The following is a 288,358-nucleotide window of genomic DNA, read 5'->3' as shown; positions in this document are numbered from 1 at the left end:
CACTGTATATACCCCTAATTTATTCGATGTTCTCCTATTGATTCCTGTTCCTTTATCTGGTATCACCACCCCCAATCCTGTTGCTTCTGTCTCTGGATTCTTAGCTCCATCTGTATAAATCTGGATATATGCATTATATTTTTCCAATAACCGATTTTTGAACACTCTTTCTAAATTAATATCCTCCTGATCGTTCCTTTTTTCTTGTAACACAAACCAGTCAACTATCTTCCATGGAGCAATCTCTGGATAGACTATCGTGGGACTTATCCTCAAATTATACACTTCTAATTCTTTGGCAATTCGTCCAAAATTTTCCTTTAAATTTTTTCCCATACTCCCAACTTTTGTGAGATGAGTATTATTATGCCCTTGTAGAGCAGCCCAATAATTTGCCATTAACTGTTTCCTCCTTAACTCTAGTGGTAATTCTCCCATTTCTACTTGTATGGCTGCTACAGGAGTTGTTTTAAATGCACCACAGCATATTCTCAGAGCCTGAGCCTGAACTGCATCTAACTTTTTTAACTGATGGCTCGTTTCCACTGAGCAGTACGGTACGGTACGGGACAGTACGGTACGGTTCGGGTCTGTTAACCATGATCTGGCTAGCGTTTCCACTGCCAACAGTACCCTTACTTGATAGGCGTGGTGTTTCGATCAACGTCATTTTCGTGCGAAGAACAACATAGTAAACTACTATGGATGACATAGGGGAGACCGGGGATGGTTGTAACAATTTTGACCTTTCTGTCTATATCTTGTTTTTACTTTGAAGTCATTGTGTTCAAAATGTGATCCAAACTAGTTACAAGTGTCTGCTATTAAATGACATAGCTATTATCTTTGCAACACAAACAGAAAATGCATAGTTTAGTTTCAAACACGAGGAGTGAAATGTTACAATTCACCCCATAGTATGGGTTAGTTGTAACATACCCTGGGGTGAGATGTAACATTATGAAATAAGGATTTGGACAAAAAAAATATTTTGAAAGGTTTTTATTCAACACTGACTTTTCAATATAACTGATGTGTGTGTCACTCTCAGTCATACTAATTGACCATTATAAATTGAACTTGAACACATTGTTTGTTTGTAAGCATGTTTGTAGTGTTTCTTCATGTGCAGTATATCCAATGAGCTACATACACAGAGAGTCACCGGAGAGAACCGACCATTTATTCATACAAACAAAGCGGCTACTGCCGCTAACACATGCAAGCCAGACTTCTTCACCTTCTTCTTCTTCTTCTTCTTTTTCTTCTTCTTCAGTGAATTTTATTGGCAGATTGCAATCTTTGTGCATTACCGCCATCTACTGGATTGAGGTGTGATCACATTGGGGAGTCATAAATAAATGTATATAAAAAAAGAAGATCAGAGCCCAAGCTTCAGCTAGCGTGTTCAGCTCCTCCAGCTTCAACCTCAGCTCAAACCTCCAGAAAAAAAGAAAAAATAATAATAATAATAAATTGGCCTAAAGTCTTCTTGCTAGTTGTGTTTTTTTTAGAAACTCTTTCACTGCTTTAGTTGTAGACTGTGTACCAGGTAGACTCAACAGGTTTCTCAAAGTAATCTAGCCGCGTTTTCATTACAGATTTGCGCAAATGTTTTGCGCTATTATCTAAATATCGATAAAAAACTATTGCGAAATGACGGTGTTTCCATTAACCGATGTTATGCGACTAACACGTCCTTTTTTCTCTCGCGATAAGTCATTCCAAAAATCACGGCAATATGGACGTTGGTTTATATAATATCACAGCCACCGCATTAGACATTATTATTATTATCAATCGAAGGAGACGTGGCGTGTTATCCAAGCATTAATGGCAGGAAAGACCCTTATACTGCGAACGACACATAAAGCCTAAGCAGTTTCTGGGTGTTTCACCCTCATTTCTGCTCCGATCTTTGATTGTGGCATTTATTTGAGATTTAGAATCCAGTATTCCTATAGGCTAATTATTGTTTCTTTTATTAATTTAATAAAGAACTCTGTCTCGTATTCTGTCCAAACGATCCATGTAGGCTACTTTTGTGTCACCAAAATTTTAATTTGAACTGGCTAGACCAACTGCTGCGCAAAAAAGTAAATATCGACGAATTTTCAGATTTTTTTTCAGTTTATGACTTTTTGCCCCTTTATTAAACATTTAAAATATTCACAAATTAAAAATGGAAAACATGTCGATTTTACTGGTTTTCTAAGGCCAAATTAGAACCTGGAATTGATGTTTTTCCCGCAGTGCTGAATGAGAAGAGCCATTAATATTATTAATAAACTATTGTTTTGGCTAAAATCACATCTCCATCTCCGCTGTTAAGCAGACGGATTACATAATCAGAAGGTATTAGCCTTCGATTCGAATTTGTTCGTTTTAAAGTGGACATTTCAAGCTTTAGCCTACATTTTGTTTCAGTTCTCGCGCTCCAGTTTATGGAGATCATGAAAGTGCGTCTGATTGTTTTCTTTTATTTTACAAAAGCACAACGTTTTCTTGTTATTGTGAGTTTACACAAATTTTGAGAATAATGTATTATTATTTTCTGTATGACCAGAAATGATAGAGTATTTTAAGTTGTTTCCACTGTTGATAGGAAAATGCAAGTGTTCGCGCTCGCGCCTCCGTGTCATGCAGTGCGCGCTCCACACTCAGCTTCCTTTTTTGCATAAAAGCGTCTTCTAAATATAGCCTATTAAATGTTAGAATAAAATAATATAAAATTATTATTATTTGTGTAGCTATACATGAACCTCAAACACACCGCGTCTTCTAAGTCAGGTGACTGTAAATGCGCAAAAACTGTTTCCATTGCGGTTTTGCGAAATATTCCTTTTTCGAATTGCCTGAAAAACCACCTCATGAGAGCGTAAAAACTTTTTTGCGATAAACGGGAGTTTTTGCGAAATTGACATGTTTCCATTGTGCGTATTTTCAATTCGCAATTTCAATTTGCGCAATTTGAAGGGTAATGGAAACGCGGCTAGAGTTCTTTGTTACCCTCTTAAATATTTCTCTCTCTTCAGAGTACTGCCTACATGTCAGAAGTACATGCTTCACGGTTTCTGTTTCCGTACAATATGGGCACATTCCTGTCTCATGTTTCCCTATTGTGTGTAAGCCGCTGTTCAGTCCTGTATGTCCTATAGCCTGATGAACCAGGTTTCCTCCTGTCGTGAAAGTGAGCTGATCATTTTAACTGTTACATTCTTTTGAATATTATATAAATGCCTACCTTTTTCCCCCTTATCCCATTTATCTTGCCAGAGTTTATGAATACCATCTTTAATTATTATTTTCACTTCTGATTTGCTGAGTGGAACCTGTACTTCTACTTGTTCTGCTTTGAGTGCTTCTTTTGCCAACTCGTCTGCCTTCTCATTGCCCTCAATACCTGTGTGCTCTGGAACCCAAGTGAACTGTAATATTAGCTTCTGTTGAGATATCCTGAAAATCATCTGATGAACTTCATCTAAAAGATCCTGTCTGCATGCAGATTTCCCAGTCTGGATGCTAGTTAGGGAGGACATAGAGTCTGAACAAATAACAGATTTATATGGCTTCACTTCTTCTACCCACTGTAGTGCCATTATGATGGCCATCATCTCTGCAGAGAAGATTGAGAGGTGGTTTGAGGTTCTTTTTTGTATATTTAGGAATGTATTTCCTCACCTTCTCACTCCAATAACCCCCTTTAACCCCCAGGTGGCCCTCTAGTGGAGACAATAGGTAATTACATCACAAATGCATTATGCACAGCAAATGCATTAAACACACTACACACCACATCCCCCTTTTTTCACAGCAAACAATGCAAGCTATAAACAAGATATATGAACATTTAATTTCTTTCTTATTTATAGCAAACATTTTATCCATTAAGCAGTTCAAAGCTAGTTCATACAATAGTCCTGAAACCTCACTCGAAGTTTCACAACTTGACCACTCCTGGGGCCTGTACCATGAAGCCGGATTAGGTGGCTAGCCGGCTATGTTTCAGCTTAGTTTCCGCCAACCCTGGGTTTTAGGTACTATGAAAGTAGCTCGGTTTAAATCGGTGTTCGTTGCCATGGTATCTTCCGCTGCACGGCTAACCTGCTCCGGGGCAGGTTATGATCTGGATTCGAGATCTCAGACTGAAGTTTGACCAATCAGCTGAGAGCAAAGAAACATATAGGTGACGTAACTTATTCCAAGTGTTTGTTGCAATGACTTCACCTTTTCTTCCAAATCCAGTGGACATCTCAGCGCAAATTGTTTGACGAGCACTTTGTAAAGAAAGAGTTTTTAGCCAGACAAAATCCCCTTGCCTTTCCTGATAGTTACTTGTATGAAAGATACAGCTTTTCCGCGGAAGGAATGTCTTATTTTGCGAACTTCTTGAGCCGCACATAAATAATTTAACACGTCGAATTCATGCACTTACTGTACCGCAAATGGTATTGCGTTTGTGTTTTTTTGCAAGTGGTACATACTTGCACGGTGGGTGATGCACAGAAGCTGGGGGAAAACACGGTTTGTCGAACCATTCGCAAGGTGGTCCTCGCTTCTGCAGGAGTACATGAATAGTTTCATTAATAATGTTCCCCGGACATTTATCGACCATGTCCATAAAAGAGGGCTTTTATAAAATTGCCGGTAAGATATATTGATAGGGTGACATCACATGAACACTTTTTTTTTTCTCAAAAAGCAAATTTCACAAATGTACTATACAATATAATACATGTTAAGAATTGTTTTGAATCTTTTTTATTCTTCTTCTGATAATCTTATGATAGGATTCCCAAGTCATTGCAACATGTATGCAGTCTATTGCTCCAATCTCCACTGCTCTAGGGAACATGAGGCAGATTATGTTAATAGGAAGTCCTATCACAGCCTTAATGTTCAGGTAGAGATGATGTGAATATGTGAGATGATTATTTTCTGTGAGATGAATCTTTAAATTAATAGTAACTTTAACAGATATAACAATGATCTACTAAACATTTCATCTGCAGATGACTTGTGGTTCCCCCGATGAAACTGACCCGATCACACTTGACCACCCAGCTGGTGCAGATGTAGATGCAATCACCAAACAATATTACACTTAATAAAAGCACATTGAAACTGCAGATAGGTCTCAAACTGTTTTATTGGTTTTGTGGGATGGGAGAGAGAAAGAGAGCAAGAGAAAGTTGCATTAATAAATATTCATACTAAAGTGTTACTTGGTTAAATAAGTTATATATATATATATATATATATATATATATATATATATATATATATATGTTTTATCCAGCTGTTTGATTTTGTTTGGAGCCTCCTCAGCTCACAGTCAGCTCCTTTAGTGTGCAGTCTAGTTCAAGACTCCTTTAGTACAGGGCCCTGACTGAGTCTGTTTCCACTTGAAACATAATTCCACCACAAACATGATCATTACAAGTTTTCTGGAGGCTCATCAAAATCACAAAAAGTTCCTTGACTTCCTACAAACACAGGACTGACTGTAATTTATGTCAAGGGTTTTAAATCCTTACACATTTCTTCTGAAGGCCATTGAGGTAGAGGCCTCAGTTTCTGGGTCAGGTTGTGAAAAATCCTACAATAAAAGAGATGTGCAAGGGCCAGTCCCTTTTTTATGCCACACATTCAAATGTTTGCCATAATAAAAAGCCCAGTGCATTCACGTCAGCAACTGTCTGAGAACACACAGACAGAGTGTCTTCATCATTTGCTTCACCCTAATAAATAAAAGTAGGCCACTGTAAAGCATAACTGTTGTAAAGCAGGTTATGTTTGGTGTTCTGTCTGCTGCATACTGACCTCTGTGTGTGTGTGTGTGTGTGTGTGTGTGTGTGTGTGTGTGTGTGTGTGTGTGTGTGTGTGTGTGTGTGTGTGTGTGTGTGTGTGTGTGTGTGTGTGTGTGTGTGTGTGTGTGTGTGTGTTAGCTTCAACAGGGACACTGTATTTCCCTGCAGGACATACAGTCAGCCATATTTAAAACTTAAAAAAAAGTAGTAATGTATTGCACACATACCCAGTGTCACTTGCTTAGAGGAGCCAGCACCAGGGTCAGATTGTACAGCACCTGTAATCACATCCATAATCGGCCGTCCCTTATTGCCTACTCAGAGCCAACTCCTCCGCCAGTGTATTCATGGTTTTCTGAATTTAATTCTTTATTTCTGTTTGCTGCAAACAAGTGTGATAAAATGTTCACAAAAGTAATAAAAGGTTGTGGTAAATACTCTTTGAATTAACTCCTTGAAATAACCACTTTAAATTATATTTTTATATTTTGTCTTTATCTGCTGCCAAGAACATTTGGAGTTGGGGTTGCATCTAAAAATCTAAAAATCAATGAATATTAATCTTTCTTAGTACATACATGCACATTTTTTATATATTATAAAAATAATCTATAGGCTATATTACACATATAGGCATACATATATACATACATAATTTTAACATAAATATAGAACGTATTTGTTTAACTTACACATTAACCATCAGCAATCTTTCTCCAACAGTCTTCTCTTGCTTTGGCAGCAGAGACTGTATTGTTTCGAGGTTGAAATACATATTTAAATTAATCGTAATTATGAATGATTGTCTCTTGCTCCTCCGCGGAAAAATATATCGCTCTCGCTCTACCCGCGATTGGTTGTTCAGTGTCGACGTCACTCTTTTATGTGCACGCGCGCGTGGAGTAATCATAGCTTAAGGATCAAAGCCTGAGTTGACAAAGAAAGTTGATGAGCTGCATCATGGTACCAATAAAGCCTGATTGCATCGGTTTGGTTTTGTCAACTCAAAACTAATCCTGTAACCCCGAGTTTGTTCAGCTACCTTCATGGTACAGGCCCCTGATCTCTGATCGGGTTTTAACATTTGTGGACGTTTTAATAAGACATTTGTATAGTTAAAATGAATAATAGTAGTTAATAGTCTATTATTGGCCTGTTAAGATGAGCCATCCATGGAACAAACAAAGCCCTGAAAATGTATAAAAGAACATATTATACAGACACTTGATATTTAATCTTATTAGATTATTAGTTAATTGCATTTGACATATTTTACTTTCAATAAAGCATTTGCTATAGGTTTGTAAAATGTTTTTTTATGCATGTTTGGCCTGAGTTTTTGTTGCATTACACTGTTCTGTCCAGCAGGGGTCGCCAGCGTGTGGCGTTTCGAACACTTCGAAACAGTGAATCGTTTTGTGAAGCAATTGATTCAATTGATTCGAATCTTTTTCTCTCATCATTAATTTGAAACCAAAAAGGTGGTTATAAAGAACCCTAAACTGTAACACAAAGAACCATTTCAAAAGGGTAAGGGTTATAAAGGGTTCTTCAGGACACTATGTTTGTAAATATAAATGTTCCCTACTACCTGTAAAGAAACATCTTGCACACTGGACACCTTGAAATGAATTCAAGTGAGGTTTACACTCGAGGTGGAGATTACGCCAGCTGTAGTTTGGATCTGATTACGACCCCTATACGATCAGTCTTCTTGGCCTTGGGAGAGGGAAGTGTTCATAATTAATGAATGTATTTATGAACTGTTTGATTGTATGACGGGCATCGGGTGAGGGAGTGAACAGAGAAACATGCCTTACTTGTGTTCACAGTGTGCTGTGTAGGCAGGTGTGCTGCTTTTAGTGTAAAACACATTTTGATGTATTGAGCAGTGATGGGGACGCATTACAGGTAACTTGAGTTATGTAATCAAATGACTTTTTTCAAGTAACTAGTAAAGTAGCCTAGCACATTACTTTTTAAATTTACAACAAAATATCTGAGTTACTTTTTGAAATTAGTACCTCAAGTTAGGCTACTTTGTTTTCCCATTTATTGACAGACAGCTCTCCTGACCCCATGTCGAGGGAAAAATCGGGAGTAAGTGCAGAGGCGTTGTGTGTGAAAATTATGGTTATTGTAGTTCTAGACTAATGTGCATTTATTCATCTAACTTGCTCAAAAACAGATTCAGCATTCCTCAAAATGAATAAAAATCAGTGAAATGCAAAATCATAATAATATGCAAACCTCCAATAATTAAATAGGCCTATGTTAAATAAAACAAATATATTTTTTATGCATTTAATTTTACTTTATTGACCAATGTACTTCCTGCTGACCTTCAATGATTCTGTTAAACCATAAGCAAAAGACTTTAGATTTTTTTTTTTTATTGGTGAAGTAGGCTAAGTGTTAAAGGTCCCGTTGCATGCGATTCCATGTTTCAAAGTTTAGTTAGTGTGTAATGTTGTTGTTAGAGTATAAATAATATCTGTAAAATTATAACGCTCAAAGTTCAATGCCAAGCGAGATATTTTATTTAACAGAAGTTGACTACAAAAAACGGCTGGATTGGACTACACCCCTCTACATCCTTCATTAGTGACATCACCAGAACCGTGTTTAGACTAACCTCCGCCCACAGGAACACAGGCGTATTGATGGCGAAATGTCAACAGACGGTTGATGTTTATCTATAATCGGATACCGCAAAAGTTTAATTCGAAGTTGTTAGTTTGCTCTGTCCATTTCACCACGGACTGTTTTTCTAACCTGGGATAATATCAAGCAGGCTTCTCTCAGCGTTTCATACTGACGAAGGGGGCAATTTCAACTATATTCCAGCAAGCGGTAAGTAGTGATTTAATATGGAAGTAGCGATCAACTCCACATCGTTTCTCTTAGTAGGATGAAAATAATCTTACTTAAACTGTGATTAATATACAGAAAGCGATCAAAGAACAATCCCTTTCCAATCGTCCAAGCTGTCAATCACACAGCGCGAGTTTATCTGGACACTTGCCAAAACTCGTTATGAAAAAAATGACGCTGTTACACTGCACAACGAAGCTCTTACTGTATTTATATGCCTCATGTTTGCATTGGTGAAATCATTAGTGAGTGCAGAAACTGCGTTGCAATGATAAGATCTTTTTTCACGCGATCAACAGGCTGTCATCTGCTCAATGCTCATCATCACTGCAATTTTTTTATGTGATTGAAATAGATCTAAATACTTAAAAAACTTCTCACGATTCGTTAATCCCGATAGTTGTAATAGTAAAAACGTATAATAGCTGTAATAGTAAAAGTTTTCCAGATAGTTCCACATGTAATGCCAGATATTTCATATGCAAGCATGTCAGCCAATCACAGCAGAGGGCGTTTACTCTGAAGTCTCACAGCAGACACGCCCTTTCAAACAGAGTGTTCAAACCAGGGAATGAAATCAGGCTAGGAAATATGCCTTTTATTTCTAAATTATAACAATTTTTGATCTAAAAAACATACTAACATTATAAGGGCACCCCTGGAAACATGAGAAAATAATAAAAATAATCCATGGAATGGGACCTTTAAACTTTCTTTACCTGCATCCTATTCTTCTGTTATCCAGAACAGCAGCAGCTGAAAGGTTTGCTTGAGCTGCGCCCTCTACTGTACAGGAGTGAATTTGCATGTCCTTCAGGCTCATAATTTTGGTGTGAAAGGGCCTTTATTACATTTGCTTAAAGGGGTCATATAATGTCATTTTTGTACAAGCTAATATGATTCTTTAGGGTCTAAATTAAAAGTTTGTAATATACTTTAATTAAAAATTCTCATTAGTATTGTAAGAAAACACTCATTTTACCTGGTCAAAAACAGCTCTGTTTTCAGCACGCCGTTTCAGTGCATGTGTCTTTAAATGATAATGAGCTTTGCTCACCCCGCCCCTCTGTTCTGTGCGTACACCGTTTGTAACACAATAACACAATAACCAGAGCCCGTCTATGGACATTCTCTGACAATAACCATGCGTCGTTCATTATAAATTATATTGAGAATGTCGTACATAGAAAACATGCCATAATGTACCCTGAGTATAAAAATAGCCACATTCATCGTGAAGCGTGCAAGCTATTTGCAAAGATTAATATAAAGATTAATATAAAGGTTAATAAAACGTTACACTCACTTGTTCTTCTGGAGGTTCAGCAGGAACACGAATAGTTGGTACTGATCCTTTTTTTCAGGAGCAGCTTCTTAGCAAAAACAGCTTTATACTGACCCTCGTTTGTAAAGCAGTCTGGTGAAATGATTCGTGCAAACATGACAGCATTTACGTTGATCGTGGGGAATATTCCCTTCGAAAACAAACTCAGCCACTGCGTCTTCAGCTGTACGGATTTAGAAACATCATCAATATGACTGCTGTGTTCGTTATTACACCCAAGAACAGAACACCACAATCGTTAGACGCCATTCTACTCAGCACTCCAGCTATCAACAATGAACGCGCCGGTCGGCGCGTGCTATGATTGACAGCTCGCTCACGAGGGCGGGTCTGTGTTTGAAACGCTGCTGTCAATCAGCCATCGTGGGAGGGGCGTCGATTTTGTGACGTCACAATATCGAACAGCTTGATTTGAGACAGGAGGAAACATATAAGAAGATTAAAAAAAAAAAAACACTGTATGGATTTTTATCATTTTATGATGGTTGTGTACAGGCACTGCCAACACACATTTCAGTACAATCAACTTGTAAAAGTGCATGTACCATTATATGACCCCTTTAAAACTAGATCTTTTTTGTTATTTAAAAATAGGCCCCGTCCAGGTGAGCAAAAGTAACACAAAAGTAACACATACCGCATTACTTTTCTTAAAAAGTAACTGTAACGCAACTAGTTACTTTTTAAGGGAGCAATGCAATACTTTTAAAACTTTTCCCATGAAACCCTCTGTGTGCAGATGTATTGATGTGGTGAATTGCGGGTTGTCCCGTGTTTCTTTTCTCCTTCTCCATATCTACACCTGTGCCCATGTTATTATAGTTTTATTTGAAATAGGGTAATTCCCTTTGATTAAAAGGCTGTTTTAAGAGATTTAATACAATAGCATAGGCCTAGAACAGTCATGGAAAATAATAAAAACTTTAAGGGGATATTGGATGACCCTTTTAAAAAGATATAAAATAAGTATAATGTCCCCTGAGTGTGTATGTGAAGTTTTAGCTCAAAATACCCCAAATATACATTTTTTATAGCATGTTAAAATGCTCACTTTTGGGGTGTGAGCAAAAACGTGCCGTTTTGTGTGTCCCTTTAAATGCAAATGAGCTGCTGCTCCCCGCCTCATGCAACAACAAAACAGGACAATCTCACGCAATAAAGTGTCAGAAACTAAACTAGCAGTGATCAGTTCAAACCGGAGTCAGACAATAATGCCTACAGAATATAAGCTGCATGGAGAGAGAACAGGTATAAGTTTAGTTTAATTATTATAACTTATGTTGTCATCTTACTTTTGTCCACTATTAGTGGATAGTTGTAGTGGATATTAGTCCACTACTGCCCGTCTCACACGGTGTTCCCCAGGGTTCAGTTCTTAGGCCTCTTCTCTTCATCATTTACATGCTTCATCTGGTAACATTATCCATCATCATGGCTTTAACTTCCATTGCAATGCAGATGACACACTTTACATCAGTTCTCAATGCAATGCAATCTCCATTTCAGCTTATATTGATGATATTAATGCTTGGATGACCAGTAATTTTCTCAAAATCAACACTGATGAAACAGATTGTTGGTTCACCTCAAATTACATCCTGTTTTTGTGTTGACTTTTGAATCTATTTATTTAAATGGGACAATGCATATTCATGAACATACAATCAAAGTTGAACATAAATACGCCGGATTTAGCACAATGCTAATTTCCATCCGTAGTCCCAAACATAGACAAATACAAACCAAAAAACAAACAAACAACATTCATACCAACAAATATACATGTAGAGCTAAAAAACATTAAAAGTTCCTATACCTTATAGAGCACTTATTGTAATATTTATTTAAAGTGCATAAATGCCTGTGCATAGACATCCCAAAGTGATTATTATAAATATATAAATAAAACTACCTATAAAATTTTACCTTCATACTTAATGGTTTCATTTTTTGATTGTTATTCAGCCATCTTTTAAGATGTTTCTTAAATGAAACAAAAGTGGGGCTATCTCTAATTTCCGTTGGCATACTATTCCAATTTGTGCAGCCTTTAATAGAGAGGACATTTTGTGCAAACGAAGAGTTTCTAAATGGTACTTCACAATCTAGTCCTAGTCTCGCTATTTCTCTTTTTGATCAAATCCCCCAGGAGTGGTGGGGCGATTCCATTCATAGATTTATAAATAAGACAGCTATTTTTAAAAATGTTAAGATTTTCAAAATTTAATATTTGATACTTCTCAAGAATTGGACAAAGGTGAAACGACTGTGGTTTCCTGATGTCAAATACCTTTTTTATATAGTTGAACAATGGGTTTTAATGCAGTAACTCCAGCAAAAGACCAAACTGTGAAGCAGTATTCAATGTGGGAAAAAATCATACAATGGAGATATGATTTAGCAGCCTCGGTTGTAATGTAGGACCTGATTTGTTTGTAATTTTGTAGATTAGATTTTATAGCATTGGTTACCTTTTGTATGTGTTTTTTGAAAGTGAGGTTTGAGTCTATAGTATAACCCCAAGGTACTTGAACTGGGCTACCAACTCCAGTTCCTCCCCTCCCAAAAACACAGAAGATCTACTTCTTGTTGGTGGTTGTTCAGTGAGTGTCTTACATTCAGTTTTTAAAATATTTGGCTTCACAGGTTTTTTTTTTTGTAAACATCATCACAACGGTCTTTTTGGTATTAAGAGTGAGACAAATTTGATTTAGCCAGTTTTGAACTTTAGTTAGTGCATTTGTAAGGTTTGTAGCTATTATCTTTTCATCTTTACCATGTATGAAGATCACAGCGTCATTCGCATACATCTGCACATTACAGTCCGGACAAGCATCTGGAAGATCATTAATGTACATTGAGAACAACAGAGGCCCGAGAATTGAGCCCTGTGTAACTCCTACATGATTGCTAAGGGAAGGGGATTTAACACCATCTATATTAACACATTGTGTTCTGTTTGATAAATATGATTGAAACCATGATATAGCATCTGTAGAAAAGTTAAAATGTGTGAGTCAGTATTTGATGGTTGACTGTATCAAAAGCCTTTTTAAGGTCTAAAAATACAGCTCATACACAAGGACTCTTATCCAATACTTGATCTGTTCAGTCAGAAAGCAATTCGCTGTCTCAGTGGAGTGATTGGGCCGGAAACCGAACTGCATACGATGCAGTGGGGTAAAACCTTTATCCAGATGTTCAACAAGTTGTTTTGCTAAACACTTTTCAGCCACTTTAGAAAATATTGGCAGGATGCTGATTGGCCGGTAGTTGGCGACCTGTGTTTTTGATCCTGATTTAAAGATGGGTGTAATAATGGCCTCTTTCCAAGTTGACGGAACTGCCCTTTGACTGATTGATTGATTAACCATAAGAGTAATAGGTTGTACCAAGTCATCGTTATGGGTTTTTAAAAAGTTAGTGTCAATACCATGGACATCCATAGCTTTGGAGTTTTTGAGCGCAGCAATGATCTTTATTACCTCTGCCTCTGTTATGTTTTGTATCTGAAAGATGGGCTGATCTTCATTTAATAGTCGAGGTAAAATATTAGAAGGAACAAAGGACCTTGTTATTTCGGATATACTGTCTATAAAATAATTATTAAAAGTGTTTGCTACGATCGTAGGATCTCTAATCAGGGCATTATTCACAGCTAACTCAATGGCTTTAATTTCCTTTTTATTGTGTTTACCTAATAATTAATTTAAAATTTGCCATGTTTTTTTCCATTAGGCTACCTCTTGTGCTTTCTATAATGGAAACAAAAAAGTCTGCTTTAGCTTTTCTTAAAGTTTGTGTAACTTTATGTGTGAATGTGTGAATTTTTCCCTGTCAGTGGACAAACCAGATTTCAGATATAGTTTAAGCATCTCATCTCTTATTTTTAATAGATTTTTACAGGTTTGATTTAACCATGGTAGATTCTTTCTCTTCTTGGCCCCACCACTCCCCCTACGGGAGAGTAATCTAATCTTTAGAGAAAATGCAATATTATAGTTCTAAAATATTAGTTCTAAACAACAACCAAAAGTGAAAATTAATTTTTAAAAAGTGAAGAAAACATTTTTATTTACACTATGCACAAAATGTTATAAACGGTGTTGTTTATTCAACGATTACATATTTGCCAGAAGTAATATGCTGATATAATAAATAAAATATTTAACCAATTGCTCTTTATAAAATAAAATATTTGTTATATGTTTTGCCTTAAAAAATTAATTTAAAATATGGTGTGTTATTTTGAAGACCCAAAACTTGCTCTATGCATTAAAGGTGGTATCAGTGATTTCAGGCCCAAAAATATTTGTATCACATTCATCTAATCTTTCCTAATGATCCGCTAGCTGCCCGCCCCATAAGCATGCCCTCAAAAAAACACGTCTCTGTAGGCAGCCTATAGGCTCTGAGATCTGCACACAAAAACAAATGGTTTCACCAACCACTCAAAACAAACGTTTTTTTGTGACGGCATGCTTATGGGGCGGGCAGCTAGCGGATAGTTAGGAAAGATTAGATGAATGTGATCTTTTTTTTTTTTTGGGCCTGAAATCACTGATACCACCTTTAAGACTGAGGTGAGAAATGAACAAGACCCTCATAAACCTAGCTATTAATAACTTTAACAATTGTTTCTCCTTCAGAAATACATTTTCATGAAAAAAGTGTTTCAATGATTGGCCGTTACAAGTCTATACTGTACATTATATTTAGTTTGCAGAAGCCTTTCTAATGGAAGAGACTTGAATTTCTCATCATATATAAGGCCAGTTTTACACACAAGTTAATGTCCTCTGAATTATTTTTTTCTAAATGATCATAATTAAGGTGATTTATGATGTGTGTGATGTGTACTTTATCACTATTTATTTACTTTACTGGAACAGTTAAACAAATCAAGTGCAGATTAAGATGTATACAACATGATAAATGTGTTGTGTAATTCAACCATTTTTTTATTTGACCAAAGTTTCATTACATTATATTCTTGAATCCCCTCTTCAGCTGGGTTCAGGATAATCCAGATATTTTGGATCAAAGGTCCCAATCCAACTAAAAAGTTTTAAACAACATGCTCCAGATCAAACCCTATAGACTGGGGTTTTGTGGAAATGTGTGAATCAAATTGTTAAAATCAAATTTCGTTTTGAAAAACTGGGCCTTGATTTCTTAACACAGAAATTGTGTTTAGCTTGTGTTGATCATTATTATATCCATACACCATATACTCAGGTATGTTTCCTCTTTTTTGTTTATATGACTGTATTTTAAATGTGCAAGTTTATATTCATACAGCTGTGTGGTAAATAATAAAACTTTAAAACAGAATTAGTTACTTTATTTAGCAAAACATACTCCCACTAATAACTTTTATCTTTGAGATTAAAATTACTGTATGGTCTTTTTTAAGCCACTTTATATTAAAATGTAAACATTTTACTTGTATAAGTTTATAGAATAGAACTAAACCGTGAAAATACTGCTGATTTCACACCTTCATAAATTTGATTCTATGCATCAGCAGTGTATTAAAAATGATTTTCATCTGATTCACAGAGCATCACATGATTTTCATTTTTCCAGTTTCAACAAAACATTTTACTTTGGGATTACAAGCTAGTTCAAACTGAGCAAAAACATTGAGAAATGGCACAGAATAATCATAAAACTTTATTGACACAACAGACATTTTGTTATTAAGTTATTAAGCAACACATAATAATATAATACAATACATTTTATAATAATTACCATCATCAATAAGTGACATCTACAATGCAGACAATAAAAATGGTCAACAAATGCCGACGTGATCCCGATGGGATTTTGACAGCTGGAGCTAGAGTTATATTATTATAAGTGAATGCAAAATCCAAAACATTACAGTAAAGTGATCATTTTGTTTGCATAGATTAAAGCGTGCATTTTTAAAAGCTCAAGTGATTTCTTTGTTTTATCTGTTACAGTATTTCACAATTGCTAAAACACTAAACCCCATTCTCTGAACCCAATGCTCAGTGGCCTAAACCCATTTGTCGAATCAGTCACTCTGTAGGCAAAACCTTAAACAAGTTCAGGTAGTTAAGACACTGTTTGCAAATCTCATCCACTCTTTTTGCAAAACTCTAAACACATTCTCACTCACTAAAACACATTTTGCACTGTGTTGCAAAATGGTAAATACATGTGGCAAAAGTTAAACACAACTACAACACCGCTGTCATCGTTTACACACAACAACTCAAAATTGTTCACACTTGTTTCTAATGAGGTGATCAAATCAGTTGTCTAGAATATAAGCCAGTTCAGAGTACACAGGAGGTTCAGGTACGCTGAATGTTGATTCCAACAATGGATGGAAACATTGTGAGAGGCAGAGGAGGAAGAGTTCGTGTAAGAGGTGGTGGACGAGGAGGAAGAGTACAAGGACAAGTACAAGGCAAGACCAAGAATAGTAATTTCAGATCAAATTCGGGCAACTGTGATAGACCATGTTCTTGTTCATGGAATGACAATGAGGGAAGCAGGACAAAGAGTAATCCCAATCTGAGCAGATTCTCTGTGGCCACCGTAATCAGGACATTCAGAGAAGAGAACAGGTAAATGTATTGTTTTTCTAATTTGTGCGACTGAAAGTTTACTGTATACATTTGATACAGTACATCAGTTTGTCAGGGGACTGGGGGAAAAAGAAAAAAAGATTTACAATACATTTTACATATGAATGTGATGTCCATTACTATTGTTACTGTATGTATACATTTGTAAGAGCATTTTCCCTTTTGTAGAATTGCAAGACCAAATGAGGGTGGAAGGACTCCTTTGTTCTCCCATTAGCAAGAGTCTCTCATTGACTGAGAGATTTTGTGTAATACACTTTTCATTTAGAGTTATCTTTGTTCTTTGGGCTTACTTTATTTTTTATACTGAAAATACAGACATTCAATACTGTATTACTTGCAGTACTTACAGTATGCAATATATTTGCTGTACTGAGTTGTGAATTATTTACTTTTATTTATGGCAAAATTATTTTCTATATGCAATAAAAAATGTTTTCTCTGTAACGACATGCCCTGGACGCTGTGTTCTCAATTTTTTGCTGTAGTGTCTAATGAATGCTGATGAGTGTTTATATATTGACTGGCTGTGTGTATGATCTGAAAGCATAGTTTGATTTTGAGCACAGATCAAATGGTTTTGAGGCAAGTGTTTGATTTTGCCAGAAGAGTCAGGGGTTTTGTGAATGTAGTTTAAAGACTGGGTTTTGTGTTTAAAGTTTTGAGAATATGGGTGAAGGTTTCAAGAAATGTGTCTTAGCAATTGTGAAATACTGTAGTTAGAATAGGTGTAACTCAATATTTTAACAGTAAAGCTGAATAATCAATTAAGCCCTGAAGGCATTTTTAGAGTTGTTGTTTTCTGAAAAAGCTCTACATTACAGCACACACTGACTTGCTGGAGAGAAAGCTCTTCATTACAGCACACACTGACTTGCTGGAGAGAAAGCTCTTCATTACAGCACACACTGACTTGCTGGAGAGAAAGCTCTTCATTACAGCACACACTGACTTGCTGGAGAGAAAGCTCTACATTACAGCACACACTGACTTGCTGGAGAGAAAGCTCTTCATTACAGCACACACTGACTTGCTGGAGAGAAAGCTCTACATTACAGCACACACTGACTTGCTGGAGAGAAAGCTCTACATTACAGCACACACTGACTTGCTGGAGAGAAAGCTCTACATTACAGCACACACTGACTTGCTGGAGAGAAAGCTCTACATTACAGCACACACTGACTTGCTGGAGAGAAAGCTCTTCATTACAGCACACACTGACTTGCTGGAGAGAAAGCTCTTCATTACAGCACACACTGACTTGCTGGAGAGAAAGCTCTTCATTACAGCACACACTGACTTGCTGGAGAGAAAGCTCTTCATTACAGCACACACTGACTTGCTGGAGAGAAAGCTCTTCATTACAGCACACACTGACTTGCTGGAGAGAAAGCTCTTCATTACAGCACACACTGACTTGCTGGAGAGAAAGCTCTTCATTACAGCACACACTGACTTGCTGGAGAGAAAGCTCTTCATTACAGCACACACTGACTTGCTGGAGAGAAAGCTCTACATTACAGCACACACTGACTTGCTGGAGAGAAAGCTCTACATTACAGCACACACTGACTTGCTGGAGAGAAAGCTCTTCATTACAGCACACACTGACTTGCTGGAGAGAAAGCTCTTCATTACAGCACACACTGACTTGCTGGAGAGAAAGCTCTACATTACAGCACACACTGACTTGCTGGAGAGAAAGCTCTACATTACAGCACACACTGACTTGCTGGAGAGAAAGCTCTACATTACAGCACACACTGACTTGCTGGAGAGAAAGCTCTTCATTACAGCACACACTGACTTGCTGGAGAGAAAGCTCTACATTACAGCACACACTGACTTGCTGGAGAGAAAGCTCTACATTACAGCACACACTGACTTGCTGGAGAGAAAGCTCTTCATTACAGCACACACTGACTTGCTGGAGAGAAAGCTCTTCATTACAGCACACACTGACTTGCTGGAGAGAAAGCTCTTCATTACAGCACACACTGACTTGCTGGAGAGAAAGCTCTTCATTACAGCACACACTGACTTGCTGGAGAGAAAGCTCTTCATTACAGCACACACTGACTTGCTGGAGAGAAAGCTCTTCATTACAGCACACACTGACTTGCTGGAGAGAAAGCTCTTCATTACAGCACACACTGACTTGCTGGAGAGAAAGCTCTACATTACAGCACACACTGACTTGCTGGAGAGAAAGCTCTACATTACAGCACACACTGACTTGCTGGAGAGAAAGCTCTTCATTACAGCACACACTGACTTGCTGGAGAGAAAGCTCTTCATTACAGCACACACTGACTTGCTGGAGAGAAAGCTCTTCATTACAGCACACACTGACTTGCTGGAGAGAAAGCTCTTCATTACAGCACACACTGACTTGCTGGAGAGAAAGCTCTTCATTACAGCACACACTGACTTGCTGGAGAGAAAGCTCTTCATTACAGCACACACTGACTTGCTGGAGAGAAAGCTCTTCATTACAGCACACACTGACTTGCTGGAGAGAAAGCTCTTCATTACAGCACACACTGACTTGCTGGAGAGAAAGCTCTTCATTACAGCACACACTGACTTGCTGGAGAGAAAGCTCTTCATTACAGCACACACTGACTTGCTGGAGAGAAAGCTCTTCATTACAGCACACACTGACTTGCTGGAGAGAAAGCTCTTCATTACAGCACACACTGACTTGCTGGAGAGAAAGCTCTTCATTACAGCACACACTGACTTGCTGGAGAGAAAGCTCTACATTACAGCACACACTGACTTGCTGGAGAGAAAGCTCTACATTACAGCACACACTGACTTGCTGGAGAGAAAGCTCTACATTACAGCACACACTGACTTGCTGGAGAGAAAGCTCTACATTACAGCACACACTGACTTGCTGGAGAGAAAGCTCTTCATTACAGCACACACTGACTTGCTGGAGAGAAAGCTCTACATTACAGCACACACTGACTTGCTGGAGAGAAAGCTCTTCATTACAGCACACACTGACTTGCTGGAGAGAAAGCTCTTCATTACAGCACACACTGACTTGCTGGAGAGAAAGCTCTTCATTACAGCACACACTGACTTGCTGGAGAGAAAGCTCTTCATTACAGCACACACTGACTTGCTGGAGAGAAAGCTCTTCATTACAGCACACACTGACTTGCTGGAGAGAAAGCTCTACATTACAGCACACACTGACTTGCTGGAGAGAAAGCTCTACATTACAGCACACACTGACTTGCTGGAGAGAAAGCTCTTCATTACAGCACACACTGACTTGCTGGAGAGAAAGCTCTACATTACAGCACACACTGACTTGCTGGAGAGAAAGCTCTACATTACAGCACACACTGACTTGCTGGAGAGAAAGCTCTACATTACAGCACACACTGACTTGCTGGAGAGAAAGCTCTTCATTACAGCACACACTGACTTGCTGGAGAGAAAGCTCTACATTACAGCACACACTGACTTGCTGGAGAGAAAGCTCTTCATTACAGCACACACTGACTTGCTGGAGAGAAAGCTCTACATTACAGCACACACTGACTTGCTGGAGAGAAAGCTCTTCATTACAGCACACACTGACTTGCTGGAGAGAAAGCTCTTCATTACAGCACACACTGACTTGCTGGAGAGAAAGCTCTACATTACAGCACACACTGACTTGCTGGAGAGAAAGCTCTTCATTACAGCACACACTGACTTGCTGGAGAGAAAGCTCTTCATTACAGCACACACTGACTTGCTGGAGAGAAAGCTCTACATTACAGCACACACTGACTTGCTGGAGAGAAAGCTCTACATTACAGCACACACTGACTTGCTGGAGAGAAAGCTCTTCATTACAGCACACACTGACTTGCTGGAGAGAAAGCTCTACATTACAGCACACACTGACTTGCTGGAGAGAAAGCTCTTCATTACAGCACACACTGACTTGCTGGAGAGAAAGCTCTACATTACAGCACACACTGACTTGCTGGAGAGAAAGCTCTACATTACAGCACACACTGACTTGCTGGAGAGAAAGCTCTTCATTACAGCACACACTGACTTGCTGGAGAGAAAGCTCTTCATTACAGCACACACTGACTTGCTGGAGAGAAAGCTCTTCATTACAGCACACACTGACTTGCTGGAGAGAAAGCTCTACATTACAGCACACACTGACTTGCTGGAGAGAAAGCTCTTCATTACAGCACACACTGACTTGCTGGAGAGAAAGCTCTTCATTACAGCACACACTGACTTGCTGGAGAGAAAGCTCTACATTACAGCACACACTGACTTGCTGGAGAGAAAGCTCTACATTACAGCACACACTGACTTGCTGGAGAGAAAGCTCTACATTACAGCACACACTGACTTGCTGGAGAGAAAGCTCTACATTACAGCACACACTGACTTGCTGGAGAGAAAGCTCTTCATTACAGCACACACTGACTTGCTGGAGAGAAAGCTCTACATTACAGCACACACTGACTTGCTGGAGAGAAAGCTCTACATTACAGCACACACTGACTTGCTGGAGAGAAAGCTCTTCATTACAGCACACACTGACTTGCTGGAGAGAAAGCTCTACATTACAGCACACACTGACTTGCTGGAGAGAAAGCTCTTCATTACAGCACACACTGACTTGCTGGAGAGAAAGCTCTACATTACAGCACACACTGACTTGCTGGAGAGAAAGCTCTACATTACAGCACACACTGACTTGCTGGAGAGAAAGCTCTTCATTACAGCACACACTGACTTGCTGGAGAGAAAGCTCTTCATTACAGCACACACTGACTTGCTGGAGAGAAAGCTCTACATTACAGCACACACTGACTTGCTGGAGAGAAAGCTCTTCATTACAGCACACACTGACTTGCTGGAGAGAAAGCTCTTCATTACAGCACACACTGACTTGCTGGAGAGAAAGCTCTACATTACAGCACAGAATAATTATTTTTTAATTATTCTCTTCCACTGAACTGAGGAAGAATTGAGGAAGAACTGATGAAGAACGGATGTAGGGATAATTCAACAACCTGTTCACTCTTTGAACTGGCTCATATTGGTTGTGTCACATCATTTGAAACAGGTTAAATCAATTTTGAGTGGTTGTGTTCAATCAATGACGCGTGTTCTCTATTTGTATTTGATTGTTGCCTCTTGTGTTTACCAGTATGGATGACATGTGCATTAGAGTGCAGAATGTGTTTTGAGAATGAGAATGTGTTTAGAGTTTTGCTGAAAAGTCGAAGTGAGATCTGCAAATTGTGTTTTACCATGTGAAATGGTTTAAGGTATTGACAACAGACTGCACAATTAGCAAAAATGAATTCAGGCAACTGAGAACTTTGTTTGTTTTTATAGAACGGTGTAAATGTTTTAATAGTTGATTATAGATTTGAATTGTCTTTAAGATATGGGTATTTTGCGTTTGTTTATTATGTTGGGTTATGTAGCCTATACTTTTTGTCTTGTGCTGCCTATCTTGACCAGAACTCCCTGTAGAAGAGATATTGTATCTCAACGGGACCTTCCTGGTTAAAAAAAATAAAAATAAAATAACAATAGACTTTTCAGTTTGCACTTTTATGTGGGCCTACTTAAACAAATGTAAACTTAAAGGGTTACTTCAGGATTTAGCATTAAGCTTTGTATTAGTAGAAAACCTGTAGTATTTTCGAATTACCATGCTTTCCCCCCTCATATCCCCCTGAGAGGAGAGATTTATGTATTATTTGTCTGGAAAAAATCCTCCGATGACGCAAAAATCGTCATTTTGCGTCATCGGAGGATTTTCTGGCCAGAGGCTAAAGACTACAGCCAGTAGATGGCGTTGTTCCGCATGTTTTCAACCCGCCCATAGAGGGTGGGATCTCACTCACAGAATGTACACAGTGTCAGCCGTCTTTCTTTGGAAGCTAAGCTAGCAAGCTCTTGTTCTGTGGAGAAAGCTGAATAGTAGGAGAAAGCTGAGTAAGTAGGGGTTACATCCTCCTTTTCCCGGACTTGTCCGGCGGGCGAGATCGTTCAAAATGTCCGGGATTCAGCTTTTGCTTTCTGCGGTCGCCATTCATTGTTTACATGCACCCCTTTTGTTTCAATCTAACTGAATTCATTCCGATCGGTGAATCTGAATGTAGTGTTTACATGAACGCTAAACAAGTGATCGGTTGATGTGCGTTTTACCCTTGCTAAGAAAATTCCCGCTCCTCCGTGAGAGATGCGAGACCCGGCGCGTCTCAGTAATGACGCCACCGGCCTCGCGCCGTTCTCCCGCGGCCGTCAGCCTCGTCCTGCTCGCCACAGTAAACATAATGAATGGCGACTGTAGAACGCAAAAGCCGAATCCCGGACATTTTGGGCGATCTCTAGAGATCCCTGGCAAACTCATCACGTAGGCTAAGTAAGCCTTGTTGTTTTCAACTGCGCACTCTTACCGGTAGGCGTGGCCTCCTAAGGCAGCGAAGCAAGTGCATTCTGGGAGTTGTTGTCTTTCATCCATATAAGCCAAAAATACATTTTCTGGCTTTTCTCAGTCTAGAAAGCTCCAAATTCAAAAATTTCTTCACATTTCTTCTACTTAAATGACCTATTTTAAATACACATTAATCTTCCCAGAGGTGAAGTATCCCTTTAAGCTAAAACTTAACATAATACAAACTGAAGAACTAAGTTTGCTAGTACATTTCTACAGTGATATCATATTCAAAATGTATTGGTTTCACTTTTCAGGATGAGATTCACTGGCAGGACAGGACCCAGGATTCACTACACACACACACACACACACACACACACACACACACACACACACACTGATCTCCATCTAGTGGTGCAATGCTGTAAAATACAGAAAGAGTCACTGAATTAAAGGTCCCGTTATATGCCCCTTTTCACAAGATGTAAAATAAGTCTCTGATGTCCCCAGAGTGTGTATGTGAAGTTTCAGCTCAAAATACTCATCAGATCATTTTTTACAGCATGTTTAAATTGACATTTTCTGGGGCTCAGAAAAACGAGCTGTTTCAGTGTGTCCCCTTTAAATGCAAATGAGCTGCTGCTGGACGACACAGGGGGCGGAGCTTCATGAGCTCGCGCTCAGTCTGTCAGGACAAATTCATCTCACGGAATGATGATAATATCAGAAACTCTCAGTAACGGTGTTCATTTCGAGTCGGACAATAATGCCTACAGAGTCAGAGTGCTGTATAGAGATGAAACAGGTATGGTTTAGTAGTTTAATTACGGTTATTATAACGTATTTGTCATCTGCTTGTATGTATCCATTATTTATTAACAGCCTACAAGTCTGCTGTTTCGGACCAGGTCCGAATGATGATCAAACATGTACTGATGAGTTTAATAAAGTTTATTGTACATCACACAAAAGATGAAGCGTCAGTTTTACTTCAGAAAATCACTGTAAGAGCTGAGTAAACACAGTAGCCTAAGTTATAAGAAGTGCGCAAGTAGCCAGTAGAGTTGAGGGAGCATTCCTGTGGGCGGAGCTTAGTCTAAACACGGTTCTAGTGACATCACTAAAGAAGGAAGTAGAGGGGTGTAGTCCAATCGAGCCGTTTTATGTAGTCAACTTCTGTTAAATAAAATATCTCGCTTGGCATTGAACTTTGAACGTTATAATTTTACAGATATTATTTATACTCTAACAACAACATTACACACTAACTAAACTTTGAAACATGGGATCACGTAGAACGGGACCTTTAATCCTTTTAGTGAATGGATTCAACATATTTGAATAACTGGAACAATTCATGGGAAGAATTAAGTGTCAAATGAGACTTGAATACTTAGCGAATAGAGTTATTGCTGATCAGTTTATTCAGGTATTTTAATGTTACCTTCTTGGCAAATTATAGCAAGGCCTGAGAAACTCATGGAAATGAATAAAAACTTAAAGTCATAATTTCTAAACAAAAAAAATTCAATTGTATAGTTCTAAAATATCAGCTTCAAAGTATTAGTTCTAAACAACAACCAAAAGTAAAAATTAATTTTTCAAATGTGAAGGAACCACCCTGTGTTCTACCTTTATACACTAAACCCTAATAAGTTTTAAAGTCACCAAACTCCAAGATTAAGTAGAACTTAAAACTTTTATTTTGTAATACTACACAAACAAACATGTTCATGTGAAATGTTGTCTTGTGCAATTTGATTCATGAACATCATATTATTAACTCAAATATTTTTTTCGTCTAATTTCTCATTATTCCATTCGAAATAAGAAATGTGATCAAAACACACGGACCTTCTAATTCATACCTCATCTTTCAGCCTAATTCATAAAGTATTTTAATCACCATTAATGAGCACATTTTCTTTCATGTTTAAACAAACAAACAAAATATTAACCATTTCTTTCTTTCTTTCTTCATTCTCACAAAGAATTGGGAAGAGGAAGAGCGTGGAGATGGCTCAACTGAGGTAACAAAACAATATAATGGTTTATTTTAGTATGATATAAGTTTTGGTTAAATGCCATATTGTTAAATGAAATGCGTCACGTTCAGGATGAGGAGCTGATTGTGGAAGACATGGAAACAGCATTTGAGTGGGAAATATGAGTGAAATGTGCAAAACAATGCTTGAAAATAACAGAATTGAAACAGATCTGGCTCTACTCAGGACATTTTTTAATCACCTTTTCTGTCTGGCCTTTACAATGTGTTGTTAATGAATTGCGACCTGAAAGCTGAAGAAAAAAAAAACTGTTCTTTGCATGGCATTGTGGTTTGGAAGATCATTACCAAATATGATGTTCACTCCTGTTGTAAAATTTGGGAATGTTTGGTTCAGGAAATGTGCTACCAGGATGGTGTGTCCATTAAAACACAGGGGTCCACTCAGTCCATACTCATTTATTGTAACAGATCATGAATCATTACACTCCATTATTCACATCAGGTAGTTGGGCTGTTTTGGCCAAATATTTTATTATTTTCCCTTCTTTTATAAAGACTCCAAATACACATATCCTAACATAACCCATGATGTGTTGATCTGATTGTTGAAGATCTACTGTAGAAACTTTTGTTCATCAAACCTGCAATCTCAACAATATGGTCAAATCTGTATAACTGTACTGTACTTCTTAAAACAACAACAACAAAAAGATTATGAGCATCAATACCAACATACAAGTTCAAATACAAATTCAATCTGTATTACTTCAAGTCTGATCTCCTTTCAGTATCATTTGACCCACAGACAGCATGTATGACCACAGCATATTGACTGACCAACTCATATTGCACACAAAACCGCAAAGCACTGGGGTTTAAAAAGGCAAAGTTCTTCAATTTATAAATTAGTTGCTTTTAATGCTATGGATGACTATAAATAAATATGATTAAAACTATAGTATGTAGCTTTCATTTACATTTACACATTTGGCAGACGCTTTTATCCAAAGTGACTTACATTGCATTTCAAGGTACACATTTACATTCTTAGCAGTTCTTGCTTTCCCTGGGAATCAAACCCATGACCTTTGCGTTGCAAGCGCTAACACTCTACTGGTTGACAGGAAACAAAAGTTCAAATACGGTTCAGTTAAGTAAACAATGCGATAAACTAAAGAAAAGTAATAAGATGAAAATCAAAGTTACAGTAACAGAAGCAGCAGAAGGTCTATAGCCCTTACACTGCAACACTTAATGCACTGATCGATTTAAACACACCTGGGTTTTTAGTCCCGTTCATTGATATGATTATCACCATGTCAAGACTGCAATTTAATTTGGTTGTCAGTCGCTACAGAAAATTAGCAGTGTGTATCAGCATAAAAAATAAAACTTATGAAAACAAAAAGAAAACAAGCAAAGAGCACAGTAATAATCAATAAAGCTCATGTCACTTCACTTCAGCTGCAGACTGAGTGAAAACTATATATAACAGTGTGAAAACTGTTATAATAATCCAATCTCTTATTTCCATAGTGTTTGTTGATTAACAGCCAATACTGAATAACTTAAATACTTATCATTGGCCACTGCATTCACACACTGAACAAACAGGCATGAATCGCTACAACGCTGCAAAAACACAAACAAATATGTGAGTGTTTGAAAGCAGTCGTCTATCAGAGGGTGCCAGACTGATCTTTTTCAAATTAAACCAGATCTGTTAAAATCATATTTCATGTGATTATTTTTGTTTGTTTTAGAGTTCACACTTACTAATCATGATTGGATATGCACAAAAATTGGATTTGGACTGACAGTTTGAACAAGGTCTTTTAAGTAGGGCTGTCGCGATAACCGCATTATTGTAGTACCGCACTACTGACAAGCATCAGTTTCAGCGTTACCCATGTGACGCATTGCTGGTCTTGAAAAGTGGAGCTCAAAGTTAAAAATAATTAACATCTTGTTTCATTACTATCTTTTAATGAATCAGCGTTTTTGAACGTGTTCGTTGAATGAACGGTTTAATGACTCACTCAAAGACAGTCCATTGCCGCAACAATGTAACTGCACGCTGAGTAACAGCCTTTCAATGCGCAGAGACGCTGTTTAGTTTCGGTTACTGGAAATGTCCTCGTTTTTGTGAATGCGGACCACTTATATAGCAACAAATAAATATAAATAAATCAAAATAAATAATAATGCAAATCGCACTATTGAGCCTCTCAAGATTACCACAAGGAAAAATCCTTCACCGCGACAGCTCTACTCTCTGAGACACAAGAAGAGCTTCAGCATTTTCTCCACAGCCGTCCATGGCGACGACTACACAACCACCGCAATCGTTTTTCCAATCCTTGTTTTCAGTTGAGACAACTGGAGCTGTGAAGAAAACAGCAGAAAACTGTCCTTAGTGAGGAACATGGCAACGTGAAATATCCTTTATGGAAAAAGTCATGTGATGCAACAAAAGACCTGAAAAGACAATAGTGAAGATCTTCATACCTGGAGACAGCAGGAGTTTCTGTGGCTTCTTCATTATCATCCGCTGGGTACTCCTCTGCAAGTCAACACAAAAACACAATGTAAACCAAATAAAAGGTGCCGTTTACACAGTTGAAAACAATGGGGAAAACCATGCAGGAACATCTGCTATTCTGCACTGTAGATCTCTAGTGGAACAATTCCATTCACTGTCTAAACTTGTTAAATCATCTAAATCAGAATGTTAGTCAAGTCACCTTTATTTTTATAATGCTATATACAATAGAAATTGTTTACTGCCAGACAATTAGACGTTACTGGGAAGAGATCCACAAACATATAAACAATGTATTTAATGTAAACATTCCATTCAAATGTGAAACTGTGTATTTGGGGGCAATCTAGGGTTCGAAACGTGGAATATCAACGATAAAAAATTGCTGGCGATACCATTGGCAGCCAGTAAGAAATCTGTTATGAAGAAATGGTTAAAAGTAGATCCACCCACCATTTATGAATGGATTGAAATTGTCTATGAGATTTATGTTATGGAAAAGATATCCTTTTCCCGATTTCATTTGACTGTACTTGTGCTTTGTGTAGACCTGCCCTCTTTTTAAGTGATGTTTTAATTATCTGAAGTGGTGCGCATCCCAGTTCTGCTCTGTCCCTGTTATTGTTCCTAACTGAAATAAGAAGTGGTCCGTAAAGGAAACCTCAGAAGGGCAATATGGACAACTCATCTAAACTTAATGAATTCATCCCTACCTATGTACTTGAACGACTAAAATTGTAATTAATGTAAGAGATGGGATTTTGCCTTTCCAAATAAAAAGATAATATCAAAAAAAAGAAAGAAATTGTTTTAAAGCAGCTTCACAATAATAAACAGGAGTAAGGACTGGTTCAGGGGAACGACAAAAAGCACATGGTCTAGAGATGCGTTTTTTAAAAGTTGAACTTATTTAACTTAATTTCTGTCAGTAATTACTCTCCCTCATGTCGTTCCAAGCCCGTAAGACCTCCGTTCATCTTCAGAACACAGTTTAAGATATTTTAGATTTAGTCCGAGAGATTTCTGTTCCTCCATTGAAAATGTATGGATGGTATACTGTTCACGTCCAGAAAGGCAATACAGACATCAAAGTAGTCCAAGTGACACCAGTGGCTCAATTTTAAGTTTATCAAGCGACGAGAATACTTTTTGTGTGCAAAAAACAACAAAAATAACGGCTTTATTCCACTATTCATTTCCTTCTCTCTGGGCCTCGAGTTTTTTCGCGTGGTATAATAGCGTAGCGTCTGTGTTGCACGTCACACGTAGGCTCACTATTGGCCGATGCTGGTCATGTGTGATGCGTATGACATACAACCCAGAAGCGCTGTGCAGTTATTCCACGTGAAAAAACTCAAGGCCCAGAGAGAAGGAAATGAATAGTGGAATAAAGTCGTTATTTTTGTTTGTTTTTGCGCACAAAAAGTATTCTCGTCACTTGATAAACTTAAGATTGAGCCACTGGTGTCACTTGGACTACTTTGATGTCTGTATTAGCTTTCTGGACGTGAACAGTATACCATCCATACATTTTCAATGGAGGAACAGAAATCTCTCGGACTAAATCTAAAATATCTTAAACTGTGTTCTGAAGATGAACGGAGGTCTTACGGGCTTGGAACGACATGAGGGAGAGTAATTAATGACATCATTTTCATTTGTGGGTGAACTAACCCTTTAAGCGCTTTTTTTTCGTTTTCAGAATTAATTATGCAAATACATTAAAAATGTTAGACCATATATTACTAAGCTACTGAGAGAATCATAGATCCTCTTCTTAATATTATTAATTCATCATTGTCATTAGGATATGCGTCAAAAACCTTCAAACTGGCTGTTATTAAACCTCATAAACAGGAAAAAAGAAAAAGAAAGAGGCTTGGCTCTACGTTTCACATTCATGATACCAAAATTTCAGTAGTCAGTACCAATACCAGTCAAATTTCACGGTTCTCTGAACCAATTTTGGTACCAGAGCAAAGACTATAGTAACCGTTTTAAAATTATTTTTTTCATTTAACTACAGTAGTCAACATTTGAAGTCATACATGAATTTTGAACAATATCCGTTCTTGTCTTAAGACAACTTTGATGAACTTTGATCCACTTCAAATAATGACTACTGTATTTGAAAATAAAAAACATGAATTTTAATGCTATCACAAATAAATAACAAAAATAACAACAAATAAATAATACATTAAAACTGTAGCCTTCAAATGTGTGTTTTCTGTACAACGATGTAACTTGCTGCTTCACTACTTTAGTGCGATGCATCGTTGAAGAAATCAAGTCACGACTGTTTCCCAAAACCATATCGTCGCAAATTGGTCGTTCAACCACGTTGGTTAATGTCATGAACATGGAGTAATAACTTCTTTCTGCTATAAATTATGGACATGCATCTGAGGACTATTTCTCATTTTTCTCAGTTATTTAGCTTTATTTCCAGATTCAATCATTGGCTCGTTCTTACACTACAGCACGTTCACACATGTGCACTCTTCAAAAACTACGCTTTAAATCTCTTGACAAACTAAAAGACGCAAATGACTTTGTATTGTATTTTCTTAATAAAAGATCCAGATTGTACTAATGTCAGCTTGCTTATTTTGCTCAAGCGCGAGTTCTCAAAAGTACCGACTTTGGTACCAAGATACAAGCATAAAAGCAACATGACGATACAAGCATTTGCCTCAAATGGGACACTTAACTCATTTGCATAAAGCCTTGCATCGTTAGAAACCCAGTCATATTTTTGAATGGCCGTGCATTATTCCCTCATTTTCCCCTGAGACGGGAGAAATAAGGATTCAGTGTTGCACTTCCTGCTTATAATGATGCAAAAATCGTCATTTTGGGTCATTCTAAGCAGGAAGTCCCATATCTTTGTAGAGGGGTTGAGACTACAAACACTCGTTCCTCATCTTTCCAGGGGTGGGACCCGCTCACGCTACAGACCTATTACAGATCAGTGGGTGGGACTCCACTTGCAGAAACTAAAAGCAATATCCTCCATCTTGTTTGAAGCTAAGCTAACAGGCGCTGTGAAGCCAGATGTGAAGTTACGACAATAGCGGAGGGTTACTCAATATGATATGGAAGAAGAGGATTTCGGAAGTCTGATGCTCGAATCAGGTGTTTGTGGCTACCTTTACGAGCCGCATTATAGCGAAGAGCAGTGGAGGCTGCTGGAGGAACAGGAGGCAGAAGACCTGCCTGACGAGGAGCTGGGGCGGACTGGTGGCGCCGGTGCTCTCACTGTGCGCTTATGGACAGAGATAGAGTCCGTCTGCTGTAAAGAATTTCAATGATGGCAATTTCTCCTGGACGAAATCTCTGAATCAGACGAGGACACGGACGTTTGTGTGGTGAACCATCCTAGTTTCGCACCACATATGTTCTGACTGAACATCCCGGTACCGTCCAATAATTCACCATTTCGAAAGAAATGCAAACGAGGAGTAATTCACTAATGAGTTCGCCAACTAACTAGACATTTTGTGTGAAGTGAATTTCAAGCTCTGGTGGGAGCTAGCCTTGTAGACGGAAGAGTGACTTCTCTGATAGGCGGATAACTAGGCGGATAGGCGGATTAGTGGGAGTGGCTTGCGGAGCGGTGCAATGTGGTGCATTGTGGGAGTTGTTGTCTTTCATACAAATGCGCCCTGAAGTTACTTTCTGTCCTTCCTCAGTCAAGAAGGCATTAAATTCTAAATTAATTTTACATTTCGACTACATATATGACCCACTTTCAATAAAGATCAATGTTCCCATGAGTGAAATGCTCCTTTAAGCGCTGTTAAACAGATTCTTAAACACCTCTGATTGGCCATTATGTTCACACACTCAACACATATCTCTGATTGGCTTCAATGATCAACGCTTCAAAAACGTGTTTGACGCTCTTCATAGAGTGCTTACACAGATTCACACGGGAGCGTTTGAAAACGGCGTCTAACAGCGGATCCGTCTATTAGGGAATATATTAGGGATCCACTGATAGACGTCTTATTTTAAAGGAGACATATCATGCTTTTAAATTGTTCCTTTTTACATATAAATCATACATTTGTAGTCTATATAAAGCGGAACTGCAATGCTTGGGTCTGAATTCCTCATTATTATAGCTCCACAGGCCCCTTTTCTGATGTGCGTCTGAGAGCAACTCCACCCCGTTCGGCCATTTTTGTAGCAGAGATACGATTATCTAGCGGCACAGAAACTTTTTATTCACACGTTATTAACAAAATGTCAACAACGGAAGACTTGTCCAGCCAGCCTTACATGTTCGAGCCAGAGTCAGAGCCGGAGCGAGATGAAAATGAAGACGACGAACCTGCAGAACAACGTCTTCATATGGATGTATCGCAATGGTGTGTTACTGTATTTACACATGAAACTTTGGTCTTTCGACCTTTTACCACCATGTCGATTTATTTTGATTAATATGTGCGAGGGAGAGAGAGCAAGACAGCGTCTAGTTTGGAGACGGTGATGTCTTGTTTACACTTTCACCTGGCTCTGAAGAGAGAGAGAGAGAGAGAGAGAGAGAGAGAGAGAGAGAGAGAGAGAGAGAGAGAGAGAGAGAGAGAGAGAGAGAGAGGGAGAGGGAGAGGGAGAGGGAGAGGGAGAGGGAGAGGGAGAGGGAGAGGGAGAGAGGGAGAGGGAGAGGGAGAGAGGGAGAGGGAGAGGGAGAGAGGGAGAGGGAGAGGGAGAGGGAGAGAGAGAGAGAGAGAGAGAGAGAGAGAGAGACCGGGTCTCTCTCTCTCTCTCTCTCTCTGCTCGTTCTTTCAGTTAAACCTGCGTCCTGTAACAAGCGCGGCAGTTCATCTACATTAGACGGTGTAATGAAGCGTGTGGGTTACTACATCCAACAACCGAACATTTTAACTTACCCTCTCGTAACTTCTGCATCCTTTAGCTTGGACTACAAAATCGCAGCGAGAAATAAAAATGGCGGATTGCTCGAAGTGTTGGGCCAGAAGTCAATGTCCTTATTTGGCAGTTCCGCTGCAAATACTGTGACGTAATAGTTCAAAAAACGTCATAGAGAACAGAAAAATCGGAACAGGTTGAAAAATATGACCAAAACAGAATATAAAGATATCAACGAAGCACCTTAAGAGAATAATTTCATATTTTCTGTACTTCTAAACACTCCAAATATACAACACAATGCATTTAAGGGCTAAAAAAAGTGCATTTGGCATGATATGTCCCCTTTAAACACTTCTGTGTGTATCTGTGCAAGGGCTTGATGAAGAGCGTCAAAGACGTCATTCAACATTGTACTGCGCATGTGTCGAACTCAGCCACGAACATACTTTGAAAGCTGTGCGGACACGGATGTGCGCGAGACGCATCTGGATGTGGAAACTGAAAGTATACCCGAGCCTTTAGTGATACAGAAGAGCTCAGGAGGACAACTAAACTGTCCTGGGTTTAGCAGCGACTTTATTAGAACTGCAGCGCTGCTCATAACCATTGATAAAAGAATAAATGTAAGTAATACTTGCCTTCCTGAGTTTCCAGAAGGAAAAGCCCAAGATGATGACGATGAAGACTGGAACTAAAGCGTAAAGCCCTCGGAGGTCAGAGGAGTTGGGAGGTGGTGGGTTGGTGGAGTGTGGAGGAGCTGTAGTGAAAGTAACTGGAGCTTCTGTAAGAGACAACAGGAACAAGAGACAATTAGAGGATTATAAACTGCAAGTCAAACGACCTTTATCACCTTAAAACATTACTGACCAAACCTACTATCAGACAAGCTTTTGCTCTTTATGTCCTGTAACTACCCAATAAACAGAAACAGCGACTGTTCACATTTCTTCTGTGAAATAGACCTAACGGTAAACCACTTTATTTCTGTGTGACTAATGTGCAATTTTGACACAATTTAATTCATTAAGATCAGTGTATCACTTTTTATTGTAAACCTGTGGTAAAACATCGATGCTTGGGTTTAAATATTCAAGTAAACAAATGCCAGCAAACGGCCGCTTTTATCATGTTTGTTTTGCTATTTCGCTGTTTCTGTGATTTCTTTCGGATTAGTTTTCTGATAAACATCCATTTGTTGGTGAACTGATGGGTTAGTGTGAGGTTGTTCCAGAGAGGCGTGTTACGGGCGCGTTTTATTGAAGCACTGTGGAGCTTCTGGCCCGACAGTGCATTTGGTGCACCAGGCCTTTAGCCCGGCACGGCCCGTTTAACCCTCTGGAGTCTGAGCTGTTTTCTGGGCCCTGGAGGTGTTCTGACATGCTCTGACATTTGTGCTTTTTTCAGTTATTCATAAACATGTTAATGGCAAAGGTGTAAATTCACTCTATAAAGCACAAACAGGGCTACCATCATATCTGATCAACATGCTTGTAAATCTTTGTGTTTAAGAAAATAATGTTTATGCGTGGTTATTTGAAAAAATAAAAATGAAAGTTGCTGAAATAACACCACAAAAATATAGTAAATATGTGTCCACAAGACTTTTGACTAATGGATCTTGTTCCCTAGTGTTTTTTCTTCAAAATGATGTGAAAATCATCCTGCCTAATCGTTTTCATAAAACAATACATTGATTTAAACATTGTAAAACAGTTTTTTTGTCAGAAGAGGTTTATGCATGGGAGTGGTAATGGCTATAAATATTAATGAGATTCAGACCAGGGTGTGACAGACACCCCCCCAATGACTTAATGGCCCATCACAGCCTGAACAAAGAAGTAGAGGAGGTTTTGTTTTTCAGTGTTTTATTGTAATTCCTCTATGTGGAGGAACATAATGTTCTAAATTTGCTCATTAAAAACGCATACATAAATTCGAAATAGTGCGCGCAGAAGCACATGCGCAAAACCGTTTTGTAAAATGATATATTAATTATTTTTATTTTATCATGTCATTTTCTGTGCCTTGGTGAAACATTGTTTGTACGTGAAGCTCTTTTCCAAAACGCCATAAACCTAAAAAGCTGCCTCAAAGATCCATCAAAAGTAATGATTATGAATATGTAAAATATTGCAATAAGACATTGTAATTGTTTATTAACTTCTGGCAAAGATGAAGTTATGTTGTGATTGCTTTTTATGTATTAAATTTGTTAATGAAAATAATATTAAAATTAAGATACAATTAATACAAAACGAAATTCGTTTTAAAGAAAGGATTTGTGCTTTCTGTTTTGAGGTCTCTGTGAAAGTTTGAAAGTCTGCTGCTTTCAAAGCGCTCGCGTCCATAATGGAGAACTGTCACGTAATATTGTTTTTTCCTCATAAATGCGAACACGTGTCAACTAATGCAAGTAAATTTAAAAGACTTACTCACCCGAAATATTATCCACGGCTGGATCAAGTCGCTCAACGTTCGTTGCTCAAAATACAAACGTTCGTCGACTCGTCAGAGTCCTGCTCTTCTTCTGAGCAAAATCTGAACTCGTGTCATATTCCAACAGCGCAGGAATGTGAATGAATGAAACTTGCTGGTTTGAAGCATAGAGGTTTGAAGGCATTTCAGGGGGCGTTTACCTTATTTTGCATAGATCACCTCAGCACATTATCTTATGAATAGCGCGCTCTGCGAGTGGGTGTGAACTCATTATCGATAATTAGATGAGACGGGAGAAACTGTACTTCTATTTAGTTTCATACAGATTACATTGCAGGAGAATATTTGTTTTGAATGTGAATTGTTTTATTTAAAAGTAGAAATTTAAAGCTTTCTTTAGACGCATGTTTCATGGTTGTGTGATAAGTATTAGCTGAGTTTCAGTTCATTTTCCAGACTTGTTTCAGAAAGATTTTTGCGGAGACAGAGTGAGCTGAAAGCGCACCCTGTTTATTTTATTTATTTAAAAATAAAAACAAGGTTTTGATGTTAATGTGAGCGTACACAAAAAAATGAAGACACTCTATAGTTTATAATCATGTATTTATTTTATTTTTATGACCACAAATTACGAATTTTTTTAAGTTTATGTTGCTGCTATGTGAAAAAAATCCAGCAAAACGCGCCGGCGCGTTTGTCGACCTCAGAGGGTTAAAGCCCTGGCTCACACTGACCCGACAGTGGATAGCTAATAAGGCAGCTAATAGACTTTATGAGCACAGTTATGACCATTAATATTATCTATCTTATAATCTTGATTCTGGTACATTACAGGCAAACAGATTTATAATAGTAATATACTCACGGTTTACAACAAGCGTAGCAGTCACCTTAGTCTCTACATTAGCAGTCATGACTCGTGCTATATAGAGGCCTGAACTGGAGATGTTCACTTTCAGAAGAATCAAGGACACATTTCCTCCTTCAACTTGCAGATGTTGTGCTTCAAAGGGGTCACAGGTGAGAACAGCGGCAGGGAAACAGTACCGTGCAAGCAAAAGTTTTCTCTTGCCCTCTCCTTCAAAACTGATTCTGACTTCATCGACTCTCTCCAGACCGGTTTTGAAGAGTATGGAAACATTGTGTCCTTCCGTTGCCTCAAACTCCAACCCAGCAACGTGCACAGCGACTGTTTAGAAAGAAAGAAACAAAGAAGGAAATTATTTACTATACTTTAGAACAGTTTCCCAAGTCATCTTATGTATTCCAACAGCCGTTAATGAGGCAGAAGTAGCGTAATTGGTTCCAAACCTGATTATCATTACTTTTTTTTTTAAATTAACTGAATGTATTAAAGGGATAGTTCGCCCAAAAATGATATTTAAGCCATGATTTACTCACCCTAAAGCCGTTCGAGAGGCATACGTCAATCTTTTTTCAGACGAACACATTTTCAGTTATTTTAGAAAATGTCTTAGATCTTTCAGTGGTTATAATGTGAAGAAATGGGGTCCAGCTGATTCACGTCGGAAAATGTACATGCATCCTTCACAAAAATAATCCATCCGGCTCCAGGGGGATAAACGAAGGCCTTCTGAGGGTAATCCGTGCGGTTTTGTCGTAAAAATATACATATTTAAAACTTTATAAACTAAAATAACTGGCTTCCGGTGGCGGTCGGTGCGCGTTCACAGAGATGAATTTTTGCGATTTGATTGGGTCAAAAGATTGACGTATGCATCTCGAACGGCTTTAGGGTGAGTAAATCATGGCTTAAATATCATTTTTGGGCGAACTATCCCTTTAAAAAGGTCATGAATCACATGTGATATTTTGACATAAGAGGCCATTTTACTATAGAAATATACTGCATGTTTGAGACCATAAAATGCCTAGATACTAAAGCGACTAGTTTTGTTCTTGTAGATAAAATGATTACAAATCAGGATCACTGTTTAGTCCTTCCGTAACAAAATAACCAAAAATAATTTAGCTTCTTTGAGCTCCAGTCTCCTGTCCCACAACTCTTCAGTCCACAATTGTTACAAGGCAAATACAAAGGCTTCTTTAGAAAAAGTAAAATAGATTCATTCAAAAAGTTATTTTAAGTGAAGCAATATTGCTCAAGAGACAGCAAAGCCAAAACAACAAGTCCATATGGTGGTTTATCAAAACAAAGTTAATCAAAGAACATGAAAATGGCAACCAAACCACGGTCTGTAAACCCAAATCAGGAAATGGCAGGCAAATACTGCAATACAGAGTAAGCCCCTTACAAACCGATAGCCCAACATCACATAATGCTCACCACAACACTACCAAAATGTCAACGTGTGTATATCTCCAGATGTTTTTAATGTAGACCAACATGCAAGAAGGTTAACGTTACAGTGGCTGCACTTTACAAACTAATGTGTGTCTGGAGAAATAATATATTGTAAATGTAAAAATGTTTAATTTACATAATGTCTTTGACTTGTATTCATTATGTAGACTATTTAGACCAAGAAATAATCAGAAACTGCTGCAGTTGTATTTATTTTTCTTCAAACTTTATTAGAATTAAACTTAAAATAACATATATTATGATGATATTATTGTTTAAATGAAAAATTAGTTGTTTTTTAAGGGAAGAAATAAAAAGAAAAAGAAAGAAAGCTAGTCAAAGAACTATGAACTAAGAATGTATTATAATGCATTTTAACTATGTGCAAAGGCTTTCAGGAAAGCCGGTTGCCAGGTTCAATTAAATGAATTCACAATATGCACACATTCATCCTCAATATAAAAGCGTGTCATCTGTGTAACTGTTCAAATGCAGGGTCACCTTAATAAAAAAAAAATGCACTGTGAAAACCAGAGAGCATCAATCAATGCTCACTCACTACTCTCTATCACGGTCTAAATTCAGTGATGGCTATTTCAAAACACTGCTTCATGAAGCTTCAAACCTTTAACGAATCCTTACTGTACGTTCACACCGCCGCCGGCGAGAGCGCAAAATTGTAGCAAAATTGCCACCGACGCTGTAGAAAGATTCGGGGACGCTCTGACGTAGATTAGAATGCGTGATTTTTTTCCTCTCAGGCGGAGGACTTCTACATTCCGATTGGTTGCCGCCGAACCGCGTCATAGCTTATTACCATAAAGTTGACTTGATTTCAACTCCTCTCGCCGTCCAAGACGCGCCGCGCCGCCCTCGCCGGAGCTCGCCGCCGGCTCTCATTGAAAATGAATGGCTTCCGGCCACTTTGACGCTCTCGCCGCCGGCGGTGTGAACGCACAGAGAAAACGAGGCTTCGTTAGGTCATAACAGTGTTGAAACACTAGACTTCTGGTTCACCGCTGGGGGGGCATGTGCGCGGAGCCAGAGAGTTTGTTTGTTTGTGTGTGTGTGTGCGCGTAGACGGAGAGTGTGTGTGTACGCGCGTCTCATTATTCCTGTCACCAAATTATCATTACGTTTTACTTCTACATGACAGCATGCCTTCGGTGTTACTGTTCTTATGCACATGCGGATCACTTTAGTAAAATGCACGGTGAAAAACAGGCAGTATCGATGCTCACTCACTATGTTCCTTCCCTTAACAGAGATTCTGAAGCATGAAACAAATCACAGGAGTCTAACGTTACTCGGTCGAGTGGCACACAACACCGGTAACATCGGAGCTGGGGTGCGTTTCCCGAAAGCATCGTTGGCCAACTATGGTCGCAAGTTCATCGCAATGTCCATTGAACTCCATTGGTAACGACGGAACTTGCGACCATAGTTGGCTAACGATGCTTTCGGGAAACGCACCCCTGGTCGGTTCTACAGTCTTTTCATTTAGCACTTTTCGGACCCATTCCCTGATGATGTCCACACAGAACTGCCCACCTACCTGTAGCAGCAGCAGCGATAAAGAGCCAGACTACTACGGTGATCATTTTCGTAAAAAACAAACAAACAACAACTTCAAAACAAAGCCAAAAAGTTCACTTCAGTGTCGAAACAAACGCTAGCGCTGCTTTCAGTCTGGGGTGTGTGTCGCGCGTATAGGGTCGCGCGCATAGGGACGGGCTCTTTTTTTGTGTTGTTTTCTGGCGGTTGGCAAACCAGTTCCGCCACCTACTGGGGTGGAGTGTGAACTGTGAAGTAATATATATATCTTCTATACTCTTTAGTGACGGCCAAAAAATAAATAAAATAAAAACTCACCAACAATAGGTTTTAGGTTTTTTTTTAAGCAACAACCAAATATTCATTACGAATTCTGCCCGACAACCAATTTTACAGTCAAGTCTAAATTCAACCCCAATACAAGATGTCAGCGCCATATCGGGACACTGGCGGCTTCAGTTCTCTCTGGTTCGTCGTCCATATTCTTTACAGTCTATGTAACCCATGAATCATGAGGACTCAAATAAACAAGCGTCTGTGGGTTTTACCTGATCTCTGAACAATTTCAGATCATCTAAATTCCGAGTTATAAAAGAAATGCTCTTTTTATTACTTTAAAACGTCATGGTATACTATTTGTTAAACAACGCAATGTGTTAACTGTTAAATTTGCAGTATGTTAGTCTAACATATACAGTCATATCTAGATTATATCTAATTAACAGATTCATACTCTCGAATGTGAACATATTTTACTTACTTGAGACTGCGAGGAAGGTTTGGAAAACCAGCTCATCGTTTCTGTTCTTGCGAAATGGCGCACTAACCCAAACTCACAGCCTCGTTTCTTTACCACACAACATATCTCCACCTCGGCCGCAGTACACGCCCAGGCCGAATGGGTGGGTTCAGCTGCCTTTAGCCATGCCGCAGCCAATAATGAAACGCGTAGAGCTGACGACGTCTCCTCACAGCCAATCGCTAACCTCTTTACGACTCTTGTAGGCTAGCCTACTTCTGTCTTACGAATTACGAAAGTCAACCCTAGGATTTGGGTATTTCATTTTACAATGCGTTTCTTTTCTATAGGCTGCATGTTTGTTGGATACATTGTTAAACTAAAACAGCTTATAATGCTATTTTCTTCCACTTTCCTCGTTTTTATATTTTCACTATCACCACCTAAGCCGTATAGCCAGTGCTTAATTTGTAAAGTGGGAGGTCCCGGAGCGCAGAGGGGGGGTGGATCCGGCGACTCAAAACGAGGGTTGGAGGTAACGGAACAACAAAAAAAAAAAATAATAATAATAATTACACTGCCTACGTAGCTTCTCTGCAGGGACAGCGCCAGCTGAGTGGGTGCTATAGATAGATCATTGACGGGGAGCTGCGCAAAACTTGGCCACTAAATATTTAATATTCAGTTATGTTAATGATCACAATTAAAGTTTTAATTTTATTAAATTGAACAAGTAGGCTACTTAAATAACATTCAGCATTCAATCAAATATTCTAAAAGATGTAGGCTATTATTAATAATAATGTTTATTTATTTATTTATTTTATTACAGATAGAACAAATAAATTAATAATAATGACTGTTATTTCAACAAAATATCTCGTTATTTCGAAATAATATGTGTGCGTGCATCTGTAAATCCGGTGACGCGTGTATTGATTTTTATTAATAAAAACAATAAAGTATTTTCTCTAAAATTGTCGACTCAGCTGCAAAGATGAAGTTGACGATCGCCATCTCCGTGTGAACGCACTTATAGAGAAAAATGCACATAAATAGGCCTAATGGATTACATAATCAAGCCTTTTTCCTTTTTCGTTTTGAATTATTTCGTTTAAAGACATTTCAAGCTTTGTGTATTTGATGTATTTGTCATGTCTGTGTGAGGCATACACTGAGTTTCGTGCTGTAGTTCACGTGCAATGCAAGTGAGCGCGCGGGTGCCTCCGTTATATTTGTTTCGTATTCAATAAATAGGCCTACAGGCAAATGGTTGATGAAAATTTTATTAAAATTAAGATACAATTTATACAAAACGAAATTCACTTTAAAGAAAGGCTTTCTAAACAACTTCAACTTCAACTTCAACGGACAAAATCATGTCTGACCCGCTCCATGTCTCATATTGCGCATCCTATCTTACTCGGTAGTGCTGTTCACTTTTCATAAATCAACATGAAAAAAAAAAAACATTATAATATTTTAACAAATATGAAACTAAATGCGCTTTTTTAATGGCTACAACGGCATAGTAGGCCTACATACTCTCTATTTGTACACATTTCTGCACATTAATTTAATTCTGAATTTTGCACACACAAGTGAAAGGCATTTGTTCAAATCAAGTTCACGGATAATTGTGCGTTATTAATCATTATGATACTAAAATCCTGACAAATATGCTATGTACAAAAAATCAGATGAGCCCATAATATGAACGCATTTACACGTTAAGCATTTTCCTCCCATATAAAGAAAACCATTATAAGAACGCTTAATATGGCAGATTAGAATGTCCCCTTATTATGTCGAAATAACGAGATATAATGTCGATACTAGGCTACTGTGTCCACCGTGGTCTCCTTTTTGATCAGCAGAAACGATTTTTGCTTGTTTGGGATCTGACTGTCGTCTTTTTGACATTTTTCCCCTGAGTGAAACGATCGAGGCTAACATCAATCTCAACTCGTACAACAAGCGCGCAAGTCATGTGTCACAAACATTGAACACTAAAACAGTAATTTTATTTTATTTCATTTAGGCAATTAATTTTATTGACACGGGACGGGAGGTGCCGGATCCAATAAAAAAGGTTCCGGATCCAATGTCGGAGGTGCCGGAACATGTTCCGGCGTGTTCCGGCTCAAATTAAGCCCTGCGTATAGCGATCACAGATGGCAGAACTATTCCTGTTCGTTCCCCCCGTTTTTAAGTATTTCAATAATTAAACTCTACTGTGTTTTTTTTCTTTTCATTTATGTTATTGAAGGGGTACGGTTAGGGTTATGTTTTGTAGCTATAATAGGCCAATACATAGCCTAGTATAATCTCCGATCTGGGCGGATTTGCTCTCATCTTCACTCTAAAAAATGCTGGGTTGTTTTTTAACCCAGAATGCTGGGTCAAGTCTGTTGGGTAATTTTGTTGGGTTATTTTATCACATTTTAAACACCTTTGGGTAGTTTTAATTTTCCAGTTTTTGGGTTAAACCTGCTGGGTCGCAACGCTGGGTTGTTTCACGAGCTTCCCGCCTTGGAGATGTTTAAATTCGCTCCCAAGCTGTCATTTTGAGAGGACAAAGGGGCAAAGCAGCTGGGTGCAACTGTTTTAAGGTAAGTTTATAATGTTTTATTTTATTCTTTATTAATATTTAGTTTGAATTAGCACAATTATAACTTTTTTCGCACCAATAATTCTTAAACTTATATAGTCAGACTAAAATTGGTGATGCAACTTGTACGACAAACAGTTACCTCAGAATCAGATATTGACTCGCATAGTCATTTTAATGTGAGACGACAGATTAATACAGTTAATGATTCTGTATCACACGGAACTATGAAATATGTGAATATCTGTGAAAACAGAGGAAAGAGTCGTTTCTGTCACTGACAAGCGAATTGAACAAAGTGAGTCGAGTCACTCAAAACAAAACAATTGAGTAATATGACTCGCTGCTCTTAGGTAAAACGCCTGCAATTGTCCTTACCGACATGTAAAAAACATAAAAAGTAGCCTACGTAAATGTCGTGGGACCGCAGTTATAAAAGAAACTACCATCCGGTTCAATAAACCTGTTCACACTTCCAAGTTTGAAACAAAATGATTCCCGGAAATGAATCGACTTATCAGCACCGCGAACACTTTCAAAGTGCGTGCGTGTGCGTGCATCACTTGCCGTGGGTTGGACCAGTGAGGTGATTTGGTGTGGTACAAAAAGTATTTTTTACATAGGCTACATAAATTCGTTTTTGGTAAGTGGTGTAATTTAAAATTTCGTTTTTTTTCCTAGTTAGAAAACCATATGGATATGAACTCTTCTCTTCGAGTGGCAGTTACCCAGTCTTATCGACAAGTTTAACGGTAAGTTCATGTTTAGCTGCTTTTGACTGCCTGTGATAATCAACTCAACCTCGCGGAACTTAACGCATATACATTTGATCCGTGCTTAAATATAGGTAGGCTGCCAACTTCTTAATTTAGCAATTTATACCTAAGCTTGTGGTTCGATTCCGATCTTGATTCAATGTCGATTCATTTGGATAAATATCAGTAGCTACATGTTCATTTTTTAATGAACCTACTATTCAAACCTATTATAGTATGGCCCTACTATTCTTTTTTTTTTTTTTTCAACTTTAGTGTGTTGTGTTGCTGTTTGCATAAAAAAGATCTGTAAGGTTACAAAAATCAGTCACTCCAAAGGGAGATAGCCTATTTTATGTAACAGAATTTTAAGGATTGCAATTAATTTAGAAAAATTTAATCAGTCTTTGGAAAATATTCCACAAGGTGATGTTTGTTGTTTTAAATCTTCAATACAACATAAAAGGCAAGGTATTTAGTATCATTATTGCATATTTATTTTTTATGTCTGTAGCTTACTGCACAAACTTTAGTATATGTGTTGTAGCTGGTCCTGTTTCTGAGATGTTATGTCTCTTTTCTGCAGAGAATAGAGGTGATTTTGCTCTTTTGGTCCTTCCCCTTCTTCTTCCTGCCACAGTGTATTGGTCAGAAGGTAAATCGGCCATCTATTGACGAAGCTAGAAAGGCTTTCGTTGATCTTCATCTAGTAAGTATAGAACCGCATAACTGCTATTTAAATTGCATTGTAACCTGTCTGGAACTGCCTGTGCATTACGCAAGGGATACTGTACATCCAGCCAGTTGATATTGCAGAATAAACTTCAACAGGGTAATCAACACAAAGTGGAGGGATCTCATATCACCCTGAAGGAGTTTATTTTGTGATGAAAACTGACTGGATGTACATTACCTCAAAACAATTCCTGTTAAGCAACAGTCCTAGACAGTGTTTGATCCTAGACAAAAAAAACAAGATCAAACAAGACATAATGTAAAGCATACCACTTATTATATGGCTTTTCACCAAATAAAAATATTTATTGTTGAAATCATGATAAACTCCATTTCATGATAAACTTCACACAGTTATTGAACTGAATTGAATCAACACTGAACTGACTTCAACTGAATAATGAAACCGTTACCATTTAAACTCTGTATTTTTGTGTTTATTTTCTTTTATAGGTCGGAACGAACATGGTGGAGTTTCTAAACCGGGCAGAGTCTACATAACCCGCGTCTAAGAGTCGTCTTCTTCTTCGGAGTCAAAAAAAAGTAAATTCTTTTGTGTACATACTGTAAAATAGGCCTACAATTTTGCACATCTGTGAATTTCACTTTAATTTCCTTTAATTAAAGAATTAAATGGTATAAATGACATTGTTCAAAACAAATTTTCTTTCTTTCTTAACTGTATTTGACTTTATTTAACTATACTTGTGTACATTTTTGCATATTTTAAAAATGATTTTGCATTCGCTGACTTTAAAATGAATTGTCTGTTGATTTCACTGCGTATTTAGACCGTTACACATGTAATAGTTAAACGTATAAATGTCATTGTTCAGAACTAATCTTCTTTCTTTCTTTAATTGTATTTGACTATTTAATACTTGATGTATTTTTAAATGATTTTGCATTTGCTGAATTTAAAATATAATTGTCAATGTCACTGTATTTAAACCGTTAAACATGTAATAGTTTCAGAACTAATCTTTATTTATTTATTAAAACTGACAATATTGAACTACTTTTGATGTCAGCACTAAATGATTTTTGCATTTAAATTTAATGTGCAGTTTGTTGTCATTGTTGCCAATTTTAACACATTTGTGAATGTCAGTTAACAAGCATTAAAAATTATTTTAAGTCTAAACATGTTCTTCATTGTTTCTTAATTCAAAGTTTTACAGTAAAGCACAGGTGAAATTATAAGAAAAATAAAAATAACCCAGCAAAAATAACCCAGAATAGCAAACCCATTAATGGTAAAAAAAATTACTACATCTTGGGTTTCTAGACAACCCAGCCTGCTGGGTTAAAATGTCACTGGGTTAATTTAACCCAGCATGTGTTCTGTCCAATATTTACCCAGCACTGGGTTGCCAATTGGGTTGTTTTTAACCCAGCCAATTTTAGAGTGTTTCATTACCAATTCTAAATTCCTAGTTTTTAAAAAATAAAATTTGCTTATTTACTTTTTAACGTTTGTTACAATCTTTTATTTACGTGCAACATCGAAGGTTTCTGAAGAGAGAACACATTTTCAGTGTAATGGCCGCCGTGCCGTCGTTCTGAAATATTCAATCCGATGTTCGTTGTCAGGCTATGGGCTGTCACTGGGCAGATTTTACTGACGTGGATGTTCTTCCTCCTTCCGTTTCTCACCAGTTTCTAGCATTACCGCCATCTAGACAGAAAGAGAGAGAGAGAGAGATTCAGAGAGTCCCTTTTTTCATTATAAAAAAGCATATTATATTTTGTGCACAACGTAAAGGATTTTAAAGCTTTCTAAACTTTTAAAGTCTTCTAAACTTCCAAAAAACAGCCATCAAATTCTGAAAACAACAAGCAACCCCAACACACACCATTAACGAAGAGTCAGCTGGTCCTGAAACTGACTGAGCTCACACCTGTAGAGATCTGCCAGTTAGATACACACACACACACACACACACACACGTACACGTACGTACGTGCATTCCGCCCACATAAATTATAAACACAGAAAGACAATACATTAAAAAACAACACAAACTGGAATGTTTTTTGGCACAAAATCGAGAATACACTGTTGCGAACCAGCTGAGCACATGAGTGATGTGAAACTCACTCATGATGAGAGACAGGTGTTGAAATATTTTTATTCATCTTATAGAAAACAATTGTAGCCTAGAATTAGTTTAGAATACTATAAAAGCCAGTGTTTTGAGGCCTCATATAGCTGTGACTGTGATTACAAAGGTCAAGTCTTTGTGCAGCCATTAGTTTTAGCTTAGTGAGGGAATTTCCAGTAAACAACAGTTGGCTGAGAGAATTGTAAGAGTGGTTTTCCAGTGGTTCAGGCTGCATGACTATAAGAAACATTATCAGCAAGATGGTAGAAAACTGTACATTTGTTGTCTATTACTACCCACTGCTACCGATGACAGAAATAAGCGCAGTTATAATAACTAAATATGTGCTGAAAAAAAAAAAAAATTATTGATAACAACTTTTTATCTTTTGTGAAATCAACTTAGATAGCTTACTGTAATTAATGTGTTTCAGATGAATTTCTATTTATTAAACCAATCTCCTTTGTTTTATTAACTAAATTTTTTATTTCAATGAACTCAAAATTTTAAGGCAACCAGGTCACTTAGGGGAAAGTGGGTTGAGTTGTGCCAGTTTTTACTCAAAGTGACTTTAAAGTGAGGCCATGACAGTAATGCCTTCAACTTAAGGATGTACATATATTTCAGGATGTGGTGTATCCCTGAGAACAATAACTTTGGATCTGAAATAAATTGTTTCAGAAATATAGCTCTTGGGAAAAAAGTGGTCTCATGGCACAACTTGCCCCTGGTGCGGGGGAAGTTGTGCCTTTGGGGAAATACATTGGGGGTAAATTGTGCCAGTGATTTCTGAAGTAAAACAGAACATTTTAATGTTATGAACCGTAATGCTATAAGCAAGATAAATTCAATACAAAATTACTAATTTAAGGTTTATTTAGATATTGTCACCCTGGAATACCATAGCTTGCGTTTTTCCTACTATGGTCAATTGCATAGGGATTTTGTATTGAACACAACTCTGGATCACAGTGTCATAGAGACAAGGGGGCGGGCTCATTTTACTCAGACGACCAATCAGTCTCTCAGGATCATTGTGAAGCTATCAAGCTACGCCCTAGCAACCATTTAGAGCACCATAGCATTTCAGTAAGATTTTATTTGGGCGCAGTACCAAACTTTTTCACTAGATGGACAGCCAGCTTCCTTACTGACCATATAAGGGCGCCTCCATTTTCATATGTTTTGAGGGATCTGAACCATGTCTTTCCATAATTTCAAACAATTTATTAAGTATACATCCTATTCAGAAATAGTATGGGTGTTTTGGCAGTATTTGATTTGATTTCAACCTCTAATAAACATAAAAAGAGCACATATGTGCGTTATAGCTCGCTGCCGCATCACAAATCGAGAATCCATAATATTTTTCTTTATATTCTAAACATTTTTAGACCTTTTTTTCTCATAACATTTAATTAGTGTTATCTTTTGAACTCTTGGCATGAAAACAAACTGAGGTTTCTACCAATCTTTCATGATTTTACATGTTTATTTCTATTTCAAAATAAAGGCCTAAACATGCCTAATGAATATGAAATATTCTTGTAGCAAATTGATAAATTACTGCTCTTCTGTAATTTATTTTAAAAAACAGCCACCAAATATGAAAACTAGAGATTGTAAGCTTTCAAATGAAATATAGTTTGTCAATATTACTTTAGGTTTTTACTAAGATATTATTGTTCTAAATATATATGGGCAAACATCCCAGGTGGGACGGTGACAGTTAAGGGGATAACGTAATATAGTCCCAATGTCCTCAAACGAGTGCTTCACATTTACTGATGTCCTAGAGTGCTACTATTACTAAAATATGTCAAATTTTAATCCCCATATGATGATAGAGACAGTATTGTACATAAATACATTTGTTTCATTCATATAATTTGAATAGATTTTTTACCTGGGTCATTTTTCTTTCGGGAACTGGTATAGAAGTGTTAGGGTTAGGGTTAGGGCCTTTTTTTTCTCACTGACATTGGTGTAATGTTGTGATATCACCACAAGATAGTGCGGGCAGTGTCCCTAAATGTGGCCAACATGTCTAAGATTTACAAATTTGACTATCATTGTGTCAAGAGGCAAAAATGTAATGTCCTCATATGAGGACGCAGGGTCTCAGGAGGTTAAAATAGCTACAAAATAGATGTATGAGATGATAATAACTATATCGTACACAGCATGTAATATGTTACCTGAGGGATAGAAAGAGAGGTAGAGAGTAAGAGGCAAAGAAAAGAGGAGGCAAAGAGAGAGAGCCCCAAGAAAGAGAGGCATGAGAATAACAGAGACAGAGCAAATGTTACAATCTTCTTTTATCCCTTCCTTGACCATGTGACTGTAACCCAAATGTGAGACGTTCAAACTGACCAATCAGATAATTACACCTTCCCTATCATACTAAAGGTGTGACAATCAGTTGTTCACATTTTGGCCTACAGGCCTTGATCAGTATCAGCACCTCTGTGCCTTTAGGAATTACAAACAGTCCTTGGGGAAGAAAGAGGGGGGTTGAAAGTAAAAGCAAATGTCTTTGTTCATTTTCAAATATCTTTGATTATTTTCAACCTTAAATAATAAAACCATTATTGTGAGGTGAAATTATTGTCAGGTGAGGGCATCTCACCCATGTGAAGGAGTTGACTAGCCTTGGAAAATGCTTGGCCTATATATCTTGTCTTTGATAAGAAGTTTACCATCACTCGGCAGACTGACACAATTAGAAAGGCAAGGGATGAAAAATTTAATTGGATGAAACGAGGGATGAATCTTACCAAAGAGTTAAGTCACTTATTTCGAAATAAATATATAACAAAATGGTATAAAGGGCTAGCTGTTCACACCAAGAACAATAACTAAAGATAACTATAACGATGTACTATATATTTGCATCCACACCAGCGAACGATAATGGTCTATTAAGGTTTCGAAGTGTGTACAACGTCAATGAACACGTTTTTGCTGTTCTTGTTGCATTTACACGGCTTTTACCAGCAGATGTCCTCAGCATGCTATGTTTTGAGTGATGCAAGTGTAATGATCTAATAATGTAACAGTGAATTTAACTGACGTAGTCAATATAGTTGAATAAAAACAACACCTTGTCATTTTCATGTTGGATTTTTCTGGACCTCTGCGATCAACTTCTCCACAATATCGTCTGCCATTTTAAATGCGCGAGCCCTTTAAATCGAGTGGATTCTGATTGGCTGTCAGTGTTTTATCGTTTGACAGGTAAAAAAAAAAAAAACTTTCTGAAAGTGATCCCAACGATATCGTTCCTCCTCATATCTGATATATAGTTGTGGTATGAACTCTGCTATTCTTTAATATGGAGAACGATTTTTAGAACTGTATCTTTATCGTTATCTTTATATAGTTATCATCCTTGGAGTGAACGGGCCTTAAGAAAGGCGCCCTGGTTAGAGACAAATTCAGATGTCCTGCTGGATTCTCGACTTTGATGTTTTGTTCAATAAAGTATTATTTTGATTTGCAAGAAAGAGAAGAAAATGTTCCTGAGGTCTGAGGCCGATATCGGCGAGAGCCGGGGCTGGTGTGGTTTGGAAGGTCAAGCAAACGGGGCTGTGAGGTAAGAGCAGCTTTTTGCTAATTAATTATTTTTTTTTGCGAGGTCTGCTGGTTCAAACCTGTGGCTGTGATTGGAGAAAGGGCTTCACCAAATTAAACCTAGAAACATGAATTATATAATAGGGGAAAAGGAGTTCTAGATTTCGAAAGATGTGCTTGCGTAGTGTAGATTAGTGATCTGGCGTGGAAACAGCCAAAGGGAAGTAAGTAGCCCCTTGGTAGGAGATAGGGTGGCCTTACGGTTTAAGAGTAGGCCTAGGCCTACTCGCATGCGTCAAACACCTGAGGGAGGTGAAAGAGTAATCTCACGCAAGAGGCGTCTGTCACACAAGAGAGGTGTCAAAAACCTGTGGATATTACCGCCACTTCCAGTGTGTGCAAGCCCACGAGAAGTGCATGTAGAGCGCCTTTAAAGGTGATTAAGGACGGCCCCATGGTGTGTCCCACACAGGGAAGGTCTCAAAAAGTAGTCCTATATGAATTAAAAAAAGGTGCACTGAAAAAAAGCCATGACTTATTTGTTTTACACTGTAGCGCCATCTATAGGCGAAACATCAGAATACAAAACAGACTGTAAAAAAGGACTGATTGACCACTTTCTTTGTTGGAGAAAAGTTGAGAGTGAAGAAAAATTATCAGGGTGGAAAATAATAAACCTGTTATAATCATAATAAAGCCATTCTTTTAACACCATTAGCTCACATGAACTAACACAGCAATATTTATTTGTTATTGCATTTATTAATACATGTCAATGTTAGGCTAGTTAATAGACATACAAATGTTCATTTCTGAACGGGCAGGTGCTCATGAGCTGAGAAGTTAAATTGTTAGAGAGAATTCAGTCACAAGCATTCATAATTTGTTGTGGAGATTATCCTTCTACTCCAGCATTACAGGAGATGCGAGAGATGCCAATCCATTTAAAGAGATCGTTCACCCAAAAATGAAAATTCTACCATCAAGTTTTGTTCAAACCTGTATAAATTTCATTGTTCTGTTGGACACAAAAGAAGATATTTTGAAAAATGTTGGTAACCAGACAGTTGTAGGGCACCATTGACTTCCATTGTGTGGAGAAAAGCTATGGAATAAGAAACTATGAAAAGGAATGAAACATGCTTTTTGTAATCATTCTTTTAATAAGTGATCACAGAAAATATTTCATACAAAAAGAAACATGTGAATATCTAGTTCATATTCTGCTCATCCTCCTCATCATCATCATCGCTCACACACACTCTTCCTCGTGTGTGAATGAGCATGGCCGCACTGAACTCTGGGCCGGTTCTGCTCGGGTCTCCTCTACAGAGAGAGGAACATCCAGAGACTGATCCATTTCTACAAAAGATGAACATCAACTTAAACACACTCTATTATTTCAGTGCAGATCTTCATTCAGAAACAAATGACACTAAACTCATGTTTTGACCGCGAGTGTGTTAATAAATGAATAATATGTTGTTTAAAGAATAATCATACCCTCAGAGGAACAAACAGAAGTCCTCATCATCTTCCAGAGAGCAGACAGACAGCAGGACACTGATGGACAAACACTCCACACTGAAGAGCCTGAGAGGGACAGACATACACCATTAATATAGTTATTATAGCATCATAGCGCCATCGTTTATTCACTGACTTTCTGCAACTGTCTTTCTATTTTGCTTGACAGAGTTACAGTAATGATACTTAAGGTTATTTAATCTATAGCAAACATGAACTAACAATGAACAATATATAAGCTATATAATAATATATACATGTATTACAGCATTTATTAATCATTGTTAATGTTAGATAGGCTAATAAAAATACAGTGAAGGTCATGAAGCAGTGCAGTAATGTAATGAACAAGCTGTTGTTGTTAAATATAGTGTAATAAATGAGTGTCCTGTCATCCTAAAATTCTCCTACTCGTCGTTTGTGAAGTGGAGCTGGACGATGTCCCACCAGTGCTTGATTCAGACTCTCATCCACAGAGGCTTTGTGTTAGGAGCGGGAAGAGGCGCTTTTACTGCGTGATAAACATAAGCAGCACGACACAACGGTTCATGTGCTCGTCTCCTAATCAGGACCTGAAATAAATACTGATTAAGTCTGCTCTTTAAAACAAGGAAAAGAGGCAAATATTAGGAAAATGGTTAGTATATGCGCCAACAGCGGGAAACTGTATATTCCTGCAGTGTGTTAGCATCCATGTAGACGCTACGTTTGGTTTAATATATTTATGTCACATGCCTGTCCTGTCTTGTGCTGCACATGGGTGTTTTGTTATTTTGGGCCATGTGCTCGTGTTATTGTCTGATCCCTCCCCCTTGTTATCTGATTATTGTTTGAGTTCATCCACCTGTTCCCTCCTGATTAGTTTCCCTTTATTAGTTCCCTCTTGTTTGCAGTCTGTGTCGGTACGTTGTCTTTTGTTTCCTGTTCCCCGAGATTTTCCAGAGTTTTCTTATTCTGTTGTTGTTTTTGTATTTACTTAGTTCTGTTTTCCCCCTCGTGGGTTTGTTTTGTGTTTTCATTAATAAATTCTTATTTTCTCCAGCATTTGAGTTCTCACACCTTTTGTTTTTAGACTGCCGTGACAGAACGTACCGACCATTATGAGGACTCAGCGGAGAAGAGAGCCGCAACCTGTCTCCTGTCCGCAATGGGAGCGGATTCTCCGATTTCAGGAGTTGGTCTCCCTCCGTCAGCAGGGAATGGAGGTGAGGGTTTTCGGTCAGAGGTTCCGTCGCGCTGCTGAAGGGCTGAACCTGGGCGAGGAGGCTTGCAGGGATCTATTTAATTATGCGCTGGATGAACCGATGGACTGGCTGATCTGTAGAGCATTTGATCATGTCAGTTTTGAGGCGATAGTGGAGGGTTTCATTTGCCATCGGGAGAGGATCGCCAGGGGAGTGGTCTCTGTTCCAGTGATCCAAGTTCCGGTGGTCCCAGTTCCGGTGGTCCCAGTTCCGGTGGTCCCAGTTCCGGTGGTCCCAGTTCCAGTGGTTCCGAAACGGAGGAGGAGAAGGAAGAACCCCTCCGTGGCTATTCCGGTGGACCCAGTTCCGGTGGTCCCGAGTCCGGTGGTCCCGAGTCCGGTGGTCCCGAGTCCGGTGGCTCCTAACACGGAGACCATCCCGGAGGTGACTACCGTCCCTGACGTGTCGCCCAGGCGTCTTGCTCTACTGGCCCCGCCCGAGCAGCTCGCACTGCCTGCACCACCCCAGCGATCCGTCACGTCTGCCCAGCCAGAGACTGTTCACGTCCAGCCAGAGACTGTTCACGTCCAGCCAGAGACTGTTCACGTCACGTCTGCCCAGCCAGAGACTGTTCATGTCCAGCCAGAGACTGTTCATGTCCAGCCAGAGACTGTTCATGTCCAGCCAGAGACTGTTCATGTCCAGCCAGAGACTGTTCATGTCCAGCCAGAGACTGTTCATGTCCAGCCAGAGACTGTTCACGTCCAGCCAGAGACTGTTCACGTCACGTCTGCCCAGCCAGAGACTGTTCATGTCCAGCTAGAGACTGTTCACGTCACGTCTGCCCAGCCAGAGACTGTTCATGTCCAGCTAGAGACTGTTCACGTCACGTCTGCCCAGCCAGAGACTGTTCATGTCCAGCTAGAGACTGTTCACGTCACGTCTGTCAAGCCAGAGACTGTTCATGTCCAGCCAGAGACTGTTCATGTCCAGCCAGAGACTGTTCATGTCCAGCCAGAGACTGTTCACGTCCAGCCAGAGACTGTTCACGTCCAGCCAGAGACTGTTCACGTCCAGCCAGAGACTGTTCACGTCACGTCTGCCCAGCCAGAGACTGTTCATGTCCAGCTAGAGACTGTTCACGTCACGTCTGCCCAGCCAGAGACTGTTCATGTCCAGCTAGAGACTGTTCACGTCACGTCTGTCAAGCCAGAGACTGTTCATGTCCAGCCAGAGACTGTTCATGTCCAGCCAGAGACTGTTCATGTCCAGCCAGAGACTGTTCATGTCCAGCCAGAGACTGTTCATGTCCAGCCAGAGACTGTTCATGTCCAGCCAGAGACTGTTCATGTCCAGCCAGAGACTGTTCATGTCACGTCTGCCCAGCCAGAGACTGTTCACGTCACGTCTGCCCAGCCAGAGACTGTTCACGTCACGTCTGCCCAGCCAGAGACTGTTCACTTCACGTCTGCCCAGCCAGAGACTGTTCACGTCACGTCTGCCCAGCCAGAGACTGTTCACGTCTGCCCAGCCAGAGACTGTTCACGTCACGTCTGCCCAGCCAGAGACTGTTCACGTCTGCCCAGCCAGAGACTGTTCACGTCTGCCCAGCCAGAGACTGTTCACGTCACGTCTGCCCAGCCAGAGACTGTTCACGTCTGCCCAGCCAGAGACTGTTCACGTCACGTCTGCCCAGCCAGAGACTGTTCACGTCTGCCCAGCCAGAGACTGTTCACGTCACGTCTGCCCAGCCAGAGACTGTTCACGTCTGCCCAGCCAGAGACTGTTCACTTCACGTCTGCCCAGCCAGAGACTGTTCACGTCACGTCTGCCCAGCCAGAGACTGTTCACGTCACGTCTGCCCAGCCAGAGACTGTTCACGTCACGTCTGCCCAGCCAGAGACTGTTCACGTCACGTCTGCCCAGCCAGAGACTGTTCACGTCACGTCTGCCCAGCCAGAGACTGTTCACGTCTGCCCAGCCAGAGACTGTTCATGTCCAGCCAGAGACTGTTCATTTCACGTCTGCCCAGCCAGAGACTGTTCATTTCACGTCTGCCCAGCCAGAGACTGTTCATGTCCAGCCAGAGACTGTTCATTTCACGTCTGCCCAGCCAGAGACTGTTCATTTCACGTCTGCCGAGCCAGAGACTGTTCATTTCACGTCTGCCCAGCCAGAGACTGTTCACGTCACGTCTGCCGAGCCTGTGTCTTCAGACAAGATGGTCGCCGCCGAGCCGGTGGTGTCTGTTTCTGAGTCTGAGCCGGTGGTGTCTGTTCCTGTTCCTGAGCCGGTGGTGTCTGTTCCTGAGCCGGTGGTTCCTGTGCCGTGGCCGCCCGAGGGATCGTCTCCGCCGTGGCCGCCCGAGGGATCGTCTCCGCCCGTGGGATCGTCTCCGCCCTGGCCACTCGAAGGGTCATCTCCGCCCTGGCCACTCAAAGGGTCATCTCCGCCCTGGCCACTCGAAGGGTCATCTCCGCCCTGGCCGCCCGAGGAGAGGTCTCCGCCCTGGCCGCCAGATGAACTGTCGTCTCCACTCTGGCCGTCAGCACAGCCTGCTCCGTCCTGGCCTCCCGAACCCTGTGGGCCACTCCGGTGTCACAAACATTTTGTTTCTCCCGTCCCGCCCTGGTCTGTCCCTCCCGTCCCGCCCTGGTCTGTCCCTTCCGTCCCGTCCGGGTCTTATGGAGCGTCTGGTAGCCGCTCCGTAGGGAGGGGGTAATGTCACATGCCTGTCCTGTCTTGTGCTGCACATGGGTGTTTTGTTATTTTGGGCCATGTGCTCGTGTTATTGTCTGATCCCTCCCCCTTGTTATCTGATTATTGTTTGAGTTCATCCACCTGTTCCCTCCTGATTAGTTTCCCTTTATTAGTTCCCTCTTGTTTGCAGTCTGTGTCGGTACGTTGTCTTTTGTTTCCTGTTCCCCGAGATTTTCCAGAGTTTTCTTAGTCTGTTGTTGTTTTTGTATTTACTTAGTTCTGTTTTCCCCCTCGTGGGTTTGTTTTCTGTTTTCATTAATAAATTCTTATTTTCTCCTGCATTTGAGTCCTCACACCTTTTGTTTTTAGTCTGCCATGACAATTTAGAGAAATTAATTTATTTATTTTTTTATTAATTTACTGATTGAAACAAAAGATGTCCCTGTAAATGGAGCTATTGTTACCAAAAAAACAGGCCTTTTACTGGTCACCATTCATTTACTGTTCACGATATTTACTGTAGGCTATTCAGCGTGAGTGAAAGTGAAAAGTTGATCCTTAATTGAGTATATTCATGTGTGAAGCCTGCCCAGTGGATCAGACAGAATGAGTTTTAATGATTAAAAATAAGTGAATGTTAATTTAATAAATAATTTGCTTGTTTTTGAATATTTAAAATAATGTTAAAGAATGTGGTTTAAATGCATCAGCTTTAATTGTAATAATTAAGCTTGACTTTGGCAACATTTTATTTGATTTGGTTTACATGTCGTCTTGTAATTGTGTTTTTCACTAAGCCCAGATTTCTGTTGTTTTCTTTACAGATCCTGTGTTTTAAAATAAAGAAAGAATTGGGATCCAGTTCCAGTGACTGTGTGTCCGTCGCCATGAACGGTTGTGGAGAAAACACTGAATCTCTTCTGACGGAGACCTCAGTGTCTAAAAACATGAAATAACATTACAAGCACTTTAGCCTTGTTCAATATATCAGTCCAAATCAGATTGTGTGCATATCTGATCATATTTGGTTAATGTGAAATACAAAAAAAAAAGTTACGTACTGCACCTTTAAACATTAGACCCCGGTTTCACAGATCAGGCTTAAGATAGTCCCGGACTCAAATACATGCTTGAGCTGTTTTACCTGAAAGCAACTCACACTCACATTTCTAAAAGCATGTCAGTGTCATTGTTTTGTCTCGAGATGCACACCAGTAATGTTTTTTTTTCTAAGGCACATTTATAAAAGCTACTTAAATCAGTCCTAATGAGTCCTTGTGTGACACTTGCCTGCTTTCGGAAAACTGGACAGGGTACTTATCACCATTTGAACAAGACAATTTAAATTATATTCACAACACAACTACACTGTTTTACATGCATACATATTTTTTTTTGAGGTAGAGATCCTAAGTGGACATTTAAAATGAATAAATGAAATAAGACAAGCAAATAGGTGATTGTTTTATTAAAACAAATTTAATCACACCTGACACACTCAGTTCCCACGTTTAAAAGCAAAGAGCATATTAGGAGCATACTTGATTACATTAGTTATGATTGAGATAGATTCACAAATAGCCTACATAGCCTTAATGGGGGGTGGGTTGAGAGAAGAAATGCACAGATAGTCTAGTCAGGCAGTTTGTCACAGAAACAATGCGATAAATGTTAAAGATTAGGCAATATAAGCCTATGGTTATGCCAGCATCTCGAGTTCTATGCAAGTCTTATGGTTACTTTGACCTAATCTCTGCACATCAACAATAAATTAAGTTAAAATCTCTATCTGACGAAGAGCTTCATTAACGTTTTATGGCTGTAAGGCCCGTGAAATTGGTCCAATGGAGGTTTTCCAATAACACAGGGAAGGTCTCACGTGTTCTGTCCTTACTCGTGCAGAGTATTGGTTGGTTAAATTTACAATACATTTAGTTATGTATTCTCTCGTTAATTCATCTGACTCCATAAATGAAAGGGTTTTAATGATATCTGTGGATCATTAATCATGGGTGAATGTTTGACTATTCCGTTTAACTCTTCAATGAAAATAATATCAAAGTCAGTTAGAATAATCAAATGTAACAATTTATTATGTCAGGTAAATGTATCATGCCAATTTCATAATCAATTCAAAGATAATCGATACAAAACATCAAATTCTCTGGAATACAGAAAAGAGATGCATACCCAACATTTAAGAAATACATTAGGCTGAGAGATCTACATCTCCCAGCCTAACGGACCGATCTGAAATACAGAAAAGGCCTCGATCTCCCTGCTGCAATTCCTTAAATAGACAGACCTCTTTCACATGTAAACATGTGCTAACAATAGAAATTTGCATTCTGAGGTACACTGTAGCACCTCTTGGGGGGGTGTGACCATTTGCTTGAGAGATCAACCCCTCCTTGTATGCTAGTTATCCATAAACCTTCAAAAAACCTTATTACCTTGTGTTTTACTTATTCTGAGATGAGAGAATTGTACCAGTCGCACTGTGACATTTTAAACGATACCAAACATGAATATACTCTGTGATAATCATTCACATTAAACTATACATTTTCTTGGGTGAAATCAGGTAGTCACCTGAGCATGAGAGAGAGGGGGTGAGGGGAGAGGGAAGGAGATGACTCGGAGGTGAGACTTTCGTCTCGATGGTGCATGAGAGCCAGTTCAAATGCTAATCTCCAGAGAGGTCCTTTTGTCCTCTCAGGGCCTGGTCACCCCCAAAACAGACCATCTGGAATTTCCTAATTTATCAATTCTTACAGTTTTCCCTCCTTGACTCCGTGGGTCAAATTCAAATGAGCTCCTATGGAGTCACTGATAAACGTCTGTTGTCATTCTTGAGATGTCACCCAAAAATTGTCTCTTCAATGTTAGCATCTGTAGAAGCATGCAGAGGGCTGTGTTCACCAGCAGAACACCTGGTCTCACCAGATGTATGTTGCTTGAGTCCAGCAGGTGGATGAATGCATTCAGGTTCTCTTCCTGTGATGCGAGCAAAGTTCGTAGAGTCAATCTGGACCTTTGTGACTTGTTCAGTTGATGTGTCATTCCTCCATGGAGAAACTTCTGCTTCTCTGGCACCTTCTCCACGATGATGATCTGACCCTTCTTGACCAATCCTGTCACCTCCAGCGGTGCGGTTGTCTGGGCAGACCTCAGTGGATGAAGGGCTTCTCCTTAGTTCACACTGCTTTGTGTGAAAAGCTTGAGACACCTGAAAAGCATCTTAAATGTCCACTTCACGATTGAGCACTTATGAACTTGAAGTCGTATGGAAATGCATGGGAACACATAATGCAACAAAACAAAATCATGTCATGTCTAATATAAAATATCATGTTCATGTCAGCAAGTGCGAATGGTACATCTGGTCTCAAATGTTTCTCAGGGTCATCTAGAAGGGTCTCATTTTTAAATATCCAATTCTTCACTACCACTGTGATGTTAAATGGTAGTGGATTTTAATTATTCTTGATCTGAATTATTCAAAGGAAATGCAGCAAGAGGTCGGTGTAACCTAAATAAATAACAGATTGTTTTCGGTCTCTGAAGAGTCTCTCGAACAACAACGCATGGTCAAATCTCAGCTTGTTCTCATGTCAATACATTTGAATATAAAAAATGCTTTTTTGGCTCTGGGCTGATAAGATGTACATTCGCTATTTCTCTTTTTTCTTTGCTAGGTTTCAAATACCTTTTCTTCTAATTTAGTCTTTTTCAATGGCCATTATAATGTTTTATTCTTCTATTTACTCTTACTTTAGATTTTTCCGTTTATAGATAAGGAAACTATATCGCTTTGCAGTCCTTCTCCTAAGGATGCACGACACAATCTCGCCAGTCTGACTTACCAAAACAGAGGTAATTGGCTAAATATCTGGAATCTGCCGTATTCACACGTACAAAATAACAGACACTTAAATAGCCCCCTTGAATGCCACCTCAGGAACTTAATTCAATCGTTTCAATTAGTAGAGGTCAAGACCACCATTAAAAGACGTTAGCCGATCAACTTACTTTTCTTAAAATGGCTTTGGTTTAGTCAAGCCCGTGGGATATCCACGTACACTTATCTAAAAGAACATTTAAATTAGAACAGAGGTTATGGAACGCACCCGAATCCAGGTCGATCAAACAGCATTAGCTGATTCTGGACGGAAATTAACTCGTCCCCCTCATTCAAGTACACTTGAATCTGATATTCAGTATTAGTCGTCACTAATGTCTGGCGCAAACTTGTGGAAATATACGAATCCGGTAATCTATTTGGGAAAAATAATTGCAGAGCAATCCAGAATGAGTTCAAACGTGACAATATTTAGTTCTCTGAAGCCTTAAATCTGAAAAGGTTTTTGTTTCAGGATTAATGAGATGCGTTCACTGTTTCTGATTTTCAGATTTGTTTGTCTTATGATTTACATCGTAGCCACCAAATTTAGCACAGACACACGTGTTTAATTCAGTTTTACACAGGACACACGGCCTAGAATACAACATCTACAACCCTTTTACCTAAGTGTTCCAAATACACTCACAGCAAAGCAATAGAATACAACATCTATATCACCTTTGCCTAAGTATTTCAAATACACTTACAGTAAAGCAATCCTGTGTTAAAGAATAAACTTTAAATTAGCCTATGTGCATCTAGCACAAACAACTATAAAGTGTGTTCTAGCACAACGTGTTAAGCACGACTACAAATTTGAAAATCCAAACAGAATATGCATTGCTCAGAGTAGTATTCTCAAATATTTGAACAGCTTGACATCAAAATCAGGATGCGCGCGATCATAGCTAGTTATAACGGCGCCTTTTTATACTTGTATTATCAAAGCGTGTTACAATGTTTTAGAGTTTATTCTGCCATCGTTTTTACAGACTCGCCACATTTAACAGCTCCTGTCAGTTGTGTTGGATATATTTTAGAGATTACTCTGCCATCGTTTTTACAGTCTCGCCATATCCCCAACCACCTAACAGTGATAACCAAGCAAAATTTTCTAATTTTCCAGAATTTTTGACTGGATAGCATATCAAATACTTTAGAGGTTTACTTTTCAGAGGAACTGAAATAAGCCAAATTAAATTGAATATCTTAATTTAATTCCATCAATGTTAAAGTTTTAGCATTTAGCATTAGCCTTGAATGCAGCATGGACAATAGCATTTAGCATTAGCCTTGAGCGCAGCATGGCTTTAGCATTTAGCGTAGCCTTGAGCGTTTTGAAAGCAACATGGACAATAGCATTTAGCATTATCCTTGATATTTGAGTTTTAGCCTGTACATCATATCATCCTGTTTTCCCCAAATTTTCTTTTCATAAACAATGCATTGATCTGCCTTTTTATTTATAAAATCATGTGTTTTCCGATTGTTTACAAACATAGATTTTTCTTTCTCTGTTTCTCGTTAGTTTGCTCATTCTCTTCACGTGTTGCTGGTTTGTTTAACAAGCCCAGATACAACAATGGCCGGAAAACATGCGGCTGATTTTAAAACTTTTTAGGCTTTACTTTTTTCAGCTCTTCGTCGAGTTATTAATTATTTGGAAGATGTTATTCTTATTTTAGGTTTTGCTTCCTGTTGCTTAGGCAAAACAAGGAGATCTTTAAAATCTAATCAATCTTCATCTGGCTGCCGCATCAAACATTCCTTCAACACTTCTAAAAAGATGCAAAGAAAATTGACTTACCACAACTGCAGAAGAAAGAGATGATGTTAAAACCTCTTGTTGATTCTAAACTCCCAATACTTGCTGGAAAGGACGTTTCTCGTGAAACTGTTTTGATCTGTTTTGAGATCACGTCCGAGGTCACCATTTTGTAAGGCCCGTGAAATTGGTCCAATGGAGGTTTTCCAATAACACAGGGAAGGTCTCACGTGTTCTGTCCTTACTCGTGCAGAGTATTGGTTGGTTAAATTTACAATACATTTAGTTATGTATTCTCTCGTTAATTCATCTGACTCCATAAATGAAAGGGTTTTAATGATATCTGTGGATCATTAATCATGGGTGAATGTTTGACTATTCCGTTTAACTCTTCAATGAAAATAATATCAAAGTCAGTTAGAATAATCAAATGTAACAATTTATTATGTCAGGTAAATGTATCATGCCAATTTCATAATCAATTCAAAGATAATCGATACAAAACATCAAATTCTCTGGAATACAGAAAAGAGATGCATACCCAACATTTAAGAAATACATTAGGCTGAGAGATCTACATCTCCCAGCCTAACGGACCGATCTGAAATACAGAAAAGGCCTCGATCTCCCTGCTGCAATTCCTTAAATAGACAGACCTCTTTCACATGTAAACATGTGCTAACAATAGTAAATTTGCATTCTGAGGTACACTGTAGCACCTCTTGGGGGGGTGTGACCATTTGCTTGAGAGATCAACCCCTCCTTGTATGCTAGTTATCCGTAAACCTTCAAAAAACCTTATTACCTTGTGTTTTACTTATTCTGAGATGAGAGAATTGTACCAGTCGCACTGTGACATTTTAAACGATACCAAACATGAATATACTCTGTGATAATCATTCACATTAAACTATACATTTTCTTGGGTGAAATCAGGTAGTCACCTGAGCATGAGAGAGAGGGGGTGAGGGGAGAGGGAAGGAGATGACTCGGAGGTGAGACTTTCGTCTCGATGGTGCATGAGAGCCAGTTCAAATGCTAATCTCCAGAGAGGTCCTTTTGTTCTCTCAGGGCCTGGTCACCCCCAAAACAGACCATCTGGAATTTCCTAATTTATCAATTCTTACATGGCGAAAGAGACGATTTATGAGATCCATGGCGAAATGAGTGGCGCTTACGTGCTGGCTCCTCCTCCGAGCGCTCAAACTCAAACGAGGAAGAGTAGTTTGTTGCTAGCATTGCTAGTACCAGAGCCCGTCTACGGAGAGCCTGCCCACTCCCTATTAAGTCCTATTGTACCGACTTTTGGTTGTAGTTCCACCAGAGATCCACTGGGGGCGATCGCCCATGAGTGCAAAATGAATGGGAGTCTATGGGGCTAGACGGCTAAATTTGTCTCTTTCATCCGATTGCCGCTGAGAAATCTCAGATTTGATTCTAAGTTTTGCAAGTTCAACATGGGTTATAGGTCGAAAGTTGAATGAACGAGTACTTATGTCCTTTCGATTTCTTACAAGTTGAGTTGTTGTTGCCCATAACACGCTAGCATTCTGCTAATAAACACTGATTGGTCAGTGAAGGACTGATTACGACCAGAGATACCGCTTGATGGCATCGTGGCATCCGAAGAAGGACCAGAAACAAACAAAACAAAAGCTCTTCTAGCACGTGTGTTTACCAGTGTCAGCTGTGTTGTCGATGCCTCGAGAGAAAAGAAAGTGCAGAGATCGCGAAATCACCAAAGCGACTGAAGGATTGCCGTAAAGCAGTAGCTCTGGTCGTACGATGTGTATGACGTCATTGACACTTTAAAAGACTTTTTAAAGCAAATAAGTGACTCTAAAAAAATCGAACACCCCGCAGTGTGTAATTTCTTTGCATCTCCTTTCGAATACAACATTCAAATTACTAGACAAAAAATTATATCCTGAGAAAAGTGGATTTTGATGTGTATAGCGCCATAGACCTCCATTCATTCAGCACTCGTCCTGTGAGCGCCCTCATATGGAATCAGAGTGGAACTGCAACCAGTTCAGAAGCCGGAAGTGTACTGAGAGTGAAACTTCTCGCCTTATTAGACATTCTCTGCTAGTACTATGCTATACAGTCTATGGTACTATGGCTAAGGGCAATATTATCTGCCTGCAGAGCCGGAGACTGCATTTTCAGGACCCCACTTCTAGGACCGCATTTCTAGGACCCTAGGTTTTTGTGACAGCGCCACCTACTGACTCGGAGAACCGCAGTCTCAGGAACGCATTTCCAAGACCCTAGTTTTGGAAGACCAAAAAAAGTGCCACCAAGGCAGTATTTCCACCCAGTTTTACTTACATTTGAGTTTTACATTTTTTTTTAAGTTTTATTAAACACAAATTCAACTTTCTTTATTGCAATTAAACCTGGTTCCTAGGAATGTTGAGGAATTATTGGGTCTAAGTAGCATAATATAATAACTCAAGTAAAATAAACATAAAATAAACAAGGAATCATGTTATAGTCTTTTCAGTCAGATCGACCACATTTTCAAGTACAGAGGGAAGACAAGGATGACTCTGGGGGTAGATTTAAGATTGTGTATATTTTACAAAATAATATATAACAACTGAACTTCAACACACACAAAAACAAATTTGTTCATGACGTGAACACCATCATCACTGACTCCTAAGAGAGAGAAAGAGAAGTGAATTAAATAAGGAACATTTAGTTGAACATGTTCTACTCTCTAATTTTAAATTTCATATTTAAAAGATCTTAGTTACCACAGAGTGCACACACATATATGATAGGCTACAAAAATTATGATATCAATCTTCATACCAATTAATGTTCATAATACTATTATTGCATACTGTTCAAAGATTTGAAAAAAAAAAGAAATAATTGATTTTAATGTTGGAAAAATGGAACAAAGGTTCTAGAAACACTCATGTCAATAAAGCACATCTGAACTGAGAAAAATAATAATAATAGAGAGAGATGCAAGAAATCTGAATAGAAATAACATATTATACATTTGTTATGTGTTTCTTGAAAAACATTTTTAAGTTAATTTCATATAAATAAATAGACATAAATAAGGCCTAAGCCTAGTATTTAACCAATTTATTTATTTATCTTTTGTCATACTATTGCCTACCCTGAGCTGTGTCTTTGATAGCACTTCATATAGAGTACACAAATGACACAATCTAACACGTGGTATTTTAACAGTCAGTTATTATGATGGCCTCTCTGTTATGTCTGACTATTAAAATGTCATACGTCTCAACCAACTTTATAAAACCATGTCAAAATGAAGAGACGTACTCAAAACATGTATTGTGAGTAGGCTAACATTAAACAGACTGACTGAGAGCACGTGACAGTGAAAACATTAAGATTATTTTAACTGAATTAAAATGGAAAAACAATGCGTAATTAACAAGCTTTCAGAACGAACATGCTACAGTTTATTGTGCTGTCAATAAGTCAACACAGGCTTATTATGCAACAGTTCCGTTAAATGAATGTGCTAACAATTCATTTTACAGCATTAGAGGCTTATATGATGGCTATGCATTCAAGACTATTTATTTAGCAAATCCCCATCACGTTGGCTATAACTTTCCAATGAAATGCATCACAGTTGTTTTTAAAGTTAAACAAATGAAAATTGATTCGCATTTGATACTCACACTCTGATTGTCATCCATCTTCGCTGGTCCTCTAATTCGGTAGGTGGCGTTATCACTAAAAACCTAGGGTCCTAGAAATGCGGTCCTAAAAGTGGGGTCCTGAAAATGCAGCCTCCGGCTCTGCAGGCAGACCCTTCTCGCTAAGGGTGCTTCTCAATATCCCCTTGATATCCCTCCTCGTCTCCTCCGCGAGGAGTCGAGGAGGCTTCATGAGGAGTCATGAGCGAGGATAAACAGGTGCATCCTTTGCGGAAGTGTTTTATCGACTAAACGTGACGCACGTCTAAATTCTCCTCCCCCTTCACAGCTGTCACAATAATTTTATAGTATAATAAAGTATAAGTATAATTTTATTGCAGTTTATATAAACCACTCATCTCACATATTTCGATTTCAACAGGGTATCTCGCTTTATTATTATTTATTATGAATTTCTTAAATAACCAAACTTCAACAACATAAAGGGAAGATCATTTGAGTGCTGCTAATTACGCAGTGAAGTGACGCTCGACTGATCAAGTATTCCAATGTATAAAAAAAAGCTTTCATTGGATTCCTCCGTCCTCCTTTTCTTTCCTTGCAGCCTTCCCTCGTATCCTAAAGGGGGTGGAGCTGAAATGCGAGGAAAGGAAACGAAGGGAGATGGTCCTCACTGCAGAACACGAAATCCAGGGGGAGGAGTTGGATGGATTCAGATCCAACTCCTCCCACTTTACATATACCTAAACCTACCCATCTCCAATCCTGATCCCTAAACCAATTCTCTGCCTAAACCCACCCCTAAACCTACCCATCTCCACCCCTTAGATCTGGATTCAACTCCACGCCCTGGATCTCATGTACTGCAATGAGGTGCTACTGGAGGAAGGTGCACAAATAAGAATTGAGAAGCACCCCAAGTACGTCCCTTTTTCACACTGTCACACTGAGTTCCACCAGTGCCATAGCTCCACCCATTTTGCTTTTCAGATTCTACCGTGCAGTCTCAGAGTTAGAAGAGAACCATTTTCGAGTATGTCGAGCTCCAATACAAGTAAGTAATCAAAGCATTTTTATAACGTATTTATTCAAATGTTCATTACATTATTGTAAAACATAAAAACATAAATATAGAGCGAAGTTTAATGTTTTTGTGCAAAACATAGAACTATTTTGACCTATGAAATATTAGAACTTTAAAACGTGAACTGTTAAACAACCCTATTGTTTTTTTTTATTATTATTATTTACACATACCGTTATTAATCGTGAAGCCTGCGTTTAAAAAACAGCAGCAAGAAAGTTGAAAACCATATTGTCATGTTGTGTTTATAATAAATAATCAGAGCTGAGTGAAAGGAGATTTACTACTGGTTGGTGGAATCTTGATTTTGTGACTGTTTCGATGAACCAAAGCTACTCGCATATGCTACTTTTTAATTATTACCACAACAAAACAACAATACTATTTTCAATAAATTCAACTGATAAAATGGGGGCACTGATTCTCAAAGTGTACTATGGCTCCCTCTAGCGGACATGTGCAAGCACAATTAGCCATGAACTTGATAAATGTTGCAGATATGTTTTCGGCCTTTCAACTTGCGTTTACAAAATTCAAAATTGAATGAATGTGTAGCAATTTGTACAAATACAAAGACATTTTTGTGAATACAAATGTTTTCTTTTGTATAAGTATATCTTAATTTACGCATGCAACAAAGATGTGCATGTGTGGATGTGTGGATCATGTGACACGCGTGCATTCATTGACTCGTTTCTGGATTCCTGGATTCATTTGGATTTTGAGGCTTTCAATTCACCGGTTTAGCTTTGCACCACCCCCACACACACACACACACACACACAGCTGTCTGAGAAAACCTGCTACCACTAGATGGCAGTATGCGCTAAAACAGGGAATCGTTTTTTTCAGAGGCAGATAATGGAACAAATAGAACAGCATATTCTATCGCCCCTTTCCGCTGATAGGCCTTTAGCGGAAAGGGGCTATCGAATTGGTCCACGGACCCGAATAGTCTGTTCTATTTATTTATCTATCTATGCCTCTAAAACGAAAAATCCATCTGAATTATTGATGTGTGTTTTTCCCCCGTTTTATTTAACAAAATGAGAAACAAAAATGCACAATTTTCTATTTTTTTTTCCCTGGTTTCAATATGGTATTAAATAATAATAATAATAAAAAAACGAATGCTGGAAAGATACACGGGTCGGTTTGGCACCGCCCAGTGAAACCGAAAGCCTCCAGAATGGTGTCCACCGATTGGCTGTACAGTGAGTCACTCAAAAGTGCACCAATCAGGTTCTTTATGTTACAGAATCACCAGAGCCCGTCTACGGATCTCTGGAATCACCAAGGAGGAACTTGAGGATTTTCTGCCGCCATGATTCAGCCTGTTCGACTATCGTTCTTTTCTCTTTGGCAACATTATTCAGTGTCGCAAGTAAGTAAATGATTTTAACATTCGACAGTATTGAATGTTGTTTTAGCATGTACACAATAAAGACCTAACCTAACCCTTACATGTAGCCTGTAATAAAAAATAGAAAAAAAAATATTTGATATCTTGATATTTGTAATTGTGTTTATAATTATAATTCATAATCACACAAGATAGAATAGTTGGAGTAACGTTATATTATAACGATATATTTTTGTTGTGCCAAAATGTGCCAAATTGCGTGGAATTAGGCTACTTTTAACCTACTTTTCACATATTGCATATTTAACTAAAATGTTTGTAAATACTTTAACCAATTTATATCCTATCAATGATAAAACTGTGCTTAACGAGACAGTATGAAGATGTTTGTGAGGGCTGGGCACTAGAAAGCTTTTGAGCTCCTTTATGAAAATCATAGACTGTAAAAAATAGATGAAAACAGACTTTTTTTGATCACAGTGATTTAAAATACCAGAGGTGCGGTTAGTAAGAATAGACTATTTGTAACCACGGTATAAACCAATAAATGATGTTGAAGGCTCGTGATCGCAAAGCGTTATGTGCAAAAGACAGACAGAATGAGGAGCGTTTTATGATCTGCATCTTCACTGTGTGAGTCGGTGACCAGAAATGAGCAAGAGTGCGGAAGTACAGAGCGCATTTAGGCCACGCCCCCACACACAACTGACAACAAAAGGCATGCCTTTTATATTTAGAATGGGTTCTTGGCTTCACAATCAATCTGTGTTACTACAGCGAGCGCGAGCAAGGCAGTCCATTGAATCAAACCAACTACAAGCACACGACACCCTGCTGTATTTTGGATCAAATTTAGGAGATTCCGCACAGTTTTGTTAAATATGAAGTTCATTCCCACTATCTTCGTGTTAGTTCACTTTGTATTGGTTTCAGGTAGGTAACGTTAGAGAATTGGGGGGTTTAACCGGACGAATGCTTGTTTATATGTAAAAATGAATGTAAATGAATGTCAGTTCATCGCTCGTTGTTCTAAAGCATTGATTGTCACCCTAAACACTTTCTTTCTGTTTAACAGGCGATGCTTTACTTGCTGATGGGTCGAAGTTCGAGGCAAACCATGGAGAAAACGTTACACTGCCATTCCTATTGGATAAAGCGGAGAAAGCCGATAGATTGAGGATCATTTTTAAAGAAGAAACTACAAAAAACCTATCTTTGATCGCACAGAAGTGTGTCCCTCATGAAGAGTGTAATGTTGTGGACACATCTGGAGTTTCAGTGCTAGTAAGAGGAGAATGCGTGCGCGTAACCATTCACAACGTGAACATCTCCAGATCTGGACTCTATATAGCACAAGCTTTCTTTGGAAAGGACGTGTGTGAGGTGAAAGCGACACTTGCTGTCAACAGTGAGTATTGTTACTATGATGTCTTTTTGCCTGTAGAGTAGACTGTACCCAGCAAACATTTGGACGTTTAATGACCGTTGAAAAGACGTCCGACAGAGACGTCCCGTCATGGTTGAAAAATAGTTCCAAAATGGAAGTTGAACCGACGTCTTTGACGTCGTCTGGCCGTGAATTCCACGTCTTTTCTGCGCGTCCATGGACGTCAGAATTAGTCTTCTTCTGGATGTTTATAAGGTGTGTTTCTGCATAAGTGTAGGCATATAAGCCTGCATATAAAATAATCATACACCCATTGTTTTAAATCGTGACCTGGCGATCTAAACGTTTCACATCTAAACTTGACAAAGGTTCTAAAAAGGTCCAAAATCGGTCCGGTCAGACCTGAACGTCTATAAAACGGTTTAATCCCGTGTACATCAACACATTATTTGTGGACTGAAGCAAAAAATAGTGCTATAATTTAGCAAAACATTTTATTGTGAATATTACATTAGAAATGTCTTCCAGTTGTTAGAAATAGTACAATGTGGTAAATTCTGTGGTAATGGCATTTTCTCTAACAGTTTCACATTAAGGTTAAGCAGACATTAATCAAACCAGAATATAACAAAAGTACAGGAACAGTCAACGCATTCTATTTTTAGAGTCTTTCTATAATATTCCATCATTGATGAATAGAAGTCAGAGCTGTGGCAGTACTAAGTTTCAGTTACTAACAGTCTTGTATTACTGTTAAACAGCCATATATAAAAGTTTTTAGAGTCTATGAAGTTTATGGCTTTATGGTTTTTGTTTTGTTTATAGCTCATTTTTTAAATCCACCACCCTCAGCTGTTCCTGGAGCGTTCTTCAGGTGTTCCTCCACTGCTGCATCAATGTCTGAGTCTGTAGCATTTGGGCTCCACCTCATCACAGCATCTGAGGAAAGAGAATATGGTTAAAAAAAAAAAGAAAAAGGCTAATTTCTAGGTAAATTATGTACTTTTTTGTGAAAATGTCAGAAAATAACCATGTTATTTTACTGCATAATAATCTTATGCCAATAAAAGATGTTTTGCATTAAATGTGTTCGAATAGTGAAAAACAAAAACAAAACAAAAAACAGCATTTGCCCTCTTCAATACTGAGCCTTTAAGAAAGACCCTTCACTAGGTGTGTAAGTGAAAAAGACATTTCTGATAAAGACAGGTGGTCTTTTAAAGAATGTCCCCTTAATAGATAAAAGTTAACAAAAATTACATTAAAAAAAAATCTCTTGTTCCTTGTCTAATATTAATGTCATAAGGCCAAAATTACCTTGAATTACATCGTACAAAGCATCCGTGTAGCGTTCAATGACTTCTTTTGAATTTGGCCACCACTCCTCATATTAAAAATCGCCATTAAAGCATTTGACATGATTCTGTGAAAGAAATTACACAGGATTACTTCACCACAAAAAAAAAAAAAAAAAAATCCAAGTAAAGGTCAATTTAGGGGAGACTGAATTGACAACAAGCGAAAACAATGGTGTCAATAATCATTCAATACTTGGTTAAATACTTGTACTTCTAACAAACGTTGACAACAAACTCCAAATAAACCAGTGTTTTAAACACACCATATATAGTTAGTTAAATTTTATTTCTGTGTCATGCCAAACATTTGGCCCATCCCACATGGGATTACAAGACACCACAAACTTATTTAGCAAACATCTTCCGGTCGCATATACAAATCATTCGGAGAAATACATGAATACAAATATACACACACACACACACACACACACACACAGCATATACAAACAAGTCCTCATCTACAGATCATCTCGATAAAGAGCTTTTTTTCTCTTCTCCCAGGCTTTCTCAAGATAATTGGCTAATTTATGTTTCACATGTGAACAGCCAGCTCAGTCTTTGAGCATCATCCATATTTACCAAATCAATCTCTGATTTTATCTTACAAAACGAAAAAAAAATCACGCTGTTCACAATAATTAGAAATATAGCATATTTCTTACTTTCACTTGACATGGGGTAAGCGCTCCTTGAGAGTCTGGTGCCAGCTATTTCAAAATGTAAAGATTTGTAAAATGTAAATTCAATTTTGAAATTTGACAACCCCATGGCTGGAAAAGACCATTAGCACACATACCCGACACTTCTGTGCTCTCTCCCGAATGCAGCGGTCAAGAAGCAAGACAACATTTGGAAATTCTGTTAATGAAAACAAAACACACACAAACTTAAATAAGAGGGTAATTAAATAAAAATAGTAAACAATATTGTTTTATTTTAACTACTTTGTGGATGTAGCAAAGATTTAGACTTCTTGTAATCCAATTGTACATAGTCAACTATTGTAGCCATATAATAATCATTCACAATGACTAAATCCAAGGTAGCCAACCCTGGTCCTCGAGAGCCACTCTCCTGCTGGTCTCCAAACTATCCCTGCCCTACTTCCTGCTGACTAATAATGGATCAGGTGTGTTGTCAGTCAGAAACGGGAAGGGCAGGAATTGTTGGAAAACAAGCAGGGCAGTGGCTCTGGAGGACCAGGGTTGGCTACACCTGGTCTACATATGTTAAATTGTGAAGTGACAAGACTGCTGTTCAAATATACACTTCACAGTGTAATACTGCATTAGTTACTATAAAATTAGCTGGCTGTACTTTAGCTTTTTCTTGAGCAATGACAGACATTATAGGCTCTATATTTGTAACTGTAAGAACAATTATTTAGAAAAATGTATGTTTGCATTTAAGGTATATTGTGTATAAAATAAGATGCAAATCGCAAAGTTCTCACATAAAATGGGGTGTCCTCTGGGACTGGGATTATAATGCAGAATTTGGAACTGGAGACATTAAAAACAAATGGGTGAAAAATATTTAAGGTAAGAAAGGACACTTAATCAATAAACACCATAACTATATGGTAAAAAAACAACAACAAAAAAAACACACCATTATGAAGGACATTACACAAGAAACAAATGCAATGTCTCTTTGGTTCTGCCAGATGGCCTGGAGAAGGATTCCCGAATTCTACGTCTGACAGATGGCTGTTCGTTATGTGACCCTGAAAGAAAAATTGCAACTTAATGTAATTTCGTCAAGTACAACAAAACAAAACAAAATCACGTTTTAAAAATTTCACTGATTACAAAATTGGTAATCTTAGAGTATGGTTATAGAGAGCAACTTTGTAACAGAGCAAACCTGAGCCATTAACTGACTTAATATAGAGAGCACATAAACTGCCCTCCAAGTGACAATAATACACTCACAATACATTCCAAATATGATCAAAAACTGAAGATTCGTTCTTTGCATACAGACAGGATTTATATTCATTATGCAAAAAGGCACGGCCATAAAGCATTACTTAAGTATTTAAAGCTGAGGCCATAGGTGAGGAATCAGGTAAAGTTAGTCTCCTTCCTGATACTTGCCTATTTTCATTGTGCATTAACCTCACCTGCACAAATAGTTAATTTTATGGTAGTGTAAATATAAACACAGTAAATCACAGAAACGTTTTGGGATATTATGTTAACAGTTATGCAAAACACCTCCTGACTCATGAAATATCCGAAATGGTCCGAACTAATAAACGGTCCGTAAGCACAAACGAGTAGCGCAGTTTCGTTCCGCTTTCATTTTTTTTTTTTTTTTTTTTTTTTTTTTACCATTCGCTGCTGGGCAAATGTTGCGGTCGCGCCAGCGCGACCTATAACAAAATTTGGTCTCACCGGCAGAAAAAAATTAGCCTGGTTCTACCAGACTCTCGTACATTTAATTTGTACAGAGAGTCTGGCCCCTCTCCATTGACAAGCGTTAACTTCATTGAAGGCGGGTAGCCTCCTCTGTTGAAGCAGAGAATGTCTAATGTTACATTTATAATACAAAATGTACTTACCCAACAGCAGATTTTTAGTAATTCGTCAACTTTTTGTAATTCGCCAACACAACAATGCACCCTCAAATCCTGCTCGCCTCGTGGTTGTAGAAAAACGGGAAAATGGCTGCGTTATCGCTTTATCGCGAGATAATATCATATTGGGGATTTAGCAATATCGCGAGATTTGCTACAACATCTCGGTGGCACAGTTTTGACGTGTAAAGCACGTCAGTGTACGTCTTTTCAGAACCTCTTAAAAACCACTTGGGGCACTTAAATTAATTATTGCAGTATCAACCAAGGTGTAAGCATAATTGCTTTTCCATAAGCATTTTTCATAATTATTTCATAAGGATTTCATAGAGGGTCATGATGGACTATAAATGCACGTGTAAAGGACGTCACCTACTGGACGTCCACTTAAAACGACTAAAATGCAGTGCTTTGCAATCACATAACCACACTGGGCATTTGTGATTATAATTTATTTAAACAAGATAAAGTAAATATATTTACTTTGTATACAAATCGTGTATTTCATAAAGATAATTCCTGTTTTTTTTTTCTGTCTTGCTTGACTAAACGTGTAAAAGACGTCAGTGGACGTCTATTCACAGCCTTGACGTGTAAAGGACGTCAGTGGACGTCTTCACAACCTCTTAAAAATTACTTGGGCAATTAAATTAATTATTGCAGTATTAACCATGCAAGGATTAAGCACAGCTTTTGCATATTTCACAGGGATTTCATAGAGGGTCATGAATGCACGTGTAAAAGACGTCGCCAGGTGACGTCCTCTCACCCGATACACTATATATTGAACTACACGTAGCTAAAAGTCAAAATAACAATTATACATGCAACCCCAGAGAACTGTAGACATGTACAAATGTATCTGAATGCATTTTTAGGAAATGTTCTTTGTTACATATTTTTACCGATTTATGCCGTCCTACCGCGACTATTTTTGGCCAGGGACACGACGTTGCCGTCGGACCAATGTTTGCTGGGTAGTGTAGCTACTAGAAGAATATAAAAAGTTTGTAAACATTACAATTTCTCTTATGCTCATAAAGCCTGTATTTATTTGATCACAAATACAGAAAAAACGGTAATATTATGAAATATTATTACAATTTAAAATAATGGTTTTGTATTTTAATATATATATATATATATATATATATATATATATATATATATATATATATATATATATATATATATATATATATTAAAATGTAATTTATTCCTGTGTTCAAAGCTGAATTTTCAGCATCGTTACTCCAGTCTTCAGGGTCACATGATCCTTCAGAAATCAGTATTGAAAACAGTTGTGCTGCTTAATATATTTTTTTAGAACCTGTGATAGTTTTTCAGGATTGTAGGAGCCATACATTGGGTTTGTCTTGTCTTCTATGATATTTCCTCTTTTCGTATACTGTTGTGCATGTACACTCGTGATGTCTTCGGTTAATGTGGTTGGCACCGGGGGTGTGGTGTCTGTATTAGTGTGTGTGCTCAGTGCTCACCCGTGGAGAGTGTTGGATCATGGCTGCAGAGTGAGCATGGGGAGAAACTTTCTGTTGACCGTTACCATCATCTTCTATTAATGCACTGTCTGAGGTATCTTGCACGGTTTATGACCCCAATGTGACTCCATGTCCAAATTGTTACATTTTACCCAATTTCAATGGTCAAGAACCAAATGTGTGTAACTTTTTAATAGGAATGCACGATACAATTTTTTCAGAACCAATCTGATCCGGTTTGGACTGATACCGATACAATACCAGTGCATAAAAAAAAAAAAAAAAAAAATCGATGTAGAATTTCTAAACCTCTTTTGAAACACAATCTACTAAATAGACAACTTCATTATAGAGAAAAACAACAAATGGAAAAAACTTATAATAATCTGACAAAAATCCTATTATAAACAAGATTAATCGATAATTCAGCTGCAAAGGTAACTCTAAATTCACACCGTAATTGTATAAAATCTAAACATTTAGTGAAAAACATTATTTAGTGGGAAATAAAAGTAAACAAGTTTAAGAACTAAATCTGATATGTTACACACATTGTTGTAAAATACATTAATAAAAAAATATATGTATATTGATACGAGTGTCTAGGTTTTTTTTTTTTTTTGCACTTGACGTAAACATTGTCATAACAAAATGATAAATGTATGTATTTATAAAGAACCCCTGTTAATAGCCAGGTGTCCCCCCCTTTTTTTTAAGTAAAAATCAGACTAGGCACACAGTTGAACTTTTCTGTGTTTTTGTACGCCACAACAAGAGAGGAAACGCACAACGGATGATTACCACAGGTCACACAAAGGTCATGTAGGTGTGTGTCCAGTAGACTTCACTCTTGGGTAATTGGTTACAGAATAGATTATATGTGTGAATCTTATATGGGTAGGCCTATATATGGTTAAACCAATAGTTGAAACCTTCCTCAACTCCAGCTCAGGTGTTGGCTGGAGGGAAGGTTCACAGTCACACAGTTCTTCCCACATGCACAAAGACTGAAACTGGATCATTGACTGTTTGTTTTGATTTCTGGTCTCTTGAAAGCAAGACTAGTCACAGTAAAATAAATATACAACATTTTACATATTACAATGATGTAAATCTGCAATAGAACATCCTGAAATCATTTGCTGATAAATCAAGTGAGTGTTTAGAGGAAGATAATGTGTCAGTGGCTGCAAGAAAACACATCCTAATATCCAAATGGAACATTTGAATATAACATTTACAAATAGAAGTTAAAGAAAAATTAATTAATATGGCTAACTTTTTAATATGAAACTTTTTAAAATTAATATTAACAAACACCGTCCAGCCAGTAATGACTGAGGAAAATTCAGCTTTGCATCAGAGAAATAGCCCTAGATTAGATTTTAAAATAGAAATTCATTATTTTAAATTGTAATAATATTTCACAATATTAATGTTTTTTTCTGTATTTTTGATTAAATAAATGAGCATAAGAGACTTTTTCTAAAAACATAAAAATAGTAATGTTTCTAAACTTTTGACCGCTACTGTGTGTGCATGGTCATAATTATACACAGTAACAAGCAAATGCTTTTGGAAAAATCCTGTTGAAAACAATTATAAGTGATAACATTCAGGTGATCTATATAATTAGATGATTTAATGATTTGTAAAAGAAGAAAATTGCATTATTTCTGCAAACACACAGATCTTTAATCTATTCAAAGAAAGAGTAAAAGCTTGACTTGAGATTGTGAGAAATGTGTGGTACTTTGGTTTTACTGTTTATGATTCTCTTATTCGTTTCTGTTCCTGTTGTCTCTTCCAGAAGCTCCAGTTTCCTCCAGTCCAGCTCCTCCACACTCCTCCTCCAGCCCAACACCTCTCAGCTCCTCTGACCTACACTGGCTTTATGCTGTAATTCCAGTCTTCATCATCATCATCATCATCATCTGTATCAGCTGCTTCTGTAGAAGGAGGAAGGCAAGTATTACTTACATGTATTCTTTTATCAGTGGATATGAGCATTACTGCGGTTCTAATAATCTGAGTCTGTATTCACCAAAATGTTTCGGCTAAAAGTTTCTATTAACATGGAAATTTAGGAGCAGCTCTTAAAAATGAAGGCGTTTTGCTCCTAATTTTAGATCTCATACATTTTTCATCTACGAGTAATTCAAACAGGGTTTCCGCGGGGCATTAAAAAGCATTGAAAGTCCTTAAATGGATTTTGCGATATTTAAGGCCTTAAATGGCATTAAGAAGCATTAAATTGTAATCCTACAGGCATTAAATTTTGTTGTGGTTTTGAAGAAAATGTTATATTATCAATTTATTTGAATATAGTCTTCATAATTAATAATTTGTATTTGCTGTCGCAAAATATGTTAGTGTGATTAAAAACACGTGGAAACAGTTTGGTGATTGCCTCCGGCCGGAGCAAAGTTGCGGAGGTGGAGCGAGTAATTTTGGACAGCAGGAACAACAGGAATAAAACTAGACCAGAAAACTGGGAAAGTGCATGGAAGACAAACAATTTAGAACATGGTTGGTGGTCAAATTAAAGAATGATTTTGCAGCGTTTGTAAAAAGGTATTAAATTGTGTAGCTACAATGGGAATCAACGCCGTAAAATCTCATGCAGTCTGACAGCCACAGATCGACGGTAAAAGGCAGACAGCAGTTATCTATGTGTAGTAACTTTCTCTCATCAGCTTGACATCCGCTGTTGAAGCTCACTTTGCGTTTTTTTAACGCGTTAACGCATGAGATTATTTTTGTCCAGTTTAACGCTGTTTTTAAACTCGCTGCCTGTGAATGCTGTCTATGTGACACACACATACACACACCAGTAGCGTAGCCAGAAAATAGACTCTGGGTGTGCATCTGAAAATCTGGGTGTGCCACATTTATTGTCAGATTACTGTGCAACAGTATTAACCATAACCACATAACCATGCCCCACACAACCATAAAACTATATCAAATATAGGCTAACTATACATCAGGATCGCCAATAACTCAGTCATAACATAGTGGCTGAAAAAAATCTGTTGTTTACTGTGTTCGAATTTTGTCAAAGCTCTTGGGGGTGTGTGTGTGCGGTTTTTTTTTTGTTGGTTTCAGCTTGTTACCTCTTGGGTGGTCAAAATGAAAATTTTGTACATTTTAAAGATAAATTCAATAATCTGGTGCACTTTGAGTCTCCCGAATCTGCTGTTAAAAATAAATAATCCACCCGCCAACCTCCCGAAACTATATGATATTCTCTGATTTAGATATCTGCATCTGATCATCACATTTCAATTATTCAAATTCTCAGGGTTAAGCATGATAATATGATAAAATATCACACTGAAGTAGGCTGATTTAAAATTAAGATTTATTTAAAATAAAAGTTCTTCAGAATCTGATAAGAGTGTTTTCCAACAGTGATGTAAGGAAACATTGACAATTTAATTTTGATCAGAATATTTTTTTTTAGCTTTATAAAGGGCATTTCTTTCCCTAATATTTACTCTCTATACTCTTTCCCTACTCTCAGGGAACTGAGGTTACGTTAGTAACTGAGTAGGCTACATTATTTATTATTTAATTTTTTTGATATTGAAAATTGTTTTAATCAGGGGTCCGGTTGGGCAAGTACAATTCTATTTCACTTGTCCTTTAAAAAAAACACACACACGTCACATATCCCGGACACCAGCGTTATGGCACCATATTGGATTATTATTTGCCGCTGAGTATGATTTAGAATGTTCAGTGACGTCACAGAACTGCCAGATTCAAACCTGGGGTGCGTTTCCCGAAAGCATCGTTGGCCAACTATGGTCACAAGTTCCGTCGTTACCAATAGAGTTCAATGGACATTGCGATGAACTTGCGACCATAGTTGGCCAACGATGCTTTTGGTGAAACGCACCCCTTATCCAAACTGCTTTCGCGCGTTGGCTGGCCCTGAGCCAGAGACGGACGCGCTCAGCGCTTGTCATACAGTATCACAGCTAATATGCAGTGTTTTCAACCACATAATGTTTATTTTATGTTTCAGACATTTAAATACACATAAGTAGGCTACTAGTAAAACGATACATTTGCAGTTTGTAAAATACACATTGATGTCTATGGAAGCGGCAAGCCACTTACTTTCATGTATTTCGGGAGAAACTGTGGAATTCAGGTGCTGTAAATCCGGCTGACAGGACTCTCTGAACTGCAGCGCTCATCTCGTTATAGATCAAGATAATTTATAAAGTTTTTTAAACGAAGAATCGGAATATCAGATAGTTGACATGGTAATGCTGCGTCTGTTAGTTATTGTGGCTGCGGTGTGTCACGTGACATCACGCCATGGAAACAAGGGAGTTAAAATATTTTTAACTTACGCGTGAAAGGGTTGATTTAAAAAAAGTATATTCTAAATAAACAACAATAGCCCAAGTTTAGTAAAACATTTTTTATTGAGACTATAAAAAATAATTCTGCATTCATTTTTAGGTGTGCCAGCTGCCACTGTGGGTGGCACCGGCACACCCTGGCACACCCGTGGCTACGCCACTGACACACACACACACACACAGAGAAAGACGCGCGCCAGATCGTGCGCACCAGAAAACGGTCCTCTTTCGCGCTTGAACGAACAATAAAACACAATTTTGCCAAAATGTCTGTTTTGTGAGTATCCTCATAAAATAAGAGCAGTCTTAAATTAGTGAAATAAAGTCTTTAATGAACGCAAAGAGTTGTGAGAGAATGAGTGTTAGATCCGTGTTTCTGTCAGCAGCTGCTCTTAAAGGGACAGCAGCCAATAAAGCTTACTGTCAGTAAAGTTAATCACAGAACAAAGGCACCAGAGAAAATTACTCACTGCTATTGACTAAAGAACTCTTGTAGCTTTAATAAGCATTAGTCTATATTTAATCTATAATGTATGCTGTGCAGACTGTTTGATAACTTCATTCAATCATTTTTTGTATGTTAGACAGGAAGGCCAAAGGTAAATATGACATTTATTATAGGTTTATGTGAGGATTGTTTAAGTTCACTTAAATTAAAAGTTGTCATATTTTTTTTAAGCCCAATGTTAAAAAATTGATATAGCTTTCAATTACACTGTAATGTTGGATGGCTATAATTAATGTTTAAAATTAGGGGGGAGAAATCATTTTTATCCAGATATCAATAGCTGTATTAGTATCAGTAAAACTGGTCTTTATGTCTCTACATTCATTTGTAGATTAACTGTGAAATGATTACATTATAAAATATATAACTATATATAAACCTAAACAAATGTAAGTGTTTTTAATTGTGGAAAAAATGTGTGATTAATCAAGTTAATATATATATATATATATATATATATATATATATATATATAATATCCATGGTTAGTCATGGGTTGTGTATGGCATTAAAAATGAAAAAAATGGCATTGAAAAGGCATTAAATTTAAATTGAAGATCCCTGCAGAAACCCTGTCAAACATTTGAACACTAAAAGTAGCAGCTGAACCCAGAACAGTTTAGATGTCGCCCTCAGGACTTCTGTATCACTAAAACTGACTGAGACGATCTGATCACCTGAGACAGATCTTCATAACAGTTTAACAGTTTTACTCAAGAAGTAATAAAGATTTCTTAATATCCTTTTAGATTCCAGTTCTTAACAAACTTTCCTTTTGGTATCTTCATTTTAAAGGCCCTCGATGGTTCAGTCCAACAGATTTTGAGATCTTAATGCGGCTTTGAGTAAACTGGTCAATTGCACACATTTCAGTGGTCGAAAACCCAATGTGGTTCACTTTGCATATACAGCTGATACTTTTTTCTTTTAAAGAGGAATATCTAAAGAACAAATAAAGTTAAAACTACAAATGTATCTATAATTTTTTCTATCAGCTCAACTGCGTAGAATATACCTGTGCCAAAAATATTATTTTTCTAGAGTTTGCATTCCTGTAACTCTAAAAGTAATCAAGATATCTTAAGATCCTTTTAGATTCTCATTCTTAATAAACTTTCCTTTTGAACTCTTATTTTTGAAGGCCCTATATAATTCAGTCCCAGAGATACTGGGACCCCAATGCGACTACATGTCCAAACTGTTGAATTTTACCCAATTTCAATGGTCAAGAACCAAATGTATGTAACGGTTTAATAGGAATGCACCGATTAAAAAAAAAATTCAGAACAATCTGATCCAATACCATAAATTCAGGGTTAAAACCGATACCGGTTCAATACCAGAGCATTTAAAAAAAATCTGTGTAGAATTTCTAAACCTATTTTGTGTTAAACACTAAATACAGCCACTCATTTGTCATTGGCCTCGAGCCAACAGCCATTGAGTTTGTTTGTTTTAATTAGACTTCCAGTTTGCTTTGGTCTTTTAAAATTTCATTTGATAATTTGTATGAATGGATCTGTGGTGGCATAATAAAGTTTCAGTGAATTATTATTATTATTATTTTATTTTTTTTGTCATTCCCTAGTGCTTTCTCATTTGGTAGCCTGCATAACTTCACCCAGACATTATTAAAACACAATGATAAATGTTTGTTTTTGACATGCATGAATTAATGCATGTAAACCTTCATCTTTTCACACGAAACACACAATGCTCTTTATGGCCGGAAACATTGTGAAATCAGAAACCCTGCAGCACTTTCACAAGTTCAACTCTACAAGCTTACCACAACAACTAAAATAGTCAAATTGAATTACAACTGGTTAAATTGGTCACAGCTAAAAGTTAGATTTATTTACAAATGTGTATATGGAGAAGACATACCTGGCAAAAGAATATGAGTATTATTAATATTAATTAGATAATTAGACATTTACACAGTTTTTAAATAATTTAGAAGATTCTTTATTAAATCCTAAAGTGAAGTGTTATTTATTTTATCAGGAAACATTCCCAAACTCCAGATTGTGGCTGTTGCAACTTTCCCTTATCACAACATTGATGTAAATCTTGTCATACCAAATTATAAATATGTTTATTAATAAAGAACCCCTGTTAATAGCCAGGTATCCCCCTTTTTTAAGTAAAAATCAGACTAGGCATACATTTGATCTGTTTGATCTGATCTGTAGTTTTTTGTACGCCACAAGAGAGGAAATGCACTACGGATCGGTTGTTTCGCTCTGTTCTGATGTAAGCAGCAAACAGTGAATCATAAAGACAGGACACTGAGGAAAAAGATATCTTTTATACTTCTTCCATTTCTGAGCTGTCACTGTCGGCATAATTTTAACCTCCTGTAAATTGGCTTATAATCTCAGGTGAGAAATTGTCATTTTGACCCCCTCGACAAAACAGTGGATTACTCAGTAAATATACATCTGTGACATTTAATATTCTGGCTTTCATCACTATTTATGTTTGTCTTTCTACAGTCATAGCAAGTGTGTAAATCACACCTTTTTATTTGGTTTACGTGACGTCGTGTGTGTGTGTGTGTGTGTGTGTGTGTGTGTGTGTGTGTGTGTGTGTGTGTGTGTGTGTGTGTGTGTGTGTGTGTGTGTGTGTGTGTGTGTGTGTGTGTGTGTGTGTGTGTGTGTGTGTGTGTGTGTGTGTGTGTGTGTGTGTGTGTGTGTGTGTGTGTGTGTGTGTGTGTGTAGGCTGTCAGAAACAGTCAGCATCAGATGATGGCGGAGCCAGAGAAACTCCAGCTGTCTCCAGGTATGAAGCTCTTCACTGTTTGATGCATCACATGACTTTCCATTATTAGGATATTTCTCTTTGAAATGTTGTTCCTCACCAAGGACAGTTTTCTGCTGTTTTCTTCACAGATCCAGCGTCTCAACAGAAAGAATTGGAAAACATGATTGTGTAGCCGTCGCCATGAACAGTTGTGAAAAACATCTTCTCAGGTCTTCTTAAAACACTTGAACACTTTAACCTTCATGACCCAGTCCAACATGAAACACCAGAAATATCTTCTAATTATAATAATTTATCTTTAGGATGTTGGATAAGTTGCAGTGAGCTCATTACACTTATATATTTTATACTTCTAATAAAAAAAAATGAAAAGATGAACAGAAGTAGCCTAATTCAGGGAAGATTTTTTTTAAAGAAACTAAATATATAGATACAAAATATAGTTTTGGGTATAGGACCTATGCTACTTAATAAAGATGATGTATACTTATTTATTAGAATGCTGAGAATTACAGCTTTTAATGCAATAATTTTTTGGAGAAAGCAAGATCCCAGTTTTAAATGAGTGGTTAAATTTAGTTTCTAAAGTACATTATGGAGAGGATAACATGAAATTAAGAGCAAATGTATACATTTTGAAAAGATATGTGCAACTCTTATATTCCATAAAACTAAAGGAATATATATTAGCCTACATTAACTACATTTTTATATAACCCTCCCTTTTATTTCTAGTTATTTGTTATTTTATTTATTGACTTATTTAATACTGAATATTTGATATTTAAATGATATTACTTGAATAACTATTAGGAATTATGTGTCATTATAAGAGTTTGATATAAATATGTGAATGTTAAATTTATAACATTATATATATATATATATATATATATATATAAATATATATAATGTCTATATTGTCTAATTTATCATTGTAGCCTTATTTAAGTTGATTTTCTGTATACTGTGTATTAATTTTTGGACTAATAGTGGTTAATAAAGTCCAATAATGGTATGAGAGAGTGTCAGTGGTAATATCATTGTGTTCTTGTCGGTCAGTGTTAGAGGATCTGTGTAACAACTGAGGCTTAGCTTGACAGTTAGCCTGCCCTGGACCAGGCTAGTTTCCCAGCATAAGTTGCCAGGGTAACTGAGTTTGAACTATTTTAAGTTTGCTTTATGAAACAGAATCCACAGACAATAAGTCTGACTAACCAAAATAAGCCTGGCTTGTATTCTAATCTTGTTTTATGGAACAACCCTCTGATCTTCAGTCAGATCCACACATTATGATTATGTTCAGATATGCATATATTGCAGTCTTTATAAAGGGAAAATAATTGGTCTGAATTTGGTTATCATGAGAGATTCTCACACAGAAAGTGCACGTCTCTTTACACCGGCATCGCCTGACAGCACTTTCTTGAAGAAAAACTGGCTTGTGGTTAGAGATGAAGTGTGTTTCCATCTCTTTCTCTGTTTCTCTCCTGGAGTGTTTCCTTATCTGTAGAGGATGTTATATTTGAGTGAATTTCTCTGAGAACATTCATCTCACAGCTTTAACAGTCTGGATGTCCTAAAGAGCAAATTCAGAGCTTTCCAGAGATACCAAATATTGTGAAGTTTCGAAAACTCCCGCTCCTTAGTCTTTACATTGACTGAATGATCAAATGTAGCACTCTTATGGAAATATGATTATTGTCTAATTTATGAGAACCTGTTATATTTGAGTGAAAAGAATCCTTTAGCCATCATTTTGTTGTCTATTACATGTATATGTAGTGTAATTGATGACATGTCTATTCTTGGGCTATGGTTAGACGTCTATTAGATTTTCACTGACAGCCCAAATTTAGCCTTGTTTTAGCCTAGACGTCTGGGCTGTGTTTTGACGGCTGTTAGCCGTCTTTTAGATGCAAAATTGCTTGCTGGGAAGTTAAGTCTCTGTTAGACTGTAACATTACAGAATTCATTAATTAACGAATTAACGTATTAAGATCAATTTAGACTAAAAACCTTAATACATCCTATTCATTTCCTTAGCATTTTAGTCAAACAGAATGCAGATCTATTTATTAAGTGCGTTCCACTTATGCAACATTAATAAACCAGTGAAAGGATGACTCTTACTGTCTGTGGATGATACTGTAGGAAGGGAGATTCAGTCAATTTTTGCAAGTGCACAGTAAGATTTCTGTGTTTGTGTGTAAATGGGCAAAACATTCGTCAGTGTGAAATATTTGCATAAATGTGTAATTGATTTCTTGTCATTAAAAAAAAAAATATATATATATATGTGTGTGTGTGTGTGTGTGTCCCACTTGTATTTTCCCAGTGGTGCTTTCTCATCTGACTGGTTAAATAACGCACTAATCAACTTCACTCTGCTAGAGTGATATATCATAAATGTGAAATACACACTTAAAATACGCTATCTGATGTGTTGATAATTTAAGCGTGCAACAGCAGCGATTTTTGTAAGTGGGAACATTTGTCATTTACTGTCATCGTCATAAACAGCGCTTGATGTCTTAACGTTTGCAATAGTCAGTGACTCATCTCCTCTCCACTATAGCTGGTGTGTGAGCGCACTGGCGCATTATCCAAGTGCTGCCCACTGGTGGTGGTTGAGGAGAGATTCCCTGATAATATGATTGTAGTGCTTTGGGTGTAAAGTAGTAGTCTACATATGAAAGCGCTATATAAATGCCTCATTCATTCATAGACATACGATACGACACAAAACACAATATAGACTACATGTAAACTAGTGTGCATAAATAACAGTTAGATATAAGCTTAACTTCGTTTATACTACAGGGCCGTTGAATGCTTGAATGATTGGTTGACGAACGTTCTAAGGTGTGCATTATTTTCAGGGAAACGCACAGCTAAAGTAGTTCCAGGCAGGTCTTGACCGCATTACAGTTCCATATCACTTCGCGTAGTCAACTGGAATAACGGAAAATAAGATACAATTCATAACAAGAAAAAGCATTTAGCCCCATGCGCTTGATCTGCAATTTTCAATAATGTCTAACTTCACAATCAATGGAAACATGCAGTTTAATTTTAATAAATAAAGTATTTACCCCCCCTTTAAAAGACTAACAAAAGTAACACTTCAAAAACAAAAAAATTGTTAAAAAAAAGAAAGGATAAAGATAACTGATAAATTGTGTTCTAATCTACTGATTATTAAAGTTAAAAGAGAAAATACAGTATGTTTTCATTTTTCACACAGGTAAAAAAAATATATATGTTCTTTGGGCATGTACTTTTAGATTCAAACAACAGATTACATTTTTGTATCAATAAATGCAGTCATCTTAAACTGTACACAGTGTAAATGAATGTGTGTTATTTAACACTTATGATATATTACTCTGGCAGAGTGAAGTGAAGTTGACTTATTTAACCAGTCAGAGGAGAAAACAGTCAAAGCTGTGGAAACACAAGTGGACAAATATATTTATTTTCTTTTATTTATTTTCAAATATATTTATTTTCAAAGCTCTAGTAAACAGGATTTGGTAATCCTGAAATTTGGTATTTGGATCACAGTGATCCAATCCAAGGTTCCTTTAAAAAACTGGCATAAAAGTAAAATGGATCAGGTGATCCTGGATAGCAAAACATGGGATTTCCAAATCCGGATCAATTTAATCCAGATTACATTTTTTTAAAAACTGGGCCCTGGAGCTAGAGTTATATTATTATAATGCAAAATTTCAAAAACATTACAGTAAAGTGATAATTTGGTTTGCATAGATTAAAGCTTGCATTTTTAAAAGCTGAAGTGATTTCTTTGTTTTATCTATTAGTTGGAATAGGTGTAACTCAAAATTTTACATGTAAAGCTGATTAATCAATTAAGCCCTGAAGGCATTTTTAGAATTATTGTTTTCTGAGTGACACACACAACTATAGTCAAAAGGTAGGTATCGTTTGATAGAACACTTTTTACATTTTTAGAAAATATAAAATTACATCAGGACATTCTCATGCCAAGAAAATGCTGATAAAAAGACAAAATATATATTAATATAGATTTTTTGATTTTGCATATCTTTCTTATTTGACATGGAATAACTCTGGAAGGAAATAAGGAAAGAGGACAATTCTTTTTTTGGTGAAGTCCCTCTACATGTGAGCTGCATCTGGAGCAATTTTGTGGTGATTGCATAAAGTTATCAAAAGTTACAGTATTTGGAACAAAGATAGCCTTTTTGTTCAGTCCTTGACGCCCCTCATGGGCATTTTTAAAATTGTTCCCCCATGAGGAATATGTTGTGATCAATGCAATAGATTGTTAATTTTGGGCTCATTTTAATTGTAATAATATGCTGTAAAAAATGTGCCATTTTCAACGATGTGTGAATGTTTCGTGAGCTGTATGATGTTTTTGACACATTGCAGTACAAAAAAAGTATTTTATAAATTATGAAAAAAACGAATTATATTTATCAGCAGATAACTCAGCACTATGTAGGAGTTAATCAAATTGGCTACATTCAAGTTCAGGGGGGTGGGGATGGGGTTTTAAGGGGTTAAAGTCTACTGATTCATTTATTCAGTGTTGAGGCACACAGGGATCCGTGAGACATTCATGTTGATGGACACACAATCACTTGAACCGTTTTCCAATTCATTCTTTCTTTTAAAACACAGGATCTGTAAAGAAAACAACAGAAATCTTAGTGAAAAACACAAATGAAGCCCTATTTGGACAGGACTAGTTTAACATGTAGAGGAGGGGTAAAGTAATAATGACCAGAGCTTCTCTGTGATTTTAGTCCCGTCCGAATGTGCATCTCAGTGATCATGACGGACAATGTCAGTAAAGATTACGCAGACTTTTACCTTCTGTAAAAAGGTTCAGGTAATACTAATCCTGTGCGAATAGACCCGCTGTAAATATGTACGTAAATATTACTCATAATACATGATATAAATGTGTTTAAAAGTAGTTTTCCGCGTTTTTTCAAGTATTTTTTCTAGACGCTGGAACGAGTCTGTGGCAAAACTCAAGTGTTTCACACACACCATCAGATCAGAGAGAAGATCGACAGCACTTGTTAGAGGCACGAAACACCTTTTAGCGTTAGATAAGAGCCTATTACCAACACAATCCAATCTGAAGTTCATTAATACATCGTTCCACCGGACATAACTGTTTTATATATATAAATATAGGTTATATGTGTTTGCGCACGTGACATCAGGAAGCAGCGTAACACACACATGACGACAGGAGTGACGGCGGTGTGTAAATCGAGTTACTCTCTCACTTCTGCTAGTTTTACTGAGATCTCTGATCCTGTGAGAACTGGCCATTAATATTACAGACGTCCTGTGGTAAAATTACACTCCATCTACCCTTGTGAAGCTAATCCCGTCCGAATAGAGCTTACAAGATGTCATGTAAACCAAATCAAATAAAAATGTGCTGAAGTCAAAGCTTAACTTACACATTTCAGCAGGGTATGGCAATGTGTGGCAGCTGCAGATCAATGCAAGTAATATTTTTATTGCAGCTTTATATTACTACGTTTAACAATTTGTATTGTTAAATAAAACAAAAGTAAATTAAAGTGAACTGGATGTTATATTTGTGTCCTGTGTTAAGTACTACAGCCAATCACAGGCATTTCTGTTGAAACTAATGACCAATCAGAGGCGTTTAAGTTGAAACTAATGACCAATCAGAGGCGTTTAAGTTGAAACTAATGACCAATCAGAGGCGTTTAAGTTGAAACTAATGACCAATCAGAGGCGTTTAAGTTGCTGGTAGTGAGAATCCGCTCAGTCTCTCTCAGGAGGCTGAATGAGTTTATTAATTTAGCGCAAGTTTACCAAGTTCTGCACGCGCACAAATCCTCTCATTATAATAAACAAAGCGGAGACACAATGTAAATAAAAGATTCATTGTGCAGAAAAAACGATTTTTTTCATTGTGACTTTTCCTACATCAGTACAAAAATATATATTTTTTAATGGTATCATAGTGTTTGTTATTCACTATTTCTGTTGGCTATAGTGGTAATTACAAGTTGTCAAGTGTTAGTTTTCCCACATCCCGAAACTTTAGGCTTTTGAGTTTTGAAGTGTGATGTGAAGTAGACTTGAAAGTGCGATGGTCCGGATCCGTTCCCCGACCTGCAGAGTCTGCCATACTTTGGCTTTTTGTGAATTGATGCCACTACATTTCAGCAATGTTCATCTAAGATACACAATACTTTTTATGTCTCGGTTGCAGAGAACAAATAAAATGACGCGCAAAAGACGGACGCAAATGTGTGGGGAAGCCAATCAACTGTAATCCAGTAAATGAGAAATGAGAGTTTTTGCGAAATTGATGCGTTTTCATTTGGGCGTTTTTTCAATTTGCGCAATTTGAAGGGTAATGGAAATGCTGCAAGTGTCGCTATAGAGTCAAGGTCGTCAGCGTTGCTATAGTCAGTGTCGCGTATAGAGTTGTTAGTGTCGCGTATAGAGTTGTTAGTGTCGCTATAGAGTCAGTGTCGCTGTAAAGTCAGTGCAGTTGAATGAGGTTTACAGGTTTCACAGAAAGAGAATGATGTGATTGTGAAACAAACAGTGTTGCTGATTTAGAGACTTTAAGCTTTAACTACTTTCCATTTAAAATAGTTTGCAACACTGGAGTCAAACAGATCAATACAGGAGACAAAGACATGTGAGATAAAACATCATCATGTGTTTAAAGAAGAGTGGATTGATTCAGTGGAGGAAATAACGGATGATTGGCACAAAAGAGTGACTTCTGAATAAACTACTTGTTTTCAAAAATATGATTTAATATCACTAAGTTATATCCTGGTTTAACATAAATAGAAATAGCACATTAAAGTTAAGTTACAACTGCATGTTGTAACCACAAAACGTGAATTAATTAAGTTTTTTGGTAAAAGTGACACTTGCTTTTTTCCCTTACAAATATTTTTTTGAAGACAATCAATCAAAATGAACATATACTCCACTATTAAAAGTCTGTACAGAACAGAGACTGACTCAAACTCTTTTTAGACTCTGTTTAAAGAGATCTGATAGTTTGAGTCAGTCTTAGTGATACAGAAGTCCTGAGGGCGACATCTAAACTGTTCTGGGTTCAGCTGCTACTTTTAGTGTTAAAAAGTGTTTAAAAGTGTTTAGTGTTTAGTTTAGTGTTTGAATTACTCGTAGATGAAAAATGTATGAGATCTAAAATTAGGAGCGAAACACCTTCATTTTTAAGAAATGCTCCTAAATTTCCATGTTAGAAGCAACTTCAAGCCGAAAGATTTTGGTGAACATAGACTCAGATTATTAGAACCGCAGTAATGCTCATATCCACTGATAAAAGAATAAATGTAAGTAATACTTGCCCTCCTCCATCTACAGAAGCAGCTGATACAGATGATGATGATGATGATGATGATGATGATGATGATGATGACGAAGGCTGGAATTAAAGCATAAAGCCAGTGTAGGTCAGAGGAGCTGAGAGGTGTTGGGCTGGAGGAAACTGGAGCTTCTGTAAGAGACAGCAGGAACAAGAAAGATAAAAGATAGTCAGTGACTCAACTCTTAATCCAAGAACCACAAATGCCTCACCATCTGCCAAATTATCAGACAAGCATTTGATCTTTCTAATAAGTCTATGAAGGATCTGTATATTTTGCACAGCATTCAACAAATTATTCAAGAAATTATACAAGTAATATTTTCCTTCTATTTCAAATAAATAATTGAATAAATCATGGAGTTAAAGCTGTGGATCAAACGATGCATCACATCTGATTATTTACATCATGCATAGATGTCATCACTCATAACTGTTTTCAACTGATGATTTTACAAAAAGTATTCAGTTTCTGCAGTTTTAAATCATAATATTATGGTGTAATTAAAACAACTATTAAAAAAAATATTTATTTAATTTCTTTAAAGGGGTCATCGGATGCCCATTTTCCACAAGTTGGTATTATTCTTTAGGGAGTTCATGTAAAGTTTGTAATATACTTTGGTTAATTCCTCAATGGTTGTGTAAAACACCCTTTTACCTCTTGTTCACAGCGACCCGTTTCAGTGCATGTCTCTTTAAATGATAATGAGCAACTCTCCCCCCACCCCTCTCTTCCAAGGGGCATGTTGAATGGCTGAGGGTAGAAATATGCTAATATGGGACAGTCCGTCAGCACTCGTGGGCGGAGCATGAGCATTATGACATCCTAGTGCTCAAAAAATCCAAATGGCTTGATTGAGAGTGTAAAAAAGAGAGTGAATGGATTTTTTTTCATTGCATGGTGGTTGTGTCCAGGGGCGTTTCTAGGTTTTAAAAACATCAGGGCCAGGGGTTGAGGCCAAAACATCAGGGGCTGGGGGAGAGTAATTAGATAACATGATTCGATACAGAAAATAATGTATATTGTAGGTCTATATGATGGGGGGATGGGGGGGCAGACTGGTTTAAAAATTCAACCCTGGCACTGTAGCCACACCAGCCCACATTACCTCACAGACACGCGCATTCAAATGTGACGTAGTTAGGGGGGTTCAGGGGAATGCTCCTCCGTGAAAATTTGGATTTCTTGGACCTACATATGTGCATTTTAAGGTGTTTGAAGGCCAAAAAAATGGATAACAATAGCTTTAAAAGCATCACAGTGGGCAGTAGCATAAATTATTTGTCAAGCAGTTGACAGGTGAAATATTCAAACACATTCGAGGACCATACAAATATAACTTATAAATATATATTTATACTTATGAATTTTGCTTATAGTTTCTGTAATTAGCAAAGAACATTTGTGTTAAATAGGAATACATTGTAATAATGTTAATCAAGCTGACTAAATCACACGACTGCGCAGCAGTTCACATGCACTCTGTGGCGTAGCCACGAGGGGGCCTGGGTGGGCCTAGGCCCCCTCATTTACATGTCCGGCCCCCTCATATTTCTGATTGCTTAAAATAAAATAATAAAAATAAGAAATTGTTGATGTGTTAGTCTAATTGATAGATTGACCAATCAAAATACTGCGCGGTAAAATGCGGCTGTTTTCAAACTTGATTTGACGTGTTGTGCGTAACCTATGCCGTCATCTTCGCGTGAAGATTATCGAGAGTTCATGCGGTGAATGGCAGCGTTGTGCAAAGTGCAATATTACGCACGAAAAGATGAGCGAGAAGGAGAAAATAAGCCATCTACATCTGAGTTTGCTTCAGCTTACTACAAGACGACAGCGAGTGAAGCGGCTAGGAGACAGAAACGTATATTTCATCACAGGAATAGCGGTGAGACTTCGACTCAGATCGGCACAATGGGCAATGACTTGTTTGCAATTGATGAACCGCCTTCACAACCAGTGATGATGACCACACATTTAAATCCATTATGATTAATTTGAGTAATAATGTGTTTTCTTTACCAAGAGAGTGGAAAGATGAAAACCACTATTTTTTGTTTCAAACTTTCACATAGCATATTTAGGTTATAAAAATAATAAAAAAACAACATTTAAATCCATATTTGATTTTCAAATATTCTAAAATATAATAAAGGATTAGTTTCCCCTCAAAATGCAATAAATTCATGACACTTTTTTTTTCCAAAATGCAATTAATCCATTGAATCAATACACAAATTATTTTTCATATTTTAACTGTTGAAATACACAACAAAGTAAGTTGATCCACATATGACAGCCTCGGAACTTGGTCAATACTAATCTTATACAGGCACTGGACTAAAAATAGCCGACATTAAATCACCATCCCTAAGAAATACCTCCTGAACTTTTTTTTACAGCGATCAGCTGTAAAATGGCTTGGTCCTGCTTGGTTTTTCGTTGACTTTGAGTAAAACAATTGAAAGTTTTTCAAAAGATCCCCTGGGGTCAAAATTTCAGCGTGACAGAAGTTTGATGCTGTCGTGTGAGAACCATTTTTTTACAGTCTATGGTGAGAACAAGCAACAGTCGAGATTTTGTCCTCCTCCCGCGTGCCTCATCTTCTTAATCTCCTCAAGTAGCCTAAATTATTAGATTTCGATCATGGCTACGTTTCTCCCCCACCGCAGAAACCACCATAGGGTCACCAGTGCCGTCAAAATTATTATTATTAGGCTATTATTATTATTATTATTATTATTATTTCGTGGATTACAAAGTAGAAGGGAAACTAGGATGCCGGGTTTTTTCAAAGCGCCGCCGTTACGGGTTACAAAGCGTGGAATGGTGCGCTGACTGCCACGGATATCGCATTTTACGAAAAATTAAAAATGACTTTAACACCGACCAGATAGCCTACAATACAGATTTTTGCGGGAACTAAATATATATATATATATATATATATATATATATATATATATATATATATATATAGCCTATATATATAGGCTATATATTTAATTTTGGAACCAAACTCTTTATATATTTGCTGAGTAAGATGACATGATTGACACTTTATAATCGCCCTCGTAGGCTACTTCACGTTAAAGATAATAATCGCCGAGCTATGTCGCTAGCCTAGGCTATATTTATATATAGCCTATATATATATATATATATATATATATATATATATATATATATATATATATATATATATATATATATATATATATATATATATATATATATATATATAGGCCTATATATTTAAATATATTAGTTGCCCCCTCATTTTAAGATTGGCCCCCCCAAAAATAAAATTCTGGCTACGCCCCTGCATGCACTCACAATAAAAATACAATATAATTTAAAACAAAGACAAGCTCAAAGGAAATAATATTACAGATCTAGACTAATTGAGTTGCTTATAGTTAAAAGAATGTCATGAACGATCATTTAGGCTAGATGTATTGATTGCATTAGTGCGTGATATTGAAGAGTGCGCGCCTCGAGCGCACGGCTGACACGACAGGAAAGTTTGTTTTTCTGAGTTTTATATTCGGACATATACCGTGACAACATCTCATCTGACAGAGGACTGTGCGGCGCTGCTGACTGCGTTATTTATTAAAAAAAAATTCATTGCTGTGAGATTGTTTACTGTTGCGCGCAAATCCTGGAGATATTCTGTGCTGAAATCACTCACGTGCGTCTCTGTGTGAGACAGATTTCAACAATCACCAGTCAGAGACAGCAGCAAAGCCAAAGCACAATGAAAATAAGGCAACTTATGATTTACATGGTTTATATAGGCTATTGTCCCGGTTTTGTCTGTCAACTTCTCAAAATACATTCGGGGCTACACTCAAAAAACATTTTTTGTTTTTGTACATGTCTGTGAGGTAATGTGGGCTGTGCGTCTACTCTCTGGCGCCGCCCCTGGTTGTGTCCACACACTGCAAAGACACATTCATATGCATGCAATAAAAGTGAATTTTGCATCCGATGACCCCTTTAAATGAAAACAGCAGATCAAATGCTTAGAAATGTCGCAAGTCATTCTAGCTTAAGTAGAAATAACATAAAATTATTTTTTACAACTTTATGAACACAATCATGATCATTTATGTTATTTTTAATCATAATCCTGATTCTGGGACATTGCATTGTTTATTATAGTAATATACCCACTGTTGACCAAGCGTGCCGCACAAGCCCTGAAAAGTGAAGCCAAAACGTCTCGATCGCCCCCCGGTGACTGGTCCTAGTATAGGTCATAAGCCCCGCCTCCCCGTGTTATTCAACGGGACGTGAGACCAACTAAACAAATAAAATACACTTCAAATATCTTTTTTCCAAACGTGGTTTCTTTCATTTGCTGTCGTTTTTATCACGCTGATGTAAGTTCAAGTGTCTGTTTCAAAAATAAGTTGGTTTTTAGTTAGTTACGTGATGCGGTGGTGTAACGTCATGATTGACAGCTGTGATTGACAGGTTCTCTGAGCGAAGCCACCAACGGACATTTTTTCGGGATCTTCGGAGGACTGAGGAGATTGTATTTACTTTATTTTATCAAGCCTCTTGTCATACTGCAATCAATTTTTACAAAAGTGTGCAGAATCCACTCTCCCTGTGTGCATTCTGTGAGAGTGAGGGCGGAGCGTTGATTTTGCGGCTTTACTTCCTGCTCACTACTGCGCAGGTCTGGTCCCGAGATCGCTACTGCGCAGACTCAAGTTCCAATATGTCAGCGCCATATCGGGACTCTGGCGGCTTCAGTTCTCATCAATGGAAGAGAGCGAAGGGGCGTCGTCCATCTTTTTTTACAGTCTATGCTGTTGACCACAAGTGTAGCAGTCACCTCACACACTTTCTTTCCGGTGAAGACTCGTGCTTTATAGAGTCCTGATCTGGAGATGTCCACATTCTGAATGATTAGGCTACAGATAAACGTCCTTTTCCTAACATGAGTGAAACTCCGGGTTCTGGAGGATCATCATAGACCCAAGGCTTCTGCGCAAAAAGAACAGCATATTCCTTCTTGTCTTCTTTAAAAATAATCATCACTTATCTGCTTTCTCCACTTCATCGATGTCGAAGGATATTGTAACATTCTGTCCATCGATCGCCTCGAACTTCGACCCAGCAACAACCAGAGCTGCAAATCAGAACCAGTGTATTAGAATAATGAGGAATAAACTGACAATAAATTTGTTCAGTAAACAACAAAAATCCGCCGATTAAATAAACAGTCTACTACCTGAAAAAAGTACCAAATTGATAGTGACAATGGTTTTCATCGTTGGAAAAATTCCGGAAAATTAGCTTCGAAATATGGCAGAAGAACTGAGTCTCTTTCAACGCCTCAACTCTACTACACCGAGCACACACACATCGACGTCAAGTTTCCCATACAGACCACGCCTTTAGTCAGATGCGGCAGCCCATTGGTCCTTATCACATGCATACAGCTGACGACGTCTCCTCACAGCCAATCGCAGCCATAGGCTTGTTCGTCTGGAACACCTATTACTACTTTCTGTCACTCACCGTTTCTTACCAGTTTCTAACATTACCGCCACCGAGAGAGAGAGAGAGAGAGAGAGAGAGAGAGAGGCACATTTTGACCTCCGAAATAAACTCCAATGTTACTCGACCTCCAATAGAACCGCTAAATTGGCCAGTTATCTATCTATTAAACATTTTTAAGTAAGACAAATGCTCTCCAAATACAGATTAAGTGACCATGATCAAGAGATAGAGAGAGGAAGACATAGACAAACATGGACAGAGAGAGAGAGAGCAGAGGATCTGTAGACACTGTGATATACAGCACATCGAGGATGAGGAACACTTCCTGCTCTTCTGTTCAAAATATACCAATATAAGAGAAACTTTTCTGCCCAGATTTGAAACCTTGATTCCATCGTTCTTTGAACTGAGTGACACTGAAAAAATATCCTTCTTACTCGGAGAAGATGATAGTGACACTGAGTGACACTGAAAAAATATCCTTCTTACTCGGAGAAGATGATAGTAGGGGAGAGTGGGGTAAAGTGAGACATTTTTTACATTTGTTCCCCTCTAAGCGAGCTAAAATGATATATCAGTCAAATTTACACATTTCCCATTAATTCAGGATGTTTCCTAGCAATGGAAATTATTAGAATGTATTCAGGATGAAGGGCAGTGAAAATATGATTGTTTTTTAAAAAGTGGTCTTGTGTCTCACTTTACACCAGCTTAGGGGTAAACTGAGACAGACCAGAGAAATCAAGGGGGTAAAGTGAACCAGCTGGGGGTAAACTTATCCACTTACTTTTTCCACTCTGAAACTTCCATAACAACACATGTTGTAACAGTAAGAATCCTGACAGCTAGCTTGACAACCACACATTCCAGAACTAATGTCGGACTAGTAACAGAATCATGGGGATTGGTCAATTAAGCAATTTTTTTTGATGATCCACCGGTGCGCATCCAAGTGAAGGTGCAACGCCCTTGGTGTGCTAAGGGTGAATGGCACACTGGAGGAAATTCCTCCAAAAAAAAAAAAGAACTATGTCCAAAATATTGTGATACATTTGGAAGCTCAATGCAGTCAGACCTCCCCTGGCCAGCCCAAGGAGGGTGGCCCGTCCTGGACCAGATTTGGATTTGTCTGCCACCGCTGGAGCTCCGTCTGGAGCAAAGTTGGTCCTAAAACGGACCTTTGGGTCTTTGTGGAGGCAATGCTCTGCTTGGACAAGGAACATGGACCAGAGAACCGTGGTGGTCAGACCGGGTGGGGAAACTGCCTGACCCAGCCAAGAGAAAGTGCACTTTGTGCGGGCGAGACTTCCAGTAAATAGGGTATGGTTTGGACACCCAGTCCCTAGGTGCCAGGGCGTGCATACCGGTGAACGTGCACCATCCTGGGTGAGCTAGGGGTGAAAGAGACACTGGAGGATATTCCTCCTCATAAAAATGTCCAAAGATATCTTGTATTTGAAGAAGCGCTCCATGGTCGCAGACCTCCCGGGCCAGCCCCAGGGAGGGTGGGTCATCTCCAGTCAAAGTCAGATCCGTACACCTGCTGGCGCTCCTGCTGAAGCAACGACGGTCCAAACTCTTATCGGACAAGGTAATGGAAAACAGGCGCCTCAGGGTTGCCTGGGGCCCAGAGGAGCGCACCCTCTCCTTCGGGCCGTCAAGTCAGGGTGCCCGGTCGATTGGAGCTTCGGACGCGCCTGGGGACGGCCCCTGCCCGGTCGAGGGGCAGCTTGCTCCTCTCTGATTTGCGCGTCGACACGAGACCTCGGGAGACTCAGATGGCCTGTCTGAAATGGATGTCCGCAAAGGTGGCGGTGGCCGCGGGCGGGTGGGGGGATGAGCGGTGTTAGTTGGGGCCCCCCGGCACGCCTTAAGAGCCAAACTTCGCCCTGCGCCTCCCCCCGCTTTGAAAGCACCCTTCCCGGTTACGGCCTCGATCCAGATGCCTCCCGCCCCTGCCCCCGGCAGATGGTTCCTCACCCACCCTATGAGTGGCCGTGTCGTCTCGAGCCCAGGCCCGAGTGGAGCCAGACCCGTGTGTAGGGAGCCTGCGCATCGCGGTTCACCATCCGGGGGCTTCTCAGTTGATCCCGAGGTAAAACGTATGCTTGTCGAACGGTCGGTCTGGATAAACGGCGAAGCGACTCCAGGAGCTTGAGACACCCCTGGAGAAAAAGCGGTGGAGGAAGGTCCTTCTCCGAAAACAAAAACGGACAGTGTCAATGAGGTTGCAGATGGACGAGATTCCCATGCTGACTTTACTTCCTAGCAGGCTCCCAGGGAGAGTGCGGAGCTCCTGTCGGAGCGACCTCGGTCCTAAAACGGACCTTGGGGGTTTTGTCGAGGAGGGGACAAACGCTCCATTCGGACAAGGTGAGAGGGAGAAGGTGCTCCACCTCTTTGCCTCAGCTACTGCACCCCAGGCTACTGATTTTTACTTCCCCTTCTCTTTTTGATGGCTTTTCTACAATGTTTATGACATTAAAAATAAAACATATGTCATGTAATATTACGTTAAAATATGTTTAAGACTAAACTTAACTTGTGCAGACAGCATTTGAGACAGCATTTGTCTCACTTTACCCCAACGCCACATTTTAGAAAAAAACGATCTCTCTTAGCAATTCAGGCTTATCTTCAGCTAGCATCATCACATGGTTTTATATGTTGGTAGTTCATCAACATGTATATGTTTTTCTACCTGAATCAATTTGCTTTGGCACAACAGTTGATTAAATTGACAGCAAGAAAATATACTTTTACATGCAAAAAAAATATTTTTGTGAAAAAAACATGCTTACTACAGCACCATGAGGTCCTCTCCTTTATGGCCAAAAGGAAATGAGAGGGGCTTGAAAACATAATGGTCAAATGACCAAAATTGTGTTCCGTAGCCTAGATACAGGGGGTGTCTCACATTACCCCATTCTCCCCTACAGCTGCACTAGCGGCTAAATATGTGTTAGCTATTCACAACGCCAGAGACAGCTAATTCTCTAGAGTGTACTCTATTATTCACATCGGGTAGTTGGGCTGTTTTGGCCAAATAACTAAATTCACACTAATTATTTTCTCTTCTTTTATAAAGACTGCAAGTGCGCATATCCTAACATAAACCATGATGTACTGATCTGACTGAAGATCTGCTGTAGAAGCTTTTGTTCATCAAACCTGCAATCTCAACAATATAATAAAAGCTGTATAACTGTACTTCTTAAAACAATTAAAAATACAGATTATTAGCATTAATACCAGCTTACAAGTTCAAATACAAATTCAATCTGTATTACTTCAAGTCTGATTTTTTCCTCCACATATACTTTTAAATTTAAACAAATGTGTATTGCATCAATAAATGCGGTCATATTAAACTGTTCACTAAATAAATTAATGTGTATTATTTAACATTTATAATAGATTACTCAAGCAGTGAAGTGAAGTTTAACCAGACAGAAAACACCAGTCAACGCTGTGGAAAAGGGTTACAAAAAGATATTTATTCTGGAAATATAGCGATAGACATTGAATCTCCTTTCATACAGTATCATCTGATCCACAGACAGCATGCGTGACCACAGCACATTCACTGATCACTTCATATTGCACACAAAACCAGAAAGCACTTGGGAAGATCTCTAGCTACAGTCTCTCTGACTCTATGAGGCACTGGGGTTTAAAAAGACACACTTCTTCAATGTAAGGATAGTTGTGCTGAAGAAGAAGCTGCATCTGACAGTTCAGGTTCATCGGCTACATTCATTTGAGCTTGAGGACTGTGTCCAACTGAAATATGATCGCAATAAGGGAGATCATGGCACAAAAATGTCAGTATTCAGTACCAATAACAGTCAAATTTCACAGTTCTCTGAACCAATTTTGGTACCACTGCAAAAACACTTTTGACAATAAATTACTTTACTTTTACTTTATTAATTCACCCACACATAAAATCAAGACAAATGGCACAGACCAAATGGCACATATAGTCATGTGTGAATCAGGTCTCCCAGAGAAGCTATCCAAAGCTTATAATAGGGAGCCTGAGGACATATTGAAATAATACATTAAGAACAAATACTTAAACTAAAACAAAACAGAAAAAAAAAAAAAAAAAAAACCCAGATTTTAACACCAATCACACAACAATGATATCATACAAAAATACACAATACAACATAAGACACACAAAAGGGAATCAGGATAATGCTTTTAGGATCTACTGTAGTCTAGGTAGGCTACTGGAAAGGTTATATATATATATATAAGCGTAAAAGTTCCTTTTTTAGTGTTTTCTTAAAGATGGATACAGATTTCAGCACCTTCAGCTTGCCATCTAGCTCATTCCAAATCTTTGGGCCTCTACTTGTAATGCTCAAACTTGCACTTTTAAGTCTTCTGGTTTTACCGGTGATCAGGTGTTTGTTCCTGGTGGCATGAGCGTGAAGCGGACTACTAATTGGAATGAGCTGAGATAGCCTGCTGTTTGTCACATTAACTACTTGGTGCATAATGCACGCATTGTGGTATATATTCAACTCAGTAAGCCGGAGGAGACCAAAGCGGTGAAAGAGGGGTCTTGTGGGAGTGTTGTACCAAGACCACGATATGGCTCGTATTATCTTCTTTTGTAGACTTATTAATTTATTTAAGTGACTCGGGTAGGTATTACACCAAATTACGTTACAATAACTAATGTGAGGTTCAAACAGAGTTTTGTACAGGGTAAGAAGAGCAGGTAATGTAAGATAGTGCCGTATTCTGAAGAACAGACCAACATATTTTGAAAGCTTCTGTATCAAGTGATCAATGTGGCATTTAAAATTTAGACATTTATCAATGTGAACCCCCAAGAACTTTGTAGAAGTGGCTGGTAGTATCTCCTCATCATTTACATTGAGGCAAAACTGTTTTGTGGCTGATGCCCTTATATTTGATTGGAACACTATATAGTTAGTTTTTTTAATGATGAGAGATAATTTATTGCACTTGAACCAGGCAACAATTTTTTGTAGTTCTTCATTTAAAATAATTTGTAAGTCACTTGAATTTTTATGTGACAAAAACAAATTGGTGTCGTCTGCAAACATCACCTTTTGACATACTTGAGAGGAATTCACAAAGTCATTTATATATATGTTGAATAGTAATGGACCTAATATTGAGCCTTGAGGAACCCCGTATTTAATTTCTTTCTTTAAAGATATATGGTTATTAATCATCACATATTGTTTACGACCATGTAGGTAACTTTTAAACCAGTCAAGTGCTACTCCTCTAACGCCATAGTGATGTAATTTCTCTAGAAGAATATTAAAATCAATAGTGTCAAATGCCTTAGATAGGTCAAGGAAAACACCAACTCCACAGTCACCCTGGTCTAAAGAATCATTGATTTTTTCAATAAGATCTAAAACAGCCATAAAGGTAGAGTTCTCTTTCCTGAAACCATACTGTGATCTTACTAGAATATGAAGCTTATCCAAATAATGACTTAACCTAATATATACCACTCTCTCTAATACCTTAGACAGAGATGGTAGAATAGAAATTGGACGGTAATTGCCCATATTATTTTTGTCACCTGATTTATAAATTGGAGTAATTCTGGCTATTTTTGTCATACTTGGCACTATACCATACAGAATTGATAGGTTAATGCAATGTGTAAGTGGCTGTGCTATTATGTCTGCAACAGCTATCAGAATTTTACTACATATTCCATCAACCCCTCCTGTATGAGAGTTCTTCAAATTTGTAATAATTTTATGAATTTCAGTTTTGTCAGTAGGTTTCATGAAGAAAGATTGCATGTAATTTCCATAGAGATAGTGTCTAAAAGAAGATCCATTGGGAGGTCTAATTTTTTTTGGCAAGATCTTCACCTAATGAGACAAAGTAATCATTAAAACTATCAACTAATAAAGGTGAATTGTCATTCGAACATTCAGGTAACACAGCTGACTTCTGGCCCCTGTTTAGAACTTTATTCAACACAGCCCAGGTCCTTTTGGAGTCACCTTGGGCTGCATTTATATGTTCGGTGTAGTAAATTTGTTTACTCTTCCTCATAATATGAGTGAGTTTGTTTCTAAACTTAAAATATTTGCTTTTGTTTTCATCATTGGGATTTTTCCTGTAGAGCTTATAAAGTTTATTTTTACGTTTGATAGAGTTGAGAATCCCTTTAGTGAGCCACGGGTGATGATCATCATTTCTGCATATGACAGTCTTCACTGGGATGGTATTGTGGATGGACTCCATTAATTCGTGAATTAGACTGTCATAGGCAGTCTCTGGATCACGGGTTTCATACACACTAGTCCAAACCTTACTCTCCAAGTTATCACGGAGCTGCTGTAGTGTTCTCTCATTCAGGACACTGATCTTTATCTTACAACGTTTAAGTGGAGGTTTAGATGCCAGGTTTAAAGACAGCACAATTGGGTAGTGATCAGATATATCAGTCACAACCACACCTGACTCCAACCTCAAATTTTGGATGTTTGTAATAATATTATCAATGATAGACTTGGATGAGTGAGTTACTCTGGTATATCTATTAATAGTCGGTATAAAGGAGGAGGAGTGAAGAGTGTTCATGAAATCATTTTTAATAGGACCATCCCTAGAAATGTCAATATTAAAATCCCCGAGGATTATACAGTTGCGATTTTTCCTATTGATATCAAAAAGAGTTTCCTCAAATTTACTAGTAAAAGTAATAGGATTCACATCAGGGGGGCGATACACTATGCCAACAATGAGATTACTGGTTGCATTGATGCTTATGTCAACAAACAATGAATCTGTTTGTTCATCATCCAAGGCCAAATTGTCACAGACATTGGCCTGGAATCTTGATTTAACATAAAGACACACACCTCCACCCATTCTACCTAATCTGTTCTTGTAATAAAGTTTATAGCCCTTAAGGTTAAGAGAATCACAGTGTGACCTATCATTTAACCAGGTTTCACTGCAAGCAATTACATCAAAGCTACAACCTGATGCAGACAGCATCGACACTAATTGATCATAATGTTTGGTTAGGCTTCTGATATTGATATGGACCACCGAAAAGTTATTATTCATACTTAAGTATTTTAGATTTTCTAGGTCATATTGCTTGCAAGTGATATATGTACCAATGTCACTGCAGTGCCGAACCTCCCCATCTAGATCATCCAAATCATCCAAACCCATCCAAAAGCAGTAAACCTAGTCCTACATCCAACATCCATGATAAAGCATATACACATAAAGCATTCATTCCTAAGTACAACAAAAAATCAAAAGAAGTACATACACACTTGCCTAGGTGCACTCTCTTTTGCACCTTGCTCCATTTACACCCACACCCACACACACCCTCACATCCACACCCACTCACAACCACAAGTTGATTTATGTAGGGCACAAACTGACACATTTGTACCATTTGATGGTGATCTCAACACCCACATTTATAAGTATAATTAATTAATCAATCACTGGGTATGCATAAATAATTTTTGTTCAAATGAGAAGCCAAGATAGGCTAAATTAAGTTTAAAAAAGAAAAAAGAAAAATCAAGAAGTTAGTCTCAGTGAACATATAAGGTCTTTTCACCTATTCAAAATATCAAAGCAGTTTTGGATATGAAAAATAAATAAAATAAAAATAAAAATAAACTGCACAAGTACAAATTATAAGAGTCAACCAGACCAAGGTCCTTTAAAGCATCTTAAGGTTAAAGATCAAATCCCACAGTGAGAAAATAAATCAAATCAAATCAAATCAAGTATATTTGTATAGCGCTTTTCACAATACAGATTGTATCAAAGCAGCTTCACAGTATTAAAATAAAATAATACAACAAAGTTTGTTTCTAGTGGAATTTATTGATTGATAGAATAAAATTAAATATCCCCAAAATATCCCCAACTGAGCAAGCCAAAGGCAACAGTGGCAAGGAACCGAAAAACTCCATCAAGTGGCCTAATGGTGTCCTAAAACTCCATCAGGTGACCTAATGGAGAAAAAAAAAAACCTTGGGAGAACCCAGGCTCAGTCGGGGGCCAGTTCTCCTCTGGCATTTATGAACTAGAGGCCGGATTGTAGTTTGAAACTGTGAGATTAACAATATTATACGAATGCCTGGCCGAAAAGATGCGTCTTTAATCTAGTTTTAAACTGGGAGAGTGAGTCCGAGCAACGAACAGTATCAGGAAGGCTATTCCAGTTGACAGTTGTATAGAGTACAGTTGACAGTTCTCAAAGCCGTTTTACACAAGGACTAAGCCTATTCAAATAACCACACAGGTCACCAGCCAGCCAGTTTAAGGCAATGTCTTAACGTATTGCTTTGCTTCAGAAACCGAAGAAAAGTGCATCCTACCTCCCTCCTTAAGTTTGATAAAAAGTTTGGCAGGGAATAGAAGCGTTGGTCTAAGTCCGCGCGCCACAATTTCAGGTGGATAATCCTTGTAAACTGAGATGGGATGGGATTGGAACTTCAACTGGCCTCGTTTGGCCCGAGCTTCACGGATGATTTTCTCCTTTACGAGGTACTTGTGAAGCCGAATGATGACCGACCGCGGTCTCTGACCTGGTTGCGGTTTGGCAGATGGGGTTCGATGGGCCCATTCGCACTCAGGCGGGGAGTCCAGAATGTGTCCAAACACCTCGGTTAGCATTTTGGAGTAGAAGACTATCGGCTGTTGCTGTGTTTCGGTGGATTCAGGTAGGCCAACCACCCTGATATGATGTCGACGATACAGGGATTCCAAGTCACTTACTTTCGCAAGTAGCTTGGTGTTGCTGTCACTTAATTTGACACAGTTTGCTTCCAGTGTTGCCAAGCGTGAATCTTGTTGAGTTGCATTTTTCGCCGATCGTCACTGAATGTGCTGCAACAGTATCATGAATTCGATCCAGTTTATGCTCAAGCTTTGCAAGCGTTTCTTTAAAATCCAAGGTTAGTGCTTCTCGGTTTTCTTCGAGAAGTTTGGCGATGGACGCCAAAGTCAGAGCCCCGCAATCTTCAACAGGTGCTAGGTCTGGGGCATCTGGTTTACTTTTAGAAGGTTTAGGCATGTTTGAGCGTTTGATATAATGATCTGGTAATTTAAATCGTAGGTAATAATGTTCAGATCAAGTTATATGTTCTTAGAAGAAGTTTGACTGCATAATTGCCGGTGGTATTGAGACACCAAGTATATCGTGCACCTACTCGTCAGCCATTTTGAGGATCTTTTTTGAATCTTCCTTCCTTCAATTAGTTAATTGAAATACTATAGATGACTATAAATAAATACGATTAAAACTTTAGTATGTAGCCTTCAAATACGGTTCAGTTCATAAACACTGTGAAGGTCTATAGCACTTACACTGAAACACTTAATGCACAGATAGATTTCAACACACCTGGTTTTTTTAGTCCCGTTCATCGATATGATTATCACTATGTCAAGCATGCAATTTAATTTGGTTGTCAGTCACTACAGAAAAATTTGCAGTGTGTACTTATCAGCATAAAAAATTATATTTTAAATTATGAATGGGTTATATACAGAAAACAAGCAAGAGCACAGCCTTTATTTTTATTTTTCTCCATTTTATTTATGATTTTTGACAGCTTACAACAACATAGCACAATGAAACTTCTCTCTGCTGTGCCTTTTTTCAAACAACAACAAAAACCTCAACATAGAAAACAACATAATTAGACATTTAAGGTTAGAAAATTAAGCAGTTTAAATACCATTAAACCAAAGCAACAAAAGACAAACAAGACAAAAAATAAATAACTAAAAAAAAAATAATAATAATAATAATAATTAAAGCTGCAAGCAGCATTTATCGGGGTTCAAGCAGTTAAGGCCTTTAAGGCCTTTAAGCACACAAGCATCAAAAGACATTAAGTTTTATTTAGCAAGCATTTAACAACTGCCATCATAGATGAAAAAGTCAATTTACAGCCTATACAGGCAGTTTACCATAGGAAATATATGGTTTTAAAGCGTTTTTACAGTTATAGCACCTTTTGCCTGAGTCTTCTTATAGTCTTGCCTGATCTCCACCACTTTTATTAGTAGTACTCAAAGTGTGTTCATATATATGTGTCATATTTGTTGTAAATATGTAATTTTGATAAGGAGTTTAGACAATTATATTCAGTGGCGTAACGAGCCAACACCGGGCCCTTAAGTAGGATTATCAAGGCAGGCCCCTTGATGACGCAATTGATGACATTGATGACGCAATGTCCGCGAGTAGGCTACCATGAATAGGGCAGGATATGATCACACACAGCATATAAGAGATGAGATGACTAACAAAATCAGGAGGAGCTTACGCTCACCAAAAACAAAACAAAAAAACAACAAAAAAACAATGGGGACAGCGCACTATAAAACATTGTTAGGCCTAGGTCCAAATACATAAAAAAGATGCTCTCTTACATTATAGCGGGATTTTCCGGGCTTTCCTATGTGCAACTGCAAAGTTGTCGATTAGATCAGGATTGTGCGCACGGGCATTCTCATTTGACCCTTCGCAGGGAGTTTGATTGACAGGCGATCTGACTAATCAAAATCTGCCATTTTGTCCAACAAAGCAGTCAGGAGAGTTAGTAGATTAGCATAGGAGGATTTAAATTTGAAAAACAAAGTGTACTGACGTCTAAGCACTTTAAAACAACATTCCTTTTATGTTCATTCATGTTTATTTTAATGCTATAAATTAACTAGAAGGAAGAGATGATCGGTTCACAAGCAGCTTTAACTGAGCCTCGAGTCTACAGCGATCTGTCAGACACATTAAAGAGTCACAAAACGGTATTTATTGTTTAAATGTCTCTAAAAAATGACTACATTTGAAAGGTGAGACTTTGTTTCATATCAAAAGTACTTGTCTGTCAGCTGTCTTTTCTCTGATCCGCAATGTATTTTTCACTGCGTGAGAACTTGGTGTGGTGTGAGAGTGGCGTCGCTTGTCAGACATAGCAACAGTAACTAAAGTGGGCGGGTCTTTGCGAACGGTGATTGACAGTATGGACGGGGATTCGCCAGTCCCAATTCAAAACAAATTTCATCACAATCCATCATTGTTCGTTTCAAACATGTGAGAGCATCAAAATGATCCATGGGTGAAATTGATTGGATTTAATTAATTTTTTTGTCAGTTCCTATCATAATTTTAACATTTTGGTGTTATTGTTTAGCTATTTACCTATGTTTTCAAATTTCCTTTGTTTTTTTGTTGTTGTCTCGATCAGACAGACTTTGAAGATAACCACAATTTTTTAAAGCTCTAAATGACACGTACAAAAACCATAAGGCGAAACCTGGCATGTTTGGTATTGTTGGACTCGGCAAGGATTCTTAGGAGGTCACTCCTGTGAAAAAAACACGGGCTTGAAACTTCTAAGGCTCCTTCAAGGCATTGTGCCAATGACGTATACTGAGTTTTTTGAGATACACCAATGTTCTCATAGACTATCATGGTACCCTGGACAAAGACACTGCGTGCCAATTTTCAGTAGACTAACGGTTGGGTGCGCTTATAGCTATTTTGATGATTTTTTTCACTGTTATAGCGCCACCAAGTGGCCAATTGTCACGATTTTTTTCATGTCAACTCAGATTGAGCTTATGAACATGTGTCCCAAGTTTAGCGAAAATATCTCTTTCCGTTCACAAGTTATAACCATTTTATAGCTCCACCAAGTGGCCAATTGTCATGATTTTTTTCACGTGACCTCAGAATGAGCACAGGAAGATGTATACCAAGTTTAGCAAAAAAATCTCTTTCCGTTCACAATTTATAACCGTTTTAGTAAAAGTGGCTCTGGTGCCATCAAAGATTTTGGTTCCCCTTATCGACCGTTAATTGAAATTTTGAATTTTTTGGATGATTATTGATTGTCAGACTCCAGAGAATATTCTTGCTGTGGTTTGGTTCCAATCGGGCGAAAAACCAGGGACTAGTTCGCAAAAGTAGGTTTTGGACAAAATTCGACATAGCAGAAAATTTTCCCTGCCTACATCAAAATCGGAGATAGTCATTTTGTCCGCCTTGAGCCAAGGATTCCAACGATATAGGGCACTTGATCCTGGGACAAACGGTCTAAGAGTTATGAGCAATTTTGAACTTTTGGTTGCTGTAGCGCCACCTATGGGCCATTCGGGGTCATTCTCTGATAGGTTGTCCCCAAATTGAGGCCTACCATCTGGCCAGGTTTCACGTCTCTAGGCCTCACGGTTTGGCCTGCACGATGCGTTTTACGAATCCTTACAATTACAATAGGGTTTCAGCATTTCATGTTAGAACCCCTAAAAATACAATAAAATAATGAGTTTAACAAATAGGATCAGATTTTCAGCAGTTAAGCCATCACATTTAAGACGTGGCTGATTTTTCATGACATGGTATAGTGCACATTTTAAAAGTTTCCATATATTTTAAGAATGGCTGCCATGCTTTATTAAATTTAGACAATGAACCAGTTAGAGTACATCTCATCTTTTCCATGTTTAAAAACCTCATAATATCAGCGATCCATTGGTTATGTGTTGGGGGATGTTCCTGTTTCCACCTTAAGAGAATGAGACGCCGCGCAAGCAAAGAGGCAAAAGCTATAGCGTTTGAATAATGTTTAGTTAAAGAAATGTTAGAGGGTACCATGCCAAAAAGTGCAGTCAAAACAGAGGGAGTGAAATTAACTCTATACACCTCAGAAAAAGTGTTGAATATAGATGTCCAATATTTATTGAGATTAGGACATGCCCAGAAGGTATGTAAAAGTGAACCAATATCTGCTTTACAGCGATTACACATTGGATCACTATCTGGATAAAACTTAGCCAACTTCTCCTTAGAAATATGCAAACGATGAAGGACCTTAAATTGAAGGAGTCCATGTCTGGCGCAAATAGAGGATGAATGCACCCTCTTCAGCATAGAGTCCCAAAGATCATCTGATAAATTTATCGCCAAATCTTTTTCCCAGTGAGCTTTAATAATGGAGAGAGAAGGGGTGTGTATTTCTAACAGTAAACAGTAAATTTCTTTAATCACTCCCTTCTTACGAGCATTGATGTCAAGAATATTATCAAGAGGAGTTATCTCTGGCAAGTTAGGAAAGGTTGTGTATCTACTAGCTATAAAATGGCGTATCTGCAGATAACGGTAAAGGTGAGTACCAGGTATATTAAATTGGTCAGTCAACTGTGAGAATGAAGCAAAAATTCCATCTATAAAAAGGTCTTTTAAAGTCTGTAAACCTTTACTGCTCCAAGTCTCAAAAGCCGAATCATTCATGGAGGGTGGAAACATGTGATTTGAGCACAGAGGTGCTTTCCTTGATATTCCAAATAGACCAAATTTCTTCCTATATTGTACCCAGATTCTAAGGGAGTCATAAAGCAGAGGGTTGTGTTTATATGTGTGCAATTCTAAGGGAAGTGCTGAGCTCAGCAGAGCAGGTAAAGATGTTTTCCCACAATTAGATGCTTCAATGTGCACCCAAGAGGGAGTTTCGAAATTTGAATCACTAAACCAGTAAAGCATGTTGCGTATATTAGCTGCCCAATAGTAAAGTTGAAAACTTGGTAAGGCTAGACCACCTAGTGATCTAGGCCTTTGCATAAAATCTTTGCGTATACGTGCAGATTTACCATTCCAAATAAATTTTAAAATAAGTTTATCTAAAGTAACAAAAAAACTTTTTTGGTAAATAGAGTGGAATACACTGGAATAAATATAAATACTTTGGTAATATGTTCATTTTTACAGAATTGACGCGGCCAATCAGTGATAATGGCAAGTTATTCCATCTCTCTAAATCAGATTTTGTTCTTTCAGAAAGTGGGACAAAGTTTTTTTCATAGAGTAATTTATATGAGCGGGTTACATTGACTCCCAGGTAAGTTATATAGTCTGATTTAACCTTAAAGTGGAAATTGTCAAATATAATGTTTTTTGCCTTAGAGTTAATTTTGAGTAGCTCACTTTTGTGAATATTTAACTTATAGCCTGATATACTGCCAAAGTTGTTAAAGATAGTGAAAGCATGAGGAAGAGACCTAAGAGGGTCTGACACATATAACAGGAGGTCATCCGCGTATAATGAGAGTTTGTGTTCTTGGCCTGCTCTATGGATGCCTTGGATCCTGTTTTCTGCTCTTAACTTGATTGCTAGGGGCTCAATAGACAAAGCGAAAAGAAGAGGGGATAAGGGAAACCCCTGCCTAGTTCCGCGGTGAAGTGGAAAATAGGGAGAATAACAAGAGTTTGTCCTAACACGAGCCAATGGGGAAGAGTAGAGTAAGCGGATCCAGGAGATGAATTTAGGTCCAAAACCAAATTTATTAAGAGTATTCACCTTATTTTTAACGGAAATACGGACGCAGCCAGTTGACGGTATTTTGTGCGAGACTTCCGGTCAGGCACTTCCGGTCACTGGCGAGCTAACTCACTTTTCACCGTAGCGGTTAATCAAACAAGTGTTCATAACAACTAACTCATCGTTAAGGCTTCGAGGAAGACCAGGATTGTTTGTGCAGTTAGAGGTTGTCATAATAACTGGTACAAAATAAAGATTTACTTGGAGCAGGAGTGTTTTAAAGCAACAACATGGAACTTTTCCTCTGCGGTCGCCCTACAGGTTGGAAGCGGAATTGTCCATTACCGCTGTCGTAAAATGATTTACGGTTACTGTATATGAAGCATGCAGGTTTTTTTCATATGGGCAATGATAATATTATTAATCTTCCCCCTTTCATAATTTATACATGTTTAGTAGACTAAACATTTTAACTCAAACATTTGCGATTTGTATGTCGATTGCAATGCTCAAATCTGAACGAGAATGATAGCGATAGCATCCTAACCATCTAAAACTACCATGTTAGTGTTTACTAGCTACCAGATTGATAATTCGCTTATCTACTAGCTGATTCATGAAGATAAATAAATGGAGGACCAGATAGTTTCCGTAACGTAGCCAGGCAGACAACAGATTAGAAAAACTAAAGATAGTATGCAAGCAATTTACAGTTACTTACTAGTTCAACAGCATGACGGCCAAGTCAGCATCGGTCTGGTAACTCTCCTCCTCCATGGTCACCGTGATTTTGCCAAGTAAGACATGTTCCTGGATCAACATATTTTGTTGATCCTGGATTAACATTCCTGCCCCAAAATTTAGTCCTAAACCCTATCCCTACCCCTAAACCTAACCCTACCCAAACTTTTCCCTAAAATCTGAGGGAAATGACAGGTGAATAACACTGATGTTGAAGCACCTCACCCTGGTTTTAAGCCTAAACTTGACATAAACTGTAAATTAGTTCTTCAAATCTGATTGGTTGATTGGAAAGTTGTTCCAGGATCAACAAAGATGTTGATCCAGGAACATGTAGTACTTGGTGAAATCACGTTCACCCCTCCTCCATAAGCTAACGCCAGCGAGCAAACGCTCGACCAATATTGATCCTCGTCCTGCCTTTCAGTTTATCACTCTCCCTTTTCCTCTTCCGACTCTACTCCGACAAAACCTTGGACTTCTTACGTTTCGCTGCTGCTTCAGCCATGACGAAAACAGACGTACGAAAACAAACGCGCTGGTTGGCCACATTTGAGGAAGTGGTGGGCAAAGTGACGTATGCCGTAAAGCAGTCGAATTTTGTAGTTCTTTTTGAGCGCTGGTTACTACCCGCACCCCGAAGTTACATAGTGCCAGTAAAAGCGATACAGACCCCGTCAGGCTCTGGCAGACGTCTCATTCAACCTATTGTAAGTCGATGTACTATCACAAGGGTCTTGGAAATATATTATGAAGGTTGAAAAGTTACATGTTGTTACTTTAATAATCGAAATCATTGACATTTTAATCATCAGGCGCCCTACGACCGGCGACACACTGGCTGCGTGGCGTGAGCGTGGCGTTTCTGTTGCATGCCGTTTTCCATGTCTTTGCACAACAGAAGCGCGTCTGACGCGGTGCTGCTGCTAGGTGACATATGATAAGCCTCATTGGTGATATATTCGACATATGGGGAGAGAGTTGTGGAAGGCCTATACTACATGTTAAACATAAATATATAAACATATAGCAGCAAAGACAACGTCGGCAGTGTTGACGGCAAAATAGGCTACAGAATATTTCGTTCTGTATTGACAGGTGTAATATTTGAAAATCGATAATATATATTTTTTAATTACATTTATCTGCATTTATGTCAAAACCTAAACTTTCAAACATCAAAATGTCATTTATTAATATGTATTCATGTCAAAATGACATACAAACATATTTTCCTATTCTATTTTGCCTGGAAACGCTTCCAAAACGCTTGCGTGTCGCGTGAAAAATAGGCGTCGATTCTATTTCTAGCATGCACACGTTTAGACGCGCGCGTCACACAGGCAGTGTGCAAGCTCTAACCTGTTAACATTAATAACATGGGAGCCGAAATAAAAACGGACACGCACGCAGCCAGTGTGTCGCCGGCCTGAGGAATCTTCGCCTGTGGTTAAAAGCTTTACATTTGAAGAAACCACCGAAACGACCGTATGTTTGTTCTTTTCATTTCGTGAACACAAGACCTACAGAAGACCACCCGATACCAGAAAAGTGGCTGGGCTACGAAGTCTCAATAAAAACTCCAAGGAGAAACAAAATCATTAACCCCTGTAAAAATCTAGTCATCATGGCATGATCATGGCATTTATTTTGTATGATTTACAATTATTTATAACCAGCCATCTACTTATTGCTATCCTGTGCTTTGGTTGCATTCTGATGGCATTATTAATTAATACATTTGACGTGACAAAATACCTCCATATATATTAGTCCAGCGTTGGCTCAACACTCCAGAGGGATCACCGTCTCTAACCGTGTTTAGGGCGGGGCTGAAGGCGCCGGCGAAGTTTTGGCAGTCTGCCAGCTAAATGCATGGGTGTTTCAACCAGGTCCGGTACCCGAACTGGGTGAGGCGGGGCTTTAGCTCTTTGTTGTATTCATCTGATACGGCATGTGTAACGTTTTTCTGTCAACTCTGCATAATCCTTCGCGATCGATATCATTAGATAGCCCAGGGAAGCGAGGAAACGGAAGTGCCGCACAAAAACCGGAAATTGGACCCATGTTTACTTCCGCGTTCGAAAATAAGGTGAATAAAACAAATAGTCCCACTCCACTCTATCGAACGCCTTCTCAGCGTCAAGTGATAAAGCAATTTCTGGAGTTAATGTTGACGGTGTGTTCAGTATGTTGAAAAAACGACGCAAATTGAACAATCCAAGCCTATCGTTAATAAAGCCAGTTTGATCCGGAGCTATTAAGGAAGGTAATTGCTGCTCAAGTCGAATAGCCAAAGTTTTTGACAATATTTTAAAATCTACATTCAACAAAGATATAGGACGGTAGGAGGAGCAGTCTAATGGATCTTTGTTCGGCTTCAGTAGTAGCGACACCGTTGCCTGTCGTAACGTCGGTGGCAGGGATTTTGCATTTAGAGATTCTATGAACATGTTGCGCAATAAAGGAGCAAGGCTATCTTTGAAAATTTTAAAGAATTCAACCGGAAAGCCATCGGGCCCCGGTGACTTACCCCCCTGCATTGAACTTATTGCCATTTTGACTTCTTCAATAGAGATGCATGCGTCCAACTTTTCTTTAAATGTAAGATTTAGGGTTGGGACAACCAATTCGTCAAAAAAATTATCGAACAACTCGGGTGAGTGCAAGGATTCTGATTGATAGAGCCCAGAATAAAAAGATTGAAAACTGTCATTTATTTTTTGAGGGTTTGTGCTATTTGGCCATTCTCAGTTCTAATTTCAGATATGAACTGTGTGGCTTCTGATTTCCGTAATTGGTGTGCTAATATTTTTGATGCCCTTTCTCCATGCTCATACCATAACCTTCTTGACTTGAAAATCATCTGCTCAGCCTGTTGGGACGAGATCAAATTAAATTCAGTTTGCAATACCATCCGCTGTTTATACAAATCCGGAGAAGGGTTTGAAGAGTGCTGATTGTCTAAATGTGCTATTAGATCTGTCAATTCAATTAAACGTTTCTGTTTCTGCTTTTTAGCATTGGCGCAGTATGATATTATATGACCTCGTAAAAAAGCTTTTAAGCTTTCCCAAATAAGACTATAAGTCGCATCTGAGGTGACATTTGTTTCCAGGAATAGCTCAATTTGTTTGGAGATGTAATCTGTAAATGAATCGTCAGACAATAAGAGAGGGTTAAGTCTCCAGACATATGCCGAACAGATCTTTATGAAGGTCCACATTGTTATTGCAGATGAAATATAACACAGTCAGATAACATTAAATAAATAATTTTCTATCAGGTTAAACTTTGAGTAGCCTAGTCACTCAAACCTTTATCTAAACCTCTCACCGTCGGTCGCGCCATGTTTTGTATATATTTAACACTTTCTACTCGTGCTTGTAGTTCCTTGTAGTTTGTGGTCTTCTTCTTCTTCTTCTTCTTCTTCTTCTTCTTCTCTTACTTCCCTACTATATAGTAGCCAGAAAACAGTATGTGACAAAATAAATATGTCCGAATTTACAGTACTCATAAAAGAGTTGTATAGTAGTACAACTCCTAAGCAAGATTCTGAAGTCTGCATATAATGGACACTTTCCTATCCCACAAGGCCACAGCAGAGGATTTGTGAATGCAGGAAGACAACATGATAATGACAACATGGTGAATGTGGTACATCTGGATTACTTTCGTACTACACACAATCTTGATCTATACTAGAACTTACTTTTTTTTAGCTCTCACAAAGTAAGTACTTATTCAAAATAAGTACCAAGTGAGTATGTGATTTTGGGTGCAGCCTTCTTCCTCGTTGGTTCATTATCTTGTTACATTGATTTCAGTTCTGTCTTTTCATTGGATCTTGTTTGATTAGATCTACTTTGTCATTGGTTTTTGTTGTTGTTGTCAAGTGTTTCCCCATGTATTTAAGCCCTCACTGCCATGTTGCCTTGTCATGTATTGGTAACTTGTGTCAACCTGGTGCTATAGTCTCATGTTTCTCAAGATTTTGTGACATAGTGTACATTACTGATATAAATAAAAATACATAAAATAAATATGAAATATAATCAAATGTGCCACACCAGGACTGTCGCAGTGTGTGATTTTTCTGTTTTCTCTAAATATTTAAAATTGAATCACAATTTTTACATACACCATTTTACTGTAAAAGTACACATTTAGTCTTGATAAATGTAAAAGGTTATTCATCCAACCCCCCTTGGTGTTAACCTGTGAGAAAATGTGTCTATGAGTGATGTGTAAATCTTTCTGTGCCCATATGTTTTTGTGCAGAGTGATACTCAGCAAGTAACATCTCAACAAAACAGACGGCAAACGCTCCTGACACCCACTATATGAAAGAGGAAACTGAGAAACCTCAAGCGCTGTCTGCCGTGTACTGAAACTTATTTCTCATTGTTCAGTGAATGAGTAAAAATGTCAGTATGAGTCAACAGATTTTGTGTTGTTTCTTAAACGGTGACCTCTATTTTCTACAACTCACTTTTCAGATGGGACTTACTGAAAGGGGATGTTTCTTAATTATTATGTCTTAATTATTTTTTATTTATTTTAATCACAGGATCCTCCGTTCCCAGCCCCAACCATTCGGCAATGAGAACCCTTTGAACCAACAGTGGCAGTTTCCACAGGATGAGATCTCACTGATGTTAGCCTACAGTACTGACTCTATCACACACATACAGTTGTGGTCATTTTTAATAATAATTTTCATTCTTAATTATGTATCATTACCTGGATGATCGACGAATGTTTTTTGTTTGTTTGTTTTGTGATGAATGCTCATGTGTCACTTTGTCCTGAGCAGTTAAAGTGCCGAATCCAGGTCCTGTACATTTTTTGGTTTTCCGGCATTTTTTGAATAATTGAACCCACACTGTAAACCCTAATAAATTGAGACTACTCAAATGATTTGAGGAAAGTGGTTGCGTAAGTTTTTTTGAGTAAAGGGAAACTTCAAATTTGATTAATTGTGTTGACCTAATGTGGTCTTCTCATTGAAATTTAACTTAAATGTTAAAAATGCAAATAGACTGAACTCAAACTTGCCAGTTTATATTTTGTTTACTTATTAAATAAATACATTTTAAATTAAAGCTGCAAGCAGCATTTATCGGGGTTCAAGCATTTAAGGACTGTAAGCACATAAGCATTTAAGACATTAATTTTTATTTAGAAAGCTTTTAACCACGGAAATAATAGATGGTAAAGTCCATTTACAGCCAATACAGGCAATTTACCATAGGAAATATATGGTTTTCAAAGCTTTTTAACAGTTGTAGCGCCACCTATTGTCCGATCTTCACGAAACTTGGCATGCTTCTTCACCATGTTATGACACATATGGTCATCGATTTTTGTGAAGTTTGAGGTTTTCCCTTAGGTTGTTTAGGCTTTTGAGTGCATTTTGCCACGCCCATTTTCACTTTATGACCCAATTATACCCATGCGAAAAATGCAAAAGTTCAACTTTTTTTGATAATTATTGATCTAGAGAGTCCAGAGAATTGTCCTAGACTGGTTTGGTTCCGATCAGGCGAAAAACCAGGGACTAGTTCGCAAAAGTAGGTTTCGGACAAAATCCGACATAGCAGAAAATTTCCCCTGCCTAAATCAAAAGAGATAACAATTGTGTCCGCCTTGAGCCAAGGATTCCAACGATATAAGACACTTGATCCTGGGACAAACGGTCTAAGAGTTATGACCAATTTTGAACTTTTGGTTGCTGTAGCGCCACCTATGGGCCATTTGGGGTCATACTCTGATAGGTTGTCCCCAAATTGAGGCCTACCATCTGGCCAGGTTTCAAGTCTCTAGGCCTTACAGTTTGGCCTGCACGATGCGTTTTACAAATCCTTACAATTACAATAGGGTTTCAGCATTTCATGCTTGAACCCCTAATCAATTATAAATCATTAAACCAAGTTTTGTTTTTCACATCAACAGCTTTATTAGGGTTACATTACATATCTTACATACTTAACTTCTATAATGCATACTGACTGAACATTGTATATTAACATTTAATCAGTAAAAAAATAGTTACAATACTTGCAGTAAATTAAATCAATTGATTAAAAATGTATTTAGAAATTGGTCATTTAAAAGTGAAATTGACCAGATCAGAACAATTGATCAGAACAATTAAAAGTACACTGTAGTGAACAACAACAGACATGTTTGTCATCTACTTTAACTTAGCTTTAACTTATCTTTCACCCTTTGTAATAGTTGTGTGCGAGTCCCTCAGTTGTCCTCTGTGTGAATCTCAATGTAACCCCATCATCTCACAAGGGATGAGGAGAACTCAGAAAGGGCCACAACCACAGTGTGTTTTGTTGTAAAAAATTACAAAGTTTATTATACAAGATTCACAAAAAGCACATGGGGTAATCAGAGATGGCAAAGAGAATAAAAAAACAAACAAACAAAATTGTAACCGTTACAGACAACAGGGTTCCCAATCCTATCCAATGGAAATTGCTCTGAAACCATGCACTCACAAGTTCAATAAACACACTTTCACTCCAACCTCCACAAGTGTAAAGTAAATCAAAGCACTACCATCTGTTCCCAAAACCTTACAGAGTAAATCACATACCAGAAAATGGGAACCCCATCGTCAGTTGTAGGTCCCCTACAAACAAAACAAAAACAAAATAAAACAAAAACAAAAAACAAACAAAGACAATTAAATTAATCCCTTTGCCACTTCCATACACAAGACCCAATTCAACATTAAAGTCATCTCTTCAGACACCCATTAAGCCACCAATGCTTTCAATAAAGTAAACGGCAATCATGCATCATCTGTAAAGAAAACAAAGAAAGAATACACATTGATATTTGCCCTATACAATATTTACAAGGATTAAATAAAACCTTAAAACCACTAAAACATAAAACACAATTTACAAATATAAAATAAAAATAAAACTTAAAACCAAATCTCCCTATTAAATAATTCAATTAATATCAGTACCTGTATTCTCAAATATATCTGCTTAATTCTCTGAGGCACCAATCAACACCATTCCCAAAAGAACACTAAAACAGAAAACAAATACAACATATTAAAACTTGACAAACTCACTATGGTCTCATAAATCACAACAACCCTTACCTTCCCACTTCAGTTCTATAATCAACTTGGTTTATCATCTGCTATTACACAGCCTTGAAAGACACCAAACAGCTTTTCCTGTTTGCCACATGGTACCACAAAGAGGAAGTCTAACCAGTTTGGTTTCCCTTTATAGTGTCTTATTCATGGGATTTGTAGTCCATCCAATTTGTAGTCCTTCTTCTACCCCATTACATCAACATCATACAGTCACTTTTAGAATAGCCAGAAACTCCAGGGCCACTTTTCGGTCCCAGTCCGCCCCTGCCTACTGCATAGTGACAAAATTTAGATCGGTATTGCGCAACAATCGGGAGACGGGAACCCCCCCGAATACTGACGGGTATTTCGCACCCTGAGTGTTATACGGACGTGCATATATGGCTATAGCCTATTTCCTCATATATTTAATATATGTATAGGCTACACTCAGAAAAAAAGGTACAAAAGCTGTCACTGACAAAAGGGTTTGGTACCAATATGTAGCCTACATTTGAGTGACTTAAATGCACTCTTTAGGTACAAAGGTGTACATTTTGAAAAGGTACCGCCACAGTGACAACTTTTGTACCTTTTTTTCTGAGAGTGTAGCTACCCTAACAAGCCATATATGGTATAACTTCCGTTGTGGGTTGAGTCGAAACCCATATAAAACCAAACGGGGATTCAGCTTCGAGCAGACTTGGATATTTATTTTGCAAAAGATGGAAACCATTGTCGCTGTCAACTTAGCATTTATTTCAGGTAGGTAAACTATAGGGTGACCGGGAGCTTTGTCCCGCAAGACGTAATCCGTGTCCCGCATTTCAATAGGTTATGTCTGTAGGCTATTTAGTTTTAATAGCGATAGATTATTTACACTATGTAAAAATAGCAGTATTTTCTTTGCAATAGGGTAAGTTTAAAAGTAGTTCGATACTATTAATAGGCCTACATATAAATATACTATTTTCACCTTGTTATAGGCTACATGAAATGCAATAGGCTAGAGTGTAAATGATTATTAAAAATAATAAATGAAAGCCGCCTATTAGGACCCGCTAAACACTTTATTATTAAACACACGTTAGACACTTTATTTCTACTTTTTGCATATTTTCTTGATTTTTATTGAAAATAAATGGCTTTTCGCGCTGATATGTGATGGAAAAGGGAGTAGAGCGAGTTCGGCAAAAGGCGGATTTGAACTCCTGATCGATTTACATTAAAACTCTCCAAAAAGCGCTTTACCGCAACTACTGTCAATGTCATCTTTCTGTCTTCTAAAGTTTTGACTATCCCAACCAGACGTCAGTGTGTGTAGACGGGCTATTCGCACGTAATAGCCTATATAGGCTACCACAATAATAAATAGCCTATGGTATTAAAAAAGCGATCGGCGTTTAAATTTGCGAGCGGGGAAAATACCTAACCAACGCGTTCGTATAATCGTAGTAACGTTAGTATAGCCTATTATAATAAATGTAGGCTATTTCTCACACACGTGTCTCGCACATCTTATCAGCAAGCAGGAGCTCACCCTGAGAGACTGTAGATTTAATCTGGGGATACTCGAGTCGTAACCAAAAGAAACGGTACAGTTTATTCCTCATTATTCTAATACAGTGGTTCTGATTTGCAGCTCTGGTTGTTGCTGGGTCGAAGTTCGAGGCGATCGATGGACAGAATGTTACAATATCCTTCAACATCGATGAAGTGGAGAAAGCAGATGAAGTGAGGATTACTTTTAAAGAAGACAAGAAGGAATATGCTGTTCTTTTTGCGCAGAAGCCTTGGGTCTACGATGATCCTCCAGAGCCTGGAGTTACACTGATAGTTGGAAAAGGATGTTTATCTGTAATCATTCAGAATATCAGCATCTCCAGATCAGGACTCTATAAAGCAGAAGCCTACACTGGAGAGAAAGTGTGTGAGGTGACTGCTACACTTGTTGTCAGCAGTGAGTATATTACTAATAATATCTGTTTACCTGTATGTGCAGAATCAGGTTTATGTGATGGTCAGGATAAGAGTCATTTGATTTGCAGTTTATAACCATCTAACAGTTTCTTGTTCCTGTTGTCTCTTCCAGAAGCTCCAGTTTCCTCCAGTCCAGCTCCTCCACACTCCTCCTCCAGCCCAACACCTCTCAGCTCCTCTGACCTACACTGGATAGTTATAGTTATAGTTATTGTTATTCCTCTGGTTATTGTCGTCTCGGGGGGCGTTTACTTCTGGAAACTCAGGAGGGCAAGTATTACTTACATTTATTATTTTACTTATGAGCAGTGCTGCGGTTCTAATAATCTGAGTTTATTATCTGAATTGCTAAGGTTTTTTTTATTTAATTTTTTTTTTAAAACTTGATTAGAGATGCGATATCGTCTCCCATCCCATGAATAAAAAAAACCCCTCAATTACAAAAGTTTTGACAACTCAAGATATATTAATAAGGACCTTAAATGTCCTAATTTCAAAGTAGATTTTTCTAGTTATCCTCGGTCAGAACTGAGCGTATCTGATCAGATCACCTGACACAGATCTTAATACCAGTTTACTTTAAACAGACTTTGAGTCAGTCTCAGTTCAGACTAATGGTGGAGAATTATACCGGCTCGTCTAGTCCATGTATCAGAATGATGATGTTTTATGTATCGCTCTCTAACGTCGGATTAATATGATTAGCCTTTTTCTTGACCATATGTTATCAAACAGCTTATAATGTGTTACTAATGTTACACAAACTGTGTTTCCGTTCATCATCTCAGAGTCAGACATCTGTCTTCTAACAATCATCAGAAACGCTTTGAACAACTCAGAGCGTCAGCGGAGAAAGACATATAGCTAGTTCATCATAACATCGTAATATACATCATATACATAATTCACCCGCTATATTGCCGAATGTAGGCTAGCCTACATGATTTTTCACATCAACAGAAAAATGTTGGGGGGGGGGGGGGGGGGTGTAGAATAGCAAAGTAGGCCTAATCAATATACAAGACTGAACCACATAGATGTGAAATATAAAGGCTATCATGATCATTTTGCCAACAATGAACCATGGATTTGTTTACTTTATAATACGTTTTATTTTTAACTTAAACAAATACAACATATAACATTCAAAACTCATCGGCGTAGACTGCATTTGAAGAAAAATAAACACAACAGTATTCATTGTCCCTCACGCATTCCAGCCACGGGTAGTCATTTTCCCATTCATTTCTATATTTTTGTGCTCTTTTCTTTTTCGCCGGCTGCTCGGAGGTAGTCATTTTTACATTTCCCGCTGTTGTCACTTGTCGTCATCGTTGCTATGATACGTGACTCACAATGACTGAAACGACCAATTAAAAGGGCATTCTCTGATGATGTTCCAAGATGTTAAAAACGCTACGCTGATCACCATAGACAAACAGAGGGAGAAATTAGTATCTACCGCACCGTCGTTTTTTTTTTTTTTTCTTGTCTTCATTCATAGTCTGACATATATTAGAAGCTATGTGTCTGTCATGGATTTACACTGAATTGATTCTCAAAAATACGGAACAAAGTGCGTTCCGTATCAGTTCAATACAGAACAAGACTTTTATGTGTCAAATACGGGATAATTCCGTATTATACGGAACGGTTGGCAACCCTACCCTGCTAGTTCACTGTTAATGATATGCTAAAGACCGATCACACGTTGATCTGATTGGTTACAAGGTAGTTTGTGACGTCACCAGCGATTTCAAAGCGTGTTTCTGAGACTGTCTTTGGTTCACTGCAGTTTTAAGGAGAAACTACTCAGCAATGGTGTCGACTTATGAATTTACACATGGTTTGTCTTAAAGCGTATTAAAAACACCACATAGACACATAAACAACATTAAAAGCTAGATTTCCACCACAGAGGGACTTTAAAATAATGCCAAAGACTGGTTTTAATGTATAAATTAATATAAAAGTGCAACTTAAAGGGATAGTTCACTTTGAAATTAAATTTTGGTATGTTTTAGCTTACCTGAAGGGCATCCAAGATGTAGGTGTCTTTTTTTCCGCAGTAGTTTCAATTTTGATATTTTAGGTCAAACCGTTCTTGTCTGTCAGTCATATAATGCAGGTCTATGGTCACTGTCTCAAAGAGCATGCACAAGTCCAAATTAAAACAATTCCCCACCATCCAAATTAAACAATTCCCCATCGTAAGTACACTTTGATGGCCTAAGACACGAAACGAGCGGTTTGTGTGAGAAAACGAACCGTATTTATATAGTTTTTGCCTCTTGAACAAAGCCGCGTCCAACTGATCTGACGGCGCGGGCGGGTATAGATATATACACTGATGTCGCCTTGGCTAATGAACTGCAATAGCGAAGGCGACATCTAGTGTTTCTATATCTATATCCGCCCGTGTGCGGGTATAGAAACACTAGCACTAGATGTCGCCTTCGCTATTGCAGTTCATTAGCCAAGGCGACATCAGTGTATATATCTATACCCGCCCGCGCCGTCAGATCAGTTGGACGCGGCATTATATGACTGACAGACAAGAACGGTTTGACCTAAAATATCAAAATTGAAACTACTGAGGAAAAAAAGACACCTACATCTTGGATGCCCTTCAGGTAAGCTAAAACATACCAAAATTTAATTTCAAAGTGAACTATCCCTTTAAGCTTTGACTTTACCTTTTCATTTGGTTTACATTGTGTTTTTGTGTTGACTTTCAGAAGTGTAAGACAGAAGAAGAAGAAGAAGAAGAAGAAGAAGAAGAAGAAGAAGAAGAAGCTCCTGCTGTCTCCAGGTATGAAGCTCTTCACTTCTCTGGGAATCTTCCAGCTCTTTTTCCATAAAGTGGGATATTTCTCTTTGCCATGTTGTTCCTCACTAAGGACAGTTTTCTGTTGTTTTCTTCACAGATCCAGTGTCTCCAAAAAAAGTGGAAAAATAATAATTGTGTATCCGTCACTATGAACGATTGTGGAGAAAATGCTGAATCTCTTCTCACAGATTCCTGAGTGTCTTAAAACACCAATTATCGTTCCAAACACTTGCTCAACAGTACAAAAATCTATTTCAAGCTTTCATGTGGTTTAATCTTGCCAAATTGTTGATCAAATGACTCTTGTTGCATTAAAGAGCACCTATTATGGCATTTAAAATGTTCCTAATATTGTTTTAGAAGTCCCCAACAACAGTTTTGCATGCATGCAATGACAAAAAACACTTTAGTTTTCTTATAATATGCATTTATTTTTACCTGTTTTGACCGCGATTCTCAAATGATTCGTTTAGCGAATCACTTTTCAAAACCCCGCCTTTACGTGACGCTAATCTGCGGTAATTGGTCCGATGACCCAGTCAAATGTTAGCAGTGTTTACAGAGATAATACTTGGAGTACATTAATGCTTTTATCAATTAAATTGTGTTATAATAATGATTATAGTGCACTGCTTTGTGTAGTTTGTAGTAAAAAATAAAAAAAATAAGATAAGGAATTTAATGTTAGCGAGCATAGCCCTGAGTTCATATTGTAAAAGCACAATCAGTCTTTGTTTGCATTAGCCCGATGCATAAACATAACGCTTTAAAAAAAATGCAGTACTACGAGTTATTACTCTATTATTTAAAACAACTCCGAAAACAACGACAAACACTTCACATATCTCAATACACTTGTCATTGAAGACCTAGAAGCTAAACGGTGCTTACACAACAAACAAAATAATTATTGAGCATGCTACATAAAACATAAAAGCAACAATTATTAATAACACTTACAGGTTGTGATACGGAGGAGGAAGCTGATGCAAATACATTTGGAACTGAACCTTCCTTCAATATCAGCCAGCTCGCGAATCTAAGTTTGATTGCATTTAAATTGGTAAAGCAATCATCTTCAAAATGGCGCGAACAAAGCACAAGGCTCGGACTATACTTCTGTGGTATAGTTGTATATATGAATTGTAGCCACTTAGTCTACAAATGCTCATCCTTGGGCAGATGAAAAAAGTTTGTTTTTGAGTCGCACTTCAGAACACAGCGTCTCGTCGCCATGACGTTTTCACTGGCGTCTTGGAGCGCAATAAGTGGGCGTATTGTATTCAAATAACTTGACAAGTTGACGTCATCTAGTCAGAGAAAAAGCATCGGTCTTCTAACGATTCATAAAAATGACTCAGAGTCGACTCTTACATTTGAAAGACAATAACTTTATATACGGTGCACTTTCATATTTCAAACTTTGCAGGATGTTTTTGTTCACTTCGATCTATGTTACACACTACATGAAAGGTAAATTTCAAAATTCCATAATAGGTGCCCTTTAAAGTCAGGCAGGCTGTAGAGGTTTTCACTAGTGTTTTCCAGTTATGTGTGCAGTATTAATAAATCCGTCAATATACAGTGTTCATGCTGTGGATGAGATGAGAGACTGTATGAAGAGAGATTCAGTTCTTGATTTATTATATATATATATTTTTTTATTAAAGAAAATAAATATATTTGTCCATTTGTGTTTCCACAGCTTTGACTGTTTTCTCATCTGACTGGTTAAATGAGTCAACTTCACTTCACTCTGCCAGAGTAATATATCATACATTTTAAATAACACGCATTCATTTACTCTGTGTTCAGTTTAAGATGACCGCATTTATTGATACAAAAATTGAATCTGTTGTTTTAATAAAAGTACATGCCCAAAGAATGGATTTTTTTTTACCTGAGTGAGAAATTAAAACATACTGTACTGTAAGATTAATAAAACTTAAAAAGTCATAATCTTTAGAGAAAATGCAATATTATAGTTCTAAAATATTAGTTCTAAACAACAACCAAAAGTGAAAATTAATTTTTAAAAAGTGAAGAAAACATTTTTATTTACACTATGCACAAAATGTTATAAACGGTGTTGTTTATTCAACGATTACATATTTGCCAGAAGTAATATGCTGATATAATAAATAAAATATTTAACCAATTGCTCTTTATAAAATAAAATATTTTGTTATATTCTTGTTTTGCCTTAAAAAATTAATTTAAAATATGGTGTGTTATTTTGAAGACCCAAAACTTGCTCTATGCATTAAAGGTGGTATCAGTGATTTCAGGCCCAAAAATATTTGTATCACATTCATCTAATCTTTCCTAATGATCCGCTAGCTGCCCGCCCCATAAGCATGCCCTCAAAAAAACACGTCTCTGTAGGCAGCCTATAGGCTCTGAGATCTGCACACAAAAACAAATGGTTTCACCAACCACTCAAAACAAACGTTTTTTTGTGACGGCATGCTTATGGGGCGGGCAGCTAGCGGATAGGAAAGATTAGATGAATGTGATCTTTTTTTTTTTTGGGGCCTGAAATCACTGATACCACCTTTAAGACTGAGGTGAGAAATGAACAAGACCCTCATAAACCTAGCTATTAATAACTTTAACAATTGTTTCTCCTTCAGAAATACATTTTCATGAAAAAAGTGTTTCAATGATTGGCCGTTACAAGTCTATACTGTACATTATATTTAGTTTGCAGAAGCCTTTCTAATGGAAGAGACTTGAATTTCTCATCATATATAAGGCCAGTTTTACACACAAGTTAATGTCCTCTGAATTATTTTTTTCTAAATGATCATAATTAAGGTGATTTATGATGTGTGTGATGTGTACTTTATCACTATTTATTTACTTTACTGGAACAGTTAAACAAATCAAGTGCAGATTAAGATGTATACAACATGATAAATGTGTTGTGTAATTCAACCATTTTTTTATTTGACCAAAGTTTCATTACATTATATTCTTGAATCCCCTCTTCAGCTGGGTTCAGGATAATCCAGATATTTTGGATCAAAGGTCCCAATCCAACTAAAAAGTTTTAAACAACATGCTCCAGATCAAACCCTATAGACTGGGGTTTTGTGGAAATGTGTGAATCAAATTGTTAAAATCAAATTACTTTTGAAAAACTGGGCCTTGATTTCTTAACACAGAAATAGTGTTTAGCTTGTGTTGATCATTATTATATCCAGACACCAGATACTCAGATGTAGAACTTAGTTTTTCCTCTTTTTTGTTTACATGACTGTATTTTAAATGTGCAAGTTTATATTCATACAGCTGTGTGGTAAATAATAAAACTTTAAAACAGAATTAGTTTATTTGGCAAAACATACTCCCACTAATAACTTTTATCTTTGAGATTAAAATTACTGTATGGCCTTTTTTAGCCACTTTATATTAAAATGTAAACATTTTACTTGTATAAGTTTATAGAATAGAACTAAAACGTGAAAATACTGCTGATTTCACACCTTTATTAATTTGATTCTATGCATCAGCAGTGTATTAAAAATGATTTTCATCTGATTCACAGAGCATCACACGATCAAAAATTTATTTTCATTTTTCCAGTTTCAACAAAACATTTTACTTTGGGATTACAAGCTAGTTCAAACTGAGCAAAAATATTAAGGAATGGCACAGAATAATCATAAAACTTTATTGACACAACAGACATATTTTGGCAAAGTTATTAAGCGACACATAATAATATAAGAATACATTTTATAATAATAAACATCATCAATAAGCAACATCTACAATGCAGACAATAAAAATGGTCAACAAATCTCATATGTACAGTCCTAAAATAACATGTTTTGACCAGTCCAAAAAAGAGCAAATGAAGCTAAAACTGTACAGTGGAAAAAAATGTAACAATTGGAAACAAAAAATAATGTCATTTGTAATGCATGCAAGATGGAAGTGGCATTTCATGGGAGCACGACATGCACGTTTGATCATTAAAGAGGAAAGATGCCGACGTGATCCCGATAAGAGTGTGTGACAGCTGGGCCCAGTTTTTCAATAGTAATCCAGTGGGATTTCGGATCACGGATTGGATCAAATCTTGAAAATGGGTTTTTCAAAAGCAAAAGAGGGATTCTGAACTAAGATCAGATCATGTAATCCGATCTTAAATTTGATCTGGATCAAACCTGCCCTTTGGGTTTTTCAGAACTTTGAACTCGGTTTGGGATCTATTTGATCCAAAAAAACAGGATTATCCTGATCCCATCAGAAGGGTGGATTCAGATGTGATTTTTCAAACCAAATAAAACCAGAGGGTTTTTTTTAAGTGAATGATCAGAAAATCAATGTTTACTGATGATATATACATTTCTTCATATTTGAAGCATATATGAAGCATGTCACATCTAATGAGATATGGCAAAACAACAAAATCTACAATTTAACATTATAACAAAATAAGGAAAGTAAAATGTTTCTGTTTATTACAGTGTTTCTGTTTCTTAAAATTAAAATAAACAATGGTTATTTGTGGCCACCGGTATTTTGCCAACTGTTGTTCTTTGCTAAGCCAGTGGGCGACACTGCTGGTTCCATTTAAGGCTCTAGTAAACAGGATTTGGTAATCCTGAAATTTGGTATTTGGATCACAGTGATCCAATCCAAGGTTCCTTTAAAAAACTGGCATAAAAGTAAAATGGATCAGGTGATCCTGGATAGCAAAACATGGGATTTCCAAATCCGGATCAATTTGATCCAGATTACATTTTTTGAAAAACTGGGCCCTGGAGCTAGAGTTATATTATTATAATGCAAAATTTCAAAAACATTACAGTAAAGTGATCATTTGGTTTGCATAGATTAAAGCTTGAATTTTTAAAAGCTGAAGTGATTTCTTTGTTTTATCTATTAGTTAGAATAGGTGTAACTCAAAATTTTACATGTAAAGCTGATTAATCAATTAAGCCCTGAAGGCATTTTTAGAATTATTGTTTTCTGAGTGACACACACAACTATAGTCAAAAGGTAGGTATCGTTTGATAGAACACTTTTTACATTTTTAGAAAATATAAAATTACATCAGGACATTCTCATGCCAAGAAAATGCTGATAAAAAGACAAAATATATATTAATATAGATTTTTTGATTTTGCATATCTTTCTTATTTGACATGGAATAACTCTGGAAGGAAATAAGGAAAGAGGACGATTCTTTTTTTGGTGAAGTCCCTCTACATGTGAGCTGCATCTGGAGCAATTTTGTGGTGATTGCATAAAGTTATCAAAAGTTACAGTATTTGGAACAAAGATAGCCTTTTTGTTCAGTCCTTGACGCCCCTCATGGGCATTTTTAAAACTGTTCCCCCATGAGGAATATGTTGTGATCAATGCAATAGATTGTTAATTTTGGGCTCATTTTAATTGTAATAATATTCTGTAAAAAATGATGTGCCATTTTCAACGATGTGTGAATGTTTCGTGAGCTGTATGATGTTTTTGACACATTGCAGTACATAGTACAAAAAAAGTATTTTATAAATTATGAAAATAAGAAATTCTATGTATCAGCAGATAACTCAGCACTATGTAGGAGTTAATCAAATTGGCTACATTCAAGTTCAGGGGGGTGGGATGGGGTTTTAAGGGGTTAAAGTCTACTGATTCATTTATTCAGTGTTGAGGCACACAGCCATTCATGTTGATGGACACATAATCACTGGAACTGTTTTCCAATTCATTCTTTCTTTTAAAACACAGGATCTGTAAAGAAAACAACAGAAATCTTAGTGAAAAACACAAATGAAGCCCTATCCGGACGGGACTAGTGTAACATGGAGAGGAGGGGTAAAGTAATAATGACCAGAGCTTCTCTGTGATTTTAGTCCCGTCCGAATGTGCATCTCAGTGATCATGACGGACAATGTCAGTAAAGATTACGCACTTTTACCTTCAGGAAAAAGGTTCAGGTAATACTAATCCTGTGCGAATACACCCGCTGTAAATATGTACGTAAATATTACACATAATACATAATATAAATGTGTTTAAAAGTAGTTTTCCGCGTTTTTTCAAGTATTTTTTCGAGACGCTGGGACGAGTCTGTGGCAAAACTCAAGTGTTTCACACACACCATCAGATCAGAGAGAAGATCGACAGCACTTGTTAGAGGCACGAAACACCTTTTAGCGTTAGATAAGAGCCTATTACCAACACAATCCAATCTGAAGTTCATTAATACATCGTTCCACCGGACATAACTGTTTTATATATATAAATATAGGTTATATGTGTTTGAGCATGTGATATCAGGAAGCAGCGAAACACACACATGACGACAGGAGTGACGGCGGTGTGTAAATCGAGTTACTCTCACACTTCTGCTGGTTTTACTGAGATCTCTGATCCCGTGAGAACTGGCCATTAATATTACGTATATTACTGGCCATTAATATTTACCACAGGACAGACGTCCTGTGGTAAAATTACACTCCATCTACCCTGGTAAAGCTAATCCCGTCCGAATAGAGCTTAACAAGACGTCATGTAAACCAAATCAAATAAAAATGTGCTGAAGTCAAAGCTTAACTTATACATTTCAGCAGGGTATGGCAATGTGTGGCAGCTGCAGATCAATGCAAGTAATATTTTTATTGCAGCTTTATATTACTACGTTTAAAGGGATAGTTCACTTTGAAATTAAATTTTGGTATGTTTTAGCTTACCTGAAGGGCATCCAAGATGTAGGTGTCTTTGTTTCCGCAGTAGTTTCAATTTTGATATTTTTAGGTCAAACCGTTCTTGTCTGACAGTCATATAATGCAGGTCGATGGTCACTGTCTCAAAACACAAGCACAGAGTCCAAATTAAAACAATTCCCCATCGTCCAAATTAAACAATTCCCCATCGTAAGTACACACTGATGGCCTAAGACACGAAACGAGCGGTTTGTGTGAGAAACCGAACAGTATTTTTATCGTTTTTACCTCTTATAACACAACCACGTCGAAGTGATCTGAAGTCGCGGGCGCTTCCTGCTGTGTGACGTGTGCGCAGACTGGTGCATAGATATATATACTAGATTTCGCCTTGGCTACGGCAGTTCATTGGAACGAATGTCTTTAATGTGACATCTAGTGTATATACATCTATGCACCAGTCTGCGCACACGTCACACAGCAGGAAGCGCCCGCGACTTCAGATCACTTCGACGTGGTTGTGTTATAAGAGGTAAAAATGATAAAAATACTGTTCGGTTTCTCACACAAACCGCTCGTTTCGTGTCTTAGGCCATCAGTGTGTACTTACGATGGGGAATTGTTTAATTTGGACGATGGGAAATTGTTTTAATTTGGACTCTGTGCTTGTGTTTTGAGACAGGGACCATCGACCTGCATTATATGACTGTCAGACAAGAACGGTTTGACCTAAAAATATCAAAATTGAAACTACTGCGGAAAAAAAGACACCTACATCTTGGATGCCCTTCAGGTAAGCTAAAACATACCAAAATTTAATTTCAAAGTGAACTATCCCTTTAACAATTTGTATTGTTAAATAAAACAAAAGTAAATTAAAGTGAACTGGATGTTATATTTGTGTCCTGTGTTAAGTACTACAGCCAATCACAGGCATTTCTGTTGAAACTAATGACCAATCAGAGGCGTTTAAGTTGCTGGTAGTGAGAATCCGCTCAGTCTCTCTCAGGAGGCTGAATGAGTTTATTAATTTAGCGCAAGTTTACCAAGTTCTGCACGCGCACAAATCCTCTCATTATAATAAACAAAGCGGAGACACGATGTAAATAAAAGATTCATTGTGCAGAAAAAAATAAGTTTTTTTCATTAACCCTTCACAGCGCATTGAACCCGGGAAATTGCCGGCAAATTGCCGGAACGCCTTCTGTGTGAACGCAAACACAACCCGGGTTTGATGCCGGGATCGATTCCGGGTTGGGGACCTAGTAACATTGCCGTGTTCAGTTCCGGAACGTGCGCTGTGTGAACAAAAGCCGTAATAATGCCGTGTCGTAGTGATGACGCTGAAGCCGGGATCGTTCGCCAGCTGTGAAACGGCAGGTAATGCGCAAGTTTATGATCGAATCAGAGAAATAAATGCACAAGCGTGGTTTCTTGAGAGAGAGAGATCGCAGCTCATGAGCAAACTGAAGACGCTGCCGAGACATTAAACTCACATCGATGTCACGTGTCTTTACGGGATTTTTACGGGTTGTGTGTGAACCGGTGTGAACGCACTCTCTGATTCCGGAAAATCACTGGCAGTGTGAATGAACCAAAATCAAACGAACCCGGGTCAAATCCCGGGTCACTTTATCCGTGTATTTTCCGGAATCTCTGTGTGAAAGGGGCTATAGTGACTTTTCCTACATCAGTACAAAAAAATATATTTTTTAATGGTATTATAGTGTTTGCTATTCACTATTCTGTTGGCTATAGTGGTAATTACAAGTTGTCAAGTGTTAGTTTTCCCACATCCCGAAACTTTAGGCTTTTGAGTTTTGAAGTGTGATGTGAAGTAGACTTGAAAGTGGGACGGTCCGGATCCGTTCCCCGACCTGCAGAGTCTGCCATACTTTAGCTTTTTGTGAATTGATGCCACTACATTTCAGCAATGTTCATCTAAGATACGCCATACTTTTTATGTCTCGGTTGCAGAGAACAAATAAAATGACGCGCAAAAAACGGACGCAAATGTGTGGGGAAGCCAATCAACTGTAATCTAGTAAATGAGAAATGACAGTTTTTGCGAAATTGATGCGTTTTCATTTGGCCGTTTTTTCAATTCGCGCAATTTGAAGGGTAATGGAAATGTGGATAGTGTCGCTATAGAGTCAGTGTGGTTGAATGAGGTTTACAGGTTTCACAGAAAGAGATTGATGTGTTTGTGAAACAAACAGTGTTGCTGATTTAGAGACTTTAAGCTTTAACTACTTTCCATTTAAAATAGTTTGCAACACTGGAGTCAAACAGATCAATACAGGAGACAAAGACATGTGAGATAAAACATCATCATGTGTTTAAAGAAGAGTGGATCGACTCAGTGGAGGAAATAACGGATTTCGGAAACGGAAAAGAGTGACTTCTGAATAAACTACTTGTTTTCCAAAATGTGATTTAATATCACTAAGTTACATCATGGGTTAAATTCAGTGGCGGTTCTACATTGAATTACACCCTGGGCGAGACCCCCTTCGAAGGGTGCAGGAAATATAGAGGCCTGTATTTATAATATTATGAATGAAATGTGCGTTATTTGGAAGAAAGTCGAGGTGTGACTAACTTAGATAACAATAAGGATCCCCCCCTTGTCCGTTCCATTTGGGAGAGACCCAGAGGTGAACTGTCATCCGCGCCCGCGCCTCCGCGCCTCCTCCTCCCCTTTCCCCTTCTCAAACAAACAGCTTCTGTGCACGGCATCTTCTCAGCAAGCAGGGGCGCCTCCCAGCAAACACAGAACGTTCCCCTAACGTTCCCTTTTGGTTCCCATTTGGTTATTTTTTTGGGAACCAAACAAGAACGTTCTGGGAACGTTCCCTGTAGGTTATTTTTAGGATCTATGTTTATAACATTAAGGGAACGTTCCCAGAACGTTCCCTGTAGGTTATTTTTAGGTCTAAATTTATAACCTAAAGAGAACGTTCTGGGAACGTTCCCTGCAGGTTGTTATTTAATAACCTAAAGAGAACCTTCCCAGAACGTTCCCTGCAGGTTATTTTTTGGTTTAATTTTTATAACCTAAAGAGAACCTTCCCAGAACGTTCCCTGCAGGTTATTTTTAGGTTTAATTTTTATAACCTAAAGAGAACCTTCCCAGAACGTTTCCTGCAGGTTATTTTTAGGTTTTATTTTTATAACCTAAAGAGAACCTTCCCAGAACGTTCCCTGTGGGTTATTTTTAGGTTTATTTTTTATAACCTAAAGAGAACCTTCCCAGAACGTTCCCTGTAGGTTATTTTTAGGTTTAATTTTTATAACCTAAAGAGAACCTTCCCAGAACGTTCCCTGTAGGTTATCTTTAGGTTTATTTTTTATAACCTAAAGAGAACCTTCCCAGAACTTGCAGGTTTTAGGTTTTATTTTTATAACCTAAAGAGAACGTTCTGAGAACGTTCTCTGCAGGTTATTATTTTAATATCACTTACTATTAACAGGCAGATTCAACTGACAAGTCGTCAGTACGGTCCCCTAAGGTTATAAGACAACCAACAACGTTCAGATCTATTCGCAATAACTTTTTATTAATGACATTTTAAATTATGTTATATATTTTAATTCTATATGTTAAATGCTGCGTGACTTTGAAGTGTTTTAATGCGCATGCGCGTGATCAAACACTGGAGCACGTGCGCTGCGCGAGAGCAGATGGAAACGTCATCGACAACTGACAAACAACAAAACTCCCGTCTCTCGCTGTTGGTTTCACTGCTTTCAGGTAAGTTTAGACAACAAAATCTCACAAATAATACACACAAACGCCCCTGACACATTTCTTACGTGTAATTGACACGCTTCTGTTAAATATTTATTTAAAAAAAATGGTTTTATGTCTTTGAAAAAGTCCGTTAGCATCTATGCTAGCTAACCGTTTTCAAAAGACAACGTTAGGCCTAAGTTACGTTAAGTTGAGGTCTTATTTATGAAAGTTTGGGTTTTTAAACACATATTTAGTGTAGATAACAGTTTTTGATAGTTTTGCTGGTAATTTGTCAATGGGAAGTAAGCTAATTTATTTAGGCTAACCTAAAATAATGCACTGTATTGTTAACTTAATCAGTGACGTCACTTACCAATATTGCTAAAATGTGATTTCAGAATAGCGAGAGAAAAAATAAAACTCTACAACAAGGGGTGAGTTATTGTTTAATCATGATGATAATTCCATATGCATTTATTTCACAATATATTATCTTAAGATTTGTATTTATCTTTTATGCATTTCACCTCTGTTCTAGCTTGGTTCCTTGTAATAAACCTATCACATGTAATATTTTTGGCTCTGTGACAAACAGCATGTTATGTTCCTAGATCATCATGCTGTGATGGCCTGCTGCACTCCCTGTCCAAGAAAATCTCTATGAACCATATGACTAGTAAGCAAAACCACCTCAAACATACAGTGCACTGCTGTTCAAAGGTTTGGGGTCTGTAAGATTTATGCTTTTGAAATAAGTCTCACATTTTAAAATCATTAACCCCAAGTTTTTTCAGTGAGATTGTCCTTGAGAAGCCTGTAAGCTAAATAATCAGCTAAATAATAGGCGACTAATACAATATTATAATGGTCATAGTTATAATAATTCATTTAACTATTATGATAACATGATATCCTGATGATTACTATATTTTATTTTATTTCTTTAGGTCTGTTTTGAATTATGTTGGCCAATGAGACTGACACCATACTGTCCAACTCAAAGGTATTTATGTATTTTTTTTTATTGATCAATACTGAAATTCTTTGTACTTTTAAATGCGGTTCAGGGGGTCGACAACTTTAGGCAGTTATTTTTCACAGATTTATTTATTTAATGTTTATTTGACAGGGACAAATGCATAGAACATTGCTTTATAAAAAATACAAAGTAGATGCCATGCATACAGGTTTATAGCCATGACTAATTTGCAACCCCTTGATATCTTGGGCAGCTGTGGCTCATACTCTTAGCCTTTAAAAATGTTTGAATTGATATCCCCAATGCAATATCAGGGGGTAAATATATCAGTAGAGTTCTTAAAGTTATGGCTTTGCTCTTGTTACCAGATGAGATAAAATCCCTATTGTTTGGCCCTGTATTCTTCAGGACAAGACCTTGATGCCATCCACAGTCAGTAGATGAAGAAGGTGAGTTTAGCCGAATTAAGTTCTCTTTCACTTTTTTTTTACAGACACGTGCAGGCAAAATGAAGTCAAAATGGCGAGTTTCCTCTTGTCTTGTGTTTTAAACAGAAAGAAAACGGATGCGTGTCATTTATATTAGTTCTGCGCATTTGTCTTAAAGGGACAGCAGCCTAATGTACCCGCAGCTGTTTGTGTCGCCAATGGTGATCAAACATCAAAAGAGAAAATGACTTGTAGCTTTAGCAAAGATACATTAATTTTATAGTTATTTTATTTTTACACTGAAGACTTATTTTACATTTTGATAAATCAATTTCTGTACCTGATAAGTTAGATTTAACTGAAAAACATAATGCACTGCTTATTTCAACTGTGTTTTTCTTCTATTGTATTTATCTATGCTTGTTATCTATTGTAATTTTCTATGCAGGTTCACTCCTCTACAAAATCCCCCCAATAGGGGTTATGCGGAGCGCCCAGCGGTTGAACCGGAAAGAGGTCTAAGCATTTCCGCTTTTCACTTCCGTACACATCTGCAGCGGTAGGTGATCTCTGAGTTTACTGTTAATTTTTGCTTATTACACTAAAATTCTTACTTCTGTTTTAATTAAAATGTCACAAAGGCTAAAATATCAGAAAAGGGAACATCCGAACAGCAGTTTTTGTTGTGTGCCGGTCTGCTCTATGTTGGGGAAAATGAGTAGTACAAATAGGTTCTGTACTCATAAAGTGACGTCAACATCAGCAGTAGCATTCGCCGTCAGGCAAGTGTTATTTAAATAAACTCCTGATGTACTTACAAACTTTCCAATGCCTCGTTTAATGAGTACAGAACCTATTTGTACTACTGTAGTAGTTTGGTACCATTCTGGGCATTATTAGTGGGGTAATTTACCAGATACAAACCTGGAGCCGTTAGCGCATGCACTAAACCATACGGCTGATATCTCTAAATAAACTCTAAATTTTTCAATATCGTGCAGCACTAATATTGAGCATATCTTAAAGGGGTGGTTCGGGATTTTTGACATCGGACCTCATTTTTAAGTCAGCCTGGTTGTTATTCATCAGTGGAGACATTTTTTTTTTAAAATTATCCAGTCCTTATATTTGGATAGTTAGCCGATGCTAGGCTAGCGCGAGTTAATGGTAGATGTTAGCCAGCCATTAAAAACCGTTTTACCCACTTCACAGTGCACCAAACGCAAATCAATTATATCACTAGACTATCGATGTATATGTCCGTTGAGAGAATAATGTTAGAAATCAAACTTACCTTTCATCACATTGCATTAGTTATAATTTGTTCCCTGTAATCATAAGCCTTGTCTACAGCAGCAGCGGAGTGATATTGATTACCTAGGCAACCGAGTGAGCCGGTACACACATGTACTACACACACTGTAGTGCGCGTCTGTTCTGTGTTTACTTTTCGCCGCATTACTAACTGGAGCAAAGTAAAATTCCGCAGCTGCTGAGAAACTAGTTCCTTTGGGATCATTGAGATGAAAGGTAAGTTTGATTTCTAACATTATTCTCTCAACGAACATTTGCATCGATAGTTTGGTGTTATAATTGATTTGCGTTTGGTGCACTGTGGAGTGGGTAAAACTGTTTTTAATGGCTGGCTAACGCATCTACCATTGACTCGCGCTAGCCTAGCATCGGCTAACTATCCAAATATAAGGACTGGATAATTTTTTTAAAAAAATGTCTCCACTGATGAATAACAACCAGGCTGACTTAACATTGAGGTCCGATGTCAAAAATCCCGAACCACCCCTTTAAAGTGAACCTGGAATGATAATTTGTGATACCAGATGAGATGTATGTATGATAGATTTTGAACTGTACTATTTTTTTTATTTCAGGTTCCAGCGGAAGGCATCAAGGCATCAGACGTTGGCCTGGACAGATGCACCTGTAAACTACACCGACCTTTGCTTTTGCATGGATGGCTGATTATTACCATGTTCTGTGAGGGTTTCATTATAGCAAAACTGAGCACCTGTGACAGTGGAATTTGTAGGTGTAAAGTCACAGAGATTAAAAAAAAAAAATTGATAGCAGTTTCAAACTTTTTTTCACTTTCTTTCTCATAAACAACACAGCAGTTACAGGTTTTCAAATTCTTCATTGGAGGTGAGACTTATACATAAAAGGTAAAGCGAATTCGCAGGTCAGAGTTCACTAGACTTAAATATTATTTTCTCTGTTTTTTATTTGACTTCAGAGAGAGAGGCTTAATGGGTATCCTTACCCCTATATAAAACATTCCTTTTTTGATTTGTAGTCTGAAATAATAAATAGTGCAATATAAATAAATGCAATGTAGTGTTTTGAAATATATAAATTTTTCTATACACATTGATGCTGAAATATCTGAATAAATACATGATACCAGCAGCGCTCGTGCTCTCATATCTCCTACAGCTTGTGACACACAATCCCACCTCACTCTTTTCATTTGCTCCGGATGAATATTAATGCCATTACAGGGCTTGAATTTTGGCATGGGATTGTGTGTCCATGTAACACGTTGTCTTTTTATTTTCTTGTTAAATTTGCAGATGGTGTTGGGAGTTTAAATGTTTTGAGCGGTGTGAAGATTGGCACATTCATGTATATTGTATATAAATAAATACTTTTTCAACTTTTTAGCCAAAGTTATAGGCTACAGTTTGCAAAAGATAGTTTTAATTAAAATGTTTGTGCAGTTTTATTTATTGAAATATTTTCATGTTTGAAATATTAAATGTAAATTACTGTTCCTGAATACATTTTGCTAACGCTGTTTTTAATGACTTATTTTAGGTTGATAATTAAACAATGAATCAACAAAAACATGGATTGTGTGCTGATTTATTTATTTAATACAAACTGATTGATTTACTTATTAATGATAGTTTCTGTAAATTCAATTTATTGTAATAATATATTCATAGGATTCTTAAGTGTTTGAACAATAAACAATGTAGAATATGTTTGTAGACCTATAATTTGTGTACAGGCATATCAGGATGTGTAGACGTTAGGAGAACGTTCCGAGAACCTTCCGGGAACGTTCTGGGAACCTTTCGGCAACGTTCCGGGAACGTTCCCCTAACCTTCCGGGAACGTTACGAGAACCTTGCGGGAACGTTCTGGGAACCTTTCGGCAACGTTCCGGGAACGTTCCCCTAACCTATAGGGAACGTTCTATTAACGTAAAGAAAACTTTCCTGGCTAACCAATAGGGAACGTTCTTGGGAACGTTCTGGGAACGTTCTGGGAACCAAAAACTAACGTTCCCAGAACGTTCCCAGAACGTTAAATTGTTAGCTGGGCTGCAGCTGCAGAGGGCGCAAATTTGCCAATTCCCCACACAGAGAAATGACAGATAATAGAAAACCACTTCGCCGCGCAGATTTTTTTTTTTTTTTTCTGCTCATGCCGGCGGCGCCGCCCCCCAAAAAATGCCGCCCCGGGCGATTGCCCGGTTCGCCCGTGCCAAAAACCGCTACTGGTTAAATTAAATAGAAACAGCACATTAAAGTTAAAAGTTACAAATGCATGTTGTAACAACAAAAGGTGAATTAATTCAGTTTTTTGGTAAAAGTGACACTTGCTTTTTTCCCTGACAAATATTTTTTTGAAGACAATCAATCAAAATGAATATATACCCCACTATTAAAAAATGCTGTACAGAACTCAGACTCAAACTCTTTTTAGACACTGTTTAAACTGTTATGAAGATCTGTTTCAGGTGTACGAGTCAGTTTTTGGGATACAGAAGTCCTGAGGGCGACATCTAAACTGTTCTGGGTTCAGCTGCTACTTTTAGTGTTAAAATGTTTGAATTACTCGTAGATGAATCTAAAATTAGGAGCGAAACACCACTAATTTTTAAGAGCTGCTCCTAAATGTCCATGTTAGAACTTCTAGCTGAAAGATTTTGGTGAATACAGACTCAGATTATTAGAACCGCAGTAATGCTCATATCCACTGATAAAAGAATAAATGTAAGTAATACTTGCCCTCCTCCATCTACAGAAGCAGCAAAAAACCAAGATGATGATGATGATGATGATGATGATGAAGACTGGAATTAAAGCATAAAGCCAGTGTAGGTCAGAGGAGCTGAGAGGTGTTGGGCTGGAGAAGGAGTGTGGAGGAGCTGGACTGGAGGAAACTGGAGCTTCTGTAAAACACAACAGGAACAAGAAAGATAAAAGATAATCAGTAACTCAACTCAAATGTCTCGCCATCTGCCAAATTATCAGACAAGCATTTGATCTTTCTAATAAGTCTATGAAGGATCTGTATATTTTGCACAGCATTCAACAATTTTTTCAAGAAATTATGCAAGTAATAGTTTTCTTCTTTTCCAAATAAATAATTGAATAAATAAAGAGTTTTTGCTGTGGATCAAACGATGCATCACATCTGATCATTTACATCATGCATAGTTGTCATCACTCATAACTGTTTTCAACTGATGATTTTGCAAAAAGTAATCAGTTTCTGCAGTTTTAAATCATAATATTACGAAAAAATGGATAACAATAGCTTTAAAAGCATCACAGTGGGCAGTAGCATACATTATTTGTCAAGCAGTTGACAGGTGAAATATTCAAACACATTCGAGGACCATACAAATATAACTTATAAATATATATTTATACTTATGAATTTTGCATATAGTTTCTGTAATTAGCAAAGAACATTTGTGTTAAATAGGAATACATTGTAAAAATGTTAATCAAGCTGACTAAATCACACGACTGCGCAGCAGTTCACATGCACTCACAATAAAAATACAATATAATTTAAAACAAAGACAAGCTCAAAGGAAATAATATTACAGATCTAGGCTAATTGAGTTGCTTATAGTTAAAAGAATGTCATGAACGATCATTTAGGCTAGATGTATTGATCGCATTAGTGCGTGATATTGAAGAGTGCGCGCCTCGAGCGCACGGCTGACACGACAGGAAAGTTCGTGTTTCTGAGTTTTATATTCGGACATATACTGTGACAACATCTCATCTGACAGAGGACTGTGCGGCGCTGCTGACTGCGTTATTTATCAAAATAAATAAAAATTGCTGTGAGATTGTTTGCTTGTTGCGCGCAAATCCTGAAGATATTCTATGCTGAAATCACTCACGTGGTGCGTCTCTGTGTGAGACAGAGAACTTCAACAATCACCAGTCAGAGACAGCAGCAAAGCCAAAGCACAATGAAAATAAGGCAACTTATGATTTACATGGTTTACAAAGGCTATTGTCTCGGTTTTGTCTATCAACTTATAAAAATACATTCGGGACTACACTCAAAAAACATTTTTTGTTTTTGTACGTCTGTGAGGCAGCTGCGGCGCTACCATTGGGCATGAAATATATCTTAAGAAAGCTTGAAATGTCTTTTTAACAATTTAAAACGAAAAGAAATAGGCTACTCTCTGGTTATGTAATCCATGATGTGCATTTCTCTCTATAGGCGCGTTCACTACGGAGATGGCGATCGTCAACTTCATCTTTACAGCTGTTGTTGCTGTTAATAAACTAAAAATAATAGGCCTATAATTTTATTAAACAATAAATTAAATTAAATTGTAATTGTATTAAAAAAGCAACAAAAAATTCCTGTTTAAATTTTTTTTAACCTAGCTAATTACGCATTTAATTCAGGTAGGCTACTGAGTCGCTGTCCTCATTGCCGCAGAAAAGCGCTGAAACGGAGATGAAGCCATTTTTTTGGCTTATTTTAACTGGCCCATCCAGTTTACTGGGGGCCCACATACAATCAAAATCCTGGCGAGTGTACTACGAGTAGTTTGAGGTAATGTGGGCTGTGTGTCTTCTGGCGCACTGGCGCCGCCCCTTGTTGTGTCCACATACTGCAAAGATACATTCATATGCATGCAATAAAAGTAAATTTTGCATCCGATGACATCAAATTATTTTTTACAACTTTATGAACACAATCATGATCATTTATGTTTTTTTTTTTTATCATAATCCTGATTCTGGGACATTACATTGTTTATTATAGTAATATATTATAGTAATATACTCACTGTTGACCACTAGTGTAGCAGTCACCTCAGACACTTTCTCTCCAGTGAAGACTCGTGCTTTATAGAGTCCTGATCTGGAGATGTTCACATTCTGAATGATTAGAGACAAACGTCCTTTTCCTAACATGAGTGAAACTCCGGGTTCTGGAGGATCATCATAGACCCAAGGCTTCTGCGCAAAAAGAACAGCATATTCCTTCTTGTCTTCTTTAAAAATAATCTTCACTTGATCTGCTTTCTCCACTTCATCGATGTCGAAGGATATTGTAACATTCTGTCCATCGATCGCCTCGAACTTCGATCCAGCAACAACCAGAGCTGCAAATCAGAACCACTGTATTAGAATAATGAGGAATAAACTGACAATAAATTTGTTCAGTAAACAACAAAAATCCGCCGATTAAATAAACAGTCTACGTACCTGAAAAAAGTACCAAATTGATAGTGACAATGACTTTCATCGTTGGCAAAATTCCGGAAAATTAGCTTCAAAATATGGCAGAAGAACTGTCTATTTCAAACATACATTCCAACTCTACTACACCGAGCACACACACATCGACGTCAAGTTTCCCATACAGACCACGCCTTTAGTCAGATGCGGCAGCCCATTGGTCCTTATCACATGCATACAGCTGATGACGTCTCCTCACAGCCAATCGCAGCCATAGGCTTGTTCGTCTGGAAGACTGGAACACCTACTACTACTTTCTGTCACTCACCGTTTCTTACCAGTTTCTGGCCTGTCCACACGAAGCCAGAGCTTTCCCTATCCGATGTTTTTTTTTCCTCGTTCAAAAACCACCGAAACCGACTAAAAACGATGTACTATACATGTAGTCCTGTATGTGGCGCTTTAATTCTGCCACAGAGATGGCAAAAAACGCGGAGAAGAAGCACGTGCATAAGGCATAAATCTTTCTTATAGCCTACTTTCAATGGCATAAACCCTATGGATAAACCGTGTGCACTGTATACAATAATATTAGGCACAGTAGCTGCTTATTTTCTTTTATAGGTCTTTTTTTACCTATAACTTATATAGAAAATATTGAACAATATGAACGGACGCAATATGACATATAGCGGACGCATAAAGCTTGCACAAAGAACCGGCAAAAGTAACGTTAATCAAATATGAATGTGTCAAAAATAGCAAGGAGATATTTTAATTGTTTATTAATAAACTAGTGTTTTCTGTGTGGCTGCAAAGATGAAGTTGACGATGCTGACTGCCACCTTTGCAGTATTATGACCGTGACATTTAGAGAAATGCACACTTGATACGGAATAGCCTACATAGCTATATGTTTCTTAACTTTCTTTTCATTTTGAATTTTTGTTCTATGTTGTTTAAAAGTTATTTCAAGCTTTCTAAATAGGCATATATATATATATATATATATACGCCGGCACGTCCATGTCTTGATTGTCTGCTATTTGCTTCTTTAAATCCAGGCAATCCGTTGATGAAACATGGATTAAAATTAAAATACAATTTATACAAAACGAAATTCACTTTAAAGAAAGGCTTTATACAAAACGAAACTTAATGGGGTCAAAATTAGGCCTATGTCTCCCGATATATCTTATGATTACTCATTCACTTTTCAACATTTATGAAATTAAAAAAGAACACTATTTAAGCATAAATATGAAACTAAATACATTTTCTTTAATGGCTACAAGTAGGCCTACAGATAAATTTAATGTCGGAGTGGATTTTTTTGCTGGTTAGTGCGTTTTTTGAATAATTCCCAGCGATGTCGAATATCATTTTCGCTTGAAATGCATCCATGAAATGTCTTAATCAGACAACAGACCAGCACCATATAATGAAGAAAATAGAAATAAATAAGTAAAATAAGAATAGCTATATGTAAATTCACATCGGGTAGTTGGGCTGTTTTGGCCAAATAACTAAATTCACACTAATTATTTTCCCTTCTTTTATAAAGACTGCAAGTGCGCATATCCGAACATAAATCATGATGTGTTGATCTGATTGAAGATCTGCTGTAGAAGCTTCTGTTCATCTCTATGATAGGCCTACATCAAACCTGCAATCTCAACAATATAATAAAAGCTGTATAACTGTACTTCTTAAAACAATTAAAAAACAGATTATTAGCATTAATACCAGCTTACAAGTTCAAATACAATCTGTATTACTTCAAGTCTGATTTTTCCCCCCCACATATACTTTTAAATGTAAACAAATGTGTTTCATCAATAAATGTCGTCATATTAACTGTACACTAAATAAATTAATGAGTATTATTTAACATTTATGATAAGATTACTTAAGCAGTGAAGTGAAGTTTAACCAGACAGAAAACACCAGTCAACGCTGTGGAAAAGGGTTACAAAACGATATATTTATTCTGGAAATATAGCGATAGACATTGAATCTCCTTTCATACAGTATCATCTGATCCACAGACAGCATAAATGACCACAGCACATTCACTGATCACTTCATATTGCACACAAAACCAGAAAGCACTTGGGAAGATCTCTAGCTACAGTCTCTCTGACTCTATGAGGCACTGGGGTTTAAAAAGACACACTTCTTCAATGTAAGGATAGTTGTGCTGAAGAAGAAGCTGCATCTGACAGCTCAGGTTCATCGGCTACATTCATTTGAGCTTGAGGACTGCATCCGACTGATATATGATCGCAATAAGGGCGATCATGGCACAAATTTCAGTAGTCGGTAACAATAACAGTCAAATTTCACAGTTCTCTGAACCAATTTTGGTAACATTGCAAAAACACTTTTGACAATAAATTAGTTCATTTAAATACTATAGATGACTATAAATAAATACAATTAAACCTTTAGTATGTAGCCTTCAGATACGTTTCAGTTCATAAACACTGCGAAGCTCTACAGCACTTACACTGAAACACTTAATGCACTGATCGATTTAAACACATCTGGGATTTTAGTCCCGTTCATCAATATGATTATCACTATGTCAAGCATGCAATTTAATTTGGTTGTCAGTCATCACAGAAAAATTAACTGTGTGTACTTATCAGCATAAATACTTTATACTTTAAATTATGAATGGTATTAATGATATGTTATATACAGAAAACAAGCAAAGAGCACAGCCTTTATAATCAATAAAGCTCATGTCACTTCAGTTCAGACGCAGTGTGAAAACTATATATAACAGTGAAAACTATTATAATCCAATCTCTTATTTACAGTGTTTGTTGGTTAACTTATAACAAGCGTGCAGAGCTCATGATTAACAGCCAATTCTGAATAACTTAAATACTTATCATTGGCAATTGCATTCACACGCTCAACAAACAGGTCTGATTGGCTACAACGCTGCAAAAACACACAAAAAGTGTTTGAAAGCAGTCGTCTATCAGAGGGTGCCAGACTGATCTTTTAGATTAAACCTGTTAAATTAAATCTAAAGATTCACATTTGTTAAAATCATATTTCCTGTGATTCTTGTTGTTTGTTTTGCAGGTCGCACCTACTAAACATGATTGGATATGCACAGAAATTGGATTTGGACTGACAGTTTGAACAAGGTTAAGGTGTTTTAAGACGCAAGAAGAGCTTCAGCATTTTCTCCACAGCCGTTCATGGCGACGGCTACACAACCACTGCAATCCTTTTTCCTATTGTTGTTTTCTGTCGAGACACTGGATCTGTAAAACAACAGAAAACTGTCCTTAGTGAGGAACAACATGGCAAGTTAAAGGGACACTTCACCCATTTACATCAATTGCATTATTCCCTCATTTTCCCCGGAGACGGGAGAAACAAGGATTTCAGTGTTGCAGTTCCTGCTTACAATGATGCAAAAATCGTCATTTTGCCTCATTCTAAGCAGGAAGTCCCATTTCTTAGTAGAGGGGTTGAGACTACAAACACTTGTTCCTCATTTTTCCCAGGGGGCGGGACCCACTCACGCTACAGACCTATTATGGCGCTTTTCCACTGCATGGTACAGTACGGCTCGCTTCGGCTCGCTTTAAGTGGTACCACCTCTGTTGAGGTTCCAAGCGTACCGTACCGATACTAAAATGTGACGTGAAAACACTGCAGATCACTTTCAGTATTTGAAACTTTTAAAACAAGTTTTTTTTTTGTTTTTTTTTTTTTTTTAAGTGTAAACTTCAAAAAAAGAAATGGCTGAATCGTGGTCAGTGGACGAGGTGCAGACGTTCCTCTCGTTGGTTGCCGTGGAGCGGATGGGGAAACACGGAATGAAAAATTCGCATTTAATATGATGATGCAATGGCAGTAGAGACGGTAACTATAACGATCAGTCCCACCCACTTTGAAGCGGTACTAACTGCAGTGGAAAAGTAGCCGAGCTAAAGCGAACCGAACCGTGCCGTGCCGTACCGAGTCGAGTCGTAACACGCAGTGGAAAAGCGAAGCGAGCCGAACCGTTCTGCGCCGAGTCGAACCGTACCGAGCCGTACCATGCAGTGGAAAAGCGCCATTACAGATCAGTGGGTGGGACTCCACTTGCAGAAACTAAAAGCAATATCCTCCATCTTGTTTGAAGCTAAGCTAACAGGCGCTGTGAAGCCAGATGTGAAGTTACGACAATGGCGGAGGGTTACTCAATATGATATGGAAGAAGAGGATTTCGGAAGTCTGATGCTCGAATTAGGTGTTTGTGGCTACCTTTACGAGCCGCATTATAGCGAAGAGCAGTGGAGGCTGCTGGAGGAACAGGAGGCAGAAGACCTGTCGCGGACGAGGAGCACGGACTGGCTCAAGCTGGGGCGGACTGGTGGCGCCGGTGCTCTCACTGTGCGCTTATGGACAGAGATAGAGTCCGTCTGCTGTAAAGAATTTCAATGATGCCAATTTCTCCTGGACGAAATCTCTGAATCAGACGAGGACACGGACGTTTGTTTGGTGAACCATCCTAGTTTCGCACCACATATGTTCTGACTGAACATCCCGGTACCGTCCAATAATTCACCATTTAGAAAGAAATACAAACGAGGAGTAATTCACTAATGAGTTCGCCAACTAACTAGACATTTTGTGTGAAGTGAATTTCAAGCTCTGGTGGGAGCTAGCCTTGTAGACGGAAGAGTGACTTCTCTGATAGGCGGATACTTCATGTGCGCTGTTCTGATTAGTGGGAGTGGCTTGCGCAGCTGTGCAATGTGGTGCATTGTGGGAGTTGTTGTCTTTCATACAAATGCATCCTGAAGTTACTTTCTGTCTTTCCTCAGTTAAGAAGGCACCAAATTCTAAATTTATTTTACATTTTGACAACATATATGACCCACTTTCAATAAAGATCAATGTTCCCATGGGTGAAATGCTCCTTTAAATATCCTACTTTATGGAAAGTCATGTGATGCAACAAAAGACCATAGTGAAGTGAAGAGCTTCATACCTGGAGACAGCAGGAGTTTCTGTGGCTTTTTCTTCATCATCCGCTGTGTTACTCTTCTGCAAGTCAACACAAAAACACAATGTAAACCAAATAAAAGGTGCCGTTTACACAGTTGCTAAAAAACAATGGAGAAAACCACGCAGGAACATCTGCTATTCTGCACTCTAGTGGAACAATTCCATTCACTGTCTAAACTTGCTAAATCATCTAAAATCAAAAACATGCATGAAAGCCAGGTCACCTTTATTTTTATAATGCTATATACAATAGACATTTTTTCAAAGCAGCTTCACAATAATAAACAGGAGTAAGGACTGGTTCAGGGGAACGACAAAAAGCACATGGTCTAGAGGTTTTTTTAAAAGTTGAACTTATTTAACTTGAGCGCCGTATTTTTAGTTTGTTTTAGTTTTCAGAATGAATTATGCAAATACATGTTATGTTTAAAATGTTAGACCCTATACCTACTAAGCTACTGAAAGAATCATAGATCCTCTTCTTAATATTATTAATTTATCATTGTCATTAAGATATGTGTCAAAAACCTTCAAACTGGCTGTTATTATTTTACTATTACTATTTCCTCTCATAAAAAGGAAAAAAGAAAAAGGCTTAGCTCTACGTTTCACATTCATGGTACCGAAATTTCAATAGTCGGTACCAATACCAGTCAAATTCCACGGTTCTCTGAACCAATTTTGGTACCATAGAAAAGACTATAGTAACTGTTTTAAAATTATTTTCTTTATTATCATTTAACTACAGAAGTCAACATTTGAAGTGGATCAGAACCTTTCAAAGTCATACATGAATTTTAAACAATACCCATTCTTGTCTTAGGACAACTGTGATGAACTTTGATCCACTTCAAATAATGACTACTGTATTTGAAAATAAAAACATTAATGAATTTATGCAATTACAAATAAATAATAACAAAAATAACAACAAATAAATAAATTAAAACTGTAGCCTTCAAATACAGTTCTGGGGTGTGTTTCCTGTTCAACGATGTAACTCGCTGCTTCACTACTATAGTATGATCCGTCGTTGAAGAAATCAAGTCACGACTGTTTCCCGAAACCATATTGTCGCAAAGTGGTCGTTCAACCACGTTGGTTAATGATGTCATGAACGTGGTGGAGTAATAACTTATTTTAATGAATCTGTTTAGAGATTGAATTGATGCTCAATGTTTTGAATTAATGCCATAATGCTATAAATTACAGACATGCATCTGAGGACTATTTCTCATTTTTCTCAGTTATTTTGCTTTATTTCCCGATTCAATCATAGTCTCGTTCTTACGCACTAGAGCAGATGTGGAAACTGAAGTATACCAATGAATATTGTTGTTGTTGTAATGTAATTTTTTAGAATGGACCCCAGGAAGACTAGCTGATTGCACAGACTTTCAGCTAATGGGATCCTTAAAAACAAATAAACAAATACCCGAGCCTTTAGTGATACAGAAGAGCTCAGGAGGACAACTAAACTGTCCTGGGTTTATCAGCGACTTTATTAGAACTGCAGCGCTGCTCATATCCACTGATAAAAGAATAAATTTAAGTAATACTTGCCTTCCTGAGTTTCCAGAAGCAAAAGCACAAGATGATGATGATGACGACTGCAGGTATTAAAGCATAAAGCCCTCGTAGGTCAGAGGAGCTGAGAGGTTTTGGGCTGATGAAGTGTGAAGGAGATGTAGTGAAAGAAACTGGAGCTTCTGGAAGAGACAACAAGAACATTAGAGGATTATAAACTGCAAGTCAAACGACCTTTACCACCTTAAAACATTACTGACCAATCCTACTTCAGCAAATGTCACTATATCAGACAAGCTTTTGCTCTTTACTAATCAAAGTCAAATGAGGATCTGTTTGAACAGATTCAAATGCAAATTATCCAAGAAATAGTGCAATAGTGCAAGGCAAACAATATTTGTTCTCCTTTTTCCAAATCTGTACATTAGGGATGCACCGATATTTTTTCTGAAACCAATCCGATACCCATAACACTGAATATTGTCCGACACAGATCAGACACTGATTTCTTTTTTATTGATCATCATTGTAGAATATCTATAGCCTACTTATGTGTGTGTGGAACTGATGATTAATGTTTTATGTGTTAAACACAGTCCAATATTATATTTCTCATTAAAAGCACATACTCTACTTGTGCTGTATCAACGATTTGAGACAAATATAAATGGAAAATAATGTGAGGTATAAGTTTAGCAAAACCTTGACTAAATTAGATTAAAAAAAAAAATTCACATTTTTTAAATCCTGTAAATTTAAGGACAGTATCGGATTTGGATCGGTTCCGTCTGACTGATTAGCCTGGTAATACCAGACTCTGCTACTTCACTTTGCTTCGTAGACAGAGTCTGGAATAGCATAATAGAGAAGTGTTTTCTCTCGCGCGGGGGGGCGCTTGTCTGAAGTTTAAAATCATTGGTTACCCGTAAGCCAATCACATAACGTTTGGTTATGGCGTGTGTTATGCGCTGGCTCAGCCGCATTTAACTTTCACTGTAAACACATGTATGATGCGAAAACAAAACCATCGAGCGAAATACCGGAGTGAACATGGCTGTGAAGGACTTTTGCAGATTATGTGAAGTAAATCTACGCATCCACGGTACAATCAGCGTCTACGTCACGGCTCTCAGCCCGCCCTCTGTTCGTTGATTGGCCGGCTGTTTTCAGGCCGGTGGAAAACAGAAAGCTCTGAAGCTGTCTCAGACTGAGTACAGAAGCGAAATGAAATTGAACGGAAGTACGAAGTCTGACGTAGTCAGGCTACTGACTGATACCCGCTCCGGCAAAAATCGCATACAGAATACGGATACTGAATATCAGATCGGCGCATCCTTACTTCATGCTGTGCATCAAACAATTCGACACACCGGAGTCTTTACATCATTAACAACGCCTACATAGCTATAACTTAACCTCAATCTTTTTCGGGATTTTGTGTTTTGTGAGAAGCATTTAACTGTTTCAAGTAAATGTCAAGTAAGAATTTTAGTGAGTTTATTATCCGCGTTTCCATTGTCGGGCCAACAGCTGCTATGTGTGACTGTCGGATATCCATTTAGCTCCGCAGCCAATCATAAAATAAAGCTTCCTCTGTTTCTCTGACTGAAATAAAATATAACTGTACTGGGAGAGAGAGAGCTGAAGCTCCTCAGGTCGTATTTGTGGTGGCATATTTGTAGAAATTATTATTCTTTTTAAATGTGGTGTAAATATGTCCTGTAACTTCCAAATAAACAGAAACAGACGCGACTGTTCACATTTCTTTTGTGAAATAGACCTTAACGGTAAACCACTTTATTTCTGTGTGACTAATGTGCAATTTTGCCACAAATTAATTCATTATGATCAATGTATCACTTTTTATTGTAAACCTGTGGTAAAACATCGATGCTTGGGTTTTAAATATTCAAGTAAACAACAGAAATGCCAGCAAACGGCCGCTTTTATCATGTTTCTTTTGCGATCTCGCTGTTTCCAGTGATTTCTTTCTGATCAGTTTTCTGATGAACTTCCATTTGTTTGTGAAATTATGGGTTTGTGTGAGGTTGTTACTGATGTGTTTTAGTGAAGCGCTGTGGAGCTTCTGGCCCGACAGTGGAAACACAGTGTGTTTTGGGTTCGGTGCTCCAGGCCCGGGGCTATTAGCCCGGCATGGGCCGTTTAAAGCCCTGGCTCGCACTGACCCGACAGTGGAAACACAGCTAATAAGACTTTATAAAAACAGTTATGACCATTAATATTATCTCTCTCATAATCTTGATTCTGGTACATTACATGCAAACAGATATTATAGTAATATACTCACGGTTTACAACAAGCGTAGCAGTCACATAAGACACCTGATTATCAGCAGTGATGACTTGTGCTGTATAACGGCCTGAACTGGACCTGTTCACTTTCACAAGAATCAAGGACACATCTCCTCCTTCAACTTGCAGATGTTGAGGTGTTTCGAAGGGGTGACAGGTGAGAACAGCGGCAGGGGAACAGTACCGTACAAGCAAGCGTTCTCCCTTGCCCTCTCCTTCAAATCTGATTCTGACTTCATTAACTCTCTCCAGACCGGTTTCAAAGTGCATGGAAACATTTTGTCCCTCCGTTGCCTCCAACTCCAACCCAGCAACGAGCACAGCGACTGTTCAGAAAGAAAAACACAAAGGAGGAAATTATTTACTATACTTTAGAACAGTTTCCCAAGTTGTCTTATGTATTCCAACAGCCGTTAGTGAGGAAGAAGTACCGTAATTAGTAATTACAATTAGTATGGTTCCAAACCTGATTATATATCACTTTTTTAAATTAACTGAATGTATTAAAGGGGTCATGAATTACATGTGATATTTTGACATATAAAGGTGTCATTTTACTATAGAAATATACTGCATGTTTGAAACCACAAAATGCCTAGATACTAAAGCGACTTGATTTGTTCTTGTAGATAAAATGATTACAAATCAGGATCACCGTTTAGTCCTTCCGTAACAAAATAACTAAAAATAATTTAGCTTATTTGAGCTCCAGTCTCCTGTCCCACAACTCTTCAGACCACAATTGTTACAAAGCAATTACAAAGGCTTCTTTAGAATAAGTAAAAGATTCATACAAAAAGTAATTTTAAGTGAAGCAATATTGCTCAAGAGACGGCAAAGCTGAAACAACAAGTCCATACAGTGGTTTATCAAAACAAAGTTAATCAAAGAACATGAAAAAAGAAAATAGCAACCAAACCACGGTCTGTAAACTAGGGCTGGGGTAAACGATTATTTATTAAACGATTAGTCGGGCGATTATTTTATCGATTAGTCGACTAATCTAACGACTAATTTGAATTAATTATCCTGTCTGTTATTCGCATATCTCTCGAACCGTTACTCCGATGGATTTCAAACTCGACAGCTGTCTGGGCACGAGTAAGTGCAGTGCCAAGTTTGACGTTGTTTGGATGAGAAATGCAAAAGATATTGTTAAATATATCAGTAAAAGAAGCACTTAGAAGGTTGTGGTTTAAAAAATAAACATTCTGACAAACACACTGTCAGCTACAATGTTTACTTCTGAATAATATAGTATAAACGTGATAAATCCATTTTGATTAATTTGAGTAAAAAATTGATTTTCTTTACCAAGAAAGTGGCAAGATTAAAACCACTATTTTCTGTTTCAAACTTTCACATAGTATCTTTAGGTTATAATAACATAAATAATTCAAATCCAGATTTTGATTTTCAAAGATTTATTATAAAAACAGATTATTTTTTTTCCCAAAAATGCAATAAATTCATGACACTTTTTTTTTTTTAAATGCAATTAATCCATTGAATCAATATAAAAGTTATTTTTCATATTGAAACTGTTGAAAATACACAACAAAGTAAGTTGATCCACATGACAGCCTCTGAACTCGGTCAATACTAATCTTATATTTAGCACGTAAGTTACTGGACTAAACATTCAATCAGCCATCGCTAAGAAATACCTTCTGAAATTTTTTGACGGCGATCAGCTGTAAAATGGCTTGGTCCTGCTCGGTTTTCGTTGACTGAGTACAAGAATTTTTTTAAAAGATCCCCTGGGGTTCACGTGTCAGCATTCGACAGAAGTTTGACGCTGTAGCGCTAGTGTGAGAACAAGCAACAGTCGGCATTTCTCTTCCTCCCGCGTGCCTCATCTTGTTAATCTCCTCACGTAAATGATTAGATTTTGATGGCTTACGTTTCTTCCCTACGGCAGAATCCACCACAGGTCCATCAATGCCGTCAAATGTATTCATTTTTTTGTTTGTTTGTTGATCAAAAAGTAGATAAGGAAAACTAGGATGCCGGGTGTATTCAAAGCGCCACCGTTACTGTTTACAATGCGTGGAATGGTGCGCTGTGATTGGTTGAGCGGATTTATCACATTCTGCAGAGAAAGGAGACTGGCGTTTGTCGCGGTTTGGAAAGAAAGGGAGAAAACATGACAGAATAACACGGCGGGCGGTGTGTGTGTGGCGAGCTGTACCTCCGGGAATGGTACAAAAAAAAAAAAATAAAAAAATAAATAAATAAAGAAGCGTCGACGCAAAAAATATGACGTCGACGTAATTTTGACGTCGACGCGTCGACGTCATCGACGCACCGCTACAGCACTACTGTAAACCCAAATCAGGAAATGGCAGGCAAATGCTGCAATACAGAGTAAGCCCCTTACAAACTGATAGCCCAACATCACATAATGCTCACCACAACACTACCAAAATGTCAAAGTGTGTGTACATCTCCAGATGTTTTTAATGTAGACCAACATGCAAGAAGGTTACAGTGGCGGCACTTTACAAACTAACGTGTCGGAGAAGGTGTGTCTGGAGAAATAATATATTGTAAATGTAAAAATGTTTAATTTACATTACGTCTTTGACTTGTATTCATTATGTAGACTATTTAGACCAAGAAATAATCAGAAACTGACAGTAGTATTTATTTTTCTTTAAACTTTATTAGAATAAAACTTAAAATAAAATATATTATTTTGATATTATTGTTTAAATGAAAAAATAGTTTTTTAAGGGAATAAAGAAAAAGAAAGCTAGTCAAATAACTATGAACTAAGAATGTATTATAATGCATTTTAACTATGTGCAAAGGCTTTCAGGAAAGCCGGTTGCCACGTTCAATTAAATTAATTCACAATATGCACACATTCATCCTCAATATGGCAGCGTGTCATCTGTGTAACTGTTCTTAAGCAAATGCAGGCTCACCTTAGTAAAAAAATGCACTGTGAAAACCAGAGAGCATCGATGCTCTACGTTTCCCTTAACAGAGATTCTGAAGCATGAAACAAATCACAGGAGCCTATTCGGTCGAGTGGCACACAACACCGGTAACATCGGAGCTTGTTGGTACTCTACAGTCTTATCATTTATCACTTTTCGGACCCATTCCCTGATGATGTCCACACAGAACTGCCCACCTACCTGTAGCAGCAGCAGCGATAAAGAGCCAGACTACGGTGATCATTTTCGTAAAAGAAAAAAAAAGAATCTTCAAAACATAAAGCCAAAAGTTCACTTAAATGTTGAAGCAAACGCTATAGTGAAGGGAATTGCGTACAGTCCTATTGGGGTGTGTGTTCACGGTAACGTTACAGTCAAGATAAAAATGGCGCATGTCGGGAGATGGTCTGTCTATCGCCCGGTCCGCGAATTTTTGTTTGCAGGGCGGTAGCGGAAAACTCATTAATATTCATTAGGGAAGTCATCCCTGATTAGTCTGATGACCTACCCCTAACCCCGCCCCTAAACCTACCCGTCACTGGGGTCTATGCGATGACCTACCCCAGCCCCGCCCCTAAACCTACCCGTCACTGGGGTTAAGACCAATCAGGGATGACTTCCCTAATGAATATTAATGAGTTTTCCGCTACCGCCCTGCAAAAAAAGTCCATCCCAGTAGTGGCGGAAATGTACCTCAAGCTGGTTGTCAACCGCCAAAAAAAAAAAATGAGGAGGAGGAGGAGGAGGAGAAAGAAGAAAACGGCCAGGACGTGATATATATATATATATATATATATATATATATATATATATATATATATATATATATATATATATGTGTGTGTGTGTGTGTGTGTGTGTGTGTGTGTGTGTTTGTGTGTAACGTTATGTATGCAAGTTATTAAAAATGAAAAAAGACGTGCTGAGTAAAAACCGAACCCACGCCAACAATAGGTTTCAGTTTATTTTAAAGCAACTAACGTTACCAAATATTCACAACGAATTCTGCCGACAAATTAATTTAATAGGCAAGTCTAAATTCTGATTTATAATAAATTTCCCTCTTAATATTACTTGAAAACGTCATAGCATACTATTTGTTAAACAACGCAATGTGTTTACTGTTTACTATTAGTTAAATATGCAGTATGTTAGTTCAACATAAACAGAGTCATATTTAGGTTATATCTAAATAGATTCTTACTCTCGGATGCAAACATATTTTACTTACTTGTGACAGCGAGGGAGTGTCGAAAAAACAGTTCATCGTGAGATTTGTGACTGTTCTTGCAAAATGGCGCACTTATATCCAGAGAGTTGCGTTGTGGTGGAGAGAGAGAGATGACTCATCTCACCACACACCGTCAGTCCATGGTCACGTGATCGGCGGTGTTCGATTCCGACTGAAGGATTCAATGGAATCGACTCCATTTACTTTAAGTCAAATCAGGGTCGGCAATATAAGATTACAAGATACAATACATGAAGTCTAATACCTTTATTAAAACAACACACCTTAGTGAATACTACCTAATTTTAAAGAGGGAAAAGACACGAGAAAAAGCCTTGGTCGAATATTATTTCAGAGTTAAATAAACGAGAGAGAAGGTAATGTAGGCTATTCTTTAATTAATTCATCTAAAATGTCGGATGAGGACGATAAGCGCATTGCCATAATAGCGCAAAAAAGCTGCTTGGACAGGAGAGTTCAAAAGAATATCTAATGTAAATACATACAATAATGTACTACATTTATTAATGTGTTTATTCTTGTTGGCAGTTTTTAATTATTATGATTAGTTAAATTTAGACAAATTAGGATACATTGGCAAAAAAAAAAAAAAAAATTATGTACGGGGTTATGTAGCCAATTATATCCCAGTCTCTCCACTCTTCTGTTTTGATAGGGTAATGTTTGACATACAATATATACAGTCTGGGACTGATGCTAATTATAAATGTAACATACGGTACAAGACGTGGTTCTTTAAACTAATTAATTTAACTACAGTATGGTTATGGGCGCTTCCGAAACACTGCTTCATGAAGCTTCGAAACATTTATGAATCTTTTGTTTCGAATCAGAGGCTCGGAGCGCGCGTCAAACTGCCAAAGTCACGTGATTTCAGTAAAAGAGTGCGACTGTTTCGAAATTTCAATGGTTCACCGCTGGGGGGCGATGATCTCTGTGAACCACTGTCACTGAGTCACTGAGTCACTGAGATCGCCCCCCAGCGGCGAAATATGAACAAGTGTCTATGGCTTTTACCCACAGTCTATGATTTTACCCTATGGTGTTACCCAGAGCCGTTAAATAAGATGTTTCTCAACGGCTCTGGTTACACATAGGGTTTTACCTGATCTTTGATCAGTTTTATACATTTGTGGACGTTAGACCACTCTCTTACGTTAGACATTAAGACATTATAATTTAAAGGAATAAATTGAATTGTAGTCTCTTGTTGGCCTGTTAAAATGAGCTATTCATGGAACAAACAAAGCCCTGACAATGTATAAAAGAACACATATTATACAGACACTTGATATTTAATCTTATTAGATGATTAGTTAATTGCATTTGACAAATTTTACTTTTAATAAAGCATTTGCAATTGATTTGTAAAAACTGTTTATGCATGTGTGACCAGATGCTCTCCTCCCACACATGTTTGGTCTGAGTTGCATTACACTGTTCTGGCCAGCAGGGGTCGCCAGCGTGTGGCGTTTCGAACACTTCGAAACAGTGAATCATTTTGTGAAGCAATTGATTCAATTGATTCGAATCTTTTTCTCTGCTGCCCTGCTTTTAGTGTAAAACCCATTTTGATGAATTCCACTAGAAACAAACTTTGTTGTATTATTTTATTTTAATACTGTGAAGCTGCTTTGATACAATCTGTATTGTAAAAAGCGCTATACAAATATACTTGATTTGATTTGATTTGATGTATTGAGCAGTGTTGGGGACGCATTACATGTAACTTGATTTATGTAATCAAATGAATTTTTTCAAGTAACTAGTAAAGTAACACATTACTTTTTAAATTTACAACAAAATATCTGAGTTGCTTTTTGAAATTAGTAACTCAAGTTAGGCTTTTTTGTTTTCCCATTTATTGACACACAGCTCTCCTGACCTGTCCCCATGTTGACAAAAACCGTAAGTGCAGAGGCGTTGTGTGTGAAAATTATGGTTATTGTAGTTCTAGACTAATGTGCATTTACTCATCTAACTTGCACAAAAAACAGATTCAGCATTCCTCAAAATGAATAAAATCAGTGAAATGCAAAATCAGAATACTATGCAAACCTCCAATAATTAAATAGGCCAATGTTAAATAAAACAAATATTTTTATGCATTTAATCTTACTTTATTGACTAATGTAGCCTACTTCCTGCTGACCTTCAATGATTCCGTTAAACCATAAGCAAAAGACTTTAGATTTTTTTTTTGGTGAAGTAAGTGTTAAACTTTGGGTGCTTCTCAATATCCCTCCTCATCTCCTCACTCCTCCGTCCTCCATCCTATGACCCGGAAACCGATCAAGCTCAGCCATCCTGAAGGACATCTCAATTCTCTAATCGCACCGCCTGGAGTCGAGGGTCGAGGAGTGAGGAGTCGAGGGTCGAGGAGTGAGGAGTGAGGATCGAGGAGTGAGGAGCTTCCAGAGGAGTCATGAGCGAGGATACACAGGTGTATCCTATGCGGAAGTGTTTTATTGACTAAACTTGACGCACGTATCCATTCTCCTCCCCCTTCACATCTCTCACAATAATCTTCATTTATACTTTACCTCTACAGTTTATATAAACCACATATTTTAACAGGGTATCTTGCTTTATTATTATATATTTTTAATTTCTTAAATAACCAAACTAATACAACATAAGGGCAGATCCTCTGAGCGCTGCTGATGACGCCGTGAAGTGATGCTCGAGTGATCAAGTATTCCAATGTATAAAAAAAGCTTTCCTTCGATTCCTCCGTCCTCCTTTTCTTCCCTCGCATCCTACAGGGGGCGGAGCTGAGACGCGAGGAAAGGAAGAGAGGATGCACAAATTAGAAATGAGAAGCACCCTTTCTTCACCTGCATCAGACAGTAAAAGAAATGGGCACAGCGACCCCATAGACTTCAATGGAGAAAAGTGAAGTCAATTAGAAGCACTCACTTCCTGATGGGTGAGCGTACTGCGCAGACTCAAACTGAGCTTGACGACGTAGATGTGACGTGAGTAACCTGTCTGTCTTCTAGTAGCTGTGCCGAGAGAAATCTGAATCATTCCCTTCCGAATCTTGCAGAGACGGAGAGTGTGAGTAGGAGCTGTCCATGAGCTAGCAGCAGGAGAAACTTTATGGCTCTCTATGGGCTTCTCCCTTGACTTTATCGCACTTTAAACCTCCATGTCCCCCCGATTGCCCGCGAGCTTCTCCTCCTGTCCATACAGTAATCTCTCTACTGTGCGACAGAGAGTTGTGTGGTTATGACGCAATCGTTAGCCTATTTTTACAAAAACTGCTTCTACGGGGCCATAAAGTAAAATACAAGGTAATGGAGCCTTTTATACATTTTCGTGTTTCTTTAGAAATAAATAATGGACAAATGGAGTCTTTAAACGCCTCAGATGTAAAGTTATTCGGGATAGTACGCTTTTCGTGTGCTGGATTACCCATAGATATCCATATAAAGGCTAGATGTCTTAAGGCGGAGTCACTTCCAGCATCAGCGGCCATCTTATCACAGGGCTCTGTGAATTAAGGTGAGTGATCAGCACGCACACAAATCCTCCTATCTTGCTGAAATCTTGATGGATTTACAAACGGTTTGGTTTCTTACAAACATTATTAACGTGGCTATAATTCATTCATATGGAAGTCCATTGTTGTAATTATTCATATGTATGCAGTATCATAACTACATCTCTGACGATTATAACAAACCAAATCGTTTGAAAATCGGTAGAAAATTGAGCAAGTTATGGTTATTTAAGTGCATGCACCATGTTACGAGTGAGCAAGCACCCTGTGGTAAGATGGCCGCCGTGTGCGGATGTCGACCTCCATTGGCTAGCAGCACGCACGAGACATCTAGCGTTTATTATATGATATCTATAGGCCTATGTCACGAAAAAATTGAAGACCGGAAGTACGTCTTTTAGTAGGGATACGGCTCTTCCGGTTAGCTTTTTACAATGGCGGAGTCCGATAGATACCGCTGGACCAAACCTCTCCGCAACCTGCCTGAAGTCACATATGACGATGTGGTTCGGATGGTAAATGCAAACTCTCAAGTGGAAAAGCGTGAAAGCTGAGAAATGTCTGTCTACGTCCTGATGCAGAGCAACCCGGTACACTACAACAACAGCAGCAGTAAGGTAAACGTTTCTATGGTAACAGCGAGTTGGACCAATCAGCAGACGTTGCTGCTACGCTTAGGATTGTGGGTAGTGTAGTTTTTTTTTCATAAGATCGCGGATAAAACATGTTTTTCTTAAAACAAGGTTGATTTCATACGAACTTATAGCTTCTACAGGAGCAAAAACCTTCGTTTCACAACCTCATAGCTCGTGGTCAGTCTACCTCGGATGGTTTAGACATTATGGCTGATAATCTAAATTCTTATCGAGAAATACTGTTGACCGGAAGTTCTGAATCACTACTCCGCGTTCCGGAAGCAGGAAGTGTTACATAGGCCTATGGGAGTACCCCCCTGACCTGCATCCTATTCTTCTGTTATCCAGAACTGCAGCAGCTGAAAGGTTTGCTTGAGCTGCGCCCTCTACTGTACAGGAGTGAATTTGCATGTCCTTCAGCCTTATTATCTAAATTTTGGTGTGAAAGGGCCTTTATTACATTTGCTTAAAACTAGAACTTTTTTGTTATTTTAAAAACAAAAAACATGCCCAGTCCAGGTGAGCAAAAGTAACACATAACGCATTACTTTTCTTAAAAAGTAACTGTAACGCAACTAGTTACTTTTTAAGGGAGCAATGCAATATTGCAATGCATTGCTTCTAAAAGTAGCTTTTCCTATGAAACCCTCTGTGTGAACAGATGTATTGATGTGGTGAATTGCGGGTTGTCCTGTGTTTCTTTCCTCCTTCTCCACATCTACACCTGTGCCCATGTTATGAGTTTCATCTTTTTTTATTTGAAATAGCGTAATTCCCTTTGAAAGGCTGTTTTAAGAGATTTAATACAATATCATAGGCCTAGAACAGACATGGAATGGAAATTAATAAAAACTTTAAGGGGACATTGGATGACCCTTTTAAAAAGATGTGAAAGAAGTATCTAATGTCCCCTGAGTGTGTATGTGAAGATTTAGCTCAAAATACCCCACAGATCAATTTTTATAGCATGTTAAAATGCTCACTTTTGGGGTGTGAGAAAAAACATGCCTTTTTGTGTGTGTCCCTTTAAATGCAAATGAGCTGCTGCTCCCCGCCTCATGCAACACCAAAACAGGACAATCTCACGCAATAAAATGTCAGAAAATAAACTAGCAGTGTTCAGTTCAAACCGGAGTCAGACATTAATGCCTACAGAACCAGAGAATATAAGCTGCATGGAGAGAGAACAGGTATAAGTTTAGTTTAATTATTATAACTTATGTTGTCATCTTACTTTTGTCCACTAGTAGTGGATAGTTGTAGTGGATATTAGTCCACTACTGCCCGTCTCACACGGTGTTCCCCAGGGTTCGGTTCTTGGGCCTCTTCTCTTCTCTTCCTCATTTACATGCTTCATCTGGTAACATTATCCATCATGGCTTTAACTTCTGTTGCGATGCAGATGACACACTTTACATCAGTCCTCAATGCAATGCAAATATATATATTGATGATATTAATGCTTGGATGACCAGTACTTTTCACAAACTCAACACTGATGAAACAGATCTACTTCTTCTTGGTTCACCTCAAATTACATCCTGTTTTTGTGTGGAAAATGTTAATATTACTGGAGTCTTGGTTCAACCTTCCACCACTGTTAATTAATCGGTATTGGATAAAGTGGCAAGAGGAGTGGAACACTTAATCACTCTTAAACTAAATCTGATCAAGTGGTATTCACCAGATGTCGTTTAGGTCATACAAGTTTGACTCATGCTTTTTTGCTTAAAGGTTAAAACCCAACTTCTTGCATGTTTTGTAAGATTCCCCTTTCGGTTAAAGGAACACGGCAACTTTTTGGGACTTTAGCTTATTCCCCGTATCCCCCAGAGTTAGATAAGTCCACACATACCCTTCTCATCTCCGTGCGTGCCGTAACTCTGTCTGACGCACCCACCGCTAGCCTAGCTTAGCACAAACACTGGAGGTAATCGGCTCCAGCTAGCATTCTGCTCCCATAAGGTCATAATAAACTTAATAAACTTGTAAACTTTATATCTGTAAAACAACTCAGGTGAACTTAAATAAAGTGTGTGCTCTCCCTTTCATTACAGTATCGCTCCGGAGGCTATAAGCTGGATCACGAACAGTTGGATCCATTCTTGAGCAACATCTTTTTACCAAAACCTGTGTGGTGGCGCATTCCCTAAAAACATCCACTGCGTCTTCACTGGCTCTGGTGTCGGGAGTAAATGTTATAACTGTTCACTCTTACATCCAACAACAAAACACCTGAGTTGCTTACGAGACATTCTTCGGTCATGGGTGGTCTTATTCAAATAGCTATATATGTAACCGGCTGCAAATTGAGCTCGCTGGCTGGATGACACACTTTCAGACTCCGACAGCCCATAACAAACTGACTGCGTGTTTTCTTTTCAGCTTTTCTGAGCAGGCAGTCACCTAACTAAATGTAAAAAAGCTTAAAAAGTGAAAATTCTATAGAGAAAATGCAGGTTTCTAGTTCTAAAATATTAGTTCCAATATATTAGTTATAAATGACAAAAATGGAAAATGAATTTGTCTAATATGAGGGAACCCTGTGTAGACTCTGTGTTTTACTTTTAGGAGACTTCTGTAAATAGCAAATGTCATGATTTCAAATAAATAAGTTGGTGAAAGTGATTTCATGGTCACTTCCTGATGAAACTGAGAAGATGTCACATGATCATACACTGCTCTAGTGAGCTCCAGATGCAGCATCAAGAGAAGCCACTAACTTACAATCGATCCTGGTAAATGTTCATCAGGATGTGGATTTTCATTGTGTTTTTCATCAGTGTTAAAGGTAAGATTTCTAAAACCTCATTGTTTTTTTTTCTTTCATTAGATTAGTTCTTTGCCCTCTCTGGTTGCTCTCTTGCTGAAACACATTCAGTAGTTGGTAGACTTTGCACTTTTGAACATTTCTATTCTTGAAATTTGGTATTACTGCTAATATTTTTGAATCCTTGAAGACCTTTATGTTTTTTCTTTCACTTTTGGGCATGTGAAATATCCACAACAAAAAAGTTTCAAAAGTTTATTAAAACTTGCTGTTCACATCAAAATGAACAATCACCGTCCAACAGTTTCATAGGGTAAATATCGAAAAGCTCCCTTAATCATGAAGGTTAGTGTGTGTGTTGTGTTCAGTACCTTTGATGCACAAACTGTTAAGTAACTTTAAAAGCTTATCTTTTTCAAATATTTTTTTTTTCAATTGTAGTTTGAATAAATAGCGGAAGTTTGAAGTGTTTGTGGAAAAATCAGTAGGTTGACCACTTCCATGACAATGAAAGTGGAAAAGAAAAATGTTTGCGTCACATTAACGGAAGGGTGATGATCTGAGGACTGGCTGCAGTAATGAACATTTCCTTTGTGGTTCAGAGAAAATCTCACCTACACTGAAAACAATCAAGGAAGTGGAATCATCTTCAAGACAGAAGTAGACCAAACAATCAGTAAAACACTGCAAACTGTTAACCTTTAAATGGCACATATAATGTGTACATCTATTCATTCTCTCTCTCTCTCTCTCTGTGTGTGTGTGTGTGTGTGTGTGTTTGGTCATGTACTTTAAAGTTGCTTTGAAGTATATTTTATCCTGCTTTTACAGTTTTTCCCCCTAGCAAGAGGTGATAATATAGTTTTTTTGCTTGGCGTATACGGTCTTAGAAATTTGACTTGTATTGGTAACGTTACATGTCAAAATCTATTATATTTATTATATATATATCTATTATAGTTTATGACAGCTATGTTCCTCATTAGTAAGTCGCTTTGGATAAAAGGTAATTGTTTAAATGTAATGTATTAATATATCAAAGCTGAGAATGAAATCTTGAGCGAAGGGAACTTGTTAAATAAGATTATGATGTATAAATGACAACTTGAGAAAAGGTGAGAATTTTGTGGTTTTGACACACTTTTCTGCACACTGATACAAATAAAATGAAAGCATTTAAGTACAAATAAACAAATGTATCCTCCATACATAGACAGTTTCAAATAAGAATAATTCTGTAAATAATACAGTAAAAATGTCAACATATCAGACAACTCATACATTTTACAGTATAAAACTGTAATTTACAAATAAGAAATTTGTCATTTAAACCGGCAAAACCAACAACACACACTGCTACTAAAATCTATTACCTTTAACACACTGACAACCTAATTATGGTAAAAGAGGAAGCCTCATAAAGAATCATGTAGAAGTAGCATTTCCACAAGCTGAATTACAGTAGTACTGTAGAAGGTGCACAGAGTCATTAACGCAAACACAAAACACCATCATGGAAACACACGACACTAAAATAATGCAATAAACATTCATTAAACAACAGAAGATGTAACATAAACTTCTAAAAGCATAACGTCTAGAAACTGTACATTTAAAAAGTATGAACTGATATTTGTTCCACTGAATATACGGTAACGTCCTGTTAACCTATTAACAGGGGGGGTTTTTTCATAGTGTTTTTACAATATTTTACATTTAAAATTACACACATTTTTTTTTAATTACTTGCCATTTGAACTGGGAATATGTGCATATGCAGCATAAATGTACAGTGAGGAAAATAAGTATTCGAACACCCTGCTATTTTGCAAGTTCTCCCACTTAGAAATCATGGAGGGGTCTGAAATTGTCATCGTAGGTGCATGTCCACTGTGAGAGACATAATCTAAAAAAAAAAGTTTTTTTTAACTATTTATTTGTATGATACAGCTGCAAATAAGTATTTGAACACCTGAGAAAATCAATGTTAATATTTGGTACAGTAGCCTTTGTTTGCAATTACAGAGGTCAAGCGTTTCCTGTAGTTTTTCACCAGGTTTGCACACACTGCAGGAGGGATTTTGGCCCACTCCTCCACACAGATCTTCTCTAGATCAGTCAGGTTTCTGGGCTGTCGCTGAGAAACACGGAGTTTGAGCTCCCTCCAAAGATTCTCTATTGGGTTTAGGTCTGGAGACTGGCTAGGCCACGCCAGAACCTTGATATGCTTCTTACAGAGCCACTCCTTGGTTATCCTGGCTGTGTGCTTCGGGTCATTGTCATGTTGGAAGACCCAGCTTCGACCCATCTTCAATGCTCTAACTAAGGGAAGGAGGTTGTTCCCCAAAATCTCGCAATACATGGCCCAGGCCATCCTCTCCTTAATACAGTGCAATCGCCCTGTCCCATGTGCAGAAAAACACCCCCAAAGCATGATGCTACCACCCCCATGCTTCACAGTAGGGATGGTGTTCTTGGGATGGTACTCATCATTCTTCTTCCTCCAAACACGTTTAGTGGAATTCTGACCAAAAAGTTCTATTTTGGTCTCATCTGACCACATGACTTTCACATGACTCCTCTGGATCATCCAAATGGTCATTGGCAAACTTAAGACGGGCCTTGACATGTGCTGGTTTAAGCAGGGGAACCTTCCGTGCCATGCATGATTTCAAACCATGATGTCTTAGTGTATTACCAACAGTAACCTTGGAAACTGTGGTCCCAGCTCTTTTCAGGTCATTGACCAGCTCCTCCCGTGTAGTTCTGGGCTGATTTCTCACCTTTCTTAGGATCATTGAGACCCCACGAGGTGAGATCTTGCATGGAGCCCCAGTCCGAGGGAGACTGACAGTCATGTTTAGCTTCTTCCATTTTCTAATGATTGCTCCAACAGTGGACCTTTTTTCACCAAGCTGCTTGGCAATTTCCCCGTAGCCCTTTCCAGCCTTGTGGAGGTGTACAATTTTGTCTCTAGTGTCTTTGGACAGCTCTTTGGTCTTGGCCATGTTAGTAGTTGGATTCTTACTGATTGTATGGGGTGGACAGGTGTCTTTATGCAGCTAACGACCTCAAACAGGTGCATCTAATTTAGGATAATAAATGGAGTGGAGGTGGACATTTTAAAGGCAGACTAACAGGTCTTTGAGGGTCAGAATTCTAGCTGATAGACAGGTGTTCAAATACTTATTTGCAGCTGTATCATACAAATAAATAGTTAAAAAATCATATATTGTGATTTCTGGATTTTTTTTTTAGATTATGTCTCTCACAGTGGACATGCACCTACGATGACAATTTCAGACCCCTCCATGATTTCCAAGTGGGAGAACTTGCAAAATAGCAGGGCGTTCAAATACTTATTTTCCTCACTGTATCAGAAGTGATGTAGGGCTGTAGCCACTATTATAATTGTTAGTTTTATTATTATTCCTCCCCAATGGGAGTCTATGGCAGCCCTATCAACGGAACATAGGAAAATGATTACATTTGGCACACTTGTAGTGATGGTCATGAATAATAATCTGACCAATTTTGGAGTCTCTAGGACCAAGTCTATAGCTCCACCACCAGTTCAAAAATTCACTTTTCTAAAGGTTTTGAACCCTTTGTTCCAGACAATTTTATTTTAGGTAACCCGATTCTTCATGCTAATTATTTAGCAATTGTAATTGTATTTGTCTTGATTTCTGAAGAATAAGAAATAAATGATTACAAACCCAATCCAACAGCAACCCATATTTAATGCATTTTCATATTGTTTCAGGTCTGGTGAATGGTGAGTGGGGTGAGGTAAAGACAGTGATCGAGGGAGACGTTCTGACTCTACATGCAGAAGATCGACCGAAGAAAGACACTGAGACAGTGTGGTTTTTTAACAGAGGCAATTTTACCACTCGTATAGCACAGATGAATAAGGGAACTGTTACATATTTTGAACAGGGACTTTCTGGCAGATTGCATCTAGATCAAGAGAGTGGATCACTGACCATTTGGGATATCAGTGACAGTGATTCTGGATTTTATAAAGTATCTCTCACTATGAAGTTATATATCTCTGAGACGAAGTACAAAGTTAATGTGTATGGTAAGTTGCAGCTGCTGCACATTAATTATACATTACATTATTATCATTTGTTGTATAAAGGAAGTCACTTGGGTTAGTTCACCTAAAAATGAACATATCATTAATTACTCACCCTCATGTCGTTCCAAACCCGTCAGACTTTCGTTCATCTTCGCAACACAAATGAAGATGTTTTTGATGAAATTTGAGAACTTTCTGTCCCTCCACTGACAGGTACGCAACTACCACTTTGATGCTCAAAGTTTATAAAGAGATCGTAATCCATAATCCACTAATCCATATGAATTGAGCGGTTTAGTCCAAATTATATGAAGAGACTCACTTTATATATGATGAACATATGTATTCACATAAACATTCTTCAACTCACACATCAGTTATGACAAACAGAATCTCAAGCACGTTCGCTTGACCTGCAAGAACCAGTGTTACGCAGCATGTTTGATCTTCAGCAAGAACCAATGAGGTTCATTCTCATGTTACGCAACACGTTTGAGCTGTCAAGTAGGTTCGGTTGAGCTTCTGTTTATGTTCACTGATCAATGTTTATAAGTGAATAAAAGCCTAAATTAAATCTGTTCATCATTTAAAGCGATTGTGTTTCTTCAGAAATTTTGGACTAACCGCTCAATTGATATGGATTAGTTTTACGATCTCTTTATGAACTTTTTGAAGCATCAAAGTGGTAGTTGCATAGCTGTCAATGGAGGGACAAAAATGAAAAGACATGAGGGTGAATAATTAATGACAGAATTTTCATTTTTGGCTGAACTACCCCTTTAATGAACCAATCTCATATGGTTTCTGCAAAATGGGTTTATTAAAAGATGCACATGTTTCCTCTTGTCCTAAAGAACATGTCTCTGTACCTGCTATTGAGTGCAGCTCAGTGGTTATTGTCGACCAATCTTCAGGTGAGTCTTTTAAATCAGTTCATTCAGATGCCATCTTAGTTGTCTTTTAGGTCCCTCTCCTGACCTCTTTGCTAATCATCGCTGCAAAAGGGGCAGGGATTTGTTTAGGTGTCATTAAAGACATACTGACAGAATAAAGACCTCCTGAACTTTAACATTGAAATGTAACCTATATAAATCAATCTACCAGGTACTTTAAAGCAGCCTCGAGCATCAGAGGAAATATGCTCTGCGCTCTGCTCTGTGAGAAATGATCAAGACGTGTCCATCTCATGGTATAAAGGGAGTGAAATGATGAACCAGACCAGCAATCCTGATCTCAACATCCTCAGTTTACCATTAGAGCTTCATTGTAATGATTCAGAGATCTACAGCTGCATGACTGCAAATCCAGTGAGCAATAAGAGCGTCCGGCTTCTCATGAAAGAGATCTGCCAACAACATGAAGGTGTGGAAACTCATTTACCACAAGACTCTTCCTGCCACAGTGACCTCTTTCTGTTTTTCCACAAACAAAGACATATGTTGAGACAAAAGATGTTTACGAATAAGTCTCTTCTCTTTCAGATTGTCGGGATCATTGTTGCGGCACTAAGGCTCTGATTCGACTGGTTCTGTCTGGTCTGGTGGGAATTGCCACTGTTTACTTTCTGGTTGATTATTTGAGGATCTGCTCAGTTCAGAGAAGAGCTGCTGATTCTGTGTAATGATACTTTCATAAGAATTTGGTGGGTGTGAACTCGACATAGACTGTCGGTGTGAACCTATTTATCTAGAGGTGTAAAAAGCACCTTATTTTTTCCTCAGTTGTTACTTTGGATGGTATCTGCTAAAATGATATGTAGTAAGTGTGACCATAGGCTATGCTTTGCAAGTAGGTTACATAAAATGCACACAAACCTTTATGTACATATTAACCTAAATATATTTGTGTATATAATTAATATATTCATTAGTATGTTTGACTGTTATAATCATTAATAATGTATTAAAGTTTTGGTTAAAACTTTAATAGCCTATGGCTACTTTTGTCCAGTGTTTCAGAATAAAAGCGATATTTAAAATAGAATTAGCAGATCCCGGCTTTTTAATCAAGTACAATTGATCTACATGGAATATATATATATATATATATATATATATAATTTTTTTTTTTTTTAATTATTATTTTTTTTACCCTTGTCTGTGTTTCATTAATTCAAAGTCGATTAAAGTTTCCTCAATTTCATTATTCATGTATAGTCCATAACGCTACTTTAACAATAAATCGAAGCCCACGCGACATCTGTTACTTTTCTCATCAGTAATCCGTATGAACCAATCGCTGTGGTTTATGATTACTAAATGAGGCACTTTTAAAAAACGTATTACATATATAAATACGTAGCGAATTTTCATGGTTTTGACATATTTAAATCTGTACAATGAGTAGATTTGAAAGATTATACTCGTTCCCATACAAACATCCTCAGTGAACACAAAACCAAGCTGATATTTGAACGAGGCTCAATTGAGAATCGGTTCTCCGGCCCATCGAGCGCCGCCTGGTGAAATAACGATGTAACGGAATAACCGGACTTTTGATCGATAGGAAGGGCGGGTTTCAGGACAGCGTCTTTGATGACGTGTGGACGTGAAGATGGCGGAAGTTCATTCCTGATCTGAGCCGCCGGAGTCGCTTGGTACGGATTCTGGAATAAACTATTTCAGGACGGATCGGTTCGGCTTCACGTCTCACATCTGACCCAGAGACAGATTCGGGTAAGAAACGGTCATCTGATCGAGGCTGTGTCGTAGTTTACCGTCTGTGGATGTGCTTATCTGTGTACATTGCGTTACAGTGACACTGAGTCGTGTTGACAGGTTAACTAATCACTTTGACTATTCCAATCTCATATAAATAGCTCGTGTTAGACAATGAGAGTCAGAGGGAATCAACAACGTGCCTGGATATGTGTCTGTGGGTTTGTAGTTTATAGTCATGATCGGGTCATGTATGATGAACACATGTGGCATGTTTAATACCCTCATGTCAGATGTTCGGCTTCGAGTTTGTTGTTGGTTTTGGTTTCAGCTGATTTGATGATTTAAATATTCCCCAGCTAAACAGGTTTGACCTGAAGCTGCTCACCTGTCCTCCATTATTATTAGCAGCAAAATACCGCGGTATATCCCTAGTTACTATCGTTTTTTTTATTTGTGATTAGCCAGCACTGTCATCCAAAACAGAATGGTAATACTATGGTACTTTGATATATTCCATGGCATGGTATTAATATGACCATAGTAATTACGTCAAAGTGCTTCCTAGATTAGGAGTTTTCAATCTTTTATATTCCATTGACCCCAAAAACATATTTTCTGTGTATAAAAACAATAACACAGTGAAAAATGCACATTATCAATATATAAAATATTTTTTTTTTATTATATTACATTATTTAACTTTTTTTACTTGTAGATGTAAGTTAGATGTGTTTTTTATTCAAATAAAATGTTTTATTGTATTACTAAGCCTATTTAAATCAAAAATGTATTTATTTTAATCAATTTATTTAGTTGGTTACTTTTTCACTTTAAATACTTTTTATTTATTAATTATTTTTATTTATTACTTTTATTTATTTTTCAAATTTATTTTTACACCGCTTTTCCTATTTGTATTTATTTTAATCAAGTTTAATTTATTTTAATGTTTCTTTATTAATTTAAGTTAGATGTATTTTATTAATTTATTTATTTTTCATCAAATTATTTGAATAAAATGTATTTATTTACTTTAACTTAAATTTACGCTGCCTTTGTTATTTTTATTTATTTATTCTAATCTAATGTATAATTCAATAATGTTATTTAAATAATTAAATAATAATTAGTTAATGCATTATAACTAACATGAACTAACAATAAGCAATAGTCTCACAGCATTTATTAACCCTTGTTAGTGTTTTTGTATGTTAATGAATTTTAATATTCATTAATGTTAACAGATAAAACTGTTAATCATACAAATGTGGTAGTAAAATGTTGAGATTAACATTAACTAAGATTAATAAATGCTGTAGAAGTGTTGTTCATTGTTAACGAATACAGTTTTTTTTCTTCATTTATTAATACAGCACAAACACAACAAGAGTTGGCCAATGTGCTTTACAGAGTAAAAGTCTAGTTAACTGAAGTCAACAATTGAATCCTTATTGTAAAGTGTTACTGGAAAATTAGGCTTTATTACCTGATAATTAATACATCAAACAATCGACAGATTATTGTTTACCAAAATAATCATTAGTTGCAAACCCAGATTTGATTATAAAATGCAGTCACAGCCATGTGGTAAATTAAGGTGCGGTGATATCAGCATCTGACAGTGTGTTTTTGGCTTAAAAACTGCATTGCTATGCGGTTGCTAGGGTGTTCTGCATGGTTGCTAGGTGGCAGATCTCTGATACACGATATCTCTCGGGTTCTTCTGTGTGCTTTTTTTTTTTGTCCTCCCTCCCCCTCCTCCCACTGACAGGTAGCCCCGCCCCCAAACTCACGCTATTGGTCGAGTCAGAAGTTGACATGTCGAGTCACTCAAAGCGTCACAGAGTGTTTGACTCTTCAGGTAGTCAAACCTACAAATGATTAACATCTAGTGACAGAACATTACAGACAGTGTTGGTGTTGAGAAGACAACACGCTTCACCTTTAAGAGGAAATATCAGCTTTGGTTTTCAGTGCAGATTCTCACTATAAAGGATCATATGTCAGTCGTAATCTCTAACCTGGAGATTTACAAACGTGTGTGTTTCCTCTGGGTTCGGCCCGTCTGCTGTTATTGAGGCTCGACACACGATCAGTGATGAATAATTAACCCAGAGATCAGCTGGAGTGAAAGTTTATTCAGATCTTGTGTGAGACACACGTGAGCGTCTCGGTTTGATCTCGGATGAAGCTCTGTGATGTAACCGGAGGAGAAGCGGCGCCTGTAATCTGGGATCTCTTTACAACACAGAAAGAAAACTATCAACACTTTCATTGCTAGTGTATGAAAGCGCAATCTAATGTTTTCCACTTCTCCAAAGATATTGCAGTGATTGTGGATTTTGTTTCATCATTGTGGAATATGGTGAGCTTGATTTGTTTCAGTTCCTTTGTCATATTTGGATATTATATATTTTCCTTGGAAAAAATTACATAATTTTTTTTTTACCGTCATCCAATCTGACCTAGTTTACTTACTCTTTTTTACTAACTTTTTTTTTTTTACTTGATTTTTACTGTTTTTACTTCTTGCATTAAACATTTGATTCTATCTGGTGATAATAATGATGGTTCCTCTAAATAATTAAGCCTTTTTAAATAATTGCTGAATAAGTCTACTGAAAATTCTCAAAAGTCTGACATATCTTTAATATATTTTATATAATAAATGTGAGTCTGTTTTTTTAAAAAAAGAAAGAAACTAATAATTTGATTCATCAATGATGCATTAAATTGTGACAGTAACGATATTTATAACTTAAATGCTGTTCTTTTGAACTTTCTATTCATCAAAGAATCATGAAAACAAATGTTTCCACTAAAATATAATCAGCACAGCTATTTTTATCATTGATAATAATCATAAATGTTTCTTGAGCATCAAATCATCATATTAGGATGATTTCTGAAGGATCATGTGACACTGAAGACTGGAGTAATGATGCTGGAAATTCAGCTTTGATCACAGGAATAAATTACATTTTTAGATATATTCACATAGAAAACAGCTATTTTACATTGCAATAATATTTCACAATTTTTACTGTATTTTTTATTTAAAAAAAATGCAGCCTTGGTGAGCGGAATAGACTTTATCTTCACATCATCTTCCAAAAAATGAAGAGATGTTAAAGTGTCTTTGAAGTTATATTTTAGTTTGCATGACGATACAGTTTGCTTTCTCATGTCACCAGCTTTATATATGCAACTTTGCTGCATAACGAATGCATAAAAGTGACAAATTAATGCAAATAGATTGTAACAATCATGACATTAAACATTTGGGTCGGACTTGCATAAAAAAATTGTCATTGTTTTAACCGCTTGAGGAACTAATGTTAGCGTCCTCTCAGCCTCGACTGCAAACATACTGCTGTTCTCCACTAATGCAGCATCTAGTCAACAAATTAATTGCTGTATAATGATATGAAAACACATACTGTACAACATACCGTCTGTTTTAAATACGCATCTGAAGTGCAGCGCAGCCTCGCGTGTCAAAACAAACTCCACGAGGAGTCAGTGATGGTTTTTATTTGGCCTCTAGAGGGCGCTCTCGTACTGTATAATGACAGCAGCCGCTTCTCAGCCGCTCCAGCAACAGACGCAACCGGAAAAACCATCGGTGTGGACTTTTGCCCATAATCGTTTGTTCCAGCAATCGGTTATCGTGTCGATTAATCGTCAAAACCAATCAATCGGTTAACCTATTGTTTTTTGTGAGATTCATGGCATCAGATCTATGAAAGACACTTAAGACCCATTCACAACAAGGACGATAACTATAAAGATAACGATAAAGATATAGTTCTAAAAATCATTCTCAACTTTAAAGGGGTGGTATAATGCCCTTTTCACAAGATGTAAAATAAGTCTCTGATGTCTCCAGAGTGTGTGTGTGAAGTTTTGGCTCAAAATACCCCACAGATATTTTTATATAGCATGTTAAAGTTGTCACTTTTTGAGGGTGAGCAAAAACGCACCGTTTTGTGTCTGTTCCTTTAAATGCATATGAGCTGCTGCTCCCGGCACAGGGGGCGGAGCTTCAACAACTTGCACTCACACAGACATGCACTGAAAATTTCAAAAACTTTTAGCCTTTTATGTTCAAACCGGAGTCAGACAATGATGGAGAGACTCAAGAAGAAGTGACAACATGTAGAAGCAACAGGACATTTCTGTACGGTTAGTTGATGAATTTATGTAGCTTATGTGTAGTTATCTTCTAGTCATTGATTAGCATATTCTGTCTTGATAATGTATAAATCGTGTTCAGGGGGCGGGGTTTATGTAAATTTTACGGTTTGTGATGTCACTAACCCGGGAGGACTGTGGTGTAGTCTCTACCAGCCGTTTGTTGTAGTCCTTAAAAAGCGATTTCTTTAAAAGCAAATCTCTCCCTTTGCTTTGAGTGTTGTAACTTTCAACTTTCAAAGTGAAATCATAATCAACAACCCCTTTAAAGAATAGCAGAGTCCACACCACAGCTATAACCATAACGGCACAGAGAAACGATATGGTTGGAATCACTTTCAGAACGATTTTATCCAGAACGATAAAAACACTGACAGCCAATCAGAATCCATCCTGCTGTAACGAGCTCGAGCATTTAAAGCGACAGACAAGCACGCGCTTAGAATAAACACAACGATATCGTCCGCTGGTGTGGATGCTAATATAGTAGGTAATCTTTATAGTTATCGTTCTTGGCCGTATATAGAACCGTATATTGCTTTGTCTGATGCTTTATATCCAACCAAGCAGGTTTATCACATCTGAAAGATTTAGATATGTGTGTGTTCCTGGTCCAGAATAAGCTGCAGTGCATTATTAATAATATCTGTGTGTTGTGTATCTCACAGGTGTCAGCGTAGCTCTATGTCATGGCCTGCAGTGTCGCTAAAGCAGGTCCTACTAATGGCTTCCCGATGAAAGCACAGCTGCAGATCATGGGTATGTTTGCATGTGTTTCCATCTGTCATTATCTGACACTTCCTCATCAGCTGACCGACCCAACGCTGGACTTCAGTCCCAACACTTATAATATATGCCTAGATTTCACTTATACAATACTGCACAGGTCCCAGTCTCTACTAGCTCTAATAAATAAATTCATTTTTGCTTGAATTCATCCGTGATCTCCAAACTGAGGAAACTATCTTGAGGAAATGTGCATGTTATTTGTGCATGACTGTTAATAATAAGTTAAGCAATACAAAAAATGTTAATACTTATTTTCTGTATAGAAAGTTATTCAACTTCCTGATAGTTTTCATGTGTTATCTTATTCTTTCTGTGGTTTTGCTGAATTGCATGAAACACTAAACTACTGAACAATATTACTGGGATGATTTTTGGCAGACTGTGACCGATCTAGAAAACATGTAAAGTAACTGCCAAGTAAAAACATCTTATTTTGGAAATGTTGTTTCTTTTTTGTGCCAAATATGTTTGTTTCAGTTAGCACAGAAAATGTCTTGACCTCTTGCTCATATAGTGATCATAATATCTCATGCTTCTGAATAGGAGCTGTTATTTTACAATCTGTCTTTTAAATTATATTACTATTATTAGTTTTTTTATTTTTATTATCTGTTGATGAGATATATTTATTATTAAAAAAAAAGTTTTATTATTGCTAATAAAGTTTTATTAAAATTAAAAGTTCTATAATTTTTTAAAGGGCTATTTAAATGCATGTTTTATTAAACATTTTGTGCTTAAAAACATTTTTGATAAAAGGGTCTGATATTAAGTGATTTATCACATTTTCTCTGAAGTCACTTTATAATTATGCAAATTTGTGCATATTTTTTTGCACATTATTTTTAATAGGTAATTTAACCTGTCATTTTACATTAAGCCTTTAAAATATATTACTTTTAATTATCAGGAGAATTTTGTTTTTTTTTAATTATCAATTTATGAGACTTAAAAAAACATTATAAAAAAAATAAAAAAATAAATAAAAAAGTTTTATTAAAATAAAAAGGAAAAAAAGGTCTATAAACATGTTTATTTGCACGCATTTTACACGTTTTTGTTTTATTAAAAAATAGTTTTATTATATTTTCCCCCCACATTTTCTCTGGACTCTAAGTCACTTTTGTAATAATATGCATATTTTTTGCACATTATGTTGAATGTGTACAGACCTGTAATTTTACATTAATCCTTTAAAAATATTACTGGTAATTATCAGAGGACTTTTTCTAATTAGCAATTCATGAGACTTTATTTAAAACATTGTTAAAAAAAATTAAAATAAAGTTTTGCTAATAACCTGTTTATTTACACGCATGTTTTATTCAAAATATTATTTAAAATGTAAAATATAAAAATGATAAAAAATAAAGCTTTATTAGAATTTAATCCACATTTTTTATGGAGCCTACATCACTTTTTTTTAATAATATGCAGTTTGTGCATATTTTATGTACATTATTTTTAAACCATTTGTTCCAAAACAATGTATTTTCAAGATTTTAGCCTTTCCTCCTTTAGTTCCTCCTCAATAACAGCAGCTTTTCTAATGTTTAGGGTCACCTGTGTTTACAGAAATCCTTATGTTATATGAAAACATATGTTAGTACAGTCATAAATCATGCCGTGTTGTTTTGAACATGTGTTCTTCCTGTTTGCAGTGATCTCTGCCAAACTCAAGGACAACAAGAAGAACTGGTTCGGGCCGAATCCGTACGTGGAGGTGTGTGTGGACGGCCAGTCCAAGAAGACGGAGAAATGCACCAACACAAACTCGCCCAAGTGGAAGCAGTCGCTCACTGTGTGAGTGTGCTTTACTCTCAGTACCAGCACTAACAAGTGTGTGTGTGTGTGAGTGTGTGTGTGTGTGTGTGTGGAGCAAACACAGGCTTAACCAGCACATTGTTATGTGCCTCAATTCTCTATTAAATGCTTTTATCCTCCTGACGTGAAGTGATTGTTAAGAGTGACGTCAGAACTGACTGCATTATTAATGGTGTTTGTCAAGTCTAGCGGTTGTGTGATCACAACTCTGGCACTAAGTATCAAAGTTGAGTGTGTTTTCCTCCTCTCTTGTGTTTCTGTAGTTTTCCAGGTTTGTAATTTCTGTGTTGTGTGTATCCACCAGGATCGTCACTCCGTTCAGCAAGCTGATCTTCCGTGTGTGGAGTCACCAGACGCTGAAGTCGGACGTTCTGCTGGGCGTGGCCACACTCGACGTCAGCGAGACGCTCAAGTCACATGACATGAAGAGTGAGTTTCTGTGCTCCGCCCACATTAACCACATTAAACAGAGTAATTATCCATCAGCAGCGTTTGTAGCCTGAGGTCGAGTGCTAGATTTCCCTCTTGTTTTATTTTTAAGGAAATGGAAATCATTCTTGTTGCCAGAATACTGTTTTCATGTTTCATGTTTATCAGCTTCGACAGGAATTATAATGTTGGACAGACAAGATTAGTATGTGATGTTATGTGTTAATGTGTTGTGTACATTTTAAACATAAACTTAAAAAGATAATAATAATACAGATATAGTTATAATTTCCATTATTTATATATAAAATTAATATATGATATTAATTCATTATCTATCTATATATATATATATATATATATATATATATATATATATATATATATACACACACTTTTATGTTAGGTTAATGTGTAGTCTGTTAGTTTGTAATGTTAAAAAAAACAATTATAAATGTATATTTATATATTATGCATATTTATGTATATTTTCACAGTGTAATAATTATATAATGTAGATTTAAATAATCATATAATATTGTATAAAATTATAAAAAATTGCATACATTTTAATATTATATATAATTTAACATAAATGTCATATGAATATAATGTTTATTATTAAAATAATAAAAATATGAATAATTTAGTCATTCAGTAATTTAAATTTAAAATGTAAATTAAAATTTCTAATGTAAGTAATACATAAAAAATATATAATATAAATTAAATAAATTAAATAATATAATATAAACAAAAAATAATCATTCTAATAAATCACCTTTATAAAATCTAAATTTGTATATCATTGTATAATCTAAATGTTTATATTATGTATCATTTGCATGATATACATACTATATATATTTGAATAAATCATACAATAATGTTGTTAGATATATATAAAAAAAACATATATATATATATATATTATTTTAATGTAAGTTTTTTTTTATTGATTTGTGTTGTTTTGTCCAGTCTGCGAGGTTGTGCAGACGCTGCAGTTGTGCGCAGAACAAGATCAGGCTGATATCATTGGCGATCTGTCCGTGTGTTTGGACGGTCTGCAAGTGGATCCCGATCTTTTCCAGTCGGCCGAGGCCAACAACCAAAGTCAGTCCCTCTATTCCTTTCAGTGACAATGCTAATTTAATATTTCACACTGAAAAGATCACAAATGGCTAATGTTATTTTTTTCCAGGTACTTTAAATGGCGAGTTGGAGCTTAACGAAGACTCAAGCAGAAGGTATCGTCATTTCATTCAATAATTAATTATAATAATAATTATTGTCTACATAGTGTTTCCTTTGTTGTTATTGTTCTGATGGCAGTGTGATTGTACCAAAAATGATCAAAGGAACCTGTGATTGGTTGAGGAATGTCCAGTCTGTTATCATATTGCGTACATTAATTTAATATTCAACAACAATAATATTGATCTGCTGCATTGACACCATTATATGAGAACTGAACTGAGCTGGACGATGGCATCACGGTTTTCTCCAGAGCGGCTAGATATATAAATTAACTTTTTATATAAAAAATAAGCCATCACTGAGCTTCTATTTTCTTCTAGAAACAAACTTTGTTGCATTATTTTCCTGTTTTCTCTGTAAAGCTGCTTTAAAACAATCTGTATTGTAAAAATAGATCTTATGCGCGCAGCATCTTTATAATATTGTCATTGAACTTCTGTTTTGCGGTCGCTCTGTATATCTCTATGGCATTGCTGTCCAGGAGTAATTAGCTGGAGAAGTGGATTTACTTAATGTAAAGTTAACGAAAGTTATCATGAGGATTGTAATGTTTAAAGCAGATGTCTTAACAAATGTCAGTCGACCGGGAAGATTTTAAAACGAGCCGTTCATTCATAAATGCGTAAGATCACTGTGAAAATACAGACTGGAAAAGGGGCGGAGCAACAGAAGGTCTGTGAGTAAATCTGACTTGACTTGGTTTTGGATTCACAAGCGTGTGTGTGTGTGTGTGTGTGTGTGTCTCTGTGTGCAGTAGCAGAGATCCGTCCCCAACGGTCTCGGATGGTCAGGATCGACCGTCTGCTCCTAACGGTCGTGTGAATGGACTGGACTCTCCGTCAGGGTCAGGAAGAGGGTCACGAGCCCCGAGACCGCCACGACCCTCGCGACCTCCCCCGCCGACCCCACGCAGACCCACGTCTTCCCCAGGTGAGGCCGTCTGCACATACTCTCCGGCTGAATCCCAAATCGCCACCTATACCCACAATTAGGGCGTAGTTTGATAGATCAGATATGGTCTGTCCACGTGTTATGGTGATCTTCCTATTAAATCAAAGTCAGACATGCTATATATTGTTCAAACTTCGCTAAAAATTTGGGATGCACCGATACAACAATTTCTTCTAACAATATTGTATTTTCATCAGATGTTTTTCACTGACTGTCACAAAGTTAATATACAACTGATGCTGTTGCTGACATTTTAACATTCAACTTGGTGTTCTCCTAAAGAAACATGACACTGCCCATTTCACATCAATGTAACTGAAGAACAACTGAAATGATGCTGTCATATGTTAGTACAGTACTGAAGACTGAGCCTTTTTCGGAAAAGTGAGAGGCAGGTTATTTTTGATGAAAGCAGTGATGATGTTTGAGAAAAAATGATCTTTATACCTAAATCAGGGCTAATGTCAAAGTTGCCATAAGGGGCCGTTCACATACTGCGTTTTTGCGTGTACAAATTCGTTATTTCAAATCAAAGGCGCGACAAGCGCGCTCATAATAGTTTTGTGGCTATGTTTACGGTTGCATAGCAACGACAGATGGGAGCAAGCGCTTGTGAAGGAGAAATCGGTGCGGCCGCACTTTTTCACGCGTTTTCTGACGCGATCTGTGAACGGCCTCTTAAACTGCAATCGGGTGCAGTTATGTCGGGGTAGTTTTACGAGTACATGAGCACAGTATCGGACCGACACCCGAGTGCTGGTATCAGTATCGGTGCATCCCTAATAAAAATGATTGGACCAAACGACTATCCTAGTATTTAGAATTCGCTCACTCCTTTGCATTCACTCCTGTAAATGAGTATTAGTGGACTAACGTAGGGAATAGTGAATGAGGGTTTAGGGGTGATTTCGGATTCAGCCACTGGTAGGTTATTTTGATGTTTAATGCACTCCTTTTGTATGTCAAGATGTATCTTGGCTCCATACTGTGACCAAATGGTCTCATTTTGCAACCTTTTTTCCTGCCAGTGCGGCTAAATTTGATTAGGTTGCACTGGTACCACCACCGCGTTGAGCAAATGATAAGAGCTGCCATTTATGTTGCATATGAGAAACATCAAATGTCAAATGAAACGAAACCAGAGCTCAGAACAGGTATTCTCGCGGGCTGATCTCGATCACACGCCACCGTTACTACACAGCGCTGGGAGATGCAGTGAGAAAGTGTTTGAATTCGCTGCAGAATTATCAACATCGCAGTGAGATCTAGTGGGAAGCGTTCAAATTCAGCGCAGAAATCTCTGTTATAAAATACAGATATCAGATCAAACTGCAGTGGAGGAACATTGTGCCATGAATGAACAAGCTATAGAAGGCTTTTCAATCCACAAATCGCCAACATTCACCAGGGATTTAATGTAGTAACGCTAACTGTAACCATGGTAATGTGGCAGAAATATTCGTTATAGTTGTTTACATTATTCATCTCAGGGTTCGTACAATCTTTTTTCCAGCACTTCAAAGCACTAAATATTATCCAGTTTTAATGCTATTTATAATGTGATGATTTGTCATGTAAAGATGTAGGAATACTAAAACTTGGTGGCAAACAAACACTTTTATTTAAAAAAAAAAAGAGACTATAACCAGTAGATGGCGGCAGAGGAGCACTTATTGACTTATTAGCCATTTTCACTCCTCAATTTAAGGAAAAAAAGTAGAAAGTCTCATGAAAAACAAATCTTTTCTTTATATTGTGACTGAATTACACTGAAAACAAGTAAAGAGCGCTCTTTTTATAATCAGAAGCTGTTGGTCAGTTCAGTATGACTATAGAAGAACAATGGTACATTCAGTAAGAGTAGAATATTTAAATATTATAAAAAATGTGTTTTTTGCTCGTTATTGTTTTTAATAAACATTAGTTTTACCTGCATCTCATTCAAGCTCAGTGCTTTACTGTCAAATTTCCAATAAACAAACATGTAATATTATTAGTAACTGCACTTATTAATGCAAAACAATAGTCATTTTACGATTAAATTAAATTTATGATTAAAAATACCCCCAGCGCTACCAAATCAGACGCCACCATCTGTAAAACTTGATTGAAGTCCGAAAAGTCCAAAATATCACCCAGACTGATTTATTGGTTGCTTTTTTTTGGCCAGTATTAACTGATTAATGAATCTTTTTAATGAATCATATTTTGAGTGCGTGTTACTGAATAAATCAACCCTAACCCTAACTATTGTAAAATGTTTTTTATGTTTATTGCCTCATTATGTTTGGAAGATTGCATTTATTAAAACAGTATATCCTCTTTGCAGCTTCTTCTACTGGTTCAATTCCTGACGGCAGCGATTCGTCTCGTTCAGACACCCCAGTTCGTAATCCCTCTGGGGGAGGAGTCTCAGAGTCTAGCCCCGCCCCCACAGTGGATCAGCCTGGTAGGACGGCTCTCAGTGTAGTTCCCGCTCCCAGCAGGATTCCCAGCATGGTCAACACCGGACCTCTGCCACCCGGGTATGACATTCATATAACCCAGAAACAGTTTGAGAGCATCTGTTTCAGCCATAACTGCTCACACTTGGTTAATAAACAGAAGTGTTGTTGGTTTACATCACCTTATGTCAAGTCACCTTTATTTCTATAGTGATTTTTACAGTGATAACTAAAGCAGCTTTACAGTGATAACAGGAAAATAATACAACAAAGTTTGTTTCTAGAAGAAAATAGCATCATAGTCCAGCTTAAGTAAGTTCAGTGATGGTTCATTTTTGTTGTAAAAAAGTTATTAATTTAGTTCATTTTTATATATATATATATATATATATATATATATATATATATATATATATATATATATATATCCACTCTGGAGAAAACCGTCACTTCCTAAATAACTTAATTTTTATCAATATTTCAGGAAACAAGTTATAATATCTTAAGTCATTTTGTATATCAAGTAAATGTATCTTATTTACATTTAATGTTATAGCTGTAATGTTTTAGAAATTTGTAATTGAAAACATTCAGACGAAAATACAGAGGAAGAAATTTTTTTTTTGCTGTGTCTTTCCATATTATTCGTCCACTAACAGTAGTGTGTGTGTGTTTGCAGTTGGGAGCAGCGCGTCGATCAGAACGGGCGTCTGTATTTTGTCGACCATGTGGAAAAGAGGACGACTTGGGAAAGACCGGAGCCTCTGCCCACAGGGTAGGAAACTGCATTATGAGACACGCCCTTAAAAGAATGCAGTATGCATACTTGACGCATACCTTTAACATATTTAAACTGAAACACACAGTCAGAGTTTGGCTATTTCAGGAGGAGTTGCTTAATAGTTCAGGATCTGGACAGTCAATAAAGGCGTTATGTTTGGACTCAAGATCTCATGTATTTTGCATATTTTCTGATAATTATATTTGAATATATACATGAAAAACAACTGCCAAATGCTACCTAGGTGAATCTTAAAAAGCCAAGGTCAAATTTCACAACAAAAGAAATTATATTTTGTTTAAGAAAATGCAGCTTATATTTTAGGATCACCTTCTTCCACGGTGATTTGGTGATGTGTAAAACTACATATTTGCCTAAAAAACAAGTCGACTAAACAAACTTATCAGCCTTCACATAAAACACGTTCTTGGCTAGACGAGCAATGAGTATATTATATTTAAAGTTGTTTAAAAGAGTAATGTATAAACATTTTGGGCCTAAAATTTGCTTCTCAAATCAACTTTTATTTATAAAGCACTTTCAAAACCATTAGAATGGACGAAAGGGCCGTCCATAAATAGGAAATAACTCTAAAATACAGAGAAACATGAAATAATATCAAAACATGACACCAAGAAAATTGGTGAGGATTTCACAGAAAAGGCTCGATCTCCACTACGCCTCAAGCGAGACCGTGGGACGGTTCGGAGCATGTTCTGAGAGGAGCGTAGATGACGTTGAGATTGGTAAGGGATTAACATGTCCTTCTCTCTTGTAGCTGGGAGCGGCGCGTGGACCAGATGGGACGGGTGTATTTTGTGGACCACATTACCAGAACCACCACGTGGCAGCGGCCCACGATGGAGACGGTTCGAAACTACGAGCAGTGGCAGCACCAGCGCAGTCAGCTACAGGGAGCCATGCAGCAGTTCAACCAAAGGTTCATCGTTGGGGTGAGGAACTTAAACACACAGATAGATCTGATATATGAAGAAGACTCAGGGGTTTAACACACTTACACACCTGGTGTTAAGATGCGTTTTGGTCGATCGGATCACAGTAGACGAGAGAGACACATTTCTGTTCACACCTGGTGTTTTAATTAGTCTCTTTCGTCCACTTTCAACCACTTCTGTCCTGATTTCTTCGAGGGGAGGGTCTATGTGGGGGTAAATATATGGGCTTTCCCAGATCTTTTGATCTAATGGATGAAATAAGCTCATGCAATTTACATTTGAAAGGACATGACAGAAAAATACAAAGAGCAGCAGCTTTAATTTCTGCTCTGATAGGCACAAGACCAGCCGAACACTGAGTGTGTGTTAGAAATCAGGAATGGTGAGAGAACATTGTGCCTGATACGTTTTTCATCTTCAAACCAAACTTGGGTCTCTAGCCGACAAAGTTTAAATCCCGTCTGTCTAGTGCGCTTCCCATAATGTTTAGGCATTAGGTTAGTAGACGTCTTTTTATGGCTGTTCAAATGCAATCGACCACATGATCTTCTACACTATGAAGGCAATCCGGTCGAATTTGTTTTCAACTACCTCTGGAAGTGGTCAAAAGTGGACAAGCTCAAAATGTTTTAGACCTTGTTTACACCTGTATTTAGTGTTATCCACTTGTGATCCAATCTACCAAAATGCATCTTAATACCAGGTGTAAACAGGGCCTTATATTATTGGGAAGTTATCTTATAATGTTATGGCATTGAAAGTTATTAATTTTTGGACTTTTGATATACACTTTATGGACAAAAGTATTGGGACACGTGTTTCAATCAGACCCATTGCCACTGGTGTAATAAATCAAGCACCTATTTTCAAACATTTGTGTAAAAAAATGGGTGGTCCTGAAAAGTTCAGGGAATTCAAGCATGGTTCATGGAATTTCACCTCTACTAGATATTCCGCGTTCCTTTATAAGTGGTATTATTGGAAAGTGGCAGCGTTTAAGAGCAGCAGTAACTCAGTCATGAAGCGGTAGACGATGTAAAGTCACAGCGAACTGGTCACCGAGTGCTGAAGCTCTTGGTGTGTAAAAGTCGCCAGCGATCTGCTGATTCCAGAGCTGAAGAGTTTCAAACTCCCACTCGCATTAATATCAGCACATTAAACTGTGCGGCGGGAGCTTCACGGAGTGGGTTTACATGTCTGCATTGTGCCAAGTGTAAAGTTTGGTGGAGGGGGGTTATGGTGTGGGGTTGTTTTTCAGTGGTTGGGCTTGGCCCATAACTTCCAGTGAAGGGAAATCTTAAAGCAATACCAAAGATTCTTTTGTACCTTAAAATAATCATTCCAAAATAGTTTCAGTGGTTCATCAACTCGTAACAGGGTGAACGGCACTTCTGCATTCGCCCTCTATCCGCTATAACCACACTGTGAAAGTTTGCCAGATCGGGGAGCGGATCTTTAGTTCGAATTAGACATAAGAAACTACAAATTTGACTTGCTTTACGGCAAGCGTTACTATAGCAGAAAAATAGCAAGCAATGTGATAATTTCGTTTTTCTTCGTTTCTGATATCACAATACATCATACTTTCATAAAATCTTGCAACATACACTATTGTGTCCATGGACATCGTTATTTCCAAAGACGGTGCTGGATAAACAAATAGCGTGCGTAAAACAAATAGACAGTAGGCTAAATTATTTACGACAGCGGTAATGGACAATTCCACTTCCAACCTGTAGGGGGACTTTAATGGTTCAGCATACGAAGACATTTTGGACAATGCTTTGCCTCCAACTTTTTGGGAAAGTCCCTTTTTTATTCCAGCATGGCCATGCTCCAGTGCACAAAGCAAAGTCCATAAAGACACGGTTGGATGAGTTTGGTGTGGAGGAACTTGAGTGGTTCACACTGAGCCCTGATTTCAACCACATCGGACACCTTTGGGATGAACTGGAGCAGGGATTGCTAGACAGGCCTTCGCGTCCAACATCAGTGCGTGACCTCACAAAATGTTCTACTGGATGAATGAGCAAAAATTCCTGAGGAAACACACCAAAATCATGTGGAAAGCTTTCCCAGAAGTGAAAGCTGTTATAGCTATAAAGGGGGACCAACTCTATATTAATGTCTCTATATTCAGAATGTGATGTCATTACAGTCTCTGTTGACATAATGTTCTTGTGTCTCAGTGCTTTTGTCCATATAATGTATGTTTTATACAGTTAGCCATAATGTTTTCCTTTGTGTTACTCTGTAGCTGCAGGATCAGGCTACCCAGGCCACCCAGAACAAGGAGTTTGACCCGCTGGGACCTCTGCCACACGGATGGGGTAAGAAAGCGACAAACCCTCATTTCATCACCAGGAGAAACTGCTGTGAAAACTGTTTCTCCTGTGTAACATGCTGGAGTAGCAGCCACTTTTTATTGTTCTGGTAACCTTATTATCCGCACCTGCAAAGCGGCACTAAAATTAGCCACTACATCCTTCAGTGTCCCAATTTAACAAATGAGAACCGATTGCTCCGTGCAAAAACCAGCTGGTGAAAATAGCTCAGATGCTGAAAATAGCTTTGAGTGATTTGTTTGAGGGAAAAGTTTGCAGAGGTTTAATCACATCTTGGCTCCATTATTTCTTACTGTCCTCCTGGTATCATCTTCTCTCTCTCTCTTTTTTTCTCAGAGAAGAGAACAGACTCCAATGGCAGAGTTTACTTCGTTCATCACCCGACCCGAGCGACGCAGTGGGAGGATCCGCGCACTCAAGGGTCAGATCCTCTTAATCTTTGTCCTCTGAACGGTTAATACTCACTAATGAATAGCTGAAGCCTCATCTAAAGCAATAAGTTGCATGCATGGTGTTTAAAACCCTCTAAAATGCCAAAGTACAGAAAGACACAGTAAAGACATTAATGACCTTCAATGTAAAATAACAACTCATTCGACGACTCGTACATCGCCTGCTTTGATGCAGAGCTCAGAGACATGACTCAGAAGTTTTCTTGTTGATATGCGAGTTAATGTTCCACAAAATGTGGACGTTGTCCTGTAGTTTCCATCTAAAGTGTGAATATGTTCCAAATAATACATTGTTTCGGTTTATGATCTTCATTTTATTCTTATTTGTTAGTGAGGAGAAGTGAAGTATTGATTTATACAAGTAATTATTGACCATCTTCTTTTCATAAACTGTTGCTTATTAAAGTGTTATCATGGCTGTGTTTCTGTGTTGTGCAGTTTGCTAAATGAGAAGGCACTGCCTGAAGGTTGGGAGATGAGGTTTACGGTCGATGGCATCCCTTACTTCGTTGATCACAACCGGAGAACCACCACTTACATCGACCCACGGACTGGAAAGTCCTCCCTGTAAGTGCAAATCTCCATCAAACACTCGCTCATAGATGCTCATGAAATCTGTGTTAAAATTAGGACTTTCAAAGTTAACGCATGCGATTTAATTCAAAATCCTTAACAATTTAATGCAAAAAATGCACACAAAATGACTGAAGCATGCAAAATTGCGTCATTAATGTAATTTACGTCACGCAGTTAAATGCTCTTAGATGTCTGGAGTTTATCACACTGTCTTATTTAACTCGATTTCCTTTCTCTGTTTGCGATAAGATCATTTTAAGTCGCTAAACTCTGGGAAAGTGCACACTGATCCAGTTAGCGAATTAAGTTTTGGACAAATCAGTCCAGAACAGCGCTAATGCAAGAAAACCAGGCTTATCACATCAGGCGTGGCAGAGAGAACAGTGACTCGTGACCAAAAACACGAGCTCTGTCATATTCTGTGATTGTTTTGTGAAAAATACAGACTCAACTGAACGTCAAAACCGCTGTATGACCAAATGATACGCTAGCTACTTTTCTCGGCTGTATAAAGCCATTTTAAAGGGGTGGTTGATTATGATTTCACTTTTCTAACTTTAGTTAGTGTGTAATGTTGCTGTTTGAGCATAAACAACATCTGCAAAGTTACAATGCTCAAAGTTCAAAGCAAAGGGAGATATTTTCTTTTAAAGAAATCACTTTTTAAGGACTACAACAAACGGCTGGTAGAGACTACACCACATTCCTCCCGGGTTAGTGACATCACCAACCCTAGAATTTACATAAACCCCGCCCCCTGAACACGATTTATAGATTATCAAGACAGAATATGCTAATCAATGACTAGAAGATAACTACACATCAGCTGCATAAATTCATCAACTAACCGTACAGAAATGTCCTGTTGCTTCTACATGTCGTCACTTCTTCTTGAGTCTCTCCATCTTCTTTCTGACTCCGGTTTGAACATAAAAGGCTAAAAGTTTTTGAAATTTTCAGTGCATGTCTGTATGAGTGCAAGTTGTTGAAGCTCCGCCTCCTGTGCCGGGAGCAGCAGCTCATTTGCATTTAAAGGAACAGACACAAAACGGTGCGTTTTTGCTCACCCTCAAAAATTGACAATTTTAACATGCTATATAAATCTATAAAATATCTGTGGGGTCTTTTGAGTTAAAACTTCACATCCACACTCTGGGGACATCAAAGACTTATTTTACATATTGTGAAAAGGGCATTATACCACCCCTTTAATATTATTTATTTAACTATATTAAAAAAACTTTTTTTTTAATTAACTGAGTGTTTACTTGTCTTTAATAATGCTTGAAATTTATATTAGTTAGGCTAGTTGTATTGTTAAACCACAGGCAAAACTTCCTTGTGTACGAGTTCTTTAGCCTGTTGATTTTTGTTCATGATATTCAGCTACAATTAAATGTTTTGCAATAAGACTTAAAATAAATGTGAATATCTACATTTTTTATTTTTTTTTAACCTTACTGGAATCGATAAGAATCGTAATTGTTAAAATTCAAACGATACCCAACCCTAATCATGATTAATGATTAATGATAAAAAAAGAAAAATGTAATTTATGACCTTGAGGCTGGCCTGAGAGATTCATACTGCATGTTCACTTGATTTAGCTTGGAGATGCACAATGATCTCTTTCAGGCAGGACCGTGTGTTCATCAGACCTCAGACGCGTAACAGGAAAAACGGGTTTGTGTGTGTGAAACTCAATTCGATTGTAATCTTCCGTGATGAGTCAGCTCAGAGAGCGCAAACACACCTCTCGCTGTCGAGCTGGAGAATGTGTGTGTTGATTTACATAAAGTGTAGTGTTGCAAAGCGATCCTCTATGTCAGAGGAATGTGAGACATGCTTTTGATGACAAGATATTCTCATAAAAACACGGCGTTACCGGTCACGAGCATCAGAATAAAGGCTCGGCATCTAGATAAGACTGTTATAAGGACTTTTTCACCATGTGAATGAGTGTTTCAGCTGTTCTGGGTTCAGTTCGAGTACATTGATGAAGAAACCAGGCAGGTTTAGCAGGCAAAGCAATTTTACTGAAGTCATTTTCATATTTTGACCTTGAATTTGTGATAGAGACTGCAAAACACCTCTGTGAATGTGTATCTTTTCACATTATAATAAATAAAGATATTGAAAATGTTAAAGTTACAATACACTTAGTAGCAGCACTGACAATTCATTTTTCTCAGTGCTTGTTTACTATTATTTGTGATTAGTTTAACTTGTGAAATCCACTTGAGTCAAAAGGATGACTTCACTGTATGTTTATTTTTGTGTGCAAACCAGTGAGGACTACAGAATAGAAACATAAAACGTTTTTTGTGACTAAAGAAAGTCTAATAAAAATGTATTTTTTTGCGTTACTGCCATAGATTTAGTAGTATGTTGACTCTACAGATCAATACTTGTATGCAGATTGAAACTAGGACCACCATATAAAGCAGTTTTAACAGTTTTAACCCTTGAATCTCTTTGTATAATGAGCGGTCTCACTCTTTCCTTCCCCTCAGTGAGAACGGTCCTCAAATCACATACGTACGAGACTTCAAAGCCAAAGTTCAGTACTTCAGATTCTGGTGTCAGGTGAGGGTTTCCTTTAATTCTGCGTATTTCATCCAAATGTGTTGTTATGGATGGATAAATACTACATTTTTAATTAGCTAACATCTGAAGATGTTCAGAATAATATTTATGATAATGCGAAATAGTTTTAGTTCTGTTTAAATCACTTTTTTGTTTTGTTTTTAATTTTTCCTCAAAGCAATTAGCGATGCCACAGCACATAAAGATCAACGTCAGCCGCAAAACGCTGTTTGAAGACTCGTTCCAGCAGGTACTGCAGTACAACTTCATAATATACCATGGCTATGGTGTTTCTTCATTAGTAGCTCTAGCTTTTTTAAACCAGATCCCAGTGGATCTCTGTTAAGTTTCAGTTAGCACGAGAGTCTCTGAGATGTGAAGTGACGTTGTTCTGGTGTCTCCCGTCAGATCATGAGTTTCAGCGCTCAGGATCTGCGCCGCCGGCTGTGGATCATCTTCCCCGGGGAGGAGGGGCTCGACTACGGAGGCGTGGCAAGGCAGGTTTCACATTTCCCTCTTTCTAGAGAAGAAATACCTTATCGAACCATTCTGTGCCTGCAGACAAATATTTGAGATATTTTAGCTTAAGACTATGTCTACAATGAAAGTGTACACATAATGTTTATATTTTGTGTATGTGTGTACACATATATGAATATATATATATATATATATATATATATATATATATATATATATATATATATATATATATATATATAAAATATGTAAGTCTTCTCTGGCTGACTGACTCACTCATAAAGATAGTCTTTGCCGCCATCTAATGGCGTAATGTAACTTCTGTTGCTGTTCATGGTAAGGGACTATTTTTTTTGCATAGGAAAAAAAGCTTTTAGTGATTTTACTTCATGAAATTCTTTGAGTAGAAAGTTCAAAAGAACAGCATTTATTTTAAATAGAATCTTTTGTAACATTATAAATGTCTTTACTGTCACTTTTGATCACTTTAATGCATCCTTGCTAAAAATTTCTTTCTTTCCCAAAAAAAAATCTTACTGACCCCAAACTTTTGAATGCTAGTGTATAATATTACAAAATATTTCAGAAAAAAGGCTTTATTTTTGATAATCAGAAATGTTCCTTGAGCAGCAAATCATCATATTAGAGTGATTTCTGAAGGATCATGTGACACTGAAGACTGGAGTAATGCTGATAATTCAGCTTTGATCACAGGAATAAATTATATTTTACCATATATTCACATAGAAAACAGTTATTTTAAATTGTAATATTTTACAATATATACATATATTTTATATAGCCTTAGTGAGCATAAGAGACTTCTTTTAAAAACATAAAGAAATCGTTTGAATGGCAGTATATATATAAATAAATATAAATATATAAGTGATTTAGTTTGAAAGCGTCAAACTTGTGTGTAGACCTCTGTTAATTCTTTAAAATAATGTGTGTTGTGTGTTTGGTGCAGGGAATGGTTCTTCCTGTTATCTCACGAGGTGTTGAACCCCATGTACTGCCTGTTCGAGTACGCTGGCAAAGACAACTACTGCCTCCAGATAAACCCCGCGTCCTACATCAACCCCGACCACCTCAAATACTTCAAGTTCATTGGACGCTTCATCGCCATGGTAATCTTGTTTTGCCATATTTGCTCATTGTCAAATTGTATTCCAAATGGTGAGATTATAAAAGTTTTAACTGGATTTGGAAAAATCTCGATGGTGTTATTTGAACATGTTATTGTCTCCTGATTCCTGTAGGCCTTGTTTCATGGGAAATTCATCGACACGGGCTTCTCGTTGCCGTTCTACAAGCGCATCCTGAACAAGCCCTGGGCTCTGAAAGACCTGGAGTCCATTGACCCCGAGTTTTACAACTCCCTCATCTGGATCAAGTCAGTTTACCTGCTTTACCGTACTCATAATCACTAATAAGCATAATGCATTACAGTCTGTATGTGCTACCATGGAACTTCAATTATAATTCTGACTGATTGCCATATTTAATTATGATTGATATTTACTTCAAAGAACACCTGTAATGCATTTGGGTATTCTGTTTTTTAAATATATACACATTCATATTAACATAAGTTCAGATTATTTACTTTAGACTATATCGTGACAATAAATGAATACCATCCATTCAAATGACCACCAGAAATTATTGTATCCACCTTATTCCTGACGATCTCACTGCGTTTTCAACTATGGGTGGCACTTCTGGTTAGGGAACTTCTAATCAAAAAGACTGAAACTAATCATTTAAAATCATAAGGTTGCCCTACAAATAAAGCTGATCCGTCAGTTTGACTGGATGAGCTGTCAATTTCCCTTCTTGATTTATTTTCAGACATCATGAGAATAACATTATACTTGGTATTTTAAATGTTATAACAAGAATATCTATGGCAAGAGCTCTTTTCAGTCACTACTTTCTTTTCCTCGTGATTATTTTCTTCTTTCCCTGTGCATTCTGCTGTAAAAGTATGAAAAAGGACAACATATACTGCACATTTGTGCTCTGTTCTCCCGAATTTAATTTATGATTTGTCCCATTAATATTTCACTGGAATGCACAAAGAATCTTTTTTTTTTCTCCCTCAAATCCTCACGTCTGTTTCCAGGTTTGTTTTCACAGGTAAATGCAATTTACAATCTGTCATAATGAGGAAAATCACTTTGAAATAGTATCACGTAAAGTTAATGAACATTTTTGATGAAGGCAACATATATTACATAATAGATAATGTGATATTTAACACATTATGAACGAATCGCGCTTTTGGGGTTATTTGGTCCGTTGAAAGTACATTGCCGATGCTTTTACACTTTTAAATGTCCTTTTAATGTTCGATTGTTGAAGGGTGAGTAGAATAATGTCATCTCATTGTGACACTTTCTTTTTTTTTTTTTATGTATTATTGCGTTCATAATGTGAGCCTTTCACTGATTGTTTACAGCTTAACGGAAGTTACACCCACAATCCGTGCAAAGCGTCATAGGGTGTAGGAATAAGGTGTATATGAATGCTTTTTGTTAGTGCCATGAGCTATTATGACTTCCTGAGTCTTTTCTTGTGTATGTATGATGTGATTATAAACCCCACAGATGTTTCTCATATCTGTAAAGCAGCTCAGCGTAACGTGATTTCAGTCCCGAACGCCTCTCAAAGTGTGTGTGTGTGTGTGTTGTGTCAGGGATAATAACATCGAGGAGTGTGGTCTGGAGATGTTCTTCTCGGTGGATAAGGAGATCCTGGGTGAGGTTTCCACTCACGAGCTGAAGCCGGACGGTGGGAACCTCCAGGTCACGGAGGAGAACAAGGAGGAGTACATCAGGTGCCGTCTCTCAATCAAACACTCTCTGCTAATGAAACCAAACCCCACACTGACACACATAAGGCCCTCTAGATGCTTCAGGAAAGCTGTATTTCACAGGGTTATATTCAGGGCTTGACATTAACACCCGCCAACCCACCAAATGCGGGTGTATTTCAGCAGTGGCGTGTAACACAGTCCCTCCTACTAGACACTAGGCGGGTGGAACTTTATATAATATATATTTTTCAATTGTAGTCTCTTAAAAAGGACTCTGAAATAATAAACTAAGTGCAATCTAGTGTTGTCATAAATATAATAAAAAAGATGATTGAAACTCCCTCAGAAAACACAATACCAGCCGCACATTCTCGCTCTCTAATCTGTCCGACAGCGAGTTATACAAACCTGGGTTCCTTTACTCACTAGTTTCATTTGCTCCGGATGAATATTGTTGGTGTTACAGGGCTTTAATTTCGCCGTGGGTTTGCACATATTGAGCTTAATTTCACTCATTCCCTCAGATTTTGTGATCGCATGCATAAAGCCAAGTATATTGGCTATATAAGACAGAATAATGGTCTTAAAGCGACAGCAGCCTAATATACCCGCTGCCAAATTATGAGATAATATTAAAAATATATATATGGCAGTTTTTTCCTATATTGGTATTGATGTCTAAATTGTGGCTAGTGAAAATGCTGAGTGGCTCGTAACTTTGGAAAACCACTAGCCACAGTGGCTGGTGAGCAAAACAGCTAATGTCAAGCCCTGGTTATATTCATTATACTTGTAAAAATCCAATTAATGCTCATATTATAAAAGAGCTGCCTTTGGATTTCCTTCATTTCAGTGCCGTCACACTAGGTCTGTTCCAACAACGGATTAAAAAAGCGATTCTTCACTGTTATTTACAACAGAATCTGCATTTTAATGGGTTTAAATAAAATATTTTTCAAGAGATAGTTATAAAAATCAACTGTGCATCAAAACCACTCCATTCCTGGGAAAAACTTTATTTTCAAAAGTCAACAAATTTATGACCGCTGAATGTGTCCGTCTCTGAGCAACATGTCATTTATTTAAGCCATTAAATAAACTTTATGAACTACTCAAAAAGCATTTCGAACGTCTCAGCACGTTTTATAATTACCCAGAAATGAAACCTAGTTCACCCCTCAATCATGTCATCACGTCCGTCGAAAACACAGGCTGAATGTCGGTTGGAATATTAGAGCTAAAAACATGGACATAACTCACTCATGAGCATCACTCACTTCACTGAATACTTGCCGGCTAAGTAATAAATAATTATTACCTCACGATCCACTGTTTTCAAATCCACATCGATGTAAAAAAATAACGTGCAGTTCACAGTAGTGTTCACGAGAGCAGCATGTTGAAAATGGCGGCTTCAACACACTGTCTGTCAGAGACGATAACATACATAATACATAATTGACTCTCATAAGCATAGATTCGAGAACCTGACAGGTGATTTTATGAAATGTAGATATGTAGTTGCACATGTAGCGGTTTAAAAAGTTCCATCAGGCTCATATATTGGCTGGTCAGAGTCCAGATTTGACCAGTATAGAGAATATTTGATCTCACATTAAACTCAGACGAACTGGGAGACATTTATCAACTCCTCAAGAACTGTTTGAAGCCATTACCATTGAGTGTAACATCAACACTGACTCTCCTGTAAATTACTGTCTGCAAGTTAGTGAAGGCTTTTTCATGCTTTATCTTTATTTATGCAATTCTTGCCAATTTCCTGACCAGTGATTTGTGATTAAAATGGTTTAGACCATTAAAAAAAAATCTAAATATTTTGCTTTTTTTGGTTTGTCCCATTTTTTTTATTTGCCCAGGAAAGTGTGTCTGTGTATATATATATTTATATATTATTTGCCTGTAAAGTACGTTTCAAAACCAGGTTCTGTATTTGTAAGATGGTGTCTTTGAAGGTAGATGCCTGTGTAGACCGGGATTGGGATTGGACCGACGCTGCTGTGTGTGTTTGTTGGTAGTAAATGTCCAGTTGTTCGTTCTGTCCAGGCTGGTGGCGGAGTGGCGGCTGTCCCGCGGTGTCGAGGAACAAACTCAAGCATTCTTTGAAGGATTTAATGAGGTTCTTCCGCAGCAGTACCTGCAGTATTTCGATGCCAAAGAGCTGGAGGTGAGAGACACTGATTTAAAATCCCATAAATCCCACAAGCCTAAATAAATAAAGCTTAAAGAGGACCTATTGTGCCCTTTTTCAAAGTCTTGATTTTGCTTTTCTCTACTAGAACAGGTTTTCATGCCTGAATGTTAGAAAAACACATTAATCTCCTCATATTCTCCATTGTTGCAGCTCCTCTCTTCCCAGTCTGTCAGTAACGCTCTGTTTACTTCCTGTCTCTATGAAGCCCCTCCTTCTGAAAAGCACACTGTGCTCTGATTGGTCGGCTGGATCAGTGTGTTTTGATTGTTCAAGCGCTTTGAGTGTGTTTGGGAAATGTCCCGCCCCTTACCATAACCGGCAGTTTAACACACTACTAACTAACTCAACCAGGCCACGCCCCTTTATTCTGCGTATTAATTATCTAAATGAGGAATATTGTGACGTGTTCGTTCCCGGGAAGAAAACTTGTTTCAGGGAGTTCAGAAACACTGACACTGATATAGAGAATAACTCTGATCTTTTTCATGCTCAAACAGCAACATTACACACTAAAGAAAGATGTGAAAAAGCATAACGCGTCCTCTTTAAGCATATATAAGCTTAACACAATGCAGTGACATTAGAATATATTCAAGTGTGCAAATAGTTTTCTGCTGCATGTATTCAGTATTAACAGTGTTGTTTGTGTGGTAGGTGATGTTGTGTGGAATGCAAGAAATCGATCTGAATGACTGGCAGAGAAACACGATTTACAGACACTACACCACCTCCAGTAAACAGATCCTGTGGTTCTGGCAGGTACTGACACACACCCTCTCCGTCAAGTGTTTTAAAGGAGGAATCTTTTAGATTGCATCACGTTTTGAGACACTCCATCTTTCTCTGTAGTTTATTAAAGAGATGGACAATGAGAAGCGCATGAGACTGTTGCAGTTCGTCACCGGCACCTGTCGTCTGCCCGTCGGAGGATTTGCAGACCTGATGGGTGAGTTATTACAGATGCACATCTGGTTTTATAAAGCACTTTTTACAATACAGAGTGTTTCAAAGCAGCTTTAGAGTGATAGATAGCAAAAAAATAATGCAACTAATGCGTTTCTTTCGGCTGCACAGCAGATCTAGAAGAGAATAGTGTCATAGTCCAGCTGAAGGAAGTTCAGTGATGGTTCATTTTTGTTGTAAAAAAGTTATAATTTAGTTAATTTATATGTATACATATATACAGCTGCCTTGGAGAAAACAGTGATGTTTTATTCACATAACAACATGAAATAGGATGCACTATGCATTTAACTTCCATAATGTGAGTTAAAGTAAGACACTACAGGTGAATAAGGTAAAAAAACTAAACAATTTAATAGACATAACTATAATAATTTTCCCCAGTAATTAATTATAGTACATAAAGACAGTTGTTATTTATTACAAGTTTTCTGAATTATGTTTAAATATGCAAATAATACAAATATGTACTAACTTGCATTCATTTCCAGAACATAAATTTGAACACTGGATAAAGACATGTTCAAAATTCTTCTTTCATTTTTTTGACATATTAGAGTTAAAGGAACACGCCGACTTTAGTGGTGAAAAGCACCGTTGTTACTTCCGTCAACAAAACCAACGTGACTAGCTAGTAGCGAGCAAATCACTCCGCAGAAGTAGCAGTGCTTCGCCTCCTGAGAATATAGTTCCCAGTATGTATACGGTTAGAAGATGGCTGTGTCTCATGTGACCTTCTTATTTGTACACGCTGTGACTATACAAATCACAACATGTAAATAGGAAAATGTTGGCGTTATTTTGTCACTTATTGGGAGCAGTATGCTAGCTGGAGCCATTTACCTCCAGTCTTTGTGCTAAGCTAGGCTAGCGGTGGGTGCGTCAGACAGATTTATGGTATGTATGGACTTCTCTAACTCTGGGGGATACGGTGAATAAGCTAAAGTCCCAAAAAGTCGGCGTGTTCCTTTAAAGATATTTACTGAGTGGGATTTTTTTATCTCTCTTTTTATCACTCCATAAATCAGAAAATACTGTCAAAAATAAATTTTCACCATGTTTTTAAGGAATGAAATGTTGTATAAAACCAGTGTGAATGATATATGAACAAACCCGTCAGTAAAATCCTTTAGAATATAGACAGGAATAAAACCGTTTAGTGTTTATAAGTGATGTTGAAGTGGAGGGAAAACTTTAAAGATATGTATTGTAATTGAAATCTACTGACGCAAATAGATAAAGTGCAGTAAAATAAAAACTTAAATGTATATTTTGGATGTTTTCTTTCCAGTCGTCTGAATTAAAACATAAGCAAATTAGCCACAAAAAAAATCTCAAAACTGACCAGTGCATTAAATAAATAAAAAAAACAGTGGTTTTGCCTGTATCGTCTTTCCTTAAACAGAATAATCACTGGGAAATAATGTTGGATTAGTAATGTGATTATCATCAGTTCTGTGTATTTTGCGATGGATCCAGAAAACTGCTCTGGGTCCTGTTCCTCTAAAGCGTGGAGATTAGTTTGAGCTTGGAGAGAGTGATGTTCTTGATCTGCTTGTTCACAGGGAGTAACGGAGCGCAGAAGTTCTGCATCGAGAAGGTCGGGAAAGAGAACTGGCTTCCCCGAAGCCACACATGGTACATAAACTCACTTCACACACACATCACATTTCTCTTGATGTGATCTGTTGTTCAATAGTTGAGTTGTTTATTTCTGTGTATTTAAGCTTTAGCTGTGTGGTTTTAAAGTAGTAGTTTAATGGTTGCATCTGTCAACTGTCTATATACATAATTTTTCTAATGATTTGGAAAATGGATTAATCAGTAGGCAATGTTTTTTTAATAATAATAATAATAATTATTATTATTATTATTAATCAGAAAGTAACATGAATAAAATAGCATTAATAATCTATATTAACAATAATTAATACGATAAAATAACAATAATAATAATTATTGAGGTTATTGTTATTATTGGAATCATATTTGTATAATTATTTTTATTTATATTTATATATTTATCCTCGTGCTTTATTATGATGTATATGGTAACACTTTACAATATGTTTCCATTAGTTAACTTTAGTTAATGTATGAATTTATATGAACTTTATTAACGTTATTTAATAAAAGTTCAACTGTTTACTGTTAGTTATGTTAGCTCAGGTTCATTAAATAATATAAATTATATTAATATATTAAAATAATAACAGATACAACTTTATTTTAATAATGTATAAAAATTAAAAAATGCCAAAAATGGTTAGATCATGTTAACTGACAACAACTTAATTGTAAAGTGTTACTAGTTATCATTTACTTTTTTATTAATTGAATTATTCAATGGTTATCTAAATCATTAAATGTAATTAGTTGTAAATCATAAAGCATTTTTTATTAACTATATTTTTTTTAATTGATAAATTGGTAACTTATTCCTCATTGTTTTTTAGTGACACTCCTAGCGCTTCATATACTTGTGTGATATGTATTCATACTTGTAAACCGCATATGATAATCTTAATATCAATAACCTGTTATATCGCAGCTGTAAATAAACGTTCCTGCTTTTCTTTCGCTTCAGTTTCAATCGTCTGGATCTTCCGCCGTACCGAAGCTACGAGCAGCTGAAGGAGAAGCTGATGTTTGCCATCGAGGAGACGGAAGGGTTCGGACAGGAGTGAGACGCTCTCTCACACACACACGCGCGCACACACACACACACTAGTTTAATTGAGAGGACAGACCATGACTCGATGATCCGGCACACCGGTGCATTATGGGAATATGGGGGTTTCTGCACTCACCTGTCACTTGGTATTCATTTTCTATTCCCCACGAGACGAAGAGGGCTTTATGCAAGCGTGTAAGATACGTGACTTTGATGTTTCTACATGTGATGAATCCAGCAAGACTTTTCTCCACCACTCCAGGAGAAAGACGTAATGATTCACGAGAGCTCTGTGAATGTGTGTTTTTATGTTTGCAACCCTTCGACGGGTCTCCTCCTCGTGCCTTTTTTCCTCACTGTCATCCAAGAACAGCTGTGTTGATGAAGCGGAGCTCTCTGGAAGACACGAGCGCCGCTCCAGATCCCGATCGCTCGTCGCGCGACTGACCAAAACATTCGTTCATTTCAAACTGTCAAGAAATGCCCGTTTTCATCCCAAAATCAAAATCTTTTTTTTTTTATATTTTGCATTTGCGAAATTTAAAACAAATTCATGACCAAATCTCATTGTAATATGGAATCAAATATTTTCCATGTGTTCCTGTTACGGTAAAGTGCCGATCTTGTGCTGATCTAAAGAAAAAACGAAAATAAATATTTAACCAAATTAATACATATTTTAAATAATTCAATAACAACAGAATGTTTTTTTACAGAAATGTTGTGTGTTAAATGTTTGATTGCCATGAAAAATTTAAATAATGGGGCAATGCCAAAAATATTAATGATCCTATTCTCTCTCTCTCTCTCTCTCTCTCTCTCTCTCTCTCTCTCTCTCTCTCTCTCTCCCGCTCTCTCTCTCTCTCGCTCTCTCTCTCTCTCTCTCTCTCGCTCTCTCTCTCTCTCTCTCTCTCTCTCTCTCTCTCTCTCTCTATATATATATATATATAAACACACACACACACATATATATAAATTAAAACATCTATTAATACAGAAACAAAAGATATAATTAACTGGCCTAACCATCTTTTGGGGGTAAAAATACTAACGTGCCTAAGACTTTTGCACCGTGTGTGTTTGTGTGTATATGTGTATGTATGTATTTGTGTGTTTGTATTAATAGGTGTTTTATTTCTCACACGCACACACACACACATATATATATATATATACATTTTTTTTTTTTTTAAATGTGTATCTTGATTTTGTGGTGAAATATGGCCTTGACATTTCTAAAATGATAAAATGTACTAAAAGTTCCTGTTTTGGAATTAGAGCCTGGAGTTCTTGTACTTGGTCTCTGGTGTGTTTACTTTCACGCTCTTGTTCTTTAGCACAGATTCACATTACTGAATTATGAAATGAAATTACTCTGAAATTGTGTCATTTTTGACGCGCAACAGACGTGGCTCACACCTCGAATCCCTGCAGCGATAATGTGAGTTAATTTTGGGACTAAAACTGGGAGAGGGCAGTATTTATTAGAGGTACACGTGTCTGATTGACAGCGAGTATCGAGCGCTCTAGTTCTATAGGGCGACTGCTTTTTAACGCGTCTTTTTAAGTATTCTGGAAGCTCTTTGGCTGTTCAGAAGTGATACTAGTCTAAACCACTGGAGCACAAAAGCCCCTCTTACAGCTTGCAGCTGTGGTTCAGTGCATTGCATTATGGGTAAAAATATCAAGGCTCGAATGGATGACTGTCTTTTTGAATTAAAGAAAATAAATCAATATCAAATATTTATTTCAATAGCTATTTTTATCCAAATTACCCTGTTTGAATGAGTATTTAACTAGTGAAATCCCCAGGACAATGGTTTGTTATTAAGTGACAAGGCTTTCATTTTGGCTTTTATTTCCGACTGATCCATGTAAACCAAACAACTTTGACTCTGTATATGAACTGAATCCTGTACATGTGTGAATACTCTCCTCTCTGTTCTGATAATTCAAATGATTTTAGTATTAAAGTAGAAGCGACTGCTTTCAGGGTTGTTTCAGAGTTTATTTACTAGAGTTGATTTGTATGTATAGTCATATGTGAAAAGATGTTCAGCAGCTGAATAAATAATTCTATGGGAAATGTCTTGTTGGTGTTGGTGTTTGTTTTTTAGACCTGAACTCTGTTCATAGCAACAAATCCACATGGGATGAGATGTGACTTTCAAAGGGTCATGACGTGAGAAATCAGATTTGCCTTGATCTTTTGAAATATAAGAGGTCTTTGTACCCTTAAAACATCCTGCAAGTTTCAGAGCTTAAAACATCATCCTCATTATAAACAACGCTTTTATTTTATCAAGCTCTAAAAACAAGCTTTTTTTTATATAGCAGAATCTGTGACATATATTTGCATATTACTGTCTCCAGCAAGATATTGACCAATAGGAATACAGCATTGCACCATAGGCCCCGCCCACTAATATTAAGTTCTTTTTTGAACGGTTGACGACAGAAAAACGATCGCTTTGACGCGTCCATACAGCTCATTAGCGTCTCTATTAGAGAGACTTCAGAAGGATTCCATCGTCAGAAACGAGTGGATGCTTTATTTTTAATCGCCAAAGGATTATATGTTTGTTCGGAGCATTTTTTTTTTTAAATAATCCGAGGCACAGTGTATCGGAGAGTTCGCAAATCTACTTTTCTTGACGAAGCAGCGACTGTATTGAATCTGACAGCAGCTTCATCATAAACCGTAAGTAAATTATTTTATAATGCTTTGGCTGTAAATGATGGTTTTATATGAATTATTCCATATGGATAATGTTTTCAAAACACTTGAGTTTTGATATGTTTCTTGATGTTAGCCAGTCATAACAGTGGCCGTTTAACGTTACTAACGAGCCTTAAAGGAGCCGCGTCTTAAAAACTCATTTCAGAATGTAGAAATTAATCGTTTTTCTGCATATATATTTGTTTTTTGTTTTTGTTTTTTTGTGTGTGTGCAAAACTTTATTAACGTTATTAGTGAACCTCAAGGAACATGTTTAAATAATTAAAAAAAATCGATGTCATGGCCACTTTAAAATTTTAAAATCTTTTAACTTGTTACAGCATATTAAAAACACACCGCTTATTGCATGAAACCTCACAAAACAATCCACAGACAGCCAATGAAAGCCGCTATAACCGTACAGAGATCTATCTTTTTACATTTCATTTATTTTTACTCTAGTTTTACTAAATTTAGTACATGAACTTAAAAAAAAAAAAAAAAAAAAAACGAAAATTAGGCTAGATATGTTGCCTTGGCAAGTATCTGTGGGAAAAAAATAACGCTTAAATTGAAGTTTTGGTTGTCTTTATCTCAGTTTAGTATTATTTATATTCTATTATAGTAGTTATTAATTTGTAATTATTATTTAGAATTAACTTTTATTTTTATATTTTCAGTTTTTATTTTAGTTGAAAGTGCTGTTTATGTTTATTTTATAAAAAATTAACTGTAATAAAATGTGTTTAAGTTGTGGTTTTTCATGTAATATTTATATTTAATTTTTGCCATCTTTATTTAATTACCAAAAAAAAAATTGCAATAGTTTTTTAGTTAACAATAACAACAGCATTTTGACAAGTTTTTGGTCAATATCTCATAAATTGCATGATTTATGGATACTATAGGCAATAAAACAAGACATGACCATACTGCAAACATGCAGAAATTCAGCTCAGTATTTTATTTCTGTATCAGGTTACAGTCTGAGTTCATCTCAACAAATGCGAGAAAAAATAAATTAGCTAACCAGAATGTTTTAATATAAAACATATCACATTATTAAAGATCAGCAACAGGGTTTTTGTACCCTTGACAATGATAGAAAACATCATTTATACTCTTGCTTGTGAAGTCGTGATGGACTTGTTTCATTGAGAATACCATCTCAGCAGCTGTTTATGAACACTATTTATCCATATTACACATTAAACATAAGAATTAAATAACTTACGGTGTACACTACAGTCTTGAGTGCTCACAGCATCCCAGACATTCATATTTTAACGATTTATAAAAAATTAAGTCATAAAAAAAATCATAAAAGTTGTTCATTTGTGAAAATTATCTAGTAAGTATAATTCACTTTTGTTGATCGCAGAGCTTTATTTATTTATTTTTTATAATATAATAATCCCAAAAATAGTCCGATAATCCAAAAGCCAATGAAAAATGCCGATTCCGATGCAAACTTCCAGGTTGGCCTACAAATTATCATCATCCCTGCACCACTCCATTCGTAAACAACATGACACAAGTGTGTGAATTCTGGGAAATCCAGCTTTGACTCTTCATCATCTAGATCTTCATCAGTCCACCGTCTGGAAGCACATGGGTTCAGAGAGCAGTCTGACGGCTCGCTCTTCTTCCTGCATGTGATCCAGTCTCGTCTCATTATTCCTCTCTTCCTCCTCCTCTTCTCTCGTCTGTTTCTCCTCTCCATCCATTCCCATGATTCCCTCCTGCTGCGTCTCGTTATCATTATCGTCATTATCATCGCCCTCCTCTTCGCTTTCTCCGTGTTCGTCAGGCTCCATGGCAGAAGATCCGTCCCCTGAATGTGTCATAAAAAGTTGTGTGTAATATGATATGATGATGATCTGTTTGTATAGATAACATGATCTGTAGTGCACCTACTATCCAATAAAATGCAATAAACATTGTGCTTTTTTGATATGAAACAAAGGCTTAGCTTCCAAATTCACTTTACTGTACCTGATATACAGTGAAACCAAAAATTATTCAGACACCAGATATAATTTTTGATATTGTTTTACTAGTGTGTGCAGGACACTATAGTTCATTTATGTAAGTGAGGAGAGCAAAATAAAGTAAACTGTGACATATTATACCCAAATATTCTTCATACAGTGACTACCAGTAACATTTATTAAAAATTTGGGACCAAAAATGATTCAGACACTTTGAGCTGATCATGTTTTGCTGAAGTGTTTTGTCTTTAATTGCTAATGCTCTTTTCACACACAGACTGAACACAATGAAGCATTGCTTGGTGATTGTTTGAGCTAAACTGGTATTATGTAATTGTGTAGTTAAATTTAACAGCTGACAGATATTCATCATAATTCATCAGTGAGACAGTCTAACAGAAGGACGGACAAAACCAGTCAAATATCAACTGATCTGATAACTCATATTTTATTACCATTTTCTAAACCATAGCGAATAAACTATGTTGAAGAAAAACATTGAAAAAAGTTGAAGGTGTCTGAATACATGTTGGTTTGACTATATATTTAAAAACTCATATACATAATATATTGTGTGTGTGTGTGTGTGTGTGTGTGTGTGAGTGAGTGAGTGAGTGTGAGTAAGTGAGTATGTGTGTGAGTGTGAGTGAGTGAGTAAGTGAGTATGTGTGTGAGTGTGAGTGAGTGAGTCTGTGTGTGTGAGTGTGAGTGTGTGTGTGTGAGTGAGTGAGTGAGTGAGTGAGTGAGTCTGTGTGTGTGTGAGTGTGAGTCTGTGTGTGTGTGAGTGTGAGTGTGAGTGTGTGTGAGTGAGTGAGTCTGTGTGTGTGTGAGTGTTTGTGTGTGTACCCTCGCTGCTGTTGTCCCGTCCCTGCGCGGCGCCCGCCAGCGGACACTTGTGATCTCTGTAGTATTTCTGGCGTGTGAAGCCTTTGTTACAGGCGGAGCAGCGGAAGCGGTAGTTGTCTGTGTGTGAGCGCTGATGCTCCAGCATATGAGCTCGACGACTGAACGACTTCTGACAGAACTGACACTTATACGGCTTTATACCTGCAGGAGAGAGACGACACACACATTTGCGTCGCACATTATTATACAGTACCACATTACACCATGAAAAAAACTCATATATATGGCTGTCAAATGATTACAATTTTAATCTAATTAATTACATGATGCAGTGATCTATATAAGTAATCACAAATTAATTGCACATCAAATTTGGCTGATAAATTAGTTGTTATTGTGTTAAATGACAAAAGCATCAAATAGGCAAAAATATAATAATATTTGATTCAACATAGAATTTATTACACATAAACTTTTAGTCTGTAACGGCCATGAGGGTGAGTAAATGATGACATAAAAAAAAAAAAATATATATATATATATATATATATGTTTTGTTTAAACGGCTGATTCGTTCAGGAATTAAGTAAATGGCTCTCGTTATGAATGAGTCGTTGAATCATTGATTCACCCGATTGATTCACTCAAACTGCGCTGCTGTGTGTTGCTCTGGGACACACTTCTGCCCTGGCTTTATGGGCAATATTTTCGTTGGCAAAAGCGAGCAAAAACAGACAATATTGTGTCTAAAATATGACAGTATTCATTTCTTATTTATTGAACTGTTGAATAAAATCAATATCACACTTGCACTCGTGTGATACTGCGCTGTTGCTCATCCTCACCTGAATGAGAGAGGATATGAGCTTTGAGTTTGTCCGGCCTGTTAAACTCTTTGGTGCAGCCCACATGAGTCCTGCAGAGGAAACACAATAGAAATAATGAAACATGTTCACATGCGACTGATGATCTCTGTGCCGATCTGACAGCTGTCACTCACCTGAAGGGACACTTGTACTTCTTGAAGGGTTCGTGAATCAGCATGTGCCTCTTCACTTTGTCCTTCCTGTTGAACGTGGCCTCGCAGACGGAGCATTTATACGGCTTCTCCCCTGCAGAACGAGAAAACCTCGCTTAACCTCACTGGAATTCACCAGATACTCCAGCAAAGCAGATTGATTCATTTACTTGTTTCTACACATGACCCAGTCTGTTGTGATTGGTCTACTCTGCTCTGATTGGCCAGATGGCTCAGTCTGATTGGTAGTCCGCTTACAGCTTATTGATCTTTGAAACTTGGAAACTGAAGACTTTTTACATTCACAAACAGCATTATAATTACACACTGCATGAAAGGTCATATCTGAAAAGGCATACTAGGGGCAATTTATCATTTCTCATGCAATTCTTATACAAATTATATAACTAGCTACATAACAATAAAACTGCATTAAAGAGTAAAGGACATTTCCACCAAATAAAGCGTCACACCTGAGTGGATCTGTGTGTGTAGTTTGAGGTAGTGCTCGGTTTTGAAGAACTTTTTACAGATCTGACACTTGAATTTGCCGCCGACACCGTGAGTGGAGAGATGCCTCCGGAAATACCTCTCGCACGGAAACACCTGCGACATACAAACACACTGACATCGATTCTCCATTCTTCAGTGTGATTCTGTTCACAGAAACGGTCAGCTAATGTGGACTAAATCTTAAATTAAAACTATTCAAAGTCGTTAACTGAAATAAAGCTAAAATGAAATAAAACGGGTATATTAGATAAAAAAATTAAACTTAAAAAACTAAACGAAAAATACGTTTAAGCTGAAGTACTAAAACTGACATAAAAATAAACAAAAAAAATAAAAATAACAAAAGCACATAAAAAAACTACAAAAACTTAAACTAAAATTTAAACAAAAACTGAAAATATCAAAATAAAAGCTAATTCAAAATAGTAATAAATACTATAGTGTAATACTAAAAGTATTAAAAATAATTTTCGTTAATTTAAATAAAACTGATATATAATATGTATATTGAAAAACGTAAACTTGAAAAGTACAAAAAAAGTCAAATCAAATGTTAATAAAAGCTAATTCAAAGTATTAATAAATACTATAACAGTGTATGAATAATACTAAAAATATTAAAAATATTTTCTTATTACCTGAAATAAAGCTGAAATAAAATATGAATATTAGATAAAAAAAACTTAAAAAAAAAAACTTAAACTGAAGTATTAAAATGAATAAAACAAACTGAAATGAAATTAATTAAAAATAAATAGAAATATAAAAAAACAATATAAAACTTAAACTGAAGTATTAAAATTACTAAAACAAACTGAAATAAAATAAAATAAATTAAAAATAAATAGAAATATTAAAAAATATATATATATATAAAAAAGAGCAACGGCACATAACATAATTACAAAAGGCTTTCGATAAAATGAAGATGAAAACTGTAACTGTAGTATCTAGAGTACCTTCATGCAGTGTGGACAGGGGTAGTTGTGTGTGGCGTTCAGCAGATGCTGTTCCAGAGCTTCTTGAGTGGAGTATTTACTCTGACACTTCATACATCTGAACACAAAAACAACCAGTTCAAACAGATCTGAGTTCAAAACACTTCAACCTAAACTATCATCACTGCTGTCGCCATATTTGCTGAAGGAAATTTCCTACTCATTTTTATTAACTAACATTAATGCTGTAAGAACATGCTAGTTAATACATTAACTAATGTTAACAATTGAGACCGTATTGTAAAGTGTTACCAGTTATTATGATAAGTGCATTAAAGCTGATACATACATTCTTATTTTATTAAAAAAAACTACATGATGAAAAGTTTTTATTGATATTCAAATTGGGTAATGCATTGAAAAAAAGATTTTCTTCCTCAGTATTTTCCATCTTTCATTTTCTCAGGATGTACTTGAGAAGCAAAATAAGATAGTCTTGTTTTCTGAAAAATCCAAATGAAGTGAGTTTGTGCTGAAAACAAGAACAAATATCTGCCAATATCTGCTCAGAAATATAAACTCGTTTTCTCTTTGAGTTTAGTGGATTTTTCTGACACCATTGGCAGATTTTTGTTCTCGGTTAAAGCAGAAACTCTCTTAATGCCGGGTTCAGATCAGAATAAACGTTATTAATGTCTGTTACGATTCTCACTTTGTCAGATTATGTGGTTTGGTGTGTCATGAACAAGAAATATCCCAGATAGCGAATGACATCTGGCCCAGTTGTGGCCCACATCTCCCACATTCTTCTATGACGAATGACGCCAATGACTCAACCTGAGTGTGGCTGGCAATAGCATACATAACCGGGCCTCATCTGGGCCACACATAGCAAGCCACAACTCACACTAAAACCAGCTTGATGTGTGTCGCCTATGTGACCTTTGCCGCTGCCAGATTGAGCCAAATGTGCCATAGATGGCCCAGATGAGGCCCTAATATTAATATCTGGGAAGGTGTACCTAACTATGTCCGCCAGAAAGCTGTGAACAGAAGAGCTTCTGTGCTCCTATTGGTCAAAGCCACCGTGGAGGGATGAACAAAATTAGCTAAGCATGCTTTCTGTCAGGACGTTGTGAAGCATTGCAGACACACTAGACGACCAAAGATATCCTGCGACAATTCATCATGATCATCTCACAGTGTGTTTGCTGCCACGACCTACAGCTACTGACTAGCCAATAAAAATGCAACAAAATGTTTTGATCAACGAAATATGACGCTAAAACGTAAAACTACTTTCCTCATGCTCCATTTTGCAAGATTGGCGTGCCAAGTTGGCCTCTTTTCACTAGCCATGGCCGCGTCCATATTCCCGCGTCCTATTCACATCGTACCCAAGTTTATTAGATCCATGTCGTATTATGTGATTTGTAATGATTTTATAGGATTGACGAAATCGCACAGGCACGAGAATCACCACGACACCCAACGTCAACGGCGGGGCTCATTTGCATATTCATAGAATCAATCGGACCGAATTCATTCCGACTGATGAATCTTAATGTAGTGTTTACATGAACGCTAAACATGTGCTCGTTTATATGTCACAAGCTTCAAATCAAAAGAGATTTTTTGACATGCGCACACTGCACGAATATACAGAGTTTCCCGATGTTTGCGCACAATAACCATTCTCCTACATTGGTTCTTTATTTGTTTTAAACAGCAGACTTAATATTTATCCATTTCTGGTCATAATGTGGAGTAAATGAGCAAATGAACCGCTGTGCTGAGCTGTGGATGAGAGTCCCAAACAAGGACTGGTGGGACGTTGTCCTGCTCCACTTTTTAGAGTAGAATGGAGAATTTTAGGATGACAGGACACTCATTTATACAACACTTTATTCAACAGCTCGTGTCATATATCATTACGCTATTTCTACGTCATTGCACGGTCCTTTCAGTTTCGGTTTTCAATCCGATCAAGTGTTTACATGTTCTCTCGATCGGATTAGAAAAGGAATAAACCATCCCTTTCAATCCAATCGAAATTCCAATCGGATCGAATAAGGTGTTTACATTAAGGCTTAAAGGATTATTTGGTTGCATGTTAACGTAGCCAGTGTGTTTTTCCCCTGAAGTGTTCCTGATTCCTGCTGGTGTTGTGTTGCTGTGAGCGTGTCTGACCTGTAGTAGTTGGTCTCCTTGCGCTGGTTCTGTTGCGGACAGAAGCTGTGTGAGTACTGGTGAAGGCCGAGCTCGAAGAGCGACGGGAAGACTTTACTGCACTGGTGACAGCGGTACGTCAGATGCTCCTGGTGTGTGTGGATGTGCTCCAGAAACTGATCCAGCTTCTGGAAGGTCTGAGAGCAGCTCTTCACCACACAGCGGTACACCTGCACAACAACAACATGCGCTTAGCCTTAAGGCCCGTACACACCGGGACGAATATCGGCGCGCGTTATTCGCCAGCGTTTCTCAACGCGTTTTTTGTGTTCACACCCAAGCGATTTTCGCTGACGATGAGCCGAGTGAACATGCAAATTCATTCCCTGACATTAGATGGCGCTTAATACCACTCCATAACAGTTCTCTTTTATCAAGATTTTTGTAGTCGCTGTCGCGTTTGTCACAGTTCTTTATGTTTCGACACCAACGAGACCAGCAGCTCTACATTCATCTTGCCTTGCATCTTCCTCGTCTTATTTCTTCCCGGAAGTGTTTAGACCATAGACTGTAAAAAATATGGACAAAGCGTCTGTGACGTCACCCATAGACTTTCTGAAGAACGGGTTTGAAGCAAGCGGGAAGGAAGTCGACCGGAAGTTGAAGTCGACCGGGTGCCGCCATCTTGTAGCAGAACTTCACTTGCGTTAGCAATCCCATTGACTTCCATTCATTTTGGCGTCACTTTGACAGCGAATAACTTTACATCTGAGGCGTTTGAAGACTCCATTTGTCCATTTTTTATTTCTAAAGAAACACGACAATGTATAAAATGCTCCATTACCTTGTAGCTTATGTTATGGCCCCGTAGAAGCAGTTTTTGTAAAAGTAGGCTAACGATTGCGTCATAACCACGCGACTCTCTGTCGCACACTAGAGAGATTACCGTATGGACGGGAGGAGAAGCTCGCAGGCAATCGGGGAGACGTGGAGGCAAAATGACAATATAATTAATCAGAATACTTAGCAAAAGTTTCTCCTGCTCCAAGCTCATGGACAGCTCCTAATCACACTCTCCGTCTCTGCAAGATTCGGAAGGGAATGATTCAGATTTCTCTTGGCACAGCTACTAGAAGACAGACGGGTTGCTCACGTGGTCCGTGTAACGCTTTGCTCGGTTTGAGTCTGCGCGTCAGGAAAGGAAGTGCTAAGAAATCGCTGAAAACGGGCTTCACTTGTCTCAATTGAGTTCCAATGGGGTCGCTGTGTCCATTTCTTTTACTGTCTATGGTTTGAAGCCGTTTATGGGGGGTATGGGCGGCGCCATCTTGGAAAATCTTGGGAAATCCTAACCCCGCCCACCTTCTAATGCAGCGCGCGTCACTCAGCTCGCCTGCTACTCCGGTTATCTCTATGTATATTTCAGGCAACGAAATATGTTATAAAACACCATACTAACTCTTTTCGTTTTCATTTAAAGAAATCTTAAACATTATAGCCACACAAATGTGGTTCAGGCAACGCGTATTGATTATATTCAACTGCACATAACGTTTGCCTATTTATGAAAAAAAAATATATATATATATATAAAACACAAACCTGCCTCTTTTCATTTTAAATATAATATAAAAATATTAAACATTTTATGGTCCAGGCAATATGTGCATTTGTACTAAACAACAGATTTTGCAGTAAACAACATTACATATCATCTTCGTTGTATTAAAATTTAAAATGACAAAAACTCAACCCAGTCTCTTTTTGTTAAATTTCAGTTTTATCAATATTAGCCATTATAAAAGTATAAGTAAAAGGTATAAGAAGCTATACAAATAAAGCAAACAATTCAGTCAAACATACAAAGTCAGCGCGAGTCTAACCATACATCGGTAAAGTTAAATAGCTTATAAAGTTATGAAACTTCCTCTCAGCCAAAACGATTGCCCAGGGAAAAAAATATAGATTCACGAGACCAAAAATCGCCCATTAGATATACACAAGATGAATTACATCTCATGTTTAACCACTACAGAGACGCCAGAGTCCGCGGCATTGGCGGCAAACCTCAGAACGTCAAGCCGATGTAAGACTGTTCCAGGCGGGGTTCATCGCGCCGAGCGCCCGGTCATCGCTGGATCAACTGGATAAAATTTTCATAAATCTTTAAATAAACCACAGATTTGAGCTTTAAACAACTACATTCTCGCCCGAAAAACTCTTAAAACTACATTTCATGATACAGAAACAGTAGTATTATATGTCAACTGTATTAAAAAATGGCGCTTCTTATGTTGTCATTCTCCGTGGCGCTGCCTTGTCAGCTGTCAATCAAGCTGTCAATCAAAGTTAACCACGCCCTTATTGTCATATATTTTATATATCTAAATACGATCTAAACTAACGAGTTAGAAAAAAATTCACCCCCCTCAGAGTTGTCAGGCACTCGGAACCTATCGAAAAATACAATAAAAGTCCATGGGACCAACTTGTAAAAACATGAATTTATGCTGTGAAAACGGACATTTTAACATGGGGGCTATGGACATTTGCTCCCTTTTGGGACCTGCCCCTAGCGGATTTTCGATGTATTGCAGTTTTTCGCACTTCCGGGTAGGCTTCATTTTTCAGATCAGAATGTTGCCGCTTGGTTTAGACGCTACTCGGCATATATCTTCTTCGCCGTTACGTATGTGTGCTCGGCAAGACCGTTTTGTGTTTGAGCGCCCCCAAGTTGTGTTCTACTGTAACTTCAGAAGCTCCAGACACGTGAGCAAAAGCGGCAATCTCATTGGTCGGATAGTTTTTGACGCGGCGCGTCAAACCAAAAAAACGAACCCGAGGCGTTTTTTAAAAAATGCCGCTTTTACGCGTGGCGTTTTTCGTGTCGGTGCACACTCACATTAGCGCCCTTTGTTTAGCTACGAGGCGTTAAACGTCGGCGAATATCGCGCACGAAATTCGTCCCGGTGTGAACAGGCCTTTAGAGTAACTTTATCCATCCATAGGGTTGGGAATCGAATACGTGTTATAAAATTTAATTTTTAATTCCTCTTATCGATTCCTTTGTGAGCATTTAAATACGACTTTAAACAATTCAAGCGCAAGACGACTCGCGCGCGGTTTTCTGTGCTGAACACGAGTAACAGTATATTGTGCAGCTCTTAAAGTGACAGCAGCCTAATATTCCTGCTGCCGTCTCTATAAAAACACTGATCAAACTACAACAGACAAAGAGAAAATTCACTCGTTTTACACTGAATAACTTTTGTAAGTCAAGTCAAGTCAAGTCAAGTTTATTTATATAGCGCTTTTCACAACACAGGTTGTATCAAAGCAGCTTCACAGTAATAAATAAGAACAATACATCAATGTTTGTTTCTAGTGGAACGTCTACGTTCGGTAATGCTGATCAATAGTATCGTTGATTGATTAATTCAATTAAATATCCCCAAATATCCCCAACTGAGCAAGCCAAAGGCAACAGTGGCAAGGAACCGAAAAACTCCATCAGGTGACCTAATGGAGAAAAAAAAACCTTGGGAGAACCCGGGCTCAGTCGGGGGCCAGTTCTCCTCTGGCGTTTATGAACTAGAGGTCGGATTTAACTGTAGGATTAAAAGTATTATATGAATGCCTGGCTGAAGAGATGCGTCTTTAATCTAGTTTTAAACTGGGAGAGTGAGTCTGAGCAACGAACAGTATCCGGAAGACTATTCCAGAGTTTTGGTGCTAAATGTGAAAATGCTCTCCCTCCTTTGGTGGATCTGGATATCCTAGGTATGACCAAAAGCCTCGAATTTAGTGATCTTAAAGAGCGCGATGGATTATAGGGCGATAGAAGATCGGTTAAATAGACTGGAGCTAAGCCGTTTAGGGCTTTATAAGTCAGTAGCAATACCTTGTAATTAATACGGGACTTTATAGGTAACCAATGTAGGGATGATAAAATCGGTGTTATATGATCATATTTTCTTGATCTAGTTAGAACTCTAGCGGCGGCATTTTGGACTAACTGTAGCTTGTTTATTAAGGATGCAGGACAACCGGCTAATAACGCATTACAGTAATCTAGTCTCGAGGTCATGAATGCATGAACTAACTTTTCTGCGTCAGAAACTGATAGCATATTACGTAGCTTAGCAATGTTTCTAAGGTGGAAAAAGGCTGTTCTTGTAACATATGAAATATGATTTTCAAAAGACAGGTTGCAGTCTAATATAACACCCAGGTCTTTTACTGTAGAGGATGAAGTAACAGGACATCCTACTATGTTAAAGTTGTATTGTGAGAGGTTTTGTGGGTGGTTTTTTGAACCGATAAGTAGTACCTCTGTCTTGTCTGGATTTAATAAAAGAAAATTATGCGTCATCCAATCTTTTATATCTTTAACACACTCTGTCAATTTGGATAATTTAGCGTTTTCATCTGGCCGTGATGAAATATAGATTTGAGTGTCATCAGCATAACAATGGAAACTAATTCCATGTTTCCTTATAATATTTCCAAGTGGCAGCATATATATTGAGAATAATAGAGGGCCTAACACAGATCCCTGCGGCACTCCATAGTTTACTGGAGTTATGATAGATTTTTCTCCATTTAAATAAACAAAATGGTAGCGGTCAGATAAATACGATCTAAACCAGCTTAATGCTTGTCCTTGAACACCAGTATAATTTTGTAGTCGATCTAAGAGTATTGTATGATCTATAGTATCGAACGCAGCACTAAGATCAAGTAAAACTAATATTGAGATACAGCCTTGGTCAGAAGCTAAAAGTAAATCATTTGTGATTTTAACGAGCGCAGTTTCAGTGCTATGATGCGGCCTGAATCCAGACTGAAAGTTTTCATAGGTGTCATTTTCTTGTAAGAAAGAGCCCAGTTGAGCGGACACAACTTTTTCTAGTATTTTAGACATAAAAGGTAGATTTGAAATGGGTCTATAATTTACTAGATTATTCGGATCTAATTGTGGTTTCTTAATGAGAGGTTTTATAACTGCCAATTTAAATGTTCTTGGAACATGACCTAAAGATAAAGACGAGTTAATAATATTGAGGAGAGGCTCTTCCACTACAGGTAACACTTCTTTTAATAGTTTAGTTGGTATGGGATCTAATAAACATGTTGTTGTTTTAGAGGAAATGATAAATTCATTTAACTCTTTTTGTTCTATAGTTGAAAAGCACTGTAATTGTTCTTGCGGCGTGATAATTGAGGCTGAATTATAAGGCGCGATTGAGGATTGAACGTTTACAATTGTGGTTCTGATGTTTTCTATTTTCTCAGTGAAGAACTTCATGAAATCATTACTACTAAACTGTAATGGAATACTTTGTTCAGGAGACATCTGTTTATTTGTTAGTCTCGCCACGGTGTTAAATAAGAACTTAGGATTGTTATGGTTGTTTTCTATTAGTTTGCGTAGATGCTCAGCCCTGGCCGCTTTTAGGGCCTTTTTATAACGTGACATACTGTCTTTCCATGCGATTCTAAAGACCTCTAAGTTGGTTTGTTTCCATTTACGCTCTAAATTACGGGTTTCTCTCTTTAGAACACGCGTAGTACTGTTGTACCATGGTGCTTTACTTTTCTCTCTGACCTTTTTTAATCTAATGGGCGCAACAATATCCAATGATCCAGAGAGAATGGTGCTCATAGTGCTAGTTAATTCCTCAAGTTCATCTGTTTGTTTGGGTTCACTGAGCAGCTGAGACAGATCCGATAAGCTGTTTGAAAAATTATCTATGGTGGATGGAAGGATTGTTCTGCCTAATCGATAACGCGGCGCAGCATGATATATTACAGGAGTACGTAATATGCAAGTTACCATGTAATGGTCAGTGACATCGTCACTTTGTGGAATGATATCTATATCGGTTGGATCGGTTCCATGTGATATAATTAAATCGAGTGTATGATTAAATCGATGAGTCGGTCCGGTAATGTTTTGCTTGACCCCAAAGGAGTTTAATAAATCTGTAAACGCAGCCCCTAACGCATCATTTTGATTATCTACATGGATATTAAAGTCTCCAACAATTAATGCTTTATCGAAGTTAACTAATAGGTCTGAGAGAAAATCTGCAAACTCTTTTAGGAAATCAGCGTAAGGCCCAGGCGGTCTATATACGGTAGCCAAGGCTAGAGATAATAGGGATGTTTTTCTATCATCTAAGAGCGTAACATTTAGTACAAGTACTTCAAATGAAATAAACTTATAACCCGTTTTCTGAGTAACATTGAGAAAATCTCTATAGATTGTTGCAACACCGCCGCCACGACCATTCAGACGGGGCTCATGCTTATAGAAGTATCCAGGAGGAGTAGACTCATTTAAACCAAAATAATCATTTGGTTTAAGCCAGGTTTCAGTAAGGCAAAGTACATCGAAGCTATTATCTGTGACTATTTCATTTACAATAACTGCCTTAGGTGTGAGTGATCTAATGTTTAGAAGACCTAGCTTTAAAAATTGTTTTTGATTACCAATAGCAACATTTTCTGGTTTAATAACAATTAGATTTTTTCTAGATCCTGCAGTAGATTTATGATTTGATCTCACTAAACGAGGAATAGACACAGTTTCTATGCAATGTTCTACACTATTTATATCAGTTAAATTGGTGCAGCAGAGACTATGATTTGGACTTTTGTTTACTAGTCAAAAGGTATTTAACATTTTGGAGATGTTATCTGACAGAAGATCCGATCCGAATCTGTTTGGGTGTAAGCCATCAGCACGGTAAAGCCTAGGACGCTCCCAAAACAGATTCCAATTATTTACAAAGAGAAGTTTCTGCTCATTGCACCATGACATTAACCATTCATTAAGCGCAAATAATCTACTAAACTTTTCATGACCTAGTCGGTACGTGGGAAGCGGTCCTGACACAATAATCGTTATATCAGGCGATGTGCTGCGTACCGTATCGATCAGATTCCTGAAGTCTTTCTTCAAAACTTCCGTCTGGCGCAGCCTGATGTCGTTCACTCACGCGTGCAATACCAAAGTTCCGACGCGCTCGTTATCGTTCAGAATCTCGGGAACGCGAGCAGCGACTTCAGAAACACGAGCACCAGGAAAGCAGTGACTATGCACCTTACTTTTATTTAACGTAACGTGTACGTGTCGAACGATGGAATCGCCGATGATCACAGCATCGCGTTCTGTTTCGCGAAGAGGGGAGAAGCGGTTTTGTGTGGATATCTCGAAAACCGGGAGGGTCGGAGAGAGTTTTCTTGGTCTAGACCTGACTCGCGACTTCCGCTGCGGAAAAATCCAGGCTTCGTGATGGCATGTTGGAGCCGGAGTGAACGAGACCATGGCTGATCGCGACCTCGACGTTCGGGACCGATGTTGAGGAACGCACGGAGTAGACGAGGTCGGAGTCAGCGGGTTAGTAACATTAATCTCTGATTTGTGTGCCTCGGCGCGCGATGTTTCGAGAGCCAAACGCCGGTCTATCAGCTCGGCTTTTCTTACTAAAAGGTCGTGGATCTGTTTCTCAACAGCTTCCAGCTCAGACTGCACCGCGTGCAGCTCAAATGTGTCCTCACCTGCACCAAAAGGTAGACTACTTACATTTGATATATTCGCCATTTTAACAGATGGACAGTAAGTTACAACGACGCTACCAGTGGTGCAATCAATATTAATACTAATTTATGGCTTAAGTCTTGGATATAATCCGTCTTTTCAGTGGTACGGGTGTAGAGTAGACGCACGATAGGTGAAAAAATGTTTGTTTGTAACTTAAATGAGTGCGGAGAAGACGCGTTCAGCCGTGATCCACGGACGTAACCTATAAGAGTATCCAGCGTTGGATCACAAGGCTTGAGACGCGTCTGCTCAACAATCCGCGTTATAACTATGAGGTGAGGAAAAGTAGAAAATGTTCGTTGTAAGTGAGTTTAAAGAGAAAACAAGAATTATAAATCAATCGATGGAGCTCCAAAGACAACAACGCGCTCAGACGCGACGCATGCGCATTCGACGCATGCGCATTCGTAACTATATTTGTAATGTATATTTTATTTATAAAGTGCAGTTTTAATTTACATTTGATTACAGTTTCTGAACCTGAATAATCATCTTAAAACACTGTTTATTTTAATCGTATCTTTGTTCAGTTGTATCGATTGTTTGCGATTGCTATTTTTTTATTTGTTCTTTTTTAATCACTGAGTGCTTACTTGTCTTTACTAATGCTTGAAATGTATATTAGTTAAGCTAGTTGTTTTTCTGTGGTATTTTTAAACCACAGGCAGAAGTTCCTTGTGTAAGAGTTCTTTAGCCTGTTGATTTGTGTTCATGATATTCAGCTACAATTAAATGTGTAGCAAGACTTAATGTGAATGATATCTTTTTTCTTTCTTTTTCTTTATAGAATTGAAATTTGGAATCGATAGGAATTGGAATCGATAAGCAGAATCGAAATCAGCATCGTTAAAATTTAAAGGATACCCGACCCTCTCCGTCCATTACTTAAACAGGGTGTAAACAGCAAACCACACTTGATTTTTACATGACATTGGGGTTGGGTAAATCTGCGATGAAATATGTGATTTCATATTTCATATTCTTTGAAGAACAGAAAGTCCAAAAGAACAGCATTTATTTGAAATAGAATCTTTAGTAACATTATAAATGTCTTTTTGATCAACTTAATGCATCCTTGCTGAATAAAAGTATTACTTTCTTTTGAAAGAAATCTTACTGACCCCAAACTTTTAATGCTAGAGTACAGTATATTTTTAAAAGCATCCTTAAAACAAGATACATTTACCTGAAAAGCAAAACTGTCTTAGATATGCTAATAACAAGTTTTCAGAGAATACATCTTAAGTTGTTTGTTATTCCTCAGTGGATTTCTGCTGAAAGCATACAAAATGCTATAATACGGTTAGAAAACATATTATCTTTTGCTTCTCATGTTAAATCATCTCATTTTCAATGGAAAACAAGTAAGAAAATAATTTTTGCAGTGTAAACTTGGTTGATATTTAAAATTTTGACCTGTCTGTAATTGTAATTGACAGATGTGGTACCTGCTCGTTTTTGTGCTGGGTCATGTGGGACTTCAGCTGGAAGTATGTGCTGAACTTGTCCGAGCAGAACTGGCACTGATACGAGCTGTCGATGAGGATGATCTGCTTGTTCGCGTTCGTCCCGTCGCTCTGCTTCTCCTCCGTCTCCTGGACCTCAGCGTCCGGTTCTTCAATGGCTATAAAGACCAGGCCAGACTTTATATCATTTCAGAGCACTGGGTATATTGACACAAATCTAACGATTCCATTCACAAAGTTACGATTCATTCCCGATCGCTATTTAGTTTGATTCTGTATCGATTCATTTGGATATACAGTCAAACCAACATGTATTCAGACACCTTCAACATCTCTCACATTATCAGTTTATTCGCTATGGTTTAGAAAATGGTAATAAATTATGAGTTATGAACTCAGTTGATATTTGACTGGTTTTGTCCGTCCTTCTGTTAGACTGTCTCACTGATGAATTATGATGAATATCTGTCAGCTGTTAAATTTAACTACACAATTACATAATACCAGTTTAGATCAAACAATCACCAAGCAATGCTTCATTGTGTTCAGTCTGTGTGTGAAAAGAGCATTAGCAATTAAAGACAAAACACTTCAGCAAAACATGATCAGCTCAAAGTGTCGGAATCGTTTTTGGTCCCAAATTTGTATAAATGTTACTGGTAGTCACTGTATGAAGATTATGATTAACTACAAGGGGACTTTAACCGGGAACACTTCCCATAAATCCTGATGCACTCGTTACATCATAAAAAGAATGGCGTCTACGCTAATATTAGTCTCTCTGTTTATCCCGAGGTTTACCGCAGTCTACACACACACACACACACTCCAGATCTGATGAAGGACCTGTGCCTTGACACACTTACACACACACACACTCCAGATCTGATGGACCTGCGCCTGGACACACTCACACACACACACTCCAGATCTGATGGACCTGCGCCTGGACACACTCACACACACACTTACACACACACACTCCAGATCTGATGGACCTGCGCCTGGACACACTCACACACACACACACACACACACACACACACACACACTCCAGATCTGATGGACCTGCGCCTGGACACACTCACACACACACTTACACACACACACTCCAGATCTGATGGACCTGCGCCTGGACACACTCACACACACACACACACATACACACACACACACACACACACACACACACACTCCAGATCTGATGGACCTGCGCCTGGACACACTCACACACACACACTTACACACACACACTCCAGATCTGATGGACCTGCGCCTGGACACACTCACACACACACACACACACACACACACACACACACACACACACACTCCAGATCTGATGGACCTGCGCCTGGACACACTCACACACTTACACACACACACACACTCCAGATCTGATGGACCTGCGCCTGGACACACTCACACACACACTTACACACACACACACTCCAGATCTGATGGACCTGCGCCTGGACACACTCACACACACACTTACACACACACACACTCCAGATCTGATGGACCTGCGCCTGGACACACTCCAGATCTGATGGACCTGCGCCTGGACACACTCACACACTTACACACCCACACACTCCAGATCTGATGGACCTACGCCTGGACACACTCACACACTTACACACACACACACACACTCCAGATCTGATGGACCTGCGCCTGGACACACTCACACACTTACACACACACACACACACACACACACACTCCAGATCTGATGGATGGACCTGCGCCTGGACACGACGACAACACAGTCCTGAAGTGTCAACTAAAATAAAACATTGTCCAAATGATTCCAGTTCACATTGATACGCGGAAGCGACAAAAAATTCTGTATTATGAATTTTTAAGGCCAGACAAGTAATTAGTTGAGGTCAATATGTAAAGAAAGACACACGCCTGCGCACATATATATTATAACCCGCACACCTATAGACTAGACGCGTAATGCGCATGTGCACGCCCTCAGCATTCTCACAGATTCATCTTTTTTCAAGTTTACACAGAGATGATAACGTTTTTCAAAATGTTTCACCGCTTGCACCTGGGAACCTGTTTCAGGGTTTGTGTTCTCGATCCGCCAGACACTGTTGTTGTGCGGATGAGCGGCTGGATCGCATTAAGGGTTTTCTGTTAGAACGGTGTCGTGTTAATGGCCCATGAGTTAATAACTAATGATCATTGCGACGGAAGAAAATCAATCAAAACTAACTTTAGCTGGACAATAACTTTATTCTAGAGCTGCTGTGAAGCCTAAACACATTAATTTAATTACATAAATTTTCTATTATCTCTGTAAAGCTGCTTTGAAACTATCTATATTGTTAAAAGCGCTGTATAAATGAAGGTGACTTGACTTTAAATTGGAACATAAAGTCCACACTAGAGGTTTAGTAGCTCTGTGGACTGACTGGTCTCCTCTCACCTTGCTCCTGCTCCTCTTCCTCCGCCGGCTGTGAGTTTTGGTGGTTGTTGAGAGGAAGCACACGGACAGTGATGGGCATCCTAGAGGCGGTGCTGTGAACCCCGGCGGGCCAAACCTTGTGCGTCTGCATGTGTTTCTTCACGTTAGACTTCTGAGCAAAGGCTCGGCCGCACACGATACACTGAAACGGCTTCTCACCCGTGTGACTGCAGAGAGGACGAGGACAGCGTCACTAAGGCTCTGTTTATGCTCTGTTCACGGGGGTTTAGCATCAAAACATTTCGAATTTCATGCCATTAAAGGGTTAGCTCACCAGGCTCACTATTGGCCGACGCTGGTCATGTGTGTGATGCTGGCCAATAGTGAGCCTACGTTCTGACGTACAACCCAGAAGCGCTGCGCTGTTACTCTACATGAACTCACTCAGACCCACACATTAGAAAATGAAGAGTTGAATAAAGTCGTTATTTTTGCGCACAAAAAATATTCTCGTCTCTTGATAAACTTAAGGTTGAGCCACTGTAGTCTCTTGGACTATTTTAACGATGTTTTTACTAACTTTTCTGGACCGGCAGATATCGATTACAGAGAAGCCTATGGAGGAGTGAGACAGCTCTCAGATTTCATCAAAAATATCTTAATTTGTGTTCTGAAGAGAGATGAAAGTCTGACAGGGGGCTGGAACAACATGAGGGCGAGTAATTACTGACAGAATTCTCATTTTTGGGCGAGCTAACCCTTTAATATCATGATTTTTAGACCCCTGGTATAAATCGTAGCACTTACCTTCTTATGTGCTGCTGGAGGTCAAAGTTCTTGGTAAACACTTTGTCACAGTAATTGCACTTGAGCTTCTGGGCTTTTCCTTTGGTTTGTCCTGCTGGAACAAAATAAGGTTGTTTTTACTTTAAATAAAGCAGACATGTCACAAATGTCCTTCAATGGATGTTCCTGATATTGTAAGTTGCTTAGCGTAGAAAAGTTTGGGGTTGGTAAGTATTATTTATGTTTTTTAACTCTTCTGCTCACCAAGGCTGCATTTATTAGACCAAAAATACAGTAATTTAAAAAAAAATATTATTAGAAAGTAAAACAGCTGCTTTCTATGTGCATATATGTTAGACTGTAATTTATTCCTGTGATCAAAGCTGAATTTTCATTACTCCAGTCTTCAGAGTCACATGATCATTCAGAAATCGTTCTAATATGACTAATTCTGATTAATATTACTATTTATTTGAAATAGAAATCTTTACTAGCTTAATAAATGTCTTTGCTGTCACTTTTGATCAATTTAATGCATCCTTGCTGAATTAAAAACAAACTTTGAACAGTAGTACTTGCTTATTGAAATACATATAATATATTTCAGCAGGTTTGCTGGTGTAGATGATGTATAAACTACCATCCTGTGTTTTCTTGGAGGTCCTGGCTCTCTTAGGGATGATAACCTTGTCGTATTCGCCCAGCTCGGAGAGGTTTGTGCTGATGGTGCAGCTCTTGTTTTTGGCGGTGTGTTTTCCTGGACTGTAAACCGGAGCGGCGCTGAACACCTGGCCCTCCACACACTGACTGGGGATCTGTCACAGCAGGTCATTAATGCTCAACAATCACATAAACCTGCATCAGTGTGAGTATTTATATGCATATTTGTTTTTATTTATTAACCAGACAATGCCTTGATTTATTAATAATAATTAATCTTAATTTATATGCAACACCTATTTAAAGCTGTTCACAAATACCTTTAGAGAGAATATAAATATTAGTGCTGTCAAATCGATTAATCACGATTAATCACATCTAAAAAATGTGTATATGTATGTATATATATATGTGTGTGTGTGTATATTGTGTGTTAGTGTATGTGTATGTATATATATATATATATATATATATATATATATATATATATATATATATATATATATATATATACATATTTACAAACTTTTGTTAGAGGTGATTAATGGCGATTAATCGATTTGTGCACGCACTAATTACAACAAATTTACTTACTTAGGCATAATTATATTTTCAACCAGTGTTGTTTAGTTAAGTAAAACAAAAATGATTAAAAGAAATTATAATTGTAATTGAAATAAAGCTAATAATAATAACATAAAATAAAAATATAGATGAAAAACTTAAATTAAAAATGTTGCATGTAATATTACTGTGCTACAATTACGAAACTAAAATTAAACAAATTAAAGCTAAATAGAATTAAAAACAAACACTATTAGCAGTGTTTTTATTGTTAACTAACACTTAAACTTTAAAAAATAGTTTTCATTAATTAAATAGAGCTGGAAAAAGTCAATATTAGATGAAATATTAGAACTCAAATTAAAAACATGAGAAAATTATGTTAAATGGTTTCTATGCAAATAACTGAAATAAAAAAGTCTAAGTTGAAGTACTAAAATTACTAAAACTGAATTAAAATAAATTAAAGCTAAAGTAATATTAAAAAAACAAACTGATACAAATAACAAAAGCACATATAATTACTAAACCTTAATCTAAAATTAAAATGGAAACGGGAAATATAAAATAAAATCAGATTCAAAATAATGAATTAAGTAATACCATAATATTATATAAATAATACTAAAATAACACTTCCTACAAAACAAAATGACTAAACTTTAAAGCTAACATTAATTTACCTACAGCTAAAGCTAATTACTAAAAGCTAACTCAAAATATTAATAAATACTATAATAGTGTATAAATAATACTAAAAATAACACTGTTTACATTAATAATCTAGGAAATAATAATATTCAGAACACGAAATGGTAAATTATATTAGTTTAGATTTTACAATCTCTGTCAAAAAAGCTGTATTTCGCTATTTTAATCCTGGTGAAATTAGCATTAGATTAGTGAGGGTGCGCTGTACCTGAATGGACTGAAAGGACTGAAGCCCCAGTGCGGGCCCCTCCGCAGTACCGGCTCCGGCCATAGAGGGCAGTGTGCTGTACACCTGCACCACTGAGTTACTGTGGCTGGAGGACACCTGTGAGGAGAGGGGCGTGGCCTGTGAGGGGGGGAGGGGCTGATGATGGTGCTGGAGGTACGAGGATCCCGCGTGCATGCTGAGATTGCTCTGAAAAACAACAGGTCAAAGGTCACCATTTCATTTATCCAATCGAGTGTGCAACAGGCGGGTTCCGGTGTGGTGAAGTGTCGAGTCCCAGCAAACTTAATGTAATCAATCAAACTTTCATTCATGTAATAATCTTTTATTTTTAACCTGATTATTTATATAGTTAAAGTGAAAGAAATTGCATTTTTAGGTATGTTTTGCGACATTGTTAATTGTTATTAAGCAATAAGGCATAATATATATATATTTTAATTACAACCATGTCATGTCAAAATAAATTATTTTCATTGTTATCGAAGTTTTTATCGAATAATATCGTAGATGGTGAAAAAAAAAAGTCATCTCTAATCATTTCGGAAAGCTGTATGCTATGCTACTATCCTAGCTAACTAAAAAAAACTCTAAGAACGAGAAATGTTTAATTTCACAATCTATAACTTCGGTATATGAAACATATATGTTAAAAGACATTAATAGTCGTTATAACATAGTTAAAACGACTTATATAATAAAGAGATATCTGATTTATAACCAGGCACTAAAGCGATTACCCATAAATTGTGCTCTGAACCAATCGGATTTTGTGAATTATGAGGTTGGTTATTGATGGTTTATGCTTTGTTGAAGCCATCAGTTTGCATTATTTCAACTTAATTTTAAGAATAATCATGTTTAACAGCAAAATTAATGGTGAAAAGTATGATTACTCGTGATGCTTTACAGAAAATTCAACCAATCAGGGAGTCACGGTGAGCAAATTGTGCCAAAAGAGCTCTTTAGCTCCGCCCACTCCCATGAAGCACAGCAAAAGTCACAATTGACTCACTACACTCTCAAAATACTTTGTGTGTTTATATATATACAGTATTAGTGCTGTCAAACCAATTCATCTCGATTAATCGCATCTAACATAAAAGTTTGGAAATACATATATATGTGTGTGTATGTATGCAATATATATATATATATATATATATATACACAAATAATATATATATATATATACACACACACACACACACACACATATATTGCAATAAACTTAAAAGTTTCTAAAGATTCAATCAACAACTACAAATAAAGTTTTATATTTCACCATAATTTTTATCTGCTTATATCAACGCTGCATGATAGTAGTTTTTTCTCATTACAGTCGTTAAATTCACAGTTTCGTCTGATTTTTGAACACTTTTTTCCCCCTCAAATCAAAGTTTGTAATGTTATGATTCTCCTCGTAGCTTCATGGCTTATTACGCTTTAACAAACACTTTTTAAAAATCCCTATGGGAGAAATAAAAACACTTCTGGAACTAATGCTGTTGAAAAAATGGGCAGGACTAATGCACTATTCTCAGTCATTATGAAATCATTTATATGTGCACATCTTTCTTTTTTAAATTCATGTTCCTTGTAATCTTGAATCAGGATAACTTCCCCTTCCTCCTTCACAGCATCTCTTCTCTGATAATGAGGGCGGAGCAACCTGTCACTCACATCAGATCCACCAATAGCAAACCACAACCATCCAATCAAATCCACAAGCCCCGCCCTGCATTTGTTCTTGTTTGAGAAGCTGTTTCACTCACATATACGTCACAATAGAGAAGAAAAGAAGATCACAACTTTTGTTTCATGCCGAGTTGAACCCTCACCCAGTGTTTACCTGTACGGATCCCTGCATGGCTGCCATTGGCTGATCCAGAGAGCTGAACGCTGATATGGCTGACATCAGAACCTCGTCACTGACCAACACGTTTCCCTGGACCAGCGTGTGTGTGAGCGGAGACTGCGGCACAGTGATGTACGTCGACACCTTGAGGAATACACAAACCCAATGAATATTAGTACTCAATATCAGCCAGTCTCATGGTGGTTCATAGTGTCTAATAGTGTCTCATAGTGGTTAATAGTGTCTCATAGTGGTTCATAGTGTCTCATAGTGGTTCATAGTGTCTGATAGTGGTTCATAGAGTCTATTAGTGGTTAATAGTGTCTAATAGTGGTTCATAGTGTCTCATAGTGGTTCATAGTGTCTGATAGTGGTTCATAGTATCTGATAGTGGTTCATAGAGTCTATTAGTGGTTCATAGAGTCTATTAGTGGTTCATAGTGTCTCATAGTGGTTCATAGTGTCTGATAGTGGTTCATAGTGTCTGATAGTGGTTCATAGTGTCTCATAGTGGTTCATAGTGTCTGATAGTGGTTCATAGAGTCTATTAGTGGTTAATAGTGTCTAATAGTGGTTCATAGTGTCTCATAGTGGTTCATAGTGTCTGATAGTGGTTCATAGAGGCTATTAGTGGTTCATAGAGTCTATTAGTGGTTCATCGTGTCTCATAGTGGTTCATAGTGTCTCATAGTGGTTCATAGTGTCTGATAGTGGTTCATAGTGTCTGATAGTGGTTCATAGTGTCTGATAGTGGTTCATAGTGTCTATTAGTTGTAAATAGTGTCTAATAGTGGTTCATAGTGTCTAATAGTGTCATAGTGTCTAATAGTGGTTCAAAGTGTCTAATAGTGGTTCATAGTGTCTCATAGTGGTCCATAGTGTTCATAGTGTCTCATAGTGGTCCATAGTGTTCATAGTGTCTAATAGTGGTTCATAGTGTCTCATAGTGGTCCATAGTGTCTCATAGTGGTTCATAGTGTCTGATAGTGGTTCATAGTGTCTGATAGTGGTTCATAGAGTCTATTAGTGGTTAATAGTGTCTAATAGTGGTTCATAGTGTCTATTAGTTGTAAATAGTGTCTAATAGTGGTGCATAGTGTCTAATAGTGTCATAGTGTCTATTAGTGGTTAATAGTGTCTAATAGTGGTTCATAGTGTCTCATAGTGGTTCATAGTGTCTGATAGTGGTTCATAGTGTCTCATAGTGGTTCATAGTGTCTGATAGTGGTTCATAGAGTCTATTAGTGGTTAATAGTGTCTAATAGTGGTTCATAGTATCTCATAGTGGTTCATAGTGTCTGATAGTGGTTCATAGTGTCTGATAGTGGTTCATAGAGTCTATTAGTGGTTCATAGAATCTATTAGTGGTTCATAGTGTCTCATAGTGGTTCATAGTGTCTGATAGTGGTTCATAGTGTCTGATAGTGGTTCATAGTGTCTCATAGTGGTTCATAGTGTCTGATAGTGGTTCATAGAGTCTATTAGTGGTTAATAGTGTCTAATAGTGGTTCATAGTGTCTCATAGTGGTTCATAGTGTCTGATAGTGGTTCATAGAGTCTATTAGTGGTTCATAGAGTCTATTAGTGGTTCATAGTGTCTCATAGTGGTTCATAGTGTCTGATAGTGGTTCATAGTGTCTGATAGTGGTTCATAGTGTCTGATAGTGGTTCATAGTGTCTATTAGTTGTAAATAGTGTCTAATAGTGGTTCATAGTGTCTAATAGTGTCATAGTGTCTAATAGTGGTTCAAAGTGTCTAATAGTGGTTCATAGTGTCTCATAGTGGTCCATAGTGTTCATAGTGTCTCATAGTGGTCCATAGTGTTCATAGTGTCTAATAGTGGTTCATAGTGTCTCATAGTGGTTCATAGTGTCTCATAGTGGTTCATAGTGTCTGATAGTGGTTCATAGTGTCTGATAGTGGTTCATAGAGTCTATTAGTGGTTAATAGTGTCTAATAGTGGTTCATAGTGTCTATTAGTTGTAAATAGTGTCTAATAGTGGTTCATAGTGTCTAATAGTGTCATAGTGTCTAATAGTGGTTCAAAGTGTCTAATAGTGGTTCATAGTGTCTCATAGTGGTCCATAGTGTTCATAGTGTCTCATAGTGGTCCATAGTGTTCATAGTGTCTAATAGTGGTTCATAGTGTCTCATAGTGGTCCATAGTGTTCATAGTGTCTCATAGTGGTCCATAGTGTTCATAGTCTAATAGTGGTTCATAGTGTCTAATAGTGGTTAATAGTGTCTAATAGTGGTTCATTGTGTCTCATAGTGGTTCATAGTGTCTGATAGTGGTTCATAGTGACACTATGTTCTATTTTCATAGTGTCTCATAGTGGTTCATAGTGTCTCATAGTGGTCCATAGTGTTCATAGTGTCTCATAGTGGTCCATAGTGTTCATAGTCTAATAGTGGTTCATAGTGTCTCATAGTGGTTCATAGTGTCTATTAGTGGTTCATAGTGTCTGATAGTGGTTCATAGTGTCTATTAGTGGTTCATAGTGTCTAATAGTGGTTCATAGTGTCTAATAGTGGTTCATAGTGTCTCGTAGTGGTTCTTCAGCAGGTGAGCTGTACCTGTCTGTTAGTGGGTCCAGTGCTGATGGATGGGACGGAGGTGTAGGCGCTGTTGGAGGCCAGAGAGACGGTGGCCAGAGACGGTGTGTTGGACTGACACTGTTCACGCTTGTGTGTCATGAACGCCGGTAAAGAGTTGAACTGCTTCTTACATTTCCCACACAGAAAGACGTCATCATCGTCTGCAGGTGTCATGTGACATACAAGAATAATCAGAGTTTTGAGAAAAAAGAACGGACTGAAAAAGCATTCAGAAATGCATAATTACTATGTATATACAACAAATTAGTGTTGTTATTGTTAACTAAAACTAAAATATTATTAATTGATTTAGGTATTTGAAATAAAGTTGAAATTAAATAGGCTAATTAGACAACTAACTGAAATAAATAAGTTGAAGTGCAAAAATTACAAAAGCAAATTATTAGTGTGATTTTTAAATATATTTAAAAATCATTATACATGTATTTACAAATTGTATCATTAGTTGTTATCATTAACTAAAACTATTATTAATCCTTTTAGGATTAATAAAATATTTAAATATTAGATGAAAAACAAATGTTAACGTAAATAAATAAGTTTAAGTACTAAAATTACTAAGACTAAAACTGAAATAAAAATAAAGCTAAATAGAAATGTAAAAATAAGTTAAATGCAAAAACGCATGACAAAATGATTAAAACAAATTAAAATTACAATTAAAACTGAAAATATAAAAATATTTTAAACAATATTAAGAAATATTTAATACTACTAAATATTTAAATCAATACTATGTATATAAAAATCATTATCATTAAAACCAATTGTTTTAGGTAAATGAAATACGAAGCTGCAATAAAATATAAATATTAGATAACTTAAAAAAAACCTGAAAACTAACTGAAATAAAATAAGTTAAAATTGAAATAATAAAACGACTAAAATTGAAATAAAAATATATTTAAACCTTAAAAGAACTAAGAAAAATGACAAAAATAAATAACTTTAATAACTTAATTACTAAGACTTAAACTAAAATTAAAATATAAAATATATAAAAATAAAAGCTAATTCAAAATATTAATAAATACTATAATAGTATATTAACTGATAGTATAACACTGATACAAATGCACACTTTGCCTTTAACAGACAGGTATACTACATTATAATAATGCATGAATAAGTCTCACCCATTGGCTGGATGGTCGTTCCTGAGACATTTTGTGAGCCCGGATCCAAAACACCCCCTTGACTGTCCAACAGTGACTGGACATTGAGCACCGTCTGATTGTCCATGCCTTAAACAAGACAAATATGAATTAATCAATAAATCAATCCATCAATTATTCAACAAACTTATTACCTGACAATTTGGCCAGTTGAAAATCCATTACAGGACTGTTACTTGAGTTATAGTATTAATGATCATTATTGCATGACTCTCTGCAATACTTGATTCTAATTGGTCAAACGCAGCATTATGCAAATATATTTGTAAAATTACACTAAACTGTTTCTCAAGCACTTGTTTCCTACATATCTGTGCTAGTTAGTTGTCTTTAAGTCCCATTCTTTGCATATATTATGATTATTGAAACTAAAATCAATATTTCACACTCATTTCTTTTTTATATATTTATTATTTATTTTTTTTAATTAATTTTATATACAATATATAGTGCTGTCAAATCGATTGATCGCGATTAATCGCATCTAACATAAGTTTGTATGAAGTATGTGTGTGTGTATAATATATAGTATATGTATGTAGCCTATGTATGTATATATATATATATATATATATATATATATACATACAGTATATACTGTATACACATTATATATTTACAAACTTTTATGTAAGGTGCGATTAATCAATTTAACAGCACTATATATATATATATATATATATATATATATATATATATATATATATATATACACACCGTGTTGGTGTAATGCATTACTTAATAATTTATTACTGTAATTTAATTACTTTCCCGTTGAAAAAGTAAAGTAAGGGATTACTCTTATTTTTCTGTTATTTAATTACAGTTACTTCTGATGTAATTACATTAAATACTGTATAGACTAGAAAAATGATATATAAATTCTCCCTTTAAACACTTTGATCAGTTTAAGAGTAATATATGCAATGTTATATTATTTATTTGAAAGAATTAAAAGAGCAGTTTCATGTCCATCCTTGATAGATATATATATATATATATATATATATATATATATATATATATATATATATATATATATATATATATATATATATATATAATTTCAAAGATTACCATTGAATCAAATGACCATTTCCTTCTATCATACAACCAAGTCTACTATCAGTTTAGGAAAAGAGAACATCTGTAACATAAAAACAATCAATTGTGGACACAAACATAACTACTTATACCAAATATGATTTAACATAACTACTAATATCAAATATGAATAGCTGTTTCCCTCAAACATGAGAGTGTTCGTGTGTTTAGTGGCTTTTCCAGTGACGTGTCTCTCTCCCTCCGCCATGATCGCACGAGGCTGTTATTCCGATCGCTCTTCCTCCCTCCTCTACATCAATCTCTCCTCAGATACATTACACTCAATACATCAGATCCACCGCAACCCTGTGCTATTATTATTATTAGTTATATATTTTTTTTAAAAATACTCTTTTACTATGCAAACACAATGACATTTACATGAAGCGAAACAACTGTGTAAAATGTGTTTCTTTGGCCTGTTCGTCTCGCGCGCTCATGCATTCTCACTGCAAACATAAATTAATACATTATAGCTTGTGCATATGCTTGAGGATTTTAAATAAAGTCCATTAATACCTTCCAGAACCTCAAATATTGCCTGCGCCATCTTGTAGCTCCTCTGTGTATAACGCCAGCAGTGGGCGGGGTTTATTAATATTACAATATTACAATCATTCACACTGAACCGAAAGTTTACATGTTTATAGATAGATTTTTTTTTATTTGACAGTGGCCCTGTTACATATGTTACATGTAGTTATTATAGTAATAACAGTAAATTGTGCATAGTTAGCTTACATGCAACTAACCCTAAACCAAACCTTAACCCTAACAGATTATTATAGTGAAAGTATATAGTTCATTACTATTACTTACTACTTAATTGTATAACACTGTAACAAGGACACGTTCAAATAAAGTGTTACTAAGATGTAAAAAAAAAATTATAGGCTACATAAAGGAATTTCGCATTTGCGGTGAATTAAAGCTTTAATAATCTTTAAATAAATATTTTAATAAATTACTAATGTGGAATAGATTAATATATATTTAATTAGTCTAAAGCATCTTTCTAATATGTGCCAAAACAACATGATTTAAATCTCTCTTTTTTTGTATTTGATATAAAATTAATGCTGAAATCACAAAGACTAATAAAATTTAAAACAATTTTATAATTAGGGACCCAAAAAGCTTTATTACACGATTAGATAAAAAGATAAGCAAGACGGTTCTTTATTTCTATATCTATTTATAATGACATTTCCAACGGATTGAAGTGACTTTCATAACGATGTTGTTTATCTATCACCATTACTTAAAATAAAATAAAATAAAATAAAATAAATCAAAAGGCGTGCGTGAAAAAGTAGTTTTCCATTCAAACAACTCTTATTTTTAAACAAATTACCGCAAAGAGGGACAAAACAGGACGCCGTTGAGTGACAGCTGCTCCAGCCAACCAACGGCCTGGGAACTCTGACGCGAGGCGCGAAGGACGCAACTTCTCAGCCAATCAGTGGGCGGCACACTGGCACGTGCCAGTTTCGCGGCAAAAAAGATTTGGCGCGTAAAGCTTAGAGCAGGTTCCGATCAGCTGGAACACAAAAAAACAACAACAACAAAAGTGATTCCGGTCGCGTCGCGCGCAGGGACCGTCGGACCGCACCTTCCCTCTGTTTCAATGGATTTCAGCATTAAATGAGCGAAGATCTGGCTATTATTTGGAAGTTATTGACAATACTTCCTGGATGGAGTCAATAAATAGGACAAAAGCGAAGGATATTTTGGATTAAAGTGTCAGATGAGTGAAGAAACCGGACTTTGGCTTTGTTCAGCATCTGGATCGGGTTATACTGTTATTTTTACTTCATCTACAGCCATTTTACCATTTTAATTACACTTTCTAGCACGTTTACCAATGCTCACGTGAGAACAAACTTAAATTCTCTTGAAAATATCGCAACTACATCAATAATTTGGAAGATTATACTGAATGCTTCCATGTTTTCTGCACTTTAAAAGTTGAATCTGCATTGCAGTTTGTTTGTGATGTTGTTTATTTATAGTGAACTCTATTTGTTATGCTTTGCTGCCATTTTCAGAAGCACTTCCTTAAACTAAGGATTCACAACTATAAACTCTTCATGCATATGAAAAACATCTGAAATGTTTAGAAATAACATGCATAATCTAATCCTTAACTTTGACTAGAGTAAAGTGGATATATTGTTTTGCACACTGAAGTTGACCTACATTTCTGGCCTTGTGGTTTGGGAGTCTCACCCATATGTTCAGCCAAGGCCTGTTGTTAACATGCTTGTCATTGTGCACTTGTGTGAAACCTGTCAGAACATGGCTTTTCCATCTCCACTGAGTCCAGTGCTCTCTCTAGTGCATGCATTTTAAAAAAGCAAGCCGTTCCCATGCACTGAAGGCCACCATCATCAGGATTGAAAATAAACCCAGAGCCCAAGTAACCCCTGCTGTTTTAGCACGATATGTCTGAGAGTTTTATATCGGGTCAGACCTCGGAGGATCTGCTGGCTGATTTCGAGTCTCTCTTGAACAATGGCAGCATTGATCTTAGTGAAGATCATCAAATCGTCATCATCTCCACCCCGGGCACGGCCTCGACCAGCACTGCCACGGGCGACTTCTTGCTGTTCGCCACCCCACATCACAGCGCCAGCGCCAGCACAACCCTGGACAGGAGACCCGCTCTGGGACGACCACCGGTACAGCATTAGTGCATTATTACACATGTGTGAACTAGAGCCTTTGGGGTTCCACCTCAGATTCTAATCAATCAATTAATCAATCATTTATTACTAGAGTATGTGTAAAACACAACCAAAGTGCTTTACAAAGAATCAAAGAGTACAAAATAAGTAATACTCAATCAATAAGAACAAAAGAGAAACCCAGGATGACAAACTATGGAGTGTTAAAAGCCAGGGCGAATGAGTAACTCTTAAATTCCATTTTGGAATGTTCACCTTTGGAAGTTCCATTCCATTATGGAACTTTCATAATTCCATTCCATGAAGTGTCTCAGTGGTTCCAGATCTGACCTGGTGACCCGAACGCTGTCGGGTCAAACTCCAGAGGGAGTGGTTCATGCTCCGATTAGTAATGGTTTTATGTTGTTATTAAAGGAACATTACTGTTTTATGACAGTGATTTGAAGAGGTTGTGTGCTGTTTGACTGCAGGTGAAGAGGAAGTTGGATCTAGACAGTGATCACCAGTACATCTGCACATCTCGATCCGCTTCTGATGGACCAGCTCCTCCAGCTACACCCGCTCCACCCAGAGGTACTGACGCTTGCCTGGGGAATATTAGTCGAGACGCTAGCGTTCGGGGTCGTTTGAAGTCTCTTCTGCTCACAGAGCCTGCATTTATTTACACGGGAAAATATGAAATATTATTGCACTTTAAAATAGCTGTTTTCTATGTGAATATACTATATTAAAGGAACACGCCGAGTTTTTGGGACTTTAGCTTATTCACTGTATCCCCCAGAGTTAGATAAGTCCATACACACCCTTCTCATCTCCGTGCGTGCCGTAACTCTGTCTGACGCACCCACCGCTAGCCTAGCTTAGCACAAAGACTGGAGGTAAATGGCTCCAGCTAGCATACTGCTCCCAATAAGTGACAAAATAACGCCAACATTTTCCTATTTACATGTTGTGGTGTGTATAGTCACTGTGTGTATGAATAAGAAGGTCACATGAGACACAGGCATCTTCTAAACGTATACATACTGGGAACTATATTCTCAGAAGGCGAAGCACTGCTACACGCTGTGACTGTACAAATCACAACATGTAAATAGGAAAATGTTGGCGTTATTTTGTCACTTATTGGGAGCAGTATGCTAGCTGGAGCCATTTACCTCCAGTCTTTGTGCTAAGCTAGGCTAGCGGTGGGTGCGTCAGACAGAGTTACGGCACGCACGGAGATGAGAAGGGTATGAATGGACTTCTCTAACTCTGGGGGATACGGTGAATAAGCTAAAGTCCCAAAAAGTCGGCGTGTTTCTTTAATATGTAATGTATTCCTGTGATCATTTCAGCATCATTACTCCAATCTTCAGTGTCACATGATCCTTCAGAAATCATTCTAATATGATGATTTGATGCTCAAGAAACATTTCTGATTATTATCAATGTTGGTTATTTTTTTTTATGAATGGAAAGACCACTTTCAAAAAAACACAAAAAAAAAAACATTTTTTTGAAATAGAAATCTTTTGTGACATTATAAATGTCCTTAGTGTCACTTTTGATTCATTTAATGCATCCTAGCTGAATAGAAGTATTAATGTCCCTCCTCCTCCTTCTGTCGTGTAAATCTGCTTTTAACATGAAATCTGCGTTTGTTTCAGTCCCTAAACTGGCTACGGAGAAATCCCGCTACGACACGTCTCTGAACCTGACCACGAAGCGGTTCCTGGACCTCCTGGCTCAGTCTCCAGATGGGGTGGTGGACCTGAACTGGGCATCTCAGGTGCTGGACGTCCAGAAGCGGCGCATCTACGACATCACCAATGTCCTGGAGGGAATCCACCTGATCTCCAAGAAGTCCAAGAACAACATTCAGTGGCTGTAGGTCCTCAGAGCATCAGTGATTCATTCACCAGCGACCGTGTGCTTGTTCATTTGCATGCAGGGTTTGAAGTTAACTCGCGCCAACACGCCAAATGCTGGTAAAAATCCACTGTGTCGGGTGCACAGTGGCTCTCACCACACAATTTGGCTGGTTATTATGTTGACTCACTTTGTGTATTATGTTTTACACAATTCGTGTAAGACAAATCTGCGCAGATTTAGAGCAAGTACTCAACTCGAGTCATCATGATATATTAAACACAGAGTATTGCACAGAATCTGCTCATATTGGCTTACTTGAACATGACCGTCACTACACAACAAATAACGGCACGCTTGTTCATTTGCACTGAAGCAATAGCGAAGATTAAAAAGCATTTGGTTAACAGAAAAGACATTATTTTCCATCATCCTACATTGTTATTGATCTGTCCTCCTAAAACACATTTTTGGTGATGATAGCATGGATGACAGGATTTAGTTTGAATAAGAAATGAATGTATCAAATCCAAATTTTCAATATATATATGAGACGTAGTTAATCTGGGTAATTTCTTTTTTTTTTCTTTTTTTTTTTTGTCTAGTAGAAGTTCTGAATGGCCGGTAACTTAAAAATGAAGTAGCCAAATTGTCCAGTGTGTGTCAGTAAATCTCAAGGCCTGTGCATGTGTGTGTTTGCTGTGTTCTCAGGGGGAACCGCATCGACGGGGCGTCCGTGGCCAGGTTTCAGGAGCTCCAGAGGGAAGTGTCCGAGCTCAAGGAGGCCGAGGAGAAACTCGACGAGCTCATTAACAAATGCAGCTTACAGCTACGGCTCCTCACAGAGGACACACACAACAAGAAATATCCTTCATCTCAAGGGCCCTATCATACACCCGCTGCAATGCAGCAAAAGAAGTGTTTTTTGCTAGTTTCAGCCCGACGCAGTTTTCATTTTCACGTCCTGCGCCACGTTGTTTAAATAGCAAATGCATTTGTGCTCGTCTCTGCGGCCGTGGGTCTGCTGGTCTGAAAACGAGGTGTGTGTTCTGGCGCATTGTTGGTGTGTTGCTATTTTGAGGAACTGAAATAGACAGAGCCATTGACCGACTGAAACCTGGTCTAAAGTATAGGCGGGTCCATAACGCACGCACACTCTGCTTATTACACACACACTCTGCTTAATACACTATTACACACACACTCTGCTTATTACACACACACTCTGCTTATTACACACACACTCTGCTTATTACACACACACTCTGCTTATTACACACACACACTCTGCTTATTACACACACACTCTGCTTATTACACACACAGGGACGCACAGCAGCACACAAACTAGGAAAAATATAAAAAATAAAAGGATTACAATGTTAAAGATTATTATTGTGTACATAAAGATAAGGTGGAATCTGGCTTGTCCCGTAGATGATCTGCTTGCGTTTTAACCTCTCTCTCTCTCTCACACACACACACACACACACACACACACACAGCTTTAACCTCGCGCACAAGCAGATCCGTTTGCACTCTGGAGAAGCGTTCAGTTTTTCCGCTTGCATACTCCGCCATGGCGCGAGCACAACTGGCATTTAAAGGGAATGGGAGATGAGACTCTGATTGGTTTATTGCACATAACACCCAAAACACACCCATTACTCATTAAGAGAATAGAGACAACCCTTTTAGACAATTTTTCCCATCATTAAACTAGCAAAAGTGGATTTGGATTTGGACCTAAGTGCCCTCCAGACCATGCGCTTAGATCATTAAAATAGGGCCCAGTGTGTCGAGGAGAGTGTGATCTGTGTTGTCGTCTTTCTTCATGAGTCGGGGTGTAGATTTGAGCAGTTTTGCAGGTCTGAGATCGGGAAGTGAGGATCTGAGCAGCTCGAGTAGACTATCATGTTTAGTATGTGGATCTTAATGTGATCTTTAACGCGAAGTCAAGCTTGGGTACGTCAGATGCCAGGACCTGCGAGATACGGTCGACCCCCCGGAGCAGATCATCATGGTGATTCGAGCTCCACCAGAGACGCAGATGCAGGTGTCTGAACCCAGTGAGGTCAGCACACACACACACACACACACTTTTAAACCTGAATGTATATAAAGTCGCTAAAGAGAGTGCCTATATATATCTATAGTAAAATGTCTTGGTCTGTTTAAATGTTTAATTCCTCCTCCGCCTGTGTTTCAGGGTTACCAGATTTCTCTCAAGAGCTCCAAAGGTCCAATCGACGTGTTTCTGTGTCCTGAGGACAGCTCTGGGGTCTGTAGTCCCGTCACTGATTGTAGTCCAGCGAAATCGTCCTATCAGAGCCCCCCGCAGTCTGATCTCGCATCACAGGAAGTGACATCATCAACGCCGACCACTCTCCCTAGCTCCTCCCCCCTGCCTCTCGGCACAGACTCAGGTATGTGTGATTGTTTAAACATGATTGCATCTTAATTTACTACAAAAAATTGTTGGCTTGTTTGTCACTTTAGCACAACAAATACCAATTTTGCCTTATTTACTGTATTTTAGTACGAATTTTTTCCAAATGTATAATTTTTAAACATTTTATAATTTATTATATATGTTTAGAGAAAACATGGTAAATATAAATGTAATATTGGAGTTTTAACATTAAATCTAAATTTTAACATATAAAGTCCAAATATAAATGAATAAGGTATTTTAAAATAAAAAATAAATGGTGTAAGTATTAAAAGTAAATCTTAATCATAAATGTTAAATCCAAATATAAAATGTGTGACTTAAATTAAAATTTAACACGTACATTTATGTGAAATTATTTTCCAAATGTACATATTAAAGGTATTTTTGAATATTGAATATAAATGCGATGCTAAATGTAAATCTTTAGGCATAAATGTTAAATCCAAAAAACATTTGTGATTTACATTTAGATTTAAAATAATCATAAATGCAAATTCCAAATTTACATATCAAAGGAATTTTAAAATATTAAATATAAATGTGATGATTTTAAATGCAAATCCTGGGCATAAATGTTAAATTCAAATATAAAATTTGTGATTTTATATTTTACATTTATTTTACACACACACACACACACACACACACACACACACACACACGTATATATTTATTTATTAGTGCTGGGCAACGATTAATCGCATCCAAAATTAAAGTGTGTTTACATAATATATGTGTGTGTACTGTGTATAATTATTTTGTATATATAAATAGACACACATGCATGTATATATTTAAGAAAAAAAATATTTATATATAAAATATTAATATTTATAAATTGTGTAGAAATATAAATGAAATATTAAATGAATCAAAAAATATATACATGCACATATTTCTTAAATGTATACATGCATGTGTGCAAAATAATTATACACAGTACACACACATGTATTATGTAAACACAAACTTTTATTTTGGATGTGATTAATCGCGATTAATTGTTACCCAGCACTATTTATAGAATTCTATTTGAAATATATAAAGATAAAAGCCTTTTGAAAGCTGTGCCATTTCATATAAAAATATAAAATGTGCTATTATACAACAGTTAATAATTAACGCTCTGATTGTTTACATTTCACTTTGTAATAAAGGATCTAAAAAGAGTTTTCTTCCCAAAATGATTTTAATTTCCCATTTTCTTGAATCCTTGATGATTTCAGAGCCGTTTCTGGACTCGTTTCCGGGCATCTGCGGGATGCCAGATTTCGACTTGTCTCCCCTGGGCTCGTCTGAGTTCCTGCTGGAGCGGAGCGGGTCTTCGGACGCCATCGGCCTCGCGCTCGACGGCTTCATCTGTCTCTCTCCTCCTCACAGTCAGGACTATCACTTCGGCCTGGAGGATCACGAGGGCGTCAGCGAGCTGTTCGACTGCGACTTCAGCGACCTCGGCCCTCTCGAGTTCTGACGGGCCGATCCCAGTGTGAAACCGGTTTCACATCGCTTCACTTTTGAATCCAGATCTGCTCGAAACGCTGCCATTTAATTTATTAATAGAAACAAGTCACCTTTAATCTCCTTTGATTTCATGTTTATTTGAATTGATTGTACATCTAATGTCGTCAGGAAGGTTTTAGGATGTCGAACTGGATAGAGTTTGAATATAAACTGACAGGTTTTATGGACTATTTCTCAGGTGAGTGATTACGTGCTAGTTACCGTATGTGTTTAGGGTCGGGTTATGTTGCATAGGTTGGTTATGCAATGCTGCGCGATAATCAATCCGTCATCGCTCGCACGGTGTCCGAGAGGATTCACAGAAAATGAACTTTTCACAGTCCGAGTGATGAGATCGATATTTCATTTCTAATCACAATTCTATTCACGTGTTCTGTACAAATGTTCATCATGTCACCGATTCTCTCGCGTTCATGAGTTTTGCGCTGTGTGTGCAGGCTTGTGTGATTTTTAGCGTTGTTACAGGAGACGTTCTGTATTTATTTGCATTCATACTGTACCTGATCCTGGTACAGTAAATGTCCCCAGATTTTTTATATATATATATATATATATATATATATATATATAAATATATATATATATAAGTGCTGGGCAACGATTAATCCCATCCAAAATAAAAGTTTGTGTTTACATAATGTGTGTACTGTGTATAATTATTTTGTATATATAAATACACACACATGCATGTATATATTTAAGAAATATTTGCATGTATTAATATATTATCTATATATATATATAAATAACATTTTTATTAAATATATGCATGCATGTGTGTGTATTTATATATACAAAATAATTATACACAGTACACACATTATGTAAACATTTTATTTTGGATGGGATTAATCACGATTTATTTGTTTGTTGTTTTTCCTGTGCATGTGTAAAAATTCATATCCTTTCCAGCCTTATCTTAAATATTAATCTTTATATTTAAAAAAAAAAGCACTATGTTTTTGTTTTTATTCCTACTAGGATTCCCTGTTGTCCAAGTGTAGAAATATGTATTTTCGTACTGGAGTTGTTCTTTTCTCCAGCGTTTGGGTGTTTTAGAGTCGTTATTCCACTTAAACCGTGCTATTAGCTGCAGAATGTCAGACGAAGTATATATATAAATATATGTCATTTGAAAGGATTATAATGATATAATGTCATTTTAGTGGAATATATAAATGCATTTTGGTAGAGTAGGTTTGATTATAAAGGGCTCTGAAGTTCATGAGGACAATGTTTGATAAGCTCTTCATTTTATAAGTGTGTAATTTAATGCAAATTGAGCTTTTGCATGTAGATTTTTCTGGGATTTGCTTTATTCTGTTTTCTGAAGGCAGCTTTTTGTCTTTTGGTTGAATGTGTGTTTTGTCTATTTGGACAGAGACATAGCTGTGTAAATCATAAATGTGCATGTGTATGAGTTCTAGTTTTGTGTGATTTGATGTTTGTTTTATGATTTTGATCTTTTGTGAGGTCGAGTTGTCTGGGACAATTCTTATGACCGGATCAAGTGCTTTGGTGAGTGTGATTCGTGTTTATGTGGTTGTACAATAGCAATATTTTTGTAATAGGGCTTTTCTGCATAATTGGTTTACCTGTTTACTTTATATAAACCACTTTAAAAGTGGCCAGCAGCGAAACGAACGTGTGTAGACTTTTAAAATTAAGTACAAATAAAATCTGATTTTGAACTTAAGTCCATTTAAATTGACTCGGGAATTATGTTTTTAAATTCCAGTTGCAGTGTTTTTAGTTATAAAGGTTTGAAGTTTAAGATGTGTATTTGTTGAGCACTGATTCATGGTTTCAGCAGCAGAAGGGATGATGATGATGTTTGTGATGTCAATATTATAGATTATCATATTGATGGATTGTCTTTGTTCTGACAACATGAATAAACCTTTTGAGCTAAAATCACTCGTGATCTTGCAGAATATTTTTTCTTAACATCTGATGAGATGCTGTAACTGCTCTCAATGCTCTTCTATAAGATAATTTTAATGGTTTAAATCAGGATAAACCTACTTGACATTTAATTTAGGTTTAAAAGGCAGTATAAAGATGCTTATTCTGAGAGAACATTTACATCAAAATCGATGATCCAATGCTGGTTTTGTTATCCATGTCGTTCCAAACAGTCATGTTTGTTTCAAGTATTTTTAACTAAACATTAATTATGTTTTATTATCTTTAGCTATTTCTGGAATAACACATCATACTGCTCATACTCGTCTAGCATACAGTGTAAGTGCAAATGTGTGTATAAACTAAGCTATCAGGCTAATAAGGTAATTAACTATGCTATGCTAGCACATAAAATAACAAATACAGAGATTATTGGTCATTATAACATAGTTAAACAGCATTTATCATAACATTTTGTAGGAACTGTAATCAGTTAATAATAATCTAATCTATTAAAAGTAATTTTGGGGTCCTAATGGAGACCCGATTTCGAGGAGGACCTGATTTGTTGTCTTTCAATGTAAACGCGCTAGACGGACGAGCTTTTCCAGGTTAAAAGTAGTTCAGCTTAAAAAAAAAAAAACATCTCGAGAACTTGACTTGCACATGTAGGTGACCTTGCGTCTCGTGTTTTAAACAGAGAAATGTGAGAAAATGCTAAAAGTGAGACAATTTAACACATAATTGCTTTAAAAAAATGCAAAATAACTATTTATAGTGACAATGTTGCATAAGTTTATTGTTGCATACAGTTACACACTACTTTTTACAAAATAGTAAGCATTAAACAGTGTATGTAAAGTGTAAACAGCCTTTGAAAATGGTATTATGTAGCTGAAACAGTAAGCACATTAAGGACCAGCAGATGGCGCTCTTATCAAACACTCATCTGGCACCCTTGCTAATAATAATAATCAGATGGAAATATAAAGTTGTTTTATATATCCATGTGACCTCACAGTCCAGTACAACCAGAGTCAGGTTGATTTAGTCAGCGAATGATTAACTTGCAGGTGCAAATAATTACCCTCATTAAAACTGGACCATTAATAAACCTCACAATGCTAATTTCTCTGTGCCGAGTAATGGCTAATTTGAATTTCCCTCTGGGTTTTAATATGCGGTTATGAGGACTCAGGGAATCTCGCGAAGGGCCGGTGCTGTTCTCTCCTCTACAGAACCTGCTGATGGAGGAGTTTAATACAGACAGAGAAAAACAACATGAACATCAGCGAACACACACTCAGTCTGCGCTCATGTTTGCTGATAAATCATGTTTGTCCTGTGAAACATCTGACCTCTGACCTCGAGTCACTAGACACCTTCATCCTGCAGAGGTGAGACTGAACCTCTCTCTCTCTCTCTCTCTCTCTCTCTCTCTCTCTCTCTCTCTCTCTCTCTCTCTCTCTCTCTCTCTCTCTCTCTCTCTCTCTTTGGAGTTCTTCTCCAACTCATTCCCCATCCATTCCTCAGTCTTCCAGAAGTGCATGTTGAAACAACATGAGATCTATGTCGTGGAGGAATCATTTTATTCTGTTTTGTCTCTTTAATGGCTTTAATGAGTCCAAGTATTATTTCACTCAATGGCGCGTGTCTTGACTGGAGTTCACACTCTCACCGCTTGGTGGCGCTATTGAGTCACTGCTGCTTTTGCACCATATAAAACATCTCAGTGTCATTCAGTCTCAGGTCAAAGTTGAGCACACACACACATTTACTCTACATTAAACACCACAATTTCCATTTCACGACTCATTTACAATCAAATGCATCCTAAACGACCCTGGTATCATTCATATATCATCCGGGCCGTACAGTATATCTGCTCAAGGTAGAACCTAAAATAATGAGATCTATAACGTATATTTCATACTTTTGGTTCACTGACAGGCTGCACAAATCATTTATAGTCTCCCGCTCACACAGAGCAGTATATCAGAGGATGTTGTGAAATGATCCAATAGAAACATGCTATATATATATACAGTCAAACCAACATGTATTCAGACACTTCAACATTTCTCTCATTATCAGTTTATTCGCTATGGTTCAGAAAATTATAATAAATTATGAGTTATGAAATCAGTTGATATGTCACAGGTTTTGTCCGTCCTTCTGTTAGACTGTCTCACTGATGAATTATGATGAATATCGGTCAGCTGTTAAATTTAACTACACAATTACATAATACCAGTTTAGATCAAGCAATCACCAAGCAATGCTTCATTGTGTTCAGTCTGTGTGTGAAAAGAGCATTAGCAATTAAAGACAAAACACTTCAGCAAAACATGATCAGCTCAAAGTGTCGGAATCATTTTTGGTCCCAAATGTTTATAAATGTTATTAGTCACTGTATGAAGAATATTTGGGTGTAATATGTCACAGTTTACTTTATTTTGCTCTCCTCACTTACACAAATGAACTATAGTGTCCTGCACACACTAGTAAAAAATATCAAAAATGATATCTGGTGTATGAATAATGTTTGGTTTGACTATATATATATATATATATATATATATATATAATATGCAAATATGAATAATCAATTCAATTGATCTGCAATTGGACTGTGGTTTCTTTCATGTGGATGCATGTGAAATTTAAATCACAATTTATTCCTTTCAAAAAGTACCACAATAGGCCTATTGTGATATATGCATTGGCTTACATGCATGAAAATGACATTCAGACATTTTAAATACTTAGAATACCGTGTTATTAACATCATGTTAATGACCTTTCTCGTTTGCTCTGATGATGCCATGGTTTAGTCATTTCTCAGATCATCAGTTCATCAGCGTGAGCAGAATCAGATGATCAGATGCATCATGATTTGCTGATGGGTCGTGGCTTGTGATATTGACAGTGTTTCAGATGTGCAGTGATGTGAAAGCTCAGATTTGTGGAGGGATAATCAGACTTCCACGCTCGCTGATTTCCAGACAAATTAAATGTCAGGGGAAACGGGATTCGCTCGAGTGCTTTGAAAAGCTGAGACCATCATAAATTATTAAGGCCTTCTTTTACTTTTCCCGAGCCTCTGAGATCCGTCATCACGAAGACCAAGCCTCCCAACTTTATTCCGGAGTGAGAATGAAGTATCAGATCGAGTCAGTATCAGATTTTAAACACGTCCCACAACCTCAACAACCTCGGCACGTAGTCGGACACTTTTTCTTTCTTTGAATGATATCTAATACCTTACTGTAGGGGAAAATTGCATTTGTCACTGTCACAGTGCGACAGGAATGAGAAGTGAGAACCAGTCAAGAGGAATAACAAAAAAAAAAAAAAAGGGAAAAAATAACAAAAAAATACTTTAAAAGCTTGTAAAATAACAAGAATAATAAAATAAAAGGTAAATAAAATAACATAAAATAATTAACAAAAATAATATGAAAAGTAAACAACAAAATTCAAATATGATAAAATTGAATAAAAATAAATAACAATAAAATACAATAGAATAAAATGAAATAAAAAGTAAATAACAAAATAATTATCAAAAATAAAAAAAATAACATAAAATAGAATAAATAAAAATAAGTGAGAAACCAGTCAAGAGGGATAACACACAAAAAAGGGAAAAAATAACAAAAAATAACAAAAATACTATAAAAACTTGTAAAATAACAAGAATAATAAAATAAAAAGTAAATAAAATAATTAACAAAAATAAAATGAAAAGTAAACAACAAAATTAAAATATGATAAAATAGAATAAAAAATAAATAAAACAATAGAAAAAAAAATAACATTAAAATAGAATAGAATAAAATGAAATAAAAAGTAAATAACAGAATAATTATTAAAAATAAAATAAAAAATAACTAAATTTAAATGTAATAAAATTGAATAAATAAAAATAAGAAAATAAAAATAAATAAGATAAGAAAAATAACAAAATAAAATAATTAACTAAAATAAAATGAGAAATATAGAACAAAATTTAAATACCATAAAATAGAATAAAGAATACAAATATAAAAGTAAATAATAACAACAAAATAAAATAAAATGGAATAAAATAAAAAGTAAATGACAAAATAATTAACAAAAAAAAAATAAAAAAATATCAGCATTAAATTCCCTGGCACTTTGTAGTTTGGCAACCTCGGGCTCAAGGCAGGCTTGAAATGTTAAGTTAAAACTGTAAAAGTATTTCAACACTTAAATACATATTTTGTATTAAGTAACAAAAGTGCTGTAAAATGACCTTATTAAACTGTAAACTGTGCTGTTTCACTGTCTGATCCACTGGTTGGACAGAAACGTTCTTCAGTCAGATTAAAATAGCTGCATTAATTTTGCCCAGTAAATCTGCGTGCTTTATAGCGCTCAGAAGTGTGTTAACTAGATCTTCCTGACAGCAGTAATGAGTCTATGCTGACCCCATTCATCGCCATTATTAACAGGTCAATACTGGACTCAATATCCCATTATAAACGCAATTGTAATGCGCCGTCGATATTCTGGCCGGCCTGAGCCGTTCATATCTCGTCACATTACAGAAACAACATTCATCTCTTTTCATCTGTGTTTGGAGAGATTACCAATTCCCCATCATAGTTTCACAGACAAAGAGAAAGTTTTAGTGATGTTGTTATATGGATGTTATATGAAACCAGTCATTTTTTATTTATTTTTTTGATATTTTTAATTTCTATGGAAGCTCAATTCTACTGCATAAGAATAAAAAAAAAAATAGTTATGACACAAAATTATGTCACAATTATGAGATAAATAGTCAAAATTGACATAAGTCATGAGATAAAAAGTCAAAATAGTGGGATAAAAATTCATAATTATGACAAATATAACAAAAAAATCTAATTATGACTTAGATCAGTTCACCATGTAACAATTATGACATTTGATCTAATGATTTTTTTACTTTTTATCTCATAATTTAACATAACTTAATGTCACAATTTTGACTCTTATCTCACAATTATGAATTATCATTAACAATTATCATAATTTAGATTTTTTTTATCTCATACTTTACTTTTTTTAATCTAATGATTTTGATTGTCATAATTTCAATTTTTTTATCTCATAATTTCAATTTTTCTAATCTATAATTTAGATTTTGGCATAATTTTTTACTTTTTAATCTCAATTTAGACTTTTCCCCTCATGACTTTGACTTTTTTATTCCATAATTTCAGCTTTTTATGCCATAAATCTGACTTCGACTTTATTTCAGTTTTAGTCATTTTACTTAAATTTAGTGTTTTATTTCAATTTCAGTGGTCAATAATTTTATCCCTTCACTTTGATCAGCAAAATTACATATTTAAATGTTTTTTAACCAGGTTTTCACCATTCAGCAGCACATTTGCATGTTTATGCTCATGAATATTGAATGATGTAATGTGTGTGTGTGTGTGTGTGTGTGTGTGTGTGTGTGTGTGTGTGTGTGTGTGTGTGTGTGTGTGTGTGTGTGTGTGTGTGTGTGTGTGTGTGTGTGTGTGTGTGTGTGTGTGTGTGTGTGTGTGTGTGTGTGTGTGATGGATGCGTGTGTTTCAGCATCAGGCCTCGGGCCCTCGTTATGACCCTCGTTATGACCCTCATTTGAGGAGATGTTTTACAGCAGACAGCGTGAGACTCATCCGGAGGCAAGTTGATCACAGCACATGTCATTACACACTGAAATTCAACATGTATTTTTCATTTTAAAGGATCTTTCACAAAGAAATTGAAAATTCAATCAATTTATCTGTTGTTATCCAGCATGCTTTGTACCAAAACCAAAAAAAGTTTGATCTGATTGCTGACTGGGAATATAAAAGTGTGTGAAACAGGTTTAAGAGGGTTTTTATAGTTGGGTTTTTATACAGTATGTTACCATTGTTGAGTTGTATAGTCCAACATGTACGAGATTATGCTTTATTTGGAATAGGGAAAGCATACTATTTTTGTGTTATTTAGTATTTATATACTTTATATATCTATTTTGAATTACCTTTAATTTTTATAGTTTTAGTTTAATTTTAGTTTAAGTTTTAGTGATGTTGTTATATGCTGATATATATATATTTATATTTTTTAGTTAATTAAGTGTATATCTTTATATACACTAGATTTCACCTTAAAGACATTCGTTCCAATGAACTGCCGTACCCAAGGCGACATCTAGTGTACATATCTATGCACCAGTCTGCGCACTTGTCACACACCAGGATGCGCGCGCGCCCTCAGATCACTTGGACGTGGCTGTGTTACAAGAGGTAAAAACTATATAAATACTGTTCGTTTTCTCACACAAACCGCTCGTTTCGTGTCTTAGGCCATCAATGTGTACTTACGATGGGGAATTGTTTAATTTGGACGATGGGGAATTGTTCTAATTTGGACTCTGTGCATGCTCTTTGAGACCGTGACCATAGACCTGCATTATGGAACGGTTTGACCTAAAAATATCAAAATTGAAACTACTGCGGAAACAAAGACACCTACATCCTGGATGCCCTTGAGGTAAGCTAAAACATACCAAAATTTAATTTCAAAGAGAACTATCCCTTTAAGGAGAAAATACTCAGCAATGGTGTCGACTTATGAATTTACACATGGTTTGTGTAAAAACACCACATAGACACACAAACAACATTAAAAGCTTGATTTTCACCACTTTAAATCAAGATTGCGATTTTTCAACGATTAATCGCACAGCCATCAGGTTTTAGCTTTACCACCCAGACACTTCCTCTCGTCTACAGGCACCTTGAGGCCCAAAGCCGTTTTCTCCACACTATCTTTAAGCGCACAGAGGGCAAATGTCACGTTATCTCCATGTCTTTCCCGGGGCAGTTTGACCTCACGGTTTAAAGCGGCCCTCGTCTCTCGTTCAGCTCCGGGTCTATCAGCTCTCCCGCAGGCCGGTGTGGGAAATGTGTGTTTTATGAGGACGATACATCAACAGTGGCGACTGACACCGGCCATTTTTCTTCGGGCTTAAAGGAACGAAAGGAAATAAATGGACAGGAACAGGCCCGTGTGTTTGTGGGAAAGGTTGAACGGTCATGCAAGCTGACAGAAGAGCTGAAGAGGAACAACAGTCCTGACAGCAGATTTAAATGTGTGTTTAATTAAATCAATACAGCAGTGAGTCTCTCTTCAGATCCAACTCCTGGAAGGAGAGACCAGGAAAGCTGATGAAAGTGTCACGATGAAACGGAAAACACGCTCGAGCCTTGAGGGTTTGCATTCAACATGTTCATTGTGGCGCACGAAATAATTTGTGCACGATTAAAGTGATCCAGAGAAGGCATTAACTGCAACCCATTTACATCTGTTATGAGCGAAACAAGATATTCTGAGAGAAATTGAGGGTGAGACTTGCTTTTATCCTTTGGTAACTGAGCCCATTTCATAATATTTGTCATAATCATGACTTATTATGCCCATTTTTACTTTTTATCTCATAATTATTACTTGGTAAGTTATAAGTCATCATTTTGACTTTACATAAGAAAAAAAATCATGCTTTGGCAAATAATTATGGAAAAGTCACAATTATGACTTTGTGACAGATGTGATAAAAAGTCAATTATGACAAATAATTATGGCATAAAATATAATATAGACTTCTTATGTCATAATTATGGCTTAGTGTGTAATATAATTGTAATTTTTTAATGTAATTTAGGTTTTTAATGTAATTTAGGCTTTTTTGCCATAATTTTAACTCTTAAGTTCATAATTGTAACTTTATCACACATTTATGATCTAGTATGTCAGAAATTGACATAATGTGAGTCAAAATGAGGAGATATAGTCAATTGTGACACAGAAAAATTGACAAAAATATAATTATTTGGACTTTTCAATCTCATAATTTTGACTTTTAAGTCATTTTTAGATTTCTTTTCATATCAATTTTATTTAATCTTTTCGACTTTTTAACTTTTTGTTATTTAGATTTTGATGAAATTGATACTCTTTTGTTTTATATTTAACTTTCAAATTTCAACTTTATTTCCTAATTCTGACTTTCTCTTTATAATTTTTACTTTTTATCTGATAATTATCATTTAGCAAAGCATGATTTGTTTCTTATGTGGCAGAAATGGGATTCAATAGACAAAAGAGAAAGAAAAAAAGTTCTCGAATAATATGCATTGATGAATAATTTACAGTTAGACCAGAAAAATGTATTGAAGCAAAAGGAATCCATTTTGAATTCATGTTGACTTCTAGTATGACTTATGGTGCAAAATGAGAACATCTGTTCACATAAATGGAGGCAGTGGTTTACTGGTGTTTTCTGGAGACTTGATGGCCTGAATGAGTTCGGCCTGGGTCCTCTTGCTCATCACGGACACTGAAGCAGCTTTTCTTGTGAAGGGAAAGTAAATAATCTCATCAAGTTTTCCCGCTTACCATGAGCTTCAACCTTGGATGAGAAACACATTTATATTAGAGCCAGAACTCCTTGTCTTTAATTTCACGCTGAGTGCGTCTCCATGAGAAAAATAAGGCTTAATTTTCCTCCGTGTTTCTAAACCGCTGGAAACGAAAGGCCTGCGCTTCAAAAAGAGGGAGAATAAATATCAAAGTTTATTTTAAAATGCTAATTTGTTGCTTGGGTCGTTCTCAGGAAAGCCTGCCATTTGTGGCCCGTTTGTCCAATTATATCTTCCTGCTGATATAGGCCTCATGAACAGGACACTGATTTATGAATTATGTGCTGGAATGATATTTGCTTGTTAAGGCTGTTATTAGACTGTTATTTGCTCTGATCTTTAACCCCAAAACACTTTGATTTGTAACAAGTTTGTTCTTTTCAATGTGTGAGTTATTATAAAACACATTTGTGTATAATTACAAGTTATAGTATCTGCATAACAGTTTCAGTAAAAAGTTGAATCTGACCATCTGAGCAGTCACATGATTATTGTCAATAGAAAAACACAATCTGCAATCATATTTACATCAAAACTTCTCTTTGATGTATTTATTCTTGCTTAATTTCCATGTTTAAAGAGGCAATGTCACTGTAAAAAAATATTGTTGGCTTAACATAAAGTAAGTTACCTGGTTGCCTTAAAATTTTGAGTTCGTTGAAATTTAAAAGAAAAAATAGTTAAAACAATCAAGGAGATTAGTTTAATAAAAAGAAACTCAAAATATGATGTTATCTGAGCCACATTAATTATCTAAGTTGATTTGACAAAAGATTAAAAGTTGTGATAAATCATGAAATTGTTTTTTCACATGTAGTGCAGAATTCAGAAACCCTTGTTATTAGCGACACTGGTGGCCGTTAAGTGAACTGCAGCCAGCAACTTTATTACACACTCTCCTGCACATGTAACAAGAGACTGAACGTGATTCAATGACTCACGGAGAAGGTCTTTTTAATATTAGCTTAGAAGTAAAACGAAGTTAAAATGTTATATTCGTAATACTGTTAACGAACCCGACCCCGTCCTGCTGAGAGCGACGGTTATGAATGTTTAAATATATGCTGCGCTTTCCTATCAATAACAAAATAAACACATCGGTGAGAAAATGGCCGTTCAGGAACATCTGTTAATAGCGATGTGGATGTTTGCAGCAGCTCTGAGATTCACCGGCATCATTCGACAGATGAGGTATTTAAAATTACACTGATAGTTTGATTATAATGTAGGCCTATATTTGAGAGCATAGGCGCCGATTTATGTTTTCCTCCGTGGGTGCTCATGGGCGCAAGCCCTTTAAAAAAAAAAAAAAAAAAAGTAGTCAAAAAATTTTTGCATTTCAGAACCTCAGGAAATGGACAGCGGCCGACACGAACACACACACCTATTTAGCCTACTTGATAATACAGCCGTAAAGTAATCTTTCAAGGACAGCGCCACTTCTCACAAATACAGACAGGATTGGAGGTTAACTGACACGTAACCGCGATCAGCTTCGTGTGAAATTTACAAAATGTAACAGTGTTAAATTTGACAAATACTGTTCGATAGAACTGCTTGGTTTGTTACTAGTAACAGTTATCTGCGTGCTTCCTCAGCGATGAAGTTCCACATTTGTGGATATCAAACACGAAAATGCATGCAGCAAAGCCTTTCCCAACATTGTTTTCTTCAGTTTTGTCGACAACTTTACTATCTCCACTAGCTATTCTCTTCTTCAACTCCTCAGACAGCATCCATCTCGATGACTGTAAGCAGATCGCGCGCGCGGTTATGATGACTTTTTAAAAGTGAAAGTATAGAGACTCCTGAGAGGGCGTGGGCACAAATAAACTGATGTGGATTTTAAATTATTTTATTTACTTGAAATACAGGCATATTTTTGTAGATGTGTTCCTAAAAATGTGCATATATGTTTACGTTTGTACGTGATTTTTTAAACCCGTGTTTAGACCCGTGTCCGACCCGCACCCGTTTGAGCAAAATTTTTGTTGACTCACCATTGCGGTTAATTCTTCAAGAGGATATACTGACTAGGGCTGGGCGATATGGCCAAAAAAAAATATCACGATAATTTTTTTTATATCAGTCGATATCGATAATTATCACGATAAAAGTCAAATCTTTATTTCTTTCAAGTTTAAAGGCAGATTTTTGCTCCTAAGTGAAAGCTGTAGAAACCAGAGCGTTAATTGTGGTTTTAAACTACTCTTTATTGTCAGAACATGACAAACACTTGCCAAACTGGTGAACATTTCACAAATCTGAGGTAGAACATTCAAACATTTGTCATTTTTCTTTAACAAAATAAATATCTTTATTGGACAATTAATTTCTTAGTTTATGCATGTGCTAATTTTTATTTGGTAAAATGTAATATTCTGACTGTTTGAGTTTTATTAAACTTAACGATTGGTCATCCAGTATCATGCATTTAGATCATGATAACCTCACTATCATGGCAAAATGTAACTTTATGGATTCTATTGTATTTGTATGAAAAACAGTAGCCTAAATACATTAATAAATACTGTAATTATATTCCATCACTCCTTTAATACATCGTCTACATTAATAATATAATACACTTCAATATGTATATCCCACATTTCATTGTGCACTGCAGTTAATATTACTAGGCTAACATCACAGTAAATCCATGGTAAATGATGGGAATTTGTAGCCGGAAAAGCCTTCTGCGCACAGTGTTTCTCTTGTTTGTCAGCGCTGTTTCATCTGCCTTTAAACTGGTTTAAATCACGGAGACATTGCGTTCTTCGCTGAATTCAAGCGCTTCTCACTGGATCTCGTGACGACACCGATCAGAGTAAAGGCATCTGCTCTAGTGAGCTCGCGCTGCCGTTTGGACTTTGAGCCGAGCGGATAAACGGTCCGTGTGGCGCGCGGTTCAAATGAGTTTCGTTCCGCTTTTGCCGCATAAACATTATCGAACATTTATCGAACTCTTGATATCGTTTTATCGAGAAAAATTATATCGCGATAATTATCGTTATCGTTTTATCGCCCAGTCCTAATACTGACTGGGAGCAACGTGTCTCTGCGTACAGAGCGGGGTCACTAAATAGGCGTTTTCATCCGAGAAACACTTCACATAGCACCAACTGCAATGTTTAATGGCAGTCTGGCACACGTGGGTGCTCGGTATTTTCCGTGGGTGCTCGAGCCCCGGAGCACCCACGGTATCGGCGCCTATGTTTGAGAGTATTCTGGCTATGTGAGAATATAGTTTGAGTGAATCCCTTTTCTTTGCATGACGACACATTGACATTACAGCACAGAATTGATCTTTCAGCATTATCCTGAACATAAGCATTTATCTCATGTGTCAGGGTTTGTACAAGATGCTTAAAGTAGCCTATACTTGAATTTGACTTTTTGAAATGAAAGTCCTGGAAAATCCATGAAAACAGCTTTTTGAAATATTTATGAAAAGGTAACGTTATACTTGTAAAGTGCTTATAAATGATTGAAAGACGATATTTGTGAGTTTAATTGTATCGATGAAACATCTTTTCACACAAAATTAACGCTACAGCTTGTCTGATATAGATATAGATGGATATGAGTAATATTGCTCATATCCAGGTATATGATCAGCTTTCATTCTTCAGGTCAAACATCATGGGGGGGAAATCAGTTTGAATAAGGAAAGCAATATATGTGTCATCGTTTCAGTGTTAGTTACCACAGTCATTGCTTGTGCTGCACTTTATAGGCTACCATTTTGTTTTATTCGTTTGTTTTCATTTATCTATTTACATTTTTTTAGAATTCGTAAGATAATAAAGATATTGTTTGATAAGTGAGATCTCTGAAAACCAAAAAAGTAGTGGGGGAGACCGGGGACGGTTGCAACACTTTTTGCATTTCTCTCAGTTACTCAGAGACTATTTGGACTAGACCAGCCAAATTTGTATATATTAAACTTGCATCTCTCTGCTAATTACCCATACCTTTTAAAGATGATTACATGACATATCATTCACAGTATTTATTTGCATGGAAGAAGTCAGATGTTGCAACTGACCCCGACCCAGGGACGGTTGCAACATGTTAAAAATTCCTTAAATTGCATTAATTAACTTAAGCTTTTTGTCTCAATGAGCATAAAATTCTGAAAATATTAACTGTTTTAGGCCTACTATAATATTATATTATCTATTTAGACAATAATATTATTGTAGCCTATTATTTATTTATTTAGTGATATTTATCAAATAACAGTTATTGAGTTTTGTTTAGTTCATGTGTAGAACATAGGCCTATAGTTTCAGTGTGCAGGAGTTACAGATGCTAACTGTGCATGTGCAGTGTGAGTGTCATCACTCTAGCTTGTTTCTGATTGGAGAAAATTGACATGTTGCAACTGTCCCCGGTCTCCCCTGCTAGAAAAGTCCTTGAAAGTCCTGGAATTTAATATTACAGTATCTGTACGAAGTAGCCTACCCATGTGTCATTGAACGGAAGAGAGACTCTTGCATGTTGCATGAGAATCTTCGGGAGCGTAACCGTCACATCCTTTAGATTTTCCCGGCAAAAAGTCCTCTCACATAAAAATCAAGTCTATAGGCTTTCATAGACAACCTAGGAAGTCGAGAAAGGTATTTTTTTCTCTCTCTCTCTTTTTTAAAGTTTTGTTACAAGCTGTTCACACATTGGCAATGACTATATGAAAATTCTTACATACCCCAATAATCACAGATGGTTTCAGGCTTCATAATAGGCTCATAAGATTTGGCGGCATGCGGTATTCTTGTCTTTTTTGTCAGGTCATTCTAACACCATCTTTCAGTTGATGTGTTTAAATGACTGCCTTTTCCCTCTGCATTTGAGTTTCTCGTAGCTCTGATAGAAAGGCGTGCTTCGGCTGCTAACCCGAGCATCACTCAGGATGGAGAGAAACTGCGGCTGAAATCCCTCCTGCGGCTCTGAGTGATGGAGGAGTTGAATAGACGAGTTGGCAGCAAGTTGAGTATCGTTCATTGTAATGCGTTTGCTCTGAATAAATGCCCTGAATATGAGCGCGACTTTGCTGCATTTTACACTTCATCGGTTTCCCCCCTGCACAAATCAAAGAGTGAAATAAAAGACAAATGCATAAGTGCACTTACACTGCAGTGAGTCACCGTTTCCTTCATCAAAATAGTTCTAATTTAGTTTTTATGTCCATTATCCACCCTCTATCTGACCTTTTACTATTAAACATTCTTTTTCCACACTGTAAAAGTTATTGTTGGTTTAACTTAAATAAGTAACCTGTTCATTGAAATCGAAAAATTTGAGTTTTATACAAAGAAAGAGATTGGTTTAATTAACAGAAACTTAAAAAAATATATGTGTTGTCTGAACAACATTAATTAGTTGATCTGACAAAAGAAAAAAAAGTTGTGATAACACATGAAAATATTTTAATATTATATAGCCTAAATATTTTATTATAGTGTATTTAAAAGGCTGCTAATAATCTTACATTTTTAAGTTGAATTAGGGGATTTTCTTTTTTACAGTGCATCATATAATAATGTTCATGCATGTCATAATCATGATGTCATTTTTGCAGTTTAGTTTCAATAAATTCAAGTGTATGCATGTGCATACATACAGTGTGTGTGTGTATATATATATATATATATATATATATATATATATATATATATATATATATATATATATATATATATATACAGTGCTATGCATAAGTTTAGACACTCTTGCTAAAGTTGACTAAAAAGAGGAATAAAAAATCATCTTTTGGAAATTGAACTTAATGCCTTAATTTAAAAAATTAGGAAAAATCCAACCTTTAAGGACACCAATTTTCTTTGTGAATGAATAATGTATCGTAAATAAATAAATATTCTTCCTTAAAATACAGGGTGCTTAAGTCTGGACACCCCTATGTTAAATTCCCATAGAGGCAGGCATTCCCATGGAATTAAAATAGCCCCACATCATCACATAGCCTTCACCATACCTAGAGATTGGCATGGAGTACTTTCCATAAGATCATCTCTCACTGCAAATCAAACTAGCTATTAGGCTAACTGAAATAAAACCATGCCAATCTCTAGGTATGGTGAAGGCTATGTGATGATGTGGGGATATTTTAATTCCAGAGGCCAAGGGAACTTTATCAGGATGCATAGTATCCTGGATCCATGAAGTAACTGTCCTTTAAAAATAAAAATCTGCCTGCCTCTATGGGAATTTAACATAGGGGTGTCCAGACTTAAGCACCCTGTATTTTAAGGAAGAATATTTATTTATTTACGATACATTATTCATTCACAAAGAAAATTGGTGTCCTTAAAGGTTGGATTTTTCCTAATTTTTTAAATTAAGGCATTAAGTTCAATTTCCAAAAGATGATTTTTTTATTCCTCTTTTTAGTCAACTTTAGTATGGGTGTCTAAACGTATGCATAGCACTGTATATATATATATATATATATATATATATATATATATATATATATATATATATATATATATATATATATATATACGTAAACTAGTGAGATTAAGTTGATAAAAAGTAATAAATTAAGTTGAGAAAGCTTGATTCTTTTAGGTGTTACCAATTGAAGTAATTTTTTTAAGTTGTTCCAACTGTTCGCTTTTTACAGTGTGGTACGTCCTGAATGTTTTATGTTGGGTATATTAACACAGTATTGAACTCTTTTATTTCAAAAGATCAAGAAAAATCTTATTTACCATTATACGAAATACACCTGAAAACAATAAAATGACCAAAGCGGACAAAGTCCCTGAAACACGCAGTTGATGGATTGTGTGTTGTGATAATCTCATAAACACGTTCAAGTCCAAACCTCAAATCAATAAGAGCCTGAAGCACTTAAACTATAAATAACTGTTTTGTAGTAACATGGTGTTTTGTCATATTAGTATTTTTTGGCAACCAAAGCCCTGTGTAATCAGCAAACATTTACTCATTGGCTGTATTCCCAACACTCAAATATGCCGATATGTTGGCTTTAATTAACTTTTTTATGTCAACAGGTTCCACATAACTGGGTTACGGTAAACAAAGATAATTTGTTCATGTAACTTCAACATCATGGAAGGAAATCATTTTAAGCGACCCATTTAAGTAGTCTCAAAGTGAATTTATAAAGGCTCTCTGACATGATTCAGGTATTCATATTTATATAATTCATTCATCCATTAAGATTTCATTTATTTTAGTGACACACAATTGAACTGATACACTATAGCTAGCTATTTGCTAGTAGTGGCACATATTAACATCTTAAATGCTAAGATTTACATGCTCTTTTAGCCAAAGCAGTTGAAAATAAGTAACTAAATTAGTCCACAGCCTAACAAAATGCTCCACTCTTCTCCACAATGGTAATAATTCCACTGTAATTGAACATTAAACTCAATTATACACTATCAAGTCTTCCCCTTTTCTCATTTTCTCAAAATAAAATAAAAAATTAAATAAAATAACACTTCATTTTAACATTTATTCTCTCTTAATTCAACCATATGCAAAGCATGCTGGGAACTAACAAGCACCGCCTAGTTTCAGTTAATGCAACACAAACGGATTAAGTAAACTTAAATTTTGCATATATTTAAGCAGATTGAACACAATCAAATTAAGTTAGGACAAAATGTATAGGAATTGTGTTGCTTAAGCTCATTTTAATGAAACAATTTGAACACACAGCAAAAATCTTTTCTTTCAGTGAACAGGATATTTTACATTCTGTGACATGTTGAGTTGAACAGGTTGATGATTAAGTCAACATGTCTGACTGTCACATCCTAAATAAACAGCTGCCGGATTTAAAAGAAACCGTTTTGTTCCCTCTTTCCCGGTAAACAGTTGTTGCTTCTCTTGCTATGTTAAATTAAACACAATCTGTTCTCAACGAATCAGATGACAGGAGAAGTTCAGATTTACATGCATTTTTTTTTCTTTTCTTCTTGTTACAGATTGGAGTCTCAATATATTAATTAATTATTAATTATAATTAATATACAAATTCAGACTGCAGAGCCCAATGATGTCATGCGCCAGGGGGCGTGGCCAGTGTGAACACCAAGTGAAGGGAAGTGACTTCGATTTTGTCTTGTATAGTAAGTTCTTGGGCCCTATTTTAACAATCTAAGCGCAGGATCTAAAGCGCAGGTGCAAGGGCACTTAGGCCGTGTCTGAATCCACTTTTGCTAGTTTAATGACGGGAAAAATGGCCGGCGCTCCCGGCGCGTGGTCTAAAAGGATTGTCTCTCTTAATGAGTTTTGGGCGAAACGTGCAATAAACCAATCAGAGTCTCATCTCACATTCCCTTTAAAAGCCAGTTGCGCTCACGCCATGGCGGATTCGCTATTTACATGACGGAATTTGCAAGCGGAAAAACTGAACGCTTCTCCAGAGAGGAAACGGATCTGCTCGCGCGCAAGGTTAAAGGTCCCGTATTATGCCCAGTTTCACAAGATGTAAAATAAGTCTCTGATGTCCCCAGAGTGTGTATGTGAAGTTTCAGCTCAAAATACCCAACAGATCATTTTTTACAGCATGTTTAAATTGTAATTTTTTGGGACTCAGAAAAACGCGCTGTTTCAGTGTGTGCCCTTTAAATGCAAATGAGCTGCTGCTGGACGACACAGGGGGCGGAGCTTCATGAGCTCGCGCTCAGTCTCTCAGGACAATTTCATCTCACGGAATGATGATAATATCAGAAACTCTCAGTAACGGTGTTCATTTCGAGTCGGACAATAATGCCTACAGAGTCAGAGTCCTGTATAGAGATGAAACAGGTATGGTTTAGTAGTTTAATTACGGTTATTATAACGTATTTGTCATCTGCTTGTATGTATCCATTATTTATTAATAGCCTACAAGTCTGCGGTTTCGGACCAGGTCCGAATGATGATCAAACATATACTGATGAGGAGTTTAATAAAGTTTATTGTACATCACACAAAAGATGAAGCGTCAGTTTTACTTCAGAAAATCACCGTAAGAGCTGAGTAAACACAGTAAGTTATAAAAGAAGTGCGCAAGTACATAGAGAGTTGAGGGAGCATTCCTGTGGGCGGAGGTTAGTCAAAAAACGGTTCTAGTGACGTCATTAAAGAAGGAAGTAGAGGGATGTAGTCCAAACGGGCCGTTCGATGTAGTCAACTTCTGTTAAATAAAATATCTCGCTTGGCATTGAACTTTGAGCTTTATAATTTTACAGATATTATTTATGCTCTAACAGCAACATTACACACTAACTAAAGTTTGAAACATGGGATCACGAAGAACGGGACCTTTAAAGCTGTGTGTGTGTGTGTGTGTGTGTGTGTGTGTGTGTGTGTGTGTGTGTGTGTTTGTGTGTGTGTGTGTGTGTGTGTGTGTGTGTGTGCGAGGTTAAAGCGCAAGCAGACCATCCACGGGACAAGCCGGGTTCCACCTTATCTTTTTGTACACAATAATAATCTTTTACATTGTAATCCTTTTATTTTTAATATTTGCCTAGTTTGTGTGCTGCTGTGCGTCCCTGTGTGTGTAATAAGCAGAGTGTGTGTGTAATAAGCAGAGTGTGTGTGCAATAAGCAGAGTGTGTGTGTGTAATAAGCAGACTGTGTGTGCAATAAGCAGAGTGTGTGTGTGTGTAATAAGCAGACTGTGTGTGCAATAAGCAGAGTGTGTGTGTGTGTAATAAGCAGACTGTGTGTGCAATAAGCAGTGTGTGTGTGTGTGTAATAAGCAGACTGTGTGTGCAATAAGCAGACTGTGTGTGCAATAAGCAGTGTGTGTGTGTGTGTAATAAGCAGACTGTGTGTGCAATAAGCAGACTGTGTGTGTGTGTGTTTGTGTGTTTGTGTGTGTGTGTGTGTGTGTGTGTGTGTGTGTGTGTGTGTGTGTGTGTGTGTGTGTGTGTGTGTGTGTGTGTGTGTGTGTGTGTGTGTGCGAGGTTAAAGCGCAAGCAGACCATCCACGGGACAAGCCGGGTTCCACCTTATCTTTTTGTACACAATAATAATCTTTTACATTGTAATCCTTTTATTTTTAATATTTGCCTAGTTTGTGTGCTGCTGTGCGTCCCTGTGTGTGTAATAAGCAGAGTGTGTGTGTAATAAGCAGAGTGTGTGTGCAATAAGCAGAGTGTGTGTGTGTAATAAGCAGACTGTGTGTGCAATAAGCAGAGTGTGTGTGTGTGTAATAAGCAGACTGTGTGTGCAATAAGCAGAGTGTGTGTGTGTGTAATAAGCAGACTGTGTGTGCAATAAGCAGTGTGTGTGTGTGTGTAATAAGCAGACTGTGTGTGCAATAAGCAGACTGTGTGTGTGTGTGTTTGTGTGTTTGTGTGTGTGTGTGTGTGTGTGTGTGTGTGTGTGTGTGTGTGTGTGTGTGTGTGTGTGTGTGTGTGTGTGTGTGTGTGTGTGTGTGTGCGAGGTTAAAGCGCAAGCAGACCATCCACGGGACAAGCCGGGTTCCACCTTATCTTTTTGTACACAATAATAATCTTTTACATTGTAATCCTTTTATTTTTAATATTTGCCTAGTTTGTGTGCTGCTGTGCGTCCCTGTGTGTGTAATAAGCAGAGTGTGTGTGTAATAAGCAGACTGTGTGTGCAATAAGCAGAGTGTGTGTGTGTAATAAGCAGACTGTGTGTGCAATAAGCAGAGTGTGTGTCTGTAATAAGCAGACTGTGTGTGCAATAAGCAGTGTGTGTGTGTGTGTGTGTGTGTGTAATAAGCAGACTGTGTGTGCAATAAGCAGACTGTGTGTGTAATAAGCAGACTGTGTGTGCAATAAGCAGACTGTGTGTGCAATAAGCAGACTGTGTGTGCAATAAGCAGAGTGTGTGTGCAATAAGCAGAGTGTGTGTGCAATAAGCAGATTGTGTGCGCGTTGTGGACCCGCCTTTAGGCGCACATTACTAATGCACCCTTTAAATAACAAAAAAATACTGCGCCATTGACTTTAGGCCAGGTTTCAGTCGGTCAATGGCTCTGTCTATTTCAGTTCCTCAAAATAGCAACACACCAACAATGCGCCAGAACACACACCTCGTATTCAGACCAGCAGCCCATGGGCGCACAGATGGGCACAAATGCATTTGCTATTTAAACAACGTGGTGCAGGACGTGAAAATGATAACTGCGTCGGGCTGAAACTAGCAAAAAACACTTGCGTCGCGCCTGGCGCTGCATTGCACCGGGTGTAGCCTATGATATGTCCTTTGAGTTCAGTTGTTTGCGTCTCATTCTGCTCCACATTACGGCCTGTAAAACCACCCTCGCGTCTAAACACTCGCTCGTTTCTTCCAGGCTCATTTTCAAAACAAACATGTTCCTTTGCGCAGTATTTATCAGGGCTGTCAGTCTCAGGTGCTGTTGTCGGGTTCAGGTGAGGCTGTGTGTGTGTGTGTTATCGGGACGTTGCAGCCGTGAGTCTTGTCAGCGCAGGCATCGCCTGTCCGGCCTGCTTTAGTTGTGGGTGTTTAAAATTAGATATAACATCTATCATTTCTGTGGGCTGAATGGCTCTGTGTCAGGGTTTGGCAGAGGCCATCCGTCAGCGAGCGTGTGTCTGCCCCATCCCACCAGATCATCCGTCACAGCAGCGGGAGAGAGGAAACATCACTGCGGGTCCAATGCTCTCACACACACACACACACACACACACATGCTTTCACCGGTGCACATGCGCGCAGGACATGTAATGCACACACAGGTGGTTTGTCTGCACTGTTATGCGCTGACATCCCTTGAACAATTCATCATATTTTAACCCAAAATGAAAGTAAAAAAAAAAAACTTATATTTTGCGTATATAAAATTAAGCTTTTTATAGAACCATGAATATTTTTTAAACCTTTATTTCCATTGGCAGGTTGTTGAACCTCCCCTTAAAATGTGTGTGTGTGTGTGTGTGTGTGTGTGTGTGTGTGTGTGTGTGTGTGTGTGTGTGTGTGTGTGTGTGTGTGTGTGTGCTGGTTTGTTTATGCATGTATTTTTTTTTTTTTTTTTTTTTGGTTTGTCTCACTGGTGATCATGAATTTCCATAATACATATTTTACTGTATTTAAAGTATAATTAAAAAGTATAATTTCATCATCTTAATATTATAATTTAATATATATTATTAAATATTAATATAAATATAAATATTATAATTATTATAATATTTAAATAATTATAAGATAATTTAACTATTTTTATGCTAATCTGAGTATAATTTAATATAATTACCTTTATAAAAGGTTATAATTAAAATGTTTAATTATTTTACTTTTTAATCACCAAATACTATGACATATGGATATATCTTATATTTGTATAATAATATACTTTTGTCACACTTTAGATTAGGGTCCAATTCTCACTGTTAACTATTAACTACAACTTTTGCCTCAATAAACTCCTAATTACTGCTTATTAGTTAGTAAGGTCGTTGCTAAGTTTAGGTATTTGGAGATTAAGGGATATAGAATATGGTCATGCAGAATAATGCATTAATATGTGCTTTATAAGTACTAATAAACAGCCAATATCCTAGTAATATGTGTTACATTCTAGCTCCCCCAAAAGGAGGGGAGCCTGACAACCCACTGCTCAGGCCCACCGATACCAGCAAAGGAGGTACGGAGTCGCGGCGCGAGAAAAGGACACAAACACCAAATACCGTATAAAAACAAAGCTTTTATTTAACCACGGTAATATTGTAAATAATTAACAATGATAAACAATAAGAATTTCCTGGGAAAAGGGGAGGGCTGGACGGACCAAAACAAAGAAATAAACAAAAAGGACCCCACCCCTAACCTATACTAATCCCCAAAAATAAAATAAAATAAATAAAATTACAATTTCTATCTGGCACACGATCAAGGCGCCCTAAACAAAATTACAGCTGGTGGTCCGCCCAGGTCTAGCTGGTGTTTCTAGACAAAGAAGTATACCTATGGGTGATGTATGTATACCCCGGGGTAGCTCTAAATCTACTCCCCAACTCCCTATAAACAACAGAGGAAAAAAAAATAATTAATACAAATTATAAAAATTCACAAACAAACAAGTGCTCCGTCCTGCTACTACAAGTTCCAAAAAAGATGAAACACAAGTTAGGTTTACTAACACACAAAAACAATTGAACTATTCTCAAATATTTCAAGCAAAAATGTCAGAAAACCAAACACACACAGGGTACAAACCAAACCAAAAGCAGGAACAGAGAGAGAGAACTAATCCAAAACTGAGCTTTTTAAAGAGCCCAGCCAGCTGCAGCCACTGATGAGTGGGCGGAGTTCCAAATCCCAATCAGCCGATGAGCCACCAATCAGCTGCCGGAACAGTCACAGAAGCCATCTTACCTGGTAGAAAAACACAAACACACAAACCACAAGCAATACCAGAACAAAATGACTATAAAACGAACCCAGAACTCTGGGGACGTAACACGCCCCCCCAAAAAGGTGTGCAAACCACCTTTTGCACACAATTAGTCCTGGTAAACACGGGACAACGCGTCTGCAACTACGTTGGAAGTTCCTTTAACATGAGTGATACAAACATTGTATCCCTGTAGGATCAGAGCCCACCGCATAAGGCGGCGGTTCTGATTGTACATTCTTTTGAGGAATGTAAGAGGATTATGATCTGTGAATACTCTTACAGGCACAACACTAGAACCGACATATACCTCAAAGAACTGTAAGGCCAACAATAAAGCAAGCGTTTCTTGTTCAATGGTAGAGTACCGTGACTGGCACGGATTGAACTTCCTGGAAAAAAAACTAATTGGCCGATCTACTCCTTCCTCATCTTCCTGTAAAAGGACCGCCCCAGCCCCCACCATACTGGCGTCTACCTCCAGCTTGAAAGGTTTATCAAAGTTAGGAGCTGTTAGCACAGGAGCGATACAAAGCAGTGCTTTTGCTGACTCGAAAGCAGAGCTGCACTCTGCGGACCATTTAAAAGGTACTTTAGGACTGAGCAAGGTAGTTAGGGGTGCTACTACAGTTGAAAAGTTTTTACAAAAAGTCCGATAGTAACCCACCATTCCAAGAAATCGACGTAACTGACGGCGTGTTTTAGGAGCAGGATAGCTTACAATAGCGTCCACTTTGCTAGCAATGGGACGCACTTGCCCACGACCCACCTGTTTCCCCAGATATGTTACAGTAGCTTTACCAAATTCACATTTAGCCAAGTTAAGTGTTAACGAAGCGTTTTCCAAACGCTGGAACACCAACCTCAACGTGGAGAGATGTTCAGCCCATGTGGGTGAGTATATTACTACATCATCAAGGTAAGCTGTACAGTTGGGAACGTCATCAAACACAATGTTAACTAAACGCTGAAATGTAGCAGGAGCATTGCACATTCCAAATGGCATAACTGTATACTGTACAAAGTTATCGGGGGTCACAAAAGCCGAAATGTCAGAAGCCCGTGGGGTTAGGGGCACCTGCCAATAACCTTTAAGCAAATCGAGTTTACTTACAAAAACAGCCGAACCAATCCGGTCAATACAGTCTTCTATCCTAGGCAGCGGATAGGAATCTGGCACAGTTACTGCATTTACTCGACGGTAGTCCGTGCATAAACGGGACGTGCCGTCTGGTTTCGGAACCAAAATACACGGGGAGCTCCAAGCACTGTGACTACGTTTTGCCATGTCATGTTTTAACAGGTAGTCAACCTCACCTTTCATTAACTCACGTTTTTTTGTGTTTACCCGATAGGGATGTTGGCGAATAGGAGATGTACTGCCTACATCCACGTCGTGCGCCAAAACAGACGTGCTCTTAGGTACATCTTGGAACACAGTAAGAAAAGAATGTATTAGAGACACAAGATCATCTTTTTGACTGTCATCCAAATGTTCCATTAATGAAGGTAAGTTTTGTAACATCTCTGAATTACTAAGACGTTTACACTGTTGTAATGAGTGACGCAATTCCAAACCATCATTATTGTTCTCCTCTAGGTACACAATAGGCACAGGAACCACCAACGCCATGCTGGATCCCGCAGACTGAACCGGAACACTAGAGGGGTTGTCGGAAGTGTTACGCACATGATAGGCTTTAAGCATGTTGACATGACACAAACGAGAAGAGCGCCTGCGATCTGGTGTTTTGATAATGTAATTAGTATCACTGACTTTGCGCTCCACAACATACGGTCCAGAAAAACTGGCAGACAGTGATGAACCTGGGATTGGTAACAAAACCAGTACTTGATCCCCGGGCAAAAACGCACGGTCTTTTGCTTGTTTATCATACTGTTTTTTCATACGTGACTGAGAGGAAGAGAGAGACTCCTGAGCTAGCATGCAGGCAGCATGCAGCCTCTCCCGCATCTGACTTACAAAGTGTAACACATTCTTAGGGGTACTACTAGGCGCATCAGATAGAACACGCTCCTTTAACACTTTTAACGGACCCCTAGGTGTGTGTCCGAACACAAGGTCAGCCGGGCTGAACCCCAACGATTCCTGCACTGTTTCCCTAACAGCAAACAAAACAAAGGGCACCCCCTCATCCCAATCAGCACCTGTTTCCATACAATACTTCCTCAGCATGGCCTTGAGCGTCTGGTGCCAGCGTTCAAGAGCCCCTTGACTCTCTGGGTGGTAAGGGCTGGAGACCTGGTGCGATATGGACAATGTTTTTAATGCAGAAGAAAACAGTTTGGACATGAAATTAGTTCCTTGATCCGTCTGGATCACTCTGGGAAGACCAAAGGTGGAAAAGAACTTAATCAGACTCTTAATAATTGTCTTAGCTGTAATTGTCCGGAGAGGAATAGCCTCCGGGTACCGAGTGGCGCTGCACATAATGGTAAGCAGAAACTGGTTACCTGTTCGGGTTTTTGGTAATGGACCCACACAGTCAATAATCACCCGCTCAAACGGTTCTCCAATCACAGGAATCGGGTGAAGAGGCACACGAGGAACAGGTTGGTTCACTTTTCCTGCAAGTTGGCATACATGACAGGTTTTACAGTATTGCACAATGTCCGATTTTATTCCTGGCCAGAAGAAATGTCGGAGGACTCTGTTGTATGTTTTAGTTACCCCTAAATGTCCGGACCATGCAGGGTTATGAGCCAGTGACAATACTTGCTGTCGTAGTGGTGATGGAACAACTACCTGCCAAACTGTATCCCAGTCCTCACCCGTTTTATGCGCAGTCCATTTACGCATTAGAACACCAGCGTCCACAAGGTAAGCAGTCTCCTTTACTTTTGCGTTTTCAAGAGAGACCACAGAATCAAAGCATTTATTAAGGCTGACATCCTCTTTTTGCCACTCAATCAGCCTCTCTGATGTGATGGATGACAACACATCACCTAACTGGGGAGCGACTCCGCATCCCCCTTTCTCAGCCTGCACATAAGATAACCCCTCTGGTTTAGACTCTACATCTATAGTTTCAACCCGTTCAAAAATAGTATCAGACAAATTCACTGTATCCCCCTGCATGTGAGCCTGTGCCCTTGTTAAAACACATGCAGGGAACACTTGAGGATACTTCTGAACCAGGACAATGTCAGAGATATTACATTGTGGTCTGTCTGTTACTTCTAGTACTGGAGACACCTTACCCCCAGCAATGTCGTTTCCTAGCAATAGTGCTACCCCTTCCACTGCTAGCGTAGGCACCACCCCAACACGGAACCGACCTGAAACCAAATCAGAATGCAAGTGAACCCAGTGTAAAGGCACAGAAATTGGGCTAGCTTCGATACCACACAAAAGTATATGTGAACCACAGTATGTCTGATCAGACCATGGCAACACATCTGTAAGGATAACTGACTGAGCCGCACCAGTGTCACGTAAGATTTTAATTGCCCTCTGGTCTTCAGTTTTCCCTGTGCATGAAACACACCCTACAGACACAAACGGAGCATACACCAGGTCTGGTTTCCTTGTGAGTACCTCGCTAGCACTTCTAGCTTCCTGGTAAGAAACAGACTGAGTTAAACCAACACTCTTACGGACAGGTGGAGGTGACTTAGGCTTGTTCTTAAGTAAGAAACAATCTGAGATTAAATGGCCTTTCCGGTGGCAATAAAAACATTCCCTCTCCTCTTTCCTAGGAACAGTAGGAGGGTCTGAAGAGCGTGATACACCGGCCACTGGTGAAGCGGAAGTCCTGCTCTGACTGGATGCTGTAAACACCGTTTTATGTGTTAGGGCATATTCATCTGCTAGGACCGCTGCCTGACCCAACGTCGCCACCTTCTTTTCACTAAGATGCAACACGATTCTTTCGGGTAGGTTGTTCTTAAAATCCTCCAACAATATCTGATTTCTCAAAGTCTCATAAGTAGATGTTTTATTGGCTGCACACCAGCGGTCAAACAAGGACTCTTTGTCCCTGGCAAACTCAACAAATGTTCTACTACCGCTTTTCTTATAATTTCTAAATCGTTGTCTATAAGCCTCTGGCACTAGCTCATAGGCACGCAGCACGGTAGCTTTAACCACATCATAATGTAAACTGTCCTCTATAGAGAGAGAGGCCACAACCTCCTGGGCCTTCCCAGTTAGCTTACACTGGAGGAGTAGAGGCCAGACCTCTTTTGGCCACTGTAGGGCAGTAGCTACCCGCTCAAAAGCAGAAAAGTATGAATCTACCTCAGACTCACGGAATGGGGGAACCACCGCAATGTTCCTCCCCACATCAAAATGACCTGACTTGCCAACTGGGTGAGAAGACCCCCCAGCCTCAAGCTCCATTCGCCGAATGTGAATTCGAGCTTCCTTGTCTGCCTCTATTTTTCTAATTTCTATCTCATACCTCCTTTTGTCTTCCCTATCTTTTAGGTCTGCTTCCAGACGGGCCGTTTTCAGCTTCAACCGAGCGACCTCTACAGACTCGGGGGACACAGGAGACAACGGGTCGTACTTTGGCAGAGTTCGAGGCACCGGAGCTTCCCCACCTCCCACAGCGCCCTTCGACCGTGCAGGCGAGAGATTCTCTACGGCGCCCTCGTCCTCCCCCTCATCCTCTGTTTCCACGTCCTCAACAGCCATAACTCCTGCCCTTGACAGACTCAATAAATGGCTTTTGATCACCATTACTAAATTTGCTTTACGAGCCTGTCTATCAACTGTAATATTGTAGTAGTCCGCTAACGCTAACAAATCAACCTTACGCAGGTTAACCAATGAACCCAATGAGGGCTCCGCAATAAAGCCTGCCACATCTGAAGTAGCCGCCATGCTCACACCTCATCCAGTACAATCCTGCACTATTCAGTACTCAACGAACACCACAAACTACAAATACTAACAAACTACAGGACAGAACAACAACTACTATGCAAACACTACTAGTCCTTACTCACACCCCAACACCACACCCCAATCACCGAGTAAAGGGTGGTCTGAGCAGCAGGGCGCCAAGCATCCCGGACGAGCCCCCAATTGTTACATTCTAGCTCCCCCAAAAGGAGGGGAGCCTGACAACCCACTGCTCAGGCCCACCGATACCAGCAAAGGAGGTACGGAGTCGCGGCGCGAGAAAAGGACACAAACACCAAATACCGTATAAAAACAAAGCTTTTATTTAACCACGGTAATATTGTAAATAATTAACAATGATAAACAATAAGAATTTCCTGGGAAAAGGGGAGGGCTGGACGGACCAAAACAAAGAAATAAACAAAAAGGACCCCACCCCTAACCTATACTAATCCCCAAAAATAAAATAAAATAAATAAAATTACAATTTCTATCTGGCACACGATCAAGGCGCCCTAAACAAAATTACAGCTGGTGGTCCGCCCAGGTCTAGCTGGTGTTTCTAGACAAAGAAGTATACCTATGGGTGATGTATGTATACCCCGGGGTAGCTCTAAATCTACTCCCCAACTCCCTATAAACAACAGAGGAAAAAAAAATAATTAATACAAATTATAAAAATTCACAAACAAACAAGTGCTCCGTCCTGCTACTACAAGTTCCAAAAAAGATGAAACACAAGTTAGGTTTACTAACACACAAAAACAATTGAACTATTCTCAAATATTTCAAGCAAAAATGTCAGAAAACCAAACACACACAGGGTACAAACCAAACCAAAAGCAGGAACAGAGAGAGAGAACTAATCCAAAACTGAGCTTTTTAAAGAGCCCAGCCAGCTGCAGCCACTGATGAGTGGGCGGAGTTCCAAATCCCAATCAGCCGATGAGCCACCAATCAGCTGCCGGAACAGTCACAGAAGCCATCTTACCTGGTAGAAAAACACAAACACACAAACCACAAGCAATACCAGAACAAAATGACTATAAAACGAACCCAGAACTCTGGGGACGTAACAATATGCATGATTATAAACAACTACTGTAGTTAAGAGTGAGAACTAGACCCTAAACTAAAGTGTTACCAAAACCTTTTTGAATTACAGATATAAAATTATTTTAAAGAGTGAAAATGCGCTTGTGACATTATTTATCTTTCAATTTATTTTTCAATTATTTAACTTTCAAACTTTTTTATTCTAAAAGTTCATAATAAAATAAACTATTTTGCTTTATTTCAGAGTGGAAATAAACTATTTTGCTTTATTTTAGAGTGGAAAATGACCTTGACTTTGACATGTTTTGTGAGATTCGCCCTCGTACAGGAACACACAGCTGAAAATCACACATGTGTGTGCAGTGAACCTTCACAAACACACTAAACACACACTGGAGAGATGGAGAACGTGTTTGGCACCTGTTTCTCGGTGTCATCGCTCTGCAAATGAACCGATGTGACTGTCTGTTGTGTCTGTGATGTGTGTATTTCACAGGTGGGATGTGTGAGTTTGTCTTTCAGACGGATGAAGTGTGTGTCTGACCTCATGACTGCAGAGATATAAAGATCTCACGGTGTCACGACTCTTCATGGGAGGAATCTGTCATACTGAAGAGCAGCACAATCAGACTCAACTGTTTAGTGCAGTGTGTACAGTTACTTACTAAGACTATAGGCCTGTTCACACCAAGGACCATAACTATGATGATCACTATGATAACTATGATGATAACGCCACCACTACTATTACACTAATGACAGAGAGGACAACTATATATGTCTTTGGTTGGTCAGAACTTTCTGATAAAGACCTTGCTTAGACCAATTAGGTAAACAAACATTTTACTGGGAAACAATAATGCTTATGTTATGTTATGCTATGCTATGTTTTATGTTATGTTTAATGTTGTTTTATGTTTCGTTATGCTATGTTTTATGTTATGTTTTGTTATGTTTTATGTTGTGTTTTATGTTGTGGTGTGTTGTTTTATGTTGTGGTGTGTTGTTTTATGTTGTGGTGTGTTGTTTTATGTTGTGGTGTGTTTTATGTTGTGGTGTGTTTTATGTTGTGGTGTTTTATGTTGTGGTTAGGGCTGTCAAAAGATTAATCGCGATTAATTGCATCCAAAATAAAAGTTTGTGTTTACATATTTATATGTGTGTGTACTCTGTATAATTATTTTGTATATATAAATACACACACATGCATGTATATATTTAAGAAATATTTGCATACATATACTGTATATATTTATATATAATTGATATTATATATAAATATTTTTTATATATATATATATATAAATTACACATTTTTCTTAAATATATACAAGCATGTGTGTATTTTTATATACAAATTTAATTATACACAGTACACACACATATATTATTTAAACACAAACTTTTATTTTGGATGCGATTAATTGTGATTAATCTTTTGACAGCCCTAGTTGTGGTGTGTTGTTTTATGTTGTGGTGTGTTTTATGTTATGTTGTCTTGTGTTGTTTTATGTTTTGTTGTGTTGTTTTATGTTATGTTGTGTTGTTTTATGTTATGGTGTTTTATGTTATGTTGTGTTGTTTTATGTTATGTTGTGTTGTTTTATGTTATGTTGTGTTGTTTTATGTTATGTTGTGTTGTTTTATGTTATGTTGTGTTGTTTTATGTTATGTTGTGTTGTTTTATGTTATGTTGTGGTGTTTTATGTTATGTTGTGGTGTTTTATGTTATGTTGTGTTGTTTTATGTTATGTTATGTTGTGTTGTTTTATGTTATGTTGTGTTGTTTTATGTTATGTTGTGTTGTTTTATGTTATGTTGTGTTGTTTTATGTTATGTTGTGTTGTTTTATGTTATGTTGTGTTGTTTTATGTTATGTTGTGTTGTTTTATGTTGTGTTGTTTTATGTTTTGTTAAAGGGCAGTTGAATGCTTGAATCTGATTGGTTGACGAACATTCTATGGTGTGCAGTTATTTTCAGGGAAACTCACGACTAAAGTAGTTCCAGGCAGGTTTTGACCGCATCACAGTTCCATATCACTCCGCCAAATGATTTCAGTTATTTCAAAGGTCCTTACAGCCGACAACAGCAAAAGAACCAAAACCCACAATGACACTGACCGAGCAAATAAATATAGCAAACAATAGGGTAAAAATAACAACTTATTTCCATGTTTTTTGGAACAGAATCATGTTTTATTATATACGGAAAGCAGACGCTCCTCTCCCCCGCTCAATCACTAATAACGGCGCTGTTCTTGAAGCAGATAAACGTACACTTTCACCATTAATAGAGGCGCTACAGCCGAACACTGTTGAGAAACACAATATCAGGTCATCCACATACGCTAAATCTCTCTCTCTCTCTCTCTCTCTCTCTTTATATCCATTGTATTTGTTGACAAAACCAAATGCCTTGCTTTAGATTAATGTGCATGGATGAACATTTCACTGGAAGACCAGAAGCATGTGATTAAGTCAATTTGGACAACTTTGATTTCATGTTGACTCGGGTGAATCATGTATTTAGTGTGTGTGTTTTCCAGTATAAACATTATTCACAATGCCGTGGTTCTACAGGAACACACAGATGAAGAGAGAGGGATGATGAGGTGTTGACATTGATGGGAGTCGAGACGCTCCAGCATTGATTATCCTGCAGCTCTCGCTGGGTTTGTTGATTAAATCAGTGTGTGGTCGGGAACATCCAGTGTGTGTTTGGAGCTGAACACACGTCCCGCTCAGGAGAAACTCTGAGTCCAATCAGACCGTGTTAAAAACACCTCCAACACCTCATCCTGAAATAGCACCCAGATGAACATTATAAAAGGTCAGGACTCAGCGTGTCGCCTCGCTGCGCCTCAGGTGAAGTCTGACTCCAGCTTTATGACACACACAGCTCTAATGCGCAGCCATTATGAAGCACAAGACCACTCTGGAGGAGCTTCTGTGTAAATGAACAGCAGGATCTGTGTGTGATTTAGTCCAACAGTGATTCTAACTAACACTTTTTAGTTAACTTTACTTAATGTCTTAAAGGTAGGGTAGGTAGGATTTTTATAAAAAACTTTTTTTCAAATTTGTTTAAACTGTCTTTATATACCAATACATAATTAAAATGTAAGTGCTCTGAAAAAGAGAGTATAAAAATCGAGTGACTGTAGACCTTTTAATCTGCAATAAACACAGCTCATTATTTCCATTCGGGACGAAACAATTGATTGGTTTGGGTGACTGTCACTCACTCTCGCAACCATGGCAACCACCCCTGTTGCTAGATCTGCCCATATGCGCGCGCACCCGTTTGATTTGAGGAGTGCAAGAGAGGCGCGGAACCTACGAAGAGTAAAATTATGGCAGAGAAAGAGCATTCAAAATTCAAAGCACCTGCATATGCAGTCAGCGAAGGCAAACAGGGCAAAAACTACTTCCTCGGACCCTGCCCGCACTCTTGAACGACCTCCTCTGCTTCGCCCTCGACCCCGGACCTGTCCTCGAACCGACGAAGCGGTACTTGTCTCCAGAGTGTAACGTTAGTCATCATCAGAGTCAACAATGTTTTCATCATGGAAACTCTTACATGCAAAACACCGTATATGTTATGAATCTTACACGAAATTCACCTTCATCACAGTGTAACTGATGGTAATGGAAAAATGTGTATCAATGCAACCTGTTTTTAGCTTTGCCTTATAAATATAGCTCGTTACCTATAAATATAGCTTGTTACCGAATCAAACAAAGTATATTTTAAACTTTACCAGTATCGATATGCTAGCTTGATAGTGAGTACTAAAAGAAATCTTATTTGTTTATATTCATAGTGATAAAGTTAGGTATTTTATTACATGTGATTCTGAGATGATGTCACTGCATGCACTGCGCTCCTTCCTCTCCACTCGTCTCAGGTAAATAAATGCGTCTTCCAGCTGAGCCTGAGCGTTTGGTGTCGCGCGCTCATGTGTTTTGGGGGCGTGGCTTTGGAAGGAGCCCAGAAGGGAGGGGGTGGAGTGAATGGAAATAATGAGCTGTCTTTAAAACAGTCATGAGAGGTCTACAGACACTCGATTTTTATACTCTCTTTTTTAGAGTACTTACATTTTAATTATGTATTGGTATATAAAGACAGTTTAAACAAATTTGGAATGTTTTTTTTTTTTTTAGAAAAATCCTACCTACCCTGCCTTTAACTTAATTGTAAAAATCTAGTAATCTGCACTATTCACATACTATGCTTTGTTTACTAAGAAAACCCAAGTTCAGATGAATTGATTGGTTTGAGTGTGGTTTTTGAGGCGGGGAAAATCTTAATGGACTTTTCACTCATTTCCTCCACTTCTGCAGTTATTTTTCTCTGTTTCCATTCACTCATTTCCCAAGGTCATCTTGAATGTTGAAATTTTAATACAACTGAACATTTTTAGAGAACATCACATAAGCTGACTTCATAAATTGATGTAGATTTTCCTAAAATGTTTTTAGTTATCATTATGGCGATTAGTGATCCCTTTGGTTGGGCACTTGGAACTTCATTTATACTATTGTAATTCTCTTGTTATTCGGTTTCAAAGGAAGAGAAGTATATATATGTATATATATATATATATATATATATATATAATATATATATATATATATGAAGAGTTCAGATGCAAAAGCCTCTAAGTGCCATCTGAAATTTTCTTCTAGAATGATAATTTTTATCAAGCTTGTATATTTAAGTTCAATAATTTCACTTAAATGGCAATGCAAATGATCTATTAATAGACATTTAAGTGAAATTACTGAACTTAAATATAAAAGCTCGATAAAAATGATCATTCTAGAAGAAAATTTCAGATGGCACTTAGAGGCTTTTGCATCTGGACATATATATATATATATATATATATATATATATATATATATATATATATATATATATGATTGAATGATGTATAACATAACTAAATTTCATGTCAATTAATGATCTTTTCTAATTTTGTTGCTAACACTTATGTCCTAAACACCTTGTGAAACTTTTAATTGGGTTTATATAATCCCTCTATATTTGTGACAATCTTGCAATTGATACTTGAGTCACACAGACTTCAACATTCAGCCTGCAAAACACAACAATGGTAACAATTATATTTTATTTAAAGTAAATTATCAAGTACTCTAGGTCTTTTTTAGTTACTAGAACTCTTGTGTAAGTGAACTATCCTAATTAAACATTTGTCAGTGCCACATACTATTCCTATTTCACTTTACTTGTTTTTATTAAGGCAATCGGTTTGCATGCTTTTTTTAAGTGAGTCCAACTATAGATTTTACCACTAGCACCTCAGATATCGGCTCCTCTCAGACTGACTGACTTCCTCCTGGTCAGGCTCAGATCATGGCATTCACTGCATGGAAAGTACATTTAGAAAAGAAGCAGAATATTCAGCAGTAAATCTGAAATACTTTCATAATGCTTTCGGGGTGTTGATTTAGTAATTCATTCAGCTGCTATTAAAAAAAAAAAGTATAATTTTTATATAAATTTAAATTATTATAATTGAATTTGTATTTTTTTTATTCTTCAAATTTAAGTCTATAATTTAACTTATTATAATTACAATTAAAATTATTTTATTTTTTGCTATAGTGCAATTTAATAATTTAATTCTGGCAGCCATTATGAAAAAAAAACCCAAAAAGGTATAATTTGTTATATTAGTTTAAATCATTAATGTTTAATAATTAAATGTTCAACTATTTTAATGTTTGCTAATTTATATAATTCAGTCAGCGATTATAAAAAACAAAATATAATTTTTTTCTATATTTAAATTATTATTCTTTAAATATATTATATTTAATTACAATTACAATTATTTATTTATTTTGTTGCTATAAGTGTAATTTAATAATTTAATTCAGGCAGCCTTACGAAAAAAAACAAAAATTGATAATTTGTTATATATTAATTTAAATCATTATAATTTAAATGTTTTATTATTATTATTATTTGAATTTGAATGAGGTTTTGTGTTTTTTGTTTTGTAATTTAATCAGCAATTGTGAAGAAAAAAAACCCACTTTGGAATCCTTTACTAAACATATTCATGTGATCAAGTAATGAGAGTTAGTAAATGATGGAAGTTTTCTTGTTTAAGCAAACTCATTACAGTGTGTGTGTGTGTGTGTGTGTGTGTGTGTGTGTGTGTGTGTGTGTGTGTGTGTGTGTGTTTGTTTTTGTGGTTTACGAGGACTTTTGACCTGAATACGCACCAGCACTATGGGGACATTTGGGTTTATGAGGACAGAGGCCATGTCCTCATAAATCCGACAGCGTAGATGTCATTTACTACGTTCCAGACGCTCCCTCTCAAAGTTTGGCGCCATGTCCTTACATACCACAAAACCCTGAAATTTTACCATACACAGTGTATCCCTGATTTCGAGAGTGCGCCCCTGTAGCCAGGTCCTGGTATTACACCCGCGTCATCAAAAATTTGCATCTTTCACACAAGTGTATTATTTGGGGCCTGTGATTGGTCAGATCGATACCGCTAGGCGGGAAATCACGAAAACAAGATGGCGCCAATGGGCGGAGCTTCAATCAGCCTTAGTGATTGGTCAGATCGGTACCGGTAGGCGGGAGATCGCGAAAACAAGATGGCGCCAGTGGGCGGAGCTTCAATCAGCTTTAAAATGTGTAGCAACTAATGCAAAATACTAATTATTTAAGTATTTTTGCCTGTAATTTATTAATTGTGCATTAAATATATGATAAATAAATAAATAAAATCCCGTTTATATTATGATAAGTATAACGTAATCAGAGGTGTAGTCATTCGTCGTCACGTCATTTCCTGTTTGGACTGGACAAACTCTGCACCTGAGAAGACATCTGTGGACCTGATGAAGGCAACTGTTATCCAAAAGGTAAGTTATAATGTTGTTTAATTGCTTCTCTAATAGCACGTGGGTCCGGTTGGCTTGTTTGTGCATGTTCTGTATGCTCTTCGCTGCTCGTTTTACAGTTAGAAAGCAGCTAGCGCGTGATGCTAACCGTGCTAGCGGACCTATAAGTTAGTGATTCTGTTTACAGACTGACATGAGGGAATCAGCGATGCTTGTCATTTTAAACTCGTTTTCGATTGCACTATATTTGTAACTGCTACCTTTTCTGATCTCATAAAATAGTCTAGCCATCATAATAACGCGTTGGCATGACTAACGTTTCAGTATGTAAAGGGGAGGCTATTTCACCCAGTACAGTATCCTGATATGCTACTGTTAATATTACTACAGTTATGCTTGCTTTAAACACATTAAGACACAAATATGTGCTCTTATTACTCCTGACTATAATAAAATATAGGCTACTCTGAATATTATTAGAACTCTGTTTGATTCAGTCTTATTAATACTGTCACTATTATTTCCTATAATATTAATTGTGAATGAAATCTATGAATGAATAGTTATTATCAATTAACATATTCCTTAAATATCATATAATAAAGTATTAAAATAACTTGAATGCTGTTTACCATAATTGATCAATTTATTTAAAACAAGCTTTTTGAATAATATGTCAAATGAAATGCAATGGTCGTGAGAGTCTTTTTCTATGCGCGCAGACACATGGGATGATGGCTGAAGTGAGTCAGTGAAGGAGAAGATCAAGATCTGGAAGAGGACATGCCGTTTACAGACACAGATGAGCTCCAGGGCAGATTCAGCAATCATTATAAAGGTGAGTTCAGGGTTTCCATGCATAAGCAGTGCCATGCGACCAGTGCTCCTCAGAAACAGATTATTTGCCACAGTTATCAGTCACTGAATTATGATTGTGTGTGTAAGAAGTGAGTCACGATCACTTACTGTACATCTAGCACAGGCACAATGTCTCGTATCACTCTCATACATACACACACTTGAACTCAGTGCCGTCCAAATGTATCTAGTTACCAGTGTCCCAGTAAATCTAGTGTCCTCATAGACCAGTATTCTGTCAAACTTACACAACACACTCAGTCAAAGTCAAACATCAGGAACATGCTCTTATGATGTCCTCATAAAACTGTGTCCTCATAGACCAGGATTCTGTCAAACTTACACAACACACTGAGATTCTTCTGTCAAGTCAAACATCAGGAACATGCTCTTATGATGTCCTCATAAAACGGTGTCCTCATAAAACTGGTGTAAAGCTACACACAACCTGACACACTGTAATGAAAACACATGTAATGTGATGCATAAAAGCCGTGAACATTACCTTGTGGTAGCATTTAAATATTGATTTGAAAACTTTAACTATTTTGTAATCTTGTATATTATCTCAAATCAGTATTTCATGTGCAAATATTTATTGATAGGTAGCTGTGTATCAGGACCCTTATTATCCTGTCAGTTTATTTTGTATTAATTACTGACTGACTGTACATTATCCTTTATATATTCCATTTATAATGCTTTTTTTAAACTCTTAGGTGAAGTGTTTCTGTATGTAACGCTTAATTTCATATTCTCAGATGAGCCATAAGAGCCAGTGGTCATCAGGCAGTGGTTGTGCTGCTCTGACTGTGGGACTAGACAAGGTAAGTGAGAGTTGTGCTGGAAGAGAACGAGCAAACGAAGCAGAGACATCTGTGAGATCTAGTGTTCACACATTTACACCACTGTTTCATGTCTAATGTTATGTTTTGTAGACTCTCAGTGAGGTTGAACCCTCCACTCTCGAAATGAAGAGTCCGTCCCCGTCCCAGTCAGAGGCCAGAGATGTACAGAAGGTATTGTTTTGTTTTTTGTTTTCGAAATCAAATTAGGGATACAGCGATATGAACATTTGGGCCGATAACTGATCATTCTTTATATTCGAAAGCCGATATCTGATATATTAGCCGATGAATCTAAATCCAAAATTTGATATACTTTGAAAGCCTGATTACAAAAACGAAACGCACATCATTTAAAGTCGGCATGAAATCAAATTTGACAAATCTTCTTTTTATATGTAATATTGTAGTGTTTATTATAAATGATTTATCTGTGCACTTCATTATTTTTTCAAAATTCATGTACCCTTATAATCTTTAATCAAATACATTACCCTTCCCTCCCCCCTCGAAAACGACCTCTCTTCTCTTTTGGTCATGTGCCATGGCGAAAGGGTGCGGCCAGAGCCCATGAGGGTGCGGCTATCGGTGTTTGTCTCGTTTCGCGGGAGGCTCATATAAATATGGTCTGATTCCTGCCTGAAAATTTAGCTGCTTGTCCTTGTTCTCGTCGCTGGGCTCCTCAATAAAAAAATCCTTCATGTGAGGGTAACGGTGGGGGAGTCCGGTGGAGAGAAATCCTCCACAACTGAATGTAAACTGGCATTCAAATCTGCCTCCATTTTGTTTGCAACGCCCAACCTCCAACGATCCAATCAATTCCCGAAGGACGAAATCAAGCCCCGCCCTACATTTTTTTCTAATTTCAGAAGCAGTTTCACTCGGATATACATCACAACAAGGAAAAAATGACAATCTCAACTTCCATTTCATGCCGACTTTAAAGCCAATGTCCCAAACACTTCAACATAAATCAAACATATACAGTAGTGGCCTAGTTTGAACCAGTGTAAGGTTTCTTAGCTTCTAAAATAAATTTTACATTCATATTTCCAACTTTCTTTATAAAAAAATGGCAATACTTTATAAAAAGGTTTCATCTTGTTAGTATTAGTTAACATGAACTAACAATGAATGAACAATACTTCTACATGATTTACTTAATGTTTATCTTACTTAACGTTAATCTCAACATTTTCCAAGACATTTTAGGATCCAGTGTTGTATCTGTTAATTTAATGCACTGTGAACTAACATGAACTCACATATTTTATTAACTCACATTAACAAAAGTTTTTCTCTGTTAGTTCATGTTAGTTAATGCAATAACATATGCATTGTGAAGTTTTACCAAAACATCTATTGCCTTAATAATAATAATAATAATAATAATAAATCAAATGAAATTAAAATGTTATTAGACAACATTAAACTTAAAATGAAATGGCCTAAAGAGCTGAAGGAACACCCCTAAACCTGAGGCTTTGTTAGATGGTTTTAGCTCAACGGAACACAACCTATATATGATAAATTAGATATTTATACAAAATAAACACAATATTACAACTTATACTTGCACAAAATCATGCACAGATTAACTTGAGCTATTATTAATAGTAATCAACTATTACATAGTGAAACTCCTGTTGTGGATGCGCTCCTCCCAGGACAACACGCTGAAACACAGCAACTAAACCCAAAGAATTCACGACGTTTTTAATGCAATAGTTTGCTCATTATAGTGTTATGTATATATGACAGTCCCAATCATAATTAATGTTTTGCTGACCACCGGTGTGGCCTACAGTGAAGTGTTTACTGTAGCACTCATTAACTCAGCCAAATGCATCCTATATGAGATAAATCAGATATATAACAAAAATAAAAAATATTACAACTTACAATTCCACAAGCGAACTCTCCCTGTAACAATGCGCTGATTTCACAGATTTGTGATTCAAACATTTCAAAACCATCACGGTGAACAGCGCACATCTGAAGCTGAAGGAAGAAATCCATTATTTATTAGTGTTAATATAGCGGCCTAATTTTCTTATCGGATTGACAACGATAACATCAATGAGCATTTATTTTCATGCATCCCTGATTGGTTATGACCATATATTTATAGGGTTTTAACTTTATACTTGATTACAACTTATGTCACAGTGTTTTAAATCTTAAGTCACTATTCATCTCATTAATTTGATCAGTATTAATACTGAGTGGTTTGAAATGTCCCATCATACCTGAATTAGTTTGGCGTCATCAGCCTTCTTTTGCTCAAGTATATCATTGATAATGTAATGTTTTAATTTTATGTTTTATGACAGTGATCAGTCAGTGTTAATGGAGTCAAGTATCTGTGCTGCTTCATTTGGAGAATCTCTGAATCCTTTGTCTCTAATAGATGTTTATTTTTTCTTTCTTTGCCTTGCTTTCAGGTGAGCCCTGAGAAGGAACAATCATCATTGGAGGATCAAGACTGTGTTGAGATGGTAATAAAAAGAGCATTGCATCATTTTAGGAAATGCTAGTCTAGAAAGAACTTTCACATCATCTTTGGGGCTGTTTTACACCTGGTCATTTCATTGTCAAAACAATTCCATTTACACTTGGCCACATAAATGTGTCTTCACAAAACGGACATAAATCCGATCTTCAATTCCCGCGCTATATCAGATTTAACGGTGTTCACGTCATCGAAAGCTACCGCTATGAGCAGCATTTTTTGTATCATCAGCTAATTTTAAGATCAATAGGAGAGAGAGTAGCATCAGCACTGGTAAAATCATTTATTCTCACTACTTTTAATGAAGATGACTGTGTGTTGAGCATCTGCGACTTTAATTTATTTTTAGTTTGTATTTTGTGCATCAGCATGCTGAAGAGATCCTCAGCTACTCATCTGCAGTGATGCGTGTTGCAGAAGCGCTGTCATATCTCACTATAACGTGTCATATAGCCTAAAATACGCTGTCACCTGTTTATTATTTGGCATTTTTGGGAGGAGTAAAATTCATAGTGTTACCATTAATTACCTTTACTCTAGTGACCGACCACAGTCTAATCTGTCCCTCCACAGTTTGAACCAAAAGAACCGAAAATATTTTTACGCCTCATAATAACATAAATTGTCTTTGTGTTTTGCGCAATTGCTTTGGTAAAGCATCTCTCAAACATACTAAAATCAAAAGCACAATATGGCTCAATGCCCTTATCAAATCGCAAAAGACGATAAGAAAGTAAGTCTGTAGTCTGTTGTGCTGCGTGTTTCAAACTGAAGAGCACACTTTGCTCGCTCGATCAGCTCATGATCTGGCTTTTTCCATGCCTCGTTTCACAGGGAATGAATGCAGTGAACTCCATCTCTGCATGTGCCATAAGTTTAACATGCATTTGGGAACGCAACCAGCACCAGTTACTCTCTATTTTCACATTCGCATTATATCCACATTTTTTGTAGTAATACAATTTTTCAATAAGATGCGTTTATAAACCTGTTTTCACTTAAACTGCAGGTTTCTGCCAGTATAACAGCTTAAGTGAAGAAATTAAGAAAGTATTATAACCTCTTATTGTAAAATAATATACTCATTATAAAATATTAATTTTTCATTGACAGTATTAGTATATCACTGTCTAGGCGATAATTCTAATAATAGTGATCTTAGTGAAGTATTATAGTTGTTATTAATATGATTATTATTATTAAACGGTGCCATTTGTCATGTTTCATAAATGACTTCTCAATACAGGTTAAACTGAAGATGTTCTTGTTTTAAATGTCTCTTTTTCTTTAAGATGAGATCAGTATGACGGACTCTGATGCCAGTGATCCTGATGAAAGCGGTTCTGAAGGTGATGTTCCTGCTGGAGCTGCAGGCGTCTCCAGTAATGTTGGTATGTGTCAACTAATGATGGGAACACACCAAAAGATTTTACATCTTATAAGATTTTCAAAATGTGATGGACCACAAACATGAGGACAAAAAATCCTAGATTTAACCGTTTTGCTCATATAGTGTGTGGTGTGCCATGATGTGAAAAGACCGTTAGGGTTGGGTATCGTTTAAATTTTAACGATTCCGATTCTGCTTATCGAATCCGGTTCTTAACGATTCTTGGTTTCGATTCCAATATTTATTGGAGAGAAAAAAGAGAGCAAATACTTTTTTCTACCTTTTATTGTTGTTACATTTAGGCTATTACCAGTAAAACTGTGACAATGCATCTTAATTTACAATATACTGTATATATATATATATATATATATATATATATAACACTTTAAGGAATTATAGACTCGACTCGTATTAATTGTCTGATGTATTTATTCATGATCTCTATTTTAAACAAAACTGGTTCTCATTTTATCCAGAATTATGCGGCTCTAGTTTGTCTTTCTTGCATGTGATACAATTCGCTGTATTTTCATCTTTTTTTGAAAAGCTTAACCAAACTTTCGAAAGTCTGCTGCGCTCCGCCATCGTAAATATAACGTACAGCGCATGTGCGGCAGGCAGGTCCTGGCAGATCAATACAACTGTAAACAAATGCTCACTGCCATTCACCTCGCGCATGTGAGCATCACCAAAGTAAGGAATCGATAAGCGGAATCGAAGTGTGCGCGACTTATCGAATCCCCGGTTTTTGGCATTTTGGAACCGGTTCTAGATACCCAACCCTAAAGACCATGCAACCAGAGTCTCGACTGTTAACACTCTAGAGACCTCAGAATAAGCATGGCGGACGATATGCAGGAAGCAATTGCGATGATAGTGTTTGGAAATGTTTTACACAACACGTTGTGTAAACATTTGCGCCACAAATCAACAAGCTGATCCTCCATCTCTGCTGTCCACATCAATTTCAGTTTGTGCTGCGCCATGACTGCGTTTCTTATGCTTCCGTCTTCCTTCATCTCGCTTTCTGATTGGATATGGTTTCCTTTCACGTGATAATCTCCAGAGCATGCGCGTGTTTGTCCTCGGGCTTCCCCCCACATTTCAGGATTTCTGATCGTAAATATTCCACATGTTGAATATTTGCGATTCGCGATCAGGTCGGCTCTGACGTTCTTCCGATCAGGTTCGGACACTCTTAACACACCTCACACCAAGGGAAAATCTGATAAGATAATCTATAACCATCAAGATAATCGGGACACAGCTAGGATTTTCAGAAGGGGGAAATCAGCCCAAAATCAGCCTGATTATCTTTTGGTGTGTACCCAGCATAACAAGTTTGTGTTTATGAACATGTTTATTATTATTTTAAACCAATATATATTGTAGTGCAATTTTACGTTAGTATTTTCACCAAAGAAAAATGGTTTTAAGCCAGTTATATTCACTGAACAAAATTATAGATCTAAGTTCTAAGACTTTTTCTATGTACCCAAAAGGCCTGTTTCTCTCAAATATTGTTCACAAATCTGTCTAAATCTGTGTTAGTGAGCACTTCTCCTTTGCCGAGTTAATCCATCCATCTCACAGGTGTGGCATATCAAGATACTGATTAGACAGCATGATTATTGCACAGGTGTGCCTTAGGCTGTCCACAATAAAAGGCCACTCTAAAATGTGCAGTTTTATCACACAGCACAATGCCACAGATGTTGCAAGTTTTGAGGGAGCGTGCAATTGGCATGCTGACAGCAGGAATGTCCACCTGCTGTTGCCCGTGAATTGAATGTTCATTTCTCTACCATAGCCGTCTCCAAAGGCTTTTCAGAGAATTTGGCAGTACATCCAACCGGCCTCACAACCGCAGACCGTGTGTAACCACACCAGCCCAGGACTTCCATATCCAGCATCTTCACCTCCAACACCGTTGAGGCCAGCCACCCGGACAGCTGCTGCAACAATCGGTTTGCATAACCAAAGAATTTCTGCACAAACTGTCAAAAACCGTCTCAGGGAAGCTCATCTGCATGCTCATCGTCCTCATCGGGGTCTCGACCTGCAGTTGGTCGTTGTAAACGACCTGCGTGGGCAAATGCTCACATTCGATGGCGTCTGGCACTTTGGAGAGGTGTTCTCTTCACGGATGAATACCGGTTTTCACTGTACAGGGCAGATGGTAGACAGCGTGTATGGCGTCATGTGGGTGAGCGGTTTGCTGATGTCAACGTTGGGAATCGAGTGGCCCATGGTGGGGTTATGGTATGTGCAGGCGTATGTTATAGACAACCAACACAGGTGCATTTTATTGATGGCACTTTGAATGCACAGAGATACCGTGATGAGATCCTAAGGCCCATTGTTGTGCCATTCATCCACAACCATCACCTCATGTTGCAGCATGATAATGCACGGCCCTATTCTGCAAAGATCTGTACACAATTCCTGGAAGCTGAAAACATCCCAGTTCTTGCAGGGCCAGCATACTAACGGACATGTCACCCATTGAGCATGTTTGGGATGCTCTGAATCGGCGTATACGACAGCGTGTTCCAGGTCCTGCCAATATCCAACACAGCCATTGAAGAGGAGTGGACCAACATTCCACAGGCCACAATCAACAACCTGATCAACTCTATGCGAAGGAGATGTGTTGCACTGCGTGAGGCAAATGATGGTCACACCAGATAATGACTTGTTTCCAGACCCCCTGAGACCACACAAAACTGCACATTTTAGAGTGGCCTTTTATTGTGGCCAGCCTAAGGCACACCTGTGCAATCATCATGCTGTCTAATCAGTATCTTGATATGCCACACCTGTGAGGTGGATGGATTATCTCGGCAAAGGAGAAGTGCTCACTAACACAGATTTAGACAGATTTGTGAACAATATTTGAGAGAAATAGGCCTTTTGTGTACATAGAAAAAGTCTTAGAACTTTTAGTTCAGCTCATGAAAAATGGGGGCAAAAACAAAAGCGTTTAGAATTGTTCATAGTGTATGTATATATATATCATACTATAGTGTGCCAGTAGATAATATCAAATTACATTTCTAAACATTCCTTTTGCCATTAATTGTAAAAATCAGTTATCAATAATCAGATATTATTATAAATAACAATTTTTCTAGAACAAAATGAATGGAATCAGTACCAAACCAATAAGTTTATCATGTTCATGTTGGTCAAAAACTTTGAAAAGGAGATGTTTAACACAACATTCCATCTCCAGAATAATGTTTTGAATGTCATTTGAAATGTAATTTTTAGAGATCAGATGTATAACCAGTTTTAAGTTCTAGATGCAGGTTTGAGTTACATCTGAGTTTCTGATCTGTCTATAACTGATTTCCTACAGGTGTTCAGAAGATGCCTATCGAGAAACCACTGAAGTTCCTCAAGGTACCTGAGGTTTAAATCTGAATATGACTACCATTGTAAGTACATGAGCTCTCATATAGTTAGAGTTTACTAAAGCATGTATTCTTCTGTACAGAGAATGAACATGAGGCAGGAATTGAAAACCTTGTGGAAAGGACAAAAAGTGTGCTGGTCAAATGCTGAAGTTACAACTGTAATTGAACATTTTAAGGCACATACACTCACCTAAAGGATTATTAGGAACACCATACTAATACTGTGTTTGACCCCCTTTCGCCTTCAGAACTGCCTTAATTCTACGTGCCATTGATTCAACAAGGTGCTGAAAGCATTCTTTAGAAATGTTGGCCCATATTGATAGGATAGCATCTTGCAGTTGATGGAGATTTGTGGGATGCACATCCAGGGCACGAAGCTCCCGTTCCACCACATCCCAAAGATGCTCTATTGGGTTGAGATCTGGTGACTGTGGGGGCCATTTTAGTACAGTGAACTCATTGTCATGTTCAAGAAACCAATTTAAAATGATTCGAGCTTTGTGACATGGTGCATTATCCTGCTGGAAGTAGCCATCAGAGGATGGGTACATGGTGGTCATAAAGGGATGGACATGGTCAGAAACAATGCTCAGGTAGGCCGTGGCATTTAAACGATGCCCAATTGGCACTAAGGGGCCTAAAGTGTGCCAAGAAAACATCCCCCACACCATCACACCACCACCACCAGCCTGCACAGTGGTAACAAGGCATGATGGATCCATGTTCTCATTCTGTTTACGCCAAATTCTGACTCTACCATCTGAATGTCTCAACAGAAATCAAGACTCATCAGACCAGGCAACATTTTTCCAGTCTTCAACTGTCCAATTTTGGTGAGCTCGTGCAAATTGTAGCCTCTTTTTCCTATTTGTAGTGGAGATGAGTGGTACCCGGTGGGGTCTTCTGCTGTTGTAGCCCATCCGCCTCAAGGTTGTGCGTGTTCTGGCTTCACAAATGCTTTGCTGCATACTTCGGTTGTAACGAGTGGTTATTTCAGTCAAAGTTGCTCTTCTATCAGCTTGAATCAGTCGGCCCATTCTCCTCTGACCTCTAGCATCAACAAGGCATTTTCGCCCACGGGACTGCTGCATACTGGATGCTTTTCCCTTTTCACACCATTCTTTGTAAACCCTAGAAATGGTTGTGCGTGAAAATCCCAGTAACTGAGCAGATTGTGAAATACTCAGACCGGCCCGTCTAGCACCAACAACCATGCCACGCTCAAAATTGCTTAAATCACCTTTCTTTCCCATTCTGACATTCAGTTTGGAGTTCAGGAGATTGTCTTGACCAGGACCACACCCCTAAATGCATTGAAGCAGCTGCCATGTGATTGGTTGATTAGATAATTGCATTAATGAGAAATTGAACAGGTGTTCCTAATAATCCTTTAGGTGAGTGTATAACCAAAGGAAAACTGGCCACACTGACTGAATGCCAGCAGTGTAAGACCGCTGAGGATCCTTTCCGTGGGTTTTCAATTTCTGCCTCACTCTCATTCTCTGTACAGAATAATACATGCTTTAGTAATCTCTAAACACATGAGAGCTTTTGTACTTACAATGATAGTTGTATTCTAATGACACTATACTCTTCTAGAGCTGATGTACAGCCCAAACTAACTTTGTTGAATACTTTTCCTGTTATCTCTGTAATTCTGCTTTGAAACTTGACAATTCTGTTTACATTTTCTGGAAATAACAGAATTGTCTTTAGGTAAACCGTCCCTTGTAAGTCGGTTTCTCTACATGTTGCAGCATTTATTGCATGTTGAGTGAGTTCATTTTATACATTTCAAAGCCTGTTTAATGACGTCTTTAAATTGTGCCTGTTTCCAAGGGCTGTTTTGTCAATCTTTTCGAAGTTTTGAATGGTTCATCTGCTTGTCATTTTAATATGTCAAAACAGTAATGATACTGTATGCTTTCTGAAAGATCACACAGTTGTGCAAGTTTTATTGACCATGTTTTTAAGTTTGTGGATGTCACTTTCCCCTTAAAATGGTATGTCATGATTGTATTACATGGTAAAACTGAAAAAACTCAATGTTTATGATGATATTATTGAAGTCATAATTAAAGCACTTCTAAAACACCTCTGTCCCTGTAATGTTGCAAGTTGTTTTGTGTATTGTATTTGAGATCCGGTACTCTTAAATCACCTTAGTCTTGGTAATACACCGTGTTGTCAGGTTTGTGTGTGTGTGTGGGCATGTACCATTAAACACACTCGTCCTTATAATGTTGGATTATGCAGTTGTGTATTGTGTTTAAGATCCAGTCCTCTTAAATCACCTTAGTCTTGGTAATACACTGTGTTGTCAGGTTTGTGTGTGTGTGTGGTCATGTACCAGTAAAACACATTGGTCCCTGTAATCCACTGAAATGACATATTTAGTGTATTGTAAAAAGAGTGTCCTCATAATCAAGTCGGGCCCCAAAAATCACAATTATGTCATAGGCGGGAACATTTTAGGATGGGCGGGAATGTCCTTGTGTACCACCAAAATATCATATGGTAATATTTTCTGTTCTGTTGTGTGTATAGAACATTTGAAGTCAGATTTGTGATCTGCAGATTAAAACAAAATTTTTGATATTTGTATCATCACTGTAGGGCATTGGGAAAGGGGTGTCCCCATATACCACCACCAAACTTGTTTGGGCATCAGTGTCCTTCTATACCACAAAAACAAGTATGTGTGTGTGTGTGTGTGTGTGTGACGTGTCTGTGATTGGTGTTTTCTCACTGTCACTCGTGTCACTGTATCTGCTGTTCGGTGGAATAACGCTCACTTGCGCTTGATTTCCAGCTGACATTTCTGCCTATTTTTAGACGGGTGTTTCATTTGCGCTGAGAATCGCCTGTGATCGTACCGGTGTGATATCACTGTCGTTTCACCTACGATCTCTGTCTTTCTCGACAGGTTGCATTTGATTTACAGCTCTTGCTCTGTCTGACAATGTTTGTTCAATATTTTCTTCTCACCGTCACAATGAAATATATTCACCTTCTCCCTCTGCATATTTCGTCTCCAGAGTCTGGCCAAAGTTTCATGCATTAGAGCTGTGGTTTGTGTCTGTTCTTAAACTGCATCATTACTGTGACCGCTGTCCAGTAAGTCTGTTTTTGAGAACATTTTAACATCCAAAGTAGGTGGATGCAGAAATAGGAGCGAGGTGTCCGTCAGGTGAAGGTGTAGGCTATTGCAACACATCACTGCTACTGCTATAGTGTGGACAGCTTCGTTTAATAAAGAGCCACTGTTCAGCTATTTTAAAGTTTCCTGACTTTGTTTTGGAGTCTCTTACAACAGGTTTACATGCATCCAAGGTTTGTTCGAAGATTCAGTCTCTCTAAACCCCGCCTTTTCGCGAACTTCCTCTGCTCTGATTGGTCAGATGACTTAGTCTGTTGTGATTGGTCTACTCTGCTCTGATTGGTCAGATGACCCAGTCTGTTGTGATTGGTCTACTCTGCTCTGATTGGTCAGATGACTCAGTCTGTTGTGATTGGTCTACTCTGCTCTGATTGGTCAGATGACTCAGTCTGTTGTGATTGGTCTACTCTGCTCTGATTGGTCAGATGGCCCAGTCTGTTGTGATTGGTCTACTCTGCTCTGATTGGTCAGATGACTCAATCTGTTGTGATTGGTCTACTCTGCTCTGATTGGTCAGATGACCCAGTCTGTTGTGATTGGTCTACTCTGCTCTGATTGGTCAGATGACTCAATCTGTTGTGATTGGTCAGATGACCCAGTCTGTTGTGATTGGTCTACTCTGCTCTGATTGGTCAGATGACCCAGTCTGTTGTGATTGGTCTACTCTGCTCTGATTGGTCAGATAACCCAGTCTGTTGTGATTGGTCTACTCTGCTCTGATTGGTCAGATGACTCAATCTGTTGTGATTGGTCAGATAACCCAGTCTGTTGTGATTGGTCTACTCTGCTCTGATTGGTCAGATGACTCAGTCTGTTGTGATTGGTCTACTCTGCTCTGATTGGTCAGATAACCCAGTCTGTTGTGATTGGTCTACTCTGCTCTGATTGGTCAGATGACCCAGTCTGTTGTGATTGGTCTACTCTGCTCTGATTGGTCATATTGTTCTACTCTGCTCTGATTGGTCAGATGACCCAGTCTGTTGTGATTGGTCTACTCTGCTCTGATTGGTCAGATAACCCAGTCTGTTGTGATTGGTCTACTCTGCTCTGATTGGTCAGATGACTCAGTCTGTTGTGATTGGTCTACTTTGCTCTGATTGGTCAGATGTTCCAGTCTGTTGTGATTGGTTGAATTGGTTCGAGAACAGCAGGGTTCAGGGTCCAGATTCTTCATTGCGATCCACCTTTATGACAGATGTGACAAAATTGAGCATTGGGCCTATGCAAGCCTGTCTATGGAAAAGTGGCGTCAGAAATGTCATTTAATTAATATTTGTGCATTGCTCAAAGTCATGCATTACAACTCATGTCTGTGTTCTCCTGTAACGTTGTATTAAGTATTTCTGTCATGTTTTAATCAAATACTCCTGTGACTGTGTGAAATACACAGATGATCTCAGTTACTGAGCTCCTGCCTCAGGCCTAGTTTGAAAGTATAAAAACAAAATGCACTGTCATGCTTGTCATCACCAACTACTGTACATTCTCTGAACTCATTTCATTTTTCCCAGCCAGCTCAGATGAGTTCATTGTTTTCAAGCATTCATTTTTTGTTTTGTGGAAATATATTTTCATGCACCAGTGCTGGTTATGGAAACAGGCTGGTGTGTTTATTGGCTGACCGAGTGGATTGCACACAATGCATCTCTCTTTAAGATTAAGGACAACAAGCATGAAATCAGGCCTTTCTATTCTCTAATGCAGACCAGAAATATGACAATATCAAGACATCCGGGTTCAACCACACTCAGGGAGCTCAGATTCAATCCAGTTTCACTAGATTCACATACTTACAGTTAGATTTGAACAATTCACTTCAGAGGTGGACTGTGACAGTCAAATAATTTTTGCTCTGTTACTGATACATTTTCAGGTATTTGTATATAAGAGCATATTTTCATTTTGTGGAACTTCTAAATAATAATTACATATTTAAAGTAGCCTATATTATCGTACTTTTTACTACATTTCAATACAACATTTCTGTCCTTGCTATTTCTAAATAGAGACGTGCAATTCGTGAAGCAGTCGTTCTTGAGTCGATTCTTTTCAGTGAACCGTGAACTGAACGATTCTGAACGATTCTGACTGAACTGAACGATACACCCACGGCGTGTTTCTCAAAACCATCCCAAGCCGACAGTAAGCAGATTGTAGAAAAACAATTAGAGCCAATTGTCTGTACAATTACAGTTTTGTGATGATGCTTTTGGGAAATGCACCTCTGATCTGTTTGAATCTTTGAATCGATTCACTGACTCTATGCAGGTCTTGAATGTAGAAAAGCACACTATCATGCTACTTTTACTATCTTTTCCTCCATATACTCATGAATCTTTATACTTGTCACACTTTTAAATATCATCTGAAAAGTGGCTTATGACGAATTAGTTGTGTAAACATTTTACTTAGAAAGTTTAATAATGTGTTATTGTCTCTTTGTAGTGTTGTGTGTGTGTGTATATGTTCTTGTGTGTACCTATAGGGACTGCGGATGTAAATTAGCAATGTTGATAATCTGGCTTGTTTACATTTTGTATTTTATACTAATGTTCATTAACATGCTTTGTCCCTATCAAATAAATAAACAAACAAACAATTTAGTATTGAGAGGCGGCATTATCTGCGTGCACCTTTGGTGTGAGTACAAAATCTGTGGGAATAAGTAAAATATGCAGAAATTCAAGCCCTTTAACGCCAGCAATATTGATCCGGAGCAAATGAAACGAGTGAGTGATGAGAGGAGGGTTTGTGCGAGAAAGCGCAGCTCGTATCGTGTGTCTATTCTATGGGAAATATTTATTGAAAGTGGATATTTCATATCGAAAAATCTTTTTGACACAACTACAACTACATTCCACTTAGTTTATTATTTCTGATGCCTTTTTAAAAAACTATAATTGAAAAATATATATATTATAAATCAAATTCAACCCGCCAAAGTGGGTAGAGACTGCGTTACACGCCACTGTTGAAATACACCCGCATTTGTTGGGTTAGCTGGTGTAGATGTCAAGCCCTGTTTAACCCAACAGTTGCTGGCTCCCATTGACTTCCATAGTATTTTGACTTTCTTTTTTCCCGCAATTCTGACTTTTTCCCTCACAATTCTGACTTTTTTCCTCACAATTCTGACTTTTTTCCTCACAATTCTGACCTTTTTTCTCTCACAATTCTGCCTTTGTTTTCTCTCACAATTCTGCCTTTTTTTTCTCTCGCAATTCTGACTTTTTTTCTCTCGCAATTTTGCCTTTTTTTCTCTCGCAATTTGGACTTTTTTTCTCTCGCAATTCTGACTTTTTTTCCTCGCAATTCTGACTTTTTTTCCTCGCAATTCTTCTGACTTTTTTCCTCGCAATTCTGACTTTTTTCCTCGCAATTCTGACTTTTTTCCTCGCAATTCTGACTTTTTTTCCTCGCAATTCTGACTTTTTTCCTCGCAATTCTGACTTTTTTTCCTCGCAATTCTGACTTTTTTCCTCACAATTCTGACTTTTTTTTCTCGCAATTCTGACTTTTTTTTCTCGCAATTCTGACTTTTTTCTCGCAATTTTGACTTTTTTCCTCACAATTCTGACTTTTTTTTCTCGCAATTTTGACTTTTTTCCTCGCAATTCTGACTTTTTTCCTCACAATTCTGACTTTTTTTCTCGCAATTCTGTCCTTTTTTCTCGCAATTCTGACTTTTTTCCTCGCACTTCTGACTTTTTTCCTCACAATTCGGACTTTTTTTCTCTTAATTCTGATATTTTTCTCTTGCAATTCTGACTTTTTTTCCCCAATTCAGACTTTTTCTCCCACAATTCGGACTTTTTCTCCCGCAGTTCTGACTTTTTTTTCCGCAATTCTGACTTTTTTAATCACTTTAAATCATTTTATAGCCAACTCAAGAGGAACTTAAAAAGGCTTCTCTTTTATCTGGGCATCTGTACTGTCGGCTCCCTCAGGTCTAGGATCTGTTTACTTTGTCCAGCCCTAATTCAAATATACACTGCAAAAAATGCTTTTCTTACTTAGTATGTTTGTCTTGTTTCCAGTCCAAATATAAAAAAAATATAAAAATCAAGATACAAGATGAGTGAAATGACATGAGATATTATTAAAAAAAGCCAAATTATCTGCCAATGGGGTCAGAAAAATAATGTTAATTCAAACCTAAACAAGATTATTTTTCTGACCCCATTGGCAGATAATTCTGCTTGTTTTAAGCATCAACTCACTTAATTTTGATTTATTTCCCCAGAAAACAAATCTTAATATCTCATGTCATTTTTCTACTTTAGTAAATGGATCTTGATTTAAGAAATTTTTGATATTTGGACTGGAAACAAGACAGAAATACTAAGTAAGAAAAGCATTTTCTGCAGTGTAACACCAGAATCAGTCAGATTCATGCCAAACCAACAACGAAGAACATGCTTTTTCTCCCGTGATTTATTCAACCAGAATTGTTCATAACCCAAGTATTAAATGTTAAAAATGTCACTGCAAACGCCACTCATCGTTTGAAGGTTTATGAGCATTTTAGGGCCTCTGCGCTGCACACAACAGACCGAAGCTCTCTCAGAAACTGTATTTACACACAGATCCCGTACAGAAAGAAGAGCTGCTGAATCCTGTGGGATTGTGGATGCTGGACTAACTCAGTGTGCAGAAGCTCCTCGTGATGCCGCAGTTAAGCAGACCCAGCGGCCCGCAGATCGATCGCTTAGAAATTGTTGATCAATGGCCGTGTGCAGACTCTCTCAAACGATCTGGGCTGATTCTCGTGAGACGCATGAGCAAACCTCTCTGTCTTTCTCTCGGTTAATGTCGCAGTGCTGTGAGTCTGAAAGGCCCGTTACCACCATCAGCTCCGGGTAATGCAGAAAGACGAGGCCTGTCTGGAGCAATCTCAAAGCTCTCAGCTCTTTTACACACACGGAGAGAGAGACTAATGGAGACGCTCAATGAGAGAGAGAGAGAGAGAGAGAGAGAGAGAGAGAGAGAG

General features: G+C 37.5%; 8 protein-coding genes and 1 long non-coding RNA gene across 11 annotated transcripts; 6 read left to right on the top strand and 3 right to left on the bottom strand.

Annotated features, from left to right (window-relative positions):
• Window positions 1–25,310: 25,310 nt before the first annotated feature.
• On the bottom strand, window positions 25,311–39,729 carry LOC308702722 (uncharacterized protein). Its single transcript, XM_081385792.1, has 5 exons — window positions 39,599–39,729; window positions 35,824–36,147; window positions 33,161–33,303; window positions 27,608–27,662; window positions 25,311–27,484 (listed from the first exon to the last, which is right to left on the bottom strand). The coding sequence occupies exons 2-5, from the start codon at window positions 35,870–35,872 to the stop codon at window positions 27,354–27,356; spliced, it is 378 nt and encodes a 125-aa protein (XP_081241918.1). The 5' UTR covers window positions 35,873–36,147; window positions 39,599–39,729; the 3' UTR covers window positions 25,311–27,353.
• Window positions 39,730–51,983: 12,254 nt separating this feature from the next.
• Window positions 51,984–81,374, top strand: LOC308703235 (uncharacterized protein; the record flags this gene model as incomplete). Its single annotated transcript, XM_081386556.1, has 7 exons — window positions 51,984–52,304; window positions 64,921–65,103; window positions 66,407–66,560; window positions 67,615–67,947; window positions 75,178–75,332; window positions 80,978–81,038; window positions 81,149–81,374. The coding sequence occupies 7 exons, from the start codon at window positions 51,984–51,986 to the stop codon at window positions 81,190–81,192; spliced, it is 1,251 nt and encodes a 416-aa protein (XP_081242682.1). The 3' UTR covers window positions 81,193–81,374.
• A 35,460-nt stretch (window positions 81,375–116,834) lies between these two features.
• LOC308702832 (uncharacterized protein) lies at window positions 116,835–121,588 on the top strand. The gene is made up of 5 exons (XM_081385948.1): window positions 116,835–116,896; window positions 117,774–118,091; window positions 118,224–118,381; window positions 120,850–120,923; window positions 121,039–121,588. Exons 1-5 carry the CDS (start codon window positions 116,857–116,859, stop codon window positions 121,091–121,093), a joined length of 645 nt encoding a protein of 214 aa, XP_081242074.1. The 5' UTR covers window positions 116,835–116,856; the 3' UTR covers window positions 121,094–121,588.
• Window positions 121,589–132,226: 10,638 nt separating this feature from the next.
• On the top strand, window positions 132,227–133,328 carry LOC308703098. Its single transcript, XR_014031679.1, has 3 exons — window positions 132,227–132,363; window positions 132,748–132,788; window positions 133,216–133,328. It is a non-coding gene; the product is annotated as an uncharacterized lncRNA (long non-coding RNA).
• A 7,876-nt stretch (window positions 133,329–141,204) lies between these two features.
• LOC308702936 (uncharacterized protein) lies at window positions 141,205–152,458 on the bottom strand. Of its 2 annotated transcripts, none has more exons than XM_081386125.1 (5): window positions 152,278–152,458; window positions 148,098–148,427; window positions 145,826–145,971; window positions 144,246–144,301; window positions 141,205–142,524 (listed from the first exon to the last, which is right to left on the bottom strand). In XM_081386125.1, the coding sequence occupies exons 2-5, from the start codon at window positions 148,369–148,371 to the stop codon at window positions 142,416–142,418; spliced, it is 585 nt and encodes a 194-aa protein (XP_081242251.1). In that variant the 5' UTR covers window positions 148,372–148,427; window positions 152,278–152,458; the 3' UTR covers window positions 141,205–142,415. The 2 variants fall into 2 exon arrangements, with proteins under 2 accessions (XP_081242251.1, XP_081242250.1); XM_081386124.1 differs by lacking the exon at window positions 152,278–152,458 and adding an exon at window positions 151,248–151,487.
• Window positions 152,459–159,126: 6,668 nt separating this feature from the next.
• On the top strand, window positions 159,127–165,269 carry LOC308703081 (CD48 antigen-like). Its single transcript, XM_081386349.1, has 5 exons — window positions 159,127–159,229; window positions 162,975–163,295; window positions 164,150–164,209; window positions 164,400–164,657; window positions 164,777–165,269. Exons 1-5 carry the CDS (start codon window positions 159,181–159,183, stop codon window positions 164,914–164,916), a joined length of 828 nt encoding a protein of 275 aa, XP_081242475.1. The 5' UTR covers window positions 159,127–159,180; the 3' UTR covers window positions 164,917–165,269.
• A 545-nt stretch (window positions 165,270–165,814) lies between these two features.
• On the top strand, window positions 165,815–196,778 carry itchb (itchy E3 ubiquitin protein ligase b). Its single transcript, XM_081387104.1, has 24 exons — window positions 165,815–165,970; window positions 170,818–170,908; window positions 172,600–172,741; window positions 173,067–173,191; window positions 174,170–174,304; window positions 174,393–174,438; window positions 175,203–175,378; window positions 177,729–177,924; window positions 178,523–178,618; window positions 179,403–179,577; window positions 181,838–181,910; window positions 182,262–182,346; window positions 182,816–182,944; window positions 185,467–185,539; window positions 185,718–185,789; window positions 185,948–186,036; window positions 186,990–187,149; window positions 187,282–187,415; window positions 188,721–188,861; window positions 190,905–191,025; window positions 191,707–191,811; window positions 191,902–191,998; window positions 193,581–193,653; window positions 194,603–196,778. The coding sequence occupies exons 2-24, from the start codon at window positions 170,839–170,841 to the stop codon at window positions 194,700–194,702; spliced, it is 2,613 nt and encodes an 870-aa protein (XP_081243230.1). The 5' UTR covers window positions 165,815–165,970; window positions 170,818–170,838; the 3' UTR covers window positions 194,703–196,778.
• Window positions 196,779–198,342: 1,564 nt separating this feature from the next.
• znf341 (zinc finger protein 341) lies at window positions 198,343–226,667 on the bottom strand. Of its 2 annotated transcripts, none has more exons than XM_081386003.1 (16): window positions 226,607–226,651; window positions 224,945–225,052; window positions 223,767–223,948; window positions 221,183–221,332; window positions 219,313–219,519; window positions 217,810–217,984; window positions 217,191–217,284; window positions 216,405–216,610; window positions 213,941–214,116; window positions 204,905–205,113; window positions 202,736–202,832; window positions 201,737–201,869; window positions 201,246–201,357; window positions 201,091–201,161; window positions 200,246–200,446; window positions 198,343–199,242 (listed from the first exon to the last, which is right to left on the bottom strand). In XM_081386003.1, the coding sequence occupies exons 1-16, from the start codon at window positions 226,635–226,637 to the stop codon at window positions 198,998–199,000; spliced, it is 2,397 nt and encodes a 798-aa protein (XP_081242129.1). In that variant the 5' UTR covers window positions 226,638–226,651; the 3' UTR covers window positions 198,343–198,997. The 2 variants fall into 2 exon arrangements, with proteins under 2 accessions (XP_081242129.1, XP_081242130.1); XM_081386004.1 differs by having other exon boundaries at window positions 198,352–199,242; window positions 217,191–217,281; window positions 226,607–226,667.
• Window positions 226,668–227,738: 1,071 nt separating this feature from the next.
• On the top strand, window positions 227,739–234,563 carry e2f1 (E2F transcription factor 1). The gene is made up of 7 exons (XM_081386122.1): window positions 227,739–228,768; window positions 229,245–229,347; window positions 230,424–230,643; window positions 231,337–231,490; window positions 232,586–232,699; window positions 232,835–233,051; window positions 234,307–234,563. The coding sequence occupies exons 1-7, from the start codon at window positions 228,532–228,534 to the stop codon at window positions 234,549–234,551; spliced, it is 1,290 nt and encodes a 429-aa protein (XP_081242248.1). The 5' UTR covers window positions 227,739–228,531; the 3' UTR covers window positions 234,552–234,563.
• The last annotated feature ends 53,795 nt before the right edge of the window (window positions 234,564–288,358 follow it).

The sequence above is a fragment of the Scardinius erythrophthalmus genome, assembly GCF_964197995.2.
Source record: "Scardinius erythrophthalmus genome assembly, chromosome: 15".
Lineage (NCBI taxonomy): Eukaryota > Metazoa > Chordata > Actinopteri > Cypriniformes > Leuciscidae > Scardinius > Scardinius erythrophthalmus.
This window is presented reverse-complemented; position numbering and strand designations above follow the sequence as displayed.

Bases quoted from the DNA above. Each gene is read 5' to 3' on its own strand.
- itchb (XM_081387104.1), top strand. From the start codon at position 170,839: ATGGCCTGCAGTGTCGCTAAAGCAGGTCCTACTAATGGCTTCCCGATG. The intron at 170,909-172,599 runs GTATGTTTGCAT...TCCTGTTTGCAG, and splicing joins AGCACAGCTGCAGATCATGG to TGATCTCTGCCAAACTCAAG. The intron at 179,578-181,837 runs GTGAGGAACTTA...GTTACTCTGTAG, and splicing joins ACCAAAGGTTCATCGTTGGG to CTGCAGGATCAGGCTACCCA.
- LOC308703081 (XM_081386349.1), top strand. From the start codon at position 159,181: ATGTTCATCAGGATGTGGATTTTCATTGTGTTTTTCATCAGTGTTAAA. The intron at 159,230-162,974 runs GTAAGATTTCTA...ATATTGTTTCAG, and splicing joins GTTTTTCATCAGTGTTAAAG to GTCTGGTGAATGGTGAGTGG. The intron at 164,210-164,399 runs GTGAGTCTTTTA...TCAATCTACCAG, and splicing joins TATTGTCGACCAATCTTCAG to GTACTTTAAAGCAGCCTCGA.
- znf341 (XM_081386003.1), bottom strand. From the start codon at position 226,637: ATGGCGCAGGCAATATTTGAGGTTCTGGAAG. The intron at 219,520-221,182 runs GTAAACACTGGG...GTTGTTTTTCAG, and splicing joins CCATGCAGGGATCCGTACAG to AGCAATCTCAGCATGCACGC. The intron at 216,611-217,190 runs GTAAGTGCTACG...TCCTCTCTGCAG, and splicing joins CTCCAGCAGCACATAAGAAG to TCACACGGGTGAGAAGCCGT.
- LOC308702832 (XM_081385948.1), top strand. From the start codon at position 116,857: ATGGAAACCATTGTCGCTGTCAACTTAGCATTTATTTCAG. The intron at 116,897-117,773 runs GTAGGTAAACTA...TCTGATTTGCAG, and splicing joins CAACTTAGCATTTATTTCAG to CTCTGGTTGTTGCTGGGTCG. The intron at 118,382-120,849 runs GCAAGTATTACT...GTTGACTTTCAG, and splicing joins ACTTCTGGAAACTCAGGAGG to AAGTGTAAGACAGAAGAAGA.
- LOC308702936 (XM_081386124.1), bottom strand. From the start codon at position 151,290: ATGATCACCGTAGTCTGGCTCTTTATCGCTGCTGCTGCTACAG. The intron at 148,428-151,247 runs GTAGGTGGGCAG...CTTTCTGAACAG, and splicing joins TATCGCTGCTGCTGCTACAG to TCGCTGTGCTCGTTGCTGGG. The intron at 144,302-145,825 runs GCAAGTATTACT...GTTGACTTGCAG, and splicing joins GCTTCTGGAAACTCAGGAAG to AAGAGTAACACAGCGGATGA.
- LOC308702722 (XM_081385792.1), bottom strand. From the start codon at position 35,872: ATGACTGCTAATGTAGAGACTAAGGTGACTGCTACGCTTGTTGTAAAC. The intron at 33,304-35,823 runs GTGAGTATATTA...TGTCTCTTACAG, and splicing joins TGCTACGCTTGTTGTAAACC to AAGCTCCAGTTACTTTCACT. The intron at 27,663-33,160 runs GCAAGTATTACT...GTTGACTTGCAG, and splicing joins CCTTCTGGAAACTCAGGAAG to AGGAGTACCCAGCGGATGAT.
- e2f1 (XM_081386122.1), top strand. From the start codon at position 228,532: ATGTCTGAGAGTTTTATATCGGGTCAGACCTCGGAGGATCTGCTGGCT. The intron at 231,491-232,585 runs TATCCTTCATCT...CGCGAAGTCAAG, and splicing joins AGGACACACACAACAAGAAA to CTTGGGTACGTCAGATGCCA. The intron at 233,052-234,306 runs GTATGTGTGATT...TGATGATTTCAG, and splicing joins GCCTCTCGGCACAGACTCAG to AGCCGTTTCTGGACTCGTTT.